Source organism: Ambystoma mexicanum, chromosome 1q, assembly GCF_040938575.1.
Source record: "Ambystoma mexicanum isolate Mex_15411 chromosome 1q, UKY_AmexF1_1, whole genome shotgun sequence".
Lineage (NCBI taxonomy): Eukaryota > Metazoa > Chordata > Amphibia > Caudata > Ambystomatidae > Ambystoma > Ambystoma mexicanum.
In genome coordinates, this window is record NC_090922.1 from 742,716,971 (window position 1) to 743,005,328 (window position 288,358).

Genomic DNA, 288,358 nt, shown 5'->3' on the forward strand with positions numbered 1-288,358 from the left:
CCGAAATGGCAATCCCCGAGGCAGGTGTGGGTGGGCAACTGGGTCCTGGGGCTGGGCTGTGAAGTGATGGAACAGCAGTCGGGAGTCTTCGGTTCCAGCAGGGGTGGTTGTAAAAACTGGACCCCTGCAGATGGCTGATGTGCAGGCACAAAATAGCAGGGCACGTGGCCAGCAGGCAGGTAGGCAGCAGCAGATGGCTCGTTGGAGGCTTCTCGGTGCTCTGTGGGGGCAGGAAAATGTCGTTCTGGGCAGGAGCATGGTCTTCCGTGTGTTGTCGCATGGCCAGCTTGATACATAGTGAATCCGCGCGTGAATAAACATTTATTAATTTGGGGAAAGGGCCTAAGCGCATAAGTGACGTAATGCCCACATGTGTTTTGCTCAGCATGAGTGCATAGTGAATCCGCACGTGCAAACACAGCACGCCTGCGTGTGAATGCGTGTAATTCGAAGAAAGGGCCTAAGCACGTAAGTGACGTGATGCGCGCAGGTGTTTCCCACGGCATGGGTTAAATTTGAGCGTGGGCCAGCAGTTCGCTGTACGTGCTTTTCGTGGAGACCGACGCGACTTCTTTTTGTTTCACGTGCCATCACTTCACAGCGGATCGAGGACGAACCTCTTCCGGGTTCTTGCCTATGCATGTTGTTCTTTCCCACGCTAGTCAGACAGTGAGTCGTGCACGCTATTTTTCCCACTGCAGGTCCCCCTGTGTATCACATACCCATTTCCGAGGTCATAGTAGCCTGTGTCTCCGTGCGTATGCATTTTTTGTGTCCCTGTGTGCCGCTGTGTACTGCGGGAGGTTAATTTCACACATGTTGACTACCAGTTATTGCGTGCATGGTTTTATTGCAGATTTCGGGCACCTGAGGTTTGCATGACCGTCATTTTCTCACTGGGGTCACATACATCTTTGCAGGCATACATGGGTGCTGTTTACATCGAGTACCCCACCCCCTTCACCCCAATTTCCCAGGCCAATTGTCGTGTACACCTCCCATTGGCACTGGTACATCCGTGCCATGGTTGAGAGGCCACGAAAGGTGAGGGACGCCTCACTTGGGCGTCCTCCACATGGTGAGCATGGTCAGGGATGGGGCTGGGGTGACCAGGGAGTAGGGGGAGTACAGGGTAGCCATAGTGGCTGTACCGGAGGAAGAGGCTGGGGTGCGCCACTTCGGCAGGATATTCTGCCACGTGTAGGTGCAGTCATGCCACCACCCCCTGTGGCTCCGGGAGATGCAGCTCTTGCATCTGATACTGGCACCTGTGTGACCCAGCAGTCAGTTTCATCTACTGCCACGGGCCCAACGGTAGTGGTAGCTGCAGGTGCAGCTGTGGTGACCACCACCCAGGCTCTGGGGCAGCCAGTGCTTGATGCGTTGGCACTTGAGGACTCCCAGGCTGAATTCCAGGTGGTCAGGAGGCACAAGCAATGTGTGTGCAGGGATGCTCTGACCGATGCACATGGCCCTGGGGCAGCGTTGTCATCTGCTGCCCCGAGCAGCCGGGTGTTGGCAACTGCATAGGCAGATGCAGCCAACACCACCCCGGCTGTGAGTCTGCCAGCCAGGACAGTCTCGGTCACAGACCTTGGCACATCAGCTGTTGCTGTGCTGGGTCCAGTCAAGAGCACCCAGCAGCCACTGACGGAAGTCAGGGCTTACGTCCTAGTTCCACCTGCCACTCCCTTGGTACAGTCCACCAGCGCCACTGCTCCTACTGATCAGGACGGCATTTGTCAGTCAAGGCCCGTACCACTGCCCAAGAGGAGGAAGGTTGCACCTGCGCAAGAGGCTGGGACCCCAGACACGGCTCTGGCCTCCAGCACGTCAAGGAAGAAGCCTTTCAGCAAGCAGGAACTGCACTTCCTTGTGGGCTATGTGTCAGAAGACAAACACAATATACTAGTGGGCCCAAATTGTCAAACTACGCCTGCCCAGCTTTGGGCACACTGGAAGCATGTTGCGGATAGTGTTAGTGCATTCGGATATGAGATGCACACAGCTCAGGACTGCAAAAAGCGTTGGGATGACCTCTGACGCTGTGCTAAGCAAAAGCGTGCCTCCAATTATGCCATGACTCGGGTGACGGGCAGTGGGCCACCACCTGAGGAGGAAGAACTCACTCCGCACGAGGTGATCGCTGCAGAGTTCATCCCGGCACAATTGATCGAAGGAATGGAGAGATACAGGATTATGATACCTCATCAGGTTTGTGTTGTTGCGTGTTTGTCCAGCCCATGTGTGGTTTGCTTGTGTGATGTGTTGTGCTTGACTGCCACTACATGCTATGTGTACATGGTTCTCATGTGTGAGTCATGCAGTGCTTCACTGATGCATGCCTTTTCTGATGCATGTTGGACATGTGAAGCAGACAGGGACTGTCCTCATCATCACACATGCACCCTACTCACATGCTAGTCACCCGCCTGCTTCTCTTGTCCATGTTCCAGCTAACTGACCTGTCTGTTGTGTCTTTCCACTAAGCACTCGGACTATGTCAGTGCATTTGTGTTCAGCCTGCATGCAAGCACTCCACACGGGCATGCTTCCTTGCCCCTCTGCCCCACTGCTCCTCTATTTCACCATGGTACTGGTGGGTAACATGTTGGACTACTGCAATGGGCTGTTCCACACTCCTGTGTACATGCACACTTGACCCTGCGAAACTGCCACACACATACTGTGGAGTACATCCTTTGTCGTTGATGCACAGTGTCTCACTCAGACTGTGCAGGTGGCAGATGCTCCCCGGGGACATGAGTGGCCATTCATGCTCCATGTGCATTACATGCATGCCCCTATGTGTCCTTGGCAGGATGGCATTGTAGTACATGTCCAGGATTACATACGTATCATGGAATTTGTTCATCCATTCCACGCTCATTCTGGCTCAGTCCTACATCATGCACATGTTTAGGGTGTCATTGTCTGTGTGGGGCACAGGCCACCCCCTGTAGGCACCCTGACTCTGTTCAACTGGTGAAGTGCCTTCTGCATGAATAGGCATATTACTGAGACTTCCTCATGTGCCCTGCTTACTGTCCCGTTCTCATCTGCTGTGGTGTCAGTTGACTGAGATGATGCAATTGACACTAGCCAACACTGTTCTCTGGTCAACCTTCCATTGCCATGCAATGCCTCCCTGCATTTTCACTAAGGGGCGGTGAACTTGAGGCATGCAACCTAGTGCATGCACATTGCACATGATGGCTGATCTTGCCCTTACAATGTGTCATGTTTAGTGAGTGACAGCAAAACATACTTGTTGATGTAGATTGTTGGTAACGTACACATGTTCTGCACTGCACCCACCCACTTCTGAGCCATGTTACACCATTCTACATGCCTACTCACTGCTGCAATGTCAAGGTGACCTGGCATGTATGTTCAGATATTCATCCCTTCATTGTCATGCAATGCACTGGCAAAGTTGATTGCTCAATCTGTGGGCTATACCAACTGGTATAGGCCGCAGATTGATTATAGGCTGCAAATCGGGTTGATATTACAGTGGAGCAGCCTGCACGTGTGTATGTGTACACTTTCACATACATCAAAGCAAGCAGCGTTGACGGTGCTTGCTTTGCTGTATAGGATGCTGTTCATATACACCATATGGGTGTATATGAACATAGGTGTAATTGAACACTTTCACATATACATAGGCAAGCAGCTTCAACTTTGTGTAGGGCAACATTGCAGCTACTTTCTTGTGTGTGTGTGAAAGTGTTTATTCATACATGTGTTCTCAGCAGCATTTTTGTTGAATGACTAATATGTTGTTATTTAACGTAAATGCTGCTGAGATTTCAGCATTGCGCCCATTATGTTCAACTGGCACAATCCTGAAGGTGCACTGTCGTGCAGTACATGTACGCCCAGGCCCACTTAGCAAATCTGGTGGAGCCTGGGCGTGGTGATTTGACACACTGAATATTTTTTTTTGGCACATTCAATGCACAATGTGCTGGGTCAGGCCTGAGGGGTGTTCTGGAGGCTTTATGGACCGGCAGCTTGGACCGTAATGGGTGTTATGGTCCCTCATGCCTCGTTGCTGGCCCTCGCTTTGCTCGGGACATTCACTATGTCTTCAGGGCCCATGACGCCCAGTAAGGGCCGAGCTGCAGATGGATGAAGCTATATTGGTGAAGATGATTTAGTGATGCATGTGTACATGCATATTACGTGTGTCATGGTGTTTTTTGATTAATTTGCAGCTGTGGCCATTTGGCTGTTCAGACATGCTTATGCTATGTGCCATCTCTTTGTTGGCATCTGTCATTTCTGCCTGTGATATGTGCCTGCAAGAGGTGGTGTGTGATGGAGGTGATATACAACATTCAGTACATGTGTAGGATTCGCAATGTACACACATCCATTTCTACGTTTGGGATGCCATTGCATATCAATGCCACTGGATGCATGCCAGAATTTCAATGTGTGTGACATGTCTGCTTCATGTGTTAGCTGTCAATGTAATGGTTGCTATTACATCATAAACCCACCACAAGTGGTGATCGTGGGGTGGCAGACCATGAGAACCCACTTGTGCTCCACACCACCGTGTCCAGGGCTGGCAATCAGTCAAGCTTGGATGATCACCCTGAACACAATGTTGAGTTGGATGCGTGTCATGTCCATTTGTCTCCGGTGAATGATCCTGATGTGGACGATCATCTGCCCGTGACACCTGCACTGAGGGGCCAGGCAGTGTTGGAACGTCCGCCTGTGGTGATTCTTGATGCACGGTCACACTCCACACAAGTTGCTGATGTGCCTGGGGTATCATGTCAATGGACGGATGTAGTCCTACAGCCATGGGTGGTGCCAATCCAGCAAGGAACACAGCTCCTTGGATCCCGCAGGTGTCATGTCCTGCAACACGGTGGCCGTGCGCCACCAGGGAATACTGAGTTAGAGCAATCCATGTATACCAGTTCAGAGCAACATGGGGCAGCTATTGATAAGATAGCTCAAGGCATGGAACATGTGGCCCAATCCGTGCTCCCCCCCTGCTAGGCAGGTGGAGCTCCAGCAGCAGGCAGCGCAGTCCATGGGACGCTAACTCAGGTTGGGCATGGCAGCTTCAGACAGGGCACCGTGGGCTGAAATGGTGTCTCCGCACCAAGCACTTGCTGCTCACACAGGGGCACACAGGGAGGCCCTGAGGGATGACCATCAATCCCTCAGTTCTACTCTGGGTGTACTCAACATGTCCCAGAGGTAGCGGTCAGAGGAGAGGTTACAACAGCTTGGGAACACCATCTCGGCTGAGCTACGTGCATGCCGGCAGGTACTCATGATGTCATGTGAGGCCATGCAGCCAGAACTCTGTGTTACACGTGCTACCTTACAAGAAGAAGCACGTGTATCGCGTGAGGTGCTGAATGCTGACCTACGTGTCAATGCCACATAGGACCAGGTTTACCAGACCCCCATAATTGCTGCCATCGAGGGGCTAGCTGCGCATAGGCATTGCCAGGCAACTGTGCCACGTCCAGCTTCTGATTTCCATCCAGAGGGTGACTTGGACGACGACTTATCTTCCACACAGGTCAGGCCATGCAGGCTTTGAGCCCATGGAGTTTTTTTTTTTAAATCTCAGCATCATCGAATTTGGATGTTGAGGTGCACCCTGTACCTCCCCCCTCCTGAGTGCCCCCTGGGTCGTATATGGACATTTTATTTTTTAATAATATTGTTTGTCTATTGTACATTCTTGTGACAGTGTGGTGCTTTATGGATTTTCAAAGCATCCGCTGTGTGTTCCAGCTGGGCCCATACAGGCTTGTCTCATGTATGTGTTTGTGGCTTAGGGTCCAGACCCATATGCCACTCCTGCTTCCCCTTTCCATGGGCTTGCAAGGATGGTTCGGTGTGACATCAATTTACACAAGGGCATTGGACTTTCGTCATATCTGTGGCCAGTCTGCTGCTGTACTACTTGTGTTTACACCCCTAGTGGGGATTATGGATGTTTTCTCCACGGCATGTCTGCAATCAATTTTGGTGAGTACATATTTTAATTGTGCATTTATTGAAGTTGATTGTGATGTTTTTTTTTTCATTTCTTGCCTGTGTACGTGCTTGATGCACTTCATGCTGTAGACGGCAGCCTGCACCCTCTAGCTGTCAAAGCCACACTGATGGCGGGAGGGGGCCAGGTGATGACAATGTCAAGTTGATACATGTTAGTTTCAGCCCCTGGGTATTGTGGCAAAGGTGGAAGCATTAGGAATGTGATCCAAGAACCACAACTCACGGTCCAGTCCTCACAGGGATGTCTGCCTAGACTACATCTCTGCTCCGTTCCATTTGGATGGCACGTTGTATCTGTCTTCCCTCTTGGACTTTGCTGCTGTGTGACGGTGCAGTTTTCCTACTGGACTACAGCTCTATTACTCACTTTTAACACTCTGGTGCCGTAAGTCCCTGTTTTTCTTCTTGCTACTATCCTTGTTGGAGAACTGTCCACCCATCTCTCGGGCAGTTATTTCCCCATACTTGTACACTTCCTCGGTTTGCCTCGGTACACTTCTGTACCACAGCATCTCTCTCTCTCGCTCCTCCTATCTTTCATCTATTCCATCCATTCCTTTATGTTGACTTTGGCCTTTTACCAAAGCTATTCAACTGTTCCGGCTCTTAACTTGCTGTCAGCTGTTTCCGGCAATCTCGCATTCACTATGCCTTTCCAGACTTGTGCTGTCTCTGCCTTTCTCCATTCACGATATATAAGATTGATTGGGTTTCAGCTCAACCATCCAGTTGTGCCAGCCTCCTTGGTTATTTTCTACTCAAGTTTCAGTTCTACCCATCAGTTGTGGCATCCTCATTGATTATTGTGTACTGAAATTCCTACCCATCCTGTTGAACCATTGTACAACTGTGCAACCTTGGAAGTTATTCTATCATTCAGCTTGGAGATGTACTTGGCCATATTCTACGACTTCAAGTCATCTACTGGAGACTCTTCCAGGGTTTTTTGGTGCCTAGAGACTTTTTCCCTGGTTTGGGGTTTGGCTCCTTGGAGTTCTCTTTGATTTGGTATTTTTACTGGTCGAGGTGGCCTCTGATGGGGCTAGACCCTATTTATACAAAAGGAAGAACAAGGAAAACAAGGGGAAAGGTGATCCTGAAGCCAGGTAGACTAGAAGGAAAAAGCCGATGGACCCCAGACACAGTTCTTCTGAAGGTCTAGGTGATGAGGGAATGAGGGAGGTGCTTTTGTTGTCAGACAGTACACTTGGGTTACAGTGATTGTCACTGTCTGACATTGTCAATGTGGGGTACTATGTACATGATGTGTTCTGCTGGTCAATAAATGTTCCTGTGTTGGATTTACTTTTCAGGAGTCATGGGATTGGTGTGGTTTGCCACACTGGGGTGTCCACATGGGCAATGTTCACATATGATGTGTACAGGACACTGAGGGTCACTTCATTTCACATGCATGTATTGAGTGCATGTCCCTACTGAAACACTCACTTACACAATGCACCACTACACATACAACCAGCCATCCATTCCCACACATGCACACAGATTGCCTTCTCTGCCATGATGTGTCCTTGCAGCGCATGACCACTTACCATTTTCAGATTGTGTACATGCGTCACTGGGTAATTTTAGTTGCTTGTCATTTTTTAATATGATAATCAAGGTGTATCCCCAACATAATGGATGCTCACTGTGCTGTGTGCTGAGCAGTGTGTTGCGGTGGGCACACAAAGCACACGTTTTTGGGATTTGCCAATTTGGATTGGCCAATATGCATGCCAACAGGCATTCAGTCTTTTGTTGATGGTACCGCTGGTGACATGCATTTGTGTATGACTTTGTATGTGTGTGAGGTTGTTGGTCAGTCATTTCATCTGATTCCATGTCAGGTGTGATTTTCTCAGGCCTGTTTCCATTTATCATGTGGCACTTTGTGACTAATTTGTCATGTGTTGTGCATTTGGTTTGCTCTTTTGCTGCTGCATGCCATGTCATGGTGTGGCCGACGAGGGTGATGGGGGTTGGGAGGGTTTGGGTGACATACCAGTGATTTTCATGGCCTGTTTCCAGGGGAGTGGTGTGATATGCACCTTGCATGTGTTCCATTAGTCACACCGGATTGGTTATGTTTAAGTAGCTAGGGATGCAAACAATGTAGCACTTCCATGGAAACATGCTCAGGGTGGTAAGATTGTGACAGCTGACTGTCTCTTTTTCATCATTGATTGCCACCTGGTATGTGCCAGGCCTGTGTGCACTCCGCAGGGGTGGGAGTTTATGTGAACAATTTGGCAACAAGCTGGGTCTGGGCTGCCTCGCCACATGCCCTTTCCCCTCCCATGAGCAGTGCCTTTGCCTGTGGTTGGGGATGTGGGGGCACCACCATGTTCACCGGTTCGCCCCGCTGTGTTGCAACATTGTGCAGGACACATGCTGCCACAATGATCCTGCACACTACTGGAGGTGCATATAGTAGCTGGCCGCCGTAGCGGTCAAGGGAGCTGAAGCGTGACTTGAGCACACCGAATGTGCTCTCCACTATGCCCCTGTTTGCAATATGGGCTGCATTGTATCTTACCTGGGGTGGTGTGGTGGGATTCCGTATGGGCGTCATCATGTGGATGCTCAGAGGATAGGCACTGTCCCTTGGGGAAGTGATGATGGTTGCCATTAGTTGGGTTTGTGTATTTGTCTGTGTGTGATATGCATGCATGTGCACAGACATTTGTACTCACCAATGAGCCATGTGTCACCATGCTTCCCAGCTTCCAGGTCCCGGCTCAGGGTGGATATTCTGTATATGAAACTGTCATGGGTAGACACAGAATAGTTTGCATAGACAAAGGTGATGATTCCATGGGCATTGCATACAGCTTGTACGTTGATGGAATGCCAGTGCTTGCGGTTGCAGTAAATGTTCTCAGTGGCCTTAGGTGGACGTAGGGCCACATGGGTGCAATCTATGGCACTGAGCACTTTGGGGAACTGTGCCACCCTGTAAAGGTCCTGGCCCACGGCCTGCCTTTCTGCAGGTGTTCTGGGCATGTATATCTGCCTTCAGACTGAGGAGAGCGCAGTCATGATTGCCAATACCTGGTGTAGGCAGCGTGACTGTGTTGGCTGTGAGACGCCACCAAATATGGGAGTTGTCCGCTGAAATGACCCAGTGGACAAAAAATGCAGGACATTGAGCCCCTTTTCCAGGGGGCTCAGTGCTTGGGAGCACACGGTGGGTGATGTGAGGTCATCCTCCTACTCAGTGACCAGGTCTAGGATGATATGAGGTGGAAACCTATACTTGCCATATACCTCGTCATCAGGCATCCCAAAAAGGCTGGTCATGGGCAAAAATATGGGGACCTGGCTATTCGCCACCTCCCACGATGTCCCACGATCACTGCTGCGAGAAATGGGACATTCATCGTAGTTGTATATACGTGTTTGTTGTTTGTGCGCCCTTTTGTACTGCGCGGGGCCGCTTCCGCCTGCCTTTGTGTGGCGGACGTGTTTACGTCTGTGTGTGTCCTTTGGTGTGCGTGGGTTACCCATATTCGATTCCATGAATATGTGTTGATTGCGCGGGTGTGGGCATTCCATGTATTTCCCAGCAGTACTTCCCCAGTTACGCCCTCATTTTCAAGCGTTGTTCCCAATTACGCATGTTCCGCCCCCTTTTTGGTGTGTGCGCTACACGTTGTGCGCTTTTGCTGTGCGCGTTGTGCACGGCGGTCAGGATGTCGGAGTGACGTGTGCGCCTGTGTGCGCCACGCACGTTTTCGGTGCAGCTCCCTGGAAAAATGCACACAGAGACTTCCATGAAACACTTGCGTGCGATTCTCACGCGTGCGCTGGATTTTTCTGGCTTGCGCCACCGATTTCGGCGCACAATTATTCCATGAATCGGCCTCTTCATTTCAGATATCATGTCACACATAAAACGTGCATGTTTGCACGCAATTCACCAGTGATATTAACCATCATCATGATAGATGATTTCCTCAAAAACATTGGGAAATGATTACAATTAACTAGCTTCATTGTCGACTGGTCTGCTGACTTGACAGGTTCATCAGTGACAGGTGTGGTCGACATTTCGCTGTAACAAGAACAACCTGCCTCGATAATCCCAAAATCAAATACTAGCTGCCTACATAGTGAAGCCCCCTAAAATAATTTAAAGCATAACATAACATGTGGGTATTGAAGGGAGGAGAGGTAAAATGCAAAATGTACCACTCACAGTTTCACTTTGAAACTTTGAAACGGAAATGAGCGGGACTGGAGCAGCACTTCCAGGAGATGTGTATGAATTTGATCGATCAGAGAAAGTATCTCTAAAGCCATACCTAAAAAGAGCTTTGAGTTTATTTTCGATCAGATCTTGAACAGCAGAATTGTTGGTATATATAACAGTAGAAGATGTCTAACGGCTCTATTGTGAGCACGTCGATGTCACTGACAATTCCTGTCTTGCAGAACAGACCTGCACATTTCGTATGTGAGCATGTTTATTCACAACAAACACGTCTACTGCACCTGTGGCTGAGCGATCCAAGTCTACGGTGGAAGATTTAATGCGACGAAAGTCATAGCGTGCGTCTTTTAGAGCACATCACGAGCAGACCCCAGGGACGTTTTCACACTTCCATTCGATTTTTGTTACCTTTGAAGTGTCTGTTTGATGTTTCTTTGTGAGGCACCTTACGTGAGAGGAGTTTGTGCGTTTGAGATTCAGCATATTACGTTTCTTGGTGTCAAAGGCTGCAGCTGTTCACGTCAGTGTTTCTTTGCAGGTTCACTTTGTATTATTTTGAGAGACGTACAAACGAGTGTAAGAACTCACATCACCCACTATGTGCTCCCAAGCTCTGAGCCCCTTGCAAAAGATGCTCACTGCTCTGCCTTTTTTGGCCACTGGCTCATTCCAGACGACCACCACCATAGTAGGTGGCACCTCCCAGGCAACACAGTGCTGCCACTTACAATAGGTATTAGCAATCATAACAGTGGGCCTCATTACGACTTTGGCGGTAGCCATGCCACTATTGGTGGCATGGCTGCCGCCAAAATCGGGTCTGGGTTCCCAGAATGGGGAATTACCGGGCCATTCAGAGTTCGGAGGGTCCGGTAATTCCTCCCTCCGGAACCCAGGCCCAGACCTTCCCAATTCCCATCTGAGCTCCCATAGGGCTCAATGGGAATGGGAGAGGGTGCAAACAACAGGCCGATTACAAGTGGCCCGTTGTTTGCTCCCTCTTCCCCTCGTGGGACCCGGTAAGGACGCCTGGTTTGACCAGGCGTTACTTACCTGGTCCCGCAAGGGGAGCTTGTAATGAGGTGGAACGAGTTTAATGGGTCCGCCTCCTTTAGCGGAGCCCGTTAACCCGTTCCGCCTCAGTCGTAATGAGGCCCAGTATGTCCTTCTGTCCTCTGCCATATCTATATTATCAGAACAATGGACGAAAGGCAAGCAGTGCTCTGGGATTTTTATGGGGTGGCACACTTCCCAAAGGTGCTAGGTGCCATTGATTACAATCAAGTTGCTCTTCATCCACCTCAAGCAACCGAGCACATCTACCGCAATTGGAAACATTGGCACTCCATCAATGTTTAGGTTGTGTGTTATGCCAAGGGCATCATTAAAGAAGTGTATGCCAACTATCCTGGTAGCACACATGATATTTACATCTTCAGGATGTCCCCACTACACCAGGCCCTGGAAGCTGGGAATCATGGCAACACATGGCACATTGGTGAGTATGAATGGCCATGAACATGCATGCATGTTGCACACAGACCAATATGCACTGTCAGCAAATGACAATGACAACCATTCTCACCTTGTCAGGGGACAGTGCCTACCCTCTGAGCACATACATGATGATGCCCATACACAACCCCAACACACCTGCCCAGGTAAGGTACAACACTACCCATATTGCAACTCAGGACATTGTGAAGCGTACATTCGGAATGCTCAAGTCATGTTTCCGCTCCCTTGACCACACTGGTGGTGTGTTGCACCACAGTCTGCAAGATCATTGTGGCAGCTTGTGTCCTGCACAATGTTGGACCACGGCGTGGCATCCTGGTGGACATGGTGGTGGCACCCCATCCACATCCACAGGCACATCTCTTGCGTATGGGTGGGCAAAGGGCACATGGAGATGGAGAGGCTGCACGTACCCAACGTGCAAACTTTTTTAACCAGAAATCCTTCCCCTGTGGAGTGCACACGATCCCGCCAAATCCCAGGTGCCACTGAATGATGACAATGGGCCAATCCACTGTGCCCACAAAACCACCCTTTCAAAAGTGTCCTTGTGGAAGTTCAAATTTGTGTGAAAATACATTTCTTTTGTATTTCCAAAAGAAACACATTGAATAGGGAGGACACCACTACCACCACACCAACCATTTAATGAAATAACCGCTTTGGGACCAAAAACATCCCATATGAGTAACTAACATACCTGCCAAATGTGAGAGCAGCGATCAATTCCGAAACATCATCTCTGATCTGCAGGCCATACATGGCCTCAATAATTAACATGGGCAGATAATACAACAATCACAATGGCATATAGCTACACACATGTCCTAGAATGTGCATGATGTGCCCAAACATGTCCGTATTCCGGGGTGTAGAAAAGCAGTGTAGTATCAATCCACATGTTACTCAACATAACCACAATAATACCCATCCCAAAACAAAGAAAAAACTAACGAGAGGTCATTTACAATTGTGACAAATAGGATAAATTGCCACATCCAGACATGCAGCAACTAAAGTAGCCATTCCATAACAATCTAGATAAATGCACATTTTACCTGCCCGCTTGCAGTCAACAGTCAAATTTTATCCCATGAAATAGCCATCATTCCCAGATGAAAGGATCTGCACACAACAAACAAAATGAAACAGAGTGCAGCTAACACATCCATGCACCCAAAAACTCCAGACCCACGGGCACCCAGAACATATGCAGCAACACCTGCACACTGCATGCAATTCAAACATGCAAAACACACACACCGACAAACAACAACAACCCCCACACTGCCTGTGCCCTTGAATGACATCCAGCAATTGTGCATGTCACATATCACCATTCACAAGACGGTGGAACATACACAATGCACGCATCAGTAAACATGCTGCATGAACATGAGAAGACAGCACATATGCAGATAATTGAGCCCCCAAAAAACAAGGGACACCCCTGGAAGACTACCAATGACATGACAAGGTATGCCATCACCTGTGTGGCATTTAGACAGTGCACTGAAGACAGTCATTGGAGCCCATGATGCAAAGCACAAGAATGCAAGTACACAAATACTCACCTATTGTACTCAAGGCGGATCATGCTTGACGCAGAAATTCACAGAGGCCGATGTCTGACTGGAAGGCTGGCCACTGAGGCAACTGTCATGGAAGATATAAGCAGACAAGACAAAGCAATGTTATACTGCAAGAAAGGATAAATGAATGCTAAACGTAGGATGCAAATTAAAATTGCAAGGTCAAGGCAGACTTCATTATGACAACATACAATTGGTCCAATTGTGCATTCAAATGAATGCAGCAGTACTATGCACCCAGCTTCAGTCAACTAGAACCTGCAAACATCATGGTGCAGCATGCAAGGGACATGCATGTGAAAACAGCAACACTGCAAAACATAATGTGTTGGTACACAACATAGCATCCCAAAAATGTACATCAATGGGACCATGGTTGTGGCTTGTAACTGGGGCTGCACACCATAATCAGGGAACACTATGCAAGAGAGGCCAAATGTGCCATCAAACTATTACCCCACAAACATTACAAGGTATGACAAGTGTCACTCAGTACACATGGTCAAAGTGCAATGAGACACACAAGAGCACAACCATCAACATCTGTCACAGGCAACAAACAGCTGCCCCTGCCACCCACTCCCAACCACCCAGGAAAGGCCCACGCAGTTGGAACTCCCTCAGTTTGGAATATGAACCAGTGGCCCAACCAATCAATAAAAACAAAACCATGCCCAGACCTTTCACCAGAGCCACACCTGTGAAAGATGCACCCATGAAGCAGTACTGGTGTCCCACAAGACAAGTAAATCCAAAGTGATCACTCCGAGCCAATCACCACACACGCATCTGCAAATGCCCTTCACTTACCTCCACAGGGTACCCACCTGCCTTGCAAATGATGCAACCCATGGGGAGATGCATTCCCTAAATGCAATGACATGCATAGTAACAACAGAAAAAAACATGCACATCCATGACAATACATGAATGGATCCTGAAAATATGCAGTGAGTACCCACTGCAGACACACCACACAGTGCAAGAGGGTGACAGGACATAGATTGTGATCTGCTCATGAGTGCAGTGTACCACAACAGAGAGAGGGAGAGAGAGTGAGCGTGAGAGGGAAGACTAAGTTAAACACACATCAAGGAGTACACTGGCTGGATTGGAAATGGCCAATGACATGCACTACACCACAGTATGTGTAGGCATAGATGAGTTGACCGATGGAGGTAACATAGTGACATGAGAACCACTTAAATAACCATCCTGGCATGGTAGTATGCAAAGCACATATAAGTAAAGTTACACCTGCAGCAAACATGCGGACCAATGATGCATACTCAAAATGTAAGACAGTGCTCATGCTTACCCACTAAATGTGCCGGCATGGTTTGAATCCTGCATCACCTTCAGCAGGAACAGTGTCTCCAAATTTGTGACAGGAGGATCAGTGCCTGGTGGAGGGCATGGGAGCATGGATGTCAAAGGGTGCAGGGTGTCTCCCCTGGGACAGCAGTCACTGCCACATCACGGATTACTGAAACAACATGGGAAAAGACAGTAAAACAGGCATAGTGAAGTAGCATTCACACAGCACACATGTGCAAGGATACACGGAACCCATAGTTACCTGCAAATGCCATCCTGCGCACCACCATGCAAACATGAAAGTTGACCTTACTATGCATGCCTTCATGTCCACCACTGCAACCATCATGGCCTTGAGAGGTCAACTGTACAAGTCAATAAAAATAAAGAAAAACCTGGAAGTGCAACTCAAAAATAACATGCTAACAGGCCTGGGGTCAACAAAATTATCCAAAAAAATCAAAAATGTCCACCATGGACCGAGGGTGGGGTGGTCAACCCAGGAGGGAGGAGGAACAGGGTGCATGGCAATGTCCAAAAAAAATAAGATCATGGTCCACACGGCTATGTGGACCGGAAGGCATGTCTGTGCTGGCACCCCTATCCTGTGTTGAAGGTGGATGTGGTGCTGGAGGCTCACCACACAGTACTCTGGCCTGGTCCTCAGTGGCAGCTGCCTTCTGTGACACTGAAGAATGCACCAGAAGACTAAGGGTTTGGAGGTCACTATGCACAACCTCACGGGTTGAACAGAGTTCCTCTGAGATTGTCTGCCTCAATGATAACATCTCCTGGAGGACTAGTCTTCTGCTCGATGCCTCTTCTTCATGAATTGCATCTTTGTGGGCCAACAACTCATGGCTCCGTTCTGCCCTGTTCGCCTCCATGCACAGCCACTTTCCCCCTAACCGCTAACTCCCAGAACCCTTGGCTCTGTGGTACTGTGCTGCGGTGAGTGCATCCCGCACTCTGAATCTATATACAGTACCCAGAGTCAGTGTTAGTGTAAGGGGGGAAATGGGAAAGGGGAATAAAGCAGCTGGTAATATCACTGAAGCAGACCAGACGGGTGTAGCTTGTATAGCTTGTGCAGCCTGAGGGTACTAGACCTAGTAAGGAATGGCCTAGTGAGGCAGACAAGTGACAGTCTGCAGTATTCGAATTCCATGCTGTCTGAGCTGCTAATGTTTTCTCCTTGGCTGTGGATTTGTTGGGAGCTCTGCCTCCTTACTGAAGCTATCTACATAATCAATTATTCCTGTGAAGTAAGCCTAGAAGTGAGTCAGACAAGTAACAGTCTGCAGTCTGTGACCTGAGGGAGGCGAGCAACGTCAGCATCAGTGGACATATTGACTTCTCTCTTCCTGACTTGTTCTGCCACAGAAGTACATTGAAAGTACAACGGTGAGCCCAATAAGCTTTTTGCTTTGATTGCATTGAGATTCTCTTGCTGAGCCCCTTGTTGTCTTCATATCCATTGCTTGCCTTGGGAAGTCTTGCTGTCTGTCTCCTTGGAGGGGCAGAATAGTCGGTAATTGTCCATTTAAATACTGTGGCTAAGAGGACATACATTGCATTGCTTTAAGGTGATTGAACTTTGGAGTATAGTCCACCGCTTGGACTTCTCCTTATGTCTATGAGTGGGAATGTTGTCCTGCCTCTTTGCAAAGATGAGAGCAGGACTTTGAAGTAAAATTGTAACCTGGAGGTGCCGGTAAACACGCACACGTGCATAATTTCTGGGCATAAGGTAAAAAGCAAAAGTTACAGAATGGTAAATAATGCCTCGAAGGGAACAATCCTCCGGCTCAATAAAATGAAGCACCTGCAAGGCTAATAATGTCATTCTTTCCAGCATCATGGATTGAAGTCGTGGCTCAAATCAACAATATTGAGCCTGAGCCTACTGACATGCCGGGTCCTATTAATACTATAGAGGTGGAAGTCAGTTGTAATTTGGGTGATAGTCATAATAACTGCCTTCTGGATCTTTGTTATTCAGTGTAGGTGAGCCTGCTGATGGCAGGATGCCGAGATAACTCTGTAATAATAACTTGGAGGACCCATTGACATTGTTTAAAGACTCTATCCAAAAGGAAAGGGACCCTGTTGTCAGGGTATTGAATTCTCCTGACATGTACCCTGACTTGGATGCCTCTGTTCCCTTTGAACCGTAGGCCCTTTAAGAGAAGTGGCACTCTATGGGATGGATGGGGATGCATATCTTAGTCTCACACCAATATTCAAACCAACTCAGGAAGTTGGCAAAATATAACTGTTTTAGTTGCAATTGTCTAAACATGGAGTACAACAGGTGTCAACGGACAACCCACAACATAAATCTCTCAAAGATTCATAAGAAAAAAGACAGTTATATAGCAAAATCTCATCATACGTGACATCATACTACGTGGCAAAATAAGAAAACCTAAGTAGGATTGTGGTTGATCTACTAGAAACATCTAAGTATACTTTCTGTATATGGACCGGTTGTGATTGGGTCTCTACAGTTAGGTGGACAGCTATGCCCAACACTAGTGCAAGTCATCTTCCGTGTCATAAAAATACACAATGTTTCATTGGCTTTCATACTATAGGGCTCTTAGCTACATGGCCCTCTACAATTGTTTGGCACCCTTGTACCCTTCTGGAATATTCCACTTGCTAGCAGCACGCAAGCTGTTACCCCAGGTGCTGGAGGGTTGGACTGGACCACGCCCCCCCACCGAATTAGCCCAACATCCATCATCACTCCTGCTGTCGGCCATTCAATTACTCCTTTGAACTTGGCCTTGCAAAGGATCACTGGTCTCGGTGTAGCTTGCCCAAAGTCTATATTCATCTGAGCATGTGACAGGAGACTGTGCTTTGAGCTCCTTCTTTGTATTTAACACTATTAAATGAAGAAAACTTGGCACTTCTGGTGTTTTTTCATTACACCTCAACAGGAGCTTGTCTCGCTTCTCACGGTCATTGTATCTTCTCAAATAGATAACCTTTTTCTTGGCTGCTCCAACCCTTGACATTGGGCCAGACAAGCCTTCTCGAATCTTCCTTCAGCATCAGCTGTTTTATTGTACTGGTCCACAGTTTCAGCCCTTCTATTCATGGTGTCCAAGTTTGCGAAAATGTGTTGTGGAACATCCAGATTCTGTACACAGATACATATATATAAAAATATATAATTGGCGCCATCACCTGTAGCCAATTAACTAGGTATAGCCAGCCTTATAATTACTTAGTCTACTTGTGTTACAGCGTCTGTACAATTGTAAAACGGCTTTGCATTTTCTTTGGTGCTTTCAGCACGTGCAATCTTCATGTTGCTCATTAAATTTTGCTTGAATCTTTAATTCGCCATCAGATCCTATTAGGCCTATGAAGTCTTTTATTTATTTATTTATGTATTTATTTATAATTTATAAATCATGCCCACTGACCCGGAGGCTTAAGGGCACCAGCCAAACAAAACATAATCATTAAACATATACAAGGGGTACATAACCATAAGCCAAAGAGATCAACAGGATCAGAGGTCTAAGTGGAAGGGATTAATTAAACAGGAGGGTTTCCAGGCCCTTTCTGAATACTCTGATGGAAGTTTCTTCTCTTAATTTGATAGGCAGTCTATTTCAGGAGATAGTTGCTACCGCAAAGAAGGCTCTGACCTTTGCTTGAGCCAACCTACAGGCAGGAATGTTCAGCAGAGAGACCTTGTTAGATCTCAGGCCATATTTGCAGACTTTAGGTACCAACTCATCCTTGAAGTAACTTCGGCCGCCGTTGTTGAAGCAGTTAAATGAAATCACCAAAAGCCGGAAAAGGATTCTTTCCTTAACAGGAAGCCAATGTAAGGCCCTTCAAGCATCCGACATATGGTCCGATCTCCTACGATCCACCACGACCCTGACAGCATTATTTTGCAATACTTGTAGTCTGTTAATCTCGCAGTTAGGAAGCCCGGACAGAAGGCTGCTACATTATTCAATTCTTGAGCTTATAAGAGAATGTGCAAGGGTTTCCCGGCTAGTTATCGAGAGGAAGGATTGGGCATGAGCCATAAGTTTAATATGGTAAGCAGACGATGCCATAAGACTGCTAACTTGTGCTTTCATATTTAGGTTGCAGTCTAAATGGACCCCCAGTGTCTTACACTTTTTCTTGATCTCTATAGTTCAGCCATCAATTTGGAGTTGTGTATACTGTCCATTTACTTTATGAGTTTTTGCCTCAGTGCCTACGAGCATCAGCTCAGTTTTACTCATATTAAGTGCAAAACCATTAGCACACATCCAGTTTTGTATAAAATGGTAAATCCTGTTGATGTTTATTTAATCTACTAAGAAGACACCAATAAGGAGGATGACACATTGGGTGTCATCAGCGCAATTTGTGAATTCGATGCCATTAATATAAAAAAAATCCAGGAATGGGACAGTAAAAAGATTGTAGAATATAGGGGAGAGACATGCACCTTGCAGCACTCCTTGGGTCAATTCAACGGCATCAGCAATGTTGCTGCTTACTCTCCATTTGCATCCTTCCAGAAATGATTTGACCCAATAAGCTGCTGACGTTGTAAAACCCACTACCTCCTCCAACCTGGTGACCAAAGCTGTATGGTCCACCAGGTCGAAGGTGGCAGACAGGTCCAACAACATCAGCATGCTGATATTACCATGGTCCATATGTCAGAGAAGTCTGGAGTGTAAGTCCAGCATAGCAATCTCCGTCCCGTGTTTTTCTCTAAAACCAGATTGTCTCTGGTTCAGAATGTCAACAGACCTGAGCTGTGCAAGCACTTGAATGTATGTGACCCTGTCTAAGATTTTCAACAGGAATGGGGAGCTTAAGGGGTCACTGGGTGAAAGACTGGGTTTTTTCAGCAACGGTGTAACCCATGATTGCTTGATACAGGCTGGCACCGAACATTCTCCAAAGGAGGAATTTACAAACCTTCAGAGAGTAGGGATCACAGATTTTCATTGGCATCTATTCTGGGTGCATCATCTCTGCTTCATATGATGTCACCAGTCTTCTCTTTCATTCATCTTCACACTTCTTCCGGAACTTTCTTCATAAGACGGTCCTTTCTATGCAGGTACATCATAGAGGGTCTTCTCAATGAATACCTTGTTTCAAGGACTTTTCGCGGTATAATTACCATCATTGTCGTTGCGCATGCTTCAATTTCTGGTTTCCAACATATAGGCACAGGACTTTCAGTGGAGGCACTTGGCTCCTCCTCTAAACCTTCTCTACCCATTCTGTTCAAGCTGACTAGCTTACTGAGATCCAAACATGCCTGTCAACCCTCTAGTTTGCACTGAAGATTCTACTTAAACTCTGTGGTTGAAAAAGTGACAATCAGATGGGGGCGAATGAGGAGAGCTCTCCTCATTCGCCCAGTCCTTGCAGGCCTTCGTCTTTCCCTCCCCTCTGACCTCCCCCTCTGCCCTCCAAAATCGTGTAGTATAGTGGACAAATAAATGATAGCACAAAAGAAGTATGGGTCTGCCCGGCTGTTGTTGATAAAGCAGTAACAGGGGAGGAGATAGTGATCCTTTCAGGGGCTGTTGACTGTGGGGAGGGTTCAGAGTACTCACAGAGAGAAAAAAAACAGACTAAGAAGGCCACTCTGAAACAAATCTCTGCGACAAAAAAGGCTGGTACTGCCCCTTTGGACCCGGTCAACCAGGGGAAAAAATCCAAAAGAACGCAAAAAAAATGCGCTCATCAGAAATGAAGATTGGTTAAGAGATCTGACACCCTAACCAGCTGGCTATTGCCCAGCGACAAGTCAATTGATAGCAACGATTCGAATATTGACTCTGTGGGGTTGAAGTGGAAACTCCTGCTGCGAAAAGGCATGATGAAGGGAGGCAGAATGCCTGCTCAACCCCTGAAGGAATAAAGCGAGCTGTTGTTCTACGCCCACTTACTATGCTGGCTGTTATTACGGTTCAGCCAGGGGGAAAGACTGATTTGGATATATCTGCCTTTACTATCAAAAGAACTTGCCAATGGAAGAGAAATACGTGGGTCAACCGATTAGCACTTCTGAAAATGCTACATCAAATACCTTCTCTGAGAGTATTAGTTTCAGAAGACTTTACTTTTGTGTAGCTTCTCAAAAGCTCTAATGCAAACGTCTCCCGAATCCACTGCAGGGCGCTCTGTCTAAAAAAACAGCAACTGTATAAACTTGGCATCAAACTGGACCGCCCACCCTGCGCTCCCAATCCCATGGAGTAAAACCTCTCTCAACTACCTTTTACCAAAGCAGAAGTCAGAAGGTTGGCTGGAAGGAGAGGCACACATTAACAAAATACAGAGAGTGCTGCGATGGCTAGCAGCAGCACTTCCAGCAATAACCACTGAGGACCAATGAAGGATTTCTATCTCTTCCTGGAACACCAGGGGGTTTTCCAACTTGATGGGGACTGGAGCCTCAGTGAAAGTTTTAGCAGACAACCATATGCAGGAGACTTGGCTGTGGGAGTCCTATTTTTTTGATGACTATGAAATTAGGCAGGTTTTTGCCGAAAGAGGGAATCATGGGCAACCGTGTGGTGTCCCCCTGATTGGGGTTAGACAACCTGTGAAATTGCTTATAACTATCCCGACTGACTGCATGAATTATGTTCTGGTGGTAGAAGTAGCAGTCCCATTTGGAGATGCTGAATCCTCTTTATTGGTTGTCTGTCTTTATGACCCTCATGGGGGAACACAGACGGAATCATTCAGAAAGCCTTGGGTAATGTATTTGCCAGACGGATATGGGACAATAGGGGTGGCACCATCCTTATTGGGGGGGATTTTAACACTTGATGCAGATGCCCCCATAGCATTAATGTGGTAATGTTGCCAGCATTTCTAGAATGGTCTTTCCCAAGCAAAATGTTCAGGGTGACAAATGGCTGAATTTCTTAACTGACTGGAATCTATTTATGTTGAATGGACATTAAAGGGCGACATCCCAGGTCTGACTACGTGGAGGGTGGGTAGTAAGCAAGCCACGCTTGATTATTTCTTTGCCAATCCAGCCTTAATACAGTGTACCCTTCAAATGAGGGTACAGCCCATTGAGAGAAGTGATCACGCCATCTTAACCTTTGAGGTTGAAATTAATGCATCTGTAGATATTCACCCACTGTCTGGGAAGCTGCGGGCCAATCATGCCGGCAATAGTGTGAGCTGGTTGAGAGAAACATTCAGCATTTTAACAGTTTGTTCCACCCTGGCAAACATATGGCCCCTGTTGATTTGACAAACATGACGGTGGACAAAATTGATGGATGGTTCTCAACCATATTAGCAGCTGTGAATGATAGATCACCATGCGCAGTACTCCAGCCTGACAAAGGTCACTTTTATGACAAAAGGCTTAGAGATTATCCAAAAAGATAAATGAAATGGGAAATCTGCTAGGTAAATGAAATGGGAAATCTGCTAGGTAAAAAGTAAGACCTCTGCCAAAGTGCCTCTGAGCAATTTAAAATAATACAAAATAGCTATCGATGCTGGGTCAAATGGTGGTATTAATCTTTAAAACAGGAAGGATGGTGAAAGATGGCTGAGTGCTGTGCTTGGGTGATATGAGGAAGATATTGCAGGGATTGGTGAGTGCTAAAGGAAGTCTGGGTGAAATAGTTGTCAACCCTGTGAGCGGAGCTCAATTGACTGAACATGTTGAGACAACTTCTCTGAAACAGATCCATGTTGAGACAGGGAATTGGCAAGAGGGCCGCTTTAGGATCCACTGGCAATCCAACACCCTCAAAATTGAGAAGCTCAAATCATCTGAAGGTCCGGGACCTAATGGGCTGGCTGCAGTGGTGTTAAAAATGCTCCTGAGCACTGGGCCACAATGTTGGAAACTCTGTTTGGGAAGGTGATATGGGAAGGTAGGATCCCTGCCTCATGGCTGTCGGCAATTTTAATTCCAGTATATAAAAAAGGTGACCGGATGCTTGAGGTAGGGTAACTATCATGTTCTGGCCATTCTAGACATACCCGTAAAGCTGTTTGCTTCCTTCATATTGGATCGCCTACAGGCATGGTCAGATTCCAACAAGATCTTGGATCGCATCCAGATGGGCTTTCGCCCAGGCTCCTCTACAATTCATAATTTGAGGGACATGGATTTGTTAATTAAGGGTACAAGGATCAGGGGTGGCCCTGGCCTGTATGCACTCTTTGTGGACTTTACATTTGCTTTTGATCTGGTCCCCAGGGAGAGGCTTTGGACTAAACTCACAGCTAAGGGATGCCCACCAGTATTATTTGATATTGTAAAACCGATTTACACTGATAATACTGTGCGGGTCAGGTTGGACAATGAGGGGACACTGTCACCGCCCATGGTCTACAAAAGATATGTCAAACATGGGTGTGGATTAGCCCCTTTTATGTTTAACATGTACCTAGCAGATTTACCAGAATACCTTGAGAATTTAGATACTTGTCCATCTAGGTTCGGCTTGGTAGATGTTAAATATCTTTCTCATGCTGACTATTTGGTCCTTATGCATGGGACCTTCGCTGGTATGAGAAAGCTTGCAGAGGGACTTTGGAGTTATGCCACAGAGAACTTGTTAGTCATTAATAGGCACAAGACTCAGGTAATGTTATTAAGCTAAAAAAAAAAGTGGCTCGCCCTGCACTGTTGATTGAGGGGACTAGAATTGACTAAACTGAAATTTATAGGTACCTGGGGGTAGAGCTGGAGAGCACAAGGAATACCTTTTGTATGAAGCCACTAGAGGAAAGAAAGTAATCCAATTAAACACATTGATTGATGCTTGCAGTAAGAATTCTGGAGGGTAAAGCCTCAAAGGCATTGTGAGGCTGTAAATACAATGTATGGCCTAGAATCTCTTACCCAAACAGAAATGTATGGGGTTGCCAGAGCAGAGGCCCGTTTCTGGCGCCGAATATTGGAACTACCTGCCTGTGTCCTGATGGAGGTTATGCGTCTGGAACTAGACCTCTGCTCAATGGCTACCATGCTCTTGTTGAAACGCGGCCTACTATATCTAAGGCCTTAACTAACCCTCAGTGTACACTACTAAGATTGTTTTTTGTCTTGACTTGGAAAACAGAGATAATTCTGTGTTCATTGAGCCCATTCCAAATCTTTTTAGCTCAATGAACTGGTCGCCTGACTGAGAACTTGCTAATGGGAGCACCGGAAGGAGTTCAAGATAAAAATGCTGGATTGGGATAGGCAAAAATACCGTTTACATATTCAGAGTCTGAAATCATATGAGTTTACATCTCATGTGCTGTATACCCCAGGGAAAACGCAACACTACCTCATGCTACGCCCATCAAGAAACCTTTGCAGGTTCATATTGCTCCTCCGAATAAACGGACTGCCAGTATTAGCAAATACTGTGGCAGCTAAGAAATTGAAGCACACTGAAAGATTCTGCCATGCCTATAAAAATTACAGCTGTCCAGAAACTGGAAAGCACATTTTAATGGAGTGTCCTTCTATGACACCAGCAAATATGCTAAACCAGGGCGATTGTGTTCAGAACCTGACTTCGATCAGCAAGAGCACCTTTTGGCTCTGGTGCCTGAATACAGGTAATTGTCATGATTCCTGCCCCTCATGTCCCCAGCCCTCCAAGATGTCAGGCTGGAGCCAGGCCACGATCACCTACATGGCCCTCAAGGGCCTCTCCATCCCTCCAAAGACCCACTTGGAGTCAGACTTGGCGCTTGTTTCATCAGACTCACTCACTCCCATAGGATAACATTGGGGATTGGACTTGTAGTGCATTGATGGGGACAAGATGGATGCCCCCACATATTTCGGTTCCCAGAACTGCATGTGCAGTCTAGTCTTTTGGGTGTGGTTCGGCCCAGAGACACCTGGGATACCCAGAGACTATTTAAGCCACGCCCAGGCTGAGAAACATGCTTTGTGTTTTCTGCACCTGCAGCGTGACACTCGCCGTGTTCGGATCGGACTCCAGTAGACCTGCATCTTTCTTCTGCGCTCAGCTCCTGCAAGAACAAGAACACCCTTAGGAACAGCCTTACCTTGCGGCGCTTCTGCCCATCATTCATCGCTTCTTCTGTTCTGCGGGCATCTTCGGTGGTGTCATTCCCATCCCGGCACGCCGCTTCCTAAGGAAAAGAACAGAAAAAAGCCATTAGGAAGCATTCAGCAAATCTTCGCTTATTTTTAAAGACTGTACGAGCTTCAAACGCTCACCTGAATCCCAGCCGCTCTGGGGGAACTCTGTCTCCAGAACTTCTCATCCATCTGCAAGAGGGAAAAGACACTCCAGGTTAGCGTGGAAACATCTAGAGGCGCCGCATACCGCGCTTACTCATCGCATTTCTTCTTCATAACCGGCATCCACGCTGAAAACGTTGCAGCACCTAAAAGACACAGAAAAAGAACTCAGTTCAATACAAATACATAAGGGTCGCATCGTGCATCGCGCTCTCACTCACCTTCAGCGCTACTCATCTCAGCAGCAGGTCGCCATCCCCGGACACCGGCCATCATCTAAGGAAGGAAAGGAACTAAGAGAACTGTTCAAAAGACTCATTATACTTACCTGTCAGACTCTTGCCAGTGAAGTAACTAGGCAGCAACGAGCCCGCATCAATCAACGCGCCCCTGCGAAAGCAGGACGGAGAGCACACCTTCCAAGAAATCAAGGCCCAGTCTCCAGTCGAGTAGACTCCAGGGAAGGGTTTGAAGTCGTAAGAGGTCAGAACAGGCTGAGTGACGTCCCCGTGGATACCAGGTGAGCATTACATTAATAAGAGCTTGCAGTTGGCCCTCTATTGTGTCTGGTTGTCATTTGGACAGTTGATGTTGACATGCATAGAGCCCTAATTTTCATTGAGAATTGTCTGTCATCTGTGGGTTGAAGGGAAAATAATTGGGAATTTTTCCAAGTGAGGGAAATAGGGGAAACAAAATTTAAATTAAATTATAATTGAGTCTGAAGAGGGCTATAGGCATGGCAAAACCTGATGTCGGAGCTCTGAGGTTCCTGTTAGGAATCATCACTATGAGATTCTTTGATTTGTCAGATACTCTGTCACCCCTATTATAAAATTACTCTTTTAATGGACTGTAGGATAGCTATAGTTTTCAAGCTGTCAGAAATCCTGTGGAAACGTTGTCTGTCTGACTGCCCGCTTCCTCAAAACTTTGTTTGAAACTCTATTTTATGTGTTTTACGTACTGTATGTATATGCATGTATGGTATTGTAATCCTTTATTTTTGTATTTTTTTATTCAATCTGATTTTTGATTCTTGTATTCTCTTTATGTGTAAAGTTGTTGATTATAACACATTAAATTAAACCATAAAATAAAGAGGAGCGGACCCAAGACAGAACCTTGTGGAACACAAACAGTTAGAGGTGTGAGTTGAGAGGTACTGTTGCCCCAGGAGGCAGAGAATTGGCGAGGTGGAAGAGTGGATTCAATCCAGGCAAGGGATTGATTGCCAAAACCATGAAGAAAGAGAGTATTAAGAAGATCAAAGTGATCAACAGTGTAAAAGGCAGAAGATATGTCAAGGAGAATTAGGATAGATGATAGGATGGAGTGCTTAGCTGAGGCAATGAAGTTGGACACATACAGGAAAGCAGTTTCCTTGGAGTGAGAGGATCGGATCTCTGCTTGTAGTGGGTCTTGATTGTTATGGATGTCTAAGAAATTGGTATGATGGTTGAACACAACCCTTTCTATCATTTTAGAGTAGTGCGGAAGAAGAGACACAGGGCAAATGTTAGCCAGTAGGTTCAGAACAGCCCCTTGATTTTTTAGGAGAGGGGTGGCCGTGGCTGTTTTGAAAACAGAGAGAAAGCAAACAGAGGTGAAGGACAGGTTGAAGAGTTAAGTGAGGTGAGAGGCCACTGAAGAGCAAGAGGGTCTGATGGGGCATAAGAGGGGTTAGCCTTCATCGGTAGAGATAGCACTTCATCAGTACTATTGTGACTAAAGTGGGAGCTAGAGGCAGAGAATGATGTCAGAGTAGGAGAGTTGGGAGTGTGAGGAATGTTCGAAGAGAGTCTCTAATTTTGAAAACGTTTGCAGCTAAATATTCAGCTAGGTCATTAGCTGTGAGAGTGGAGTTGATCGTTTTGGGATGGAAGTTCAACATCCCAAATGTGAAAGAAAGTACAAGCTAAGGAAATCTCTCTACTATGCAACATGAACCACATTGAGGGCTAGGCAGAACAGTAGAAATAGGTTATGCTTAAAAGCAGTAGAAAGAGACACATGACACATGCTTTGAGTGGAAATAATAGCAAGACAAATGTATTACACAGCAGATACAGAAAAAGAAGGGAACACATATACATTTGTATTGATATGGTAAGGTGAAGCAGATGAAGTTTGTCCCATTCTAGAGTTGAAAATGCATTCTTTGCAGCAGCTCTTCAAAGTAGTTAGAAACATAGGCTGCAGAGAAGAAGTATTACACAGCAGTTACAGAAAAGGAAGGGAACACATATACATTTGTATTGATATGGTAAGGTGAACCAGATGAAGTTTGTGCCATTCTAGAGTTGAAAATGCATTCTTAGTAGCAGCTCTTCAAAGTAGTTAGAAACATAGGCTGCAGAGAAGCATGCACATATCCACTAGTCAAGCACAACCCATTCCAGCATGTCCCCGACATGGCAAGAGACAAGGTTAGATCGCATGAGAGAAGATGTAATGAGTATTCAATGACCATAGAGACACAGAGAGGTTTGACCAATGTACAAAACACAATATGGAATACATTAACCATGTTGATACCTTGTCAAATCAACTATGTTCATTAGAGATAGGACCACTCACTCTCACCCACACATAAGTGCACAGTTTAGCTGTGTCCATGGTCCCAATGCAAAGGGCTAAGAAGAACATACAATGAAGTCATGTAGTTCCATCATGGGAAAGGAAGAAGATGAAGAAAGAGGTGCAACATGTTTCCAATGAAAAGTCACAATATTAACTTATTAGTTAGTTGAACAGTCACAAAGCTGAGAACTCTCAGTTGGTGCCAACCATTGGGTCCCATGAGTATTACAAGAGGTATTCTTTTTGTTGCTACAATTGTGCTGGTAAAAGCGACCCACCCAGGAACACTCAAGGCAGAACAGCCAATGAACAACTGAGTCGTATGTTGCAAAATGTTAACATGTCTGTCATTCAAATAAAACTGAAGCCACTGGACAACCCCATTATTAGATCATTGTCAAGAGAAGCTCATTAGCATGGTCACAAGGAATGTGCTAGTCCAAAAGGCCTAGGCATTGTACATATTTCCTATATAGAGCAGCAGCTATCATCCAATCACTGATTTTAAATGTACATGTATCGTGAAACAAAGTATGACATGTGACATCATTTTTCCCTTCATAAACTGCCATTTAATGATGTATTTTCCAATGACTTTTGGATTATTCCTGGCCATGGCTATGTGTAATAAATCTCTGTTTTTCTTGCTTCTCGTGCACTTTATTGGCTGATTGGATTATTTTTGATATGATTTGTGATTCCATGCCCATCCAAGCGGCCAGGAACTCCACTGCTGCATTTTCCTGGCCAAGCAGTGCCTGCCTGTGGAGAGCAGAGACTGTGCACACCATGAGAAGGCCATCAAAGTCCAGGATTATCCAGAATCCAGAAGCTTGCCTGATTGCTGGAGGCTGTGTCTTTGAGGGGGTCCTTGGCAGAACATAGATAATTAGAGTGCACCTGATGCAAGAGCGAGCGGATGAGTGAGTATTGTAAGGATTGAAGAGTGTGAGAGAGGGTATTTGACATGGTGTATATAGTTTTAACTTTGAGTAAAAATAAAGAAAGGGGCTCCCACAGAGAGAAACAGTGACATCATAGTAATGATAGTAGTGGAAAGAAAAAAGAGGCGTTAAAGTGAAATGTCCAATAGAGCAGGGAGCACAGTGATTTTAATAACACAAGGGAAATCCGCAAGTGGCAAGGACTGTATCCCACTGTCACGAGGTAAGGGGCAGGAGGAGGAAAAATTAACAATGTGTTTATAAGTGGTCACTTATTGATTGTGCTGTATGAATTATAGATAGGAACATGCTGTTTGATTAGAGGTGAGAAATGTGTTGTGTGTGTGTGTGGAGAGTGGGGACAGAATTTGGGGTGGAGAGCGCTTTGTCGGAGGGAGATTTTTTGTTGGGGGCTGTTGATCAAAGGCGCACAGTGATTTGGTGTTTCCTTTTGTGTGTTTATTGATGTTAAACAGGGGTGCGCCAGGGGGAGACAGCCTCTGTAGACTTTTTGTTGGAAGTTATTTTTGTTGTAGTGATGGTTCGCTATTGGGCAATGCTGTGACTCTTTTCCTGTTGTACAAAATGTTTACACCGGACAGAATGGGGGATGCTAGCAGTTGGAGGCATGACAAGCATACTTGCCACTATAATAGGAGACAAAAAAAACACAATAAGGGAAGAAGCAGTCTACACAGGGGTCTGACTAGAGAGTGACATACACAATGGGGCTCCATTTAGTAACTGCTGATCCCATGTTTGGGACGCTTTGCAAAGAGCATACCCAGCCAAACCTGATCTCCGATCTATCATGGTGCTCACACTGAGAACCGATGAAGACAGAGGCTTATGCATCCATTAAATTCAGGAGATGTGGTGAGAAGAGATAGGGGAATCCTCAGATAAAAGTATACCAATATTGTATTATATGCTACGCAAAGGTCTTCCAACAGAGATACAGGCAGACATGGACAAAATAGTCGGCATCAAAGCAAAAAGATTGGGTGAGATACAAGCGCATATAGTGCATTATTGTAAATGGAAGCATGACAAAGAAAGGGATAAAGAGGATCAAGTGCAGCAAGCAGAAGCAAAGTTAGTGCAGAAGAAGTTAGCAAAGGTGCACATGGAAGGTGCAGTAGTTACGAGTGTCATAGATGGGTGACAGGAAAAGCAACTGCCACAATGGTAGACAGGAGACTCAAGGAATGACAGAAGGGACATGAGAGTGGTTCAGGGAAAGAGAGGTGACTCCCAGAGTGGACATAGAGGGGGATTGGGAGAAGTAAGAACAGGATTCAGAGGGTCGTGTTGGTCATGTGGGAAAATGGGACACAAGGCACAAGTTGTCGAAGTAGGCCTCCCATGTAGTACCATCCATGTGCCACGCCAAGCCTGTATTTTGCCTATGTCCCACCTTACAAGCGACCAGCATATGCTGCATATGCTCCAGGGTCCACACAAATACAACTTTTAGGTCCAGTGCTGATAACGGCCCTCACACAGGGGCAGCCCATACAGCGTAACCCCAAATGCCAGACAGAATGTCACACAGCAGGTGCCTTCCCAAGCCACCTCACCATCATGGGAACAGAATGCATTACCATGAAGGACGGTGACACCTTACACAGGAGCAAGTGTCCTGGGAGGCAATGTCTTTCTGCTTTCTGGGACAAACATGCCCTCACAATAGGACAGCCCACAATGAGTCCTGACATGTCCAGTCCTATCAGTCACCCTGGACTCAGAAAAGGAACCTAAAATGGGATGGAAGATAGGAGACAGGATATTCAACTTTATGGTGGATACCAGAGCCACCATGCCCTGTATAAAGGAAAAGAGGTTTCCTTTGACCAACAGAAGTATGGGCATGCAGGGATTTGCTGGGGCGTTTAACATGGTTCCATTCACACAAGATCATCCCATCACCATAGAGTCACAGGACATGTTAGTGTCAATATTATATAGTACAGATACACCTGTAAACCTATTGGGAAGTGATATCTTGATCAAATTGAATGTGATGATTTCATTCACAGACAAAGGGATAGTGTGCTCTAAAGCAGCCATGAACTACATCAGAGTAGTAACAGTAGTTCAAGCACTATGCAGCACCAATGTGATTCGAGCATTATCCATGCACAAACAAATGTCCATGTGCGCAGTGACAGTGCTGATAGTACAGCTTTCCGGTGTGGAAAGCATGGTATTCCGCTTGCCTGAAGAATTTCTATTTTGACCAGCTGTCCCACAAGAAAGAGCACCAGGAGCGATGTTTACCCTGCATATAGAAGCAGTGATCACCAGAAAAGATGCAATCATTTTAAAAGGCACAGATGAAGAAGGAATAGAATGGCGCATAGTATTATGCATGGTCACCACACTGCTATTAAGAAAAGTAACTGATGAACAACTATTTGCAGAATCTGAGCGGTAAATGCTGTTCAAGATTGTCATACTTTGTCACATCGCAATACAACGTCTAGAATTCACATCACGATTTTATGAGGAAATGGCAAGAGTGCACAGTCATCTATGGACCAACAATCCTCATTATGCAGGGATATTGAACAGCATTGGAGCAATGAGAATCAAACTCAAACTAGGTGCAATACTCCCTAGAGAGAAACGGTACCCATCATCCAGAAAGGCATATGAAGGAATAGATGACTCAATTACAGCACTGATTGAGCAGGGCATAACAGTATCATCCACCTACCCATTCAACACAGCTATCTACCCAGTGATAAAAACAAAAGTTTAATCATGGAGGTTCATACAAAGCCACTGCCCTTTAAACAGGTGGAGTATCCAATCTAGAATCAACATAATGCAGTATACCTGCTTAGTGCCATTACATTCAAATTCTCAGTATCTCATTGTGTTCACTTACCGCAGATATGACATGATATGATATGGCATTTGTAACGCGCCTATACACAAGTGTTTCAAGGCGCGACGAGGCAGGGAGGGGGGAACAAGGGGAAGACAGACAACAATCCTACTAGGCCAGGTGTCATTCAGATCGCGCAAGTGCAGGGGTAGGGGGAAGGGAGAAAGTGCAAGGGGAAGGGGAGGGGGGAAGTGCAGTACAAGGTAAGTAGAATAAAATAAAATAAATAAGTAAGAGGGCCAGCTGGTGGCAAGTGCAAGGTAAGTGCAGACAAGTGCTGGGAAGGGGGGGCTGTAGGGATACAGAGACAGTCCCGCAGTGCAGGGGTTGCCAGGGAGGCAGTGCAAGTGGAGAGTGGCTGGGCCCAGGACCGGGGTCGGTGAGAGTGGCCCAGTTGTAGATTCAGTGCAGTTTCAGCGAACAATTAGCAGGGGAGAGAGAAAGCAGAAGCAAAGAGGAAGGTTTTGAGGTGCTTCCGGAACCAGAGATGGTTCTCCTCAAGTTTCAGGGAGGCACGAAGGCTGTTCCAGAGGGAGGCCCCTGCCACGGAGAGAGATCTACCCCCAGCTCGTTGCTTCGAGAAGCGGCTGACCCTGAGGGAGTTGGAGACGGATGAGCGAAGGGCTTGGGAAGGAAGATATTTAGGAAGAGAGAGTTGAAGGTAGTTAGGCCCCAGGCCACAGAAGGCCTTGTGGACAATGCAGAGGGTTTTGAACTTTATCCTCGCAGCCACTGGGAGCCAGTGTAGAGATTTCAGTCCTGGAGAGATACGGTCCCTGGGCTTGAGGCCAAGGACAAGTCTTGCAGTTCTGTTCTGGATGAGTTGCAGAGGGCGGAGAGTTGAGGCAGGCAGATTAAGATAGAGGCTGTTACAGTAGTCCAGCTTAGGGAGAACCAGGGCTCGGGAGACAGTGAGCTTCTGGGGGAAGGAGAGGAAGGGAAGAATACCTCTGAGGAGGTGCAGCTGGTAGTGTGACTTCTTAGAGACGTCAGATATATGAGGAGAGAAGGAGAGTGTGGAGTCGAAGATAACCCCGAGGTTTTTTGCCTTGCATGTAGGAGCGGGAAGAGGGCCAAGAGAGGCCGGCCAGAGAGCTGCAGGGAAGGAGGGGGTGGGTATGCCGATGAGTAGAATCTCAGTCTTACTGGCATTAAGGCAGAGGTCATTGGCGGCACACCATTCCTGGATAGCAGACAGACAGTCAGAGGTGAGGGAAGGAGAGGAGGAGGCCGAGGGTAGCCTGAAAATGAGCTGGGTATTGTTGGCATAGCACTGAAAGTTGGGGCAGAGAGCGGCGATGCGGTGGGCAAGGAGTGCCAGATACTGGTTGAACAGCCAGGGGGAGAGATTTGATCCCTGGGGGACACCACAGGTGGAGAAAAAGATGTCAGAGAGGAAGGATCCCAGTTGGACCTGGGAGGGTCGATTGGAGAGGAAAGAGGTCAGCCACGCCAGAGCCTGACCAGTGATACCCAGGTTATGACGGAGACAGTTGAGCAGGATGGCATGGTTGACAGTGTCAAAGGCAGAAGAGAGATCGAGCAGGATGAGAACACACGGAATGTTGGAGTCGAGATTCAAGAGCAGGTCCTCACGGATGTTCAGGAGAGCAGTTTCCATGCTTCTGGCAGCTCTGAAGCCAGATTGATGGTCATGAAGACTTCCAACAGATTCAGCATGGAGGTTAAGCTGGGAGATGGCCAGTTTCTCCAGGAGCTTGCCCAGGAAGGGAGTGATGGAAATTGGGCGATAGTAAGCCGGGCAGGAGGGGTCAGAAGAGGGTTTCTTAAGAAGAGGGTGCACAAGGGAGTGCTTAAGGGGGGAAGGGAAGACTCCAGAGGCGAAGGAGTGGTTGCAGAAATCAGCCAGGGCCGGAGCCAGGGAATCCATGTGGTCCTTGATAGTTTTGGAGGAACAGGGGTGAACCTGTTTAGACGAGACTTTCATAGATCGGACTTGTCTGGAAACCTCGTCAGCAGAAAAAAGGGGAAAGGCAGAGAAGGAGGGAGGAGGGGTGGCTGCAGAAGGGCCAGAGGAAGAGCCGGGAAGAGAGAGAGGGAGGTGAAAGGAGGAGAGTGAGGACAGGATGTCCTGAGTTTTAGAGATGAAGTAAGAGGCCAGTGCCGTGCAGAGGGCCTGGGAGGGGACAGGAGAGGTAGAGACAGCAGCAGGGTTGGCAAGCTCCTTGCAGATTTTAAAGAGTTCGGCCGAGTTGTTAGATGCCGCAGAGATGCGGGCTTGGATAAGGGCTCTCTTCTTGATGAGAACGGAGAGACGGTATTGCCTTTGGAGCAGGCGGCAGGCCAGTTTGTCAGAGGATGAACATGAGGCACGCCATTTCCTCTCTGCCACCCTGCACTTGCGTTTAAGGGTGACGAGATCCGAGTCATACCAGGAGTTACATTTGGCTTTGGGCTTCAGGCGGATTCTCATGACAGGGGCAAGGATATCAAGAGTATCAGATATAGCAGAGTGGAGCATGGAGAGGGCTGTGTCAGGGTGGGAGTCAGCTGAAAGGGGAGGTGGGGGCGAGAAGGTGGCAGAGAAAGCCTCAACTGACACGCGCTTCATGGGTCGGATGACCGAGAAGGTGGGTGGCAGTGATGAGGGTGGCTTTTCCTGCGGGGTAGGGAGGGTGAGGTGGGAGGATAGGAGAAAGTGATCACTCCAGGAGAGGGGAGTGGAGAGAGGGACGCAGAGGGGAAGGTCGGAAGAGATCAGAGTATCAAGAGTGTGCCCTGCAGAATGAGTAGGTCCAGAAGGGAGAATAGAGAGTGAGAGAGAGTCGCAGAGATCACGAAAGAGTCCCGTGGGTGGACAGGAGGCAAGAAAGAGGAGTTGAGTGGTTGAGGACAGGAGTGAGGAGGAGAGGTCAGCCCACTCAGAGAGGAAGGAGGAGATTTGACCAGGTGGCCGATAGATAGCAGCCACGGTAAGGGAATGGCTAGGAGAGAGAGACGGCAGACAAGGCATTCAAAAGAGGAGTAGGTCTGTGTAGGAGTGACAGTGGCAGGAATCCACTCAGGGAAGATAAGGGCTACACCCCCCCCCTGCACGGTTGGGTCTGGGCACGGAGAGGATCTTGTAACCGTCAGGTAGGAGTGTGTCAAAGCTGGTGACAGAGCTGGCCGTGAACCATGTCTCAGTGAGACCGAAGATGTCAAGGTCCAGTTCCTCAAGCAGGTGACAGATATCAGAAGAATGCTTGATGGCAGAGCGAGAGTTAAGAGTGGCAATGTGGAGAAGGTTGCCATCCTTGAAGGACTTCCGGGGAGGGGTACAGATCAGAGGTACGCCCTGTGGAGGTGTAGAAGAGGGAGGTGAAGAAGGAGCATGAGAGGGGGCAGGGAGTGAGGGTAGAGGCAAGGTAGCCGAGGACAGAGGAGGGGGGACAGCAGGAGAGGAAAGGAAGTTGATGAGGCGTGGGAAGCGTCTATCAAAGAGGTGAAGGTTGGCCTGAGGACCTTGGACCAAGACGGTCCCATTAGTGTAGACATTAATGATGGCCTTAGAGGAGTGGAAGGAGGCCAAGAGGACATCCCAACGGGTGCCACCATTAATGGGAGAAGAGGAGAAAGGAGAGAGCACAGAGACCATATGGAGGGTCCATAGGTCAGGCGAAGGCACGAAAAAGAGGATGTCAGTAAGAGTTTCCTTGGAGCAGGCACTAGTGTAGGTGTCAGCGATAGGGAGGCCTGGGTTGGAGACCAGGATGTCCTTTTTAAACTTCTTCCTACCAGATTTAGTGAGGAGAGCAGGATAGTCAATAGAGAAGCAGTTAGAGAAGATAGGCGAGATAGAGAGCACCATGGAGTAGGAGGGAGTGGGGGGGAGACAGACGAAACGAGAGCACGCAGGCAGGAAGTGAGCGGCAAGCCCAAGTTTACCACATTTCAGAAACAGTGAGTGCGTATTAGGTACAGAGGCCACCTAAGTTTGAGAATCCTGCGAGGGGGGGAAAAAACCCTGGTTTACCACATTTCAGAAACAGTGATTGCGGATTAGGTACATAGGCCACCTAAGTTTGAGAATCCTGCAAGGGGGGGGAAACCCTGGTTTACCACAACTGAGGGACACAGTGAGGTGAAGACACCATGCGAACGAAGTGACCAGGAAAGATGGGGTGGGCTGGGAGAAGGTGGAGATAGAAGTACAGGCACCCGGCGTCCCCTGTGGACACCTGCAGACACACAGGGAGCCGAACCGTAGGAGCCGCCCTTTGCCTAAGGGGCCCTTAGCCGAGGGGGCTGCCGGGCAGGGGGCTGCCCATGAAGGGGATGGAAATAGGCAGAGGGAGGAGGGGAAGGGGAGGGGGGTGTGGGCGGGCAGGGAGGCGGGGAAGGGAGAGGAGGACCAGGAAGTGGGAGGGGGTAAGCAGCCACACAACGCGCTCAGAGCACAAATGCAAGAAAAAAAAAACACAATTTCAAACACAATGGACTCACGGAGGCCCGCAAGGGCCAGGCAGGCTTCCCTTAGCCTACAGATCCCTCAGGCTGCCGGCAACCACTCTCCCACGCTCGGATGAACAAAGAAGCGAGCGGGGGAGCAGCCGTCGAGCAAGCCAGAGGGAGGCAGACCAGTCAGCCAATCAGAGGGGGGGTGGGCGGGCAGGGAGGCGGGGAAGGGAGAGGAGGACCAGGAAGTGGGAGGGGGTAAGCAGCCACACAACGCGCTCAGAGCGCGAATGCAAGAAAAATAAAAACACAATTTCAAACACAATGGACTCACGGAGGCCCGCAAGGACCAGGCAGGCTTCCCTTAGCCTACAGATCCCTCAGGCTGCCGGCGACCGCTCTCCCACGCTCGGATGAACAAAAAAAAGGACAGCGGCAACAACACAACTGTTTAGCACAAAAGTACTGTGAATCCCGAGTGTATTCAATAGAGTCCTCCAGATGGACATAGGAAACATACAAATAACAAGGACAGTAATAAAGTATGCAGATGATATGCTAGTGTGCACCACCACAGAAGAACAGTGTAGGGAAGACAAAATATAGCGTCTAAACCCCTAGCAGATAAGGGGTAGAAAGTTGAAAAAGTGAAATTGCAGCATTGCCAAACAGAGATAGTGTACTTAAGGCAGTTACTATCCTCAGCATGGAGAGTAGTCCCAGAGAGAGCCACAGCAGTTTGCAACACACAGCAGCCCAGCACAGTCAAGGAGAAGCAACAGTTCCTAGGGCTGTGCAACTATCTCAGGACATGGATTTTTGATTACTCCACATATGTCATTCCCTTACTGCAAGCCCTAAAAGATGCACAAAAAGGAAGGGGACTCTTGAATGGACAGACAATATGAAAGAATGTTTTGAGGACCTCAAAATAGCAATCCATAATTCCACAGTGTTACCAATACCAGATTACAACAAACCATGCCATTTATTGTCACATTTGAATGGGCAGTTAATGACAGCAATTTTTACACAGCAATCATCCCTGAAACATAACCTCTTAGCATATTACGGTGGGCTTTTAGATCCAGTAATGCAGGGTAATTTCCCCGTGCAATCCGGCTCTGGCAGCCACTGCATTTGCAATTCAGAAATCTGCCACAATTACAGTGGGATGCCCAGTAAAAACATATGTTGAGCATGCAGTTTTCACCATTCTGGAAAGAAACAAGTCAACCCTCACCACACAGAGAACATTTGGGTATAAGACAATATTGTCTAACCCAGACAATACCATAATTTGATGCCAAGTTGTGAATCAGCCACCCTCATTGCCAAACCTCTTGAGTTACAAGATCAGGTACATAGCCATGCAGTGTATGAAGGAACTCCTGAAGAAATTAGCAGGTTCAGTGAGGAGGCATTCGACACAGGTGAAGTACTTTACATTGTTTGGTCAGCAATGTTAAATCAGGATAATGGTCAGACGCACACGGGAGCAGCAGTGGTAAGATATGTGAAAGGTCAGGAATAAGACTATCAGGCAATAATACAGAAGAGGTTACCCTCACACTATTCAGCACAAGCAACAGTACTCATAGCACTCTATAAAGCACTTGAAGCATCATCAGAGAATGGCATCACCATATTTACTGATTCAGCATATGTGATGTCATCAATACATTCAGGTCTCTAAAAGTGGAAGAGGAGAGGGTATAGAAAAATAGATGGATACCCAGTTCAGCATGCAGCATTATTATCCACACTAATAGATGGATTGAAATGTTCCCTCCATGTAGCAATTGTGAAGTGCACAGCGCACACAAAAGGAACAGATCCAATTTCACGTAAAAAACACCTGTCATGGCAGTGCAACAAGCTACCAGAATAGTACAACTCGATGTACGTCCATGGCACACATTATAAAGTTGCAGGAAAGAGCGCCAATGTAAGAGAAAGCATTATGGGTGAAACGAGGATGTTCATTATTCCCCACTGATAGGTCTGGAGACAGAAAGTCCCAGGAAAAGTAGTTATGCCCTTGGAGCTGTTACGCATTGCCTTGGAGCAGCTGCAATACCTAACACATGCACTCAAATGGTGGAAACAGAAAAATAATATGAGGCCGGGAAGCCCAAAAAGAAACACACCAACACAGGTTACAAAGAACATACAAGTGCTTTATTTAAAAGCTACAACAGTTACCAAAGTCAATTGACAAACGGATAGCTATTCGGCTCTCAGAGTAACGTAACGAACTTCAACGAAGGTTCGATGCATTAGTGAGAGAGACCGTACATTGGAATACTTGGGCTTTTTATACTCTTTATCCAGCCCTTGGCCAACCCCCTCGCGGGTTAACCATTCTGGGGATCGGGCTTATGGGTTCCTTGCCAGATCAATCGTCTAATATATGCATTTTGATTAGTTTCGCTGATATAGTTGTACAAGACATAGGTCAGCAATAGGACAAGGTCTCAGTTCGCGACCCCGACAAGTGGCCTGCAGGCATATTAATTATTCGTGCGTACGGAGGTCACAACAGCCAGAATCTTACTCAGAATGTCATTCGGCCTCCATTTTGATGTTCAGGGTGACTTCCACATTACAAGAGAACCTAAAATGGCGGCTTAATCCAAGATGGCGACTTACATTACTTTCTCTAAGGTCAAAACCTTGCCGCGGAGTTTATTTGCATATGATGTTTTAGACAACTTGGCGTAGGCCAATACACATACAATTGCTGCGATAGGAGGCATAATATTGTTTTGATTCCGAGAAAACAACACATGGCTGCTGACCTCAGTGAAGATTGGCTACTACCGAACCTAGTCAAGCAGGTGAATACATTTGTGGTCAATTGTACAACATGCCACATGTTCAATCTAGTCCATTCACTGAAGACATTGAAAGTGACATTACCCTGCCCTACTGCGCCTTTCAAGGAACTCCATGTTGTTTTCATTGGCATGGTAAACAGGTGCCGTAACTTCTGTTACATGATAGTAATTGTATTCCCATGTCCATGATGGACTGAAGCTGGTCAGTGTGTAGACGTGGATGCACAATCTGCAGCCAAATTGCTGATCAGGGAGGTATTTCCAAGGTATGGAATATATGATGACATGCGGTCCAACAATGGCCTTCAGTTTGCAATTGAGCTCTTTAATTAGATAACACAATTGCTCACGAGTTGAAAATAGTATAAGAATGAAATAATTGTATATAGGGATATATTGTATGTTATTCTCTCTCCTTGTTTTATTCTATGATGAAAATAATTAATACAGGGATTAGAAGTCGCAATAATAAAACTAAAACAGTGATTGTAACAGTGATTGTAACAGTGATTGTAACAGCAATTAAAGGTAACCTCGTGAACAAACATAGAAAAGAAGTTCAAATTGAGGAAGGTACAAATACCAATGTTAGATGACCATCATTCAGAAGCAGCCAATATTTGGTATGACATGATGCAAGAAATAGGCAGGACTCAATATCATGATTTTTGTTATGTATGCAGACTTATCTCGCATGCTGTTGGCACCCCCAGACTATTCCAACCTAATAAAGTCTAACATTAGAGGTGCAGTTCTTAGCACGCTTAGTACTCTATAAGACACAGGGGCAGTTCCAGGCACACACAGTACAGGCCAGACTGGAGACAGTAAATAAAGATGAATGCCCAAGGAAAGAAGGACAAGATTATATATGATGTGCTATCGGACCTCAGATGTACATAGACAGTGCAACATTTTGGAACAAAAAGTGGGTGAAAGGGCAATCAGTCTTCAAAGCAGAGGGACTGGTGGGGTATCCAGAAGAGGTCAGAAAAATGCAGATGAAAAGTGCAGACATTTTTGGGCTGCACATGTTGGTAGATTGACAAGCTTACAACATCATAATCAACCAGTTAAAGCATAGAGACTCACTCTATCTTCATTCTGTTTCAGGGGCAAAGGAAGCATACCTGTGGTTCAGAATGTGAACTTTAAACAAAAACTCACCATGCCAGTGTTACTTGACGGAACTGCCACCTTTTCCTCCCACCCCCGCTTATGCCCCGTGTCTCCCTCGTGTTACCCCTCACCCCCCGCTCATGTCCCATGTCTCCCTTGTGTTCCCCCCACCCCCCGCTCATGCCCCGTGTCTCCCTCGTGTTCTGCCCACCCCCACTCATGCCCTGTGTCTTCCTCGTGTACCCCCCAACCCCTGCTCATGCCCTGTGTCTACCTCATATTCCCCCCACCCCCCGCTCATGCCCCGTGTCTCCCTCATTTACCCTCCCATCCCCCGCTCATGTCCCGTGTGTCTCCTGTTGCCCCCCACCCCCTGCTCATGCCCCCTGTCTCCCTCATGTCCCCCCACCCCCCACTCATGCCCCGTGTCTCTCTCCTTTTCCCCCCCACCCCCCGCTCATGCTCCGTGTCTCCCCTGTTCCCACCACCTCCCCTTGCAGGGGGCACCAGAGGCAGTACCCGTCCTCCCCACATCCCGCTCCTCTGCCACGGCCCTGTTTATTTATTTATTTGTCTAATGCTTGTCGGGTCCACGGATCTGATTACTTTATTTATTTCTGCGCTTGCTGAGACTTTTTTTAGTGTTTGATCTGTCTGTGGACAGCGCGGGTGTCCGCGAAGCGTGCACCAGCACTCCTATAAACGGCCACACCCCAGAGCTCATCCTCATTGTGTTTCTGGCTATTTTACAGAACACAGTGCATTTTTGCTGCCAATTTTCCAGATTTATTTCTGAAACCTGATGGCATCCATGGCTCCACTACTGCCACCTGGTGCTACATCTGCCTCAGCACCACCCCCACCCCCTCCACCACCAACACCTCCCCAAAGGCCTGAAGAGGGGAACAGGAGTGAGGATGCAGAGGAGGATGAAGAGGATGAATAGGATGAGGTAGGGGAAGTCCCTACTACCAGCACTCTCCATGACTCTTGGGTGTGGCGGTTATTTAACATTCATGGTAACATACCCAAGTCGCGTGCGAACAAAGTCACCTGCAATGAGTGCAAAATGGTGCTCAGTCGCGGGAGACTTGGTTCGTACAGCTTTGGTACGACAACTATGAAGCTACACCTAAGGTCATTCCACGGTGAGGCCATTCGCAAGGTTGTACCTTGCAAGGAGCGTAGTAGCTTGAGATCCTCTACTACATCCTCCGTTTCCGATCCTGTCACCACAAGGAACACTCCTGTGGGAGAGCGTATCCCTCCAGCTGCCTCACAGGCCATTCGCAATGCTGATGACCCTTACCTTTTGAGGGTCACAGTTGTGTGTATGTACTGTGCCACAGTACTCTGCAGGGGGGAGAGACTTCGTAGTGCTTTTGAGACTACGGTCTCAGAGCACGAGAAGACCTGCCCACTACCTAAGTAAGGCCCACCCTATATCTTCCTCTCTCCACCTGCTCTTTCTTATCCCCTTGGTTGGTGTCCACCCCCTACCCTCCTTTCACCTGCTCTCCTAGTGTGTCATGTGTAAAAAAACAAAAAAATATAAAACAAAAATTAAAAAAAGGCTCTTTTCAGAGGTGCCTTTCACAGTTTAAAAATGTAAGTGTCAAATAAATGGAGCAGTGCCATTGCACTTTTTTCTGGGAGGAAGTGGTGGTCCGGAAAAGATCCTTTTGGTGGTGTTTGTTTGTGTTTGAAAAAATTGAAATGGTTAACACCTACTGCAAAATTGATCGCTGAAATTCCAAAAAAGGTTGCAATGCATTTTGTACAGTTCTCAGAAAAATGTGATTGCCAGCATAAGTAAGATGGACTCCACCTCTGCAAAAAATGTATGTGCTACGAAACATAATATTTTCATTGTGACAAGAGGACATGCCAATATCTCTTAGAAAGACACAAACAGCCTTATTGACATTGCACCTCGCTGTCTCCATTTGTGGACCAAATGAAGAAGAACAAAGCCACATTTGTCTCTGCGGAATCCGTGAAAGAATTACTTGAGAATTTGGAAACATGTCCATGACCTTCCCAAGTCCTTCTTTCATTGCAAATTGCAAAGAAATTCCAGACACATGTCCTAAACTATTAATTATCATTAAGTCTGGATGATGCTCTGTCTCCAAAGTAGCACAGAGTGGTAGCAAGTCCAACCACTTCATTCCACGTACTCCATGCCAGTGCACTTCCACATGTGGGAATCCAAGATCTATAGCTACTCCACAGCCTTCTGCATGCACCTTCAAATAATGTATCCACGATTCTCCCAAAATCCAAACAATCTGTTTTCTAAAACTCACAGCCATAGCTATCTGTTCTTCTCTCAGCAAAAAGAGTATCTGAGAAACTCTCTCCTGGCACAACACACCCACTAAACTTTACTGACCAATCCCTTTCTCTGCTCATTCTCATGACCTGCCTCCCCACCCCAAAATCCCTGGATGTAACATGCGATGTCCGCGGACTACCGCCATGTCCGCGGGCATATCGCAACATGGACAGTCCTTCTACCATTTTCATTTCACTTTCTGTGCCAGTCCCTCATTGGATATATCTAAGAAGTCACACGACCATGCACCAATCACATCCAAGACCTCTACATCTAACTGCATCATCATAGATCAGCACTTCAAATGTACTGTTAATCTCTCTGAGTACAAGTGTCATATCATTGGAAAGCACTTTCTACAAGAAATACTGTACAAGTCTCCAAGATTTCTACTTGCAGCTGCATGCATATGAACACAAACTACAGGTATGCATATTTTGTATATGGTACATGTACAATTCTTATAGATTCATATAGACAGATTAACTGACTTTTAGCTTCAATAACCTATAAAATGAGCTTACTGTCATTTTTTCCATCTCCTATAATGAACAGTCACTTTCAAAGCTATCTGCTATTTCATTTCTTTTTTACACACACATTTTCAAAGCATGTTGAAGTAACATATTTAAAGTACAACATAAAGAGTTAACGTACTCAAACAAAATTGCATGCACACAGTATGTTCAAATATCAAACAACAATACTTGTACAAAAACATAAAAAGTTATTTATGTATTTATTTATTTGTTTATATAGCGCACAAGCAGCCCATGGCATTGAGGCGCTGTTACTTGCAAGAGCGTAGCTACAGGAATAGTGACATTCAGTGGTACATTATGAATTCCACAAGGCATAGAACTGACATTTTGGTTGGTACAGTTAGGCATTACAATACAGCTTATGCATTAAGAACTGTTAGGGAGAATTCTCTGTTTAGGCTGAATTTCCTAACCTAGTGAGTCCCCCAGCAGCTTTGCTGGATTTCTGGGGTTTGTTTTTTCCATCCTGCCAAGAGTGTGACCCTTTTCCTCTCACTCTTGGACATGTATGTGTGGAATTCCTTTGAGGTGTCAATGTGTTCGATGGGCTATGGGGTCTTTTACTCCATAGGGTCTCATAAGTTTTTCTATGTGTGTCACTCTGCACCCTACGTGTCGTGACACGGGGGCGCCCTAGCAGGTCCCCCCACCATAGACTCCATACCCGGGGACTGACTACTGTCTCCCCGGGCATGTAAAGTCACCATTGGCTTTACTAGACCTAAATTTACTAACAGAACTAGTACCAACCATCTTATTGTGGACGTGCTAGTAGGGGTAATACGATTACTCCTGGATCTGTTACTCGAGGGGGCACTGTCCCGTCCCCCCTCGTCGAGTTTTGGCTGGTGGCAGTGGAAACTACTTGTTATGTTCGGCCCCGAGCATAACCCTATGGGATTCGTCCCATTGTTGAAGATTGATACTGTTTTTCGTTAATCTCCAACGTACCACCGATCTACTTATCTTAAATAAGTTTATCGAGTGGTATTTTCTGCCAGAACTCGGGTTGTAAAATGGCGTCTGTGTTTTTCTCTGTGACTCCGAAACCAAAGGTTGAGCCCTTTGTTCCACTTTTGGCGGGCCTCTGGACAGAGACCCGCGAAGGTGGCGCCATTCTGTCTGGGTTACCTCAGGGGTGTGGGAGGGGGTTTAGACACCCTGGACCGAGTTGCCTTGCCAACTCAGGTCGCACTCTGGAGTGATTGGCCCAGGTGGTGAGCCTTCCCGCTCACCACTTAGCATGTGTTGATTGACAAGCTAGGCTGAATGAATGGGGGACGTCTGCATAAAAGCAGGGCCTTTGAGACTGGATCTTCAGGAAGTCGCCACTGGACCTAAAGAATCCGACGAGGGTAACGCTGAGCCGACCTGCACGACAAAACCTCCGGTGGAGCCCTGCGGAATCGTCTCACAATCTCCCGACGACAGAAGAGATCTCCCTGCCGGAGAGGCTCTTTCCCTGGCTGGTGGGAACAACCAGTCTTCTTCTTCTTTGCGCTTTTTGGTCGCCCAGGACGCAGTGGTCGAATTGCCCGTGCAGAGCACCCGGCAACCGGATAGCCACTACTCCTGCATCGTGATCGAAAGGTGGTGCCTTGTGACGAAGCACTCCGCGGCTGGTTTCTTCCCTGGTGGTGCACCGGACATCTTCTCTTCGACGACGAGAGCATCTCTTCTCTTGGCCAAGACCCGTCGTGCATCCACCACCAGGAACAACTGCCCCCTGTCGGAGCGGTCTTCTCCCACAAGGTACCGTAAACCGCCTGGCTTCCCTTTTCGATCGGTTCGTGTGAGGTATCTGATTCCTCTCCGTTCCGTTGGGTTGCCTCCAAGCTTTATTCACTCTTTGTTCTGAACTGGTTCAACCTGTCGCTAAACAATTTGCTAAACAAGACTTGAGTGCATCATCCGTAGAGACTTTCCAGGACATCGTGCCTTGCCTCTCACCGAGTGGGCCTGGCCGCCGCACTGTATGATCTAGTGTGATTAATGCTTTCTTGCCTTGCATTTTTACCCGCTTCAGTACGAACCGTGTTGACTTCGTTACCTGCCTTTCTCTTCTCTCACTTCCGCACTAAAAATATTCGAGTGTCATCTGGGTTGGGGTATACACCTCTGTCTGAAAATAAGTGGTGCCGTAGAACCTAGAGTTGTCGATATAGTGTTTCGGGGGGTTGAGCTTTATTCCATCCTGCAGAGTAATTGTATTTTGATTTGTTTGCCGTGGTTCACTTTAGTACTTTTCGTAGACATTCTGTTATTAATAAATAACTTACTATCTTTATACTAAAGCCTGGTTGCGTGTTTACTCGTTTTGCTGCGAAGAATTACCCTATCTTGTATACTCCCTATACTGACCAACTTTTCTTGAGAGAAGTCTGACTGCTCAGCCACAGCTACCAATTGGATCTGTGTGGTACAGACTGCTACCAAGCGGGTTCATCGCAACACCTGTAGTCCTAAATCTTTTGCAGTGGTCCCAGAGGGAACTGCACAGGTTTCCGCCTAACACTGGTGTACAGCGGTGGGATTAGTATCGAGTATACAGTTTAGAGTGTTTTTCGACGCTGTAGGACGACTAACCACAAAACGTTACAAAAGCAACTTTCAAAAAACATGTCTACAATGGAAATGTACAGCCAAGAGTCTTTGTCGGATAAAAATACTGAGAGTCTGCGAGCTCTCTGTAGACAAGAGAATCTTCCTGTAAAAGGCAAGAAGTTAGAACTGATAGAGAGATTGCTGGCGAACCAAAGTCTGGGTACTGGTTCAGAGGAACCAAACTCTCCAGCAACTGTAGATAACAGTAATGGTGTTGATCTGAATCGTAATTCTGATGATAGCGATGAAGAGGCTGACGAGGACGGCGAGGCTAACGAAACTGTCTCACCTGTTCCTCTACCTGCCTTACCAACTGTGCCTACGGGGCCAATACCAGGTCCCACAAGTAACCCTGCTTATTTTGAACTTGAAAAAATGAAGCTCGAATTAGAATATAAACGGTTCTTGGCTCAATCTGAACGAAACCAAGAGCTCGAGTTCAGACGAATGAATGCCCAGGCTGAGCAGAAACAAGCTGAGTTAAGACTCAGGGAAATAGAGCTTAATCATGAGTTACAAATGAAAAAGTTGTCTATGGAAAATGCTTCTCTCTCCTCTGGTTCCTCTAGGAGCTCCAGTCCCAAAAGACCCCGGATGCCGAAGGAATTAGTGGGTATGTACGAACCGAGATTGGATGTGTTGGATTGGTTGAAACTGTTTGAATACAATCATGGGCTCCAGGACATCACCGGGAATGCGTTGCTTCCCTGGTTGTTCTCTAGGCTTCCTCCTGTTGCGACTGATGTGGTAATGGAATTGGGGGAGGTGGATAAGACGGATTACGAAAGTGTGAAACTAGCTTTGATAGCTAGATTCGGGAAGACCCCTTCCCAGTATCTTAAGAGGTTTAGAACCCTCAAAAAGCATGATGGTACCCCTTGGGCTACCTGGGTGAGTGAAGGGTTGAAAAACTTAGAGGGATGGATTAAGGGTTACAAAGTTGACACTTACGAGGGTATGCGAAATCTTTTTATGTTGGAGTCGATTTATGATGCCTGTTCTCCTGAGCTCAGACAGCACTTGGCTGATTCGAAGGAATTAGATTCCAGGGCTCTAGCTAAGGCTGCTGACTTGTGGGTTGCCAACAGGGCTACTCACAAGGATTCTGGGGTAACTCAGAAAAAGGACGAGGGAAAACAGCCTAAAAAAGACCCAAAGGAGAATTCGAATAACTCACATTCCAAAGAGGGCCCCAAACAAAACCAGAAGGGTAAGCCACCGGGAAAACCACAGCAGAATAGTGTGTCTTCTGGTGCCAAACCGGAAGGAGGTCAGAACAAGCCACCATTCCAGAAAGCATTCGGGAAATGCTTTGTTTGTGGCTCGACTGATCACGTGAAAGGAGATCCCAGATGTAAGGGTAAACCTTCAGGGGTCCAGCTTGTCTCCTTAGCCTTCGCTCCAGAGGAGGAAGTCCAAATGGCAAGTGGAAACTTTCTACTGCTAGCTGACGAACCCATTGGAGTCTCAGCCAGCGTTTCTTTAGTATCTCTGGGGTTGTGGGAACAACAGAATTTAGACGTCTATAATTTTATCCCCGATAATACTAAAGAGTATTATAAGGACAGTGTCCAGGTGAATGGTCAGGAGACGCCTGCCATTAGGGACACTGGGGCCAGCATAACTGTGGTGGATAAATCGTTTTTTCAGGCTGAGGATGTTGCTAAGGCACCCAAACGCCTCACCAAGTTAGCTGGAGGGCCTGTGCAGATGCTTCCCCAATTACCAGTTCTCATCCAGTGTAACGACATGACTGTAAAGATACCTGTCAGCATACAGAGTGAGGTACCAGGACGCGTACTGTTGGGAAACGATTTGAAAACTCTCGGAGTTGTATCGCATACTCCCAGACCTCCTAGTAAACGGTTACAGGAGCTAACCAGACCTGCAAGAGAGAGGACCCTGCGCGGTACTCTCGGGGAGATGATGAAGAAAGAAATCACTCTTGCTCCATTGGAAATGGCGGCCGCTGTCTCTAGGAACACAGAAGTCAAAGGGAAACCTAAAACTTCTAAACCGAAACCAACAGCCCACATTCCGATGCAGCCGACACGGACTTCCCCGCGGTTGTCCAATGTCACACCCGTAACTCCACCTCCAGCTGAGGCTGTGGGGGAAGTACAACCCTGTATGGTAGAATTAGACTCTGAAGAAGAGCTAATGGAAGGCCCGGAACTCATTGGAGATCTGGATCCTGTTGACCATCCTGAGCTGCAGTCGTTACTGGCAGAAGGTGGACCCAGCAGGGCAGACTTCAGTAAGGGACAGAGAGAATGTCCAACTCTGGAAGGTCTTCGCCGTCAGGCAGAAACTCAGGCTGAAGGGCAAGAGCCTGGGAAACATAGGTTGCACTGGGAAGATGGCCTCTTCTATAGTGAACCGACCGAGTCTGCACCTGGAGACTACAAACGCCTTGTAGTACCCCAAGAGAACAGACCACAGTTCTTGCAGTTAGCCCACGAGATTCCTTTGGCTGGTCACTTGAGTTTCAAGAAGACTAAGGAAAGGCTCTCACTCTACTTCTATTGGCCAAAAATGGGGGCCGAAGTAGAAAAGCACTGCAGAAGCTGCCATACCTGCCAGATCTCTGGTAAGGTTGGGTCCAAGAATGTGGCACCGTTAGTGCCTCTTCCCGTTGTGGGAGTCCCATTTGAGAGAGTAGGGATTGATATCGTTGGTCCCCTTGATCCTCCAACCTCCTCAGGCAACAGGTTTATACTTGTTGTAGTAGACCATGCTACTAGGTATCCTGAGGCAATTCCTATGAGGACTGTTACAGCTCCGGCTGTGGCTAAGGCCCTCCTTGGTATTTTTACTAGGGTCGGATTTCCTAAGGAAGTTATCTCTGACAGGGGGTCAAATTTTATGTCCCACTACATGAAAGCCATGTGGAAAACCTGCGGAGTAACTTACAAGTTCTCAACGGCTTACCACCCACAAACCAATGGGTTGGTAGAACGGTTCAACCGAACCATGAAGAGCATGATAGGTGCTCTATAAGAACCCCTTAAGCGTAAGTGGGACCTTCTATTGCCATGCCTTCTTTTTGCTTATAGAGAAGTCCCTCAGGAGGGAGTAGGCTACTCTCCCTTCGAACTGCTCTATGGTCATCCCGTCAGAGGTCCATTGGCCCGGATTAAGGAGGGGTTGGAGAGTGCTCCTTCCCCCAAGCCAGTCAGAGTGACTGACTACGTGATAGGTCTCCGGAGGAGAATGTCGCACCTGATGACAGAAGCAAGCGATAACTTGAAAGCTGGACAAGCATTGGTCAAGCACTGGCACGATCAAAAGGCTAACATGGTTGAGTTCGCTCAAAACCAGCTTGTTCTTGTTATGATCCCCACAAGGCAGAGGGCCTTGCAAGATAAATGGATGGGACCCTACCGAGTAGTGGGTAAGCTCGGTGAGGTTAACTATCTGGTGGACTTGGGCAACCCCAAGGAGGCTCCGACAGTCTTTCACACCAACCGACTTAAAGCGTATGTCTCACGACCTGACGTAGGAGCGTTGCTTCTAGCATCGGTCGAGGAAGAAGAAGAGAGTGAAGCTCTTCCAGATCTCCTCAGAGGCTACCCGTTAGATGAAAAAATTGAAGGAGTAAATCTCTCCTCCAATCTGACACCCGAGCAACAAGAAGAGTGCAAGTCTATGTTGAATCAGTTTGCCTCCCTGTTCTCGCTCTCACCAGGCTTGACCCCTTGGGGCCAACACGAGATACTCACTGGTGACTGTCTGCCTGTCAAAAGCAGAGGATATCGCATGTCAGAAAACGTAAGAACCCACATCAAAGGTGAGGTCAGCAAGATGCTTGATCTCGGGGTAATAGAGCCCTCTACTAGTCCATGGTCTAGCCCAGTTGTGTTAGTACCAAAGGCCGGATCTAAAGAACTTAGATTCTGCGTGGATTATAGAGCTCTTAACGCAGTCACCACGACTGATGCCCATCCTTTGCCAAGAACAGATGAGTTGGTGGATAAACTTGGCGCCGCCAAGTTCCTCAGCACATTTGACTTGACGTCAGGCTATTGGCAAATAGCCCTGACCAACCATGCCAAGGAGAAAACTGCATTTTCTACCCCCGTTGGTTTATACCAGTTTACGGTAATGCCTTTCGGACTAAAAAATGCACCTGCTACGTTTCAACGGATGGTAAACCAGGTTCTAACCGGGATGGAGGACTTCTGCATGGCATACTTGGATGACATAGCAGTGTTCAGCAATTCCTGGGACGAACATGTAACCCACCTGAGAGATGTTTTGCAGGCTCTTGGACGAGCCAATCTGACCATAAAGGCGAGTAAATGCCAAATTGGACAGAGTAAGGTAGTCTACCTTGGGCATGAGGTAGGCGGTGGGGAAATAAGGCCTTTGCTCAGTAAGATTGAAGCTGTGCAAAATTGGACAACACCGACTACTCAGACTCAGGTGAGAGCCTTCCTAGGCCTCACCGGGTATTACAGGAATTTCATAGAGAACTATGGGACCATAGCTTCTCCACTGAATGTCATCTCCTCGCCCAAATTCCCTAAAAAGGTTAAATGGAACGAGGAGTGCAATCAGGCGTTTGAAAACCTGAAAAAGGCTCTTTGCCAAGCCCCAGTACTCAGAGCTCCTGATTACCGCCAACACTTCATTGTGCAGACCGACGCTTCCAATGAAGGGGTAGGTGCCGTACTCAGTCAACTGGATGGGAAAGGTAGGGAGCACCCCGTTTGCTACATCAGCCGTAAGCTGAAGGATCCTGAAACAAGGTGGGCAACAATCGAAAGAGAATGCTTTGCTATCGTGTGGGCTCTGAAGAAGTTTAGGCCGTACTTGTATGGTTCTACTTTTGTTATTCAGACTGACCACCAACCCTTGAGATGGTTAATGCAAATGAAAGGGGAAAACCCAAAACTACTGAGATGGTCGATCTGCCTGCAAGGGTTCGATTTCACCATTGAGCACAGGTCAGGGTGTCACCACCAAAATGCTGATGGTCTCTCTAGGATGTATATCATCGACTAGAGGTATGAGATTCATCCAGGAGTGGATTAAATCCTCCTGTCCCTTAGTCTGGGGGGGGCGAGTGTTAGGGAGAATTCTCTGTTTAGGCTGAATTTCCTAACCTAGTGAGTCCCCCAGCAGCTTTGCTGGATTTCTGGGGTTTGTTTTTTCCATCCTGCCAAGAGTGTGACCCTTTTCCTCTCACTCTTGGACATGTATGTGTGGAATTCCTTTGAGGTGTCAATGTGTTTGATGGGCTATGGGGTCTTTTACTCCATAGGGTCTCATAAGTTTTTCTATGTGTGTCACTCTGCACCCTACGTGTCGTGACACGGGGGCGCCCTAGCAGGTCCCCCCACCATAGACTCCATACCCGGGGACTGACTACTGTCTCCCCGGGCATGTAAAGTCACCATTGGCTTTACTAGACCTAAATTTACTAACAGAACTAGTACCAACCATCTTATTGTGGACGTGCTAGTAGGGGTAATACGATTACTCCTGGATCTGTTACTCGAGGGGGCACTGTCCCGTCCCCCCTCGTCGAGTTTTGGCTGGTGGCAGTGGAAACTACTTGTTATGTTCGGCCCCGAGCATAACCCTATGGGATTCGTCCCATTGTTGAAGATTGATACTGTTTTTCGTTAATCTCCAACGTACCACCGATCTACTTATCTTAAATAAGTTTATCGAGTGGTATTTTCTGCCAGAACTCGGGTTGTAAAATGGCGTCTGTGTTTTTCTCTGTGACTCCGAAACCAAAGGTTGAGCCCTTTGTTCCACTTTTGGCGGGCCTCTGGACAGAGACCCGCGAAGGTGGCGCCATTCTGTCTGGGTTACCTCAGGGGTGTGGGAGGGGGTTTAGACACCCTGGACCGAGTTGCCTTGCCAACTCAGGTCGCACTCTGGAGTGATTGGCCCAGGTGGTGAGCCTTCCCGCTCACCACTTAGCATGTGTTGATTGACAAGCTAGGCTGAATGAATGGGGGACGTCTGCATAAAAGCAGGGCCTTTGAGACTGGATCTTCAGGAAGTCGCCACTGGACCTAAAGAATCCGACGAGGGTAACGCTGAGCCGACCTGCACGACAAAACCTCCGGTGGAGCCCTGCGGAATCGTCTCACAATCTCCCGACGACAGAAGAGATCTCCCTGCCGGAGAGGCTCTTTCCCTGGCTGGTGGGAACAACCAGTCTTCTTCTTCTTTGCGCTTTTTGGTCGCCCAGGACGCAGTGGTCGAATTGCCCGTGCAGAGCACCCGGCAACCGGATAGCCACTACTCCTGCATCGTGATCGAAAGGTGGTGCCTTGTGACGAAGCACTCCGCGGCTGGTTTCTTCCCTGGTGGTGCACCGGACATCTTCTCTTCGACGACGAGAGCATCTCTTCTCTTGGCCAAGACCCGTCGTGCATCCACCACCAGGAACAACTGCCCCCGTCGGAGCGGTCTTCTCCCACAAGGTACCGTAAACCGCCTGGCTTCCCTTTTCGATCGGTTCGTGTGAGGTATCTGATTCCTCTCCGTTCCGTTGGGTTGCCTCCAAGCTTTATTCACTCTTTGTTCTGAACTGGTTCAACCTGTCGCTAAACAATTTGCTAAACAAGACTTGAGTGCATCATCCGTAGAGACTTTCCAGGACATCGTGCCTTGCCTCTCACCGAGTGGGCCTGGCCGCCGCACTGTATGATCTAGTGTGATTAATGCTTTCTTGCCTTGCATTTTTACCCGCTTCAGTACGAACCGTGTTGACTTCGTTACCTGCCTTTCTCTTCTCTCACTTCCGCACTAAAAATATTCGAGTGTCATCTGGGTTGGGGTATACACCTCTGTCTGAAAATAAGTGGTGCCGTAGAACCTAGAGTTGTCGATATAGTGTTTCGGGGGGTTGAGCTTTATTCCATCCTGCAGAGTAATTGTATTTTGATTTGTTTGCCGTGGTTCACTTTAGTATTTTTCGTAGACATTCTGTTATTAATAAATAACTTACTATCTTTATACTAAAGCCTGGTTGCGTGTTTACTCGTTTTGCTGCGAAGAATTACCCTATCTTGTATACTCCCTATACTGACCAACTTTTCTTGAGAGAAGTCTGACTGCTCAGCCACAGCTACCAATTGGATCTGTGTGGTACAGACTGCTACCAAGCGGGTTCATCGCAACACCTGTAGTCCTAAATCTTTTGCAGTGGTCCCAGAGGGAACTGCACAGGTTTCCGCCTAACAAGAACATATGATATGTATTCAACTGGTGCGACACATTTTATGTGAATAAGATAGTTTTCATGGTTTTGCGAGGGTCAATGTCAATTAAAAAAATCAATCTCTAAATTAAAAACAATGCTATATGCAAACAAAATTACTAATTTGTTTCCTTTACAATTGCACTGAAGACCATTCTCCTGAAAAGAAGCAGCGGAATTTGAAGTACAAAGAACAACTAAGAAGAAACCTGCTCATTCAAGAAAAAAAGTAAGTTAAATACCACCATCATATTTGTACTATTACTCAAACACACTGTAAGGTTATTTCATGCTATTTCTGTGCCTAAAAATAGAGATTGTGCACCATTCTGTCCACAAATACCCATTTCTTAAACAGAGATTTACAGGGTGAATGGCACACAAATTCCTAATTTTCGGCACACAAATGACCCAACTCAGCCCCTAGAATTTTGATATTAAAGAACAAACAACTGTTTTAATTGTATACCATTAGATTTACTATTTCTACTTCTCCACACCACTAGCTTACTTTCTACTGTCATCTGAACCCCAGTTTAGTAGCACATAAATTTAAGAATACCAATCCCAACTAGTTGTAGATGCCCAATGCACAATCACACACCATTACATACATCTTTATCATATTACTCAGACACTCATGCACACAGCTCACATACATTCCAGAACACCCCAACCCATACCATCTTTTTTTTTCAACAGCTCCTAAAGAATGCCTACCAAAAATCAAGTCCGTAGAAAGCAACGCAGAAGCAGAGCAAATGAAACTAGAAGTGTCCAAAATAAGTATCCATCTCTAGCAGAATTTGTAAAAAAGGTTCAAACAAAACAGCTAATACCGTCATTTAGCGAAACAAAACAAGCTTCAAGTACAGAAACTTTGCCTCCTCAATCAAAATGTAAAACGAACCAGAAAACAATTAACAAAAATTCAGCTACCACTACAGATAAAACTGCTCCTATAAATCTTGATATAGTGCAAAGTAAGCATACCAAAAAAAATATTTTAGCAAAAATGTTCCATCACAGAGTCCTTCAAAATCTTATAAAAACAGGAGAGAAGTCAGGCACAACCCTTAAAACCTATCATAGGAAATTAATCTTAGAAGTGTTGATAGACAGTGCAATTCTTCTCAAAAGAAAGTTATTTATTTTAGTGTTAAACAAAATGAAACCACTAACAAAACTAATGACTAAATTACAAAAAACACTTCTCAATAAAAGAAATGTCAACAGAAATAACTTCTTAAGTAACTGTGGCAGTGAGTGGAGTCACTCTACAAGCACAGAACAATATTTTAATGAAGAAGCATTCAAACAAAAGCAAACAAATACAATTGCCATACATAGCAGTGGACGAGGTTATGAAAAAGTTAATAATACCATAATGGAACAAGAAATACTGCTTACAAAAATATCCCCAGAAAACTTAGAATTACCTCTCCATGCAACTGAATCAGAACATCTAGTATACAAATGGCCATGCTCGTCAATGTGTAACATTCCCAAAAAATCTTTCAAGTCTTTACGCCAATTCCTCAATCAATATGTGAAAGGTAAAGACAAAATCAAAATTAAACTACTGCAAAATATGGATACCTGTCCAGTGCGCAAGTAAACAGGACTACAAGGACATTCATTGGCCTGCATTTCAGGACCTACTTGCAAAACCACCTTCCATTATATCAAAATGATATCAACACATCCTTCAACTATAAGAAATCTAGTCTATAAACTGTACTATGCTAAAAGTCCTGCTTTAGCACTAGCCAATTTAAATAACATTCTTCCACATGGTACAGCAAAAGACCTACTTGAAGAAATCGACTATATGCAGAAAAAATATTTTGGAAGTGAAAGCCACTTACAGACTGAAATAGCTTTAAAGCAAATTAGCAACAATTCTGTGCATGGCAACCTTCTACTACATACATACAAAAGAAATACTGAAATTTAAAAGTACATCTGCTGAAGTACAATACCATGTGTGTGTATGTTGCCGTAGAACTTTTTATAAAAGTAACACAAAAACTGTAGACCTAAAATACAAAATAGAAGACAATGAAGATTCTAAATGGTTTGAATTAGCTCTCTACCTTATAGCAGAAAACAAATATGAAATAACTGACCTCTTAATACTTTGCAGTTACTGCACTACAAAACTTGACAACAACCAAACTCCTTCATGTGCTATCACAAATAATTATTTGAAAAATCTGATTACCAGTATAAGTAAGATGGACTCCATCTCTACGAAAAATGTATGTGCTATGAAACATAATATTTTCATTGTGAAAAGTGGACATGCCAACATCTCTTAGAAAGGCACAAACAGCCGTATTAACATTGCGCCTCGCGTTCTCCATTTGTGGACCAAATGAAGAAGAAAGCAGCCACATTTGTCTCTGCGCAATACGTGAAAATATTACTTGGGAATTTGGAAACATTTCCATGACCTTCCCAAGTCCTTCTTTCATCGCAAATTGCAAAGAAATTCCTGGCACATATACCAAACTGATCCCTCCACAATGAATTATAATTATGCCTAGATGATGCTCTGTCTGCAAACTTGCACAGAGAGGTAGCAAGTTTAGCCACTTCATTCTGCGCACTACATGCCAGTGCACTTCCACATGAGGGAATCCAAGATCTGCAACTACTCCACAGTGTTGTGCATGCACCTCCAACCAATGTATCCATGAGTCTCCCAAAATCAACACAATCTGCTTTCTGAAACACACAGCCATAGCTAACTGTTCTTCTCTCAGAAAAAAGGCGTCTGACAAACTCTCCTTAAAGAACACACCCACTAAACTTTACTAACCAATCAATTGCTCTGCTCACTATCATTTACATGCCTCTCCACCCCAAAATCCCTGCATGTAATACACGATGTCCGCGGACCACCGCCATGTCCGCAGACATATCGTAACTTGGACAGTCCTTCTACCATTTCCACTTCACTCTCTGTGTACTCCCTCATTGGATACAGCTAACCAGTCACATAGCCATCCACCAATCACATCCACAAACTCTATGGGCCTCATTACACGGTAGGCGGTAACCATGGCGCTATTAGCGCCATGGTTGCCGCTGGTATTTTACCGTGTCCGCCTTGGTGGATGGCGGAATTACCGCCCTACTCCAAGGTGAACGGGGGCGGTAATTCCCCATTCACCAATGCACTTCCCCATTCACATTTTTGCCCCCATAGGGCATAATGGGAATGGGGAAGGCGCTAATTACGGTACCGCAAATTGCGGTACCATAATTAGCACCAAGGTCCCTTTGCGGCACCCTACTTTAACGGCTGGTAAAACCAGCCGTTAAGGTCGGGTCCCGCAAAGGGAACTCGTAGTAAGGCGGTAAGGGTTTACCGGTACCAGTGCCCTTACCGGTACCGGCAAACCCTTACCGCCTACCGTGTAATGAGGCCCTATATCTAACTGCATCATCAGAGTTCCGCACTTCAAATGTACTGTTGATCACTCTGAGTACAATTCTCATATCATTGGAAAGCACCTACAACAAAAACTGCTCGTCTCCACGATTTCTACTTGCAGCTGCATGCATATCCACATGCATGAATACAAGCTACAGGTATGCATATTTTCTGCACAGTACATGTACAACTCTTAAAAATGCATATAAACAGAGTAATTGCCACTTAAACTGTATAACCTATAAAATGAACTTACTATCATTTTTGCCATCTGATATAATGAACTGTCACTTTGAAACCTGTCTACTATCTGTTTTTTTTGCACACACACCGATCTAAAAAAATATAATATTAGAAGATGGGAGAAATAACAATATAATAGTGGAAAAACACTTAGTAGTGTATTATGAAATTATACACAGCCAGTAAAAGGTCATGTATCTTCATACACTCACACAAATACATACTATAATTGAAAAGCTCCCAGCTGCAATAACTCCAATACCTGTAAATCACATCCTTCTGCTTTATTACCCACACCTTCACAAATGCATACATTCCATGCTTTTCTATACAGTTTCTGCCATTTACCTTATAACAATTGCAAAATAAATATATCATTATTTCTTCTTTCTCCTAGCATCCTATAACACAGCTTTAAAAAAATAAGTGAGTTTCATACACTTAGGGGCCGATTCATGGAACAAACGTGCGCCGAAAATCTTTGCGCAAGCAGGCGCAAGCAGGCGCAAGCGCAAAAAAACAGGCGCACGCGCGCGCGTGCGATTCATGGAAGTCCCTGCGCGTGTTTACCTCGGGATGTGCACCAAACCCGTGCTTGGCGCACACATCACTGCAACATCCTGAAAGGCTTGCGCGACGCGCACAGTGAAAGCGCACAACCTCGGCGCATACACCAGAAAGTGGGCAGAACACGGGGCGGAACGCGCGGAATGGGGAACAACGCGCGAAAATAAGGGCGAAACTGGGGATGTACTGCAGGGAAGCAGACGGAACGCCCACACGCACTCGAACCACACGTATTCATGGAATCGAGTAGGGCAAAGCCACGCACAGCCAAAGACACGCACAAGCCGAAACACGTCCGCCACACGAAGGCAGGCGGTAGCGTCCCTGCGCATTACAAAAGTGGCAACATACAGCAATTGGGCCTCTGCAAGCGGGGCACATGTATTTCGGGGGTGCGTGGGAAGTTACACACGCGATTGAGCGGGGTACGTGTATTTCGGGGGTGCGCGGGTAGTTACACACGCGATTGAGCGGGGTACGTGTATTTCGGGGGGTGCGCGGGAAGTTACACACGCGATTGAGCGGGGTACGTGTATTTCGGGGTTGCGCGGGAAGTTACACACGCGATTGAGCGGGGTATGTGTATTTCGGGGGTGCACGGGAAGTTACACACGCGATTGAGCGGGGTACGTGTATTTCGGGGGTGCGCAGGAAGTTACACACGCGATTGAGCGGGGTACGTGTATTTCGGGGGTGCGCGGGAAGTTACACACACGATTGAGTGGGGTACGTGTATTTCGGGGGTGCACGGGAAGTTACACACGCGATTGAGCGGGGTACGTGCATATCAAGGGTGCACGGAAAGTATCACACGCGATTCCATCAGGGTACGTGTATTACAGGGGTGCGCGGGAAGTTCCTCACGCAAATGTCCAGGCTACGTGTATTTCAGGGTGCGCGGGAAGTCTCACACGCGATTCCATCAGGGTACATGTATTACAGGGTTGCGGGGGAAGTGTCACACGCGACATCAGCAGGGTATGTGTATTCCAGGGGTGCGCGGGAAGTTCCACACGTGATTCCATCAGGGTACGTGTATTACAGGGGTGCGCGGGAAGTTCCACACGCAATCTCATCAGGGTACGTGTATTACAGGGGTGCGTGGGGAGCACCACACGTGAATTGCATGTGTGGGTCCTCCCAGGTGTTCCCTCTACACCCTCCACGGCCCCTGCAGGTGGCTCACACCACAGGGGCCTACCCTGCAGATGTCCTGCAGGCACCCCATCCACCATGGCCATGCCCCCCAGCCAACCCACATGTCAACCATGCCCACCAACGCATGTCCCCCTGCACCCCCAGCCACCAGGGGCACCCTCCACGAGGCCCCCACCCATGTCTCCCACCACCCCCACCCCCCAGCAGTGCAGGGTCACCCTCCACCAGGCCCCCACCCATGTCTCCCACCACCCCCACCCCCCAGCAGTGCAGGGTCACCCGCCACCAGGCCCCCACCCATGTCCAACTCATGTTCCCCACCCCCCCACCCCCCAGCACTGTGGGGCACCTGCCAGCAGGCCCCCACCCATGTTTCCCACCACCCCCACCCCCCAGCAGTGCAGGCTCACCCTCCACCAGGCCCCCACCCATGTCTCCCACCCCCCCCACCCCCCAGCAGTGCAAGGTCACCCTCCACCAGGCCCCCACCCATTTCTCCCACCCCCCCACCCCCCAGAACTGTGGGGCACCTGCCAGCAGGCCCCCACTCATGTCCAACTCATGTACCCCTGCACCCCCACCCCCCAGCACTGTGGGGCACCTGCCAGCAGGCCCCCACTCATGTCCAACTCATGTACCCCTGCAACCCCACCCCCCAGCACTGTGGGGCACCTGCCAGCAGGCCCCCACTCATGTCCAACTCATGTTCCCCTGCACCCCCACCCCCCAGCACTATGGGGCACCTGCCAGCAGGCCCCCACTCGAGTCCAACTCATGTTCCCTGCACCCCCACCCCCAGCACTGTGGGGCACCTGCCAGCAGGCCCCCACCCATGTCTCCCACCCTCCCCACCCCCCAGAACTGTGGGGCACCTGCCAGCAGGCCCCCACCCATGTCTCCCACCACCCCCACCCCCCAGCACTGTGGGGCACCTGCCAGCAGGCCCCCACCCATGTCTCCCACCACCCCCACCCCCCAGCCACCAGGGGCAGCCTCCACCAGGCCCCCACTCATGTCCCCTATTACCCCCACCCCCCAGCAGTGCAAGGGCAGCCTCCACCAGGCCGCCCCCACTCATGTCTCCCACCACCCCCACCCCCCAGCAGTGCAGGGGCAGCCTACACCAGGCCCCCACCCATGTCCCCTATTACCCCCACCCCCCAGCAGTGCAGGGGCAGCCTCCACCAGGCCCCCACTCCTGTCTCCCAGCACCCCCACCCCCGAGCCACCAGGGGCAGCCTCCACCAGGCCCCCACTCATGTCTCCCACCACCCCCACCCCCCAGCACTGCAGGGGCAGCCTCCACCAGGCCCCCACCCATGTCCCCTATTACCCCCACCCCCTAGCAGTGCAGGGGCAGCCTCCACCAGGCCCCCACTCCTGTCTCCCAGCACCCCCACTCCCCAGCCACCAGGGGCAGCCTCCACCAGGCCCCCACCCATGTCCCCTATTACCCCCACCCCCCAGCAGTGCAGGGTCACCCTCAACCAGGCCCCACCCATGTCTCCCACCACCCCCACCCCCCAGCAGTGCAGGGTCACCCTCCACCAGGCCCCCACCCATGTCTCCCACCCCCCACCCCCCAGCAGTGCAGGGTCACCCTCCACGAGGCCCCCACCCTTGTCTCCCACCCCCCCACCCCCCAGCAGTGCAGGGGCAGCCTCCACCAGGCCCCCACTCCTGTCTCCCAGCACCTCCACCCCCCAGCCACCAGGGGCAGCCTCCACCAGGCCCCCACCCATGTCCCCTATTACCCCCACCCCCCAGCAGTGCAGGGTCACCCTCCACCAGGCCCCCACCCATGTCTCCCACCACCCCCACCCCCCAGCAGTGCAGGGTCACCCTCCACCAAGCCCCCACCCATGTCTCCCACCTCCCCCACCCCCAGCACTGTGTGGCACATGCCAGCAGGCCCCCACCCATGTCTCCCACCACCCCCACCCCCCAGCACTGTGGGGCACCTGCCAGCAGGCCCCCACTCATGTCCAACTCATGTACCCCTGCACCCCCACCCCCCAGCACTGTGGGGCACCTGCCAGCAGGCCCCCACCCATGTCCAACTCATGTTCCCCAGCCAACATGTCATCACAATCTAGATCCCTGGTCCCTATGGTCAGCCTCCAAATGCAAAACACCCACCCGAGTATTGCATCCACCCACTCATAATTGGCAATTACATGACAGAACACCAATTGCAAGTTCCGAAACAAACACATTTCCCTCACATACACCCAATGGGTGTCAGTGAATCTCAAAACACATATCATGATATGCATGAAACCAATGAGATGATACTACACATTGAAGTTTGATAAAAAAAAATATGTATTAAAGGAAACATAAATAGAATCAAAAATAAAGAAACAGAAATGGGAATGTACAAAAATGAAAAGAAGCATGTCCGTGAAAAAAAGCAAAACCAAAAATCAAAATCCAAAGTAATGGTGTCCAAAGTCACTGTCCAGAAAACAAAATCCAATGGGAAATAAAATTGAAAGCCATTGCTCCATGGTTAAAATATGAAAGAAAAATACAATCCAACAGTGAACTATGTACATACGAACAAGCCAGGGTCCATTATCCCAACAAAAGAAAGGAAACCTATCTAACTACACTAACTAATAAAATAAACTATATACAAAAATGTGGCCAATGTCCGAAAGGTCCAAAATACGGACTCGGATCTGGACTGACATTGTGACTGCCATCAACGCCGAGGGGGTGGCAGTCCGCGACTTCCAACATGTCAAGAAGCGCTGGGAGGACTTCAGGTCCAGGACCCTGAACAAGGCCCGGCGCCTCTTGAAGGCAGCGGATGCCAAGGGGCACCGGGGCCACTTGTCGGAAGAAAAGATGAGGGTCCTGGAACGCATATCCCCAGCGCTCCACTTCCAGGTCCTTGAGAGGCAGACCCGTCTGGAGTCGAGCGGTAAGTGTACATGCATCCTGATTGTGAGCTGTGCGTGTGGTGATTTTTCAGTAGTGTGCAGGTTGCACATCTGTTTGTATGGGGTCGAGTATGGGTGGGGGTGTACAGGGCCGTGGGGCTAACACATGCGAGGGCTGGAATGTGTGAGACATGGATGGTGCTTGTGTGTGTAGGCTTGCATGCCTAATGCAGTTGTGTGGGCACACATGTTTGGATGAATGTGTATGTAAGTAGACATGTCCGTGATGTCACGCATGTATGTTGTTTTCAGCTGCATGTATCAGCACTGTGTACATGTGCATCTGTGTGTATTTGACAAGGGTGCAACAGTGATGTAACATGGATGCATGTGACAGCAGTATGTGGAAGCCTGATCGGCAGATGTGACATGGATGCCCATCTGAACACTGCGACACTTGGCAGAGGTATACACATGCAAGCGTGGTGGTGTGTGTACATGTGTGGTGCACTTCCTGTGTTGCATGTGATGTCTGGCTCACCTTTGCCTGCTCATGCTGTTGTATGTGTATGGATGGTGCTGGCAGTTGCGATATGGCTGTGGTATGGCTCATGTGTGCGAGTTGGAATGACATGTGTGTTGGGGATTGTGATGACATGTCTGATGTTTGCCAATGCCACTCATGTACAACTGTCATGTGTGTATGTGTCCATTGTACAGTGCCCTGATGCCTGTGTTTTATTTCTCCCTGTCTGCAGCGTCAACTGATGAAGAGGGCGGAGAAGGTGCTGTGGAGCACAGTGGCGGGGATCCCACCGCTAGCCGGAGACGCAAGGCCCGGCTCCCCTCCCATGTTGTCATCTCGTCGGGGAGTGAGGAGTCCGGTGCCGCATCCCAGGCCGCAGCTGCCGGGAGGAGGTCCAAGAGGTGGAGGTTGGAGTTGGACTCCTCGGCAGCAGAAGGGGCAGCTGGGACCCCACAGGGCCCAACGGGGGAAGATGGTACGGAGTCATCCAGGTTAGTGGGGGGTTTGGTGGAGGAGGAGGTTGTGCAAGCAACAGAGACGGGGTCTGGTGCTAGTGGTGCAGTGCAGGACCAGGGACAGGAGGCAGCACAGGCCGCCGCGGAGGTGCCTGTGTGCAATCCTGTCCCTGATCCTGTCCCTGCATCATCTTGCACCAGCAGGGATGCCTACGTCCAGACCCGTTTTCAGGCAGGGGATGAGCTCATGACAACTGGCCTTCCTCTGCTTGCCAATGGCTTTCAATTTTATTTCCCATTGGATTTTGTTTTCTGGACAGTGACTTTGGACACCATTACTTTGGATTTTGATTTTTGGTTTTGCTTTTTTTCACGGACATGCTTCTTTTCATTTTTGTACATTCCCATTTCTGTTTCTTTATTTTTGATTCTATTTATGTTTCCTTTAATACATATTTTTTTTTATCAAACTTCAATGTGTAGTATCATCTCATTGGTTTCATGCATATCATGATATGGGTTTTGAGATTCACTGACACCCATTGGGTGTATGTGAGGGAAATGTGTTTGTTTCGGAACTTGCAATTGGTGTTCTGTCATGTAATTGCCAATTATGAGTGGGTTGATGCAATACTCGGGTGGGTGTTTTGCATTTGGAGGCTGACCATAGGGACCAGGGATCTAGATTGTGATGACATGTTGGCTGGGGAACATGAGTTGGACATGGGTGGGAGCCTGGTGGTGGGTGCCCCTTCACTGCTGGGGGTGGGGGGGTGTTAGACATGGGTGGGGGCCTGGTGGAGGGTGCCCCTGCACTGCTGGGGGGTGGGGGTGGTGGGAGACATGGGTGGGGGGCTGCTGGCAGGTGCCCCACAGTGCTTCGGGGAACATGAGTTTGACATGGGTGGGGGCCTGGTGGCAGGTGCCCCTGCACTGCTGGGGGGTGGGAGACATGGGTGGGGGCCTGCTGGCAGGTGCCCCACCGTGCTGGGGAGTGGGGGTGGTGGGGAACATGAGTTGGACATGGGTGGGGGCCTGGTGGTGGGTGCCCCTGCATTGCTGGGGGGTGGGGGTGGTGGGAGACATGGGTGGGGGCCTAGTGGTGGGTGCCCCTGCACTGCTGGGGGGTGGGGGGAGTGGGAGACATGGGTGGGGGCCTGCTGGCAGTGCCCCACAGTGCTGGGGGATGGGGGGTGGGGAACATGAGTTGGACATGGGTGGGGGCCTGCTGGCAGGTGCCCCACAGTGCTGGGGGGTGAGGGGTGGGAGACATGGGTGGGGGCCTGGTGGAGGGTGCCCCTGGTGGCTGGGGGTGCAGGGGGACATGCGTTGGTGGGCAGTAGTGCAAGTTGACATGTGGGTTGGAAGGGGGGCATGGCCATGGTGGATGGGGTGCCTGCAGGACATGTGCAGGGTAGGCCCCTGTGGTGTGAGCCACCTGCAGGTGCCGTGGAGGGTGTAGAGGGAACACCTGGGAGGACCCACACGTGCAATTCACGTGTGGCGCTCCCCGCTCACCCCTGTAATACACGTACTCTAATGGAATCCCGTGTGGAACTTCCCGCGCACCCCTGGAATACACGTACCCTGCTGATGTTGCGTGTGATACTTCCCCCGCACCCTGAAGTACACGTACCCTGATGAGATCGCGTGTGGAACTTCCCGCGCACCCCTGAAAAACGCGTACCCTGCTCGCACGGGGCCAATCGCGTGTGGAACTTCCCGTGCAACCCTGATATACACGTACCCTGCTGATGTCGCGTGTGAAACTTCCCCCGCACCCCGAAATACACGTATCCTGCTGAAATCGCATGTGGAACTTCCCGCGCACCCCTGAAATACACGTACCCTGCTGGAATCGCGTGTGGAACTTCCCGCGCACCCCTGAAATACGCGTACCCTGCTTGCACGGGGCCAACCGCGTGTGGAACTTCCTGCGCACCCCTGAAATACACATACCCTGCTGATGTCGCGTGTGAAACTTCCCCCGCACCCTGAAATACGCGTACCCTGCTCGCACGGAGCCAATCACGTGTGGAACTTCCCGCGCACCTCTGAAATACACGTACCCTGCTGAAATGGCGTGTGGAACTTCCCGCGCACCCCTGAAATACACGTAGCCTGCTGGAAACGCGTGTGGATTTTCCTGCACACCCCTGAAATACGCGTACCCTGCTGAAATCACGTGTGGAACTTCCCGGGCACCCCTGAAATGCACATACCCTGCTGGAATCGCGTGTGGAACTTCCCGCGCACCCCTGAAATACACGTATCCTGCTCGCACGGGGCCAATCGCGTGAGGTACTTCCCGCGCACCCCAGTGATACACGCAGCCCGCTTGCCGTGCTGGTACAGGGTTAGCGCAGCCCTTCGCGCTGGATTGGGGATTTTGATGGCTTTTCCCTGCGCGAGAGGCTTTCTTGTGGGCGTAACTGGTGCTGCTGCACGGTCGCTGCGCCACTCTGCGCCACGGCTGGTTTTGGTGGCTGGAATCCATGAATACGCTGTGCGCAGAAATGGATTTTAGCGCACGCGGCTGGCGCATGGATTTGCACGCGCACACTGTGCGCCAGCCGCGTGCGCCACTTGTGCGCTAAATTCTATGAATTATCCCCTTAATATTCTACTCATGTTTAAAGCATGGTGAACTAACATATTGTAAATGAAATATGAAAGCTGAACATAGTCAAATGACACTGCATGCATACACTATGTTCAGATATCAAACAAGAATACTACTACAAAAACATAAATATGAATTTCTCAATTAACATCACTGCTAAAAACACACAAAATGACTAACTTCTTTCTTTTACAATTGCAGTGAAGATCACTCTCCTGGAAAACAACATCTGAACTACAAACACCAACTACAAAGAAACCTGCTCATTCCACAAAAAAGTACAATAGTACCATACTTTCTCTGCCTAGCCTTTAAATCTGTCCACAATCTTACCCTCCCTTATCTCTCCTCTCTCCTCTCTTTCTACACTCCCTCCCACTCTCTTCACTCTGCTGGCCACTTTCTTCTCACTGTTCCTCATTCCCTTTATAACACACCCCATTTCCGCTCCTTTCATCTCCTTGCCCCCCTGCACTGGAACTCCTTACCTCTCTCACTCCACTCTATTTCTACCTTTTCCTCATTCTTACTTTACTCAAATCTCTCCTTCTCTATTCCCAAACATGAAACCTCTCCCACCTTCTTCCCCCCTTGCCTTATCTCCTTAATCATCTCCCTCCCCTTCCCTCTTCCCCCATTCTCACCTTTAACCCCATCCGTTTCCCTCCTCCTCCTCTTCCCCACCCTTCCCTCTCACTTCTACTGCACTACTCACCTTCTTCCCTTCACTTTAATTGGTCTACTTACTGTTTTCTTGGTCTGATTCTCAATTTGAAATTGTTTCCACTGTTACTGTTATAATGTAACTTGTTATATTTATCATCTTGTTATTAAAATATATTACTCAAACACGCTGTGCATGTGATTCATGTAATTTGTGCACCAAAAAAACGAACATGTGTGTACCATTCTACCCAAAAAACACCATTTAATAAACAGGGATTAGCACGCAGAATGGCACACAAATCTCAGTTTTTCAGAGCACAAATAACATAACTCAGCCCCTAGAATATTAGTATTACAAAACAAAGAATAGTTTTAATTCTATACCATTTTATTTACTATTAGTGCTTATCCTCACCACTAGCTCACTTTTTACTATCATCTGAAATGCAGTATAGTAACACACAAATAGAAGAGTAGCCTTCCCAACTAATTGTAGCTGCCCAATGCACAATCACACACCACCAGATACATCTTTACAATCATACTCAAACACTCATGCATACAGCACACATACATTGCACAACAGCCCAACCCATGCCTTTTTTATTTTTTTGTTTTAACAGACCCTACAGAAAGCCTACCAGAAAGCAAGTCCGTAGAAAGCAACGCAGAAATAGAGCAAATAAAAATAAAAATTTCCAAAATAAGCATCCATCTCTAGCAGAGTTTGTACAGAAAGTTCAAACAAAACAGCTAATACAGTCGTTTAACAAAACTAAACAATCTTCCAGTACAGAAACTGTGCCTCCTCTATCGAAATGTAAAAGAAAACAGAGAATGATTAACAGAAATACAGGTACCACTACTGCTAAAACTGCTCCTATAAATCTTGATATAGCAGGAAGTAACCGTACCAAAAAAAGTATATTATCAAAAATGTTCCGCCACAGAGTCCTTCAGAATCTTATAAAATTAGGAGACAAATCATGCACAACCCTTAAAAACTACTGGAGAAAATTAATCTTAGAAGCTTTGATAGACAGTGCAATCCTCTAAAGAAAATTATTTATTTTAGTGTTAAAAAGAATGAAACCACTAACAAAACTAACTACTAAATTACAAAAAAAGCTTCTCAATAAACGGAATGTCACCAAAAATAACTTCTTAACCCTGTAAGTGCCATGGGTATTTCTCCCCAGTGCGAGGGCTTTTTTTTGTGATTTCGGTATGTGGCCATTCAATGGCTTGTAACTTGTTTGGTACATGAGATATCTCGGCCAAAGTTGGCTCCTTTTTTCCCACATGTATGCAGTCATAACACCACCCAGGAATCCTAGGTTGCTGTAGGGGGTTAGAGAAAATATGCAAAAAAGGGTGAAAATTATGGATTTTTTCAAAAAATGCCAATAAAATGATGTACAAAGAAGCCTGTGGTTTTTTCCTTGTAAGAGCTAGGTACAAATGGTTTGCTGTGCTGAGTTCCCCAAATTCCTGGCTTTCAAGAACAGGTTGAGTGGAAACGAAAAAACATTATTTTGATGTGGTTATCAACTGTTTTGTGAGAGGTAGGTGATTTTGGCCATTTTTGCCAATTGGACATGCATGGACGGAATGGGAGAAAAGGGTAGGAAAGCCGAATTGGAGGACAGAAAGGCATATATTTCTGAAAAGTAGACAAAATTCCAAGTTTAGGAAGGGGTGATTTGCATAGGTCAGGCAAACACTAGGTAGGGGAAAATGCCATAGATTGGGGGAAAAGCGGGAAAATTACAGAAAAGAAAGGTATGTGTTGGACATGGTTGGCTTGGTACGGCAATGGCTTCTATATATTTGGAGAAAAGCAATGCTCCGCTACATTCCCCTGACTCTTGCAGTTAGGAAAGCATACATTTTTTGTAGTGTTTTAAAAAACAAGCAATACCACAAGCCAAACACTGAGCCATGGTACACAGGAGTTTTACGCTCACGGCCTGAACAGATGAACTTTGCATGTGTAAATCGGGAAAACCAATGTGGTGAGGAACGGGAAGCACACGTTTTTTGAAAGAGCACAGGCAGACCTTTTAAAGGGTAGGTGACTTGTGCAGGTTACAAAAGTGTATGGTGCCTAAAACAGCGACTAAATGTAGGTCACATTTGGGAAATGAAAGGGTTGTGTGACAAAGGGCACCAGCAAATGGGTCAAAACTTTAGGAAAACCACGCAAACACAACAAATGTTATACCTTCCCACATTCCCAAAGTTGTGCCGATGAAAAGAAGTACCTCACATGTGTGGGTGCACCTACCTGGGCGCCATGGGGAAAGCCTAAAACACAAGTAACCCCAGGTCTGTTTTCACACCTGAATTTCACACTTTCTCCAGACAAGCGCAACATACAGATACGGGCCTCCGGTGTCCAAGCCACCAAGGAAAACAGGGAACCCCATGCATTTCCGAAAATAGGACACCCGTGGGAATCCGCAGAGGTATGATTTGAGCAAATCGGCCCAGAATGTATTACCCAGACACCCCTGCAAAGTCCGAAATGTGTGTAAAATAATGCATTTTTCACACATTTCACTCGGCTCACCCATTGAAACACACCGCCAACAACACATGGCCTACCATCCCACATTCCCACAGGTGTCCCGATCAAAATGGTACCTCACATGTTTGGGTGCACTTACCTGGGCGCCAAGGAGAAAGCCTAAAACACAGGTAACCCCAAGTCTGTTTCCACATCTGAATTTGACACTTTCTCCAGACACGCGCAATGTACAGATATGGGCCACGGGTGTCCAAGCCACCAAGGAAAACAGGGAACCCCATGCATTTCCGAAAAGAAGACATCCGTGGGAATCCGCAGAGGTATGATTTGCGCAAATCGGCCCAGAATGTATTACCCAGACACCCCTGCAAAGTCCGAAATGTGGGAAAAAAAACAAATTTTCTACACATTTTACTCAGCTCACCCATCGAAACACGCCGCCAACAACACATGGCCTACCATCCCACATTCCCACAGGTGTCCCGATCAAAATGGTACCTCACATGTTTGGGTGCACCTACCTGGGCGCCAAGGAGAAAGCCTAAAACACAGGTAACCCCAAGTCTGTTTCCACATCTGAATTTGACACTTTCTCCAGACACGCGCAACGTACAGATATGGGCCTCGGGTGTCCAAGCCACCAAGGAAAACAGGGAACCCCATGCATTTCCGAAAAGAGGACATCCGTGGGAATCCGCAGAGGTATGATTTGCGCAAATCGGCCCAGAATGTATTACCCAGACACCCCTGCAAAGTCTGAAATGTGGGGAAAAAAAAGCATTTTCCGCACATTTCACTCGGCTCACCCATCGAAACACGCGACCAACAACACATGGCCTACCGTCCCGCATTTCCTCAGTTGTCCCGATGAAAATGGTACCTCACATGTGTGGGTGCACCTACCTGGGCACCAAGGGGAATGCCTAAGACACAGATAACCCCAAGTCTGTTTCCACACCTGAATTTGACAATTTCTCCAGACAAGTGCAACATACATATAGGGGCCTCGGGTGTCCAAACCACCAAAGAAAACAGGGAACCCCATGCATTTCTGAAAAGAGGACATATGTGGAATCCGCAGAGGTATGATTTGTGCACACTGGGCAGATTTCACTCGGCTCACCCATAGAAACACGCCGCCAACAACACATGGCCTACCGTCTCGCGTTCCCACAGGTGTCTCAATGAAAGCGGTACCTCACATGTGTGGGTGCACCTACCTGGGCGCCAAGGGGAAAGCCTAAAACACAGGTAACCCCAAGTCTGGTTTGACACCTGAATTTGACACTTTCTCGAGACAAGCGCAACATACAGATATGGACCTCGGTGTCAAAGCCACCAAGGAAAACAGGGAACCCCATGCATTTCCGAAAAGAGGACACCTGTGGGAATCCACAGAAGTATTATTTGCACACATCGGCCCAGAATTTATTACCCAGACACCCCCACAAAATTCCGAAATGTGGAGAAAAAAAACACATTTTCCGCACATTTCACTCGGCGCACCCATTGAAACACACCGCCAACAACACATGGCCTTCCATCCCACATTCCCACAGGTGTCCCGATCAAAATGGTACCTCACATGTGTGGGTGCACCTACCTGGGCGCCATGGGGAAAGCCTAAAACACAAGTAACCCCAGGTCTGTTTTCACACCTGAATTTCACACTTTCTCCAGACAAGCGCAACATACAGATACGGGCCTCCGGTGTCCAAGCCACCAAGGAAAACAGGGAACCCCATGCATTTCCGAAAATAGGACACCCGTGGGAATCCGCAGAGGTATGATTTGCGCAAATCGGCCCAGAATGTATTACCCAGACACCCCTGCAAAGTCCGAAATGTGGGAAAAAAAACAAATTTTCTACACATTTTACTCAGCTCACCCATCGAAACACGCCACCAACAACACATGGCCTACCATCCCACATTCCCACAGGTGTCCCGATCAAAATGGTACCTCACATGTTTGGGTGCACCTACCTGGGCGCCAAGGAGAAAGCCTAAAACACAGGTAACCCCAAGTCTGTTTCCACATCTGAATTTGACACTTTCTCCAGACACGCGCAACGTACAGATATGGGCCTCGGGTGTCCAAGCCACCAAGGAAAACAGGGAACCCCATGCATTTCCGAAAAGAGGACATCCGTGGGAATCCGCAGAGGTATGATTTGCGCAAATCGGCCCAGAATGTATTACCCAGACACCCCTGCAAAGTCTGAAATGTGGGGAAAAAAAAGCATTTTCCGCACATTTCACTCGGCTCACCCATCGAAACACGCGACCAACAACACATGGCCTACCGTCCCGCATTTCCTCAGTTGTCCCGATGAAAATGGTACCTCACATGTGTGGGTGCACCTACCTGGGCACCAAGGGGAATGCCTAAGACACAGATAACCCCAAGTCTGTTTCCACACCTGAATTTGACAATTTCTCCAGACAAGTGCAACATACAGATAGGGGCCTCGGGTGTCCAAACCACCAAAGAAAACAGGGAACCCCATGCATTTCTGAAAAGAGGACATATGTGGAATCCGCAGAGGTATGATTTGTGCACACTGGGCAGATTTCACTCGGCTCACCCATAGAAACACGCCGCCAACAACACATGGCCTACCGTCTCGCGTTCCCACAGGTGTCTCAATGAAAGCGGTACCTCACATGTGTGGGTGCACCTACCTGGGCGCCAAGGGGAAAGCCTAAAACACAGGTAACCCCAAGTCTGGTTTGACACCTGAATTTGACACTTTCTCGAGACAAGCGCAACATACAGATATGGACCTCGGTGTCAAAGCCACCAAGGAAAACAGGGAACCCCATGCATTTCCGAAAAGAGGACACCTGTGGGAATCCACAGAAGTATTATTTGCACACATCGGCCCAGAATTTATTACCCAGACACCCCCACAAAATTCCGAAATGTGGAGAAAAAAAACACATTTTCCGCACATTTCACTCGGCGCACCCATTGAAACACACCGCCAACAACACATGGCCTTCCATCCCACATTCCCACAGGTGTCCCGATCAAAATGGTACCTCACATGTGTGGGTGCACCTACCTGGGCGCCATGGGGAAAGCCTAAAACACAAGTAACCCCAGGTCTGTTTTCACACCTGAATTTCACACTTTCTCCAGACAAGCGCAACATACAGATACGGGCCTCCGGTGTCCAAGCCACCAAGGAAAACAGGGAACCCCATGCATTTCCGAAAATAGGACACCCGTGGGAATCCGCAGAGGTATGATTTGCGCAAATCGGCCCAGAATGTATTACCCAGACACCCCTGCAAAGTCCGAAATGTGGGAAAAAAAACAAATTTTCTACACATTTTACTCAGCTCACCCATCGAAACACGCCACCAACAACACATGGCCTACCATCCCACATTCCCACAGGTGTCCCGATCAAAATGGTACCTCACATGTTTGGGTGCACCTACCTGGGCGCCAAGGAGAAAGCCTAAAACACAGGTAACCCCAAGTCTGTTTCCACATCTGAATTTGACACTTTCTCCAGACACGCGCAACGTACAGATATGGGCCTCGGGTGTCCAAGCCACCAAGGAAAACAGGGAACCCCATGCATTTCCGAAAAGAGGACATCCGTGGGAATCCGCAGAGGTATGATTTGCGCAAATCGGCCCAGAATGTATTACCCAGACACCCCTGCAAAGTCTGAAATGTGGGGGAAAAAAAGCATTTTCCGCACATTTCACTCGGCTCACCCATCGAAACACGCGACCAACAACACATGGCCTACCGTCCCGCATTTCCTCAGTTGTCCCGATGAAAATGGTACCTCACATGTGTGGGTGCACCTACCTGGGCACCAAGGGGAATGCCTAAGACACAGATAACCCCAAGTCTGTTTCCACACCTGAATTTGACAATTTCTCCAGACAAGTGCAACATACAGATATGGGCCTCGGGTGTCCAAACCACCAAAGAAAACAGGGAACCCCATGCATTTCTGAAAAGAGGACATATGTGGAATCCGCAGAGGTATGATTTGTGCACACTGGGCAGATTTCACTCGGCTCACCCATAGAAACACGCCGCCAACAACACATGGCCTACCGTCTCGCGTTCCCACAGGTGTCTCAATGAAAGCGGTACCTCACATGTGTGGGTGCACCTACCTGGGCGCCAAGGGGAAAGCCTAAAACACAGGTAACCCCAAGTCTGTTTTGACACCTGAATTTGACACTTTCTCGAGACAAGCGCAACATACAGATATGGACCTCGGTGTCAAAGCCACCAAGGAAAACAGGGAACCCCATGCATTTCCGAAAAGAGGACACCTGTGGGAATCCACAGAAGTATTATTTGCACACATCGGCCCAGAATTTATTACCCAGACACCCCCACAAAATTCCGAAATGTGGAGAAAAAAAACACATTTTCCGCACATTTCACTCGGCGCACCCATCGAAACATGCCGCCAACAACACATGGCCTACTGTCCCGCGTTCTCACAGGTGTCCCGATGAAAACGGTACCTCACATGTGTGGATGCACCTACCGGGGGCGCAAAAGGAAAATGGTAACCCACTGGTAACCCCAAGCCTTTCGGCAAGTCCCATTTTGTTCATGTGGGAAACCTACAGATTTGGTGCCTAGGGTGTCGAAGCCAGCAAGGAAAACAGGCAACCCCAGGCATTTCCCAAAAGAGGACACCCATGGGAATCCACAGAGGTCTGCCTTGTGCAAATTGGTCCAGTTTTTATTAGCCACAATCCCTGACAAAGTGTGATATTTGGTGGGGTAAAAACACAATGTTCACTTTGTCTGGGGTTCTGGGTAATAAATCCTGGGCCACTTCAGGCAAGTCAGACCTCTGTGCATTCCCACGGGTGTCCTCTTTTGGGAAAGAGTTCTCAAACAAGGTTTTTTTTAAATCTGACATAGATTTTTTTTTTCACAGACCCAATGATTAGAAAACCAAACACAGTAACTGAGCAAATAGCACAGTACACTGGTTTGTAATCTACTAAATATGAGGGTCAAAATGAATAAACAATGTCTATTATTCAATGCTACAAGTCCTTACAAACTACCAATACTAACATGATCTATTCTTTTATCACAGAAATTGACCAAGAATATATGTACTGCAGTTACCAAACCAAAAAGTAAGTATACTACAATAAGTATAACTCATAAATACTGCTCCATAACACAACCACCGCAGCATATCACACCCATGAAAGCTTATAACTTCGGTACTTATAACTTTGGTCTTGCATAGACCCTGGCCACAACCACCACATATACCCAAGACTCTAGGCCCTCACCACAACCACCATATGCACCCAAGACTCTAGGCCCTCACCACAACCACCAAATGCACCCAAAACTCTAGGCCTTCCCACAACCACCCCAGCATATCACACCCATACATCACACCCATGTTTGATTCTATGGGTGTGATCTATGGGTGTGATATGCTGCGGTGGTTGTGGCCAGGGCCTAGAGTCTTGGGTGCATGGCCAATTTTAAGACACATCTTGATTTTTACGTTGTGCCAGTTTGTGAAAGGTTTATACAATGCCAAAAGCTATTATTATTTAGCTCTCAAAAACTTTCAATGCATAGGTAATAACTCTTTTCCAAAAATACTCCACAAAAAAGCCCAACATGTTTCATCCTTCCCTATACTTTAGCATAAATGTTACAATTTAAGGGGCTACATCTTCTTTAGCAGCAGGATAGCTTTCCTTAAAAAACTCTCCCTTGGGTTTTGTTATCAATAATACTCAACATAAGAGTCTTAACTTCTGACATATATAGTCACCTAAACATTACAGAAACAGCTATAATTAGTGTTGTTCTATGTAGTTAATATATTAGAAAAAATGTAACATGGCTTAACAAAATTTAGTAAATAATTTAGGTTATGCTTACCACTGAAAGCCTGACTGTAATTATACTGTTAAATCAAGTGCTTGTTAAGTAGACAACAACCTGTGAAAGTTAACCGCCTCAGTAGTGTGCAAAATCTCAATAAGACCACATGATTTAAAAATAAAACAGTAAGCTCTGTTAAACACATTAGGTATCACTTACTTCAGTTGCAATCATACAATTCCAATTCTTAAAACTCATTACAGAGTATCAATAGATGTGCTGTACAGTTGACAAATATATATCCTTTAATATGTATTTCTGCAATGAAAAGTAAATTACAAGACAACAGAATAGGAAAGGGTACAACAACTTCAAGATTGAAATAAAAATGAATTCAACTTAGACTTATCTACTTACTGAAGACTTCTAAGCAGTAATCTCAGTTCAGTATGATATCTGCAGAGTGAGGTGAAATACAGGATCAGGCATCGTAATATACACCATTTTGCTGTTGTGCTAAAAGTAATGAAACATATACAACAGAGGAGCTAATCAATATCTGACTATATATTAATAGTCATGTTTCAATATAAAAAAGGGTATTTGTTACGAGTTTCTAAACTACTCTTGTTCAAAAACCGACTATAATGTTTTATACCTATTTGGGAAAAGTACATGGCGCCCAGTGTTCCTTCTCAGTCTCTGCATATATTCACAAAGAAACTAGTCTCAAACCAATGGTACTATATCACCTTACGTTCTAAATGCGATTGCAGAGTCAGTCACGTGTATGCTATGGAACTCGTCCAAAAGATCCTGTAAGAATGGCATCCATTTTGCAGTAGTGTACTGAGTAAAGTTGGTCTAACTTTACAGGGATATAACAGTACTTGAGCGTTAATGTTCACATTCTAGGGCTCATCTATCTATAAATTTATAAGCTATATGAAGGTTCATATTAAAAAAATTCAACACTAATCTCGAAAAATATGAATGGTTATTTAACTGTCTTCCCGATAACTAAATCTTAGCGTAGTGTTAGCAACTCAGTTGCATAGTATGTTCATATAAGAACAAGTTCAATCTATTGTTGCTATCATTCAGGCGAATATTGGTGTACTATATAGATATTTTTTTTTCGAGATGTTAATTATGCTGGCGGCCATTTTAAAGTGACCAGGACTAGTTTGTGTTACTAGATTGCTCCAGACTTGAGCTGTGCATCTACTTGTTCTTATGAGTAGAATAATATGTTGGTTAGAAGCATGCTCCTTATAAAACCATCTTTCTGTGTGGAGTAGAACGGGTGTTCATGAACGACTAAGCTCTAAAATTAGACTAAGAAAGTCTGGATTGTTGAAGAGTTAGTCTGCCCATCTGTTTATTTGTATGCATAGATTAAGATGATGGCTAAAACTTAATCTGCATTATGTAACCCATGTGTGAGGTTAGTATGAAATGTTATGTTAGGATCCAATTTTACAGTATTGGCTCATCTAATACTCATAATCATCCAAGCTCTCAAATTTGACTAGAGGCGTCATGGTAATCAGTACAGACAAAAAGGCAAGATGGGCATTACTTATCTAAGTATCAGAAACAAGAAGCTGTAGATCGTATAGAAATCATGGTGGTCAATGGCTGAATCGGATATAGGTTGATACACTTATGTTAACATTCATCCATATTTTCAGTAGATCTTTTTATATATGTAGAACTTAAACTCTCACCAATCAATATTCTCATTTAATAATGATTCTACACTATTTGTCAGAAAAATAATATGCTGTTCATTCTTCATATTTTTTTTTTGTCTTTAGCTGGACAACCACTAAAGGTTATTCATAGCAGAAAAGTACACTCAATTGATTCACTGGTAAGGTCAATTGCTAAAACATTTCCCACTAGGGGAGCATTCAGTACTGTTTTCCGAATACAGCTCTAATGTTCTCTAATTCATACCTTCATTTTTCTATCGGTCTTGCCTATATATAACTTTCTGAAAGGACACCAGATGGCATATAGTACCATGTGAGTATTGCAGTTGATAAGGCCTTTTTGTATCCATATTATTTCTTTACCAATATGAACTTCTATAGTCCTTTTAGTTGGTGGACAACAGCTGCACTGTCCACATGGAGTATGGCCGGTAGGTTTGGTCAGTCCCCATTTTTCTGTGATACTCATTTGAGTCCCACTGGGTATGTGATTATCGTTTCTGGTGAATAGGTCCTTCAAGTTCTTGCCTCTTCTAAAGGCATGTAGAGGGTGGTTCAAGGGTGCTTTATCTCCTTCTAATGTGTGCCAGTTCTTCTTGATAATGGTATTTATTTTATTAGAAAGATAACTAAAGGTACTAACAAAGACAATATTATCAGCTTTGTTAGTTATCTCTCTGTACTCTAAGTGCTTCTCTGTCATTGTTGATTCGTCTTTTAAAAGATCCCCCTAGTTCTTAATTTCTCACTTAGATTGTTGGCTTCAGACTCAAAAGCTGATTTCATAGAGCTGTTATGTTTGAGTCTTAGAAATTGTCCTAGGGATAGATGTTATCTAGTGTGCCGTTGATGACAGCTCGAGAAAATTAACAGAGAATTCATGTTTGTTGGATTGTGAAATGGTGTTACTTTTAGAGTTTTATTTTGATGTGTCAGCCCAGATTGTAATATCAAGAAAATAAATTTCTGATGGACTATGACCGGCAAAATCTAAGAATTGATCTTGTGCATTCACCCACGGTAGAAAGGTTTCAAAAGATGGTACATCGCTGTTCCATATTACCAGGATATTGTAAATGTAGTGTTTCCATAATTGGACATTCACTGTATGTGGATTGTTTTCTCAAAATATTTTGTCTGTTTTCAAAGACTCTACATACAGATCCGCTACTGTGGGTGCCACTGCAGACCCCATCACAGTGCTGTGAGACATCAAAGTTCATTTTTGCAGCACAAACATTTTGAATACAAAAATTCATTTCTGAATACAAATTCAAAGTAAAATTGTCTTTTCTGGATATTTTGGGATTAACATTGGGCATTGAAGAAATGTGATTCGGGCGCTCTGTGAAAAATTAACTACACCAGTTTTGAAATATTTCTGAAGTTGATTCAGCCTGTGGTGCCAGAGACTTTGAAAGAACGAGAGACGTGAGTCTTAAATGCAAACCCAGGCTGTTATTGTGGCAGTCAGACAAGAGAGGCAAAGAGAATGCTCCTATTGAAGAGAGTTATTCAGAGGAATAGTGCCTTGCCTACTTGAACGTGTTGAAGTACCTTCAAGTGTATCTTGTTGAAGCCTATTTAGAAGCACAAATCCCTGAAGCTGTGGTAGTAGTCCAAAGTACTGAATCTGCGGTGGTAATCTGGTTGTCAGTAGATGCAACATTGTAGTGGTCTAAATTAAGGGGAGAACTGTGAGACAAAGTGATGGTTCTTCTAGCAAATCAAGTAGAAGTGAAGTCTTTGAAGTGGAAGCAGCAGCATTGTGAAGTAATCCTGGCAAATATACCACTGCAAATTCTAAAACTGTAACTATGAAAATACTTACTGTCAACCAAGAACTGGAAATCCCTGACAATTGTGGATGTTTCATTTCTTTTGAACTGTGGTAAGTCTTCTTGAAGAGGTCACAAAGCATTGTGGCTGGGAGTACCATTGGTACTATTTGGTGAAAGTGGAAAGTGGATATTTCACCAAGTAGAAGAGATGTTATATCATAGGAAATTTGGTAAACACACTTTTACTTTGACTTTGAAACAAAAAGAAATGATTTTAGATATTTCTTTTGTTGAACACTGATAGAGGTTACCTTAAATCCTGGGGATGGGTAACCACCCAGGACAGTAGAAGGCTATTCAGAGACTGTGAATGTTGTTCATATTATGTGATATTAACATATATTTTCTTTGTGTATTTGTTGCTAATTGTGAGGGCCAGTTACCCTTTGTTAAAGTGTTTTCCCCTTAGGTTTGGAGTAGGCAGGGGCATTCTCAGCAGAGATGGTATAGTGAGGCGTGTTGATCATAATTCTTTTAAGAATAAAATGGCATATGTTGATAAATCATCAAACAGTTGTGCACCTCGCATTAGTGACCCACCACAGATGGATCTTTATCAACTGAAAACACCTTCTGTTATTTCCAGTCTCGGAAGGATCGCTCAGTTGCAACGTGCTCACCTTGGAAGCAAAACGACATGAAGAACCGCAGGTTCCTCGGGTGCACGCTTAGAAACCTCTGGGTATTAAGTGCGTTATAAATATCATATCATATCATTCAAATCCTGAATCACTGCAAATGAAAGTGTGGTTTCACATACAATTGCTTCATGTACTAGAGGAAGAGAAGGACTCTGACAACTACCTCAGAATGCTTCCACAATAACAAGTGAAAATGGTCAACAATATGCCACACTAACGTTGAATGAGGCAAGGAAAAAGCATCCCTGACTAACTAAACGGAACGAATCTCAAAACAGAGGCTTCATATTTGAAAAGAAAGGTAACCTTACTGCCCAGTGGCGGCATCTTGAGAACTGCATTTATAAAAACGACCTCTTTATGTACCTTGCTTTTTTTGGACACGCTAAAACTAAATCAAGATCAGCTACAAAAGACTCCCAAATGGTACTCAAACAAACCCCTTGGAAAAAATTAACTTAGTGCTATGATGAAGGAAATATCCTAAAAAGCCAATTCATTAACTACGTACACAAACCATTGTATTTGCGCTACAACAGTGCAACTTTTTGCAAATGCAGGATTGAGACCAGACAAATAATGACTCTAACTAGGCACCGAGCTGAATACTCCATTAAAAACTATTGGGGACCTCAAATTTCAGAAAGAAATACATGGTCTTCAAACTTGCTGTTGCTGGATCAACGCCCACAAATTTACCCGGTTACCTCCCCTCAACTAATTCTACTATTTGACACTTTTTCTCAAATTCTACCAGATTTCTTACTTTCCTCTCTCCAGTAACCCCCACAATTACACATTTTACTAACTGTAATGCAGCATTTCATGGCAAGGTCCAATTTAATTCCAAATGAAACACTACTTTCAAAATGCTCCGAGCTTCTGCCGTTAAACAATGTTTGTAATAAGGATTACTTCTTTTGAACTATTCCTTCCTTCTCTAAAAGTCTTCCTTTCAAACCTGTTTACTAACATTTTTGTTGTGTTATGAAAATATTTCTCCAGTTTGCAATGTTTACTTACTTTTGAAAAAATGTTATATTTCCAAAAGAAAAAAAAACGCTTCCATTTCCAAATTCACAATACCCCTTTGTCAGTTTTTTTTTAAGTTACTTGAGTGTTTTTTTTTTTTTTTGGGCTGGTTTGGGGTGCTGAGGGGCGTGAGTGGTGACGATATAATCTTCAAGGTGAAATGCAGTGCTCAGCAGCCGTAACACACAGAAGTAACACACTAACATGTGCAATAACGATCTGAAGGTACTTTCTTAGAACCAGCAGCCAGATTTCATCAGCAGTCAGCCAATTCAATTGAGCTATTTTTCAGCTTCAGTATTCAAAGTGCAGCGAATGTATTTGAGCACTGATAGTTTTTGCTTTTCACTTCTGTGCTCACTTAGCCACATAAAACAAAGATTCCACTGGCCTTTTCAGAATAGGTGACATGAAAGGGACCCAGAGTCAGCGTTCTTGTGACTGGACGATCTCAGTTTCAAAGTGAGTAAGTATTCAGACCCCAGGATTTGTGGCGAACAGAAGCAAGTTGAGCATGTGTAGTCCAACTACAGAGCAAGTGAGGGGTTAGGAAAAAGTCCCATCCACGGTTCTCTGCCCGGGATTGGTCCATAGGGTTCCATGTGTTAAAATCCCCGCAAAAATAATGCGATACAAAAATATTGCCATATTTTTGCTGCAATATTGACTTACGGGGGTGGGACAGTTAGAGGAAACTTTGCTAAAATCCATGAACTTTAGAGACGAGATGTGCGGGCGTTGGAGTTGTTTCTCTTTCCACTGGCAGCAACCTCTAAGTTTCAACTTCCTGAGTTGCAGTATTTCATTATCTGCGTGCTTGGAGGGCGCTGGGAGTGGGGGGAGGAAAGGGGAGCGAGTATGCACACACAAGCACACAGTTTTCTTTCTGATGGGAAAAGGGATGCCTTGAGACCCCAAATAATTTGGTGAATATATGAGTTGTGGGGAGGGGAGGCTGCGTGGCAGAAAAGGGGATTGGGGGACCTCTGTTCCCCAATCATCGTAGTTTGCATATCATACTTTATATCAGGTGGGGTGGAATGTCTGTGGTGGGCTCTGAATTACCTATCAGTTGGATTAAATATAATAGTGGTTGCGGGTGGAAATTGCAAATATCATTGATGGTTTCACTGAGAGTGGGGGCGTTGTTTGTTTATTCTGAGTTTAAGGTAGGGAGTCTGGTAAATTGCAACACTGAACCTACTAAGGCAAATCAGGAACATTCCAATATATCTGCTGCTGTGGCAGGGCAAATTTCTACAGTGGCTGCAACTCCTATCCCTTCCGGGTGATGTCAGCGGGACTCGACAGCAAATGACATCAGGATTCGAAGCAAACCCTCTGTGGTCAGGAACGCACATGAACTGCAAGGCGTGTTACCAAACACATTAGCACCTGTGCCATCACAATAATGATGACATGGGTGCTAATGGCGGTATGCCACTCGGTGGTGGCCTGACCCTGTAGGTAACGGCCCAACATCCTCATTAAGGGACCCTCACTGTGCTTGGGCCCTTAGCTTGGGTGGACGGACCATTACCTACAGGGTTGGCCCGCTGCCTTGGGGCATATCACCTCAATAGTGTACACAAAATGCAATTCAGTGCACAGGATTAGGCATACCTAGATGTGATTACAATGCAACATGCTTTCAATGTGATTTATGTTAGAGTTTCCTTGGTGTGAGTATAGTGGAATGTCCTTTCATAGGGATACCAAGATATGAAACACATAGGCATGCAAAGTGTAAAATTTCAATGCACCATCCTAGTGATGCCCAGATATGAATCACAATGTTATATTAAATGTGAATGTTAATGTTAAAGATATTTGTACTGCACACTGTCACCACCGGAGTGGTCCACGGGCTCTCTGGCAGATCTGAAACGAGGGTGGGTTGGTTAGTAGAGTATAGTGGGAATAGGAAAGTGAGAGTTGTGATGTCTACATGGCAGCTTCAGTTCGGTTTGCACCGTTCGCTGAGTTTAAGTCTGCTGTGTGTCTGTTGTTGCAATGTGGTGAAGTACATTCGGATTACTGTGCAGAGAAGTGGTTGTGTGAGTTTCTGTATGAGACGTGTATGAGGAAAGTTGAGGTTTTAGAATTTGGTTAGCAGGTTTTTCTTACCGTTTATCTTTGCATTTCTGCACGCAGCATCTATGACTATCCTGTGTGTTTGGTATTGTAGTTTGTCTGGCTAGTCAGCAGGCATGTTCAGGTGTGGCAGTTTTCCTTTTTTTTACTCAAGTGGTTTGTGTACCCGGCTGATGCAGGGGTGTTCCCCCACCTTTGAGTTGGCAATGTTTTGGTTATAGGATTCTGGCCCCTCCATGCCCATCCCATGTGGGTTGCATACCAACCTAAGTTTCCTATGTGGACTAGCAGTATGTGAACATGGGTGGTCGGGACATTCACCTCCACCCATCGGTTAGGGAAGGTTAAGTTAGGGGCCATGGGTTTCTCCTCTGGATTCTTGTTTCATGCTGGGTTTATGCTCCCTAATTGTTTCCTTCAGGTTCTATAGTATAGAGCCACGTTTCAGTAGTTTTCTGAATTCCAGATGATCCCTTGTGTTGAGTTGTTTTTTGGTAGGTCATTCCAGGTTATTGCTGCCAGGTGAGAGAAAGATAATCCTCCAAATTATTGTTTGATTGTATGGTTTTGATTCTAGGAGAATGTTGTTGCTTAATCTGAGTAGTCTTATCAGATGGTAGATGGTTATTTTCTCATTTAGGAACTCTGCTCCTTGACTTTGGATTGCTATGTGCGTTATGCACATTGTTTTGAACTTTATTTGCTGTTTTATTGGTAGCGAGTGTAGCATTTTCAGCATTGAGGTAATGTGTTCTCTTCGTGGTAGTTTGAGCCTGGCTATAATGGACAAACCAATGTGTCATCCCAGCATTTTTCAGATGTGGACATACAATAAAGTATACAAAATAACTGTGTTAAGTTCTTTTTAAGGATTGCCTATATGTTATGTTATGTTAGCGGTACTTGTATAGCGCACCGTCACCAACAGAATTGGTCCCCAGGCGTTCTGGCGGATCTTTAAACAGGAAGGGTGGGTAGGGTTAGTCGGGAGGAGGGGAGAAGGAGAGTGGGAGAAGTGGTGTGCTGTTGGCAGCTTCAGCTCGGTATGCACCGAGTGCTGGGCTTTGGTGCTAGGATCGGATGAAGGCCTTGAGTGCTGTGGGTGAAGTTTATGTGTTGTTGATGTGGTGTTGTAAAGTGTGTGCGGATTGCTGGGAGAGAGATGGTTGTGTGGTTTTGTGCAGGTTTAAGTATGCAGAAGATTGAGGGTTGGGTTAGTGGGCACACATTTAGAACCCTTTCATGGGGATCTTTAAATGTCAGACAGTAGTATGTAATACAATGCATGGCTTTATTTAGCGATATCTATGTGTTTGCAACATGGAGCTCAAAGTGTGACAATGCACCTTCATAGAGACACCCAAATATCAAATAGTCAATGCAATCTCCCTTCATTGAACACCTAGCTATAAAACACAAAGGTATATGGAATGAAGCAGCGGTGAAATGGTCTTTCACAAGGATACCTAATAGGAAACATACTGGTATACAATGAGAAACAACTAAGCGTGCCTTCCTAGCAATACCTTGCTGTAGGTCAAATGCAATTTGATGTACAGGGGTGCCCAGAACATAAACACAACAGTATGTAAAATGCACAACTCAATGTGCCATCGCAAGGGCACCGAGATCTGGAGCACACTGGAAAACAATGTACAGCAATAGAAGTCGATTGGTATGGGTTCCTATAAGTAAATACTGCAAATCACAATTCAGAGAAAATGCAGTGTACGTTAGGGATAGTTGGATGTACGAATGTACGTAATACAGTGCAAGGATTTTGCTAGAGATATGTAGGTGTGATCAACAGGGGGTATGCAATGCACAGTCACACGGGCATCTAGATATGACACACACTGGCATACAAATGAAATATCTCAATGGGCTGTTTTACGGATGACCATAAGGATTTTCCGACTGATGTCTAGCTGGGAGATAATCATAGAAAAAAACTGTGCAGTAAAGTGCAAAGATATGGGTGCCAGGTGAGGGTTAACAATATAGCGCATGAAATCCAGTGAGGTTCTTAAGTCTATTAGGAGTGAGATGAAACTAGTTCGCTCCCAGATGGACTTAGACGTGAAACTATGTGTCAAATAAGGCAACGTGTTTTGATATCTGGTTGTGAGCAACCCGGAGCACAGAATGCACCACATTATCAAACAAAAGGAAACAACTCTGCCTGCCATCTCAGAGACACACAGAAGTAAATCACAACAGGACACAACATAAAGCAATATAATGTGCCTCTCAGTGTCTATATATAAATGCAACATTTCACAACAGAAATGTTGAAGCACAATGACCCAGAGCTAGATAGACGTGAGAGAATATGTGATAGGAATGCCTAAATGGGAACAACCTGGAGTGCAATATGTGGTAAAGTACCTCCACTGCAATGCCCCAATGCTAAACTCTACAGTGTAGAAGATGAAACAATACAGTGTGCCCCTCCAAGCATACCCGGTATGAGCTCAAAAGGAACAAAGCAAGGTGGTGTAATGTGCTCTTCTGGGATGCCTAAACCTGAATGCAACAGAGCAAAATTTCCCTTTTGAAAAAAACAAAAAAACGAAAGAAATACAAGACATTATTTTGTTTTTTTAGGGATGCATGCATTGGCAACCTTGAACCGAAGTGGGTCTGGAGAACGCTTACAACACGCAATTGATTAAAAACAACTATCTGCACTACCTGCATGTGAGAAAAAATATCGCTTGCGAAAATGCAGAGGCAGTAGGGGTAAAGCACATCTTCTTTGAGTCCACGCCGTCTTGGGGGATGATGCAAGAATAAAGAGATTGACGTCTGGTTCCAGAGAACACTTCCTTTAGAAACTGATGAAAGTACCTGCCACTTTATCACTCACATCATGTCACTCCACGACGTGATGTGTTCACTTCGTAATACTCTCAGCATGTCATAGACTTTTCGACGAAAGGCACTGAAAAGATAAGCCTTGACATATCACACATTCCTGGGCTGCATGTCTCTTTTGCTGAACAAGCTGTGCGTTTAAAGTGTTGGTGGAATTCAAAATGACACCCGTCCATGACAGAGGCGTCTGAATCTAGTGCTTTGTGTTTCATGTCTGTATTGTCTTTCCCCAGCTGGAGACTCCGTAAAGGGTGTGCCATTACTATTATTTGCTACATATCAGTGTATCATGCTACGTATCCTGAATAAATATATACGTCTATTTGTGGAGTTGTGTGATACTGCCGCTCACGTTCGTGTATGATCAATTCCTTTGCAGTTATGGGATATTATTTATTTTGCGGATAAGGTTTGTTTCTGAATGTGTTACTTATTGGTTTTTACATTTGTAAGTTGCAACATATTACTGAAACTGCACTGGTGGTCAGCCGCATGACCAATGACGGGAAAGGAAAAGTAGAGGAACAGTTCTGTGAGCATCCTGGCTTTTACACCCTTCCGAATGGTACGAGGTGTTTCAGAGAGATTAGGGGAGGGGGCATTTCTGGAAGACGGCTGCTCCTTTTGCTAAACTTTCACAGCCCAAAGGAGGCAGGATTTGAAGGTGGAAGGTTCGCATAGGTTGTAAGAGATATTGGTTATATATGGATACATCACTAATGGGGCACCACTGATGTATCACCCCCTAATAAGCAGTCTTACCACACAGTTCTGAAACAATGAACAGGCTACGTGCTATGGTTACAACTCAAATTTAGTTAAATAAATGACAGTCTCAGGTGGTCCCCTTACTTTATGCAGGGAAAGTAACCACAAGCAATCAAATATACTTTACATGGGCTTACTTGCCCAGTTACAATTGGCCTGCTTTGCAATCTCGCTTCATATTAAAAGCACATTCAGTTACACAATGCAACTATATCAATTCTAATTCTAAATAATAGAAGGCCACCTCTAAGCAGCACTTAATTCTATGTCCACAATGCTGCTTAGCAGCCAGTATAACATCTATTTTCAGCTCATCTTTACATCAAATCAGCTTCAGTCAATAGATAACCAGTCCAATACAGTTTATGTTATCCAGTATCAAAACAAGTAACAGTATCAGTGAAAGTTTGCACAGATAAATGGCATCCCATCACACCAGCTCAGGAAACACCAATGAATCCAAAACTTAGCAGCCAGACTGCTCTTTGCCCTCTTGCCCAGAGTATGTAAGACCCCCACACACAGAGTACTACACTGACTCCCTGTTAGCCTACGAACAACCTTGAAAGCCATGTACATTACACACTGAGCCCTCCATAATACAAGACCTCAGTTCCTTCAGAACAAAATCATCCACTACCAACCCCCAGAAACCTTTGATCATGCTCAGGTCTCCTCCTTACTATTCCCCCTTACCACTCCACCGAGGTTGGCGTCTCTGCCTTCTCTGTCCTAGCTCCCACCATCTAGAGAACACTCTTCCTCTGCACCTCTGCTGCAGCTAGAACTATTTTGCCTTCACAATCGTCCACAAAACCTGGCTATTTGCTGCAGTATCCTGAAACCCCTTCCTAAACCTTCCAATTCACGGTTTCTGAACAGCGAGCACTCACAACCATGTGGCACAGGCCGCAGTTGTGGCTACACTGCATCACAGCATCTGGCGGCTGCGGCCGCTTTCGCGGTAACCCGGACCACATACACTATCATACACCAATCAGGACCCTGGTTTCCTACAAGCACCACCAGCTGAAACACAGCCTATCATACCTTTTTTTCATCAAAATATGAAATTTTGCAGGGTTGGTTTGTTATTGCTTTAGGCATGTATGAGAAAACATGCAAATTGCACTGAAAGTAATTGTGATAGAATCACCACCACTGAAATTGGAGAGATTGGGATACACTTCAGGGAATTGTCATGGGAGGAATTGTACCATGGCCATATCCCGTGCCAAAAGGCCTGGTGGGGACTTCTCGTGCATTACTCCAGGAAGACAATGAAGCACTAGCCCTGGAATCACACTGGAAGGACTTGAGGGATGGGCAGGTATTGTACATGTATGAACTATGGGATGGGCCACCCATGGTAAAGGTAGCAAATGAGAAGATTCAGTAAATGTTGGACATATAGGTAGACTTGCCACGCTATTTGCCTAGTTGGAGCATAGAATGTCACAATTGCTAACCATTTGATCACAGCAGCAAGAATCGACAGAAGAAGTCAACACCTGATTGGGTGCAAAAACAACTGATCACCACCAAATCTACTAGGGAGGTATAATTCACCACTCCGGTGGGACCTAGCTGCAGGCATTGCTACTCCACAATCGGAATACAGCAAGGAATATGACAAAATGTGGTAATGCTGGTCCATAATTCTCTGCCTACTTGCACCTGACTATCCCTCAACACCCCAACATCAGAATGCAGCAAAGACCTGTGACAAATGTGGGCATGTTCAACGCATAGTGAGTCTCTAGCACTCACGCCATATCCTGACTCCTCTCAGCATCCACTCACATGCCTGACCGCATGGGTTTCTCTCTACCCATGTCTGGCCATCCCTCCTAAGGCTTATTTGGCAAAATGCACACACACATTCTAATCTTACTCCATGACATTCAACACTTTGGACTTCGGTCCACCAGGGCGTTCCCACTACCAGCAAATTGGGACTATAATGATGGTAAAAGACACAATATAAATAACAAGTACAATACAATACAAGTACAAGATAGGAATATGGTTTAGTGATTTTTCAATATAAGGATAACTGGCCCTTCAAACACTTCACTTCACAAACCAGACCACTGTGCAATGTTAGGGGTGAGGAGAGAGTATTTCTATATTGGGATTATTTTCCATCAGAATGGAATTAAAGACGGACAACTCCCTTTCACATGCACATTCACTTCTTCATATCTATGGCTTTAACAGGCAAAAAAACAAAAACAAGCATTTATTCAGTAAGCTATAATGCAGGGCCACTGAAACCCAGACCAATGTGGACGATATATGTGAAAACACTTAGGGTACATTTTAAATATCACTTATAATTTGCTACCCTGTCAGTGGTGGGAAGCGCTCCTTATTTTAAAAAATGCATGCAACACAGAAAAAAACATTTTGCCATTTATTTACATATAATATCCCTCAGCTTCAAGAACAATGCAGAAGGATACAACTCACACCAGCAACTAAAATACCCTACTTTTATTATAAATATTATTTTATCGGTCCCCTCGCCCTGTGTGTATGCATGATATGTTTTCTACAAAAAAAGTTTTCAATTTTACTTGGCTTTCATGTAGTGAACCAATCAGTGCATTTTTCCACTTTAAAACATACTTAGGTATTCTACTTGGAAAGCATATCAACCACCAACCCAATTTTCTCTCATTACAGAGAATTGGCACAGTGAAAATTCTAGAGTAATTACTTAATTATATTTGGGGACTTTTATATTCACTTTGAATAGTTCTTCAAATGTGCAGAGCCATCATATACTATACTGCATGTCCTTGGAATTCCCAGTCAGTAGTCCTCTCCTGGTCCCTTTCTCCCATTTTCAGAAAAGCAGGTAAGCCTGATCATCTCCAGCTAATATCCACCTTCAGTACTCATCCATTAAGAACAGGAGGTTTTCTTTTCTGCAGTTTTTAATGCATGAATAAGGAAAACCTGGTGGTTGATGTACTCAAAGTTATATTGAATTCCACATAATGTGTTCTGTTATAGTTTTTTGTGAGAACAAGCCACATTGATAAAACCCAGATTTCTGTAATACCCAGGACTGGACACAAGTCTGGACACACAAGAAACATTGGTGTGATATTTTTTCATAAAATTATTTATATGTGTCACTTTAATCATTTCATGTCAATTTAAATTGTGTATGGTTGACTATGGAGTTCCATTGTTAGTTTCATTTCTCAGGTAAGGAAACTCATCATCGGAGTAGGCCTTTCACCCAATGATTGATGTGAGTCCATGACAGGTCAATTATGCCTAATTCCATTAGAATAACAATGGCCCTCATTACGACCCTGGCGGAATTCGCGGTGCAAAATGCACCGCGGAGCATGGCGGAAAGCCGCCGATAGCGCCATGGGGGTTGGCGGATTTACCACCCCATGCCGACCTTGGCGGAGCGGTAAATCCCCAATCCCCATTTTACCCTTCCCCATTCCCATTCTTGCCCCATAGGGTATAATGGGAGTGGGGAAGGAGTTAATTACGCCGCCGTAAAGTACGGCGGCGTAATTAACAACGAGGTCCCTTAGCGCCATGGTTTTCTCCGCCCGGTAAAACCAGGCGGAGAAAACCTCCATGGCGATAAGGGAACTCGTAGTAGGGCGGACGGGTCCGCCGCGATTACCGCTGGCGGTATCCCACTCCGCCAGGGTCGTAATGAGGCCCAATGTGACCTACCTAATGGAAGGCACGGTTGAAAGGTGATCACTCTTAGTGCAACAATACGTTCTTTGAAGTCCTACCAGAGCACTGACTGTCTGGTCACTTCAGATCTTAATCGCTGTAAACAACATGAATTTCATTTCTCTTAGTATTTTAGTTTACATTTCTAAGAATATCCTCTCCTTAAATGGACCTTTAATGTGGGGGCTGCTCATTATTCATAAGTCTGTTTCCAAGGTCCTTTGATTTAATGTGTTTTCATTATTAAAGGCAAACACAGGTAGTATATTACAGATGGACAATGCAAATGCCATGGTGATCTTAATCTCCCCCACACAGTAACCTATATGCAGGGATAAAGTTAAAAAGTGAGTCACTGATTTTTCTGGAGCACTGTCCTCCATTGCCACAAGCCATTGTATGATTTTGTATGCCTAAAAGTCCTACTCACTTCTACTGTAATGACAACGTGTAAGCCAATACAAAACCCCATACCTTCCTCTGGATATAATAACATATTGATAACTCTGAAGAGATCCACAATTGGACGCTTAAATAGAACATCATCTTTTAAGCATAATTTGTCTGGTACAACATTATGATCTGCATCTAGAGTCATTTCTTCATATGCAGCAGAAAGGTGCTTCTTTGAAAAACATGGCAACATCTTATAAGGTCACATTATAATTCACTTGACTTTTTCCGCTTCAGACTATGCATTTCAGAGGTACATTACATTTTGGAACCCCTTGGTCCTCTGCACATGTTGACTTATAGTTCCATTATTTATAATGGATTTATAATGCACAACGTAATTATTGATGAAATGCAATTCTGCTTTTAGACGGCAAATCTCTTCATTAGTATAATGCCACTCACTAAATTCTTGCAAGGCATCATGAATGCAGTTCATTTTTAAACTTGGACTTTCTGCATCTCCTCTGGATGAATCAAATGTATTCAAAAACAAACATTTGGGTAAAATTAACTCAAGGCCTGATATTGTTCCTGGACAGTTTAATTGTGTTCAATAATCCACACAATGGGCCTCATTACGAGTTTGGCAGCAGCCATGGAGCTAAAAGCTCCATGGCTGCTGCCAAACCGGGCTCTCTTACCGGGTTCCCAGAATGGGGAATTACCGAGTACGGAGGGCCCGGTAATTCCTCCCTCTGGGAGCCCAGGCCCGGACCTTCCCCATTCCCATCTGAGCCCCCATAGGGCTAACTGAGAATGGGAGAGGGTGCAAACAATGGGCTGATTATGAGCGGCCTGTTTTTGCTCCCTCTTCCCCTCGCAGGACCCGGTAACGACGCCTGGTTTGACCAGGCATTCCATACCGGGTCCCGCGAGGGGAGCTTGTAATCGTGCGGAATGGAGTTAACGGTCTGCACCCATTTGCGGAACCCGTTAACCCATTCCGCCAATCTTAGAGGCTGTTGCTACAGAGAATAAAATGAATTTTAATGTGCTTCTATTGTTAGCAAGAAAACAAATTTGTTTATTTTTGTTTCCGAGTATCTCAATGGATTTTTGCTTGCTTATGCTGTAGTTGCCTTGTTGGCAAACCAGCTCTTCATTGTGAGGATGTTGGGATCCTCAACCCATTTTGTTGGGGTGAAGGGTTGACACCCATTTTTCCTCTCTCCCAAATTTGAAGGCTGTAAGAAATGTTGTATCAACTAGGTAGATAGGTAGAAATGTGCTAATTTACATATGTCCTTTAGTCTCCCTAATCCTTTCCTTCCCTACCTTTCACATCATATGTTATAAATTAATCTAGAAGGGGGCATTTTACTTCTTTTTTTATATTTGTTGTTTCATCTATACACTTGTGTAAACCAGATCATGTATATTCCTTTTTATTTAGAGGTTGGCTTATCACAAGCAGGAACTGATTCCTCAATCTGATTATGAATGTTTTGGAGTTGACAGGTCTTCAGCTGGTTTACATAGACCAGCATTATTGTGTCTGTTGCCATTTTGTTATTATAATGTGTGTAATCAACTGGAGAGATCTTATCTATTAACTCCAAACTCCCTTACTATGATTGGGGGAATGTTTACTCCATAGATTGGTTCAGCTGAAATTATAGAGGTACATTTTATCACCTTCCTAATACTATTTCTTTGAGAAACAAATGTGTGAGTATGCAAAAGTGTGTTGGAGATACTTCTGAAGATTTTCTAGGTATTCATGAGTGGTAGAGACGTTGATCAAAATCTGTTCCTGTGCTCAGTACAACAGATTTTGAGGCAAGATTATTTTCCTACCAGTCATAATTTCAAAAGGGGACATCTTAGTTGTAGAAATGGGCATAGTAAACCATTGTGCCATTAGACTAGTGGGCATTTCAAGTCCAACAAAGTCCATAATCCATCATGAACTTCTTTAAACTTCCCACACTTGTCTTGTTATATTCTATTCCTCCTCTCCTCTGGATAATTTTCTTTTGACACCTACAATTTTCCACATCATATTCCTTATCTCACTGGTGAAATGACTATCCCCAATGGACTCAATATTTAGAGGGAGGACGGATTCAGAGAAGATGGGGTTGATCAGTAACATAGCTGCTGTCTTCACCTTGCATTTTGGGGAAGGGAGACATTCAAAACACATTTTGAAGAGGCACACAATGGTCAAGAAATGTGTGTTGTCAAATAAAGAATACACCACTTGGACCAGTAAAATGGATCTGCAAATGAGACCATAATAATGACATCCCCTCTTTTGTAAATGAGCCTGGTGAGTGGGAGATCTTCATTGGAACTGAGCAGGCACTAGATACACCTTTAGAAATAGAGAAAAGTCTTGACCCATGTGTGGCCAATAGTCCACCTTACAGAGGATGTCCATCGTCTTTTGGAATCCCTGCCTGTCACTGTGCAATGGGTGTGATTTAGCATTATACTTCAGAAGGAGGTAGGTACTGTGTGGGAGTGGCAGGGCCATTCGCCCCCCCTCATCCATTCAGTTTAAGATGCATCACTTGCTCGACCAACAGTGGAGGACGTTTCCTATTTTTGCCCCTGTGTACATAACCAGCCCCCGTGCTGATGACGATGCAGGTGGGGCTGTTGGAGAGATACTTGGCATCCATCTTAGACACCTCCGACTCCATCTTTGGATTAGGCCTCACCGCGATATTACAAGAAGGCATCTCTCCCCTTTGCAGCACCACGCACAGCATTTGCAAAAGCCCCCACCTTTTCTCCCTGTATCTGAAAGCCCTGCAGCTCCATTCTCACGCCTGAGCCGGAGGTAATTGCAACAATATAAATGTAATGCCTCACCCTTCCTCTGAGATCACTGTCCCATGCGTGAACCAGCTCGAACCATGCCTTGCGAACACATCCATCTCCACAAAAACTGCCTATGCCTCCCTCACCCCTGGTACTGGAAAATGACTGACAAGAGGAAGAGTGGCAGCCCGGAGAGTTCCTGTTTCATTTAAATGGCAAACCGGTGAGGATATTATGACCAGCAACACCAGACAGCCAACACGGAGGAGGGCAGGGGGAAAGGGAGTCAGAAGAGGAAGATGGAAGTGTGGAGTGATTTAGATGAATACGAGGAAGGAGCAACAGCGGCAGGAACAACACTGCTATTCCACTTTGATCAAGGAGATGTTAAATCACCCCAAGGTGGCAAGGGAGGTTGAGACAGAGGTTAGGAAGCATGCTGGTAAGTAAAACAAAGAAGGGAACGGTGACTAAAATAGGGGGAAAGACAAAACTACAAATGCCTCTAATACACAAGGGGCAGGGAAGCCCAACTACATACCATGGGCTCAAATGGACAAGAACAGCTTGTTGAAGCTCCTCCCCCCACTCTAGGGTGGGGCGGGGAAGTGGATACATGTGTTCAAAAAACATACGGCAGGGGTCCCGCTAGCGATAGGGGATGTAAAGAGTTTGTTGGTATCGGCGGTAGGTGATCAATCAGATGCAGTGTGGGTAAAGGCGGGGTTCCCAGGAGTGACTATGAGTTGTGACAGCCATGACGGGTCAGCATTTAACAATGTCAGGGCAATGGTGTGGGATGCCTTACGAAGGACGTTTCCTGATACTCCAGATTTACACTTAGTGATGCAATGCACTATGGGAGAGGAGAAGGAGCCTACTCAATTCATCTTCTGGGTGCAAGACCTATGGAGAAGTGAAACTGGCATGCCCTGGGACCAATCAACAGCCTTATTTTATTTCATAATAAAGAAAGGGCTCCCAAAGGAGGTTCAGAAGGCCTTGGACAAAATATCTGGGATAGAAGCCAAAGGTTGGCCAGGGATTCAAAGCATAATTGTACACCACTGTAGGAGGATCAAAGAAAGGGAAAAAGAGATAGCGCAGCGAAGGTTGTCAGACGAAGCAAAATTGGTACAGAATAAATTAGTGAAGGTCACGGCTATGAGTGCTACAACATCAACAGCCAGACAGGAGGAAGGCGAAGAAGAGGGAGGAAGAGGCCCAATAAAAATGGCAGCAACATGGACAGGAAACGGGCAAGAACAGTGGGATGGAGAGGAGCAATGCGGAGGGCAACAGTGGCAAGGAAAGACACAAAGAGGATGAGGTGGGTACAGAGGACCAAGAGGGGGTTGGGAGGAATGGGAAATAGAGGATTTGGAGGACCCGGGGCTTGGGGAGGGCCACAAGGATCATGTTGGAATTCTGGAAGGTGGGGGCATTACTCACGAGAATGCAGGATGAGACCTATGGGATACTAGCAAGCGCAGCCCCCCATGGGAAATGAGCAGCAATATGGCCACCCCCACCCAGGCAGTCCGTACGGGTTGAGTGGAAATGGAAAATAAGGACAAGGGTATAACGAACAACAAATGCAACAGACACAGCCACCACAACAGCATGTGCAGCAGAGAGGCATGCCACAGCAGATGGCAAGACAAAACACTATGGCGAACGCAAACAACAATATTTTGCAACATCTGCAAATGGTGCACCATCACCTTTCCGAGGTGTAACAGTGGTAGGGATAATGTATTCTCCGTTCCAGGAACTGAGACATATGCAGATTAGGACAGCCCACAGAAAGCACTTGTCCAGTCCTATCCTCCACCCTATGTGCAGAAGAGGAACAACTAGTGGGGGCGGAGATAGGCAACAAACAGTTCATCTTTATGGTGGACTGGGGAGCTGAAAAATCATGCCTCATGGAAGGCCGGTTCCCGCTCTCTGGCAGAAATTTGGAAACGCAGGGGTTCTCTGGGGCTATTTTAAAAGTTCCTTACACACAAAAGACCTTGACATAGTGGGGGGAAAACAGTGCGAGCACCCCTATTGTCTCATGAAGACTCGCCAATAAATTTGTTGGGAAGGGACCTTCTAAGCAAGTGAATATGACCATTTCCTTCACTGAGCGGGGAATAGTTTGTTCCACCCCAGGAGTATGCCACATGCGGGCAATGTTAATGATCAGCACAATGACAAACGAAGTGATGGTCAGAGGGGTACCTATAGATATGGACATGTTCATTTATGGTATCAGAGTGCTGGCATGGGTGGTGCCTGAGATAACAAGATAAGAATGGAAGGTGCCTTCAGATTTTGTTTTTCGCCCAATTGTAAATACAGACACTGTCCCTGGAATAATTTTGTCTATTGATTTGGAAGCAGTAAAATTATCAAGTAAACGTATTGCGGTGATAGGACTGGACACACATGGGTGCGAATGGCGAACAGTGTTATGCATAGACCCGAGTATGATGTTGCGCAATCTAACTGATGAGGAGCTATTTACTGACAATGAATGTGATGGAGGGATAATAATGGAAATTAGTGTGCCCTGTGATATAATGATCCAAAGCAGAGAGGTACACAACCCCCTCATGGCCAGTGTCAATATACCACCCACTATATTTGAGAAAGATATGCAAAAGGTATCGCCAGAGATTTGGACAACAGGCCCACACGACGTATTATTACTACAAGAAATGACACCAATCAGGATTAAATAAAAAACAGGCGCCCTCCCACCTAGAGTAAAATAGTACCCTTTATCAAGAGAGGCAGAGGAAGGGATAAGAGAAACTATAAACGCATTGCTTGACCAAGGAATAATAGTGCCATCGAACTCGCCATGTAACACAGCGATTTTCCCGATTAAAAAAGCAAAGGGAGGGGCTTGGAGGATGATCCATGATCTACGCCCACTCAATGATGTCATACAGAAAGAGTTCCAACTAATTCCTAATCCGGCATCAATATTATGCAGCATACCAAAAAACTCTTCCTGTTTCGCAGTGGTAGATTTGAAAATACCACTCAATGCTAACTCCAGGTACCTCACAGCATTCACACTAGGGGGTAACAGATACGAGCACTGCAGATTACCACACGGGTATTGTGAGAGTCCCAGTATTTTCAATAGGATATTACATCAAGATCTTGGCAACATTGACGTCGAGAGCACGATAATACAATACGTAGATGATTTACTCGTCTGCAGTGAAGAAAAGTGCAGGGCTGACTCGATAGCACTGTTAAATTTGTTGGCCAGAAAAGGGTACAAAGTAGACAAAGGAAAACTGCAATATTGCTTAGCAGAGGGGCTTTACCTAGGGCAGTTAATTTCAAAAGATGGCAAAAGAATCTTACCAGATAGGGTGGCAGCAATACGTCACATGATCATACCCAAAACTGTAAAAGACATGCAAATATTTCTCGGCATATGTAATTACTGCCGTGCATGGATTTTGTATTACGCAGCTTACACACGCCCACTGTTACAGGCCCTAAAAGACGCACAAAAGAATAATGTCCCAATAAAGTGGTCGCATGAAATGATGACACAATTTTTTTAATTACAAGAGCTCATCACACACGCTCCAGTGCTAGCGAACCCTGATTATGATTGGGAATTTTATCTCTTTTCACACAGCAATGGTATACTCATTACTGCAGTGCTCACGCAAAAAACATTGTTGGGCCACAAGCCATTGGCATATTGCAGCAGCACACTAGATTCTGAAATGCAGGGCCACTTCGCATGCAAACAAGGTCTCGCTGCAGCGGCCTTCGCAATAGAAAAAAGTGCCACAATTGTCATGGGATGCTCAGTAACACTATACGCTTAGCACTCGCTTTTTCCAATACTAGAGAGATCAAAGTCGACATTGACAACTCAAAGAGCAACAGCCTATGAAATAATCATCTCCAGTCCCAGTCAGGTGCAAATCAGTAAACCCCGCCACGTTCATCATAGAGCCATGCACAGTGGAAGACATTAAAACACACGATTGTGCTACATATGAAGGAGAAGGGGATGACATACCGAAGGCCAGTGAAAATGCATTACAGGAAGGAGAAATATACTTTGATAACAAATGTCAGCATGCCCCCTAGTCCCTTTTGATGCGCCTAAACCCACCCCATGATCAATGATCCCACCTGGGTCGAGCCCCCCCCCCCCGAGTTGCAATCAACCCCCTAAGGCCCCAGTGAATAATGATGTTGTTGTAAATATTTATTATTTAATTTATAGAGGATAATGATTTGCTCAAAGGAGCCTCTGGTACTATTATTTAGTGCATGCACCAAACAATATGTTATGTTAGATTAGCTAGGGCCTGCCCGGCTTCATCGTGACCTGACCCTCACCCACCCGGACACAGGCAGCTGGACCTTGTGGTATAAGCCCTCCCTCCAACTGAACAACCAATCCAGCGGGAGCAACATCATATATTGCATATGTATCCAACTGTTTATCCAATCCTGTGTCTATGTAGTCCCCTATGCAATGATGTCATGAATGACGCGATAGTCTTACTTAAGCTTCCACCTTTGTAATGTTTGCCAGAGCGCTCTCGGGCAGCAGAGTTCTCTGGATGCAAAATTGTATATAAACGACTAACTCTTGCAGCCTGTACTCCTGGTCTCATTCCCTGGTGGGGTGTGTTATATTCTTTTGTATCTTGGGTGTGTAAGTCAGGAAGTGGGCCTACAGTACCATTCACTGATAGTAACCAGCTTGGGGCTTCCTTGGATTATTAACAGTTTCAAAATTTGTATTAAGTCTCTATGGTATTCCTTTTCCAGCTGGTCTGTTTCATACAAGGGGACATTTTCTGGGACTTTCAAATAGTGGCCAAACTTCCTGATGGTCCATTCTTCCTTTTTTGCAGTAATTCAATCTTGATCGGAACCCTCTTTGTTCCACTGAAGAGTAGATCTCTGATTTTCTGCCTGCATTTGTGATTGAGTTACTGCTGTTGTTTGTTCTTCTTCAAAGGTATGTTCCATGTCAATAAATTCCCCGTGGAGTGCTCCCGTTTTAACTAATTGAGCAGCCAAATAATGTCCTGTCTGGTCTGGGCCCTCAACTTCCAAGAGACCTATCATATTTTTTCCAAAATATCATCATATTTTTGGGCATTACTAAATCCTCTATTATTTGATTTCATGTTCAATGTTTCTCGGGCTTGCTGTTGGCACACAGCATACATCTGCCTTCCCAGTTCACCAACTTCTCAATAAATCAATTTCAAACATAAACTGAGTCTGTGATGATTACTAGTTCCTGGATTATGATTAATGGCAGTAAGAGCAGTTATTTCAAGGCTATCAATTCTGCCACCTGAATACTCCAGGGACAACTGTATAACGAGCTGAGGACTTAGAGTTATCATACACCCAATGATTCATCATTCAAGCAATACATTTCTTCTCATCCTTTTCTTTAATATTGTAGGAACAATGACTCACATAAACTAAGGGAATTCACTAACAAGTGTTTTCAGCAGACACCTTATAAGGAGAAGCTAGATATGGTTCCATATTAGTTGTTCTCAGTTCAACCTTATCTATACTGTATTCTTGAACACAATCGTGTATGCTGTTTAAAGCATTTTGTCCATGGAAATATGAAGTACCTAGAAAAGATTTGAGCAAACATTGATCTTTTCTAGAGCACCCCACAGAAAGTTAAAACATTGGCCAAATGATATAGTTGGACAACACAAAATGATGAGTTAATTAAATATTAGCATTACAAGTATTATAAACTTATATTTAGGAAATATAAAATCATATAAAGTCACCCTGATGTTAGACTTAGGGCTTCTTACAAGCTCTCCAGGTCCAACTGATGTCCCACATTAGAATGTTTCGACCCAGAACCGTACTAAACATAAAGATGGATCATGCAGACTGACAAGCTTTTTACCAATGGAGCTACTTATTAGGGAATATGGTAAGACTTTAGACGTAGAACATTTTGTAGCAATTTTAATAATCACATTGATGGATTGAACTCTCTTAGATGTTGGTATAGATTTCTGTATTGTAATGATATTGTTATGATAGCTGACCTACATGCATTTTTAATTGCAGTATGTAGAAGCTTTGGGATGAACTTTGATACTTTTCATAGCAACTAGTGCATTTTATATCTGTATATTTTTGCATTGGCATATTTTAATAGTTATCCGCTGAATGGTTTGTTATGCTAAAAGTTTATTATTTATTTATTTTTAATAAGAAATGTACCAATCAAATATTTGTTAGAGTGAATTTTTAAAACAGAAGTATATATGTTTGAATTTTAAACCTAATAAAGAAAAAAGATTGATTGACCACTGTGCCATTGGACTCTTTTAACTTTGACTATTACATGCTTTGAGAGTACTAGTGTGGTGAGCTGGTGCAATATAAAATAATACTACTACTACTACTACTACTACTACTACTACTACTAATAATAATAATAATAATAATAATAATAATATTTGAATTTTTTAATGATAACCCTGAATTGAAAGAATCCAAAAGATAATGCTTGAGTTATAGACTTTCTCAGATCATTTACAGTAATCATGAAAACATCGTAGAGGTTGGTGGGAGATCTAACCTATTATGTCTTTCCCCTGGATCAACGGATGGCAGTTTTTCACACTGATATTCCCACAAGTGATTTATCACACTCATTAAATTTGATCCCAATGGATGATAAGGGATTTTGTTCATAAGAGGTCAGTTTATTGTCCTGGTCTTTTTTTTTTATATATAACTGTGGTTAAACCGGTATCGTAAAATCCTGTTTGCAGGAAAACAATCTTATTTTTGATGGGATAATCCGAGCATGGAGCTTGTGCTAGAGTTATATTTAATTGTTTCACAGCCTCTGAGATTACCCCTGCTCCCACTTGACACTGGCTTTCAAAAAACAGAGTGTAATAACAAACAGGGTATGTTGTTGGGATAAACAACCAAGGGAGAGCACGGACAAGCCGTTGGATTCCTTTTAACCGTTAAATATAGATCACGGATGGTAGCACAAAAACAACGGTTTTGTAGGGAATAATATTATTTTTAATACTTGAAAAAAATTCTTGAAGCAAAAAAATTGGAGGTGGGTCACCTCTAGTTCACAAGTGCAAGGTAGTTCAGGAGGGTAGCAAATCCAAAAAGGGGGGTGCTTCACTGTTCAGAACTGGGGATTAGATTCTGGAACTGTGAGATGATAGTCCGATTTAGATCGGGTAAGCTGTTCATTTTCTGTGTTCTGTGTCGGTTGCTTTAATGGTTCCCGTGGGTAACAAAGGATCAAAAGTATTCACTGTTTGGAGATGCGCCAAAGTTAAAACACAGGGGAGACTTCTTTGGCCGAGGGGCCAAGAAATGGGAGAGAGCTCTTGAGATATTTGCTGTAGGTCATGAGAGCCCTCATGACCTGTAGGGTCGACCGGTTTCAATGGCTAATGATAATGGAGCCATCTTCTTCAGGACCGTTGTTCAAAACAAGGAGTCAATCCTTCCGAGCCGCAGCAGTGCCATGAGCAGACGCCTACACGCAGGCGTATACCAGAGTGACTGATCAGACAGCACCAGCCCAGTCTGCATTAAGCAATTGTCCTTGTTTCAGACTTCTGAAACCTTGGGATGACCTACAGCAAATATCTCAATTGGAAGGAATAAGATATTGCGTGAACAACCTCTCCAGCACACCCCCAGATGCTATGAGTGTGCAATTTTAGAAGAGCTCTCTCCCATTTCTTGGCCCCTCGGCCAAAGAAGTCTCCCCTGTGTTTTAACTTTGGCGCATCTCCAAACAGTCAATACTTTTGATCCTTTGTTACCCACGGGAACCATTAAAGCAACCGACACAGAACACAGAAAATGAACAGCTTACCCGATCTAAATCGGACTATCATCTCACAGTTCCAGAATCTAATCCCCAGTTCTGAACAGTGAAGCACCCCCCTTTTTGGATTTGCTACCCTCCTGAACTTCCTTGCACTTGTGAACTAGAGGTGACCCACCTCCAATTTTTTTGTTTCAAAAAACAGAACAAGGGTTGAGTGATCTCTGCATACTTCAGTATGAATTTACGGCTGTAGTTAGTCGATCCTAAGAGACTTTGTAATTTGCATATTTTTGTTGGGTTTTTCCCTTTCAATTTTTTTTGTCTGAAGAGTAAGATGTTAGGCTGTGATTTCATGACATAGAAAGTTCACTTTAGTTCTGAGCCACTGTGCTTCACACATGTATTTTTCAGTTGAGTTGGGGGTCTCCTCCTGATGTTCTTACACAGTTTGACTTTTGAAAAGTAGGTCATCAACATATGACAAATTCCCTCTTTCCAAAGGGTCAGGCATGGATTTATGTAGAAATATATTGAATGCATTTATGCTAGCAATATAATGAAACAACAATGTAGTCCATGCATGTTGTTACCTGCCAAAAGGTAAAGGTGCATTAATATTGCTATTTGTGGAGTACCAAGACAGTCCACTATCCATTGGTCATATCAAGTGTACTTTACAACGCTGGATCAGTGAATGGACATGATCAATATAAGGTATAGGCCACCTACAAATGCGTACCCTTTTTTTCAGTTCCCTTAAGTCTACACAGAGCCTTCATTGTCCATTGAGTCTCAATATTCCTAGTACTGCATTATTAAAGGTACTATGAATTGGTCATATGATCCCACAGGATTACAAGTTTTTGATAATCTCTGTGATTGATTCCATGGATGCTAACCATTACCAGTAGTTTCTTGCACATATTGTAACATATTAGGGTTTGTATGTTTGGTGATCTAATGAGGGGCATTTACCCAAAATCATAGTAATCAACAGGGAAGAATTTCTAAATATCCAAAAATACTTCCCACATGCATCAGCCCTAATGATCTATTCTTCAACCATCTGGGAGGAACTTAGAAGAATTTCTGGGCTGGCTATTTCTGATGTAACTTCCTATTCTTGAGTAAAGAGCACTTTGCTTATGGTATCTAACTGGGTGATTGATTCCTTATTGTTGAGTTACTAGTGACACTGAATATTATCTCAGGTTCCGCAATCTCACATAGTGGAACAGGTAGCACACCATACAACCCCCTCCACCTCTCTGTTTGATTGCACATAATTTCTGATCAGGTACCATCAATATTTAATTAACAATATTCAGGTATTAGACCAATGATGGGTTTAGCTAAATCCATTTAAAATGTGTGCAATCACCAACCATTCCAATGGAGGTATGTGAGGAAAAAGTGATCAATATTATCAGCTGATATTTGGATTGTGTCATCTTTTATATCTACTAATCGAGTTGGATTTTAGAGACAGGTTCTTTTGCTGAACAATATTATTATAAATGTTTCTTTCTTAAACAAGGTCTGACCCTTTATTTGGTAAATTGTATTGGTGAGCATTTGTTGGAATAGTGACTTGAATTCAAACTTCGGCAGCAAGTCAGTAATTGAGCTGACCTAAAGTTTCTTCTAATTCTTTAAAATCCATTGTGTCTCCCCCGAATCTGGACCAAACTTTGTTTTTAACATCCAAATGAATTGCAATTTGATGTAATATGGCATTATCAATATAAAAGTCCAACATTGCATCTCTCACGGCCCAACAATTACACTTATCTGTTTTTTTCCAACTTTGAGCTCCAGCATACACCTGCTGGTAATCATGTTTTGAGCCCACTGCATCAGGTCCAGATTCCCACTAATTGTTTATATTAAATGTGGGAATATTTTGATACTTCTGCCATTTCCTAGGACATCTTTCACGGATTAAGCTTATTTCCTAATTAAAAGAAACTTTGTTGAGAACCATTTTCTTACCTAAAAGTAGTTGAAAAGGGGGGAATATGAGTTTTGTATCTATAAGAGCCAATAATTTAAACACACCTTGAACTTGGATAGGTTTTAAAAACATTTCATCTTCCTACTCTTCCATCTCCAATTTACAAAGAAAGTGTCAGTTGGTGGATAATTCTGATTGCACTCTCCTGATGTATGGGATTTCATGAATTTGACCTTGGGCAGCCCAGTCAGGTTATTTCCCACAGGGTAACATTCATGTGGGCTTGTCAAGAATTCTGTAGGGATAAAAATGCACTTGTAGATCATCATAACTACACGGACTTCATATTATTCCAGAAAAACTGTACTGTTTGCATTGTGATCATTAGAAAAGCCTGGATGGGAAGGTGCATTCTTTAGTTCTAATATTTCAGTCATGTATTGAAGTGTCTTTGTTATTCTCTTTTAACTCAGATTTTGATCTCCTTTGGAGGAGGCATTACATTTGGGGAGGAGGTAACGCTGGGCTCTATCTCCACAGAAATCTCCCCTTTATCAAATGTAATTGACATATGATACTCCTCACTAAACTTCCCTTTTTATTTTTCTCGGATTTGGTTGAGGGTTAACAATTGTTAACTGGGCATGTTTCAGGAAATTCCGAATTATTTCCACATGAGGTAAATGAAGCTCCATCTAAGGCTTGACATATATTGCCTGTCACATGCCCCCTGGGATCTTCTTCTTATATTTTTTTAACTGGAACAATTTTCTCATGTCATTGTCCACCCTGATCTACTGACTCATTCTGGCCATGGTTTCTCTGAGCATGTGAATCAGAATTTCCCTCTTTGGAATGTCATGATTGGACCAGTGCTCTTAATCAAATATTTAAACTGCCACCCAAGTTGTGCTAATCTTTCTCCAAAATGCTGTCATATCTCTGTTCTCTCCATAAAGGGTAACTATCTTTCCTAGTAGAGTAGTTTTGGTAACTCTGATAACCGTTGTTATATATGTTTCATGGTCTACCATCACCCTAGTACTAGGATCTGTGATGCTAGAACCTAGGCGGAGGAGAAGGGTAATTTGCATGATAATTGATTTCAGGAGGTTGTGATTAGTGATTGGCTTATTTCCCTTGGAAGATTCTGATTTGGATTTCCCTAGGGACGGACCCCTGGAATCTGACTATTTCTCTCCAAATGACTATTTGTCTCTGAAGGAGGAACATGTTTGTAACATAGGATATTCTGGAGCATAACGACAGAGTACTAGTGTAAGTCTCTGTTTTTGTGTGGTCAGTACTTTACATGCCAGGTGGAGGACTGGTCAGGTGACTTTGAACAGGGGTCTTCTCTATCTGGTAGGATCCTTAGAAGTAGAGGAATATATATTTGCCACACCCCCTGTGTCTAAGTCCAATTGAAGATTAGGCATTTATTTGGGGTTCTTTTATTTGCTTGGGGCGAATTGTTGGGTTCTGTATTTCATAGATCCTTGCAATTTGTGTGATGATCAACTTCAGACATCTTGATTCATCAAAATCACAAACTAACTGGGTCACTCCATATTTTGGAAGGCCGTGGAAGAAGGTTGTTTTGCAAATTGAGCAAATGCATGATTGCGTTCTTAAGCAAATGTCATACGAGATTGATCTTCCACAAACATTATATTATAGGCTGCCTTGCAGGCTTCTAGGGTTTTCTTGCAAGTTGAAAAGTATTTTGAAATGGTTCATTGCATATTTGCATATTTCTTTCCTACAAAGACGAATATTCATAGTGATTTTGATTTTGAAAACTCAGACAAAAATGTCAATTTTATTGTATTATTCAAATACTCAATATTTTTCAAGAACTCATTTCTTACATGTCAAAATGTCAAATTTATGAATTCCAATGTTTTTTGCATTGTGTAAATATATTTTTTTTTTTTACAAACCTTTGGACACATGTTCTTTTAATGATTTGTCAATCCAAACAATGCCATAATCTGCCCTTAAATTGCTAGATTTTCCCAAACTGAATATATTGCATTTTCTTTGGTAAGGAGATATAAAACATTTTTGGGAATACATCTGTTTGTCTGGATCTTTCACAAACTGTGACTGTGGTTTCCTTCTTCTATGGAGCTCATTTTCTATAGTGGTGTAACACGAATGAAAGTCATAAACACTTGAGTAAGGCCTTTATGCCTTTCATGCTCGCATGTCGTCCAACATTTCATTGTCACTGTGAACACTGATTATCATGCATGCATGTTAAGCAGCCTTCAAAGTAAAATCAAATGCTCCCAAACATGCTTGCATGTCATGCAGTGTGTACAATTAAAAGTAAATGCTGCCTGGCATGCAAGCCTGCCAGGCAGTGTTTATTCACTTTGCATGGTGTAGTGCAAAATTACAAGGCAAAAGGTGGTTCACACACGTGTACACCGCCTTTTGCAAATGTGCACTCTGCTGTGTAAACTATGAAAATGTTGGCCGCGGAGACCTGGCTATGCTGTCAAATTACGTGTTAAAGCAACATGAGATCCCATGCCTTACTACTTGGGTCTTATTTCCTTCATCAGAACCAGAACCACTATTTGAATCCACCTCCCTGCTTACATATCCCTTCTTATTGTTATAAAGACTGTAAGGAGGATTCCTAATTGTATTGTACGTGGGATCCTTTCTCTTTTTCTTTCCCATTCTTCTGGGTTTTACGTCTCAAATCCTTTCTGATAAGCTGGATACTAGGGCATGACATTTTGTTCCTTTGTGAGGGCCTATATCACGATTCCCAGAGAGACAGCCACTCCACAGGCATGTGTCCTGGGAACAAAATCAAATGACACAACCATTCACAACAAGAGTAGCCTCAGATTGCTGCATATCTACATACAAAATATGATCCCATTGAGAAGGGAAGGTTGTGGGGTTCAACCTCTATCTTTCCATCCTGCCCCTCAAATTCCTTTAGCACAAAGAACTTTGGTTGTGATGTCAGAAGGCAAAGTTCAGTTTTTCTAAGAACTGGGGTTGTACCTCTAGAGAAGGCTAGCTTTAGTCCAATCACCTGTGTTTTTCCTTTAAAATAAGAGATATCATATTCCTTCCTTTAACATGTAAATTAGCCTGAATGCTAGGATTGAGCGCAGCCCAAGCCATGTGAGGTATTTCAATTTAAATCCAGGCAATTAACAGAATTAACAATTAAGAACAGAGAACAAGTGTTTAGTTTGAATGTCTGTGCTGTGCACTAATCTTATCTTTGTCATGGAATCCATAGACAGATTGCATAAACAATATTTCTTTGATGCACGCCAAACAGTATGGGAAGTGTTCCAATTGTCCAGGTTTTGTTATAGTAAACACAACTAAATGTTCTTGTTAATAATAGCATGAACTAAAATGAACTACAATGTATCTGGCGATGCCGGAAAAAGAGGGAGAATAGGAATCTGAGGTTATTTATCATCTAGCATAGTGCTATAAGAACACTTCTTGCCACTGGTTGGGAGGTTTCTGCATTAGGCTGATGGCCTTGGTTTAGAGATAATACAGCAACTTGCTGTGTACTAAATGTTCAGGTAATGTACTGGGTGTGAGGGGAGGGGGCAGTAACTCTCTCGAGGCACTCTGCAGAAAGTTATCGATAACTTAATGTAAAGCAAAGCTCCAAATCTATAAATAGACTGGCTTTGGGCATGGGGAGAAGCTTTTCTGATGGAGCTAAACTGACAAGGAACCTGGAGGCTGACAGAAGCAAGAGGACAACCCAGGAGCCCTGGCGCAGTCTGGAATTGCCCTCTCCATGCGAATCATATGGAGAAGGGAAGGCTGAAATCCCTCCTTTTTATGCCTGACTTTTCAAGCCTTTGAAATTGGATTGTTGGCTTTGTGAGTTCCAGAAGGACTTATTCATTTTGCTTTTGAGACAAACTACTATTTTTAACTGAGCTGTATGGGAAGTATTCCTGCCAATGTTGATCAGCTCTCTGCCAATGGACAGACCTATTGTTGGCACCATGGTCAATCCCAAATGACACAGACTCTTTTAAAAAACATTTTGCCAATTGTTGGTGATTTTAATATAAGGGACCGTAGTGGGATTTCCTTTTTGGATTGTCTTATTGGATTGTTCAGACCAGGGGAATTCAGGCTTTCTGCCTCCAACTCTCATCTAGCTACCTTCTGATGATATAGTGAGTTTTGGAACCTGTTTTACCCTTCATTAATAACACATTGGGAAAGAAGAGAGGTATTGAGAGGGCATGCCATTATTTGAGTTTGCCTAGAGAGATTGATTGAGATAGGCAGTTGCTATTGAAATGGCTATTATGTTTCTGAAATGATTGCTCTTCAGTAGACATAGAGGCAAAATATAATGATAGTTTTTTATTCATGAATACATTTTTGCATATTAAGTGTGCTACGTATTGTGGCAAAAATGGTTGTTATGTTTCTTTATTACTTATTTCTCATAACTAAAATATTCACACTATACTTGAGAGTGTAAGGGCATTAATTGAGAGTTAATTACTGTGAAACTTGCCAAAAGCATTTGAACATGAGCATCATTTGTAGGGCATCTATTTGAAAGTACTATTTATTGATATGTTATATATGGTGCATGTCTTTAATACACACACACACAGGGCAGATGGAAGCGTTGAGCAGTGGACCATGAATAACATATATGTGACATTAGTAATCCTGTCCTGTGCGGATAGCAGTGTAGAGGCCCACTGCACAGGGTTGTTGCATGCTCTCTTTACTGAAACACAGTGACATGTATATGCTTTTCCCTACCTCTTCTTCTACCACAGCCCCTGATGGGGGTCTTGGACATTCCACTGTGGGAGGAGGGAAGACTCTACAAGGTAGGTGAGATAAAAATCACATCACATTCAACAAAAACCTGAGGAAGATATTATTGAACCTGTTGGAACAGTTGTTCTTTTCACATTCCTCTACCAGTGAGGTGAAGACTGAGTTTCCAAGGCAGAGGGAGGCGCTGTCCCCTAACCATCCCATGGGACAATTCAGGGTGAAGTGGTGCTGTCACAAGAGCTGCCTCTCTGCCAGCCACAACGGTACCTAGGACCTCACCATGCTGTAGAACCCCTGCAAATGTGTGACAGCCTCCCCCTTTTTAGGAGTCCAAGAACAAGGACCAATCTGATTCTTGAATCTCTGGATCCGGAAACCCTGTTTCCATTGCCTTGAACTAGTCAAGCTGCTTTCAAACTGGGTTCACTGAATTGCAAATCACAGGACCTGCTGGCGCTACCTTTGACACTCAACCAAACTCTTTGAACAAGTGAAATTCATCTAAAACCAGCTTTATGCTGCATGGTGCCTAGCATAGCCTGTCAACTGCTTGGCTTAAAGCACCTGCTTATCTTCAAACTCTATCTCAAACTGCTGGAGTGTCACATGCCTAAATGAACCTTCAGTTCTACGAATCATTCAACCTGGCTTGACCTTGAAATGCTACTTCATTAACACACACACCAGAGCATCAGGATCACCACTTCAGAATGTTGCTGACCTTTGACTCAAACTAGAAGAGAGTGAATTACAGACTACACCCTGAGGTTACCACACATCTCAAACCGGTTCAACCCCAAATGGATCCTTGTGAGTGATCCAACATGAATCGTGCTCAAACGCCATCTTAGAAATGCTCGGGGCACTTCATTTGATGCAACTAGATGAAAGATTGCTGCTTGCATCAACATGACGGACTGAAACTGAACTTGGCTTGAACCTTTCATAAAACAGCTGATATTCTGTCGAACCGCCAAGAAATGCCACAAGGTATTATTGACTGCTAACTGTCCCTTGGCCCATTTTTGTCCCCTAGAAACTGGTTAGGTAACATTGATACTTTTGTTCACAGATGAATATCCTGTCAAAGAACGTTGTGGCTTTCACAAGACTTTCGCTCTTGATTAAATATCCAGAGTGCTGCATCTTTCTAGCTGTGCATATTCTCTGTTCTTTCATCAGAGGTGGGTATTGTGTAGTGTTTCCTATTAGCTATTATTGCATATGGTGTATTCAATTAATATATATATATATATATATATATATATATATATATATATATATATATATATATATATATATTTTACGTACAAAGCCACGCTTTCCCTTTCCATGGTGGCCATCTTGGAAAAGGATTTTTCTTCCTACAGGGGGAGCCACAGTGCGTGTCCCGCTGTAGGGAAAAAAAAATCCTTTTTTTAGCACCCCTGGTTACTGCTTTGGCAACACAGGGTGGTAATGGCTTTCAGCCCCCTTTGCATTGGCTGAAACAGGGGATAAATGCCTGGATCCCTCGTTATCCATCCTAGCTTCTGGAACGGGGGATGAACGCCACATTATTCCCATTAGCATAGCACAAAATCCTAATGGAAATGTTGGAAAATCTTATTGAGTCTATCTAATCTACTGAGAAATGTAAACTATATGGAGTCTGTAAGATTATTTTCTTTTTAGTTCTAATTTTTAGCTGTGAAAGGTAGTTCCTATAGGAACCTTTTTTGATGTTTTTTGATTTTTCTTTTTTTACAGGAGATTTAGGAAAGTAATGTGTGAAGGGAAATGAGGGAAGAGGCACCCAGCATTAATATGGAGGGGCAGGTGGACAGGGGAAGATGTTAGAGGGCAGTGTTTCTCATGCTCCTTGATTACAGCTTCAAAAGCACTTTAAAATTGCTCCCGTTTAGAGAGTGATGTGTGGCATTATATACAGAGTACTGTTGTCTTCAAAAAAGAAATGGATCAACAGCCTCTTTTAACACTTGCAAGGGAGCTGGTGGGCTATTGTGTCCGACATAGGTAGGGTGTGTGGTTACAGTGTTGGTTGAGGAAGATGAGGTGGAGGAAGAGAGCCTACTACTTGCTAAGAAATGAAAAAACATTCTGAGAGCATTACAGTGGTTGGATTTGGTGTGGCGGTGCATGGAGGTGGACCCGTAGGAGTACTGTCCAGGTAGTGCACGACTGAGTACAATGTTGCACTCAGTTGATTTCACTTTGTTATCTTTGGCCTTTGGAACTGCCACAACCATGATTCTCTCTGGCTGCTAGAAGAAGGCACTTCATCTACCTCATCTTCTTGGTCCTCTTCATTGTCTTTTGAAGTACTGCACATTTTTGTTTTGTAGCATCCAGCTGGTGGTGGTGGTGGCTCTTGGGGAGGAAGGATGGCAATATATGATGCCATTTTTAAGATAATAGCAGTTTTGCTAATATTCTTCCAGGTATGTGCTTTGTGCTAGATTGTTTATGGATAATGAGTAATAATAGGTGTAGGCGATGTGCAATGTTACATTTTGAGCTTGAAAGTTCCTAGATCAGTAGAATGTGCAGTTCCAAACTGTCTGCGAAGCACAGACCTGAAAGCGAAGTGCGGACGAGTTCGAGGACACGTCATCATGATGCGCATGCGTGCAAGGTCACGTGACCCTGTCCGAAAAGACATCAATGATCTCAGAAGTTTGCAGTCGTCAGTGAACACAAAAACAGTGGAAAGATTTGCAAAAAGTGTATATAGGTGTTAAAAATGATGCTAAAAGGTGGGAAATGCCAGAGTTTTAAGGTGAAACTTTGTAAAGTGGCCACAAATGTTGCTTTATTGGGCTAAGTATGACATTAGTAAACTGTAGGAAATTAGCATGCACTGGTTCAAACCCATGAAATTCACTGAAAAAAAACTGTTTAAGGAACATTATGGTTAAGTTGCACCAATAAAAATCTATGAAATTCACTGAAAAAACTTGGTTAAACTTGGTTAAATGGACATTATGTAACAAGTAAAACCGAAAAACCTCTGCAATTCACCAGTTATGGTAAGCTAAGCAACCATAACGCACACCAACACCATGGACTGCTAAGACTAACACCCAGGACATCAAAGATGACATCACAAATGTAATTGATGACATCACTGATGACTCACACATACAATTAATTTTGATGAAACGTTCCTATGTTTATACTGTTGATAACAAGATGTTAGGGGTGATCGGGAGTCCTATCGTGAACTACTTAATATATTAAAGAATGCACTCATCTAAACAACACAAGTGTTGTTGTTAATACAGGAACGTAATCATACACACATAGGCAATGGCTTGAGCATGCACCATAGAAGTGCAATATCTCTAATCTGGTAATTTTGGATAATAAAATAATACATGTAATGTTAAGCATGGAATACATAGGTAACAATTGAAAACTTACCACATACGAAGAATGCATACAAATTAGAAGTGCATACAGGGAAACTAAAGCAAGTAAGAAAGAAACAACAGCATCAAAAAATGACGATAACATTAGAGTTAATCATCATTTACTCAAATAATTGTGTGTTTCAGGTGTGCTTATTGCCCCATGTATAAGCACTATGAGCTCAGATTAAACTCTAAGGAAATAATTTAAGAACATATAAAAAGGTTAATATGTAGATATATAGCACCTTCTAATTTTGGAAACTGTTATTGTCAGTAAAAACAAAAAACTAGCCTGATCATGTCAGTAAACAAAAACAAGTGCCCCAGATATGTGATGTCATCAGTGAAGACATCAATGACAATTGGGATGTCATCTTTGATGTCCTGAGTGTTAGTCCTAGCAGGCAGAGTGGTGGCGCGAGTTATGGTTGCTTTGTTTACTATAACTGGTGAATTTCTGAGGTTTTTCAGTTTCAATTGTAACCAAAATGTCCCTTTAACCGCGTTTTTTCCACTGAATTTCATAGATTAGTATTAGTGAAACTTAACCATAACGTCTCTTTAACAAAGTTTTTCAGTATATTACATGGCCACGGTAGTAGTGATGGTTAAGTTGCTGTTTCCATAGGAAGAGAACATTTTGGGCGGCATATAACTTCGCTCCCCCTGGACGAATCCTCACCAAACTTTGCAAAAAAAGTATATGGCCCACTCTTTTTTTGCAAAGTTTGGTGAGGTTTAGTCCGGGGGGCCAAAGTTATAGGGGGGTCCCAAAACTTTTTTTTTTCCCATAGACATAATGGGAAAAAACTTTGCTCACGCCTACAGCCCAAACCGCCGGACGGATTTACATCAAATTTGTAGCAGGAGCAGCTTCTTGGTACCGAAAGCGTGCTTTTTTTATTTGGTGTAAATCCGTCCAGTAGTTTTTAAAACAACAAAAATGTAAGTGAAAAAAATTAGTGATATCTGTGTCTGCTTCGCGGACACACTTCCCTGTTCGCTCCGCGGACAGGACGGGGATTGGGCAAGCGACTTGCGTGATGTCCGCGGACATCTGACGTGCTCTCCCATTGGCTGTAGTAAAGCATGCATGCGTCTTATTTTCAGAGACGCCCGCCATCTTAGTTTATTGTTCGTATATTGGCATCTGTGGCAAGCTCTGCGGTGACTTCAGACTTCACAAGTGAGTATCACAACGTAACAAGCGAAAATTCTGATGCAATAAGATCAGAGGACAGCGGGGCCTCCAATGGGGCTGTGTGAGGCTCATGTGGATTACACTTCCTGAAAGTCCCAGGCTGCTGCAGACTTGCAGGAGACACGTCATCGGTACACGGTGGCCTGCGGAGGACCGAGGAGCGGATATACTGTTCCCCCCACCCCTGCTCATTACCCGTGTCTCCCTCCTGTATCCCCCCACCCCCACTCATTACCAGTGTCTCCCTCCTGTATCCCCCCACCCCCGCGTATTACCCGTCTCTCCCTCCTGTACCCACCACCCCCCGCTCTCTTGTTTCCCCCAACCCCCGCTCATGCCCGTGTCTCTCTCTTGTTTCCCCCACCCCCCGCTCATGCCAAGTGTCTCCCCTGTTCCCCCCCACACCCTGCTCATGCCCCGTGTCTCCCTCCTGTTCCCCCAACCCCTGCTCATGCCCCGTGTCACCCTTGTATTCCCCCTCACCCCCCCTCATGCCCCGTGTCTCCCTCATGTTCCCCCCACCCCCCGCTCATGCCCCATGTCTCTCTCCTGTTACCCCCACCCCCTCTCATGCCCCGTGTCTCCCTTCTGTTGCCCCCCTAAGCCCGGTCAAGCCCCGAGTCTCACTGCTGTTGCCCCCCGCTCATGCCCGTGTCTCTGTCCTGTTCCCCCACCCATCTCTTATGCCCCGTGTCTCCCTCGTGTCCCCCCACCCCCGTTCATGCCCCATGTCTCCCTGCTGTTGCCCCCCACCCTCTGCTCATGCCCCGTGTCTCCCTGCTGTTGCCCCGCACCCCCCGCTCTTGCCCCGTGTCTCTCTCCTGTTACCCCCCACCCCCCGCTCATGCCCCGTGTCTCCCTCGTGTTCCCCCCACCCCCGCTCATGCCCCGTGTCTCCCTGCTGTTGCCCCCCACCCCCTGCTCATGGCCCGTGTCTCCCTGCTGTTGCCCCCCACCCCTCACTCATGCCCTGTGTCTCCCTGCTGTTGCCCCCCACCACTGCTCATGCCCCGTGTCTCTCTCCTGTTACCCTCACCCCCGGCTCAACCCCCGTGTCTCCCTTGTGTTCCTCCCCACCCCCCGCTCATGCCCCGTGTCTCCCTGCTGTTGCCCCCCACCCCCCTCTCATGCCCCGTGACTCTCTCATGTTGCCCCCCACCCCCCGGTCATGCCCTGTGTCTCCCTTCTGTTGCCCCCACCCCCGGTCATGCCCGTGTCTCCCTGCTGTTGCCCCCCACCCCCTCTCATGCCCCGTGTCTCTCTCCTGTTCCCCCCACCCCCTGGTCATGCCCTGTGTCTCCCTGCTGTTGCCCCCCACTCCCCGCTCATGCCCCGTGTCTCTCTACTGTTCGCCCCACCCATCTCTCATGCCCCGTGTCTCCCTTGTGTCCCCCCACCCCCCGCTCATGCCCCATGTCTCCCTGATGTTGCCCCCCACCCTCTGCTCATGCGCCGTGTCTCCCTGCTGTTGCCCCCCACCCCCCGCTCTTGCCCCGTGTCTCCCTCAAGTTATCCCCCACCCCCTTCTCATGCCCTGTGTCTCCCTCATGTTCCTCCCACCCCAGATCATGCCCCGTGTTTCTCACTGCTGTTGCTCCCCACCCCCTGCTCATGCCCCGTGTCTCCCTACTGTTGCCCCCATCCCCTACTCATGCCCTGTGTCTCTCTCCTGTTACACCCCACCCCCCTCTCATGCCCCGTGTCTATCTCCTGTTACCCCCACCCCTCCTTTCATGCCCCATGTCTCTCTCCTGTTGCCCCCCACCCCCCGCTCATGCCCCGTGTCTCCCTGCTGTTTCCCCCCACCCCCTGCTCATGCCCCGTGTCTCTCTCCTGTTACCCCCACCCCCGCTCATGCCCCGTGTATCTCTCCTGTTACCCCCACCCCCCTCTCATGCCTGTGTCTCTCTCCTGTTACCCCCCACCCCCCTCTCATGCCCTGTGTCTCTCTCCTGTTGCCCCCACCCCCCGGTCATGCCCCGTGTCTCCCTGCTGTTGCCCCCCACCCCCTGGTCAAGCCCTATGTCTCTCTACTGTTGCCCCCAACCCCCGCTCATGCCCCGTGTCTCTCTGCTGTTACCCCCCTCCCCATCTCATGCCCCGTGTCTACCTCATGTTCCCCCAAACCCCGCTCATGCCCCGTGTCTCCCTGCTGTTGCCCCTCACCCCCCGCTCATGCCCCATGTCTCTCTCATGTTACCCCCTGCTCATGTCCTGTGTCTCTCTCCTGTTACCCCCACCCCCCTCTCATGCCCTGTGTCTCTTCCTGTTTCCCCCACCCCCGGTCATGCCCCGTGTCTCCCTTCTGTTGCCCCCCACCCCCTGGTCATGCCCCGTGTCTCTCTGCTGTTGCCCCCCACCCCCCGCTCATGCTCCATGTCTCTCTGCTGTTACCCCCACCCCCCTTTCATGCCCCGTGTCTCCCTCGTGTTCCCCCCGCTCATGCCCCGTGTCTCTCTGCTGTTGCCCCCCACCCCCTGCTCATGCCCCGTGTCTCTCTGCTGTTACCCCCACCCCCCTTTCATGCCCCGTGTCTCCCTCGTGTTGCCCCCGCCCATGCCCCGTGTCTCCCTGCTGTTGCCGCCCACCCTCCGCTCATGCCCCGTGTCTCCCTGCTGTTGCCCCCCACCCCCTGCTCTTGCCCCATGTCTCTCTCCTGTTATCCCCCACCCCCTCTCATGCCCTGTGTCTCCCTCATGTTCCTCCAACCTCCAATCATGCCCCGTGTTTCTCCCTGCTGTTGCTCCCCACCCCCTGCTCATGCCCCGTGTCTCCCTACTGTTGCCCCCCAACCCCTGCTCATGCCCTGTGTCTATCTCCTGTTACACCCCACCCCCTCTCATGCCCTGTGTCTCTCTCCTGTTACCCCCCACCCCCCTCTCATGCCCCGTGTCTCTCTCCTGTTGCCCCCCACCCCCGCTCATGCCCCGTGTCTCCCTGCTGTTTCTCCCAACCCCCCGCTCATGCCCTGTGTCTCTCTCCTGTTACCCCCACCCCCTGCTCATGCCCCGTGTCTCTCTCCTGTTACCCCCACCGCCTCTCATGCCTGTGTCTCTCTCCTGTTACCCCCACCCCCTCTCATGCCCTGAGTCTCTCTCCTGTTGCCCCCCACCCCCCGGTCATGCCCTGTGTCTCCCTGCTGTTGCCCCCCACCCCCGGTCAAGTCCTGTGTCTCTCTGCTGTTGCCCCCACCCCCGCTCATGCCCCGTGTCTCTCTGCTGTTACCCCTCTCCCCCATCTCATGCCCTGTGTCTCCCTCATGTTCCCACAAACCCCCGCTCATGCTCCGTGTCTCTCTCATGTTACCCCCTGCTCATGTCCTGTGTCTCTCTCCTGTTACCCCCACCCCCCTCTCATGCTCTGTGTCTCTCTCCTGTTGCCCCCACCCCCTGTCATGCCCCATGTCTCCCTTCTGTTTCCCCCCACCCCCTGGTCATGCCCTGTGTCTCCCTGCTGTTGCCCCCCACGCCCCGCTCATGCCCCGTGTCTCTCTGCTGTTACCCCCCACCCCCCTTTCACGCCCGTGTCTCCCTCATGTTCCCCCCACCCCCCGCTCATGCCCCGTGTCTCCCTGCTGTTGCCCCCCACCCCCCGCTCATACCCCATGTCTCTCTCCTGTTGCCCCCCACCCCCCTCTCATGCCCCGTGTTTCTCTCCTGTTACCCCCACCCCCCTCTCATGCCCCGTGTCTCTCTCCTGTTACCCCCCAACCCCCTACCATGCCACGTGTGTCTCTCCTGTTGCCCCCCCTGTCATGCCCTATGTCTCCCTGCTGTTGCCCCCCACCCTCTGCTCATGCCTCGTGTCTCTCTCCTGTTACCCCCCACCCCCGGTCATGCCCCGTGTCTCCCTGCTGTTGCCCCCCACCCCCTGCTCATGCCCCATGTCTCTCTCCTGTTCCCCCACCCCCGGTCATTCCTTGTGTCTCCCCTGTTGCCCCCCGCTCATGCCCCGTGTCTCCCTGCTGTTGCTCCCCACCCCCGCTCATGCCCCGTGTCTCCCTGCTGTTGCCCCCCAACCCCCGCTCATGCCCCGTGTCTCCCTGCTGTTGCCCCCACCCCCTGCTCATGCCCCGTGTCTCTCTCCTGTTACCCCCCACCCACCTCTCATGCCCTGTGTCTCCCTCGTGTTCCCTCCACCCCCCGCTCATGCCCTGTGTCTCTCTGCTGTTGCCCCCCAATCCCCTCCCATGCCCCGTGTCTCTCTCCTGTTACCCCCCACCCCCTCTCATGCCCCGTGTCTCTCTCCTGTTGCCCCCACCCCCGGTCATGCCCCGTGTCTCCCTTCTGTTTCCCCCCACCCCCTGGTCATGCCCTGTGTCTCTCTGCTGTTGCCCCCCACCCCCTGCTCATGCCCCGTGTCTCTCTGCTGTTACCCCCCACTCCCCTTTCATGCCCGTGTCTCCCTCATGTTCCCCCCACCCCCTGCTCATGCCCGTGTCTCCCTGCTGTTGCCCCCCACCCCCTCTCATGCCCCGTGTCTCTCTCCTGTTACCCCCCAACCCCCTCCCATGCCACATGTGTCTCTCCGGTTGCCCCCCTGGCATGCTCTGTGTCTCCCTGCTGTTGCCCCCCAACCTCTGCTCATGCCCCATGTCTCTCTCCTGTTCCCCCGACCCCCGGTCATTCCTTGTGTCTCCCCTGTTGCCCCCCGCTCATGCCCCGTGTCTCCCTGCTGTTGCTCCCCACCCCCGCTCATGCCCCGTGTCTCCCTGCTGTTGCCCCCCAACCCCCGCTCATGCCCCGTGTCTCTCTCCTGTTACCCCCCACCCCCTCTCATGCCCCGTGTCTCTCTTCTGTTCCCCCCACCCACCTCTCATGCCCTGTGTCTCCCTCGTGTTCCCTCCACCCCCCGCTCATGCCCTGTGTCTCCCTGCTGTTGCCACCCAATCCCCTCTCATGCCCCGTGTCTCTCTCCTGTTACCCCCCACCCCCTCTCATGCCCCGTGTCTCTCTTCTGTTCCCCCCACCCCCCGGTCATGCCCCGTGTCTTTCTGCTGTTGCCCCCCAACCCCCGCTCATGCCCCGTGTCTCTCTGCTGTTACCCCCACCCCCCTCTCATGCCCGTGTCTTCCTCGTGTTCCCCCCACCCCCGCTCATGCCCCGTGTCTCCCTGCTGTTGCCCCCACTCCCCGCTCATACCCCATGTCTCTCTCCTGTTACCACCCACCCCCCTCTCATGCCCCGTGTTTCTCTCCTGTTACTACCCCCCACCCGCCTCTCATGTTCCGTGTCTCTCTCCTGTTACCCCCAACCCCCTCTCATGCCACGTTTTCTCTCCTGTTGCCCCCCCGGTCATGCCCCATGTCTCCCTGCTTTTGCCCCCCACCCTCCGCTCATGCCCCGTGTCTCTGTCCTGTTACCCCCCACCCCCCAGTCATGCCCCGTGTCTCCCTGCTGTTGCCCCCCACCCCCCGCTCATACCCCATGTCTCTCTCCTGTTTAACCCACCCCCCGGTCATGCCTTGTGTCTCCCCTGTTGCCCCCCACTCATGCCCCGTGTCTCCCTGCTGTTGCCCCCCACTGCCGCTCATGCCCTGTGTCTCCCTGCTGTGGCCCCCCAACGCCCGCTCATACCCCGTGTCTCCCTGCTGTTGCCCCCCACCCCCTGCTCATGCCCCCTGTCTCTCTCCTGTTACCCCCCAACCCCCTCGCATGCCCCGTGTCTACCCCGTGTTCCCTCCACCCCGAGCTCATGCCCTGTGTCTCCCTGCTGTTGCCCCCCCAATCCCCTCTCATGCCCTGTGTATCTCTCCTGTTACCCCCACCCCCTCTCATGCCCCGTGTCTCTCTTCTGTTCCCCCCACCCCCCGGTCATGCCCCGTGTCTCCCTGCTGTTGCCCTCCATCCCCGTTCATGCCCTGTGTCTCTCTCCTGTTCGCCCCACCCCCCGCTCATGCCCCGTGTCTCTCCTGTTGTCCCCCACCCCCCGGTCATGCCCCGTGTCTCCCTGCTGTTGCCCCCCACCCCCCGCTCATGCCCCATGTCTCTCTCCTGTTACCCCCACCCCCCTCTCATGCCCCGTGTCTCCCTCCTGTTGCCCCCCACCCCCTGCTGATGCCCCGTGTATCTCTCCTGTTACCCCCACCCCCTCTCATGCCCCGTGTCTCTCTTCTGTTCCCCCCACCCCCGGTCATGCCCCGTGTCTCCCTGCTGTTGCCCTCCACCCCCATTCAAGCCCTGTGTCTCTCTCCTGTTCGCCCCACCCCCCGCTCATGCCCCGTGTCTCTCCCCTGTTGTCCCCCACCCCCCGGCCGTGCCCCGTGTCTCCCTGCTGTTGCCCCCCACCCCCTGCTCATGCCCCATGTCTCTCTCCTGTTACCCCCACCCCCCTCTCATGCCCCGTGTCTCCCTCCTGTTGCCCCCCACCCCCTGCTGATGCCCCGTGTCTCTTTCCTGTTACCCCCACCGCCGGTCATGCCCCGTGTCTCCCTGCTGTTGCCCCCCACTCATGCCCCATGTCTCCCTGCTGTTGCCCCCTGCTCATGTCTGTGTCTCTCTCCTGTTGCCCCCCCCACCCCCAGGTCATGCCCCGTGTCTCCCTGCTGTTTCCCCACACCCCCCGCTCATGCCCCGTGTCTCTCTCCTGTTCCCCCCACCCTCCGCTTATGCCTCGTGTCTCTCCTGTTACCACCCACCCCCCGCTCATGCCTGTGTCTTTCTCCTGTTGCCCCCGCTCTTGTCCCGTGTCTCCCTGCTGTTGCCCCTCACACCCCGCTCATGCCCCGTGTCTCTCTCCTTTTACCCCCCACCCCCTCTCATGCCCTGTGTCTCCCTCGTGTACCCCCACCCCCCGCTCATGCCCCGTGTCTCCCTGCTGTTGCCCCCCACTGCCGCTCATGCCCTGTGTCTCCCTGCTGTGGCCCCCCAACGCCCGCTCATACCCCGTGTCTCCCTGCTGTTGCCCCCCACCCCCTGCTCATGCCCCCTGTCTCTCTCCTGTTACCCCCCAACCCCCTCGCATGCCCCGTGTCTACCCCGTGTTCCCTCCACCCCGAGCTCATGCCCTGTGTCTCCCTGCTGTTGCCCCCCCAATCCCCTCTCATGCCCTGTGTATCTCTCCTGTTACCCCCACCCCCTCTCATGCCCCGTGTCTCTCTTCTGTTCCCCCCACCCCCCGGTCATGCCCCGTGTCTCCCTGCTGTTGCCCTCCATCCCCGTTCATGCCCTGTGGCTCTCTCCTGTTCGCCCCACCCCCCGCTCATGCCCCGTGTCTCTCCTGTTGTCCCCCACCCCCCGGTCATGCCCCGTGTCTCCCTGCTGTTGCCCCCCACCCCCCGCTCATGCCCCATGTCTCTCTCCTGTTACCCCCACCCCCCTCTCATGCCCCGTGTCTCCCTCCTGTTGCCCCCCACCCCCTGCTGATGCCCCGTGTATCTCTCCTGTTACCCCCACCCCCTCTCATGCCCCGTGTCTCTCTTCTGTTCCCCCCACCCCCGGTCATGCCCCGTGTCTCCCTGCTGTTGCCCTCCACCCCCATTCAAGCCCTGTGTCTCTCTCCTGTTCGCCCCACCCCCCGCTCATGCCCCGTGTCTCTCCCCTGTTGTCCCCCACCCCCCGGCCGTGCCCCGTGTCTCCCTGCTGTTGCCCCCCACCCCCTGCTCATGCCCCATGTCTCTCTCCTGTTACCCCCACCCCCCTCTCATGCCCCGTGTCTCCCTCCTGTTGCCCCCCACCCCCTGCTGATGCCCCGTGTCTCTTTCCTGTTACCCCCACCGCCGGTCATGCCCCGTGTCTCCCTGCTGTTGCCCCCCACTCATGCCCCATGTCTCCCTGCTGTTGCCCCCTGCTCATGTCTGTGTCTCTCTCCTGTTGCCCCCCCCACCCCCAGGTCATGCCCCGTGTCTCCCTGCTGTTTCCCCACACCCCCCGCTCATGCCCCGTGTCTCTCTCCTGTTCCCCCCACCCTCCGCTTATGCCTCGTGTCTCTCCTGTTACCACCCACCCCCCGCTCATGCCTGTGTCTTTCTCCTGTTGCCCCCGCTCTTGTCCCGTGTCTCCCTGCTGTTGCCCCTCACACCCCGCTCATGCCCCGTGTCTCTCTCCTTTTACCCCCCACCCCCTCTCATGCCCTGTGTCTCCCTCGTGTACCCCCACCCCCCGCTCATGCCCCGTGTCTCCCTGCTGTTGCCCCCCACCCCCTGCTCATGCCCTGTGTCTTCCTACTGTTGCCCCCCACCCCCTGCTTATGCCCCGTGTCTCTCTCCTGTTACCCCCACCCCCTCTGATGTCTGTGTCTCTCTCCTGTTACCCCCCACACCCTCTCATGCCCCGTGTCTATCTCCTGTTGCCCCCCACCCCCCGCTCATGCCCCGTGTCTCCCTGCTGTTTCCCCCACCCCCTGCTCATGCTCCGTGTCTCTCTCCTGTTACCCCCACCCCCCGCTCATGCCCCGTGTCTCTCTCCTGTTACCTCCCACCCCCCTCTCATGCCCCGTGTCTCTCTCCTGTTGCCCCCCTAAGTCTGGTCAAGCCCCGAGTCTCCCTGCTGGTGACCCCCGCTCATGCCCCGTGTCTCTGTCCTGTTCCCCCCACCCATGTCTCATGCCCCGTGTCTCCCTCGTGTCCCCCCACCCCCGCTCATGCCCCGTGTCTCCCTGCTGTTGCCCCCCACCCCCCGCTCATGGCCAGTGTCTCCCTGCTGTTGCCCCCCACCCCCGCTCTTGCCCCGTGTCTCTCTCCTGTTACCCCCACCCCCCGCTCATGCCCCGTGTCTCCCTCGTGTTCCCCCACCCCCGCTCATGCCCCGTGTCTCCCTGCTGTTGCCCCCCACCCCCCGCTCATGGCCAGTGTCTCCCTGCTGTTGCCCCCCACCCCCCACTCATGCCCTGTGTCTCCCTGCTGTTGCCCCCAACCACTGCTCATGCCCCGTGTCTCTCTCCTGTTACCCTCACCCCGGCTCAACCCCCGTGTCTCCCTCGTGTTCCCCCCACCCTCTGCTCATGCCCCGTGTCTCCCTGCTGTTGCCCCCCACCCCCCTCTCATGCCCCGTGACTCTCTCATGTTGCCCCCCACCCCCCGGTCATGCCCTGTGTCTCCCTTCTGTTGCCCCCACCCCCCGGTCATGCCCGTGTCTCCCTGCTGTTGCCCCCCACCCCCTCTCATGCCCCATGTTTCTCTCCTGTTCCCCCCACCCCTGGTCATGCCCCGTGTCTCCCTGCTGTTGCCCCCCACTCCCCGCTCATGCCCCGTGTCTCTCTCCTGTTCGCCTCACCCATCTCTCATGCCCCGTGTCTCCCTCGTGTCCCCCCACCCCCCGCTCATGCCCCATGTCTCCCTGCTGTTGCCCCCCACCCTCCGCTCATGCCCCGTGTCTCCCTGCTGTTGCCCCCCACCCCCCGCTCTTGCCCCGTGTCTCTCTTCTGTCATCCCCCACCCCCCTCTCATGCCCTGTGTCTCCCTCGTGTTCCCCCCACCCCCAGATCATACCCCGTGTTTCTCCCTGCTGTTGCTCCCCACCCCCCGCTCATGCCCCATGTCTCCCTGCTGTTGCCCCCCACCCTCCGCTCATGCCCCGTGTCTCCCTGCTGTTGCCCCCCACCCCCCGCTCTTGCCCCGTGTCTCTCTTCTGTCATCCCCCACCCCCCTCTCATGCCCTGTGTCTCCCTCGTGTTCCCCCCACCCCCAGATCATACCCCGTGTTTCTCCCTGCTGTTGCTCCCCACCCCCTGCTCATGCCCCGTGTCTCCCTACTGTTGCCCCCATCCCCTGCTCATGCCCTGTGTCTCTCTCCTGTTACACCCACCCCCCTCTCATGCCCCGTGTCTCTCTCCTGTTACCCCCACCCCCTGTCATGCCCCATGTCTCTCTCCTGTTGCCCCCCACCCCCCGCTCATGCCCCGTGTCTCCCTGCTGTTTCCCCCCACCCCCCGCTCATGACCCGTGTCCCTCTCCTGTTACCCCCACCCCCCGCTCATGCCCCGTGTATCTCTCCTGTTACCCCCACCCCCCTCTCATGCCCGTGTCTCTCTCCTGTTACCCCCCACCCCTCTCTCATGCCCTGTGTCTCTCTCCTGTTGCCCCCCACCCCCGGTCATGCCCCGTGTCTTCCTGCTGTTGCCTCCCACCCCCTGGTCAAGCCCTATGTCTCTCTACTGTTGCCCCCACCCCCCGCTCATGCCCCGTGTCTCCCTGCTGTTTCCCCCAACCCCCCGCTCATGCCCCGTGTCCCTCTCCTGTTACCCCCACCCCCCGCTCATGCCCCGTGTATCTCTCCTGGTACCCCCACCCCCCTCTCATGCCCGTGTCTCTCTCCTGTTACCCCCCACCCCCCTCTCATGCCCTGTGTCTCTCTCCTGTTGCCCCCCACCCCCCAGTCATGCCCTGTGTCTCCCTGCTGTTGCCTCCCACCCCGTGGTTAAGCCCTATGTCTCGCTACTGTTGCCCCCACCCCCCGCTCATGCCCCGTGTCTCTCTGCTGTTACCCCCCTCCCCATCTCATGCTCCGTGTCTCCCTCATGTTCCCCCAAACCCCGCTCATGCCCCGTGTCTCCCTTCTGTTGCCCTCACCCCCCGCTCATGCCCCATGTCTCTCTCATGTTACCCCCTGCTCATGTCCTGTGTCCCTCCCCTGTTACCCCCACCCCCGGTCATGCCCCGTGTCTCCCTGCTGTTGCCCCCATCCCCCGCTCATGCCCCGTGTTCTCTGCTGTTACCCCCACCCCCCTTTCATGCCCTGTGTCTCCCTCGTGTTCCCCCGCTCATGCCCCGTGTATCTCTGCTGTTGCCCCCACCCCCGCTCATGCCCCGTGTCTCTCTGCTGTTACCCCACCCCCCTTTCATGCCCTGTGTCTCCCTCGTGTTGCCCCCGCTCATGCCCCGTGTCTCCCTGCTGTTGACCCCCACCCTCCGCTCATGCCCCGTGTCTCCCTGCTGTTGCCCCCCACCCCTTGCTCATGCCCTGTGTCTCTCTCCTGTTACACCCCACCCCCTCTCATGCCCTGTGTCCCTCTCCTGTTACCCCCCAGCCCCCTCTCATGCCCGTGTCTCTCTCCTGTTGCCCCCCACCCCCGCTCATGCCCCTTGTCTCCCTGCTGTTTCTCCCCACCCCCCGCTCATGCCCCGTGTCTCTCTCCTGTTACCCCCACCCCCTGTTCATGCCCCGTGTCTCTCTCCTGTTACCCCCACCACCTCTCATGCCGGTGTCTCTCTCCTGTTACCACCCTCTCATGCCCTGTGTCTCTCTCCTGTTGCCCCCCACCCCCCGGTCATGCCCTGTGTCTCCCTGTTGTTGCCCCCCACCCCCCGGTCAAGCCCTGTGTCTCTCTGCTGTTGCCCCCACCCCTGCTCATGCCCCGTGTCTCTCTGCTGTTACCCCCCTCCCCATCTCATGCCCCATATCTCCCTCATGTTCCCCCAAAACCCCGCTCATGCCCCGTGTCTCCCTGCTGTAGCCCCCGCTCATGCCCCATGTCTCTCTCATGTTACCCCCAGCTCATGTCCTGTGTCTCTCTGCTGTTATCCCCCTCCCCATCTCATGCCCCATGTTTCTCTCCTGTTACCCCCCACCTCCCTCTCATGCCCCGTGTCTCTCTCATGTTACCCCCAACCCCCTCCCATGCCACGTGTGTCTCTCCTGTTGCCCCCCCGTCATGCCCTGTGTCTCCCTGCTGTTGCCCCCCACCCTCTGCTCATGCCTCGTGTCTCTCTCCTGTTACCCCCCACCCCCCGGTCATGCCCCGTGTCTCCCTGCTGTTGCCCCTCACCCCCCACTCATGCCCCATGTCTCTCTCCTGTTCCCCCCACACCCGGTTATTCCTTGTGTCTCCCATGTTGCCCCCCGCTCATGCCCCGTGTCTCCCTGCTGTTGCTCCCCACCCCCGCCCATGCCCGTGTCTCCCTACTGTTGCCCCCCAACCCCCGCTCATGCCCCGTGTCTCCCTGCTGTTGCCCCCCACCCCCTGCTCATGCCCCGTGTCTCTCTCCTGTTACCCCCACCCACCTCTCATGCCCTGTGTCTCCCTCGTGTTCCCTCCACCCCCGCTCATGCCCTGTGTCTCCCTGCTGTTGCCCCCCAATCCCCTCTCATGCCCCGTGTCTCTCTCCTGTTACCCCCCACCCCCTCTCATGCCCCGTGTCTCTCTTCTGTTCCCCCCACCCCCCTGATCATGCCCCGTGTCTCTCTGCTGTTGCCCCCCACCCCCCGCTCATGCCCCGTGTCTCTCTGCTGTTACCCCCACCCCCCTCTCATGCCTGTGTCTCCCTAGTGTTCCGCCCAACCCCGCTCATGCCCCGTGTCTCCCTGCTGTTGCCCCCCACTCCCCGCTCATACCCCATGTCTCTCTCCTGTTACCCCCCACCCCCTCTCATGCCCCATGTTTCTCTCCTGTTACTACCCCCCACCCGCCTCTCATGTTCCGTGTCTCTCTCCTGTTACCCCCAACCCCCTCTCATGCCACGTGTTTCTCTCCTGTTGCCCCTCGGTCATGCCCCATGTCTCCCTGCTGTTGCCCCCCACCCTCCGCTCATGCCCCGTGTCTCTGTCCTGTTACCCCCCACCCCCCAGTCATGCCCGGTGTCTCTCTGCTGTTGCCCCCCACCCCCCGCTCATGCCCCATGTCTCTCTCCTGTTCCCCCCACCCCCCGGTCATGCCTTGTGTCTCCCCTGTTGCCCCCCGCTCATGCCCCGTGTCTCCCTGCTGTTGCCCCCCACTGCCGCTCATGCCCCGTGTTTCCCTGCTGTGGCCCCCCAACGCCCGCTCATACCCCGTGTCTCCCTGCTGTTGCCCCCCACCCTCTGCTCATGCCCCCTGTCTCTCTCCTGTTACCCCCAACCCCCTCTCATGCCCCATGTCTACCCCGTGTTCCCTCCACTGCCGCTCATGCCCCGTGTTTCCCTGCTGTGGCCCCCCAACGCCCGCTCATACCCCGTGTCTCCCTGCTGTTGCCCCCAAACCCCTCTCATGCCCCGTGTATCTCTCCTGTTACCCCACCCCCTCTCATGCCCCGTGTCTCTCTTCTGTTCCCCCCACCCCCCGGTCATGCCCCGTGTCTCCCTGCTATGGCCCTCCACCCCCGTTCATGCCATGTGTCTCTCTCCTGTTCGCCCCACCCCCCGCTCATGCCCCGTGTCTCCCTGCTGTTGCCCCCCACCCCCTGCTCATGCCCCATGTCTCTCTCCTGTTACCCCCACCCCCCTCTCATGCCCCGTGTCTCCCGCCTGTTGCCCCCCACCCCCTGCTGATGCCCCGTGTCTCTCTCCTGTTACCCCCACCCCCGTTCATGCCCCGTGTCTCCCTGCTGTTGCCCCCACTCATGCCCCATGTCTCCATGCTGTTGCCCCCGCTCATGTCTGTGTCTCTCTCCTGTTGCCCCCCCACCCCCTGGTCATGCCCCGTGTCTCCCTGCTGTTTCTCCCCACCCCCCGCTCATGCCCCGTGTCTCTCTCCTGTTGCCCCCACCCTCCGCTTATGCCTCGTGTCTCTCCTGTTACCACCCACCCCCCGCTCCTGCCTGTGTCTTTCTCCTGTTGCCCCCGCTCATGTCCCGTGTCTCCCTGCTGTTGCCCCTCACCCCCCGCTCATGCCCCGTGTCTCTCTCCTTTTACCCCCCACCCCCTCTCATGCCCTGTGTCTCCCTCGTGTACCCCCACCCCCCGCTCATGCCCCGTGTCTCCCTGCTGTTGCCCCCACCCCCTGCTCATGCCCTGTGTCTCCCTACTGTTGCCCCCCACCCCCTGCTTATGCACCGTGTCTCTCTCCTGTTACCCCCACCCGCCTCTGATGCCTGTGTCTCTCTCCTGTTACCCCCCACCCCCTCTCATGCCCCGTGTCTCTCTCCTGTTACCCCCACCCCCCGCTCATGCCCCGTGTCTCTCTCCTGTTACCTCCCACCCCCCCTCTCATGCCCCATGTCTCTCTCCTGTTGCCCCCCACCCCCGGTCAAGCCCTGTGTCTCCCTTCTGTTGCCCCCCATCCCCCGGTCATGCCCCGTGTCTCTCTGCTGTTGCCCCGCACCCCCCGCTCATGCCCTGTGTCTCTCTGCTGTTCCCCCCACCCCCCTCTCATGCCCATGTCTCCCTCGTGTTCCCCCCACCCCCCGCTCATGCCGCGTGTCTCCCTGCTGTTGCCCCCCACTCCCCGCTCATACCCCATGTCTCTCTCCTGTTACCCCCATCCCCCTCTCATGCCCCGTGTTTCTCTCCTGTTACTACCCCCCACCCGCCTCTCATGTTCCGTGTCTCTCTCCTGTTACCCCCAACCCCCTCTCATGCCACGTGTTTCTCTCCTGTTGCCCCCCCGGTCATGCCCCATGTCTCCCTGCTGTTGCCCCCCACCCTCCGCTCATGCCCCGTGTCTCTGTCCTGTTACCCCCCACTCCCCAGTCATGCCCCTTGTCTCTCTGCTGTTGCCCCCCACCGCCCGCTCATGCCCCATGTCTCTCTCCTGTTCCCCCCACCCCCCGGTCATGCCTTGTGTCTCCCCTGTTGCCCCCCGCTCATGCCCCGTGTCTCCCTGCTGTTGCCCCCCACCGCCGCTCATGCCCCGTGTCTCCCTGCCGTGGCCCCCCAATGCCCGCTCATACCCCGTGTCTCCCTGCTGTTGCCCCCCACCCCATGCTCATGCCCCCTGTCTCTCTCCTGTTACCCCCCAACCCCCTCTCATGCCCTGTGTCTACCCCGTGTTCCCTCCACCCCCCGCTCATGCCCTGTGTCTCCCTGCTGTTGCCCCCCCAATACCCTCTCATGCCCCGTGTATCTCTCCTGTTACCCCCACCTCCTCTCATGCCCCGTGTCTCTCTTCTGTTCTCCCCACCCCCCGTCATGCCCCGTGTCTCCCTGCTGTTGCCCTCCACCCCCGTTCACGCCATGTGTCTCTCTCCTGTTCGCCCCACCCCCCGCTCATGCCCCGTGTCTCTCTCCTGTTGTCCCCCACCCCCCGGTCATGCCCCATGTCTCCCTGCTGTTGCCCCTCGTGTACCCCCACCCCCTGCTCATGCCCCATGTCTCTCTCCTGTTACCCCCACCCCCCTCTCATGCCCGTGTCTCCCTCCTGTTGCCCCCCACCCCCTGCTGATCCCCCGTATCTCTCTCCTGTTACCCCCACCCCCGGTCTCCCTGCTGTTGCCCCCCGCTCATGTCTGTGTCTCTCTCCTGTTGCCCCCCCACCCCCTGGTCATGCCCCGTGTCTCCCTGCTGTTTCCCCCCGCTCATGCCCCGTCTCTCTCTCCTGTTCCCCCCACCCTCCGCTTATGCCTTGTGTCTCCCCTGTTGCCCCCCGCTCATGCCCCGTGTCTCCCTGCTGTTGCCCCCCACCGCCGCTCATGCCCCGTGTCTCGCTGCCGTGGCCCCCCAACGCCCGCTCATACCCCGTGTCTCCCTGCTGTTGCCCCCCACCCCATGCTCATGCCCCCTGTCTCTCTCCTGTTACCCCCCAACCCCCTCTCATGCCCTGTGTCTACCCCGTGTTCCCTCCACCCCCCGCTCATGCCCTGTGTCTCCCTGCTGTTGCCCCCCAATACCCTCTCATGCCCCGTGTATCTCTCCTGTTACCCCCACCTCCTTTCATGCCCCGTGTCTCTCTTCTGTTCCCCCCACCCCCTGTCATGCCCCGTGTCTCCCTGCTGTTGCCCTCCACCCCTGTTCATGCCATGCGTCTCTCTCCTGTTCCCCCCACCCTCCGCTCATGCCCCGTGTCTCCCTGCTGTTGCCCCCCACCCCCCTCTCATGCCCCGTGACTCTCTCATGTTGCCCCCCACCCCCGGTCATGCCCTGTGTCTCCCTTCTGTTGCCCCCACCCCCCGGTCATGCCCGTGTCTCCCTGCTGTTGCCCCCCACCCCCTCTCATGCCCCGTGTTTCTCTCCTGTTCCCCCCACCCCTGGTCATGCCCCGTGTCTCCCTGCTGTTGCCCCCCACCCTCCGCTCATGCCCCGTGTCTCCCTGCTGTTGCCCCCCACCACCCCGCTCTTGCCCCGTGTCTCTCTTCTGTCATCCCCCACCCCCCTCTCATGCCCTGTGTCTCCCTCGTGTTCCCCCCACCCCCAGATCATGCCCCGTGTTTCTCCCTGCTGTTGCTCCCCACCCCCTGCTCATGCCCCGTGTCTCCCTACTGTTGCCCCCATCCCCTGCTCATGCCCTGTGTCTCTCTCCTGTTACACCCACCCCCCTCTCATGCCCTGTGTCTCTCTCCTGTTACCCCCACCCCCTTTCATGCCCCATGTCTCTCTCCTGTTGCCCCCCACCCCCCGCTCATGCCCCGTGTCTCCCTGCTGTTTCCCCCCACCCCCCGCTCATGACCCGTGTCCCTCTCCTGTTACCCCCACCCCCCGCTCATGCCCCGTGTATCTCTCCTGTTACCCCCACCCCCCTCTCATGCCCGTGTCTCTCTCCTGTTACCCCCCACCCCTCTCTCATGCCCTGTGTCTCTCTCCTGTTGCCCCCCACCCCCGGTCATGCCCCGTGTCTTCCTGCTGTTGCCTCCCACCCCCTGGTCAAGCCCTATGTCTCTCTACTGTTGCCCCCACCCCCCGCTCATGCCCCGTGTCTCCCTGCTGTTTCCCCCCACCCCCCGCTCATGCCCCGTGTCCCTCTCCTGTTACCCCCACCCCCCGCTCATGCCCCGTGTATCTCTCCTGGTACCCCCACCCCCCTCTCATGCCCGTGTCTCTCTCCTGTTACCCCCCACCCCCCTCTCATGCCCTGTGTCTCTCTCCTGTTGCCCCCCACCCCCCGCTCATGCCCCGTGTCTCTCTGCTGTTACCCCCCTCCCCATCTCATGCCCCGTGTCTCCCTCATGTTCCCCCAAACCCCGCTCATGCCCCGTGTCTCCCTGCTGTTGCCCTCACCCCCCGCTCATGCCCCATGTCTCTCTCATGTTACCCCCTGCTCATGTCCTGTATCCCTCCCCTGTTACCCCCACCCCCGGTCATGCCCCGTGTCTCCCTTCTGTTGCCCCCCACCCCCTGGTCATGCCCCGTGTCTCTCTGCTGTTGCCCCCATCCCCCGCTCATGCCCCGTGTTCTCTGCTGTTACCCCCACCCCCCTTTCATGCCCTGTGTCTCCCTCGTGTTCCCCCGCTCATGCCCCGTGTATCTCTGCTGTTGCCCCCCACCCCCGCTCATGCCCCGTGTCTCTCTGCTGTTACCCCCACCCCCCTTTCATGCCCTGTGTCTCCTTCGTGTTGCCCCCGCTCATGCCCCGTGTCTCCCTGCTGTTGACCCCCACCCTCCGCTCATGCCCCGTGTCTCCCTGCTGTTGCCCCCCACCCCCTGCTCATGCCCTGTGTCTCTCTCCTGTTACACCCCACCCCCTCTCATGCCCTGTGTCCCTCTCCTGTTACCCCCCAGCCCCCTCTCATGCCCGTGTCTCTCTCCTGTTGCCCCCCACCCCCGCTCATGCCCCTTGTCTCCCTGCTGTTTCTCCCCACCCCCGCTCATGCCCCGTGTCTCTCTCCTGTTACCCCCACCCCCTGTTCATGCCCCGTGTCTCTCTCCTGTTACCCCCACCGCCTCTCATGCCGGTGTCTCTCTCCTGTTACCCCCCTCTCATGCCCTGTGTCTCTCTCCTGTTGCCCCCACCCCCGGTCATGCCCTGTGTCTCCCTGTTGTTGCCCCCCACCCCCCGGTCAAGCCCTGTGTCTCTCTGCTGTTGCCCCCACCCCCGCTCATGCCCCGTGTCTCTCTGCTGTTACCCCCCTCCCCCATCTCATGCCCCATATCTCCCTCATGTTCCCCCAAACCCCCGCTCATGCCCCGTGTCTCCCTGCTGTAGCCCCCGCTCATGCCCCATGTCTCTCTCATGTTACCCCCAGCTCATGTCCTGTGTCTCTCTGCTGTTATCCCCCTCCCCCATCTCATGCCCCATGTTTCTCTCCTGTTACCCCCCACCTCCCTCTCATGCCCCGTGTCTCTCTCCTGTTACCCCCAACCCCCTCCCATGCCACGTGTGTCTCTCCTGTTGCCCCCCCGTCATGCCCTGTGTCTCCCTGCTGTTGCCCCCCACCCTCTGCTCATGCCTCGTGTCTCTCTCCTGTTACCCCCCACCCCCCGGTCATGCCCCGTGTCTCCCTGCTGTTGCCCCTCACCCCCCGCTCATGCCCCATGTCTCTCTCCTGTTCCCCCCACACCCGGTCATTCCTTGTGTCTCCCATGTTGCCCCCCGCTCATGCCCCGTGTCTCCCTGCTGTTGCTCCCCACCCCCGCCCATGCCCGTCTCTCCCTACTGTTGCCCCCCAACCCCCGCTCATGCCCCGTGTCTCCCTGCTGTTGCCCCCCACCCCCTGCTCATGCCCCGTGTCTCTCTCCTGTTACCCCCACCCACCTCTCATGCCCTGTGTCTCCCTCGTGTTCCCTCCACCCCCGCTCATGCCCTGTGTCTCCCTGCTGTTGCCCCCCAATCCCCTCTCATGCCCCGTGCCTCTCTCCTGTTACCCCCCACCCCCTCTCATGCCCCGTGTCTCTCTTCTGTTCCCCCCACCCCCCTGGTCATGCCCCGTGTCTCTCTGCTGTTGCCCCCCACCCCCCGCTCATGCCCCGTGTCTCTCTGCTGTTACCCCCACCCCCCTCTCATGCCTGTGTCTCCCTAGTGTTCCGCCCAACCCCGCTCATGCCCCGTGTTTCTCTCCTGTTACTACCCCCCACCCGCCTCTCATGTTCCGTGTCTCTCTCCTGTTACCCCCAACCCCCTCTCATGCCACGTGTTTCTCTCCTGTTGCCCCTCGGTCATGCCCCATGTCTCCCTGCTGTTGCCCCCCACCCTCCGCTCATGCCCGGTGTCTCTGTCCTGTTACCCCCCACCCCCCAGTCATGCCCGGTGTCTCTCTGCTGTTGCCCCCCACCCCCCGCTCATGCCCCATGTCTCTCTCCTGTTCCCCCCACCCCCCGGTCATGCCTTGTGTCTCCCCTGTTGCCCCCCGCTCATGCCCTGTGTCTCCCTGCTGTTGCCCCCCACTGCCGCTCATGCCCCGTGTTTCCCTGCTTTGGCCCCCCAACGCCCGCTCATACCCCGTGTCTCCCTGCTGTTGCCCCCCACCCTCTGCTCATGCCCCCTGTCTCTCTCCTGTTACCCCCAACCCCCTCTCATGCCCCATGTCTACCCCGTGTTCCCTCCACCCCCGCTCATGCCTTGTGTCTCCCTGCTGTTGCCCCCCCAATCCCCTCTCATGCCCCGTGTATCTCTCCTGTTACCCCACCCCCTCTCATGCCCCGTGTCTCTCTTCTGTTCCCCCCACCCCCCGGTCATGCCCCGTGTCTCCCTGCTGTGGCCCTCCACCCCCGTTCATGCCATGTGTCTCTCTCCTATTCGGCCCACCCCCCGCTCATGCCCCGTGTCTCCCTGCTGTTGCCCCCCACCCCCCGCTCATGCCCCATGTCTCTCTCCTGTTACCCCCACCCCCCTCTCATGCCCCGTGTCTCCCTCCTGTTGCCCCCCACCCCCTGCTGATGCCCCGTGTCTCTCTCCTGTTACCCCCACCCCCGTTCATGCCCCGTGTCTCCCTGCTGTTGCCCCCACTCATGCCCCATGTCTCCATGCTGTTGCCCCCGCTCATGTCTGTGTCTCTCTCCTGTTGCCCCCCCGCCCCCTGGTCATGCCCGTGTCTCCCTGCTGTTTCTCCCCACCCCCCGCTCATGCCCCGTGTCTCTCTCCTGTTGCCCCCACCCTCCGCTTATGCCTCGTGTCTCTCCTGTTACCACCCACCCTCCGCTCCTGCCCGTGTCTTTCTCCTGTTGCCCCCGCTCATGTCCCGTGTCTCCCTGCTGTTGCCCCTCACCCCCCGCTCATGCCCCGTGTCTCCCTGCTGTTGCCCCCACCCCCTGCTCATGCCCTGTGTCTCCCTACTGTTGCCCCCCACCCCCTGCTTATGCACCGCGTCTCTCTCCTGTTACCCCCACCCGCCTCTGATGCCTGTGTCTCTCTCCTGTTACCCCCCACCCCCTCTCATGCCCCGTGTCTCTCTCCTGTTACCCCCACCCCCCGCTCATGCCCCGTGTCTCTCTCCTGTTACCTCCCACCCCCCTCTCATGCCCCGTGTCTCTCTCCTGTTGCCCCCCACCCCCGGTCAAGCCCTGTGTCTCCCTTCTGTTGCCCCCCATCCCCCGGTCATGCCCCGTGTCTCTCTGCTGTTGCCCCGCACCCCCCGCTCATGCCCTGTGTCTCTCTGCTGTTCCCCCCACCCCCCTCTCATGCCCGTGTCTCCCTCGTGTTCCCCCCACCCCCCGCTCATGCCCCGTGTCTCCCTGCTGTTGCCCCCCACTCCCCGCTCATACCCCATGTCTCTCTCCTGTTACCCCCCATCCCCCTCTCATGCCCCGTGTTTCTCTCCTGTTACTACCCCCCACCCGCCTCTCATGTTCCGTGTCTCTCTCCTGTTACCCCCAACCCCCTCTCATGCCACGTGTTTCTCTCCTGTTGCCCCCCCGGTCATGCCCCATGTCTCCCTGCTGTTGCCCCCCACCCTCCGCTCATGCCCCGTGTCTCTGTCCTGTTACCCCCCACTCCCCAGTCATGCCCCGTGTCTCTCTGCTGTTGCCCCCACCACCCGCTCATGCCCCATGTCTCTCTCCTGTTCCCCCCACCCCCCGGTCATGCCTTGTGTCTCCCCTGTTGCCCCCCGCTCATGCCCCGTGTCTCCCTGCTGTTGCCCCCCACCGCCGCTCATGCCCCGTGTCTCCCTGCCGTGGCCCCCCAACGCCCGCTCATACCCCATGTCTCCCTGCTGTTGCCCCCCACCCCATGCTCATGCCCCCTGTCTCTCTCCTGTTACCCCCCAACCCCCTCTCATGCCCTGTGTCTACCCCGTGTTCCCTCCACCCCCCGCTCATGCCCTGTGTCTCCCTGCTGTTGCCCCCCCAATACCCTCTCATGCCCCGTGTATCTCTCCTGTTACCCCACCTCCTCTCATGCCCCGTGTCTCTCTTCTGTTCCCCCCACCCCCCGGTCATGCCCCGTGTCTCCCTGCTGTGGCCCTCCACCCCCGTTCATGCCATGTGTCTCTCTCCTATTCGCCCCACCCCCGCTCATGCCCCGTGTCTCCCTGCTGTTGCCCCCCACCCCCCGCTCATGCCCCATGTCTCTCTCCTGTTACCCCCACCCCCCTCTCATGCCCCGTGTCTCCCTCCTGTTGCCCCCCACCCCCTGCTGATGCCCCGTGTCTCTCTCCTGTTACCCCCACCCCCGTTCATGCCCCGTGTCTCCCTGCTGTTGCCCCCACTCATGCCCCATGTCTCCATGCTGTTGCCCCCGCTCATGTCTGTGTCTCTCTCCTGTTGCCCCCCCACCCCCTGGTCATGCCCCGTGTCTCCCTGCTGTTTCTCCCCACCCCCCGCTCATGCCCCGTGTCTCTCTCCTGTTGCCCCCGCCCTCCGCTTATGCCTCGTGTCTCTCCTGTTACCACCCACCCCCCGCTCCTGCCCGTGTCTTTCTCCTGTTGCCCCCGCTCATGTCCCGTGTCTCCCTGCTGTTGCCCCTCACCCCCCGCTCATGCCCCGTGTCTCCCTGCTGTTGCCCCCACCCCCTGCTCATGCCCTGTGTCTCCCTACTGTTGCCCCCCACCCCCTGCTTATGCACCGTGTCTCTCTCCTGTTACCCCCAACCGCCTCTGATGCCTGTGTCTCTCTCCTGTTACCCCCCACCCCCTCTCATGCCCCGTGTCTCTCTCCTGTTACCCCCACCCCCCGCTCATGCCCCGTGTCTCTCTCCTGTTACCTCCCACCCCCCTCTCATGCCCCGTGTCTCTCTCCTGTTGCCCCCCACCCCCGGTCAAGCCCTGTGTCTCCCTTCTGTTGCCCCCCATCCCCCGGTCATGCCCCGTGTCTCTCTGCTGTTGCCCCGCACCCCCCGCTCATGCCCTGTGTCTCTCTGCTGTTCCCCCCACCCCCCTCTCATGCCCGTGTCTCCCTCGTGTTCCCCCCACCCCCCGCTCATGCCCCGTGTCTCCCTGCTGTTGCCCCCCACTCCCCGCTCATACCCCATGTCTCTCTCCTGTTACCCCCCATCCCCCTCTCATGCCCCGTGTTTCTCTCCTGTTACTACCCCCCACCCGCCTCTCATGTTCCGTGTCTCTCTCCTGTTACCCCCAACCCCCTCTCATGCCATGTGTTTCTCTCCTGTTGCCCCCCCGGTCATGCCCCATGTCTCCCTGCTGTTGCCCCCCACCCTCCGCTCATGCCCCGTGTCTCTGTCCTGTTACCCCCCACTCCCCAGTCATGCCCCGTGTCTCTCTGCTGTTGCCCCCCACCACCCGCTCATGCCCCATGTCTCTCTCCTGTTCCCCCCACCCCCCGGTCATGCCTTGTGTCTCCCCTGTTGCCCCCCGCTCATGCCCCGTGTCTCCCTGCTGTTGCCCCCCACCGCCGCTCATGCCCCGTGTCTCCCTGCCGTGGCCCCCCAATGCCCGCTCATACCCCGTGTCTCCCTGCTGTTGCCCCCCACCCCATGCTCATGCCCCCTGTCTCTCTCCTGTTACCCCCCAACCCCCTCTCATGCCATGTGTCTACCCCGTGTTCCCTCCACCCCCCGCTCATGCCCTGTGTCTCCCTGCTGTTGCCCCCCCAATACCCTCTCATGCCCCGTGTATCTCTCCTGTTACCCCCACCTCCTCTCATGCCCCGTGTCTCTCTTCTGTTCCCCCCACCCCCCGTCATGCCCCGTGTCTCCCTGCTGTTGCCCTCCACCCCCGTTCACGCCATGTGTCTCTCTCCTGTTCGCCCCGCCCCCCGCTCATGCCCCGTGTCTCTCTCCTGTTGTCCCCCACCCCCCGGTCATGCCCCATGTCTCCCTGCTGTTGCCCCTCGTGTACCCCCACCCCCTGCTCATGCCCCATGTCTCTCTCCTGTTACCCCCACCCCCCTCTCATGCCCCGTGTCTCCCTCCTGTTGCCCCCCACCCCCTGCTGATCCCCCGTGTCTCTCTCCTGTTACCCCCACCCCCGGTCTCCCTGCTGTTGCCCCCCGCTCATGTCTGTGTCTCTCTCCTGTTGCCCCCCACCCCCTGGTCATGCCCCGTGTCTCCCTGCTGTTTCCCCCCGCTCATGCCCCGTCTCTCTCTCCTGTTCCCCCCACCCTCCGCTTATGCCTTGTGTCTCCCCTGTTGCCCCCCGCTCATGCCCAGTGTCTCCCTGCTGTTGCCCCCCACCGCCGCTCATGCCCCGTGTCTCCCTGCCGTGGCCCCCCAACGCCCGCTCATACCCCGTGTCTCCCTGCTGTTGCCCCCACCCCATGCTCATGCCCCCTGTCTCTCTGCTGTTACCCCCCAACCCCCTCTCATGCCCTGTGTCTACCCCGTGTTCCCTCCACCCCCCGCTCATGCCCTGTGTCTCCCTGCTGTTGCCCCCCCAATACCCTCTCATGCCCCGTGGATCTCTCCTGTTATCCCCACCTCCTCTCATGCCCCGTGTCTCTCTTCTGTTCCCCCCACCCCCCGTCATGCCCCGTGTCTCCCTGCTGTTGCCCTCCACCCCCGTTAATGCCATGTGTCTCTCTCCTGTTCGCCCCGCCCCCCGCTCATGCCCCGTGTCTCTCTCCTGTTGTCCCCCACCCCCCGGTCATGCCCCATGTCTCCCTGCTGTTGCCCCCCACCCCCTGCTCATGCCCCATGTCTCTCTCCTGTTACCCCCACCCCCTCTCATGCCCCGTGTCTCCCTCCTGTTGCCCCCCACCCCCTGCTGATGCCCCGTGTCTCTCTCCTGTTACCCCCACCCCCGGTCATGCCCCGTGTCTCCCTGCTGTTGCCCCCCGCTCATGTCTGTGTCTCTCTCCTGTTGCCCCCCCACCCCCTGGTCATGCCCCGTGTCTCCCTGCTGTTTCCCCCACCCCCCGCTCATGCCCCGTCTCTCTCTCCTGTTCCCCCCACCCTCCGCTTATGCCTCGTGTCTCTCCTGTTACCACCCACCCCCCGCTCATGCCCGTGTCTTTCTCCTGTTGCCCCCGCTCATGTCCCGTGTCTCCCTGCTGTTGCCCCTCACCCCCTGCTCATGTCCCCTGTCTCTCTCCTGTTACCCCCAACCCCCTCTCATGCCCCATGTCTACCCCGTGTTCCCTCCACCCCCCGCTCATGCCCTGTGTCTCCCTGCTGTTGCCCCCCCAATCCCCTCTCATGCCCCGTGTATCTCTCCTGTTACCCCCCCCTCTCATGCCCCGTGTCTCTCTTCTGTTCCCCCCACCCCCCGGTCATGCCCCGTGTCTCCCTGCTGTGGCCCTCCACCCCCGTTCATGCCATGTGTCTCTCTCCTGTTCGCCCCACCCCCCGCTCATGCCCGTGTCTCTCTCCTGTTGTCCCCCACCCCCCGGTCATGCCCCGTGTCTCCCTGCTGTTGCCCCCCACCCCCCGCTCATGCCCCATGTCTCTCTACTGTTACCCCCACCCCCCTCTCATGCCCCGTGTCTCCCTCCTGTTGCCCCCCAACCCCTGATGATGCCCCGTGTCTCTCTCCTGTTACCCCCACCCCCGTTCATGCCCCGTGTCTCCCTGCTGTTGCCCCCACTCATGCCCCATGTCTCCATGCTGTTGCCCCCGCTCATGTCTGTGTCTCTCTCCTGTTGCCCCCCCACCCCCTGGTCATGCCCCGTGTCTCCCTGTTGTTTCTCCCCACCCCCCGCTCATTCCCCGTGTCTCCCTCCTGTTGCCCACACCCTCCGCTTATGCCTCGTGTCTCTCCTGTTACCACCCACCCCCCGCTCCTGCCCGTGTCTTTCTCCTGTTGCCCCCGCTCATGTCCCGTGTCTCCCTGCTGTTGCCCCTCACCCCCCGCTCATGCCCCGTGTCTCTCTCCTTTTACCCCCCACCCCCTCTCATGCCCTGTGTCTCCCTCGTGTACCCCCACCCCCCGCTCATGCCCCGTGTCTCCCTGCTGTTGCCCCCACCCCCTGCTCATGCCCTGTGCCTCCCTATTGTTGCCCCCCACCCCCTGCTTATGCCCCGTGTCTCTCTCCTGTTACCCCCACCCGCCTCTGATGCCTGTGTCTCTCTCCTGTTACTCCCCACACCCTCTCATGCCCCGTGTCTCTCTCCTGTTACCCCCACCCCCCGCTCATGCCCCGTGTCTCTCTCCTGTTACCTCCCACCCCCCTCTCATGCCCCGTGTCTCTCTCCTGTTGCCCCCCACCCCCGGTCATGCCCCGTGTCTCCCTTCTGTTGCCCCCCACCCCCCGGTCATGCCCCGTGTCTCTCTGCTGTTGCCCCCCACCCCCCGCTCATGCCCTGTGTCTCTCTGCTGTTACCCCCACCCCCCTCTCATGCCCGTGTCTCCCTCGTGTTCCCCCCACCCCCCGCTCATGCCCCGTGTCTCCCTGCTGTTGCCCCCCACTCCCCGCTCATACCCCATGTCTCTCTCCTGTTACCCCCCATCCCCCTCTCATGCCCCGTGTTTCTCTCCTGTTACTACCCCCACCCGCCTCTCATGTTCCGTGTCTCTCTCCTGTTACCCCCAACCCCCTCTCATGCCACGTGTTTCTCTCCTGTTGCCCCCCCCGGTCATGCCCCATGTCTCCCTGCTGTTGCCCCCCACCCTCCGCTCATGCCCCGTGTCTCTGTCCTGTTACCCCCCACTCCCCAGTCATGCCCCGTTTCTCTCTGCTGTTGCCCCCCACCACCCGCTCATGCCCCATGTCTCTCTCCTGTTCCCCCCACCCCCCGGTCATGCCTTGTGTCTCCCCTGTTGCCCCCCGCTCATGCCCCGTGTCTCCCTGCTGTTGCCCCCCACCGCCGCTCATGCCCCGTGTCTCCCTGCCGTGGCCCCCCAACGCCCGCTCATACCCCGTGTCTCCCTGCTGTTGCCCCCACCCCATGCTCATGCCCCCTGTCTCTCTCCTGTTACCCCCCAACCCCCTCTCATGCCCTGTGTCTACCCCGTGTTCCCTCCACCCCCCGCTCATGCCCTGTGTCTCCCTGCTGTTGCCCCCCTAATACCCTCTCATGCCCCGTGTATCTCTCCTGTTACCCCCACCTCCTCTCATGCCCCGTGTCTCTCTTCTGTTCCCCCCACCCCCCGTCATGCCCCGTGTCTCCCTGCTGTTGCCCTCCACCCCCGTTCATGCCATGTGTCTCTCTCCTGTTCGCCCCGCCCCCCGCTCATGCCCCGTGTCTCTCTCCTGTTGTCCCCCACCCCCCGGTCATGCCCCATGTCTCCCTGCTGTTGCCCCCCACCCCCTGCTCATGCCCCATGTCTCTCTCCTGTTACCCCCACCCCTCTCTCATGCCCCGTGTCTCCCTCCTGTTGCCCCCCACCCCCTGCTGATGCCCCGTGTCTCTCTCCTGTTACCCCCACCCCCGGTCATGCCCCGTGTCTCCCTGCTGTTGCCCCCCACTCATGCCCCATGTCTCCCTGCTGTTGCCCCCCGCTCATGTCTGTGTCTCTCTCCTGTTGCCCCCCCACCCCCTGGTCATGACCCGTGTCTCCCTGCTGTTTCCCCCCACCCCCCGCTCATGCCCCGTGTCTCTCTCCTGTTCCCCCCACCCTCCGCTTATGCCTCGTGTCTCTCCTGTTACCACCCACCCCCCGCTTATGCCCGTGTCTTTCTCCTGTTGCCCCCGCTCATGTCCCGTGTCTCCCTGCTGTTGCCCCTCACCCCCCGCTCATGCCCCGTGTCTCTCTCCTTTTACCCCCCACCCCCCTCTCATGCCCTGTGTCTCCCTCGTGTATCCCCACCCCGCTCATGCCCCGTGTCTCCCTGCTGTTGCCCCCCACCCCCTGCTCATGCCCTGTGTCTCCCTACTGTTGCCCCCCACCCCCTGCTTATGCCCCGTGTCTCTCTTCTGTTACCCCCCACCCCCCTCTGATGCCTGTGTCTCTCTCCTGTTACCCCCCACCGCCTCTCATGCCCCGTGTCTATCTCCTGTTGCCCCCCACCCCCTGCTTATGCCCCGTGTCTCTCTTCTGTTACCCCCCACCCCCCTCTGATGCCTGTGTCTCTCTCCTGTTACCCCCCACCGCCTCTCATGCCCCGTGTCTATCTCCTGTTGCCCCCCACCCCCCGCTCATGCCCCGTGTCTCCCTGCTGTTTCCCCCACCCCCTGCTCATGCTCTGTGTCTCTCTCCTGTTACCCCCACCCCCGCTCATGCCCCGTGTCTCTCTCCTGTTACCTCCCACCCCCCTCTCATGCCCCGTGTCTCTCTCCTGTTGCCCCCCACCTCCGGTCATGCCCCGTGTCTCCCTTCTGTTGCCCCCCACCCCCCGGTCATGCCCCGTGTCTCTCTGCTGTTGCCCCCCACCCCCTGCTCATGCCCCGTGTCTCTCTCCTGTTACCCCCCACCCCCTCTCATATCCCGTGTCTCCCTCCTAGTCCCCTTTACCCATGCCCTGTTGTGTTCTCTTTATACACCCCGCCTTCCCTTTCCATGGTGTCCATCTTGATAAAAGATTTTCCTTCCTACACCGGGACACTGCACTTTTAGAACCTAGGATGCTAGTGGTCTTCATCCATTGAAAAGGACGTTATGGTTAAGTTGCACTAATAAAAAACTATGAAATTCAATGAAAAAACGTTGTTAAAGGGACGTTATGGTTAAGTTGCACTAATAAAAACCTATGGAAATCAATGAAAAAACTTTGTTAAAGGGACGTTATGGTAAAGTTGCACTAATAGAAACCAATGGAATTCAGTGAAAAACTTTGTTAAAGGGACGTTATGGTAGTTGCGCTATTAAAAACCTATGAAATTCAGTGAAAAAACATTGGTAAAGGGACGTTATGGTTAAGTTGCACTACTAAAAACCTATGAAATTCAGTGAAAAAAGTTTGTTAAAGGGACGTTATGGTTACAAGTAAAACTGAAAAACCCTTGAAATTCGCCAGTTATGGTAAGCTAAGCAAGCATAACTTGCGCCACCACCGTGCACTGCTATGCCTAACACCCAGGACATCAAACATGACATCACAAATATCATGGGGGGTAACAGGAGAGAGACACAGGGCATGAGAGGGGGTGGGGTGTAACAGGAGAGAGACACAGGGCATGAGCAGGGGGTGGGGGGGCAACAGTAGGGAGACACGGGGTATGAGCAGGGGGTGGGGAGCAACAGCAGGGAGAAACACGGGGCATGATTGGAGGGTGGAGGAACATGAGGGAGACACAGGGCATGAGAGGGGGTGGGGGATAACAGGTCATTGGTCATTTCTACATTTGCGTAGCAACTTACACCAATTACATTTGAAAGTTTAAATGGACCAGGTAGTTCTGTATCTGAGTGCTTTTTTGGAGCTTGTCTTCCTTCTTTGAAGAGTACCTGGTTTACTTTCCCTAATAGGTTCTTTTTTGATTGTGGTACTTGATGAAGTATTAGTTTCTTGTAATCTCTTTGGAGGATTTGCAGTGACATCCTGTTGCATTTCTGTTTGATTTACTTTTCTTTTAGAATATTTTACTTTTTGTGGAATAGGATATGTTTTTAGATGGGGGTGTATAGTGAACAAAGTCTATTGTATTCTGAAATGCAAGGAATATCAGCGTTTACTTAACTTGCATCAAAGTTGATTAGAAATAGACCGTCAAGTGTACGTAAGCATGATAGTGCTACGTAGCTCATGCCTTCTTTAAAGACTGTGTTACCAATGTCTATCAATGCTTTGTCTAGGGTAAAATCTTGTGATTTATGAATGGTGACTGCGTATGCAAGAGTTAGAGAAAATTGTTCTCTGCGTACAAACATGTCTTTGAAGAGAAGGAATCGAGCTGTTGAGCGTCCTATCCTTTTCACTTCGGAAAGTTTGTCAAAGAGAATATTGACAAACTGAATGTTGTTGTCACGTGGGTATGTTTGAAAGCAAACAACTGTACCCAGTGCTCCATTAACTAGTCCTTGATCCACGTCAAGGTTACGTTTAAGCATTACTCTGAAATTTAAGGATAATTTTAATATTTTTTCCAATCCTGCAGTGTTGGAGATTGAATTTTCTAAACTATTTAGTCTTGTTGTGGCTTGTTCACACATGGGTAGTGTCATACCATGTATGGCTAGTTTGTCAGTGGCACTATTTCAATTATTGGTTGCATTTCTTTTTTTAACATTGTTTCATTGAATTTAAAACAGCTTGCAAGAGTTGGCATTAAGGCCATAAAATTGACATTTTTGTGGGCTAATTGTTCCATAACATCCATAGCACATGCATTATCACCATAAAGTGCATGAATGTGCCGTGTTTTCAATATTGCTTGTGCTTCTTGAGATAATATACCAACTCTAATACTTTTTAAGATGTTGGCATAAGTGAGATCTGCAGTTTGCTGCATGTTTTCTGTTAATTCTCTGTATTGGAAATGTTGCCAAAGGTTCTCCAATGCTGCCAACAGTTTTACGGTAGAGTTTGTGTCCTAAGGTTTTAAAAATAGGCTCACCTTTCACTGGTGTCAATTGAAGAAGATCTCCGAAAACAATAATGCCTTTTCCTCCAAAGAGCTCTTCATAGTTTGTTTTGAGTACTTCTTGTAATCTGAGGTGAATCAAAGCCAACATTAGGTTGGAGATCATGTTCACTTCATCTATTAGTAGCATTTTCATTTGTTCTAATACTCTGTGTAGTACTATTGCAGCTTCTGTAAAAAGTTTGCAATAGTCTAATTTGTTTTGGTGTTCTACTGGCAGGAGTAGTAATCGGTGTAAAGTGACACCGCCTATGTTGTAGGCAGCTAAACCTGTGTGGGCAGTGACAACAGCTGACAGTTTGTTGTTTGTGAATTGTAGAATGAATTTACTGATGATTTTGATTAAGAATGTTTTGCTAGAACCAGCTTCACCACTGGCGCACAGTAGTATAGGTTTGTAATTTTGGCAGGGGCATTCTTTATTTTCATGCTGTACACCATGTGCAATTTCTTTTGTTACTTCATCAAAAATGCTACGTTGCTCATTGTTTAGTTTTGATTGTAGTATAGTTAAGTCTTCTTTATCTTCATACTGACACATGGTGTTTTCTACTTCTGCCATAGCTAATTCTGCCTCATTTGTTATTAGTGGCTCTCCCAGTGGTTCTTGGCTTCCTGTTACAGAAGGTTGACTACTGTCAGGAGTGTCCTTATCTGGTTTGGACTGGAGTTCTTCTTTGTGTTGCTGTTCATTGTGCAGCATTGTTTTGTACTGTGTAAAGTTTACATCAGTTATGGTGCTTTCATTTGATTTGAAAGCGACTTCATAGGAGTCATAGTTATCTAGTATTTCTTCTTCTTTTCTCCGTGGTTTAAAGAGTTGTAGCAGGGACATGCAATATAGTTATTTATGTTGAGGAGTCTTTAATGACAATTTGATATGATTAATTACATTTGGTTTGGTGAGTTTTACTAAGCTGCCTTCACAATTTGTCACTCTGTATTTACCTTTTTTTTCATCGGGTTTTATATTATTTTTGTATGTGAAGTTTTGGGCTATGTGGTATAGACACATGATTTCCAAAGTTGTACTTCTGTTTGGGTAGTATGTGTCCAGTAAATTGTTTTTTTTAAAAAAATGTCTTGGCTGTTGGAATCATGTTTGGCTATTGTTTCCAAATCTCCGTATGATTTTATAGCTCTTTTTCTAGATTTAGCAGGACCAAGACTTAGCCATAATATATTTTCAGATATTCCATACAAAGCAGTACCAGTTAAACAATCTGCTGCTTCATAGGAGCCACATTCTCTATGGGAGAGCATTTTTATGCCCAAGTTGTATAATTTCTGAAACAGTGTTTTGTCTGATGACAGGTCATTCCAGAGGTCTTGGAGCTCTGTTTATTCTGCTTTGGTTAACTATGCTGTAACATATCGTGCAACTGCAGTGGAATTGTCTGCAATGTACTGCACATCTATGTTTGCATTCCTTAAGTGGGCAATGATTACATTGTAATCATTGACATATTTTTCTTCTTCTGTTCTTTTTATGTAATATGTATTTTTAGGTGATTAACCTTTAACACTATGTCTAACTGAAGACATGAAGTTGTTCACTTGACCTGTTTTTGTAACTGGTCTAGGGAAACCAAAGCTGCATTTGGTGTAGTATTTCCCTTTGTTTTTGTATTTGCGACGACAATATTTGCCGCATTTCTGTCTTTGAAATTGTAAAATTTGTGCATGAAGATCACTATTTGTTGCTTCTGATGGAATTTCACAAGTGACATATTTTTCAATAAACTGTAACACAGTTTAGTTTTGTTTAGTTTAGTTTATTATTTGATAATGCGCTCCAAAACCCTGGGGTAGCTGGGCGCAGCAGTAACAAGTATACTTAGGCTTAGGTTGCATACATACAAAGAATACATACAGAATATGCATTATGTGAGTTATTAACATATATACAATACCAACATATAAATATACAAGAAATACAGGAATGTGAGTCCCTGTCATAGGTCTAGTATCGGATGAGTCAAAGGTGGTTATGTGCAATGATAGGGCCAGGTGCAGTGGGTTAGTTGTCGTTACTCCAGAGCCAACTTTTCACCTTACTTTTGAAACTAGAGTAGGGTAGATTAGCTCTCAATGCCATAGGGAGTGAATTCCAAGCACAGGCCACTATAACAGGGAAGCTAGCTCCGCCTGCTTTAGTTAGTCTAAATCTGGGAATTTCAATTAGCGAGTGGTTAAAGGCTCTGGTGTGGTGAGTAGAGGATTTTCTGGTCAGTCTAGCCAAGATATATGGGGGCGCAGTGTTGTTCAGTCCTTTATGTGTGAGAGATAGCGTTTTAAGGAGAACTCTGTCATTCATTTTTAACCAGTGGTTGTCTTTCCTAATGTTAGATATATGTGCTCTGCGGGCTATTCCAAGGGCTGCTCTAAGAGCATTATTCTGCAATATTTGCAATTTGTGTGTGACAGTTTTATTGGCGCCCGCATATAGGGCATTACAGTAATCCAGTTTGGACATTACTAGGGCATTGGCTAGTGTGATGTAATTGGTTTTGGACAAGTAAGGTCTGCAGGCCCTGATTAATTTGCAGGTGTAGGCTGTGGAGGAAGCCAATGAATTGACTTGTTTTTTGAGAGATAAAGTGGAATCAAGATAGAAAGCAAGTATTTTTACCTCCGTTGCCACTTTGATTATATTGCCGTCTATATTGAAGGCACTATAGTTAGGGCTGAGTTTTTTGAGGTTTGAGTCGGTACCCAGTATCAGTATCTCTGTTTTCTCATTGTTCAGGCAGAGGCCATGAGAGGTCATCCATGCCTGAATGATGAGGTAAATCTTATTTACTAGAGCCGTGTCTTCAACAAAGTTGCCAGATAGTGGTATGAGGATCTGCGTATCGTCCGCATAATTGGTGTAGATTACCCCCAATCTGTCAAGTTTGTCAAATAGTGGCTTAGTGAGGATATTGTACATTGTGGGGGAGACACATGAACCTTGTGGGATGCCACAGGGGATATGTATTGGGTCCACTGAGGCTAATGGGGAGAACACTCTCATTGTACAGTTGGCTAGGAAGGATTGTACCCATGCTATAGCTTCACTTGAGAAATGGACGGCAGACGCTAGATGGTTGCATAACACTGCATGGTCCACTAGGTCGAAGCCCGCTGATAAGTCAAGGAGGAGGAGCATAGCTGTTTTACCTTTATCCTTCAACTCGTTGATTTGTGCCTTGAGGTCGATTAGGGCCGTTTCAGTACCATGTAGTGGTCTGAAGCCAGATTGGCGTGATCCTAGTAGTTGGATTGTCTTCAGATAATTTTGGATCCGGAGGTAAGCTACCCTGTCAATGATTTTAAGGAGAAATTGGACTGTAGTAATGGGCCTATAATTGGTTGGGATGGCTGGGTCAATGGTCTGTTTTTTTAGGAGTGGCAGAACCCAGGATTCTTTGAGGTTATCGGGTACAGTGCTAGTTCTGAAGGAGGAAATTATTAATTTAGAAATTAATGGCACTAGGTCTCTAGCTGCATCCTTGATGACTTGTGCTGGACAGCTGTCACCTTGGCAGTTGGATGGTTTCAAGGATAATATCACCTTTTTGGTTTCCAATATGGATATGTTGGAAAATCTGAATGGTTTGCAGTTACTTTGAGTAGCTATTCCATGTATATCTGCCATGTGGCAGGTATGGGTTCCAGTGGAATTCAGGGATGCTTTCTTCTTAGCAATTTTCGTTTGAAGAGTTGTGATTTTATTAGCTAAAGCATTTTGGATGCTAGTCCACCATTGTTTGTCCTTGGGGGCATTATCCATGGGTGTGATTGGGTTTTCCATTTCTCGGAGGATGGAGAAGAGTTCTTTGGAATCAGAGTTGGCTTTGCTAATTCTCTCATTAAATGTATTCTTTTTAGTTTGGATTATTTCCTTCTTATATTTTTTGACCAAGTTGTCAAGTGAGGTTTTATTCTCAACTGAAGGTCTATGCCTCCAAATAGCTTGGAGTTTGCGTTTTTGGATCCGTAATTCCTTGAGGTGGGGGGTGAACCAAGAGTTAAGATGAGATTCTCGTTTGCTTTTGCCCAGTTTAATCGGGGCAATGGTATCCAAGGCTTTGGATATAGTATTGTTGAATGTCTCAACTAGCATGTTAGGGTCAGAATTGATAGCGCTAGCAGTGAGGGCAGGTAGGAGGAGAGGAAGTTGTTTTTCAGCTGTGATTTCTTTTTTGCTTCTGGTAGGCAAAGGCCGAGCTGTTGCAAGCTTGACTAGTTTAGGAGGTTGTATGGTGGATGAGAACCAAATGAGGTGGTGGTCAGTCCACGTTTGTGGTAAAATGTTGGAGATGGTCATTTCAGTTAGCGATTCAATCTAATGTCCGTCCTTTTGTATGCGTAGAGGCTAAGACTCTTTGGGTAAGGCCATGATCAACTAGGATTGATTGGATGGAGTGGGCCTGTTTGTCTGTATCGTCATTGAATCCTAGGTTAAAGTCACCTAGTAACAGGAGCTGAGTGGAATCTTTGATGATATTCGAGAGGAGGCTAGATAGGTCTTCCTCAAAGTTACCTAATGGGCCTGGTGGTCTATACACCAGAAGGACAGTTAGTGTACTGTTGTTAGAGATAGGTATTTTAGCAGCAAGAAGTTCACAAGATGTGATAGCTGGGTGTGGGGTGAGCCTTACAGCTAGTTTCATTTTGGCAATGATGGCCAGGCCACCTGCCCTAGAGTTAGGCATGGCCAGGCCACCTCCCCTAGAGTTAGGCCGATCGACTCTTAGTATATTGTAGCCGTCTGTTATTGCAATCATGAGTGCGGGGCCAGCAGCATCATGGAGCCAGGTATCAGTAATAGCTAGTAGATGTAAGTTGTCCATGGCTAGTATATCGGCAATTTCGGTATTGTGGGCTATGAGGGTCTTTGCATTGATGAGGGCTCCTAATAAGGTAGGAGTTGGGATAATTTTTTGGGTAGGTCTAGGATTAGGGAGATTGGGTCTCTTCTGGTTGTGCGAGAAGTCAGTATGTATATTTTTGCGTCTTTCTGCAGCTAGGGCAGGAGAGTTGGAGTCGGAGGCAGTTAGAGTTAGTATGGGACCAGGTGGTCTAGTTCTTTTGTTTTTGAGGTCGTACAACCGTGGTAATCTTGCTCTAAGTCGCATATTTCTCTCTTGAAGGTTACAAGGTGTGGCTTTGGTGTAGGCCATTGTTATGATGATAGTGAGAATGGTCCACAGTAGGGAACAGAATATGAGTGTACGGTAAGTCTTAGTAGAGCACATGTTAAGAAACAGGTAGCAATAGCACCTAAGTGCAGCAATCCCAGCAATGACTAAAATGCAATGAACAAGGGAGGCACCTAAGTGCAGCAATCCCAGCAATGACTAAAATGCAATGGACAAGTGAGGCACCTAGGTGCAGCAATCCCAGCAATGACTAAAATGCAATGGACAAGGGAGACACCTAAGTGCAGCAATCCCAGCAATGACTAAAATGCAATGGACAAGGGAGACACGTAGGTGCAGCAATCCCAGCAATGACTAAAATACAATGGAAAAGGGAGGCACCTAAGTGCAGCAAGTACATTGAGGCAGGGCATGTGCATATATAGGCAGGGAAGTAAATAGGCGTCTGGTCAGCAGACCGAACGACATGCTGAGTATCATGTTAAATTAGTTGATACAACCCAGTGGACCGTTGGTGCACAACACAAAGTGTGACTAATCAGGGAGAAAGTGCAAAAGTTTGAAAGCAATGATCGGTAAGGGGTTTATGGCGGCATTGTCTTGACCAAATTTAGGATCATCTTTAATTCATAAAGGCAGGTGGATATGTGGTGCTCCTCTGGCTTGGTATTCTTTCCTCCAAAAGAAGTGTTGCACTTCTCCGAGGGGAGGAGCAGTTTTATTAAAAATAAAGTATAGCATAGCAATGAAGCGATGGTGAAAATATCTTGAAACATTAACAGGATCTAGAGAACAAAGTTCTCCAGGTGTTAGTATATCTATGTTTGTTTTGTTTTTGTTTGATATGCGTAGGAAATCATGTAAATCTTCCCATGCATATTCTGCACAACTTAATGTAACAAACCAAGTGGGTGGGCCAAGGTTTCTTATCATACAACGTACATCTCCATGACGTCGAAACCAGTACTCTTTTGTACCATGCATGTTTGCTAATAGATTTGTAATATTTGTTTGTAAAACCTCATCTTTTTGTTGCACTTTTTGTAATAATTGTGTAGCTGACATATTTTGAAAGTGGGATCCTGATTTTAATGTGTGTGCAACTCTGTAACATAAAGTTGCTAGTTCACTTTCAAAGAGTAGCTGGAATATGTATTCCACATTTTGTCGAAATCTGAGATATTCAGAATACATCCGTAACAAGCGGTATTCTGATGCTGTTATTTGAATAGGTCTATCATCGTACCTTCCTCCTTTGCCAGTAGGAAAGAGTAGAGGAAAAGCATGTGCTTCTATACTTTTTTCCAATATGCTGATTGGTGATTCTTTTGCTTGATGCATTTGGTACGTTTCTAGTGCATCTTCTACGGTGTCATTAGAGTGCAATGTATGAATTGTATAATGGTATAAAGTATTGGATATTGTAGCAGGATATAGGAGATCAAATTGACCAGCTTCTTGTGTCTCTTGAATTATTTCAGTGGTATCCTTCAAGTTTTCTTCAATATTAATTTCCTTGTAGTATTCATTATTGCCAATTTTTTTTGCCTTTTGTAGGTACACCATTTACTAAGATAATTAAAAATTGCTCTATTGGACATTGCACTCCCAGAGTGTGCACATTTTGTTTTAAATCTAATGGTAAATACACTACTTTTCCACGAATACCTTTCACTAATTCAGAGGGAAGTAATTTAGCTGTTTTTGGCTGAAGGTGTATTATTGCTTGAAAGGTGTGCATTGTTTGAATTATGATGCTCTCATATAAATTGAGTTGTTGTAGGGGTTTTGGTACTGGAAATAATTCCAAATTATTTGTGATAGCACTTGAAGGAGTTTGGTTGTTGTCAAGTTTTGTAGTGCAGTAACTGCAAAGTATTAAGAGGTCAGTTATTTCATATTTGTTTTCTGCCATAAGGTAGAGAGCTAATTCAAACCATTTAGAATCTTCATTGTCTTCTATTTTGTATGTTAGGGCTACAGTTTTTGTGTTACTTTTATAAAAATGTATAGCAATTGTATTTGTTTACTTTGGTTTGTATGCTTCTTCATTTAAATATGGTTCTGTGCCTTGTAGTGTGACTCTACTCACCTCCACAGATACTTAAGAAGTTATTTCTGTTGACATTTTGTTTATTGAGAAGTCTTTTTTGTAATTTAGTCATTAGTTTTGTCAGTGGTTTCATTTTGTTTAACACTACAATAAATAATTTTCTTTTTAGAAGGATTGCACTGTCTATCAACGCTTCTAAGATTAATTTCCTACAATAGGTTTTAAGGGTTGTGCTTGATTTCTCTCCTGTTTTTATAAGATTTTGAAGGACTCTGTGGCAGAACATTTTTGCTAAAATACTTTTTTTGGTATGCTTACTTTGCACTATGTCAAGATTTATAGGAGCAGTTTTATTTGTAGTGGTAGTTGAATTTTTGTTAATTGTTTTCTGTTTCGTTTTACATTTTGATAGAGGAGACAAAGTTTCTGTACTCGAAGCTTGTTTTGTTTCGCTAAATGACTATATTAGCTGTTTTGTTTGAACTTTTTTTACAAATTCTGCTAGAGATGGATGCTTATTTTGGACACTTCTATTTTCATTTGCTCTGCTTCTGCGCTGCTTTCTACAGACTTAATTTTTGGTAGGCATTCTTTTTAGGGTCTGTTGAAAAAAATTAAAAAGGTATGGTTTGGGGTGTTCTGCAATGTGTGTGTGCTGTGTGCATTAGTGTCTGAGTAAGATGATAAAGATATATGTGATGGTGTGTGATTATGCATTGGGCAATTACAACTCGTTGTGATGTGTATTCTTGAATTTATGTGCTACTAAACTGGGGTTCAGATGACAGTAGAAAGTAATCTAGAGGTATGGAGAAGTACAAATAGTAAATCTAATGATATACAATTAAAGCAGTTGTTTGTTCTATAATATCAAAATTCTAGGGGCTGAGTTGGGTCATTTGTGTGCCCGAAAAATAGGAATTTGTGCGCCATTCTGCTTGTAAATCTCTGTTTAACAAATGGGGATTTGTGGACAGAATGGTGCACAATCTCTATTTCTAGGGGCAAGAATAGCATGAATTAACCTTACAGTGTGTTTGAGTAATAGTACAAATATTATGGTGGTATTCAACTTACTTTTTTTTCAGGTTTCTTCTTAGTTGTTCTTTGTACTTTAAATCCGGCTGCTTCTTTTCAGGAGAATGGTCTTCACCGCAATTGTAAAGGAAACAAATTAGTAATTTTGTTTGTATATAGCACTGTTTTTAATTTAGACATTGATTTTTTTAATTGACTTTGACCCCCAGCGCCATCCGCAAAACCATGAAAACTATCTTATTCACATAAGATGCGTCACACCAGTTGAATACATATCCTATGTTCTTAATGCATAAGCTGTATTTAAATGACTAACTGTACCAACTAAAATATCAGTTCTATGCCTTGTGGAATTCATAATGTACCACTGAATGCCACTATTCCTGTAACTAAGCTCTTGCAAGTAACAGCCTCAATGCCCATGGGCTGCTTGCGCGCTATATAAATATAAATAAATAAAAAAATAAAAAAATAAATACATTTTCATGTTTTGTACAAGTATTGTTTGATATTTGAACATACTGTGTGCATGCAATTTTGTTAGAGTATGTTAACTCTTTATATTGTACTTTAAATAAATATGTTAGTTCAACATTCTTTGCAAATGTGTGTGTAAAAAGAAATTAAATAGCAGATAGGTTTGGAAGTGACAGTTGATTATAGGAGATGGAAAAATGACAGTAAATTCATTTTATAGATTATACAAGCTAAAAGTCAGTTAATCTGTTTATATGAATCTATAAGAATTGTACATGTACTATACAGAAAATATGCATACCTGTAGTTTGTGTTCATGCATATGGATATGCATGCAGTTGCAAGTAGAAATCTTGTACAGTATTTTTCGTAGAAGGTGCTTTCCAATGATATGACACTTGTACTCAGAGAGATTAACAGTACATTTAAAGTGCTGATCTATATTGATGCAGTTAGATGTTGAGGTCTTGGATGTGATTGGTGGATGGTCGTGTGACTTCTTAGCTATATCCAATGAGGGAATAGCACAGAAAGTGAAATGAAAATGGTAGAAGGACTGTCCATTTTACAATATGTCCGCAGACTTGGTGGTAGTCCGCGGACATCGCGTGTTACATCCGGGGATTTTGGGGCTGGGAGGCATGCAAATGAGAATGAGCAGACCAAAGGATTTGGTCAGTAAAGTTTAGTGGGTGTGTTGTGCCATGAGAGAGTTTCTCAGATACTCTTTTTGCTGAGAGAAGAACAGATAGCTATGGCTGTGTGTTTCAGAAAACAGATTGTTTGGATTTTGGGAGACTCGTGGATACATTGGTTGAAGGTGCATGCAGAAAGCTGTGGAGTAGCTGTAGATCTTGGATTCCCACAAATGGAAGTGCACTGTTAGGGAGAATTCTCTGTTTAGGCTGAATTTCCTAACCTAGTGAGTCCCCCAGCAGCTTTGCTGGATTTCTGGGGTTTGTTTTTTCCCTCCTGCCAAGAGTGTGACCTTTTCCTCTCACTCTTGGACATGTATGTGTGGAATTCCTTTGAGGTGTCAATGTGTTCGATGGGCTATGGGGTCTTTTACTCCATAGGGTCTCATAAGTTTTTCTATGTGTGTCACTCTGCACCCTACGTGTCGTGACACGGGGGCGCCCTAGCCGGTCCCCCCACCATAGACTCCATACCCGGGGACTGACTACTGTCTCCCCGGGCATGTAAAGTCACCATTGGCTTTACTAGACCTAAATTTACTAACAGAACTAGTACCAACCATCTTATTGTGGACGTGCTAGTAGGGGTAATACGATTACTCCTGGATCTGTTACTCGAGGGGGCACTGTCCCGTCCCCCCTCGTCGAGTTTTGGCTGGTGGCAGTGGAAACTACTTGTTATGTTCGGCCCCGAGCATAACCCTATGGGATTCGTCCCATTGTTGAAGATTGATACTGTTTTTCGTTAATCTCCAACGTACCACCGATCTACTTATCTTAAATAAGTTTATCGAGTGGTATTTTCTGCCAGAACTCGGGTTGTAAAATGGTGTCTGTGTTTTTCTCTGTGACTCCGAAACCAAAGGTTGAGCCCTTTGTTCCACTTTTGGCGGGCCTCTGGACAGAGACCCGCGAAGGTGGCGCCATTCTGTCTGGGTTACCTCAGGGGTGTGGGAGGGGGTTTAGACACCCTGGACCGAGTTGCCTTGCCAACTCAGGTCGCACTCTGGAGTGATTGGCCCAGGTGGTGAGCCTTCCCGCTCACCACTTAGCATGTGTTGATTGACAAGCTAGGCTGAATGAATGGGGGACGTCTGCATAAAAGCAGGGCCTTTGGGACTGGATCTTCAGGAAGTCGCCACTGGACCTAAAGAATCCGACGAGGGTAACGCTGAGCCGACCTGCACGACAAAACCTCCGGTGGAGCCCTGCGGAATCGTCTCACAATCTCCCGACGACAGAAGAGATCTCCCTGCCGGAGAGGCTCTTTCCCTGGCTGGTGGGAACAACCAGTCTTCTTCTTCTTTGCGCTTTTTGGTCGCCCAGGACGCAGTGGTCGAATTGCCCGTGCAGAGCACCCGGCAACCGGATAGCCACTACTCCTGCATCGTGATCGAAAGGTGGTGCCTTGTGACGAAGCACTCCGCGGCTGGTTTCTTCCCTGGTGGTGCACCGGACATCTTCTCTTCGACGACGAGAGCATCTCTTCTCTTGGCCAAGACCCGTCGTGCATCCACCACCAGGAACAACTGCCCCCGTCGGAGCTGTCTTCCCCCACAAGGTACCGTAAACCGCCTGGCTTCCCTTTTTGATCGGTTCGTGTGAGGTATCTGATTCCTCTCCGTTCCGTTGGGTTGCCTCCAAGCTTTATTCACTCGTTGTTCTGAACTGGTTCAACCTGTCGCTAAACAATTTGCTAAACAAGACTTGAGTGCATCATCCGTAGAGACTTTCTAGGACATCGTGCCTTGCCTCTCACCGAGTGGGCCTGGCCGCCGAACTGTATGATCTAGTGTGATTAATGCTTTCTTGCCTTGCATTTTTACCCGCTTCAGTACGAACCGTGTTGACTTCGTTACCTGCCTTTCTCTTCTCTCACTTCCTCACTAAAAATATTCGAGTGTCATCTGGGTTTAGGTATACACCTCTGTCTGAAAATAAGTGGTGCCGTAGAACCTAGATTTGTCGATATAGTGTTTCGGGGGGTTGAGCTTTATTCCATCCTGCAGAGTAATTGTATTTTGATTTGTTTGCCGTGGTTCACTTTAGTATTTTTCGTAGACATTCTGTTATTAATAAATAACTTACTATCTTTATACTAAAGCCTGGTTGCGTGTTTACTCGTTTTGCTGCGAAGAATTACCCTATCTTGTATACTCCCTATACTGACCAACTTTTCTTGAGAGAAGTCTGACTGCTCAGCCACAGCTACCAATTGGATCTGTGTGGTACAGACTGCTACCAAGCGGGTTCATCGCAACACCTGTAGTCCTAAATCTTTTGCAGTGGTCCCAGAGGGAACTGCACAGGTTTCCGCCTAACACTGGTGTCAGCGGTGGGATTAGTATCGAGTATACAGTTTAGAGTGTTTTTCGACGCTGTAGGACGACTAACCACAAAACGTTACAAAAGCAACTTTCAAAAAACATGTCTACAATGGAAATGTACAGCCAAGAGTCTTTGTCGGATAAAAATACTGAGAGTCTGCGAGCTCTCTGTAGACAAGAGAATCTTCCTGTAAAAGGCAAGAAGTTAGAACTGATAGAGAGATTGCTGGCGAACCAAAGTCTGGGTACTGGTTCAGAGGAACCAAACTCTCCAGCAACTGTAGATAACAGTAATGGTGTTGATCTGAATCGTAATTCTGATGATAGCGATGAAGAGGCTGACGAGGACGGCGAGGCTAACGAAACTGTCTCACCTGTTCCTCTACCTGCCTTACCAACTGTGCCTACGGGGCCAATACCAGGTCCCACAAGTAACCCTGCTTATTTTGAACTTGAAAAAATGAAGCTCGAATTAGAATATAAACGGTTCTTGGCTCAATCTGAACGAAACCAAGAGCTCGAGTTCAGACGAATGAATGCCCAGGCTGAGCAGAAACAAGCTGAGTTAAAACTCAGGGAAATAGAGCTTGATCATGAGTTACAAATGAAAAAGTTGTCTATGGAAAATGCTTCTCTCTCCTCTGGTTCCTCTAGGAGCTCCAGTCCCAAAAGACCCCGGATGCCGAAGGAATTAGTGGGTATGTACGAACCGAGATTGGATGTGTTGGATTGGTTGAAACTGTTTGAATACAATCATGGGCTCCAGGACATCACCGGGAATGCGTTGCTTCCCTGGTTGTTCTCTAGGCTTCCTCCTGTTGCGACTGATGTGGTAATGGAATTGGGGGAGGTGGATAAGACGGATTACGAAAGTGTGAAACTAGCTTTGATAGCTAGATTCGGGAAGACCCCTTCCCAGTATCTTAAGAGGTTTAGAACCCTCAAAAAGCATGATGGTACCCCTTGGGCTACCTGGGTGAGTGAAGGGTTGAAAAACTTAGAGGGATGGATTAAGGGTTACAAAGTTGACACTTACGAGGGTATGCGAAATCTTTTTATGTTGGAGTCGATTTATGATGCCTGTTCTCCTGAGCTCAGACAGCACTTGGCTGATTCGAAGGAATTAGATTCCAGGGCTCTAGCTAAGGCTGCTGACTTGTGGGTTGCCAACAGGGCTACTCACAAGGATTCTGAGGTAACTCAGAAAAAGGACGAGGGAAAACAGCCTAAAAAAGACCCAAAGGAGAATTCGAATAACTCACATTCCAAAGAGGGCCCCAAACAAAACCAGAAGGGTAAGCCACCGGGAAAACCACAGCAGAATAGTGTGTCTTCTGGTGCCAAACCGGAAGGAGGTCAGAACAAGCCACCATTCCAGAAAGCATTCGGGAAATGCTTTGTTTGTGGCTCGACTGATCACGTGAAAGGAGATCCCAGATGTAAGGGTAAACCTTCAGGGGTCCAGCTTGTCTCCTTAGCCTTCGCTCCAGAGGAGGAAGTCCAAATGGCAAGTGGAAACTTTCTACTGCTAGCTGACGAACCCATTGGAGTCTCAGCCAGCGTTTCTTTAGTATCTCTGGGGTTGTGGGAACAACAGAATTTAGACGTCTATAATTCTATCCCCGATAATACTAAAGAGTATTATAAGGACAGTGTCCAGGTGAATGGTCAGGAGACGCCTGCCATTAGGGACACTGGGGCCAGCATAACTGTGGTGGATAAATCGTTTTTTCAGGCTGAGGATGTTGCTAAGGCACCCAAACGCCTCACCAAGTTAGCTGGAGGGCCTGTGCAGATGCTTCCCCAATTACCAGTTCTCATCCAGTGTAACGACATGACTGTAAAGATACCTGTCAGCATACAGAGTGAGGTACCAGGACGCGTACTGTTGGGTAACGATTTGAAAACTCTCGGAGTTGTATCGCATACTCCCAGACCTCCTAGTAAACGGTTACAGGAGCTAACCAGACCTGCAAGAGAGAGGACCCTGCGCGGTACTCTCGGGGAGATGATGAAGAAAGAAATCACTCCTGCTCCATTGGAAATGGCGGCCGCTGTCTCTAGGAACACAGAAGTCAAAGGGAAACCTAAAACTTTTAAACCGAAACCAACAGCCCACATTCCGATGCAGCCGACACGGACTTCCCCGCGGTTGTCCAATGTCACACCCGTAACTCCACCTCCAGCTGAGGCTGAGGGGGAAGTACAACCCTGTATGGTAGAATTAGACTCTGAAGAAGAGCTAATGGAAGGCCCGGAACTCATTGGAGATCTGGATCCTGTTGACCATCCTGAGCTGCAGTCGTTACTGGCAGAAGGTGGACCCAGCAGGGCAGACTTCAGTAAGGGACAGAGAGAATGTCCAACTCTGGAAGGTCTTCGCCGTCAGGCAGAAACTCAGGCTGAAGGGCAAGAGCCTGGGAAACATAGGTTGCACTGGGAAGATGGCCTCTTCTATAGTGAACCGACCGAGTCTGCACCTGGAGACTACAAACGCCTTGTAGTACCCCAAGAGAACAGACCACAGTTCTTGCAGTTAGCCCACGAGATTCCTTTGGCTGGTCACTTGAGTTTCAAGAAGACTAAGGAAAGGCTCTCACTCTACTTCTATTGGCCAAAAATGGGGGCCGAAGTAGAAAAGCACTGCAGAAGCTGCCATACCTGCCAGATCTCTGGTAAGGTTGGGTCCAAGAATGTGGCACCGTTAGTGCCTCTTCCCGTTGTGGGAGTCCCATTTGAGAGAGTAGGGATTGATATCGTTGGTCCCCTTGATCCTCCAACCTCCTCAGGCAACAGGTTTATACTTGTTGTAGTAGACCATGCTACTAGGTATCCTGAGGCAATTCCTATGAGGACTGTTACAGCTCCGGCTGTGGCTAAGGCCCTCCTTGGTATTTTTACTAGGGTCGGATTTCCTAAGGAAGTTATCTCTGACAGGGGGTCAAATTTTATGTCCCACTACATGAAAGCCATGTGGAAAACCTGCGGAGTAACTTACAAGTTCTCAATGGCTTACCACCCACAAACCAATGGGTTGGTAGAACGGTTCAACCGAACCATGAAGAGCATGATAGGTGCTCTAGAAGAACCCCTTAAGCGTAAGTGGGACCTTCTATTGCCATGCCTTCTTTTTGCTTATAGAGAAGTCCCTCAGGAGGGAGTAGGCTACTCTCCCTTCGAACTGCTCTATGGTCATCCCGTCAGAGGTCCATTGGCCCTGATTAAGGAGGGGTTGGAGAGTGCTCCTTCCCCCAAGCCAGTCAGAGTGACTGACTACGTGATAGGTCTCCGGAGGAGAATGCCGCACCTGATGACAGAAGCAAGCGATAACTTGAAAGCTGGACAAGCATTGGTCAAGCACTGGCACGATCAAAAGGCTAACATGGTTGAGTTCGCTCAAAACCAGCTTGTTCTTGTTATGATCCCCACAAGGCAGAGGGCCTTGCAAGATAAATGGATGGGACCCTACCGAGTAGTGGGTAAGCTCGGTGAGGTTAACTATCTGGTGGACTTGGGCAACCCCAAGGAGGCTCCGACAGTCTTTCACACCAACCGACTTAAAGCGTATGTCTCACGACCTGACGTAGGAGCGTTGCTTCTAGCATCGGTCGAGGAAGAAGAAGAGAGTGAAGCTCTTCCAGATCTCCTCAGAGGCTTACCGTTAGATGAAAAAATTGAAGGAGTAAATCTCTCCTCCAATCTGACACCCGAGCAACAAGAAGAGTGCAAGTCTATGTTGAATCAGTTTGCCTCCCTGTTCTCGCTCTCACCAGGCTTGACCCCTTGGGGCCAACACGAGATACTCACTGGTGACTGTCTGCCTGTCAAAAGCAGAGGATATCGCATGTCAGAAAACGTAAGAACCCACATCAAAGGTGAGGTCAGCAAGATGCTTGATCTCGGGGTAATAGAGCCCTCTACTAGTCCATGGTCTAGCCCAGTTGTGTTAGTACCAAAGGCCGGATCTAAAGAACTTAGATTCTGCGTGGATTATAGAGTTCTTAACGCAGTCACCACGACTGATGCCCATCCTTTGCCAAGAACAGATGAGTTGGTGGATAAACTTGGCGCCGCCAAGTTCCTCAGCACATTTGACTTGACGTCAGGCTATTGGCAATAGCCCTGACCAACCATGCCAAGGAGAAAACTGCATTTTCTACCCCCGTTGGTTTATACCAGTTTACGGTAATGCCTTTCGGACTAAAAAATGCACCTGCTACGTTTCAACGGATGGTAAACCAGGTTCTAACCGGGATGGAGGACTTCTAGATGGCATACTTGGATGACATAGCAGTGTTCAGCAATTCCTGGGACGAACATGTAACCCACCGATTGTTAGGGAGAATTCTCTGTTTAGGCTGAATTTCCTAACCTAGTGAGTCCCCCAGCAGCTTTGCTGGATTTCTGGGGTTTGTTTTTTCCCTCCTGCCAAGAGTGTGACCCTTTTCCTCTCACTCTTGGACATGTATGTGTGGAATTCCTTTGAGGTGTCAATGTGTTCGATGGGCTATGGGGTCTTTTACTCCATAGGGTCTCATAAGTTTTTCTATGTGTGTCACTCTGCACCCTACGTGTCGTGACACGGGGGCGCCCTAGCCGGTCCCCCCACCATAGACTCCATACCCGGGGACTGACTACTGTCTCCCCGGGCATGTAAAGTCACCATTGGCTTTACTAGACCTAAATTTACTAACAGAACTAGTACCAACCATCTTATTGTGGACGTGCTAGTAGGGGTAATACGATTACTCCTGGATCTGTTACTCGAGGGGGCACTGTCCCGTCCCCCCTCGTCGAGTTTTGGCTGGTGGCAGTGGAAACTACTTGTTATGTTCGGCCCCGAGCATAACCCTATGGGATTCGTCCCATTGTTGAAGATTGATACTGTTTTTCGTTAATCTCCAACGTACCACCGATCTACTTATCTTAAATAAGTTTATCGAGTGGTATTTTCTGCCAGAACTCGGGTTGTAAAATGGCGTCTGTGTTTTTCTCTGTGACTCCGAAACCAAAGGTTGAGCCCTTTGTTCCACTTTTGGCGGGCCTCTGGACAGAGACCCGCGAAGGTGGCGCCATTCTGTCTGGGTTACCTCAGGGGTGTGGGAGGGGGTTTAGACACCCTGGACCGAGTTGCCTTGCCAACTCAGGTCGCACTCTGGAGTGATTGGCCCAGGTGGTGAGCCTTCCCGCTCACCACTTAGCATGTGTTGATTGACAAGCTAGGCTGAATGAATGGGGGACGTCTGCATAAAAGCAGGGCCTTTGGGACTGGATCTTCAGGAAGTCGCCACTGGACCTAAAGAATCCGACGAGGGTAACGCTGAGCCGACCTGCACGACAAAACCTCCGGTGGAGCCCTGTGGAATCGTCTCACAATCTCCCGACGACAGAAGAGATCTCCCTGCCGGAGAGGCTCTTTCCCTGGCTGGTGGGAACAACCAGTCTTCTTCTTCTTTGCGCTTTTTGGTCGCCCAGGACGCAGTGGTCGAATTGCCCGTGCAGAGCACCCGGCAACCGGATAGCCACTACTCCTGCATCGTGATCGAAAGGTGGTGCCTTGTGACGAAGCACTCCGCGGCTGGTTTCTTCCCTGGTGGTGCACCGGACATCTTCTCTTCGACGACGAGAGCATCTCTTCTCTTGGCCAAGACCCGTCGTGCATCCACCACCAGGAACAACTGCCCCCGTCGAAGCTGTCTTCCCCCACAAGGTACCGTAAACCGCTTGGCTTCCCTTTTTGATCGGTTCGTGTGAGGTATCTGATTCCTCTCCGTTCCGTTGGGTTGCCTCCAAGCTTTATTCACTCGTTGTTCTGAACTGGTTCAACCTGTCGCTAAACAATTTGCTAAACAAGACTTGAGTGCATCATCCGTAGAGACTTTCCAGGACATCGTGCCTTGCCTCTCACCGAGTGGGCCTGGCCGCCGAACTGTATGATCTAGTGTGATTAATGCTTTCTTGCCTTGCATTTTTACCCGCTTCAGTACGAACCGTGTTGACTTCGTTACCTGCCTTTCTCTTCTCTCACTTCCTCACTAAAAATATTCGAGTGTCATCTGGGTTTAGGTATACACCTCTGTCTGAAAATAAGTGGTGCCGTAGAACCTAGAGTTGTCGATATAGTGTTTCGGGGGGTTGAGCTTTATTCCATCCTGCAGAGTAATTGTATTTTGATTTGTTTGCCGTGGTTCACTTTAGTATTTTTCGTAGACATTCTGTTATTAATAAATAACTTACTATCTTTATACTAAAGCCTGGTTGCGTGTTTACTCGTTTTGCTGCGAAGAATTACCCTATCTTGTATACTCCCTATACTGACCAACTTTTCTTGAGAGAAGTCTGACTGCTCAGCCACAGCTACCAATTGGATCTGTGTGGTACAGACTGCTACCAAGCGGGTTCATCGCAACACCTGTAGTCCTAAATCTTTTGCAGTGGTCCCAGAGGGAACTGCACAGGTTTCCGCCTAACATGCACTAGGATGGAGTACGTGGAATGAAGTGGTTGGACTTGCTACCTCTCTGTGCTACTTTGGAACAGAGCAACATCCAGACATAATTGTAATTCATTGTAGAGGGAACAGTTTAGGACATGTGTCTGGAATTTCTTTGCAATTTGCAATGAAAGAAGGACTTGGGAAGGTCATGGACACGTTTCCAAATTCTCAAGTAATCTTTTTCATGGATTGCGCAGAGACAAATGTGGCTTCGTTCAAGGCGCAATGTCGATAAGGCTGTTTGTGCCTTTCTAAGAGATTTTGGCATGTCCTCTTTTCACAATGAAAATATTATGTTTCGTAGCACATACGTTTTTCGCAGAGATGGTGTCCATCTTACTTATGCTGGAAATAAGATTTTTCTTAGAAATGTACAAAATGCATTGCAACCTTTTCTGGAATTACAGCACCCATTTTGTAGTAGGTGTTGAGCATTTCACATTTTCAAACACAAACAAACACCACCAAAAGGCTCTTTTCAGAGCCACCACTTCCTCTCAGACAAAACTGCAATGGTTATGATAGGGCAGCACCCCAACATTTTAGATGATCGCGGCCTGTCCGCGAACTTCTAAAAAATAAACAGGACCCTGCTTCATTTATTTTCAATTCTATTTTTAAACTGTGAAAGACGGCTCTGAAAAGAGCCTTTTTTTTTATTTTTGTTGTTTTATATTTTTTTTGGTTTTTTATACACAACAAACTAGGAGAGGAGGAAAAAGGAGGTTAAGGGGGGACACCAACCACGGGGATAAGAAAGGGCGGGTGGAGAGAGGAAGATGTAGAGTGGGTTTTACCTGGGTAGTGAGCAGATCTTCTCGTGCTCTGAGACCAGAGCCTCAAAAGCACTTCTTAGTCTCTCCCCCTGGAGAGTACTGCATGGCAGTACATACACACAACTGTGACCCTCGAAAGGTATGGGTCATCAGTATTGCGTATGGCATTTGAGGCAGTTTGAGGAATACGCTGTCACACAGGAGTGTTCCTTGTGGTGACAGGATCGGAAACAGAGGATGAAGTAGAGGAAGTCAACCTACTATGCTCCTCGCAAGGTACAACCTTGCGAATGGCCCCAGTGTGGAATGACTTTAGGTGTCGCTTCATGGTAGTTGTCCCAAAGCTGTATGAACCAGGCCTCCCGCGACTGAGTACCATTTTGCACTCTTTGCAGGTGTCTCGGTTTGCACGCGCCTTAGGAATATTACCATAAAGGGTAAATAACCACCACACCCAAGACTCACGCCGAGTGCTAGTTAGTAGAAGGGAGTTCTTCTACCTCATTCTCGTCATACTCTTCATCCTCCTCTGCATCCTCACTCCTGTTCCCCTCTTCAGGCCCTTCGGGAGGTGTTGGTGGTGGAGGGGGTGGTGCTGAGGCAGATGTAGCACCAGGTGGCATTACTGCAGCCATGGATGCCATCAGGTTTCAAATTAAAATCTGGAAAGTTGGCTGGAAAATGCACTGTGTTCTGTAAAATAGCTAGAAACACAATGAGAATGAGCTCTAGGTTGTGGCCTCTTATAGGGGTGCTTGTGCACGGTTCGCGGACATGCGTGTTGTCTGCGGACAGATGGAACACCAAAAAAAGGTTTAAAAAGTCCCAAAAAGTATGTAGAAACTCAGGATTACAATGTAGGACTTGTGCTCTGGTGTATTATTATTGAATAATATTGTGGATTGCTTGAAAAGGTCGTTTTAAATTGTTCGGGGACAGGAACAGTGTTCGCAGTCAGAACACACGCTCAGCGTGGGTGTGGTCATATGATAGCTTCGCGAACATTTCCGCGAATGGAGCGGGTGTCCACAGTACATCAAATGCACTGAAACTGTTTTTCGCATGCGCGTTGGTGTTCTACGGACACTGTTCGGGTCCTGAAACTAATTAAAAGTGCATCACAAGTGAAACGAACAATTACGGACAGGCGTTTGTTCTTAGAACAGTTTTAACTTGCTTGCAAACAATACGGACAGGCATAGAATCCTCAGGACACCCCATTTTGTTTATTTGCGAACATCCCGGGACACTTGATGTGTTCTTCGAACAGTTTGAACATGCTTATGAACAGCACAAACAGGTCTAGCATCCTCAGGATACCCCCATTTTGTTCATTTACGAACATTTCAGGATACTGCCTGTGTTCTTAGAACAGTTTCAACTCGCCTGCGAAGGATACGGACAGATCTAGCGTCCTCAGGGCACCCCCATTTTGTTTATTTACGAACATTTCAGGATACTGCCTGTGTTCTTAAGACAGTTTCAGTTTGCCTCTGAACAATACGGACAGGCATAGCGTCCTCAGGACACACCCATTTTGGTTATTTACGAACATTTCAGGACACCACTTGTGTTCCTAGAACAGTTTCAACTCACCTGCGAACAATACGGACAGGTCTAGCGTCCTCAGAACACCCCCATTTTGTTTATTGACAAACATTTCAGGACAGCGTGTGTGTTCTTAGGACAGTTTCAGCTTGCCTCTGAACAATACGGACAAGTATACCATCCTTAGGACACCCCTATTTAGTTTATTTTCAAACATTTCAGGATACTGCCTGTGTTCTTAGAACACAGTTTCAACTCACCTGCGATCAATACGGACAGGTCTGGCGTCCTCAGGTCACCTCCATTTTGTTTATTGATGAACATTTCAGGACACCGCATGGGGTAGTTTGATTGCGGACATTCCAAACACCAGCTCTGTTCTTAGAACAGTTTCAACTTACATGCGAACATTACGGACAGACATAGGGCCTCATTACACGCTGTGCGGTAAAAATCGGAATTTTACGGCATGGCACTATTAGCGTCTCCGCCCTCGCAAAAGACCGCTATTAGCGTCCCATTACGAGTTCGCGGACACGAGCATAGCGCCATGCCGTAACTGTCATTACCGCCATGCCGCAAAAGTCCGCAAAATGCCCATTACCGGCCTCGACCACAGTGCTGATAGCACCTCCTCCCTCACGCAACATGCTAATAGCGGTCACCGCTATTAGCGGACACCGTTAAAAAGCAGAACCGGAAATAGCATCATCGCACAGGAACGGGAAAGAGAACGTAATAATGCTGACTAGCACACTTGCAGCCAATGCCGAGGTCGTATTCGCCAATGATATGCGCCGGGAGGCGATCAACAAGAAAAAGGCCATCTGGGACGAAGTTGCCCACAAAGTTAGTGTGGTGGGCACTACCACCCGCAGTGTGAAGGACTGCCGCAAGAGGTGGGACGACCTCCGGCTACGTGTACGGAATATCCTATCAGTCAACCGCAACCTTGCAATGGCCACAGGAGGAGGCGCAGAATCACCTCTGAAGATGAAGGAGTGGGAGGAGACATGTGCCTCCACCATCGGAGTCAAAGCCATAGAGGGGGTCGGAGACCTGGAGCATGGTGTGACCATCTCATCTGATGGAGGTGAGTGAATACGTCAAACAATGCACAGTGAAGGGTGAGGGGGTACCCCAAACATGTGTCGATGACCAGGCCATTGATCCTGCCACACACATACATGCATGCATCACCATATATACGTGCAATACTGACCCATCAATGCATGACCAACCCGACATCCCCATGACAAGAATCACTGATGAATAGGCCCCAATGCATAGAGCAGCATGACGTGAACATTCTGCATGAGGCACCTCAATCTATTAACAATGATGTACCCTATTTATGTCCTCCACAGGATCACCGACAGACACTGGAGACACAAGCACTGCAGCACGTACTCCCCCAGCAGCCAAAAAAGCCAGAATGCATGAGAGGGGTGACACCACCACCACCTCCAGGGCAACTGGGAGGACAGTCCATCTACAGAGGGCCAAGGGCAGCAGGAGCACCAATGCATCACAGCCTGAGGGCACGACTCCTGTTGTAGCTGAACCCACGCAAGTGTGCCCCATCATTGCTGAGATGAGCACGGAGGGCACGCACTCCACAGCCACCAGCTCCACTGGGGAGGCAGCAGCCACCGCACCGGCCACTGACGAGGAGGACGCAATCGATGTCCTACAACTCATCCATGACCCCAGCCCAACATGGTCCATTGAGGGGAGTCCAAGGGCAACGTCCGGATCTGCTACCCAGGGAGCACATGACACCCACACTGTAGAAGGTGCATGGAGCCCTCAGCTGTCCTCACCGGATGCCGGGTGCATGGACCAGGGCGCACCGTCCAGCCCAGCAGCACCTACCACCCTGGCAGACCTTGCAACCATCACCCGGAGGCAGGAAGACATGGCTGCGCTGGTCGCAAAATGACCTCCAAAAATATGCAGGGCAAACAAAGGAGGCCATGGAGGCCTGCACTGACAGGATATGCCAGGAGAAGGGCCAACTCCACCAGGCCATTTTACGTATTGGGGACATCATGGAGCAGCATCACCAACCCCCAACACAGGATCGACCGGGAATCTCCTCCTCAGCGAGTTCCCAGCAGACCAGCCCCCTGCGCCACTCCCTGCGCAACCTGAGGCGCCCCACATCACAGCAACCCAATGTCGGTGGAGGCCCTGATGCTTAGCTCCACCAAGGACCAGGTGGCACATGTGGTGCAGGGAACATTATAGACACCATAAGACTCACCTGGGTGTTTTGGGGGGAGGGGGGTAAGGGTGCATTTGGGTGTTTTGGGGGGGAGGGGGTAAGGGTGCATTTGGGTGTTTTGGGGGAGAGAGGGGTAAGGGTGCATTTGGGTGTTTTGGGGTGTTGCATTTCTTATCACATTCTGTTCAATACACACTGTTCTGAAGTTGACCCCAAGCGTGGTCTCCATCATTGCGTATGTGTCATTTATCTTGGACAGGATCCTTTGTGGTACTCCAAACATGCACCAGGGCAACAATATCCATCTCCGTCCATGCTTTTTCACCTTTGTGCCTGATGGGATTTCAGAATCAGATGCTGACGCACATCGTGTGCCTCCTTGGCATTGCCTCTTGCATGTCCGGCCGGGGTATTCCACCCGTACTCATCCACATCCCCATCATGCTCTTCCGGTGGTTGCATGTCAATTTCAGGTGCCATTGACACATTCCATCATATGCACATTTTTTGATGCTCTACACATGCCTTGGTTATCTTTGCCACTTTGACACGGCTGTACAGGAGTGCCTCACACAGGCTGCTTAGGCAGCGGAGCACTGTCATTGGAAGGCTGACTGCCAGCTCTATCACGACGCAGGTACGGGGATGTGCAATTTTGTTGTCCTCTTCCTGCTGGTTCTGTGGGTTCCGTACAGAGGTTGGGAGCCACCTCCTCAGTGGATCGCTGGCATCGCCTGTATGGTGTGAGGAATGGGTACCTGTTACGGGTCACCTCTGGTGCGGGCTGTTGTTGCTGGTGCTGCACTGCTATCATGTAGTCAAGGCCATCATGTCATGCTGCTGCTATTGGGACCATCTTGGTGTGGGAAGGGGTGTGGTTAGGGGTGTGGTGTGCTCTTTTGTGCTGCCTGTCTCCATTGCATGCACCTGTGCTGATTGTGTCCACCTGTAGTAGATGGGTACACTGCTCATGTCTCTTAACGGGTGCTTTTCGATGCCGTTATTAGCGCCATGCCGGTAAGGGGTTTTTGGGTGTTTTACATGCTGCTAATGCCATGTCCGCTCTCATTTCATTGCTTTATGAACATTCTGGACACCCGTGCTGTCTGCGGACACCTGAACTGCTTTTTAAAAAAAGACAAGAAATGAATTAGGACACAATATAATAATTTTACTTATTTTATATGGATGTTAAATTTATGACAGAGAAGGTGAGGCAGAAACTGAAACAAAAACAGGAGAATTGGGGGTTTCATTAGGATTTATATGAGGTGAAGAAGGGATGGAAGTCTCATCAAAACGTTTTGGTTCATGGAGAGGGTTTGGGAATAATTGACTGGGATATGGTGAGTGGGGACAGGTACATGTGGGACAATGGTATGTAGTTGTTTGTTTCAAGTGATCCTCCACAAAGTTGTGGAATTGTTAAAATTTGCCATGAGTAGGTCCATTTTTTCTTCTATGTGCTGAAGAGTTTTATCCAATACTTCCTTTTCTTTAGTATTTTCAATTTTTGTATGGTCTGTACAAAATAAATGTATATGTTAAATGTATATAAAATAATATTTATTAATTGGTTTATATAGTAAAGTGTCTACCATTAGGTTCACTGTCTTCAGACATTTCCTCACGTGGGAAATGCTTCTCCTGGCCATGCACCCAAGCATGCACCGTACGGCCATGCATCCAAGACTCTATGCCCTGGCCACAACCACCGCAGCATATCACACCCATAGAGTGAAACATTTTAACTATGCCATATGGGCACTTTTAATGTCCGTGAACATTATGCGTGTTCTTAGAACATTCTCAACTTGCCTGCGAACAGTACGGACAGGTATAGCGCCCGTACAGCCATGCACCCAAGACTCTATGCCCTGGCCACAACCACCACAGCATATCACACCCACAGTGGCTTATAACTTTGGCACCCAAGAACAAATTTATAAGCAACAAAGTTATAAACCAGTATGAGTGTGATATGCTGTGGTGGTTGTGGCCAGGGCCTAGAGTCTTGGGTGCATGGCCAAGACCAAATTTATAAGCACTGAAGTTATACGTCACTTTGGGTGTGAATTGCTGCGATGGTTGTACTTATTATGATAAACTTACTGTTTGGTTTAGTAACTGGAGTACATATATTCCTTGTTAATTTCTGTGATAAAAGAAAAGATCATGTTAGTATTGGTATTTTGTAACGATTATTAACATTGAATAATCAATATTTTTTTTTACCTTCATATTTAGTAGATTACAAACTTAGTTTCTGTGTTTGTTGCTAAAATCATTGGGTCTGTGGGAAAAAAAATCCAGGTTGGATTAAAAAATGTGTGTTATGCTACAGTCTATTTGTTTGATTGTTTTCGGTGTTCACTTGTTGTTTCTGTCTAATGTTCTATATGTTGGCTTGTTGCAGATTTTTGGAGCAGTTAGATACCTGTTGGCATATTATGTCTATTTTGTGTTATAATGAAGTGGTATTGATTTATATGTTTGGATATTGTAAAATCTTGGGGCAGTTAGATACCAGTTGGCGTATTCTAACTGTCTATTTTTTGTTATAATGTAGTGGTATTGATTTATCTGTTTGGTTATTGAAAATCTTGGGGCAGTTAGATACCAGATGGTGTATTCTAACTGTTTATTTTTAGTAATAATGCAGTGGTATTGATGTATATGTTTGGATATTGTAAAATCTTGGGGCAGTTAGATACCAGTTGGTGTATTCTAACTGTTTATTGTTTGATATAATTTAGTGGTATTTATTTATCTGTTTAGTTGTTTGAGAATCTTGGGGTAGTTAGATAGCTGTTGGCATATTCTAACAGTTTATAGTTTTTTAATAGAAGTTTTGTTAATGTTTAAGTACAGATTAGTTAATAAATTTTGGTTTTAAGAAGATTAAATAAGCGTTTGTAAGATTTGCTGGTAATCTCTGCTTTAGAGTAATGGTACTATCATTACATTCGAACCATCCACATTTTTTTTTAAATATATGCAGTATAGTGACCTGCATTGGTTGTGGCTCCTGTGTGGTAGATTATACCTATTGTTGTGAAGGTTTCCTTACCAAGTGATACTTGACCATGTGTGAATCCAGTCAGCTTGTAGTTATTTTTGGTACCATCTGCATTGCAACGTAGAAGCATTAGCATTACATATTTACTATGTGTTTGTATTAGTAAGGTGGAGCAATTATCTGAATTGCAGGTAGTACATAATCTACCATGGTTTGCATTTTGTACAAGTTGCTGAAATGGAACGGATTCACAATTAAGTATTGATACATACACAAAGCATTTATTAGGGATTTGTTCTTGTGTCACATTGTTGCAGAGAGTGCATGTATGTTTCCACATGTATGAAATCTGGAAGATTTCATTCATAGGTATGTTTTTGTTTTCCAGTACTTGTAGAAAGTACATTAGACATTCTTGTGGATCTTCCTGTGAGTTTATAGTGAATTTCACCATTCCAGCACAGTAGTCCAATTCTTGTCTTATTCTATGAACACTATACGTGTTGTCAGGATTGTTTGTTGCGTTCCTATGAAGTACTAACATTTGCAAACACAATTGGTCTGTACTGTGTAAGTAAATGTTGTCAACAATTGGTGGTAATTGAAATAGAATATTCATTGCTATATTTGTGTCGCAATTTACACCAGTTATATTTGAAAGTTTTAATGGACCAGTTAGTTCTGTATCTGAGTGTTTTTTTGGAGTTTGTCTTCCTTCTTTGAAGAAGTACCTGGTTTACTTTCCCTAATAGGTTATTTTTGCTTGTGGTACGTGATGTATTAGTTTCTTTTACTCTCTTTGGAGGATTTGCAGTGACATCCTGCTGCATTTCAGTTTGCTTCAGATTTCTTTTACAACATTTTACTTTTTGTGGAACAGGATATGTTTATAGATGGGGGGTGTATAGTGAACAAAGTCTATTGTACTCTAAAATGTAAGGTATATCAGCGTTTACTTTACTTGCATCAAAGTTGATTAGAAATAGACCGTCAAGTGTAGGTAAGCGTGATAGTGTTAATGTTAATGTTAATGTTAAAGGACATTTGTACCGTGCACTATCACCACCGGAGTGGTCCCTTGGCGCTCTGGCGGCTCTGAAACAGGAGGGGAGTTTGGGTTAGTGGGAGAAAGCAGGAAAAGTGCACGATAGCAGTGATGTGCTGTTGGTGGCTTCAGCCTGGTGGGTCCGTTTGATGGGCCTGGGGTGTTTGCGTCCGGTAGTCGTTGTGTACTGTTGTGCAAGGCTATGTGAAATTTTGTTTTGTTGTTGCAGTGTAATGAAGTTTGTGCAGTTTGTTGTGCTGTAGGTTTTGGTTGTATTTGGTTTGGAGTTTGAGAGGTGTATGCAGAAGGGGAAATTGTTAGTAGGGGTTGGTTAGTTTGCGTCTCGGTCCTGAATTGAAGCGCTCGGCTTGCGTGGTCTCCCCTGTTGAGGCTCTGTCCTGATCTGGGTCTGACTGGCATACAGGTTCCTTACTTCTCTAGCTCCCGCTTCTAACATGCTCTCTCATAGCTCTGCTTATCTTCCATTCATACTCCTGTGGCCATTGCACCTTCCAATGATAACCTCTCAGGTAGTGGGGTGATTGCTACGTAGCTCATGCCTTCTTTAAAGACTGTATTACCAATGTCTATCAATGCTTTTCTAGGGTAAGACCTTGTAATTTATGAATGGTGACTGCATATGCAAGAGATATAGAAAATTGTTCTCTGTGTACATACATGTCTTTGAAGAGAAGGAATCGAGCTGTTGAGTGTCCTATCCTTTTCACTTCTGAAAGTTTGTCAAAGAGAATATTGACAAACTGAATGTTGTTGTCACGTGGGTATGTTTGAAAGCCGACAATTGAAACCAGTGCTCCATTAACTAGTCCTTGATCCACAACAACGTTACATTTAAGCATTACTCTACAATTTAAGGATAATTTTAATATTTATTTCCAATCCAGCCGTGTTGGAGATTGAATTTTCGAAACTATTTAGTCTTGTTGTGGTTTGCTCACACATGGGTAGTGTCATACCATTTACGTCTAGTTTGTCTGTGGCGCTAATTTCAATTATTGGTTGCATTTCTTTTTTGATCATTGTTTCATTGAATTTGAAACAGCTTCCAAGAATTGGCATTAAGGGCATACAATTGACATTTGTGTGCGCTAATTGTTCCATAACATGCATTATCGCCATAAAGTGCATGAATGTGCTGGGTTTTCAATATAGCTTGTGCTTCTTGAGATAGTATACCAACTCTAATACTTTTTAAGAAGTTGGCATTCGTGAGATCTGCAGATTGCCACATGTTTCTGTTAATTCTCTATATTGGAAATGTTGCCAAAGGTTGACATTTCCTATGCTGCCAACAGTTTTATGGCAGAGTTTGTTTCCTAAGGTTTTAAAAATAGGCTCACCTTTCACTGGTGTCAATTCAAGAAGATCTCCAAAAACAATAATGTGTTTTCCTCGAAAGAGCTCTTCGTAGTTTGTTTTGAGTACCTCTTGTAATCTGAGGTAAATCAAAGCCACCATTGGGTTGGAGACCATGCTCACTTCATCTATTAGTAGCATTTTCATTTGTTTTAATACTCTGCATAGTTCCATTGCAGCTTCTGTAGAAAGTTTGTAATACTCTAATTTGTTTTGGTGTTCTACTGGCAGGAGTAGTACTTGGTGTAAAGTGACACCGCCTATGTTGTAGGCAGCTAAATCTGTGAGGGCAGTCAAAGCAGCTGACAGTTTGTTGTTTGTCAATTGTTGAAGGAATTTGCTGATGATTTTGATTAAGAATGTTTTGCCAGAACCAGCTTCACCACTGATGTACAGTAGTATAGGTTTGTAATTTTGGCAGGTGCATTCTCTATTTTCATGTTGTAGACCATGTGCAATTTCTTTTGTTACTGCTTGACAAATGCTATGTTGCTCATTGTTTAGTTTTGATTGTAGTATAGTTAAGTCTTCTTTATCTTCATACTGACACATGGTGTTTTCTACTTCCATCATAACTAATTCTGCCTCATTTGCTATTAGTGGCTGTCCCAGTGGTTCTTAGTTTCCTGTTACAGAAGGTTGATTACTGTCAGGAGTGTCCTTATTTAGTTGGGCCTGGAGTTCTTCTTCGTGTTGCTGTTCATTGTGCAACATTGTTTTTTAGTGTGTAAAGTTTACATCAGTTATAGTGCTTTCATTTGCTTTGAAAACATCTTCGTAGGAGTCATGGTTATCTAGTATTTCTTGTTCTTTTGTCCATGGTTTAAAGAGTTGTAGCAGGGGCATGTAGTATAGTTCTTTATGTTGAGGAGTCTTTAATGACAATTTGATATGATTAATTAAATTCTGTTTGGCGAGTTTTACTAAGCTGCCTTCACAATTTATCACTCTGTATCTACCTTTTTTTTCATCAGGTTTTATATTATTTTTGTATGTGAAATTTTGGGCTATGCGGTATAGACACATGGTTTCCGAAGTGGTACTTCTGTTTGGGTAGTATGTGTGCAGAAAATTGTTTTTCAAAACGTCCTGGCTGTTGGGATCATTTTTGGCTATTGTTTCTATGTCGTCGTATGATTTCAGAACTCTTTTTCTAGATTTAGCAGGACCAAGACTTAGCCATACTATATTTTCAGATTTTCCATACAAAGCAGTACCGGTTAAACAATCTGCTGCTTCATAGGAGCCACATTCTCTATGGGAGAACATTTTTATGCCTAAGCTGTATAATTTATGAGACAGTGTTTTGTCTGATAACAGTTCAATCCAGAGGTCTTGAAGCTCTGTTTTTTCTGCTTTGGTTAAGTATGCTGTAACATATCGTGCAACTGCAGTGGAATTGTCTGCAATGTACTGCACATCTATGTTTGCATTCCATAAGAGGGCAATGATTGCATTGTAATCATTGATATATTTTTCTTCTTCTGTTCTTTTTATGTAATATGTATTTTTAGGTGATTTACCTTTAACACTATGTCTAATGAAGACATGAAGTTGTTCACTTGACCTGTTTTTGTAACTGGTCTAGGGAAACCAAAGCGACATTTGGTGTAGTATTTCCCTTTGTTTTTGTATTTGCAATGACAATATTTGCCACATTTGTGTCTTTGAAATTGTAAAATTTGTGTATGAAGATCACTATTTGTTGCTTCCGATGGAATTTCAAAAGTCACATATTTTTCGATAATTTGCAACACAGTGGCATCATTGTCTTTACCAAGTTTAGGAGCATCTTTAATCCATAAAAGCATGTGGATATGTGGTGCTCCTCTGGCTTGGTATTCTTTTCTCCAAAAGAAGTGTTGCACTTCTCCGAGGGGAGGAACAGTTTTATTACAAACAAAGTGTAGCATAGCAATGAAGCGATGATGAAAAAATCTTGAAACATTAACAGGATCTACAGAACAAAGTTCTCCAGGTGTTATGTTTGTTTTGTTTTTGTTTGATATGCGTAGGAAATCATGTAAATCTTCCCATGCATATTCTGCACAACTTAATGTAACAAACCAAGTGGGTGGGCCAAGGTTTCTTATCATACAATGTACATCTCCATGACGTCGGAACCAGTATTCTTTTGTACCACGTACGTTTGCTAATAGATTTGTAATACTTGATTGTAAAACCTCATCTTTTTCTTGCATTTTTTGTAATAATTGTGTAGCTGACATATTTTGAAAGTAGGTTCCTGATTTTAATGTGTGTGCAACTTCGTAACATAGAGTTGCTAGTTCACTTTCAAAGAGTAGGTGGAATTTTGTCTAAATCTGGGATCTTCAGAATACATCCGTAATGAGCGGTATTCTGATGCTGTTATTTGAATAGGTCTGTCAACGTAACTTCCTCCTTTGCCAGTAGGAAAGATTAGAGGAAAAGCACGTGCTTCTACACTTTTTTCCAATATGCTGATTGGTGATCCTTTTGCTTGACGCATTTGGTACGTTTCTAGTGCATCTTCTACGGTGTCATTAGTGCGCAATGGATGAATTGTATAATTGTATAAAGTATTGGGTATTGTAGCAGGATATAGGAGGTCAAATTGACCAGCTTCTTGTGCCTCTTGAATTATTTCAGTGGTATCCTTCAAGTTTTCTTCAATATTAATTTCCTTGTAGTATACATTATTGCCAATTTCTTTTGCCTTTTGTAGGTACAGCACTTACTAAGATAATTAAAGATTGCGCCATTGGACGTTGCACTCCCAGAGTGTGCACATTTTGTTTTAGATCTAATGGTAAATACACTACTTTGCCACGAATGCCTTTCCCCAATTCAGAGGGAGGTAATTTTGCTGTTTTTGGTTGAAGACATATTATTGCTTGAAAGGGGTGCACTGTTTTAATTATGATGCTCTCATATAAATTGAGTTGTTGTAGGGGTTTTGGTAGTGGAAATAATTCCAAATTATTTGTGATAGCAAGTGGAGGAGTTTGGTTGTTGTCAAGTTTTATAGTGCAGTAACTGAAAAGTATTAAGGGGTCAGTTATTTCGTATTTATTTTCTGCTATAAGGTAGAGAGCTAATTCAAACCATTTAGAATCTTCATTGACTTCTATTTTGTATGTTAGGTCTACATGTTTTGTGTTACTTTTATAAAAAGTTCTGTGGCAACACAAACACACATGGTTTGGTACTTCAGCAGATGTAATTTTAAATTTCAGTATTTCTTTTTTGGATGTGTGTAGTAGAAGGTTGCCATGCGTAGAATTGTTGCTAATTTGTTGTAAAGCTATTGCATCCTGTAAGTGGGTTTCACTTCCAAAATATTTTTTCTGGATATAGTCGATTTCTTCAAGAAGGTCTTTTGCTGTACCATGTAGAAGACTGTTATTTAAATTGGCTAGTGCTAAAGCAAGACGTTTAGCATAGTACAGTTTATAGACTAGATTTCTTATAGTTGAATGATGTGTTGATATCATTTTGATATGATGGAAGGTGGTTTTGCAAGTAGGTCCTGAAATGCAGGCCAATGAATGTCCTTGTAGTCCTGTGTACTTGCACACTGGACAGGTATCCATATTTTGCAGTAGTTTAATTTTGATTTTGTCTTTGCCTTTCAAATACTGATTGAAGAATTGGCGTGAAGACTTGAAAGATTTTTTGGGAATGTTACCCATTGAAGTGCATGGCCATTTGTATACTAGACTTTCCGGTTCAGTTGAATTGAGAGGTAATTCTAAGTTTTCTGGGGATATTTTTTTAAGCAGTATTTCTTGTTCCATTATGGTATTAACTTTTTCATAACCTCGTCCACTGCTATGTATGGCAATTGTATTTGTTTGCTTTTGTTTGTATGCTTCTTCATTAAAATATGGTTCTGTGCTTGTGGTGTGACTCCACCCACCTCCACAGATATTTAAGAAGTTATTTTTGTTGACATTTCGGTTATTGAGAAGTCTTTTTTGTAATTTAGTCATTAGTTTTGTTTGTGGTTTCATTTTGTTTAACACTAAAATAAATAACTTTCTTTTGAGAAGGATTGCACTGTCTATCAAAGCTTCTAAGATTAAATTCCAACGGTAGGTTTTAAGGGTTGTGCATGATTTCTCTCCTGTTTTTATAAGATTTTGAAGGACCCTAAAATACTTTTTTTGGTATGCTTACTTGGTACTATATCAAGATTTATAGGAACAGTTTTAAAAGTAGTGTTAGCTGAATTCTTGTTAATCGTTTTCTGTTTCGTTTTACATTTTGATAGAGGAGGCGAAGTTTCTGTACTTGAAGCTTGTTTTGTTTCGCTAAATGACTGTATTACCTGTTTTGTTTGAACTTTTTGTACACATTCTGCTAGAGATGGTTACTTATTTTGGACACTTCTATTTTCATTTGCTGTACTTCTGCGTTGCTTTCTACGGACTTGATTTTTGGTAGGCATTCTTTAGGGTATGTTGAAAAAAATAAAAAAGGTATGGGTTGGGGTGTTCTGCAATGTATGTGTGCTGTGTGCACGAGTGTCTGAGTATGATGATAAAGATGTATGTGATAGTGTGTGATTGTGCATTGGGCAACTACAAATATTTGGGATTGGTATTCTTGAATTTATGTGCTACTAAACTGGGGTTCAGATGACAGTAAAAAGTAAGCTAGTGGTGAGGAAAAGCACAAATAGGAAATATAATGGTATAGAATTAAAACAGTTGTTTGTTCTATAATATTAAAATTCTAGGGGCAGAGTTATGTCATTTGTGCGCCGAAAAACCGTGATTTGTGCGCCATACTGCCTGTAAATCCCTGTTAAACAAATGGGGATTTGTGGACAGAATGGTGCATAATCTATGTTTTTAGGCGCAGAAATAGCATAAATGAACCCCGCAGTGTGTTTGAGTAATAGTAAAAATATTATGGTGGTATTTAACTTTTTTTGTGGAATGAGCAGGTTTCTTCTGAATTGTTGTTTGCACTTCAAATTCTGCTGCTGCTTTTCAGGAGAGTGGTCTTCACTGCAATTGTAAAGGAAACAAATTAGTAATTTTGTGTGTTTATAGCACTGATGTCAATTTAGACATTGAGTTTTATGTTTTTGTACAAGTATTCTTGTTTGATATCTGCACATAATGTGTGCATGCAATTTCGTTTGACTATGTGCAGTCTTTATATGTGGCTTTAAATATGTTAGTTCAACATGCTTTGCAAATGTGTGTGTAAAAAGAAATTAAATAGCAGATAGGTTTGGAAGTGACAGTTGATTATAGCAGATGGTTAAAATGACAGTAAGTTCATGTTATAGGTTATACAAGTTAAAAATCAGTTAATCTGTTTATATGAATGTATAAGAATTGTACATGTACTATACAGAAAATATGCATACCTGTATTTTGTGTTCATGCATGTGGACATGCATGCAGCTGCAAGTAGAAATCTTGGAGACTTGTACAGTATTTCTTGTAGTAGGTGCTTTCCAATGATATGACACTTGTATTCAGAGTGATTAACAGTAAATTTGAAGTGCTGATCTATGATGATGGAGTGAGATGTAGAGGTCTTGGATGTGATTGGTGGATGGTCGTGTGACTGCTTAGCTATATCCAATGAGGGAATGGCACCGAGAGTGAAGTGGAAATGGTAGAAGGGCTGCCCATGTTACGATATTTCCGTGGACATCACGTGTTACATACAGGGATTTTGGGGTGAGGAGGCATGCAAATGAGAATGAGCAGACAAGGGATTGGCCAGTAAAGTTTAGTGGGTGTGTTGTGACAGGAGAAGGTTTGTCAGATAGTTTTTTCCTGAGAGAAGAACAGATAGCTATGGCCGTGTGTTTCAGAAAACAGATTGTTTGGATTTTGGGAGACTCGTGGATACATTGGTTGAAGGTGCATGCAGAAAGCTGTGGAGTAGCTGTAGATCTTGGATTCCCATATGTGGAAGTGCACTGGAATGGAGTACGTGGAATTAAGTGGTTGGACTTGCTACCTCTCTGTGCTACTTTGGAGAGAGAGCATCATCCAGACATAATGATAATTCATTCTGGAGGGAAAAGTTTAGGAAATGTGTCTAGAATTTCTTTGCAATTTGCAATGAAAGAAGGCCTTGAGAAGGTCATGGGCATGTTTCCAAATTCTCAAGTAATGTTTTCTTGGATTGCGCAGAGACAAATGTGGCTGCGTTCTTCTTCATTTGGTCCACAAATGGAGAAGTGAGGCGCAATGTCAATAAGGCTGTTTGTGCCTTTCTAACAGATGTTGGCATGTCCTCTTTTCACAATGAAAATAGTATGTTTCGTAGCACATACATTTTTCTCAGAGATGGAATCCATCTTACATATGGTGGCAATCAGATTTTTCTGACAAATGTACAAAATGCATTGCGACCTTTTTTGGAATTACAGCCATCCATTTTGCAGTAGGTGTTGACCATTTCAAGTTTTTCAAACACAAACAAACACCAACAACAGGCTATTTTCAGAGCCAACACTTCCTCCCAGACAAAAGTGCAATGGTTATGATAGGGCAGCACCCCAAAATTTTAGATGTCCGCGAACTGTCCGCAGACTGCTAAAAAATACACAAGGCCCTGCTCCATTTATTTTCCACTTCTATTTTTAAACTGTGAAAGGCGGCTCTGAAAAGAGCCTTTATTTTTTATTTTTGTTGTTTTATATATTTTTGGGCTTTTTACACACGACACACTAGGAGAGGAGGGAAAAGGAGGGTAAGAGGGGACACCAACCACGGGGATAAGAAAGGGTGGGTGGAGAGAGGAAGATGTAGGGTGGGCCTTACTTAGGTAGTGGGCAGGTCTTCTCGTGTCTGAGACTGTAGTCTCGAAAGCACTACGGAGTCTCTCCCCCCTGCAGAGTACTGCGTCACAGTACATACACACAACTGTGACCCTCGAAAGGTAAGGGTCATCAGCATTGCGAATGGCCTGTAAGGCAGTTGGAGGGATATGCTGTCCCACAGGAGTGTTCCTTGTGGTGACAGGATCGGAAACGGAGGATGTTGTAGAGGAAGTCAACCTACTACGCTCCTCGCAAGGTACAACCTTGCGAACGGCCCCACCGTGGAACGATCTTAGGTGTCGCTTAGTAGTCGTACCAAAGCTGTACAAACCAGGCCTCCCATGACTCAGTACCATTTTGCACTGGTTGCAGGTGACTTTGTTCACACGTGCCTTAGGTAGATTACCAAGAATGGTAAATAACCGCCACACCCAAGACTCATGGGGAGTGCTGGTAGTAGGGACTTCCACTACTTCATTCTCGTCATCCTCTTCATCCTCCTCTACATCCTCACTCCTGTTCCCCTCTTCAGGGCCTTGCGGAGGTGGTGGTGGAGGAGGGGTTGGGGGTGGTGCTGAGGCAGATGTAGCACCAGATGGCAGTTGTGGAGCCATGGATGCCATCAGGTTTCATAAATACATGTGGAAAATTGGCAGCAAAAATGCACTGTTTTCTGTAAGATAGCCAGAAACACAATGAGGATGAGCTCTGGGGTGTGGCCTTTTATAGGGGTGCTTTTGCGCGCTTCGCGGACCCCCGTCCTGTCTGCGGACAGATCATACACCAAAAAAAGGTTCAAAAAGTCCCAAAAAGTATATAGAAAGTCAGGATTACTGTCTGCATATGCTATGGTGCATTTTTAGTATAAAATACTGTCGATTGCCCGAAAAGGTACTTTTAAAATGTTCGGGGACCCGGACAGTGACCGCAATTCAGGACACACGCTCAGCGTGGGTGCGGTCACATGATGGCGCCGCAAACATGTCCGCGAACGGAAGAGGTGTTCGCAGGACATCAGCTGCACGTGAACGGTTGTGCTCATGCGCGAGGGTGTTCTATGGACAATGTCCGGGTCCTGAAATTAATTAAAAGTGCGACACAAGCAACGCAAACAGTAACGGACAAGGACAATGTTCGTAGAACTTACGGATGTGGTGCGCATGTGCATAGATTTTCTTTAGGCAGTACGAACAGGAATAGTTTTCTTAGAACATCTACATTTTGGTTAATTGGACATCCCGGACATCGAGTGTGTTCTCAGAACAGTTTAAATTTGTCCGCGAACAGCACGGACAGTTGTAGTGTCCTTAGGACACCTTCCCTTTGATTAATTGTGGATATCCCAGACAACTCGTGTGTTCTCAGAACAGTTTCTACTTGGCAGCGAACAGTACGGACAGGTATTGTGTACCTAGGACACCTCCATTTTGATTAATTACGGATATCGCGAACACCAGTTGTGTTCTTAGAAGAGTTTCAACTTGCTTGCGAACATCACAGACAGGTATAGTGTCATCAGAACACCTCCATTCTGGTTAATTCTGGACATCCCGGACACCTCTTGTGATCTTAGAACAGTTTCAACTTGCTTACGAACCGTACGGACAGGTATAGTGTCCTTAGGACACTGCCATTTTAGTTTGATTGCGGATATCCCGGACACCAAATGTTTTCTTAGAACAGATTGGACTTGCTTGCGAACATTATGGACAGGCATAATGTTCTTAGAACATCTCCGTTTTTTTTAATTGCGGACATCCCGAACATCTCTTTTGTTTTTAGAACCGTTTTAACTTGAAAGCGAACAGTACGGACATGTATAGTGTTCTTAGGACACCTCCATTTTGATAAATTACGGACATCGCGGACACCTCTTCTGTTCTTAGAACAGTTTCAATTTGCCTGCGAACAATGCGGACAGGCATGGTGTCTGTAGGACACCTCCATTTTGATTAATTACAGACATCCCGAACACCAGGTTTGTTCTTAGAACAGTTACAACTTGCAGGCGAACAGTACGGACAGGTATAGTGTCCTTAGGGCGGCCCCATTTTCGTTTGCTTACGAACATTCCGGACAGCCGCGTTGTCTGAAGACACCTCAACTGCTTTAAAAAAAAAAAAACTAGAAATGAATTAGGACACAATATAATAATTTTACTTTATTATATATGGATGTTAAATTTATGACAGAGAAGGTGAAGCAGAAACTGAGACAAACACAGGAGAATTGGGGGTTTCAAGATGATTCATATGAGGTGAAGAAGGGATGGAAGTCTCATCAAAACGTTTTTGTTCATGGAGAGGGTTTGGGGACAATTGACTGGGACATGGTGAGGGGGGACAGGTACATGTGGGGCAATGGTATCTAGTTTTTTCTTTCAAGTGATCCTCCAGAAAGTTTTTCAAATTGTTGAAATTGATATGAGTATGCCCATTGTTTCTTCCATGCGCTGGAGAGTGTTATCCAACATTTCTTTTTGTGTACTATTTTCAATGTTTGTATGGTCTGCACAAAAAAAATAAATGTGTGTGTTAAATGTATGTACAATGATATTTATTAATTGGTTTATATAGAAAAGTGTCTACCATTAGGTTCACTATCTTCCGACATTTCCTCACGTGGGAAATTCTCCTGTAGCCACTCCAGAGTACTAGACATTTCTGTGAGAAAAAAAAAAACATAATATCACTTTTTTTGTATCTATTGCAGAAATGTTTGAAATTATATGAGTAAAATGAAGTACACTTACTAGTTTCTGGTAAGGTGTGTTATTACTGGTTTGTAACCCTGGTGTTGTTCCTAGTTGTGCAATTTCTGTGAGGTAATCATGTTGGAAGCCTATCTTTCTTCTTTTGGTATGTTCCATTTTAGAACATATTGTATTTAAATGAATGGTTGATGTGTTACATATATGGGTTACATTTCTTATTTATGACTACATATAAGGTGTATGTGTGCTGGTTTGTGAACTTGTGCAGTGTTCATATGTTATGATATAACAATTTAAGATACACCCCAGACTTTTTGAGTAGTGCTGCTGTTGTCCGTGCCTGTCCGCGGACATATGAAAAGTCTGCGGACATCAAATTCAGTAGCGGGGCTTCAGTATGTTCTATGTTACATGTACATAAAGTCAGGAATATTATTGTTAAACTGTGCTACTAAAAATCTATGAAATTCAGTGAAAAGACTTTGTTAAACAGACATTATGGTTAAGTTGTGCTACTAAAAACCTATGAAATTCAGTAATAAAAACGTTTTTAGAGGGACGTTATGGTTAAGTTGTGCTACTAAAAACCTATGAAATTCAGTAAAAAAACTTTATTAAAGGGACGTTATGGGTAAATTGTGCTACTAAAAACATATGCAATTCAGTGGAAAAACTTTGTTTTTTTTTTTTTCTTTTACGGCCATGCATCCAAGACTGAATAGCACACCCAAAGAAAAAAAATAATTTAATAACGACATGTACTCAATTTCAATGTTCGCTAACACCATGCGTGTCCTTCGAACAGTTTCAAGTTGCCTGCGGACAGCACGGACTGAAATACCACCCTTATTATACCCTCATTTTCTGTACTTACAAACAACCCGAACAAGACGGGCGTAGGGAATACATTGTTAACACCTACCGCCTGAACAAATACAGTTTTTCACCCATCTCTTACTGTCTGAACCTCCCCAAGCACTCTGACACAGCAAAATAGTTTTCGAAATAGCATGTTGCTGCTGGTGGCCGCTGCGCTGTCGGCGGATCCAAGATCTCGGGCGCATCCAAGCAATCGGACGCAGAACACGGCTCACTGCAGCCAATCGACAGAGATGTTGCGTGTCCGCGGTCATGACACCAGCCCCTTAGCCAATCTGTATCTTGTCCACGGAGCGAACAGGGAAGTGTGATTGCGGAGCGGACATAGATATCACTAATTTTTTTGCTTTATGTTTTGGTAATAAAAAAAAAACTACTGGACGGATTTACACCAAATTAACAAAAGCACGCTTTCGGGACCAAGCTGCCGCTCCTGCCGCAAATTTGGTGAAAATCTGCGGTTTGGGCTGTAGGCGTGCGCAAAGTTTTTCCCATTATGTCTATGGGAAAAAAATACTTTTTGGGACCCCTTTGCAAAGTTTGGTGAGGATTCTTCCAGGGGGGGCACATTTATAAGCTGCCCAAAAAGTGCTCTTCCTATGGAAACAGTTAAAGTGACGTTATGGTTAAGTTGTGCTACTAAAAACCTATGAAATTCAGTAAAAAAAACTTTGTTAAAGGGACGTTATGTTTCAAAGTAAAACCAAAAAAACCCTGAAATTCGCCAGTTATGGAAAGCTAAGCAACCATAACTCGCACCACCGTGAACTGCTAACATTAACATCCAGGACATCATTGATGACATCACATGTCTGGCTCATCCTTTTTTCCTTTACTGACATATCTAGGCCAAATGGTTCTGTTCAGTAACAGTCAAGAGCTAAAAATTGAAAACATACTATATTTGTAGACTTATCCTTCAATTAAGTTCTTACAATAATTCCCTTAGGTTCAAGTCACATCATATAAAACATATATATAGCGGAAGACACAGGCTAGAAAGAAAATAATCCTTTCTGTGCATGAACATACTCATTAGGATTATCAGCACTTTCCCATACTGTAATAACCATATGTGTATACATTGTATTCACACTTCTTCCTGTAGAGTCCCGTCACATCATGTGATACACATACATACAGTAAGTAGCAGCTTTGAAACAGAGCAATCATTTCTCTGCATATACTCATATTTGTATGTGTTGTTGTCTCTTTGTGTTGTGTCTGTAAGAATGCAATTATGTATTAAGTGGGTTTTATTAGCTACTTATTACATATTTCACAGTACACAAAACTCTAATAAAAAAGCAGATATTCATTTAACTATTCAACATGGCAAGATTATGAATATTGCACCTTCATCATGTATGCTGCACACACTGCTTATGTTTCTACATGAGTAGCTGAGTATACTGGATTGAACTTCAGAATAGAATGCTATTTATATCAATGAATTGCTTATAACATTATAAGAATCCCTGGTACAGAGTTTTCATGAAAAGTAAATACACATGTGATGTTATCAGTGATGTCATCAATTACATTTGTGATGTCATCTTTGATGTCCTGGGTGTTCATGTTAGCAGTGCATGGTGGCGTGAGTTATGGTTGCTTAGCTAACCATAACTGGCGAATTTCAGGAGTTTTTCGGTTTTACTTTGAACCATAACGTCCCTTTAACAAACATTTTTTTTTACTGAATTTCATAGGTTTTAGTAGCACAACTTAACCATAACCTCCCTTTAACAAAGTTTTTTTACTGAATTTCATAGGTTTTTATTAGCGTAACTTGACCATAACCTCCCTTTATCAAATTTTATTTTACTGAATATACATATTAATAGTGTAAATTTGATAGATGTTTAGTAGGATTCCCTTACTTTATATACATGTAACATAAAACATACTGAACCCCTAGCTAGTGATTTTGATGTCCGCGGACCGTGCGAATGTCCGCGGATGGACGCGGACAACACCAATACTACCCAAAAACTCTGGGGTATCTTAAATTGTTATATCATGCCATATGAACACTGTACAAGTTGAAAAACCAACACGCAAACACATTCTATATAGTGATAAATAAGAATTAGAACTTATATCTAACACATCAAACAACCATTTAAATATCATATATAGTAAAATGGAAAATTACGAAAACAAGAAAAGTATGCTTCTAATATAATTACCTCACAGAAACATCACAACTAGGAGCAGCAGCAGATCTACAAAACAGTGAGAAGACAAGTTACCACAATCTAGTAAGTACATTTTTTTTTCTTATATATTTCTAAAATGTCTATATTAAATACAATAAAAGAAATAAATATTTTTTTTTCCCCACAGAAATGTCAAATACTTTAGAATGGCTTGAGGAGAATATCCCACATGGTGAAATGTCTGAAGATAGTGAAACTAATGGTAGGCACTTCTCTATATAACCAAATTAATAAGCATTACTTTATGTACACTTAACATATATATATATATATATATATATATATATATATATATATAACAGACCATACAAACAATAAAAACAAAACTCTCCAGCACATGGAAGAAAAAATTAACAAGAACAATATCCACCTTTTGAAAGATTTTGAGGAGGACCATATAAAAGAAAAAAATAGATACCATTGTTCAACATGTACCTGTCCCCCCTCTCCATATCCCAGTTAATTATCCCCAAACCCTCACCACATAGGAAAACGTTTTGATGAAATTTCCATCCCTTCATCTCCTCCTATCCATCCTCTTGAAAACCCCAATTCCCCTATGTTTGTGTCCATTTCTGCTACCCCTTCTCTATCATAAATTGTACATATATATAATATAATGAAAAATAAATGGTATGTGTGTGTTAATTTAGTCCTTTGTGTTTTTTTTTTTAAAGCCAGTTTTGGTGTCCCTTTGTGTTTTGTTTTTTTTTTAAAGCCAGTTTTGGTGTCCGCGAATAGCATAGGTGTCCTGAAATGTTCGTAAATAAATGAAATGGGGATGCCCTGAGGACGCTACACCTGTCTGTGCTGTTCGTAGGCAGGTTGAAACTGTCCTAAGAACACAAGTGGTGTCCTTAAATGTTCGTAAATAAACAAAATGGGGGTGTCCTCAGGACGCTATGCCTGTCTGTATTGTTCGCAGGCGAGTTGAAACTGTTCTAAGAACACTTGCGGTGTCCTGAAAAGTTCATAAATAAACAAAATGGGGGTGTCCAGAGGACGCTATGCCTGTCCGTGCTGTTCGTAGGCAGGTTGAAACTGTTCTAAGAACACATCAAGTGTCCCGGGATGTTTGTAAATAAACAAAATGCGGGGGTCCTCAGGCCGCTATGCCTGTCCGTATTGTTCGCAAGCAAGTTGAAACTGTTCTAAGAACACACACAGTGTCCTGAAATGTTCATAAATAAACAAAATGGGGGTGTCCTGATGACGCTATGCCTGTCTGTATTGTTCGCAAGTGAGTTGAAACTGTTCTAAGAACAAACGCAGTGTCCTGAAATGTTTGTAAATAAACAAAATGGGGTTGTCCTGAGGACGCTATGCCTGTCTAAGAACAAACGCCTGTCCGTAACTGTTCGTTTCACTTGTGTCACACTTTTTATTAGTTTCAGGACCCGACAGTGTCCGTAGAACACCAAGGCGCATGCGCAAAACAGTTTCGGTGCATTTGGTGTCCTGTGTGACACCCGTTCCCTTCGCAGACATGTTTGCGAAGCCATCATATGACCGCACCCACACTGAGCGTGTGTTCTGACTGCGGACACTGTTCGTGTCCCTGAACAATTTAAAACTACCTTTTCAGGCAATCCACAATATTTTTCAATAATAAATCACCATAGCACATGTCCCAGACAATAACCCTGACTTTCCACATATCTTTTAGAACTTTTTTGAGCCCTTTTGGGGCGTTTGTTCTGTCCGCGGACAGCACAGCTGTCCTATAACCACGCACCAGCACCCCTATAAAAGGCCACACCCCAGAGCTCATTCTCATTGTGTTTCTGGCTACCTTACAGAACACAATGCATTTTGCTGCCAATTTTTGAAGATTTTCTTCTGAATCCTGATGGCATCCATGGCTCCTCTACTGCCACCTGGTGCTACATCTGCCTCAGCACCACCCCCAACCCCTCCACCACCTCCCCAAGGGCCTGAAGAGGGGAACAGGAGTGAGGAGGCAGAGGAGGATGAAGAGGATGAGGTAGTGGAAGTCCCTACTACCAGCACTCGCCGTGAGACGTGGGTGTGGCGGTTATTTACCATTCATGGTAACGTACCAAGGGCATGTGCATACCAAGTCACCTGCAATAAGTGTAAAATGGTAGTGAGTCAAGGGAGGCCTGGTTCGTACAGCTTTGTTACGACTACTATGAAGCGTCACCTAAAGTCATTCCAAGGTAGGGCCGTTCGTAAGGTTGTACCTTGCAACGAGCGTAGCAGGTTGAGTTCCTCTACTTCATCCTCTGTTTCCGCTCCTCTTACCACAAGAGACACTCCTGTGGGAGAGCGCATCCCTCCAGCTGCCTCACAGGTCATTCACAATGCTGATGACCTTACCTTTCGAGGGTCACAGTTTTGTGTGTGTACTGCGATGCAGTACTCTGCAGGGGAGAGAGACGTCAAAGTACTTTTGAGACTCTGGTCTCAGAACACGAGAAGACTTGCTCCCTACCTAAATAAGGCCCACCCTACATCTTGCTCTCTCCACCTACCCTTTCTTATCCCTGTGGTTGGTGTCCCCCACTTACCCTCCTTTCCCCTCCTCTCCTTGTGTGTCGTGTGTAAAAAAACAAAAAAAATAAAAAACAACAAAAAATTAAAAAAGGCTCTTTTCAGAGCCGCCTTTCACAGTCAATAAATAGAAGTGGCAAATAAACTGAGCAGGCTACTGTTTTTTTTTTTTTAGAAGTCTGCGGACAGTTCGCGAACATCAAAAAAAATTGGAGTATTTCCCTATCAAAATGATTGCACTTTTATTTGGGAGGAAGAGGTGGCTCTGAAAAGAGCCTTTTGTGGTATTGTTTCCCTCATTGGATACAGGTAAACAGTCACACAGCCATCCACCAATCACATTCAAGACCTCTACATCTAACTGCATCATCAGAGTTCAGCACTTCAAATGTACTGTAGATTACTCTGAGTACAAGTTTCATATCATTGGAAAGCACCTACTACAAAAACTACTGCACAAGTCTCCAACATTTCTACTTGCAGCTGTATGCATATCCACATGCATGAATACAAACAACAGGTGTGCATTTGTTCTGCCCAGCTCAAATACAAATCTTATGAATGCATATAAACAGAGTAACTGCCACTTAATCTGTATAACCTACAAAATAAACGTACTGTTATTTTTCCCATCTACTATAATCAACTGTCACTTCCAAACCTGTCTGCAATCTAAACAAATGTTTGCACACACAGCTATCTAAAAAATTACACACAGCCAGGATAAGGTCGAGCACCTTCAAACACTCACACAGATAAACACTAACATTGAGAAATTCCCAATTGCAATAACACCACTACCTGTACATCACATCCTTCTGATTTATTACCCAAACCTTCCCAATTACATACATTCCATGCTGTTCTATAAAGTATCTGCCAATTACCTTATAAAAATTGCAAAAATAAGTATATCATTATTTCTTCTTTCTCCTAACATCCAATAACACAGCCTTAAGAAACCAAGCGTGTTTCATACACTTTCTATTCTACTTGTTTGCATAGCATGTTGAACTAACATAATGTAAATAAAATATGAAGCCTGCACATAGTCAAAGGAAACTACATACTATATACACACACAATTACTAACTTCTTTACTTTACAATTACAGTGAAGAGCACTCTCCTGAAAAGCAGCAGAATCTGAAGTACAAACAATAACTCAGAAGAAACCTAATCTTTCCACACAAAAAAGTAAGTAAAATACTCAATACTGCCATAATATTCTTACTGTTACTCGAACACACTGTGCGGTTGATTCATGGTATTTGTGCATCAAAAAAAAAAGATAAGAGCACCATTCTGTTCACAAATACCCATTTGTTAAACAGCAATTTGCAGACTGAATTCTGCACAAATCCCTGTTTTTTCAGCACACAAATAGCATAGCTCAGCTTCTAGAATGTTATTATTACAGAACAAAGTACTGTTTTAATCCTGTACCATTAGATTTAGTATTTGTGCTTCTCCTCACCACTAGCTTACTTTCTACTGTCAACTGAACCCAAGTATAGTGACACACAAATAGAAGAATAGCCTCCAAACACCATTTCATACATCTCTACCATCATACTCAGACACTCACGCACACAGCACACAAGCATTGCAGAACAACCCAACCCATACCTTCTTTATTTTTTTCAACAGACCACAAAGAATGCCTACCAAAAAGGAAGTTCGTACAAAACAACGTAAAAGTAGAGCAAATGAAAAAAGAAGTATCCAAAATAAGCATCCATCTCTAGCAGAATTTGTACAAAAAGTTCAAACAATACAGCCAATACAGTCATTTAGCAAAAATAAACATGTTTCCAGTACAGAAACTCTGCCTCCTCTATTAAAATGTAAAAGGAAACAGAAAACGGTTTTCAAGAATTCAGCTACCACTACTGCTAAAACTACTCCTGTAAATCTTGATATAATGGCAAGTAAAAATACCCCAAAAAATATTTTAGCAAAAATGTTTCGCCACACAGTCCTTCAAAACCTTATAAAAATGGGAGAGAAATCATACAGAATCCTTAAAACCTACCGTATTTCCTACTCAAAAGAAAATTATTTATTTTATTGTTAAAAAGAATGAAACCACTAACAAAACTAATTAGTAAATTACAAAAAAGACTTCTCAAAAAATGGAATGTCAACAAAAATAACTTCTTAAATATCTGTGGAGGTGAAGGGAGTCACACCACAAACACAGAACCATATTTTAATGAAGAAGCATACAAACAAAAGCAAACAAATACGATTGCTATAAATAGCAGTGGACGAGGTTATGAAAAAAGAAATAATACCATAATGGAACAAGAAATTCTGCTCACAAAAATATCCCCTGAAAACTCAGAATTACCTCTCCATTCGACTGGACGAAAACATCCAGTATACACATGTTCATGCACGTCAATGTGTAACATTCCCAACAAATATTTCAAATCTTTATGCCAATTTATCAATCATTATGTTAAAGCCAAAGAAAAAAATCAAAACGAAACTGCTGAAAAATATGGATACCTGTCCAGTACGTAAATACACAGGGCTACAAGGACATTCATTAGCCTGCATTTTAGGACCAATTTGCAAACGCACCTTCCAGCATATCAAAATGATATCAACTCATCATCCAAATATGAGAAATCTAGTCTATAACCTGTACTATGCCAAAAGTCCTGCATTAGCACTAGCCAATTTAAATAACAATCTTCTACATGGTACAGCCAAAGAACTACTTGAAGAAATTGACCATATCGAGGAAAAATATTTTGGAAGTGAAAGCCATTTACAAAACACAATACCTTTACAACAAACTAGCAACATTTGTACACATGGCAACCTTCTACTACACACATACAAAAAAGAAATACTAAAATTTAAAATGAAATACCAAACCATTGTGTGTGTGTTGCCGCAGAACTTTTTATAAAACTAACACAAAAACTATAGACATAACATACAATATAGACGACAATGAAGATTCTAAATGGTTTGAATTAGCTCTCTATCTTATAGCAGAAAACAAATATGAAATAACTGAAACTTTAACCTTTTAACTGCCATGGGTCCCCCCCCCCAGTGCCAAGGCCTTTTTTGGTATTTCAGCATGCAAAGCCTTCTAACATTTTCTCCTTCATTAACCCCTTAAGTGCCGAGGACGAGTTATCTCGTCCTTGGCACTGGGGAGGTAATCCCAAGGACGAGATACCTCGTCCTTGGCACTTAAGGGGTTAATACTTTGCAGTTACTGCACTACAAAACTTGACAACAACCAAACTCCTTCACGTGCTATCACAAATAATTTGGAATTATTTCAACTACCAAAATCACTGCAACAACTCAATTTATATGAGAGCATCATAATTCAAACATTACACCCATTTCAAGCAATAATACGTCTTCAACCAAAAACAGCAAAATTACCTCCCTCAGAATTGGTAAAAGGTATTTGTGGCAAAGTCGTTATTTACCATTAAATATGACAGAAAATATACACACTCTAGGAGTGCAATTTCCAATAGAACAATCTTTAATTATTTTAGTAAATGGTGTACCAACAAAAGGCAAAAAATTTGGCAACAAATTGTCTACTTACATAAAGTTAGAGAAGCCTTGCAATATGTAGAAGACTATAATAAGTACTACAAAGAAATAAATATTGAAGAAAACTTAAGTGGAACAGCCGAAATAATTCAAGAGTCACGAGAAACTGGTCAATTTGAAGTTCTGGATACCGATGCAGTATCCAATATTTTAGACCATTATACAATTCATCTATTGCACTCTAAAGACAGCACAGACGATGCACTAGAAATGTACCAAATGCGACAAACCAAAGGATCACCAATGAGCATATGGGAAAAAAGTATAGAAGCATGTGCTTTTTCTCTACTATTTCCCACTCTCAAAGGAGCAAGATACGATGACAGACCCACTCAAATAACAGCATCAGAATACCGCTCATTACGAATGTATTCTGAAGATCCCAGATTTAGACAAAATGTGGAATACATATTCCACCTACTCTTTGAAAGTGAACTAGCACTCTATGTTACGGAGTTGCACACATATTGAAATCAAAATATGTCCGTTGCACAATTAATACAAAAAGTGCAAGACAAAGATGTGGTTTTACAATAAAGTATTACAATCAAGTATTACAAATCTGTTTGCAAACATGCGTGGTACGAAAGAATACTGGTTCCGATGCCACGGAGATGTACGTTGTATGATCAGAAACCTTGGACCACCCATTTGGTTTGTTACATTAAGTTGTGCAGAATATGCATGGGAAGATTTACATGATTTCTGGGCAATGCCGCCCAAGGCAAGGCCAGGTAACTGTTGTTACAGGGCAGCAGGGTTAGGAGAGGGGCAGCAGCCCTCCTATAGGGTCAGCGCCCCTCTCCTCCCCACAGATAAGGGAGACAGCAGTGTCTGGCGCACCAAAGCACAGGAAGAGGGAGGTAATAAAAATACCTCACCCTTCCACGAGAACAGATGTGTGCCGCGCACACATGTGAACCAGGCAGGGAACTACAAAGGGATGCCTCCCCCGCCCCGGTGGCGGAGGGGGCCCTCATTAGTCAGCTGCATGGCTGGCCTGGGGGTTTGGTGTACAGCCCCTCCCACACATACTACAAAGACCAAAGGGGTGACCTGGGTCTTATATAAGGTGCTGCTGCAGCTCCAAAAGCACAAACTGTTTGTGGATCCTGCACGGGGACCCAAACAGGATAGGGAAGTTCGCTCTGCTACTCAGCGTCTTCCTGCTATTTTTCTTTTCCACAAAAACCCCCCCACCCTAGAAAAAGGGGAGAAGAACAACAGAAAGAAACTCAGGACACCGTACGGTGACCACAACAAGTCGTGGGACAGGAAAGGCGGCACGGGCCAGAGAGGGTAACCTCTGGACCTGGTGCCAAAAAGTATGATATTGTTATGATATGCGATTATTGTTTATGTTCCCATAACCATATCTGTAACAATAAAATCCTACGGCCTTTTATTGCCAACACTTGACCATATTGTTGTGGTGTAATATTTCATTGGGAGGGCAAGGGCCGTAAGACATGACGCACATACCCAACAACAACTAATGTAAGTCTGCTACATAATAGTCCAACAGTTACTATGCATATCAAACAAAAACAAAACAAACATAGATATACTAAAACCTGGAAAACTTTGCTCTCTAGATCCTGTTCATTTTTCAAGATATTTCCATCATCGTTTCATTGCTATGCTACACTTTATTTGTAATAAAACTGTACAACCACTTGCAGAAGTGCAACACTTCTTTTGGAGAAAAGAATATCAAGCCAGAAGAGCACAACATATCCACATGCTTTTATGGATTAAAGATGCTCCTAAATTTGGTCAAGACAGTGATGGCACTGTTTTGCAGTTCATCCAAAAATATGTCACTTGTGAAATCCCTTCACAAACATCAAATAGTGACCTTCATGCACAAATTGTACAATTTCAAAGACACAAATGTGGCCAATATTGTCGTCACAAATACAAAAAGAAAGGGAAATACTACACCAAATGCCTGTTTGGTTTCCCTAGACCAGTTACAGAAACAGGTGAAGTAAACAACTTCATGTCTTCAGTTAGACATAATGTTAAAGGTAAATCACCTAAGAACACATATATCAATGATTACAATGCAATCATTTCCCACTTATGGAATGCAAACATAGATGTGCAGTACATTGCAGACAATTCCACTGCAGTTGCATGATATGTTATAGAATACTTAACAAAAGCAGAAAAAAACAGAGCTTCAAGACCTCTGGAATGACCTATCATCAGACAAAACACTATCTCAGAAATTGTACAGCTTAGGAATCAAAAAGCTCTCTCATAGAGAATGTGGTGCCTACGAAGCTGCGGATCGTTTACCCGGTACTGCTTTGTATGGAAAATCTGAAAATATAGTATGGCTGAGTATTGGTCCTGCTAAATCTAGAAAAAGAGTTCTCAAATCATATGACAACATAGAAACAATATCAAATAATGATCCAAACAGCTAAGACATTTTGAAAAACTATTTACTAGACATATACTACTCGAACAGGAGTACCACTTTGGAAAACATGTGTCTATACTACATAGCACAAAACTTTGTATACAAAAATAACCTGATTAAAGCCAATGTAGATATACAGTGACAGATTGTGAACACAGCTTAGTTAAACTTACTAAACCAAGTTTAATTAATCATATCAAATTGTCATTAAAAACTCCTCAACAGAAAGAACTATATTACATGTCCATCCTACAACTTTTTAAACCATGGAGAAAAGAAGAAGAGTTACTAGATAACTATGACTGCTACGAAGATGCTTTCAAAGCAAATGAAAGCACTATCACCGATCTGAACTTTATGCAGTACAAAACAATGTTGCAAAATGAACAGCAACATGAAGAAGAACTCCAGGCCCAACTAGATAAGGACACTCCTGACAGTAGTCAAACTTCTATAACAGGAAGCCAAGAACCACTGTGACAGCCACTAATAGCAAATGAGGCAGAATTAGCTATGACAGAAGTAGAAAACACCATGTTTCACTTTGAAGAAGATACAGAAGACTTAACTGCACTACAATCAAAACTAAACAAAGAGCAGCACACCATTTTCAAAGAAGTAACAAAACAAATTGCACATGGTGTCCAACATGAAAATAAAGAATGTACCTGCCAAAATTATAAACCTATACTACTATACGTCAGTGGTGAAGCTGGTTCAGGTAAAACATTCTTAATCAAAACCATCAGCAAGTTCCATCAACAATTGGCAAACAACAAACTGTCAGCTGTTGTAACTGCCCCCACAGGTTTAGCTGCTCACAACAGAGGCGGTGTCACTTTACACCGATTAGTACACCTTGCAGTAGAACACCAGACCAAATTAGATTATTACAAACCTTCTACAGAAGCTGCAATGGAACTACGCAGAGTTTTGAAAGAAATGAAAATGCTACTAATAGATAAAGTGAGCATGGTCTCCAACCTAATGTTGGCTTTGATTCATCTCAGATTGCAAGAAGTACTTAAAACAAACAACGAAGAACTCTTTGGAGGAAAACACATTATTGTTTTGGAGATCTTCAATTGACACCAGTGAAAGGTGACCCTATTTTTAAAACCTTAGGACACAAACTCTGCTGTAAAACTATTGGCAGCATAGGAAATGTCAACCTTTGCCAACATTTCCAATACAGAGAATTAACAGAGAACATGCGCCAATCTACAGACCTCACCTATGCCAACATTTTAAAAAGTATTAGAGTCGGTGCACTATCTCAAGAAGCACAAACAATATTAAAAACCCAGCACATCCATGCACTTTATGGTGATAACTCATGTGCTACTGATGTTATGGAACAATTAGCACAAAAAAGTCAATTGTATGGCCTTAATACCAACTCTTGCAAGCTGTTCCAAATTCAATGAAACGATGTTAAAAAAAGAAATGCAACCAATAATTGAAATTTGCTCCACAGACAAACAGGACGTACATGGTATTACACTACCTATGTGTCAACAAGCCACAACAAGACTAAATACCTTAGAAAATTCAATCTCAAACACAGCTGGCTTGGAAAAAATATTAACATTATCCTTAAACTGTAGAGTAATGCTTGAACGTAACCTGGACGTGGAGCAAGGACTAGTTAATGGAGCACTGGGTACAGTTGTTAGCTTTCAAACATACCCACGTGACAACAACATTCAGTTTGTCAATATACTCTTTGACAAACTTTCAGAAGTAAAAAGGATAGGGCGCTCAACAGCTCGATTCCTTCTCTTCAAAGACATGTATGTACGTAGAGAACAATTTTCTCTAACTCTAGCATATGCAGTCACCATTCATAAATCCCAAGATCTTACCCTAAATAAAGCATTAATTGATATTGGTAACACAGTCTTTAAAGAAGGCATGAGGTAGCACTATCACGCTTACGTACACTTGAAGGTCAATTTCTAATCAAAATTGATGCAAGTAAAGTCAACGCTGATATTCCTTAGACTACAATAGACTATGTTCACTATACACCCCCAATCTAAAAGCATATCCTGTTCCACAAAAAATAAAACATAAAAGAAAACTAATTCAAACAGAGATGCAACAGAATTTGACTGAAAATTCACAATAAGTAAAGAAGAACCTATTAGTCAAAGTAACTTAGATACTTCTTCAGAAAGGCAACATACACTCCGAAAAAATGACTTGGACACACAACTCCCTGGTCCATTCAACTTTTCAAATGTAACTGGTTTAAGTTGTTACGCAAATGTCACAATTAATATTCTATTTCAATTGCCACCAATTGTTGACAACATTTACTTACACAGTACAGACCAACTGTGTTTGCAAATGTTAGTCCTTCATAGAAACACAAAAAACAATCCTGACAACACGTATAGTGTTCACGGAATAAGACAAAAGTTGGACTACTGTGCTGGAATGATAAAATGCACTATAAACTCACAAGAAGATCCACAAGAATTTCTAATGTACTTACTACAAGTATTGGAAAACAAAAGCATACCTATAAATGAAATCTTCAAGATTTCATACATGTGGAAACATACCTTCACTCTCTGCAACAATGTTACACAAGGAGAAATCCCTAATGAGCGCTTTGTGTATGTATCCATACCAAATTGTGAATCCATTCCATTTCAGCAACTTGTACAACATGCAAACCATGGCAGATTATGTACTAACTGCAATTCAGATAATCGCTCCTCCTTACTAATACAAACACATAGTAACATACATAATACTAATGCTTCTACATTACATTGCAGATGGTACCAAAAACAACTGCAAGCTGACTGGATTCACACATGGTCAAGTATCACTTGGTAAGGAAACCTTCACAACAATAGGTATAATCTACCACGCGGGAGCCACAACCAATGCCACAACCAAAGGTCACTACACTGCATATATAAAAAAGAAATGTGGAAGGTTTGAATGTAATGATAGTACCATTGCTCTAAAGCAGAGATTACCAGAAAATCTTACAAACGCTTATTTTATATTCTTAAAACCGAAATGTAATAACTAATCTGTACTTAAACATTAACAAAACTTCAATTAGAAAACTATAAACTATTACAATATAACAACAGGTATCCTAATACCCCAAGATTCTATAACAACCAAACAGATAAATCAATACCACTAAATAAAAAAAATATATATTAATTAAAGTTAGAATTAGCCATCAGGTATCTAACTGCTTCAGAAATCTGCAACAAAAATGTGGATGGTTACTATAAAGCAGAGATTACCAGCACATCTTACAAATGCTTTTTAATCTTCTTAAAACCAAAATGTAATAACTAATCTGTACTTCAACATTAAAAAAAACTTAGGTATCTAACTAGCCCAAGATTGTATAACAACTAAAAATAGACAGTTACAATACGCCATCAGGTATGTAACTGCTTCAGGAATCTGCAACAATCCAACAGATTGAACATTAACCAAAAACAAAAGTAAACTCTGAAAGGAAACAAACAAATAGACTGTAGCAAAACAAAAAAGGGTTTTTGTAATCCGACAAGGTTTTTTTTTCCCACAGACCCAATGATTTCAAAAACAAACACAGACACTGAGCAAAATGCACAGTACACTGGTTTTTAAACCAAATATGAGGGTAAACAAACAAAAAAATTAAATATGTATTATGAAATGTAATAAGTATTTATAGAATACATACACTAACATTCTCGTTTCTTTTATCACAGAACTTGAAAAAGAATACTTCCTCCAGGTACCAGACTCATATAAAAAAATGTATCGAATGTCAACAAATCATGCAGTAAGTATAATTGAAACCATTTGAAAGATAATCAAATCTATAGGTATGATCTATGGCTGTGATATGGTGCAATGGTTGTGGTCAGGACCTAGAGTATTGAGTACACAGCCTACAACCTTCACCCATGCACCCTGCCACAACCACCACAACATATCACACCCATAGTAGCTTAAAACTTCAACACTTATAACTTCAGTCTTCAGTACATTCTGGCCGCAACTCCAAAACATATCACACCCATACATCACACCCATGTTTGATTCTATGGGTGTGATCTATGAGTGTGATATGCTGCGGTGGTTGCCGCCAGGGCCTAGAGTCTTGGGTACACCCATAGAATCAAACATTTTAAAGTATGATCACACCCTTAGAATCAAACATTTTTAACTAGGCCTCATGGCATTTTTAATGTCCGCGGACACCTTGGATGTCCTTAGAACAGTTTCTACTTGCCTGCGAACAATACGGACAAGTATAGTGTCCTCAGGACACTTCCATTTTCATTTATTTGAGGACATCCCGAACACCACCTGTGTACTTAGAACAGTTTCAACTTTCCTACGAACAGTACGACATCCCGAACACCACGTGTGTTCTTAGAACAATTTCAACTTTCCTGCGAACAGTACAGACAGGTATAGTGTCCTTAGGACACCTCCATTTAGATTAATGGCGGACATTCCGAACACCAGGAGTGTTCTTAGAACAGTTTCAACTTGCCCGCAAACAGTACAGACAGGTATAGTGTCCTCAGAACGCCTCCATTTTCATTTATTTGCAGACATCCTGGACACTGTGCATGTTCTAAGAACAGTTTCACATTGCCTGTGAACAGTACGGACAGGTGTAGTGTCCTTAGGACACCTCCATTTTGATTAATGGTGGACATCCCGAACACCATGTGTGTTCTTAGAACAATTTCAACTTGCCTGCGAATAGTAGGACAGGTATAGTGTCCTTAGAACACCTCCAATTTCATTTACTTGCAGACATCCCGGACACCGCGAGTGTTCTAAGAACAGTTTCACCTTGCCTGCGAACAGTACGGACAGGTGTAGTGTCCTTAGGACACCTCCATTTTGATTAATGGCGGACATCCCGAACACCAGGAGTGTTCTTAGAACAGTTTCAACTTGCCCGCGAACAGTACAGACAGGTATAGTTTCCTCAGAACACCTCCATTTTCATTTACTTGCAGACATCCCGGACACCGCGAGTGTTCTAAGAACAGTTTCACCTTGCCTGCGAACAGTACGGACAGGTGTAGTGTCCTTAGGACACCTCCATTTTGATTAATGGCAGACATCCCGAACACCATGTGTGTTCTTAGAACAATTTCAACTTGCCCGCGAACAGTATGGACAGGTATAGTGTCCTTAGGATATTCCCATATGGAAATATTACAGACACTAAGGACAGCGCTACTATCTGCGGACACAACAAACACAACAGCGGTTCCTACCACCTAAATAGATACAATATTCAAACCATCTCTTATCCCCCCACCATCCCCAAACAGTCTTACAAAACAACACACTTGCCAAAATTGTATTTCCCCACCATTTGACATAGCACTGTCCGTGGACGTCCGCAGATACAAGATGGCGGGCATTTCCAAAAATCTGATGCACTTCACGCTCTTCACCATCCAATCAGTGAACACGTCACATATCTGCAGACATGACGCAAGCCGATTAGCCAATCAGGACACTGTCCTCGGACCGAACAGGGAAGTGTGTCTGCGGACCGAACATAGATATCACTAATTTTTGTTGACCTACTTTTTGGTAATTTTTAAAAAAAAAACTACTGGATGGATTTTCACCAAATTTACAAAAGAACGGTTTCGAGACCAAGCCGCTGCTCCTTGTCCAAATTTTGTGAAAATCCGTCCAGCGGTTTGGGCTGTAGGCATGAGCAAAGTTTTTTCCCCATTCAGTCTATGGGAAAAAAAGGCATTTTGGGACCCCCCTATAACTTTGCCCCCCTGGACCAAACCTCACCAAACCTTGCAAAAACATTCAAAGTGGGCTATATACTTTTTTTGCAAAGTTTGGTGAGGATTCGTCCAGGGACCGTGAAGTTATAAGCCGCCCAAAAAGTGCTCTTCCTATGGAAACAGCAACTTAACCATAACTACACGGCCACTACCGTGGGCTGTGTAATTGTTATAGAACATTGATTGGACATTCCTCGTTTTTGAACTGTTATTCTTCGCTGTGTGGGTTGCTACTGAGCCACATTCACACCACTCTTGAGATTATAGCCTTCCCTTGGCCCATGTTACCACAAATGGCAAAGGAGGTATATTTCTTAACTGTGCCTGTTTTACCTTTATGATTGTGTTGTCTTTTGGTTTGTTTATATCTGAGGGCTAAATATGTGCTTTAGCATCTACTCATCCTGTTACTCCTGCAGGTAATTTGTCACAACGGTACACAATCAGGCAATGATAACAAACATTATGTCAGACAATAATATCAAGGCTAAAGCATCAATTGTTAGAGTGGGCAGAAATAGGATGGCTTTTATGTTGAGTTTGGAAAGCATGGGGAGAGGCTGACGTTCGAATAGACATGGAGAGAGAATTCCATTATTTAGGAGCCAGAAGAGTATAAGATTGGAAACTAAGGCACAGAATGGATAGGGAACAGTGAATAGAAATTGGGATTTGGAGTGGAGAGAGTGTGAGAGTGAATCGAGAGAGAAGAGAGCTGCGAGATAGAGTGTGGCCAGATCATGATGCACCTGAAAGCGACAGGCACACAAGGAAAAAGGAGATGAGAGTCAAAGGATAGGATTGATATAGACGGGAGGACGTAACAGAGGTCCGAACAATGATTAAGACAAGCGTATTAATAGCCGAGATTTGATAACTGACAGGAGTGACATGGTAATCACGAAGGTGTGGGAGAAGAGCAGAACAGTTATCAATGTGAGAGAATGTTTGGTGGCCTGGATAATTGTTTGACAATGTGACTGACGTACGGTATGTTATCGTTGTCCATTGTTATGTTATCTGCAGGATCACACCCACTGCAATGACTCTAGATATGCCTCGCTGCTAAAGCTCCTTCATTGAAATTACAATGCATTGATTACATGTCCACCCCACTCCAGAGATTGGAATGCAAATAAAAAAATAAAAGAAATGCCTTTTTCGCCAAATGTGCACGGCCAATTATTTAAAAGAGTATTATGGTGCATTCAGGGGTCTCTACATCTCAATTAATGCACCTGGCCAATAGTAAGGTATGCACGGGATAGAGCTTGAGATGGAGTGCATCTCAGAGCGTATGTCTTTAAGAATATGGGCTGCAACTTTAATTAACCTGGCATGACAAAAAAGCATCATCATGTGTTGCTTGGGCACGTGCAGTTTGAACTTACCAACCCGCACAACGAGAAGATTGTTCGACTTACGTAAGCATTTAACGCACACAAGTATACACAAAATAAAAAAACGTTGAATCGTACACTGTTTATTTAAATTAATGAGTCCAGTTGTAAAATGCACCCGCCCTGCCCATACATTGCACGTCCTCCAGCCTTGAAAGTCATAGTCACTGGCACAGCTTGTGTGATGCTACACAGTGAGCGATATGTTCTGCAGTAGACGAGATAAAGTGTACAGGAATAGACTATTTCTCTCTCAATATGTGCATGACACAATATAATATTCCAGAAAATGATTGTCAGACTCTGAGTGGAGCATTTTTTTCTGGCGAACTTAACATTTTCGCAGTCATAAAGACGCTATTTCTTACAGAACTTAAACGTCATCATAACATTTCCAACTGGCAGCTATTGATCACCCCTGTATACTGACTCTTTCCTGCCCGTAAATCATCGGCGCCGTGCCGGCTTCCTCTTCTTGCTAGCATCCGTGATTTGGTTCCTCCTGTTTCACTTGGCTGGCGCCGCAAACAGCTGTAATCAAAACTGACACTTTGCACTTTTTTCATCCTATTGGCAATATCTCCATTAGAAGGAAATGATCCTATCTCCGCTAATCACCCTCAGGTCTGATGAGAAATACATTGGCAACATGGGTTGAAAGATTTCTTGCTCCTTCTAGCGGTAGTGTTAAAAATGCTTAAGATAATGGAAAACAAATTGATCCTGTCTTACATGTCATGCTCCCGTCGAGCGTTTAAACATAGTGATTTGGGAATTCTCTATTGAACTACACGCCTTACACACGGCTGCAGGTTTAACATGCGCACTTATTTGATGGGCAACTGGTAAGATTTTTGAGCTATGCATGCACGGCAAGCTTTGTGTGTGTGGGTCAAATGTGCCGCAGAAAAAGGTGTTCGTTTTCTATACTTGTAAGTTCTTATCTGCATGTATGCAAAGCCTTCTATTCTGTGTTTTCTCTGTCCTTGAGTATGAAGTGGACAGTGGGCTGAGTTCTGTATTTTTCCCTCTGCTTCATTTGTTTCAGTTAAATGGACACAACAACCTTCAACCCGTTCTGTATTGTGTCTCTCTTAGCAGGCATTTAAGTACGAGACATTTGGTGTTTTTGTTAATGTCATTGATTTTTCAAGGTCATAGATTTTTCAAGGCCAGGCATTGGGCATTCAGTCTTGGCAGTTCAAACCATTGTTGACCATTGGCAGCCATCACCAAACATGAACAATGATCAAAATTATTGGTTGGCCTTCACAAACCACTGACTATTACCGGCATCAACAGCCATCGGCCAGTGTTAGCGGCCGGTTTCTGCTGGTAATACTGATACTGCAGTCACAAGAGGAGAAACAGTGGAACCCCCCCACCTCATGCCCTAGGAGGAGATGGCCAGCTCCATTTTCCACACGGAGGGCATCGATGGGATAGAGAACACAGAGGCTGGAGAAGGGACCCAAGGCAATGACGGTAAATATAACAGACTCCATGTACAAGCAAATGTGCCCAAATGTATGCATTCACCACCAGAAAAACACCAAATGGCCACAGGAGTTTGTCCAACACATGTCAATCACAGCAAAAGGCCAGTGAGCACACACACATTTCAGGAGATACAGGTAGATGTAGCCATGCACATCCACCATAGTCGAAACATGCATCTTGACACCTGGACACATGAGAAGCACCCATGTGTGCCAAGATAGTTCATGTCATGAATTATTCCCCACCACACCCATGACAACCAGCCACCATGGCAGGCCAACTGGCAATGCACACTACCAACACCTACATGTAGGAGCACAAATTGGAGCCCAAAGTAATCCACATGAAATGTGCAGCTCCAGGATACATACAATGATCCATTCGTGTAATGCAAGTCCACAGACATAACTACTGATGACTAACAGCATGCCATTCTATTTCCAACAAGTAAACAGGCCACGGACAGTAATGGGGCTGGACCCTCTACATCTGGCACACCTACTACACCCATCCTTGCACCAGGCAGACCCCTGGCCAGCAGGAGTATACAGCAGGGCAGGGCTGCCGGGTCACCTCCATCACCATCACCAAATCCGCCAGCATCACCACCATCAACACACAGACACCAGCAAGTCCTGTGAATATTGCTCTCCCCATGGAAGCCCTCAGTGGCTCCTTCACCAGCCAGCCAGGTTACACAGCAGTCTCCAAAGTCACCACCGCTAGGCCAGATCAAGCCCCTGTCGTTGGACACAGTAATGCCGCCCCTCCTGTGTACGGTAGTCACCAGGGTTTCAGCATGTCCACCTCGCCATGACAGGCAGTGCATCTACCATCCCATCATGGCAGGGCCCATATGCCAACTACTGATGAGGATGAGGGGGAGGATGACATAACATATCTGTCACCATGCTGCAGTGCCGGTGCCATACACAGTCCACCACCTCTGCCGGTGCCCGATGTGTTGGCCATGTAAGCATGCCTTCATGCCATTGGGGAGTTGCACAGTGGATCTTGTAGGCCAGCAGCTGCAAGAGAACAATGCATTTATCATTCTAGTGATAGTCTATCTTACCCGTCTTTCCTATACTGTTAGATTGGCGGCACACCATCGTAATCTAGGGTGAGAACATCCCTGAGGGAACAAGTTCTTCTGGCTAGGGTGAGGCTCAGGGAACACAATACTAGATTTTGAAAAAGGTTTTGAGACTTAACAACCATGTACCAGTCCTTGTATTGTGTGATATTGTAACCTAGAGATATTACATTAAAAACCTAATCCAACACTGGGGTCCACTAATCATAAAACCATATGAATAACACAGGCTTTATCCCATCAGGGCCTGTAACTGTACCACCTTTCATCTTCACAATGCTGGTAACAATGTCTTCCTGTGTAAAGTGAATCTTTTCGTGGGGGCACAAATCTTTTGTTTCGTACTAAGAGTCATCAAGTCCCTCCTTAAACAAAACCTCGTGGAAAGGTGATGTTAAACGTGATGGGGGTATAGAGTTCAGGCCACCTTCCTCCTTTTCCTTATATCATTTAGATACCAATTTCCAGAGCGCTTGAACTTTATTTTCCTGCTTTGTTGTTAAATATGTGTTTGCTTCTTACCTTTTAAGCAGTTACTTATATGCTTGTATTTTTACATGCAGCTGCCCAGCATTCAGCGCACTATCTCGAAATTCTGAGTGTAGCACCCATTGTGCGTGTCTGCACTCTGCATAGAACCAGAGAACATCTTGAGTTTCATTCGCTTTCTGTCTCCAATGAGCTGCTGGTGCAGACACCAATTATTATGAACAAAGCTCAGAAGTTGTTGAAAGGTGATAAAAATCCTACCTGGGTCACCACATTTCATAATATTGTTGCAATACCCCTGCGTTTCTGCATCCCGAAGGATTCTTGCCATCTCTTCATTCCCTGCTGCCCTTGAAGGTTAGAGGTAAACAATCCCCTTATGCTTATACTGCATTCATTCATGGGTGTCCTGTATCCTCCACTCTATCACTAGTGGATTATGGTCTCTCTCCGACCTCTCAAGGATCAGAAAAGGTTTAGCATATGAAACGAGAAACAAACTGTAAAGGAGAATTCTCCAGAATGGCTAATTTCCCCTACCTACTGAGTCCCTCAGCAGTTTTGCTGCATTTCTAGGATTTATTGTTTTTCACCTGGTGAGAGTGTGAGCCTTTTTTCCCACTCTTAAATGTGTTTTGTTCTGTGTGTTTAACATTTTCTTGTTTTCATAGACTGAGGAGCCTCACCTACTCTACATGCATCATTTTTTTACTGTGTGTTACACAGCACCCTCTGTGCAGTGTCACAGGGTTCTCTTTTAGACTTCCCAGCTCAGACTCCATTTTCTGGGACTGACTACTGTCTTCCAGAACATGTAAAGTTGCCATTAACTTTATTAGTCTATTTTAATCCGCAGACCCAGTACAAACTATCTTACATAGAGTACTGGAAAGGGTTAATACCTATCCCTTTTTTCCGGTTTCGCTTGGAGCATTGTTTCGCTCCCTTTTCATTAAGGCTTGGCTGGTGGCAGTGGTAACTACCCTTTTTGTCCTACCGTGGTTATCTTAAATAACTTTGGTATTGTTTTAGGCTATCTTGGAATTTAAATCCGCTGTAACATATTTGTTTTAATTTGGTTCTGGCTGGGTTTATTCACCATTTCTTTTTGTAAAAACCTTTCTCGTGTTTTTCTCTGCTTGCCAAGCCTTGTTTGGTGCCTTTGTTCACCGTCCTTTCGTGGGCTTCTGCACATAAGCCCTCCTTAAGCGCCTGCAAGTCTGGGTAGTTAGGATGTGAGGAAGGGGTTTTAGGACCCCTGCCATGGGTTCCCTTGCTAACCCCAGTCACACTCCTGTTTGATTGGCTAGGTAACTGTCCCGCCAGGACAGCCACCCTGCTGTGTGATTGCCATCCAGGCTGTGTGAATGGGGGAAAACTGCATAAACAGCAGGTCTCTGGGGCTGCAAAGGCAGGATCGCCACTGGAACAAAAGAACCGAAGAAGTGCTGACAGAAGAGGACCCCTAAAATGACTGAACCGCCCAGTGGAGCCCTGCTGCAGGTCCGAATCTTCATACTCCACCGACAGCGAAGATCTTCAAGGAATCTTCTCCCCTGAGCTGGTGGGACCAAACAGTTCACCCATGCTGCAAGCCAGTTCTCCCTCCTCTCTTCGAATTTGCTCTACAGAGCTACAGTGAACCGGATATCCAGGAAGGTCAGACCCTGCTTGGGTTTTAAGGAGCGCACCTTTTATTTGTTGCTCTGCTCTGCTGCTCGTTTCTTCCCTGGGCGTAGCAGGACCCTCCAGTCTTCCTACTTCATGCCAGTCCAACAGGTGCTTTAGGAACTGTGAGCCTGCAGGACCTGCCAGAAATGTCTGCATCAGCTACAGCTGCTTCTCCATTTTCAGGTACTGTTCAAATCCGGTTGTTCGTTTCGTCCAGCCGCAGTGAAAGTTTGTAAAACCTTTCGCCAATCCGAGGGCTTGTCCTTCTCTATTCTTTAAACTACATTTTCTGCTGACCAACTCTGTCCGGAACTCTTGCCAAAGACTTAACCACAAACTACCCTGAACGGTGTGATCTTGAGCAAAGACTTTTTGTCCTATTGAATTTGGCCATAAGACCTTTTGATTTGATTCCCTCATGGTTGTTCCTTTTTCTAAATTGCCCTGCTTACTTACCTGGTGGTGCTGCTCAATTTTTTTCTAACTTTGTCTTTCCCTCCCTGTTAAATTATTGGAGTTCCATTTTGCTCACACTTCATATTGAGCTAAACTTGTCCAGAATCTATTGGGAGTGGTGTATTAAGAGTGTGATTTCTCAACTGCTTTTCTTTAGTGAAATGTTTTACAACTGATGAGTAAATAAATGTATATTCTTTTACTCAGAAACAACCTTGTGTCAGTGTTTGTTTGAATCATAGTAATTGCTGTCCTTTGTGTAACTATTGATACTGCTCTCTTACTCTTGAGATACGTCTGGCTGCTCAGCCATAGCTACCACTTTACTGTGTAGTACAGGTTTGTAACAAATGTGAAATTGCATTGTCACTTGTAGTCTTAATTGTGTGTGGTTTTCACAAAGGGTACTGCATATAATTCTGCCTAACACAAACTACAATACCATTTCTTGAGCTAATGGTAAAGAGAGTGGACTTTCTTCCTTAACAAGAATTGTGCCATTTGACTTGGGCAGGATATAGACATTTGTTACAACCAAAGTTTGATTGTTTGTGGAATCAGTTTTTTTTTTTATAATGATCGTCAAAGTCTCAGAGTTCGAGTGCTTAAGTCTCAATACTTCCCCTTGAAGAGAGCTCCTCACCAGACTTGCCAGGCTTTTCCTCCATTGCCCCATGAGTGACCTTTCTGCGTTTACTGAGTGTACATCAAACCCAGTGGAAAGTACCTTTAAATAAGAGTCATCCCCCAGTCAAGACCCCTTGTGAGAAATAAAATCATAACTAAGTAGCCATTGAATCCAGCATACATTATACATTTTGTTCATAATGCCAGCAACATTCCAACTAATGAACCTTTAAATATCACAGTTTAGAGAGGCAGATATAACAGACAAAACTCTGCTTCCAGTCCTCCCTCTCAGAGTCATATTGATGCTGCCTGGTCCAAATGGGGCCTCAGAACCCCTGCATTGACCCCCTCTCTCTTTCTTGCAATTGACTATGCAGATCCTGATGTATGGGTTCAAAAAGCCCACTCACAAGCTGCAGCCCCCACAGAAGATGCAGTCAGACAGGATCCGAAGTGTGAAGAACATTTTACAAGTTATATCATTTACTCCCAAAACGCTGGTGAGTGCCCACGCGAGTTTTTGCTTATACAAATTTTTATTTCTGTGGGGTTGGCCCTCAAAAGTACATATTAGATTCAAATTCTTCCACCCTTCTAGCAGATCAGAGTGCAAAACTAGTCCTAGACTAGCGAGAAGTTCAGACATCCTGACACCAGCTGCCCAAGTCGCTGGATGTGCAGCATTATTCGAGTTACACATCTTCTTGTGGCACACTCCCTTATCATCCACTTTGCCCTGTTGCACACTTGTGCTTTTCATGTGAAATCCTGATGTCCCCAAAGATAGATTAGGGTCTTCCACAACCCTAGTGCCATTCTCCTGAGGCTCCTCAATCCACTGGATACCCTTTTTCGCAGATATAAGCGGGCTTATATGCTTAGGCGCCTCTGCTACAACCTTATTCATGCTCCCTCTCTGAATTGGAGTCCTGCATCCGTCTAAAGTATGATGCTTTAAAGTTGCTTGTGTTGATTTTTCCATCATTATTGGTACTGTCTAGGATGCTTCTTTCAGCCATTTGTGTTTCCCTCTCTGGTCTGCTTTCCAGCCAGAGCGAGGCTCCTGTGATACTACTATAAGGTTTGTCAGCTGCCGATAATTCCAATACACTTACTCCTGACCTCATTCAGAACGTGCATGTCGTTTTTCTATCCCCTGAGCAGATGGTCTACTCTAGATGCCATGGTGAGGAATGAGCCCGGAATATCACCATCTGTTTATCTATGAGCTATATTGTCATTCATTACTTCTAGAGTTTGGTGGAGAGAATAGATCACGGCTTGAGTCCTATTCTGTCCTTGCTTCTTGTGCACCAGAAAGAAAGCTGACATCTTCCGGAATAGTTAGGGGCAGAGTCACCACTTTACCATGTCCAGGGGCATCATGGTCTGTGGCTTTGGGGACATCACATGTAGTCATCATATCCGTAATTATTGATCCAATTGTGGAGATATCTGTAAAAGTTGCTATTGGTGTTGTCTTGCATCAGCCTGCTAGTTCCTGGCCGATGTCAATGTAGCTGGTAAATCTTCACAAAATCCATTGTATGTCCATGCACTCCCAGAGAAGAGGCAAGCTCCTTGGTATCTGATGCCTTCTGACAGTTCTCATCATATAGATGGCAGATTGGGCAATCCAACACCACCCCCCATTCCTACACCATTTGTACCAGGCTCCGTTTGTAAAGTCTTCATAATATCCATATTCTTCTTCACGGTTTCATTGCCCTCATTGACATTCTCCACATTCATCGTGCAAACCAGTAGATTTTGTCACGTATTTCTCTGGAGCTCAGGTGAAGTCCTGTGTCAGTGTAACTGACCTCTGCGGAGCTCAGGCTAAATGCAATGTCATTGTCGATATTTCTGACCTCCCCACTTGCTTTGCAACTCTGCTCGAGCATCTTCTGACTCCTCAGTGCCCATTTGATTGTTGATTGCATACAATTATTTGTACTGTGCATATTGAACAGCTATTTAGGTGGCTTAGTTCTCATTAGCTCTTGGGGTAGAATCCCCCTACCACTCCTCCTACATGGCTACCATGACTCACCACCACTCCTATGAAATCCGCAGTCCTGTAGACACGTCTACATCAACAACAGCAGGGTTCACAGGATTTTACATGTTTTCACAAGCTGAGATGATCTGAAGATGAGATGTTGTGCTGCTGAGAAATAATACAGCACACTGCTCCAACCAAGCTAGCCAATTGGCCAAGTGTCCAGACCAGCCAGGATATCTGAAGCAGTGTCTGCTGCTTCTGACTCTGCAGAAATCAATGTACAGGCAAAGCATAAAAAAGCACCAGGCTCCAGGCTCCAGGCTCTCCCAGCACATGGCACTGCCCCCATGCACAACACAAAGCACCACAAACCCACAGTAAGCTAAGTACCTACTTACTTTCTCCGATGGGACCCAAACTGACCTCACCATGGACCACACTGCAGGCCCTCACTATGCACTGAGTGCAGTACAACACAGCAAGCAATACGAGCATGGCTCAGGCCCTCTCCGCTCCTCTTGGGTTGTCTCAGCTCAACCCACCATGCTGTTTGGGCAGAGCTCTGCAGAGTTGTAGGCTATGTGACCTATTCTCCTCAATTAGGTTAAAGGAAAGAACCGACAGTCATCAACAGGGTTGTGGTGTTGGCCCTTTAAGAATGTGTATTGTCCCTTAATGAAGATGTATCATGACTTTGTCATGACATGATGTTATTAAAAGGAGTGTCTGCAGGAACGTTCCCTCAGAATGGTGGCAGACTCCATGTAATGGCACTGTGTATCGATATCTCATTTTGTTGGGCCTGCAGGCCTACACTGTGTGATCACGGTCCTCCCACTCTGCTGATCTGGGTACCCCCAGATCAGCATGTGTAACCTGGGTGGCCCCAGGCCACCACTGTCCCTCTGTGGGAACACAGAGCAGTTGCTTGTCCTGGAGCCCCTGACAGCTGAGGTCTTGCCTTGTGTCCACGGCCAGCAGGGTGATCCCGGAAACTATAAGTGTGTAATGAATACCCGCAGCACCCCTTGCGATGGCCTGTGTGCCCATGAGCCAGCCGGTAAAGGTGCTCACAGGTCCAGACACAACATTGGTGAGAAAGGCCCGGAGCCCCACATGTCTACAGTGTCTCACGGCTGTCTACTGTGCCCTTCGAGGGTCTGCTCCATGGTGGAGGTTGGAAAATGAACATGGAGAAGTGTTTGCAGTTGTTGCGCTCTCCTGCGCTCCTACTGGAGGCGTCCTGCTGCGGGAGATGTTGCTGCTGCCTTTGGGTTGTACCTCAGGGTCGCAGCTCGCATTTAAACTTCACAAGGAAGGTGAGTGCCTGGCCTAGCCCCATGCAGATGGCACTTTTGGCCTCAGATTCGCCCCACTGGAGCCCCCAGAGTTATCCCAGACCATCCGGTAGTGAAAAATAAAGTGCACTGAGCAAGTCCCAGGAAAGAAACAATTATTGGGCAATGGTTTTAGTTTTGCTCCGTGGTCAGAGTTTCAACAGCTGAATGACCCAGGCCACCAGGCAGTGCATTGTTGGTGCTCCACATTCAGATCTGTAGCTGCATGGTGGTGTGTTTTACCCGGCAAGAGTGTGGGACTCTCGTCTGCCGCACAGCACCAGCAGTCTCCTGCCTAGGGGTGGAGAAGAGAAGCTGCGATCACCGTAGCAACAATACTGGGGTCATCTCCCGCCATTCAGTATCTGGCAATCCTGTCTCGGAGAGGAGAGAGCGGGTGGTGCAGTGACTGCTGCCAGATCAAGAGAGCAAAATCCCACCTGGGAGCAATAGCGGGGCGGGGCCAATCATGCCTGCTATGATTCACTTCCACAGAGTGGAGAGGATGATAGGGAGGTCCCTGAGCCGATTCTGCATCCATCGCCTGATAGCGGGTGAGCTGCGGCACAACATCCGCCACCATTTTTACTTGATCATCTCCAGCCAGAGGAAGGAACAAAACAAGGATGAGGAGCACTCCACCAAGTCAATTTGTTAAGCTCTCGCCTGAGGAGAGAAAGGATGTGTGCTCTGTCACAGAAGTTAAAAGGAAAGGAAAACATTATTAATGTCTCCATAGCAAGGAGCCCAGCACATGCTCAATGCAGGAGCAGATGCGGGTTGTAGCTATATGTGAGTGATTGTGTGCCCTGCCAACAACGCCAGCCTGGGGGCGAGAGATGAGCGGCTGCTGCCACTCCAGCAAGGTGATACTCCTGTGTGGGGGCGTGTAATAAGTAGCCCGAGACACCCTGCCATCAGTGTCTTGTTGCCCCACCATCAATGGACTAAGACGAAGTGGTCCGCGGGTGCTCCAGGTGTGGCTTTGCTGGCTCATGTACCATGCTCCCAACTGTCCTGGACTGACACTAGTGCAAGTTTGTACTGGTTTCCTACAGCACCGCAAATGTTTAAAGAGGACTCAGTAAATATGTATTTTTGATGCTTTGAGTCTGCATGTCATTGATGTGCTTGATCCCTGCAACTATAGGTGCACTGGGTGCCCCCAGCAGCCCTCGGGCTGGCCCGCATGTAGAAGAGTATGATGGATGCCCCGAGCGTTCATCTGCCTGGCCTGTGTGCTCACAGGTCCAGACTCAACAAGGGTGTCAGCAGCCTGTCAAGACGCATAATAATGCTGCTTAAGACACGTTTCTATTTCCTACATGCTTTTGCACTCAGAACTAGGAATACACTGCGTCCCACTTGTCACACTCTTTCAGGGCCCATGCTATATGAAAGGGATGGTAGGTACATTTATTTAAAACAGGGAGGCAGTCACGGTTTAAATGTGAATGTTGTTTCTTGCTGCACAGTCTGCTGACAATCAGCCTGGATCATTGGGTTGAGGAGGTACGACAAAATACCCGTGATGGATTGTCTGAATATTACAGTGTATCACACACCATGCTAGTGTTAATGAATAAGGAGGGGTGCATTACAGGGCCTTACTATAAGTTCACAGTCTCAGAGTGTTCTTCAAGAAGAGCGCCATCAACATTCCCCCTCTTCACTTGGCGTCTGTGATGGAATCTCAGCTTAAACATTGATCCTGGGAATATACCATGCAACTTTACATTTGATCTTTAGTTCAGTTTTTGAAACAGGCACACAAGGAAGTCATACTCTCAGCCTACTCTTTACAACAAGTGCAGCAGCCAAATTCAGATGTTCACTGGATTCCATTAAGAGCAGTGTCTTTAGCTGTCTGAAACAAAACCATTAAACAAATAATTGATTGCTGTACCATCATTTGCAAACCACAAGAAAATGCTATTAATGTAAACGTTTGCAGCGGAATCAAATTGCGATCCATTGGCCCTGGTTTCTTGTTTTTCAGATGTGCATCCTATCCTTGGGCCTCATTCTATGTCGGCCGTTCTGGTAAAAAAAGTGCCAATATTCGCAAATGCCGGCACTTTACCAGACTGGCTGACTCCGGGTTTGCCAGTGTGGCACTGGGGCTACCTCCAGCTAGCTGGAGGAAAGCCAGGCGCCTTACTGGCAAAAAATGAACTCATGAAGTTCTATGGGACTATATGAATGGGGATTTACTCCGTCACTCCGGCACCTGGAATCCACCAGCAATGCTACCGGACCTGGTGCTGGAAACAGTGTCTACATTAGCCGGTATCCTGGCAACTCTAGCGCCAGGATACCGGCACGGGTTGAATGAGGCTGCTTGAGCCTACAACAACAACAGACACAAGAGCTATCTGAATGCCTAAATGCTAGAATGTGTTTCTACATCACATGCTCCAACAATACACGAGCTGTATGTACTATTCACTAAACACACTGAAGTTCCAGTTATACATCGTATTTGGATTCATAAAGAAAATGAGTATAGAAAAATAAACACAGCGATACACCATTTTATATGACTTTTGTAAGACTGGTACCGTGGGCCTTATTATCTTATTATGACTTTCGTGTTAATTTAATGGTGCATCTGCCAAATGACCATCAAACTCAATTACATACCACTCCTTGGTCCCGTTTGCTTACCACGGGATTACAAGTGCTGGAAAATCCACATTTTTGGAGTCCATAGGACTCCGTGGGTATTGTTGGACTTACTGCCTAAGGAGTTACTGCACAGTAAATCTGCTGATTTTTGGTGATAAAGTGGCAGAATTATCTCCATCTTTTTTCAATCAGGTAAATGCTTCACTTGCCCTACAAAGTTATAATTCAGCAGTGTGGGGAAAACAGTAGTAGTTCTGTCACTGCCCAAAAAAGTAGCAGTAAATATGATAACACCATTTTTTTCCCCGCACTGAAAACTTGTACATAGGCCCTTTAACTCTAAAAATGAAGTAAATATATTCAATAAACAATAAATATCTAAACATAAATACTGAATGTTTTTGTTTGTTTGTTTATTTTATTTCTTTAGCGCTTCGGACCCGGGAGTATAAGGACGCTTAGTACAGGTTCCAAGGCACAGTACATGGAAATAAACAGTGATACTAGAACAATTTGAACAGCAGTTATATACAGGCAGTGGGGGTGATAGCACCCGATAATGACATACGTGAGGCATAAACAATAAGTACAGTTTATAGCTAGGTCTAACTTCAAGGTTGACTTTTTGTCAGAAGCCACCCAATGGCAAGTTTCCTGAACGACTGGAAGGTTTTGGATGATTTGATGTTCAGTGGCAGGGTGTTCCAGAGTTGGGGGGCGAGGACAGTAAAGCTCGAGCCTCCGGCTCTTTTAGAGGTAAATCTGGGTACTATGAGACATAAGGTATTGGAAGATCTTGTGGTTCTTATGGAGGATTTCGTGGTAAGTTTGTTAGTCAGGTAGGGGGATGCTAGATAGTTGAGAGCTTTGTACGTGAGGCAGAGTGTTTTTAGATCAATTTTATGTTGGATGGTGAGCCATTTGCATGTGGTTCTGGTGGCAGAGATGTGCTCACGTCTGGGAATGTTTAGCGCTGCCCGTAACGCATTATTTTGAAGGACTTGGAGTTTATTGATTATCGCTTGGTTGGCACCTAAGTAGAGGCTGTTGCAGTAGTCTAGCTTAGATTGTATAAGAGCTCTGGCTAGTGTGAGGCAACTTTTAGGGGAGAGAAATGGTCTACAGGCTCTGATTGGTTTTCCGGTATATGCAGTGGCAGAGGCGGTCGCGTTAACTTGCTTAGTGAGGTTCATATTGGCATCAAGATAGAAGCCGAGTGTTTTCACATTTCTGGCGACCGGGATGGTGTTGCCATCAATTATGATGTTTAAGTAATTGGGACTTAGTTTTTGTAAATTATTCGGCGAGCCAACAATGAGCAGTTTAGTCTTCTCGTCATTAAGGCAGAGGCTATGTGTGGCCATCCATGCCTGAATGACGGAGAAGATTTCATTGATCCTGGCTACATCAATATTGTAATTGCCCGAGATGGTGAGGAGTATCTGGGTGTCATCCGCATAGTTTGTATAAGTGACACCCAGACGATCCAGTTTATCAAAGAGGGGCTTTGTAAAGATATTGTCAAGGGTGGGTGAAACACATGATCCTTGTGGGACACCACAGTTGATAGGGATAGGGTCTGCTGCTGCCTCCAGAGAAAAGACCCTCATGGTTCTATTGGCCAGGAAGGACTGTATCCACGTGACAGCAGAGGGGGAAAAGTGGGCGGCAGAGGCGAGGTGGTTACAGAGTATTTTATGATCGACCAGGTCTAAGGCTGCTGAGAGATCTAAGAGGAGTAGGATGGCAGCCTTGCCCTTATCTTTAATTTCGTCAATCTGACTTTTAAGGTCAACAAGCAAATGTCCCTGCAGTCCCATGTTTACATCTGATTAGTTTGCAGGATTTGTCACACAAATCAAAATATGAAATTCAGATAAAAACACAACTGAAGAAAGCAGGGATTGAATAAAAAAATGAAATGTTACGTTAGGGTTATGCTATATTAATGTGATTTATATTGTGCACCTCTGACACTTGCATGGTCTTCAGGCACTCTGGCAGATTTGAAAAAGGGGTGTTGTTAGTGGGTGGAGAGAAAGTGCGCAAGAGTGTTTTTGGTAGTTTGAGTTCAGATAAAACACTAGGTGGCATGGGTTAGTGGATGTTTTGGTGTGTGAGTATGTATACGTTGTTTTGTGTGTCTGTGGCATAGTATTGGAATGTGGGTGTGTTGTGATTGCGATTGAGTGAGTTCCTGGAGGAGGTGTGCTTTTTGTTCGAAGTTTTGTGAATTTGTGCTTTGGTAGTCATGTGTTGGTGTTGTACTTGTACACTACATTGCGTGGTGTGTTCACGAGAGAATAGACAGTTTTAATAGGGTTAATGGTAAAGATGGGAAGATCCTTAAGACCATGTTGTGCAGGTTGTTTAGTTTTAACATGGTATGTTTGGCTGAGTCAAATCTCCTTGTTTTCCAAACAGGCTACTATAGTGGTTTGACCACTGGGCGTCGGAGATCATGTTTGTTATGGATGCTTTTTGTGGATTTTCAATTTCATTAATAAGCATACAGAACCCTCTTGCATTCCTTTGAGTAAGCGTCTTCAATATCGCTTCTGCGTCTCTTTGCTCACGGGTTCTTTTATGTGAAGCTATCCAGTTCCTATATGTTGTTTTAAATTTTCTCTTGATATCCTTGTAGTTAGAATTCCGACTCCTCTCCAACATACGTATCTCTTTTCTAAGCTCCTTTTTTTTATCCACTTCTGGATCAAATTTCGGTTTTCTGTATGTCACTTGTTTTGTTCCTAATGGGTTGACCTTGTAGATTTCCATAAATTGAGTGTATTCAATCGCATCACCTTCTCCATTCTGTTTTGTGAAGCTCACAGTTTCTGGCAGGTCTCGAATATCGTCCTGATGAAGTCGCAGACGTTTGCAATTTCGTTCTAGCGTCACATTGCTACTCCAATACTCTCTCTGACTTTTCTCTTCTTGTTTCCAGGTTAGTATTAAGAGATTATGGTCACTTTTTGGCATCATTCTTACCTCTAGGGCTACAATCTCATCGACCATTGACTCTGAGACAAATAAGTAGTCAATAATTGACTTTGAGATCCTCTTTCCCAGGTTTCTCATGCTGGAATATCTCCAGTTATGTTTCCGTTCATCAAGTTCAAGGACCTTGAGACCATTTCCTCTAACCAACACTTTTTTAATTTTTTTTCTTTTACACTCCTCTTGTCTCTGCCATTTGGTGATTTTATTTCTTTGATTAATTTGATGTTTAAGTCACCACAAAGGACAATGTTGGGGTTCTTCTCCGATTCCATTATAGATTCTATTAGAATCAGTACATCTTGGATAAGCATGTTGCTTGTTACTGCCTTGTGGTCGAGTATATGTTTAGGACATAAAACTCTTTCTTCCATGTTTTTGACAATTTACCATCTCCACCTTTGCGCTCTGTAAATACGGAGAATGGTTAGATGAAGATTTGATTGATAGTCCACTTTTCAGATTGGCTAGGATCAGCTGCCCTGACATTGGTCTTCCTTTATTTTGTTGGTTTGCTGGATTAAAAGCTATTTCGAATCCATCAATACAAGGGCATGCCACGAGCCATGTCTTAGTTTTTTTTAGCTCGTTGGCAAAGGAGCCCAGTAAGTGACTATATCCTCGTGTGTTCCAGGACCCTATTGCAATCTGTTCGGAATCCTCACAGCGTTAACTAGATCGAGGGTCACTTAGTGAGCGCGCTATCCAGCTCCACTGATCTGCTTCCTCGCAAATTTGGGTCTTATCATCGGAAGAAGATGCACCTGCAGATTTATCTTCTAAGTTCTCCACTGTCATTTTTATTTTGTTCATCAGCAAGGGTTCCGGCACACAGATGTTTTCACCTTTCATTGTTTTTCTTCTAATTTTGCTCTTGGCTGTTCCTTTCTTTGGTTTCTACAACTTGCATCTTTGTTCATATTATCAGGTATCCACCAGTTCATGTCTTGTTGTTCTCGCAAAGCTGCTTTCATATTTTCTTGATGCGTTACATCGGGAACGGTGGAGCTCAAAAGGCTGTCAATTTCATACATTTGAAAGCCGGCTTCTAACAATTGTCTTTCGCACATCATCACTGTTTGTGCTATTTTTGCTGATTCAATGTGCAGAATTATTCTATCCAGTTTCGGATCGTCAAGAATTTCAACTCTCTTTATATCTGTACTTTTTGTGGCTTTCAGCGCAGGAATAAAATGGAAAACTTGCATCATAAGACTTCGATTTAAGGTTGGACTTTTTAGTTTTTTTCTCTATTCGCTCCACTAGAAATCTGTAGCTATTTTCAGTTGAAGGTGGCGCTGTTTTCATGAGTACTTTTGAACTATCGTCAGCCACTGTGTATTCACTTCAAAACCTGGCCAAGGGTATTGGCTGTGATACATGCACATCCTGTATCTCTCGTGTTTTGCTCTTTCCATCAATGTGAACATTTTCCTTTTTTAGTGGTCCCTCTCTCTTGGTGGTGTCATAGAGGGCCCAGTCCTCACTCAACTGCTTGTTTAAAGTTCTTTGTAGTTTTTCTTCCATTGTGTAGAAATCTTTTTTAGGACTTACTGTGGATGCATCGACACATTCTCTCTCTTCCTTTTTCTTCGGAGACGGCGACATTTCTACACGTCTCGTTCTTGGTTTGGTCTCTTTCGAGAGGGCTTTTCCCTTATCCGGTCCTGACATCACACTCTTTTTTTCTCTCAATTCCAATTCTTTTTCGGCGGGCTTTGAGTTCTCCAATTTTTCGGGGCTTTGTTTGATTCGTTCTTGCTTTTTTGCATTTGTCATCTCTCACTTTTCTTCTATGTTCTCTTTGAACGGAGCTTTGGTTTCTTGTTGGTTAGTTCTTGCATGACATTCCTCGTCCGGAGTACTGTATGTTGAGAGATTTATTAGTTCTACATCACTGCCGTCAGATTCTTCTATGCTTGTACACAAATTAATGTTTGCCTTTTGTGTGCGTGCATCACATTTCTCACCGTTTGCGAATCTCAGCTTTTCTTCTTCAATTTTCTCAGAGGTTTGATCTGAGTTTTTGTTATTAATCGTCACGTTGTGAGATTTAATATTTCTGAAGAAATTTGAAGCATTCTTTACGTTCCTTTTTGGAGCCACCATGTTTTTAGTCTTTTTCTTTGCATTTACCCTGCTTCTTAAGCCCATTTATGTTTTTTGGAGGGGTCACTTCTTTCCGTGGATGTTGTGTCTTTTCAAATATATCATACGATTCTGTGTCTTTTATTATAAGTTGATCTTTGCTCAAGATCCCTGTTAGTTTTTCGCTTGCTGACTCTGGCACTGTGAGTCTCATTGGTTGGGCGGTCTCTTTTGCTGGTGGTGTCACCTCACGCAACTTCGATGTTTTGTTTTCGCTTTGCAACTCTTGTGCTATTGGGTTCGTGCTTGGGTCACTCAGTCCGTCTTCATCTTGTGGCAATAAGTTTGACTTCATGTGTGGTGCATTGGTTGCTGCTTCTAAAGTGGGTGTTGATACACCTATAGTCCCATCAGATCCGTTTATCGGTATAATCATGCTTGCATTCATTCTCGGTTCATTCAATTTTTTTAATTCGCTGACTACATTTCCATTTATTGTGTCAGATTTCTTCCGCTGCAAAGCATGTTTGGGATATGGAATTTGCCCATTTATCGGCATGTGCAGGGTGTGTTTGGGATCTGACCTTTGCCTAATCGTAGAACAGCAGCAACATTCAAGTTGTTCGCGGTATAGGACTCGTTCTGGTCCTCTATACTGATATGCACTACGAACCTCTGTACTCACTTTTGTGTCACAATCTTTTGACAAAATGGCTACCGCTTCTCTGGCTACTTTGGCTAATAGGGTTTTATCTTCTCTGTTGTTTTTTAGTGCCTCTTTTAGGACTAGCATCACCAATTCATTCATATTCCATGCTGCTGTATTTTGCATAGTCATATCATTCATGTTCTTTTCGAGCAACTCTATCTTTGTGTTTAAGCCTATTAGTAACGAGGCTTGATCTTTTAGATTGTCATTCATTTGCTCATAAAGTTTTGTTAATGGATTTAATGCTATTGACGTTGCAGACATCAGGTTTGGGCGAAGTTCGTTTATCACCTTTGTTACTACTCCATAAATCTGCGTTGTGTCCATCCGTTCTTTAACAAGACCGTTTTCTTGAGATTCTTGGTCTAACATTCCTCTTCTTTTTCGCTTGTCGTCTCAGAATCTGATGAGGACGATTCGGAGGATGGCATGATCAATCCTGGTGCTCTGCCGTTATTTCCAGATGCTCTTATTTCTTTTCCCACATCTTTTTTTGTTTCACTGCTTGGCTTTGGTGTAGCTCTCCTCAACCTTATTTGAGAATACTGGAATTCACTGTTTGAGCTTTTTTCAATTCTCTTTTGTTTCCCTAGGAGTTTTACTTGTTCTGGTGTCTATTCACCAATGTACTCTCTTTCTTCTAGATCAGTTCTCGTGTCGTTTCCAGTGTTGTTTAATCCTTCCACCTCTGGTGTGTAATCTGTCGGTGGATTTCTAGAATTGAGGCCTTCAATTTCAGTTTCTCCATCTTTTGACATCCCAGTTGGAATTGTGAATTTTGCGTTTAATTTCATCAGGTCTCGAATCAGCTGATCTGCCACGGCAATCGAATCTCTGCGTGGTTTTGCGCGGAGTTCATCATTTTTATCCTCCTCCGTCAGTAGATCATTGATGAGAATCTGAACTTCCCACAGCACCTCATCATTAATCTCCTCCGTCTCATTTGGAACCCTGTTTGTACCTAGTTCGGTATATACCTCTTTTTTATTTTCTGTGTCCGTTCTTTGTGGTACATATTCAATGTTGTCACTTCTATTTTGCTCACCTTGGTTTTCTTTCAAGCCCTATCATGTTTTTGTTCTTCTGCTCAATCAGCTTCCATGCCAGGTTTTTGAGAGATTGTATTGCCTGGTCTTTATTCCTTAGTCAGGTTGCCTTTTCAGTATTCTTGTGCATTTCTAATGGATCAAATGGATCAACTAGTCCACTGTTGTCCTCAGTATCGGCGCTCTGCTGTTTATCCGGAGTGCATTTTGGCATTTGTTTGTCAATCTGAAGCCATTTTGGCCATGGCGAATTAATTGCATCAGTGTGAGCATTTTCAGTGGCGCTCACAGTCATTCTTGGAACGACCCGGATGTTCCCATCTTCCATCTCTTCAACCCTGTCTTCATGCAAAGCCTCACCTGATGGCTCTTCGCTACTCATCGTCCCATCCATGTCCTGTGCATTATGGCATTGGCAGTCTTGCAAGAGGGCTTGCCTTTTGTCGGCACTCGTGCGGTCCTGTGTAGATGCGCTCTGTATTAATGGGTAAGTACACTCGTACGCGTTGGAGTTTATTTGTACTATGTGGATCAAGGGAGGGGGTATCGGGGGCGGCAGTGCGGGTGTTGCTGCATTGGGATCAGCTAATGGAGCGCTACAACTCTCCCTCACTTGCCCACTCCCCTCAGCCCATTCACTTACTTCAGCATTTTGAAGTCATTCATTTAGCAATCCAGCTTCTTTTAGTCTGCCACGCTGACTCGAGCCTCCAGGCTGTTTGCTCCAGGTCAGCATTTTATGAGCAGACTCGGTCCCCCCTCGCTTCACTTGCGCACTAGTTAGTGGGATTCCAGTTCTTTTCTCCATCGAGTGCAGGGTCGCCAGTCTGCGCGGCCTGCGAGGAACCCGAGAAACACTCCTGCCACACTCCGCGACACTCCATGTCCAGCAGGGTGTTTTTAAAGATTAGCTCCTCCTGCAGCAGTAAAGGTGAAGGAAAGATTCGCTTTGGCAGCACCTTCACACAAGAAACACACCTGCCACACTCTGCGATGCTCCGCGTCAGGCAGGGTGTTTTAGAATTACTCTTCTTGCAGCAGTAAAGGTGAAGGAAAGACTCGCTCTGGCAGCACCTTCACACGAGAAACATTCCTGCCACACTCTGCAACGCTCCGGTCCGACAGGGTGTTTTTAAAGATTTGCTCCTCCTGCAGCAGCAAAGGTGAAGGAAAGACTCGCTCTGGCAACACCTTCACATGAGAAACACTCCTGCACACACCGCTGACTTTTTTCTTGAGTGTTAAGGTGGAGTCAAGGTAGAAACCTAACCTTTTTACTATGGGCATCACCTTGATTGTGTTACATTCAATGTTGAAAGAGGCGTAACTTGGGCTAAGTTTTTTTAGGTTTGCCTCAGAACCCAGGATCAGTATCTCTTGTTTACCAAGGCCGTATCCTCGACAAATTTGCCTGAAATAGGGGATGAGGATATGGGTGTCATCTGCATAATTTGTATAGGTGACACCCAGTCTGTCCAGTTTGTCAAAGAGTTTGTCAATCTTCTTGATAAATATATAATATTTAGTAGGTGAGGCACAGGATCCCTGAGGCACACCCCAGGATGTTTGGACAGGGTCTACAGAGGCTAAGGGGGTCTATCGATTCAGGGGGTTCTGGTTTTGCATTAAACTGGGGTTATCTACCTAGCCCTTTAAGAAAAGGTAGCAATAGTTAGAGATTGATGGGGATACAGAAGATACTCAAACATCAATAATCAAACTAACTCAGGAATTTGGCAAATCACATCTGTTTTGTTTGCAATTGTCTAAAACAGGGAGTCACATCGAACATCGACAATTCTCTCAATCTTCTTGCTCAGCAAGTTTCATAAAAAAATCAGGTTATATAGTAGAAACTTGCCATTACTAACTTCATACTACATAGTAAACAACAAAAACCTACTTGTGAAATTGGTAGGATTAGAGGGAACATATATGTATACGTTCCATACTTTTCGGGAAAGTGATTGTGTCTCTAACATCAGGTGGGACAATTGAGACCTCCTCTAGTGCAGGTTACTATGACCATCATTAAATACACGATGTACCATTGGTTAAACACACTATAGTGCTCTTTACTACGTGGCCCTCTATAATTGGTTGGCAACTTTACATTCGTCAGGACTTTTCCACATATGCCAGCAGCACGAAGGCTGGCATCCAGGTGCTGGTCGGTTGGTCTTGAATATAGCTTCCAACCAATCTGCCTATTATTGATCATCACTCTGCTGTCTGCCAGTCAATTAGCCCTTTGAAGATTGGCCATGAATTTGTTCTTCATGCCTGGGAATAAAAGGGGGTATAGCATACTCTGTCTCCTGGAGTTGGCGTAGCACATCATATTTATCTATTTTCACTCATCCACATGACTGAAGACCATGTTTTAGAGTTCTGCTGCATTTAAATTACTCTTATCTAATGAACCTCTGATGTCTTCTTTGTTCTCATGCCTGTCTTCTGAACAGGAGTTTGTTATTTTCACATGTTTGTAACTACTGTTTAATCCTTCAGGCCCAGAATGTCCTTAGCTTCTTGGTGCTGGTCCAGTCTCACCTTTCTTTCAATCACCTCTGTAATTCATTTGCTTTTCAACTGTGACACACCACAATCTATCCACTACATAGCTAGCCTTAATAATACTTTTTCTGTGTAAAAGGACTTGATATCTTTATTGTTTCTGTGACATAAACATCTTCATCTCGATTGTGAAATGTTACTTATCTTCAAAACTTTCTTAACACCTATAAAATGTTTCTGTTCTCCTGCCTCGGTATCTCTTCTGGGTGCATCAGCCCTGCTTCATGTGACGTCACCAATCTTCCTTTTGGCTTACAATGCCCTCTTCTTCTGGTATTTCATTCAACTGGCCATCATATTGTCATGTATGCAGGTACAGTTTTCTCAAAGGGAACCTTGTTTCCAGGATTCTCTTTGATATTGATATCTTCACTGGCATGGCACATATTTCACACTCTGGTTCTCAACATATAGGCAACATGGGAGCAGTACTTGAGGTGGGGGTACTTGGCTCCTTCTCTACACTTTCCCCTCTGGCCGATTCATCGACCACTCTCCCATCAGTCTTCACATCTAGACATCCTTGTCTGAAGAAATGCTTATTTGGGGCCCATATTTGTATTACCCATTTTAGGCAGCCAGCTGATTTCACATGCTCATCCTTGTTCCGAGTCATAAGCATGCACTGTCCACTTGGACTGTAGTAGTTCCTCTTCCCCACATATTTCTTGTGATTATTTGGATGAACATTTTGTGTTTGTGCATTTCCCTTGCAAACCTTTTCGCTGCAGTAAAAGAAGCTGCGGTCGGATCACACAGATCCGGCTCATGCCACTTGCGGACAAAGTTCCCAGATCAGAACTCGATCCCCGGGAAGAACTCTTGGCAATGAAAGTTCTTTTGATCCGGTTGCTGTATGGTCTTCGTCTGTTTTCTGAGCCTGACACCTTGTCCGTTTGAGCTGTTCTAAAATAACAGAGACACTTGTAGCCATACATGTTAAGTAGGCATGTAACTCATTTTCTAACAATTCTGCTGTTGTCTCAGCATCACTTCTAGTACTCGATGGAGGAGTGAGGGGAGTCCTCATTCACCTCCCTGTCACTATCTCATGGGGCGGAAGATGGTGGTCAGAGCCTGGCTGATTCCTCAACGCATATAATGCAAGAGGCTGGCAATGTAACAATCTTTCTTAAATGTAAGCTTCAATTTAGCTATCCTTTCATTAAGCAGGCCATTGAGTTCCTCACATATACCATTGGCTTGCGGGTGATAAGCTGAACAGAACATATACTTATATTAAGCAACCAGCTGATTTGCCCAAATACTTCATTTAAATATTTTGGGCCATAATCTGATCTTAATAGTTCACATATTCTGTGAAATACTTCTTGTACTAAATATTTTTCCTGTGCAAGTGGCATCAGGGTGGGCGCAAGGGCCTGCTTTAATCCACCTTGAAAATGGAAATACTATGACTATTATATATCTGTATCCATTACAAGTCTGCAGCATATCGACAGAGTTGATGTGTAAATGCTGAAAAGGACCATTAGGTCGCGGGATGACTCCTCTGACTGTTCTCAGCATTTGTCCAGCAGTAAACATTTGACATATGATGCAATTTACTACATAAAATGCAACTTGTTCTAGCAGGTTCGGTGCGAACCAGTCCTCCGCCATAGTAGCTGCAAGGCTTTCTCTAGTGACATGCACAGGGTAGTGCAGCTTTTCCAACGCCACCCTTAATAAGGCTACAGGCATCACTGGTTTACGAGTGCTTTTCTGTCACCACAATGCTTCAGAAGGGGTTAAAGAACACCCCCTCCCTGTCCACAGATCTTTCTCACCCTGTGGTGCTTCCCCATGAACCTCCATCAATTGATCAATTGTATTTTAGACAAGTTATTAACATTTTCTTTCACACTCATCATCACCGGCATTCTTTCATTCACATCTGGCGTGTCAAAGCTCATTATTTCCACTGAATATGCAACTTGTTTTGCTTCTTCATCTGCGGCTTGGTTTCCATGTGAAATAAAGTCTGCTCATTTAGTGTGTGCTGCACACTTTACAACCGCAATGCTTATTGGGAGCTGTTGTGCTCTAATAAGTTTGTCCAATAATGCAGCGTGTTTGACTGGAGTGTCGTCTGCTCGAAGGTAGCCCCTCCTTTTCCAACTTGCTAGTCCTGCTTGTACTGTCAAGGTCACATAGGCAGAGTCACTGTACACCGTTACTTTCTGGTCTGCGTGTTTCTCGAGCATGACAATCATTGCCACTAATTCTGCAACCTGTGCTGAAAAGTGAGATGGTATTCGTGCACTTATCAATGCTTTGAATTCCTCGTTAGCCCTGTGTTTTACCAACTGTCAATAAAGAGAATTTACCCAGCGGCTAAAGCATTTCCCTTCTCCCTCGGGATCTCATCATAAAATTCCTCATAATGTGAGCAATCATGTGCATGCTCGTCTTCTGCCAGTGGTTATGCAATAAACATGGCAGGATTCACTAATTTGCATCTGACTATTTTTATTGCTGGATTCAATATGACCACCTCATAGGCAGAAGTCCTTTGAGATGTAAAAGTACCTTTGGATTTCTCCAAAATAGCATATAAAGCATGCTTGACAAATAACATCATGGAACACCCCCATCACTATGCTGGCAGCTTTCTCTATGCCGAACATGGCGGCTGCCAACGATTGTTTGCAAGGGAAGTGACCACTCATTACTGGGTCCAAAATCCCACTGTAATATGCTAGAGGCTTATACCCCAACGTGGTTCTCTGTGTGAGGACCGCAGTCATGACTGTGCCATTCATGTGCGAAAACAAAAATAATTCCTTAGCATAATTGGAAAATCCTAAGACTGGAGCTGTGCAAATTGCCTTTTTCAACTCATCAAACTCTTCCTCCATGTCCTCAGTCCAGGCAATCTTTTCCTGTGTTGCCTGTGCCTTTTTCAGAGCCTGTAACAAGGGTCTTATATATGAATAATAATTGAATACCCATGTTCTGACATAATTGCATAATCCCAAAAACCTTTGCATATGCTTTATCGTGTGTGGCTTTGCTGTTTTCAAAATAGCCTCAGCCCTTTCAGATGTAACTTTCTTTCCTTCATGCGAGATTAACTGCCCTATATATAACACCTCTGCAATTTCTCCTTGTCTAATTTATATCCCTTCTCTGTTAGAATAATCATTAGCTGAACTGAGTCCCGTCTGCACTCTTCTTCTAAAATGTCATCCACATATTGCAACACAACACTTTGTACATCAATATTGCTTAAGTCCATCTGCAGGACTCTATTGAAAATTGAATGGGACTCACAGTACCCCTGGGGTAATCTTGTGCTTTTTAACTTAGTCTGTCTGAATGTAAATGAGGTCAGAGCTTGAGAATCTTTATGCAATGGGTTTGAGAAAAACAAATTTTTCAAGTCAATCACAATGAAATATCGCACCTCAACAGGGATATGACATAAGATTGTTGCTGAATTAAGAACTAGAGGGAACTTGGCCTCTACAATCTGATTAATTGGGTGCATGTCTTGCACTAAATGTCACAATCCCCCTTTGATTTTTTTCACAGGGTACACTGCTGCATTGCATGGTGACTCTGACGTCACTAAAATGCCTTGATCCATCATTGCAGGTATCATCTTAAAAATACCATTGTCTGCTCTTGAGACATGGTATACTGACGTGCTTGAGTCAACATTGCTCCTGGCTTTAATTTAATCTTAACTTCTCTAACCCCCTTTAATAGGCCTACGTCATAAGGGCCTGTAGTAGTCCATAATGAAAGTGGCACTTTCACCATGTCTTCATCAAAAAATGTGGGATGCTGCTGTGCGATCATCATTTTATGGGGAACTTCGTGTCTTATTGTCTTAATCCAATAAATGATACTCACTTCAAATACTACTTTGTCATCTGACGGGTGGTCTCTAAACAAATCCTTGTCAGTGACGTCAGTAAACCTTTAACCCTCTCCATTGGAAATCACTGTGCTCCATGTCTTGCCATCAATATCAACTACTTCAAGAAAAGCTAACTTTCCTTGCACTGTAGCTGCTTGTAATTCTAAGGGAAAGACTTGTCCCCCCTCTTCATCCATAGGTATCCTCAGTCTAAATAAAAACTCATCAGGAATTCTCACATTCTTGCCCACTAAGCCATGTAGCCATGTTAACAAAATGCGTACCCCATAGTGAAAGACCTATGGTTCTAACGGTACTCTTCGTATGGCCATTTACCCTCTATATGCCATGATAAATTCACTCACATTTAAATAATGAATTCCTGGTGTTGAACAAACTATGCCTTCATCAGTAAACAAAATCGTCGAATGTGTCATTAAATCTCGACCCAGTATGTTAACTGTTGTCTGCCTTGAATACAATAATGGAACAGACATATAACATTCTTCTATTGAATTTTTCAGTAAAAGGAACTCTACTTTTAGATCCTGTGAAACCTTGAACATTCATTGCATTTCCTGATAATGTACATTTCCCCTCTCATATACATAAGCGTGTTGCACCTGTGATAAAAGATTTGCTTCCGATAGTGATGTCAACCCTCGGTTCCTCTTGAGGATTGGAAGTCACAGATAGCACTGAACACATCAAGTGACTCAGTGAGCTGTCCTGTTGTGGGTACATACTTATTCCCGTGCCCGTGAAAGAATTCCCTCTATTAACGGTAACAACCGCTATCCTAGGAGTCAGTAGCTTCCCCGTGTGTGGGCCCTGCTGTATCTGCATGGGTGTGTGCTGTGACTGCTCTTGCGGCGGATTCAATAGTGCTTGCTGTGGTTGCAAAGCTTGTTGCATTCTCAGCACTCGTGCTTGCTGCACTGCATAATTTTGAGCAAATCCATCCCTACTTTGTTGGCTATATTCAGGTCCCCACTCTTGAAAACTGCTCATTCGGCACAAACCCTTGGTTCTTACATGTTTGCTCTAGGTGCCCTATTATTCCACATGTCCAACATGCAAGAGGGAGTCTCTTAATGTGCCCTTTCTGCATGCCCTGATTGACATTCTGCATATCTTGAAATCTACCTTGGTTATTCTGGAAATTTCAATGATTATTCTGGAAGCCTCTATCTCGGAAACCTCCCCTACCCCTTGGTATGAATCCATTATTACCTTGGTCAAACTGCCTTTGGTTATTCACTTGTGGCATGACTGCTGCATGCTGTGATCCTGGTCCATCTCTACTAGTCAACATCGCCCCTTCTGTGGCGTCTTTTGACACATTCTTATGCACTAACTTTGCTTCTTCAACTTTCCTAACATCATCTTTCCTTCGATTTTTCTCTTGCAACAATCGGCAATAATGTGCAATGGTCAGCTGTATTTTCTGACTATGGTTTTGCCTCATACCCACCAATTTCTTGAGCTGTCTTGGCACTTGATGTGGCAGGCCTTGACATAATATATGTTATTTGTTTATTTATTTATTATTAAATATGCATTTAGCCAGACCTGGCTTTACATATTTCAAACATATGCATCACATTAGGTTACATACATCAATCACTAAAAAACAATATAAAACTCTCACTTAAACAACTAAAATACCTAAAGACAATTTTTTTTAAATCATTAAAATGAACTCATAGAATTTCATCATATGATAGATCAGATTAATATCATTACCTTCTAGTAAACACTGCCAAGTCATTTCAATCTCATCTAGGAAGCTAGAATTATTATAACGTTTCAGATATCGATATCTTAATTTATTAAGACTTTAACAATAGTATAGCAGATGTTTAGCAGTTTCTATATTTGCTTTGCCACATAGTCTGCATAGTCTTAAATTTCTTGCAATACCAAGTTTAGTGCCAACCATTTCCATAGTATCACATTTGTTATATTTAAAAAGCATGTAGAACCTAAAACAATTAGCATGCAGAAATGCATATTGGATTGTTTGTTTGTTTGTTTGTTTGTTTATTCACTTAATTACGCGCACCAGACCTGAAGGTAATAGGGCGCAACAACAATAGGCAAATGCGAGGCTTACATAATAATACAATATATAACAGTATGTACAAATAAGGACGTTACAGAAATACAGATCACAATTCACAGTTCAGAAATAGGCAACTACGTATTTACAATAATATAAATGTACAGGTATACATTTGGAGGTAGTTCGCTAAGAGGAACTCACAAACTCGCCATGTAGCCAAGAGGCAGACCATGACTGTGAGTGTCAGCAGTAGATAGTTATCGGAGTGTGGGCCATTCCACTGATGATACACGGCGGCATGCCGTTGTGTGGGGATAGTCGGTATGCGGCTGGCAGAGACTATGGGTCGGTCTGGATGATGTATTTGGTAACAATCTTCTTAAAGTGTAGGAAGGGTTGGTCCCTATGCAGGTCTTGGGGAATGGTGTTCCATAGTTTTGCTGCCTTAAGGCGGAAACTATTGCCACTGATAGTGGTAAGACTAAATCTGGGTATAATCAGGCAATTAGTATTGCCCACTCTAGTTGGCCTAGTAGAGGTTCTTCTTTGGAATTTATCCAACAGGTAGCTAGGAGCAGCATTGTTAAGGGCTTTGTGTGTCAAGGATAGGGCTTTAAACTGAATTTTATTATTTGTAGATAGCCATTTGTGTTGGCGTCTGAGGGATGAAATATGAGTTCTTTTGTTAGGGCCTAAGGCTGCTCTTAAGGCATTATTTTGTAATATCTGGAGCTTCCGAATAGTAGTTTTCTTAGCTCCACTGTAAAGGGCGTTACAGCAGTCAATCCTGGGGAGTATTAAAGCTCTGGCCAGAATCAAACAACTATTCTCAGAGAGGAAAGGTTTACCTGCTTGTAGCAGCTTACAGGTGTAGCCTGTGGATGAATTAAGGAATTTTAGTTGTTTGTCAAAAGACTATGTGGCATCAAGATAGAAGCCCAACGTTTTTACCTCCTTAGAGACCTTGATGGTATTCCCATCAATATTAAATGAGGTAAACTCCTGACCTAGTTGTTTAATGTTAGCCTGTGAACCCAGAATCAACAACTCAGTCTTATCATCGTTTAAGCATAGCTCATGTGTGGCCATCCAAGCTTGGATGATAAGATAAATCTGTTAAACCAACTCCGTGTTCTTACTATGATCCCCAGAAAGCGGAAGGAGAATCTGAGTGTCATCTGCATAGTTAGTGTAGGTGACACCCAGAAGATCCAGATCATCAAACAAGGGTTTGATGAAAATATTGAGAGTGTTGGCGAAACACAGGAACCCTGCGGGACACCGCACTGGATAGGGGTCGGGTCAGCTTCTGCCGAAGGGGAGAAGACTCTAATCGTTCTCTCACTCAAGAAAGATTCAATCCAATGGATAGCTTCCTGGGAAAAGTGGGCCGCTGAGTCAAGATGTCCACAGAGGACTCTATGATCAACCAGATAGAATGCGGCTGAGAGATCAAGCAGAAGCAGAAGTACTACACTACCTTTGTCTCTCAGCTCATCAATTTGTGATTTTAAGTCAATTAAGGCTGTTTCTGTTCCGTGTAATGGTCGGAAGCCAGATTGTCTATTGCCTAGTAGTTTAAGGCATTCAAGATGTTGTTGAATTTGAATATAGGCAGCTTTGTCTAAAATTTTAAGTAGAAATGAAACTGTAGTGATGGAGTGGTAATTAGTCGGAATGAGGGGATCTAGAGTTTTCTTTTTTATGAGTAGAGGCAGCACCCATGATTGTTTAAGATTGGCTGGGATAGTGCCAAATGCGAAGGAGGCATTGATTCATTTTGTAATGAAAGGAGATAGATCTCTGGCAGCATCCTTTATAAGTTGCGCTGGACAAATGTCACCTTTATAGAAGGCTTAAGTGGCAGGATTATTTTTTCTACATCCGGGATGGACATTTTAGAGAAGTAAAATGTATTATTATGTGCTATCGATGATAGGAGAGGCAGAGTGTTATTTTGTGCGCATTGTAAATGTAATGCTTCTTTCTTCTGCTGGATTTTATTTTGGAGCATATTTATTTTATTAGCTAGCGCCTGTTGGATTTCTGTACACCATGTTTTATCTTTCGTGCAGATGTCAGGTATTGCTATTGTGAATTCTAATTCTTTTAGAATTTAGAATAATTCCTTCTTGCTGGAATTTGGTTTGGCAATACGCTCATCGAAAGAGTTTTGTTTTGCTTGGCAGAGTTCCTTCTTATAGTGCGAGGTGAGTAAGGTTAGTTTATTTTTATTCTCGGTCGATGGGCAAAGTCTCCAATTGGTTTCACTCTTTCTCTTCAAAGTACGAAAGTCTTTAAGTTGTGGCGTAAACCATTTGTTCAGATGGGCTCTTGGTTTACTAGCTCTTAATTTTAATGGGGCAATCTTGTCCAAAGTGGTAAGCATAATGTTGTTGTATTCCTGGACTAAGGTACTTGGATCAAGATTTTCAGACAGGGCGTTAAGAGTGGGGAGGATAGCAGGAATTACTTTCTCAATGGTAATACTTTTTTTATTTCTAGTGATACAAGGTGGCACTAGCGGAGGAGCTGGGGTGTGGGTCTTTTAGTGGAGAGGTGGAAGGATATTAGTAAGTGATCTGTCCAAAAGAGGGGCAGGTTAGAGGAAATGGTAGCTGAACAGTTGTAGTCAGCTATCCAATCCTGAATGGTGGGTAGGTTTGTTTACTTTTTGGGAGAGTCCTAATGAATTCATTATATTAGCTATATCAATTGCGTTTTTGTCCAATTGGTCATTAAAACCTAATTTGAAATCCCCTAGGAGGAGAACTTGAGAGGATAGTTTAAGGTTGTTTGTAAGTAGGTTATGCAGATCTTCCTCAAAGGTGCCAAGAGGGCCAGGAGGTCTGTAGATTAAATGGATGGTGAGAGTTTGTGTGTTGTTTATCTCTAGTATAGCCTAGAGGAGTTCACATGAATTTAATATGTCGTAGGAGCCAATCTTAGAGAGAGGGATGTTCTGAAGATAATGGCGGTATCACCGCCTCGTGCACCGTCTCTGTCTTCTCTCACTATAGTGTAACCATCTGGGACGGCTAACATAAGCGAGGGTCCTGCTGCATTATGGAGCCAGGTTTCTGTGATGGTAAGGAAATCAAGATTACCTTCTGTAATAATGTCAGCTAATTCAATGGTGTGGGCGACAAGCGATCTTGCATTGAGTAAAGCTCCTTTGATGTTCGGGGTCCAATTTACTTCTGTGACTGGACTGATCAGAGCTGTTTTACTATCAGCACGTAGTGTGCACTTGTTGCTATTATTAGCCTGGGGGATATCCGTGTTTACTTGCTTCAGATGGCACAGTTTCAAACTGGGTTTGAAATTAGTTTTGTAATTAGTTAATGGTAGTGATCTTCTCAGGGGTTCATGTAGTTTAGATAATCTGGCACGGAGTCTAGTATTTCTATTAGATAAGGAGCAAGGTAGTGAGGCATAAGTACCCAGGACATTGTTAGACCCTGTAAGCAGACTACTGTATAGAGTGGGCGCTGATAGGGGCTCCATAAGGTGTGCTTGACTACTGGTGCTCATGTATAAGGTAGCCACCATTATTGAGAACAATGAAGCTAGTGTTGACATCATCCTAGTTTAGTATAGTATATAGGACCGTTGCTCATAGGGTACCTGGACACATTCAAATAAAATGGTGCAAGGCTAACCTTGCTACACCATATTCACCTAGAACTGGCTAAGTACTTGTAGCACAGTATGGGCAAGGCATTAGAGTGTATGGCAGCAACAGTTATACAACTAGTACATGTGGCAAGGTAAGCTGCTACACAACTAATGTGAGTCTCAATAGTGAAACGTGGGCATTGCCAAGATGATAAGAGCCGCTTATTCAAATCTAACTATGGAGCAACTGTTTAAACAACTAGACAGCTGAACAGGAGGTATCCTATGGCATAAACTGGTAGTAAAGGCAGGTACGGTGATAGCACGGACCAAAGGCAACTAGATGGGCAACTAGAAATGCTTCATACATACATACAACAAATCAAAATAAAGATGTATATTCTAACTAGTAAATAGGCAACCTTTAAGTGACGTTGTTAGTTAAACAATTAAGGCTATTGCATCACAGTAGAGTATACAGGGGAATCATTGTAAGCCACATTAGTGCACCTAACTGGACATAATAGCCTATACAATTGCAATACTCATGCAGGTATTCAGAGTAGGCAGTCATCATAAGTTTCGGGGATAAATGCAAATGCAAATTGGCGGTAGTGGCTACGGGCAAGATATGACTATATTGATTAGCGAAACTTCAAGCTAGGCATATCATTATTTATGCGCCAGTGTGGGCATGCAAAGTCTGGTCATGGTGGACAGATGGCTAGAATTCAAAGCTGTGTAGACGCATATACAAGTAGCATCAGTTCTTATGCTATTACGGCAGACAACAATACCACTTCAGTTTGAAAGCGCATCAGCAGTAAGGGGTATACATGTAAGTGAGTGGCTACCAAGTTGTCAACAATAACAATCAAAATACCAATGCTGCAGCTCAGTTAAGACCATGGCTGGCAGTTATACACTAATAGTGAAATACAAATGAAAAGCAGAATGTAGAGTCTTACAGTTAGTATAGCAGACGTGCAGGGGTCCGGGCCATCGGCTCTGTCAGCTCTTGACAGGCTCACGACGGGGATGTGTGCCTTAGACGTTGTGCCTTTGCAGGTGGGATGGCGCTCGCCTGCTAGCGCTGTATTGGCTCTTAGTAGTCACTGCTGGCCAATCATGGTGAGCGGTGATGGTAGGAAGGGGTAACACCGCATATGGCTACTCCTCGTGGAAGAGAGCAGCCATTTTGGAGTGCCTGGACCTCATGGCAAATAATGGAGGCCGGCACAAATATAGCGTTGAAATTGGCGATCGTGATGATCAAGTATGCAGAGGGCCGGGCAGGACATCAGGCGCGCATTGCCAGAATTATGCCGCAGATTTAGCTATTTGGAAGGAGTTTGCAGGGTAATTCTGTAGTTGGAGGGGGGAGGCTGAATAAGCATATGGGCTTACCTGAAGCCTAGATAAAGCCCCAGGGACTCCTCATCATTTGCAGAGACTGCTCCTGCAGTATGAAGGCCTGCAGCTCCTCCAGGAGGCATGCAAGCAGTACAGGACGGGCTCACTATTGGTATGGACTGGTATTTAGGTTTTTTGGTATCTATTGTCCAATATTCTAAAAATTGGCCACTAGTTGATTTAGAGGCTAAATAAATCATATATTTCTCTGTAGCATAGTGTAAATAGACATTTTCAGGAGACGCTTCACCTTAGCATGGGAATAGTACAGCCAACTAGTGGCATTCTCTTTCGCCCATTTCACATAGAACAAATATAATAAATGAATCGATTTTAGGTTGTAAGAGTATCTCCCTCGTTAAACGTTCTCATCAAATCAACCACAAATGTATTATTATTAAGAGTACATAATTTCACAAATAGCATGGCAGCTTTGTATTCTAAAATATCACTACCATATCTAAAATCACATTCCAATAAAATATATTCACAAGATGCAGTGGTTGGAAGTCTAAAAATCCATCTTAAAATGTTTCCTTCAAGCATGCAGATTTCCTTACGAAACATTTCCCCCATATCTCAGTCGCATAGAGCAGACATAATACAATTTTAGTTGAGTATAATAGTAAAATGGTATTAACAGAGAAACCATTCTGTCTACCAATAAAATCACTAAGTGCACCTGTTATCTTTAGATATTTCAATTTAGTTTCTTGCCAAAGTTGCTTCCATGTTAGTTGATGGTCAATAATCACACCTAAGTATTTATAGCATTCTGCACGCTCAATTTGTTTTCTCTCTAAAAAACCATTTGCAGTTATTAGATCGAGAGTGGTTTACCTTTCCTAGAAATGCCATCACCTTAGTTTAGTTTTACCAATGTTTATCTCCAGACCATTTTCTTTTGCAAACTGTACCAGACGGTTTAGCCTATTCTGTAGTCCATAGGGCGTATAGTCAGCAAAACCAGATCACCAGATCATCAGCATATCCTAACCAACACAACTGTAGGATGGCAATCTTGATTACATCAACAGTTGCTGCACCTATCGCATTCAAACCGTCCGCCAGATAAAGATTAAACAAAGTAGCTACAAGCGTGCATACCTGTTTGACACCAAGCAGGGTAGGTATAACTTCTGACAGTCTGCCTTCACCATCAAGGCGGATTCGAACAGACGTGTCTGAATATAGCAATTGAATCATATAGAGAAGACCTGCTGGAATCCCCCACTTTCTTAGCTTATACCACAGCCTATCTCTCACAATTGTGTCAAATTCTGCGGTGAAGTCTAAAAAAACTGCATTTACAGGCAGTTTCCGAACTTCCCAGGAGTACTCCACGGCTGACACCAAATGAATAATATTGTGGATAGTAGACTAATGAGATCTAAATCCAGTTTGGTTATTTGGCAAAATGTGAATTTCAGCTATCCACTCATTCAATTCAATGAGCAGAACCTTTGCGAATATTTTGGCAGGTATGTCTAGCATAGCGAGCATTCTATAGTTTCTGGGTTTGCTCCGCTCTCCTTTCTTATGTATGGGGGGAATAATAGTTTCATGCCAAGTCTCAGGAATAGTACCAAATCTGCCTATCCAGCAATACAGGATGAATAATGCGTTAACCCATTCCTGTGGAGCCATCAGCAGAAGTGCATTGCAAGCCCCATCAGGGCCTGTTGCCCTTGATATATATAGCTGTTCTATCAGTTTCTTCAGACTCATCACTGTATATCTGCCAAACCATTATGCCATCACTACTTCATTCACCTCATCACTTGCCGCTTGCAGACCCAAGGTCGATTTTACATGAATGATGCATACATTTTCTGGGGCACCATTAATGGGTAAACATCTCTTCTTGGTGCCATTAATTGCAGCCCACATTCCCTAGTGATTCTTAGTCTCAGCACATATAGCATCTGTGAGGAATCATTCTTATCAGAGTTTACTATATCTTTGATAGATTTCCTAAATCACAGTTTTGCCTTATGTATTTCACACCTTGTTTTTACTATTTGAAAGGTTCCATCTTTCACTATTGCTGACATATTTCCGTTTGTGAGCAAAAACCACTTTAATTTTGTTGACAATTTGTTTAAATTTAGGTATAATGCCATTAGACCGTTCTTCAGCATTATCAGCTAATTGATCTATAAAAATGTTCAGTTCGTATTGTGCTATCTCCTTAGCTTTTACCAATTTAGTCGGATTTCATATTATCCGATTTGCAGCAGCATTAATTTATATATTGCCATTCAAATTGTATAATGTCTCTGCTTTGGAATATTTCATCAGCAAATAGAGTGGTAGATGGTCACTTTCTTCTCCGATACCTATTGCCATATCAATCACCAGGGGGTTAGCACTTTCATTTACGAGCATTGAATCAATTGTTGATAGACTACAGCACCCCACCCGTGTGGCCCTGCGGCTAGCGTCACTTGTTGCGTTTCCATTAAGCATTATTAAATGATGTTTTAAAAACACACTAGCCCAAGGTCTGCCAAATCTATTAGATAATCCATACTCAATTGGCCCAGAGCCCATCTGCTCTGTTACTGGATTATCAGGTAGCACAATATTAGCAATGAAATCACCAACTAGAAATATAGGTATTTCAAGGTCCATTTCGACAAGAATTTTGGACATTGTAGCAACATTGATTTTATTACATACTCCTTTAGGAGGATTGTATATATTAACTGCTAGTAGGTACGGGAATTCCACTAAATTCGTTTTAGCTATCACTGCAAGTACCATCTCAGTTGACCACTTGGTATTTTCCCCAGTCCACGGGTGTTTGATAACCATTAACAGACCACCTTTAGGGCCAACTCTTTTTCCTTTAGTCGCCAGACTTTGGATGGTACACCATCCATCAAAGCCACAGGGTTTATAAAGCCACGTTTCTTGGAGTGCAATCACAGCAATTACACAGAACAGATGTAAGTTCTCTAACAACCCTTCTTGTCCTGTGTAATGTAGGTTACCCTGATTATTCCATGATAGGATCACATCAATTGCCTCAGGAATATAGTTGGAAATGTGGTTTAAAGACAGTTGGGAGCCATTGCCAGTAACCATCTGTCTTTAGGGCTTCACTTTCTTATGATGCATTTATATTTTTGGGCTTTTGTATCAGACTGGATCCATTCCTGGTTTGCTGATTATCAGGTCCCTCATTATCACAGTGTTTAGTCAGTGGTTCAACAGAGGAAATTGGCAAAGCCTTTATTACTGCAGATTTTCTTTTTTTTTGGCAGTTGCTGGAAATTCGTAGCCTCTGATTTTTTACTTTGCACGTGGAGGTTTCTTGGCATTTATACCCCAGTTTATCAAATAACATGTGGTGATCAAGAATATATTCCAAAATAGCAGTATCGATACACCATACATTGGTGATTGTCTGCATTGGGGTAACCAACTGATCTAAAATCGTGAAGTCTTTTGAAGTCACCATCCGCAAAGGGACAATGGCTGCACACAGATCCAAGATACAGTGTCTATTAAGAATCTCCACCTTATTGGTCTGCTCTATCGCCTGAAATTGCAGTGCTCTGGTAAAATTCACAGGATCCTCCTTATAGGGAGGGTCATTATCATCTTGTTTCCATGTATCTTTGAATTGCACAGATTTATTTTCCGGGTTGTCTTCTTTATTATTTATTATTGCCACCTCAGGACTACTATTGGCACTCAGATGTGTGTTCTTAGCTGTAGTACGTTCCTTAAATAATTGTTGAATGTCTTTTAACACTGTGTTGGATATACCACCTTCCTTATCTATTTTGGTTTTAGTTGCTTTCTTCTTTTTGGCAACCACTAACCATTTATCTAGTGTTGGCGACATATTAGTAGCGGGAGAGGTAACAATTAGAGATTTATTTTTATTTTTGACTATCTTACTCACTTTATCTTTAACATTAATTGTCTTTGTTTGTGCATGTATTGCCAATGTATGTACACCCACAAAGTTAGGTTCCTTGCTTAAGTGTGTAGGTTTTGCTACTGGCATAGTGGTAGACTCAACATTCAGTGTAAGATCCTCACTATTATCAACGTTGGTCGCTTCTCCAAAAATGCAGCCATTCTTACTTTTACGCTCAGTACCGCAGCTATACATGGCAGCTTGAAACACTTTAATCTTCCTTTGTTTCTTAACTTTTTTCTTTTTTCCAATTTTTACACCTGGTATCATTCTGCTTCGTCATATCAGAAATTGTATAGCCAGCTTTAGAAATACTAGCAGACATGTTCTTTTCATACATCACTATATCATCCATAGTTGGCGAGAGACATGCAGCTAACAATATAATGTTGGTATTAACTCTGACCTCTATGAGTGATTTCCTTCTTCTATTTATGATTTTATGTAATAGAACAGAATGGACATCCAATTTTCGTTCAATGTTGTCATATCTTTCTATTAGATCAGTTAATACCTTCTCTAGCACCTCAAACAGCCCTATGTATTCATTGCCACAAAGCTTACATTATTGGAAACAGGTGTACTACTAACAGGGAGACTATTACTGTGAGAGACCAAGGCTGGTAGACAATCCAGTGGTTCTTCGCTCACCACAAGTTCTGCTGTGCATTTTAGTAACCTCGTTATAGGATCTACTGTAATCCTATCATCCGTACTGTGCATCAAAGTATCATTTGGGAGGCTCTATTATGCATGTGTGCATTTTAGCCATTAAAGTTATGCTAGTCGCCCCTAGCCATTAAAGTTATGCTAGTCGCCCCTGTCTAAATGGAGTGTGTACGGGCGTAGCAAAGGTGTACTACGAGTTTAAGTGGGGGATTGTGCTTAAGGAGAAAGAGAGTTATGTGGGTGGGTACAGTTTCAATGTTTGTCATTAAAAGTACCTTCATTCTTATGGCAGATGTGATGTGCAATAGTGTTTGTGTTATATGTGAGTGCAGCGTGTGTGTAGTGAGCACATGCTTTCTGGCAAGTTGAGAAGGAGCGGGTGCAAGAGGAGAAATGGGTTAGCTGTACAAACTCCAATGTCTTCTTCCTGGGTTCCATCTATGTACAAGCAGCAGTGCTACATTTCACAGGCGATCTAAGTGCTAGAAGAATGCATAATACTCACCCTCCAAGAGACTCTTAGAGTGAAAGATTACCATCCCTAGTTCCTTCTAGTGCAAAACAAGTTGTCCATTTCATGATTACATGCAGCGGCATTTGCGATCTCTCCTGTGCTTTAGAGTTACATGCAGTGCCAACCAAAAGCAAGGGATCCAAGGTGCCTAATTGTCCTCCTCTGGGATGATCTGCGTGATTTTCCCAAGATGTATTTTAAGTGCAATGCCTTGCCCACCCTCAAAGCCCATATGAGTACTTTACCTGGTGCACTGTCAGGATTCATTCCAGGTGTGTGGTCTTGTATGGCATCCTTTGCGAGTTCCAGATCATAGTGTTGGGGTTTGTGCAGCTATATTGTGTTGTTGGTTGTGTTGAGAAATTGGAAAAGTTCAAACTTTGCATGCCATACCACTGACTGGGGGGGATGGACACACCATCATCGTCATTTTCGTCACTTTTGCAAATTGCTAAAAATAGTACAATATTCACAGTAAATAGGATAACTGTTATATTTAGGTTACGTTGTGTTATTTTTTGTAGAGGCGATACATGTGTAGATTTGCATACGCACAGAAATATAATGATGAAACATTGTCATGCGAAGGGCCCCTCCACACTCAGGTAAAGCAGGTGATCAATATGTACACGTGGAGTTTAGCTGTATGAAAGGCAGTCATGAGAGGAGATCATAATAGTTATAACATGCACACATAATGGTCGACATGTATGGGAAGATTTTTTCTTTATTTAGTCAAAGATATTAAATATATGAGGTCTGGTCGCTCTATGTATCGCAATCATGGCAAAGGCTTGTCAGCAGTCAGGGAACAGATTTCGTAAGCTGGTCAACGGGGTGGTTCCGGTCAGTTTGCAGATGGCTCAAGTGCTGGAGGGTGAACAGAAGATATGATCTCTGGTTAACAGGAGAGTTCATTGTTGTAAGGGATAGGCATTTATGAAACCTGCAGTGTTGTTTGCACAGGTGGCTGGCTTCACTGAGGACACTTACGGAGGGTTTCAGGTAATACAATTGCGGCAAAAATGCTGTGGTTTGACCCAGTAAAGGTTTACCCCATTTATACCATTTAAGGGGAGCGGGGCTTGTGGGGTGTCCCCCATCCCCATTAAATGGTATAATGGGTATGGGGTTTGCTGGGGTGTCCCCCTCATCATGTACATGATTGTGGCAGCAAAACCACAGCATTTTGTATCCACAGCCATTTTTGCCTCGATTTTAAGACATGGGGCCTCATTACAACCCAGGCGGAGGACCATGGTGCTATTAGCACCATGGTCCATGCCGGTGTCCGCCATGGCGGAATGGGGAATTACCACCCCATTCCGAGGTTAGCGGGGCGGTAATTCCCCATGCCGCCAAAGCCCTTCCCCATTCCCATTTTTGCCCCATAGGGCTCAATGGGAATGGGGAAGGCGCTAAGTATGGTGACGCAAATTGCGGCACCATACTTAGCACCAAGGTCCCTTTGCGGGTCCCTACTTTAACGGCTGGTAAAACCAGCCGTTAAGGTCGGGTCCTGCAAAGGGACCTCGTAATTAGGCGCTAATAGGTTAACAGCGCTGCAGCCTTTTACGGCGCTGTTAACCCATTAGCGCCTGGGTCGTAATGAGGCCCATGGAACCCTTACGGAGATCAGTAGTAATACATTTCAGGAGAGAAATTGTGTTGTCATAGAGTGGGTGGAACTCATGTGAATAGGAAGGGTCAATGGTCATATAAATCGAACACTGAATAGGTTTGGCCAGTGTGGCTAGCAAACACAATTAGGTCAAAGGAAATCTATGTGTCTTTCTTTCATCTTCATGTGCTTAGGTACTAAGAGGCAAGGCTGCCACCAAATATGGAGAGGTTTTTGAGAAGGGGTGTGTTGACAATGTAAACCTTGTAATTATACATGTGGGATTGTGTTATAATGTTTGTGACCAATGAACTGTGTGTGTTTTAGATTTCTCTGTACATGGCAACCAATCATGTTTGAGGGTATGCCTTTGTAACAGTATCTGGGAGAGTGTTTTAACTGTTACAAACTGTATATAATATGTGTTCTTTGTGTGGCTCATGGAGACCAGGGTTAGTTTGACTGTTAGATGTCATCTGAGCCCCCTACCGCCCGTTTACTATAAACTTGCTTTATGGACAAAAGGCGCACTTACTCATTTTAGAGGTGGGACTAATTTGGGGAAAGGGGTGGGGCTAAAGGTCCACACCTACAGTTTTTTAATGTATTGTTTAGGTTTTTGGTATTTTTATGTAGTTGTAATTAAATTGGTTTGTAGCCCAGTGGCATGCACTGTCTGAATGGCAGTTTCTTGGGATAGTCATATCTTGTTTGTATTTGTTGATGGGAAGATACTTTATTAGCAACCAATTCTCCCAGTGATGAAGTAAACCAGTGACCTAGTAACTTGTCTGGCAAGTGTCCTATTGGGCAAGTGTCCACGTGGGTGGTTTGGTTGTTTTGCATTTGGTGTGTTTCTATGTTGTCACAATGGCGACTTGAATGAAAGATGATCCTACTGGTGGCATATCTTGGTGAGATATTATCAATTTGGTAAGGTTCACGAGGTGCATAAAATGAGTGTGCACTATTTGAGGGCACAATAACGTGGGGGCACTATATCAAGGGGTGCTATCACTGGGGGAACTGTTACAAGGTGGGCACATATGAATGAAGCTCAGAATCACATAGGCAGCGGTCAATGTCACACAACTATCAGCATGGCAGAATATCAGTGGCAAACTATCTGTATCGAAATGGTAAATTGGATAGAAATTGCAGCAGCATAATCTGTCAGCGGCAAAGACCAATAGCTGAAAGTACATTACAGTGGCAAATGTGTAAACAGTGGAAAAACATCACAGCAGGTTAAAGGTCCAACCAGCAAAACGCCATAACAGTAAAAACATAACAGTTTCCAAATATATGTATGTTAACCTATTACTATGGCAAGCTATAACAGTGTCAACGTATCACAGAGGCAGAGTATCACATGGGCTGTATTATAATGGCTGGGTGTCAAAGCAGCTGGGTATGTAAATAGCAGAACTTAGCAGAGGCACAGATTCTTAGAGGCAGACAATCAATCTGGCACCCTGTCCGTGTGTCAGACTATCAGCCTGATAGAGTATCAGTGCAGCAAAATATCAGTCCATCATCATAGTCAAGCAGACTATGGGGGCCATCACTGACGGGATACCACCAAACAAACGTATCATTACCAGCACTTGGTCTGCAAGAATTACTGGGTGGTGCAGTCTTCCTACTTTGTGTCAGTCCGACAGTCGCTTCAGGAACCGTGAGCCTGCTGGAACTACCAGGAACATCTGCCGCAGGTACAGCTTCTTCTCCATTAAAGATACTGTTCAACATCCGGTTGTTTGTTTCATCCAGTTGCAGTGGAAAGGTGTGAAACCTTTCACCAATCCGAGGGCTTGTCCTTCTCTTCTCTTTAAACTAACTTTTCTGCTGACCAACTGCGTTCTGAACTCTTGGCAAAGACTTAACCGCAAACTACCCTTAACTGTGTGATCTTGAGCAAAATGTCCTATTTATTTGACTTGATTCTATCACCTCTTTCTAGATTGCCCTGCCTACTTACCTGTTGGTACTGTTCCATTTCTACCTAACTGTGTCTTTCCCTCCCTTTTTAATTAACAGAGTGCCATTTTGCTCCCACCTCATTTTGTGAGCTTAACTTGTCTGAAAACTATTGGGAGTGGTGTGGTGTACTAAGAGTGTGAATTTTGAACTGATTTACTTTAGTGAAATGTTATACAACTGAAGAGTTTTACTTGAAAACCTTGAGTCAGTGTTTGCTTGAATCATAGTAACTGCTGTCTTTTGTGTAACTATTTTATACTGCTCACTTGCTCTTGAGATAAGTCTGGCTGATCAGCCATTGCTACCACTTTACTGTGTAGTACAGGCTTGTACCAAAGGTGATTTTGTGTTGCCACTTGTAGTCCTAATTGTGTGTAGTGTTCCCAAAGGGTACTGCATATAATTCTGCCTAACACTGGTGTACAGAGGTGAGGATCAATTATAGTAAGTACACTTAGAGTGCTACAATTTCTTGGATCAAAATATCCACAAGGGTAACATCACTAAAACATCACTAAAAAGCAATATTAATCATGTCTGATATGGAAAGCTACAGTCAGGAGACCCGCCTTTGTTACACTGTGTATTATTTAAAAAAATCTGTGTACAAAAAGGAATCTCTCTGCCAAAGGCAAAAAATTTGAATTGGTTGAAAAGTTGTTAAAGAACCAAAGTCGGGGGGCTGGGTCTGAAATGCCTAACTCTCCAGCAAATGTGGAAAATAATGAGCATCTATTTCTGATGAGTTAGAGGAAGTAAATGTGTCTCCTAATGTAGGCCTCACTGCTCCCTTGTCTGCTCAGCAGCCTCAACCTTTGTCCACTGGGACCCCATCAGGTCCTACACTCAGTCCTGAATTCATTTCTCTAGAAAAGATGAGGCTTGAACTGGAATTCAAACGTTTAAATGCTCAGACTGAACAAAAGCACCAAGAACTTAAGTTCAGAGAAATGGAGTTGAATCATGCACTAGAAATGAAAAGATTGTCTTGAAAATGCTTCTCTCCCAGAGTCCTCTAGGTCTTCCAGTGGTAAGATCCCCCATATGCCTAAAGAAATTGTGGGTATGTATGAGGTTAAGATTGATGTTTTGAATTGCTTAGCAATGTTTGAATATAACCATGGGATTCAAGATCTCACAGGGAATCCGTTGCTTCCCTGGCTCATCTCTAGGCTACCCCCGGCTGCATCGGATGTGTTAATGGAGTTGGGGGAGTCTATAGGATCGATTATGAATTTGTGAAGCTAGCTTTAATTGCTAGATCACGGAAGACCCCTTCCCAGTACCTTAAGAGGTTTTGGACCATCAAAAAAACATCATGGTACGCCTTGGGCTACCTTGGTATGTGAATTTTTGAAAAAAGTAGATGGTTGCGGTAAGAGTTACAGAGTAAACACTTATGAAGGTATGAGAAATCTTGTTATGTTGAAGTCAATTTATGATGCCTTTTCACCTGGGCTCAGACAGCACTTGGCTGATTCTAGGGAGATAGATCCAAAGAAGTTAGCTAAGGCAGCTGACTTGTGGGTTGCCAACAGGGCTACTCACTAGGATTCTGGGCTAACTCAAAAAAGGATGAGGGAAAGCAGCTAAAGCAAGATAACAAGGAGAATTCTAATACCTCCAATCCAAAAGAGGGCCTCAAACAGCAACATAAGGATAAACCCCAAGGGAAACCAAATCAGGCTAGTGCACCATCTGGACCCAAACCAGATTGAGGTCAGAACAAACCCCCATTCATCAAAACATTTAGGAAATGTTATGCTTGTGGGTCAACTGACTATGTGAAAGAGGATCACAGATGTAAGGGTAAACCTTCAGGGGTCCACACTGTCTCCTTAGCCTTCTCCCCAAAGGAAGAAGTACCTATGGCCAGTAGAAACGTTCACCTCCAGGCTGATGAACCCATGAGAGTCTCAGCTAGTGTTTCTTTAGTGCCCCCGGGCTTGTGGGAATAACAGAATTTAGATGTCTATAATTCCATCCCAGATAATACTAAAGAGTATTATAAAGATAGTGTTCTTGTGAATGGCCAGGAGACCCCTGCGATCAGAGACACTGGAACCAGCATAACTGTGGTGGATGAATCATTTTTCAAGGTGGAGGATGTTGCTAAGGCACCCAAACACCTAACCAAATTAGCTGGAGGCCCTGTGTAAATGTTTTCCCAGTTACCAGCTCTCATCCAGTATAATGATATGACTGTCAAAATACCTGTTAGTATGCAGAATGAAGTGCCTGGGAGAGTTCTGTTGGGTAATGACCTGAAAACTCTTGGAGTTGTGTCAATCACCCCCAGACCTCCCAGTAAAAGGAGACAGGCACTCACTAGGCCTGCAAGGGAGAGGACAATGAGAGGCTCTCCAGAGGAGGTGATAGAGGAAACTATCACTCCCACTCCACAGGAGTTGCTCACTGCTATTTCTAGGAAGAATGAGGCAAAGGGGAAACCCAAGACCTTAAGGAAAAAGTCAGACAGCACCCCTGTGCTACCAACACGGACATCCCCAAGATTGTACAAAATCACCCCTGTGATCCCTCCACCTGCTGAAGCAGAGTGTGAGGTGCAACCTTGTGCGGCTGAGCCAGTTTCTGAAGAGTCAGATCTGGAAGAAGACACAGTCTTAGTTGGAGATCTTGACCCTGTTGATCATCCTGAGCTGCAGTCTTCACTGGCAGAAGATGGACCCAACAGAGCAGACTTCAGCAGTGGACAGAGAGAGTGTCCTACTCTTGAAGGCCTTCGACAACAGGCTGTTAACCAACTTGATGGGCAAGATGTTGTAAAGCACAGGTTAAGCTGGGAAGATGGCCGCTTCTACAGTGAACCAACTGAGTCTATCCCTGGGGACTGCAAAAGAATTGTGATGCCACTTACTAACAGACTCTAGTTCCTACAGTTATCCCATGAGATACCTTTGGCTGGTCACTTGAGCTTCAAGAAGACCAAGGAAAGGCTTTCCCTTTACTTCTACTGGCCTAAAATGGGTGAAGAAGTTGACCAATTCTATAGGAGCTGTTACACTTGCCAAACCTCTGGCATGAGTGGATCCAAGAATGTGGCACCCCTGGTGCCTCTCCCAGTGGTGGGAGTTCCTTTTGAGAGGGTGGGCATCAACATTGTTGGTCTCCTTGACCCTCCCACAACTTCAGGATACAGGTTTATTCTGGTTGTAGTAGACCATACTACAAGATACCTAGAAGCAATACCTATGAGAACTGTTATGGCTAAGGCTGTGGCTAAGGCTCTATTTGGTATTTTTACTACAGTAGGGTTTCCTTAGGAAGTGATATCTGACAGGGGATCCAATTGTATGTCCCACTACATGCAAACCATGTGGAAAAACTGTGGTGTCACTTACACGTTCTCTACAGCCTACCATCCACAGACAAATGGACTGGTATAGAGGTTTAATCGTACTATGAAGAGCATGATAGGTGCTTTAGAGGAACCCCTTAGAAGAAAGTGGGACCATTTACTGCCATGCCTTCTATTTGCTTATAGAGACGTCCCTCAGGATGGAGTTGGTTACAGTCCCTTTGAGCTACTCTATGGCCATCCAGTCAGAGGTCCTTTGGCCCTGATTAAGGAGGGGTTGGAGATCACTTCTTCCCCTAAGCCAATCAGAGTGACTGACTATGTGATAGTTCTCTGGAGGCGAATGTCACACATGATGGCAGAAGCTAGTGATAACTTGAAAGCAGGTCAGGCTCTGGTCAAACATTGGCATGATGAGAAGGCCAGCATGGTTCAGTTTACTCAAGACCAGCTTGTATTAGTTATGGTGCCAACAAAGCAAAGGGCCTTGCAGGACAAATGGATAAGACCCTTCAAGGTTGTGGGCAAACTTGGAGAGGTGAACTATTTGGTGGACTTAGGCAGACCTAAGGAGGCTCCCACAGTCTTTCACACCAACCGTTTGAAGGCATATGTCTCAAGACCAGAAGTGGGAGCTTTGCTTCTCGTTTCAGCTCAAAAGGAGGAGGAGAGTGAACCTCTACCTGACCTCCTCAGAGGCCAACCTTTGGATGAGAAAATAGAAGGAGTTTATCTCACTTCTCAGCTGTCTTCTGAACAACAGGAGGAGTGCAAAGGTCTGTTGAATCAGTTGCCTCCCTGTTTTCATTTTCACCAGGCTTGAACCCTTGGGGTCCGCATGATATTCTCACTGGTGACTGTTTACCTGTGAAAAGCAGAGGTTACAAAATGTCATAACGTGAGATCCCACATCAAAGGAGAGATCAACAAATTCTTGATCTTGGCGTTATAGAGCCCTCTACAACTCCATGGTCTAGTCCAGTTGTTCAAGTACCAAAGGCAGGATCCAAGGAGTTGAGATTCCGTGTGGACTATAGAGCTCTAAATGCAGTCACTAAGAATGATGCCCATCCTTTGCCAAGGACAGATTAATAGGTGGATGGACTTGGTTCAGCCAAGTACCTCAGTACATTTGATCTAACTTCAGGCTATTGGCATATAGGCCTGACAAACCATGCCAAGGAGACAACTGCATTCTAAACACCAGCAGGCCTCTACCAGTTTAAGGTTATGCTTTTTGTATTAAAGAATGCACCTGCTACATTCCATTGGCTAGTCAATCAAGTTCTGAATGGGATGGATGACTTCTGCATGGCATACTTGGATGACATTGCAGTGTTCAGCCCTACATGGAAAGAACATAGTCATCATTTAGGATATGTTTTGCAGGCTCTCGAGCAGACCCATCAGCCCATAAAGGCGAGGAAATGTCAAATTGGTCAGAGCAAAGTGGTCTACCATTGTCATGAGGTAAGAGGAGGTGAAATAAGGCCATTGCCCAGCAAAGTACAAGCTGTGCAAAACTGGGCCACCCCTACTACTCAAACTAAATTTAGAGATTTCCTAGGTCTCACTGGGTACTACAGGAATTTCATAGAGAACTATGGGACCATAGCTTCTCCCTTGAATGTGATCTCCTCTCCAAAATTCCCTAGAAAGTTTAGATGGAATGAGGAGTGCAATCGAGCCTTTGAAAATCTGAAGAAAGCCCTTTGTCAAGCTCCAGTCCTAAGAGCTCCTGATTATCACCAACCCTTCATTGTGCAGAAAGATGCCTCCAATACAAGTATAGGTGTAGTCCTTACTCAACTGGATGAGAAAGGTAGGGAACACCCCATTTGCTTCATCAGTAGGAAACTGAAGGAACCAGAAACAAGGTGGGCAACCAAAGAGCGTGAGTGTTTTGCCATTGTGTGGTCTCTGAAGAAGTTTGGACCATACTTGTATGGGTTTACTTTTGTGATTCAGACAGACCACCAACCCTTGAGATGGTTAACGCAAATGAAAGGGGAGAACCCAAAACGTCTAAGATTGTCAATCTGCCGCACAGGTTTGATTTCACCATTGAGCACAGAGCAGGATGTCACCACCAAAATGCTGATGGTTTCCCTAGGATGTTTTTAACCGACTAGAGGTAGAGATTCATCCAGGAGTGGATTAAATCCTCCTATCCCTTAGTCTGGGGGGGCGAGTCTTAGGGAGAATTCTCAAGTATGGCTAATTTCCCTTACCTAGTGTGTCCCCCAGCAGCTTTGCTGGAATTCTAGGATTTATTGTTTACACTTGGTGAGAGTGTGATTCTTTTTTCCCACTCTTACATGTGTTTTACTGTGTTTGTTTAACATTTTTGTGTTCATGGACTGTGGAGCCTCACCTACTCCACAGGCAACATCTTTTTACTGTGTCTTACACAGCACCTTCAGTGCAGTGACACAGGGTTGTCTTTTAGACTTCCCAACTCAGACTCCATTTTTATGGGACTGACTACGGTATCTCAGGAGATTTAAAGTTGCCATTAACTTTAGTAGTCTTTTAAAATCCACAAACCCAGTACAAACCATCTTATATGGAGTACTGGAAAGGGTTACTACAGTCCCTTTTTGTCATTAAGACTTGGCTGGTGGCAGTGGTAACTAACCTATTTTTCCTACCGCTTTATTTTAAATCACCATGGTATAGTTTTAGGCTATCTTGGTAGCCTCGAACTTAAACCTGCTTGACCATATTGATTTTGGTTCCTTTGTTCACCATGTTTTGCGGGCCTCTGCCCAGAAGCCCTCCTTTAGGCGCCTGAAAGTCTGGGTAGGCAATATGTGAGGGAGGGGTTTTAGGTCTCCCGCCATGAGTTCCTTTGGAAACCCAAGTCGCACTCCTGTTTGATTGGCTGGGTGACTGTCCCCGCCAGGACAACCACCCTGCTGTGTGATTGACAGCCAGGCTTTGTGCAGGGGGAAAACTGCATAAAAAGCAGGTCTCTGTGGCTAGAAGAGCAGAGTCGCCACTGGAACGAGAGAACCGAAGAGGAGCTGACAGAAAAGGACCCCTACCATGAATGAACCACCCGGAGAAGCCCTGCTGCAAATCTGAATCTTCAGACTCCAACGACAGAGAGGATCTTCCAAGAATCTTCTTCCCTTGAGCTGGTGGGACCAACCAGTTCACCCAAACTCCAAGCCAAGACCCGCTCTTCTGGTTGAATTTACTGTACAGAGCTACAGTGGCCCTGATAGCCAGGAAGGTCGGACCCTGCTAGGGTTTTAAGGAGTGCACATTTAATTTGTGGCTTTGCTGTGCTGCTGGTTTCTTCCCTGGGTGGTGCAGGACCCTCCAGTCTTCCTACTTTGTGTGAGTCCGACAGTCGCTTCAGGAACCGTGAGCCTGCTGGAACTACCAGGAACGTCTGCCGCAGCTACAGTTTCTTCTCCATTTAAGGTACTGTTCAACTTCCGGTTGTTCGTTTCGTCCAGCCGCAGTGGAAAGGTGTGAAACCTTTCGCCAATCCGAGGGCTTGTCCTTTTCTTCTCTTTAAACTAACTTTTCTGCTGATCAACTGCGTTCTGAACACTTGGCAAAGACTTAACTGCGAACTACCCTGAACTGTGTGATCTTCAGCAAAAGATTTTTGTCCTAAGCCTATTTGACTTGATTATATCACTGTAGTTCTTCTTTGTAGATTGCCCTGCCTACTTATCTGTTGATACTGTTCCATTTCTACCTAACTTTGTCTTTTGCACCCTTTTTAATTAATTGGATGGGTTCACCACAGATCAGAACTGCTGGTGAGATTTCACCCGTAGATGCAGCTGTCCATTTAATATTTGAGTAATGTTGTTTATACTTTCACACAGGAGCAGTTCTGATCTGTGGTGAACCCATCCAACCCGTGGAATTAGTTCTGATCTGCATTGAAGCGTCAAACATTTCAGGTCTATTTGAAGCCACTACCGACGGCGGTACAATTAATGGAGTCATTCCGCCCTGTATGAAACATTGGACATTGCAGAACAAGCTCCTTTCTGTTACGAAGCCTCACAAATTTCAAACGTACATCCACTCTCTTTTGATGTCCAAAATTATGCATTCGTATGCCCGAGGACTTGCAACATCTCAATCATTGCAGGTGTTGGTCTGCGCTGTTCTGAAACCTCGTATATTGCAGGAGTAGCTTTGGCTTTGTCAAATATTAAAGACATTGCAGTGGTGCTACTTTGTGACAAAGGCTCAAAATCCGCAAATGCGTATATACTGAAAACTGTAAGGCTTTGCCAGAGGGTGAAACTACCCTAAATAAGAGTCAGCATGTGTGAGAAGACATTACTACCTCTATAATGTTTAATGCTTTGGTACAGTGAAGACTAGTCCTCCAATTGTGTAGTTCCATTCATACACATTCATACACACTTTGAGGATTCAGGGGAGGGTGAAAATCCTGCTGCAATTCTTTAGGCATTACCACAGAGCATGACTACTCCGACAATATGTATGTTATTTTGCAGAGCCTAACAATTCTTGGCATTTGTATAGGTTTGGCCAAAGAGCAATTTTCTCGTGAAGTTGTTGTTGCCTCAGAAGAGGATGGAAATGTCCCTTGAAGCTATGGAATAGCATGCAACTACTCAGCGTGTTAATTAAGCTTTGCTAGTTGGTTCAATGAATGCCATTTGTGAGGCTCTCCCATATAGCACAACTATTCCTGCAATATTTGTTGCTTCACCACAGGCAGCCAAAATACGGCTGCAGTATGCGAGGTACTGCCACAGAGTATCTGTACTGGTAATGTTTTAATGTGACCAGAGACTAACTGCTCATGCACTCTTTCATGGTTTGACAGTAATATTGCAATGTTTGAATGCTCCATCAGACAGTAGAACTATTGCTGACATTTTTGGGCCTTTGCCAAAGAGCTGAACTACTCCTGATGTATTTTCAACTTCAAATGATGGCTGAACTACGGCCAAATCTTTGAAGCTTCTCCACAGAACTGACCACTTCATGCAATTTTTGAAGGAACACCAGAGTGTGGAGCTCCTCCTGAAAATCAACTGCTTCAACAAAAAGTAGAACAGTTCCTCCAATCATTGCGGTTTTGCCAGAGAACGGAAAGACTAATGTTGAGGCTTTGCCAGAGAGAGGGGTTACATTTACTACTTTACTTGTTCTCGCATAGAAATGAACAACCCGTGTGGTTGGTTCACACCCATGTGTGTGGTACTCCCTCAGAATCCAGCAGTACCTTTCCTTCCCTCTAGAACAATCATCTGCTAGAGAAAAGGATGTTACTAGACTGGTTCACCTCCATGGAATTCTCTCCTCCCCTATGCTCCAAATACACAGTAATGATTTGCACAAGAAAATATAGGCAGTATCTGCTTACATGCTATATCAGTCAGTGCTGCTGAACCAGCATCTATTGAGGTAAATCTACATGGAGTTGTTCTAGCAGCAGAGGTCTGCTGGTGCTAAATCCCACTGTTAGGATTTTGAGGGATTGTTGTCTTGCTGTGTGTTAAGCCATGTTGGTGGACCCTGGCATGGGCTAGCACACACCTCGTTGACACCACTGGTTAGTACTGTGTCTGTGCCCACAGGATAAGTGTTGGAGCCCGAGCTGCCGAAAAATATGTGCAGAATGGAGGCCCAGTGGCAAAACTGGAACTTTTGTTGTGCATAGATGTGTTACCCAATGCACAACCATTACACATTGAGCACCTCTTGTCTCGCCTTCTTACAGAGACTGTACAACACAGTTCACTCCTCCACCCGGAGAGTTGTCATAGCTCGGAATTCAAAGTACCTCCAAAGCTAGGAGCAGATGTGCTGCATGACGTGTGGTGACTTCTGTCCCTTATGGGACATTGGCAATGCCTACTCTGCCTGACTTGATCCTTGTGTGATGGGAATCACAATCCGAGACACCTCTTTATCTGGCAGTTGAGCCATCACCTGCTGAGGTACTGCCACCTGCTCACCACTTGAACCTAGTGATCCTTCACCTCCTCATCTGCACACATCTCATCCTGAAACTCACAGGCATGGTGTGATGAGCCAGTTTGTGGTATTGTGCAGGTACGTCTCAAGGATCCCGTGAGCAGGCAATGCTTCTTCCTCATGAATGGTGTTCTCTAAAGTGCTTTCAACAGACACCTCCATCACCATCCTTTAGGAAACGGTCCTGCAATGGCTCTCCCTCCTCATCCTCAACGATGCCCTTCCCCAGAGTCCCTACATCGATGTTCTGAGCTCAGTCTCCACCCAACTGGTCTTCGTGCAATGTCACTATCTGTGCAATGGATGCCATGCCTGCAGCCCTGCTCAAACAAAAACAGCAGGCTCACCACCCTGCTCCCTGAACTGCATCACATCATCCTCCACAGATGTGCCATGCATCTTTTCCTCTTCCTATTTGATCACTGCTACTGGTCTCCTCAATAGGAAAGATCAATTCACCCTGCTCCATACCCATAACATTGTACCCAATTATAAAATGGGAACAACACAAAACCTACAACAAAGGGGACAAAGAATCGATAACAAGGTCATATAATTCGAAAATGGAGGAGAAACAGGTAATACTGTCTAGTGTTATTTTTTTTAGAAGAAGAAGTGGAGAAGAAATGGGGAAAGTGAACCCTTTTGTTCGGTTGGTATGTTTTACTCTTACATAAGGGGTAGCATGCATAGAGGGCATGACATTTTTGCCTCTTTGGTTTTGGTGAGGGGAAAGAATAATTCTAGAAATGGGACTATGACAAAAAACTGCAATTAAGCAAAAACAACTAACTTGACACTCTCCCCAAACTCCTAAAACGTATCCAAGCAGTTCTGCACATTCCTCGATATCCTACTGTGATGTTAATCTATTACAGCACCCTCCAACAGCTGAGAGCGACCCATAAATTAACTAGAAAGTGGTCTGGGCTTTTGTAAAGAATTACAACTCCATTTGTATGCTCAAGGCTTCTGACTGTGTCCTCAAACTTCACTCATGTGAATCGAGCCTACGACAGATATCCTCAAACCACTACAAGCCTTTACATCCAGACAGAGGCTTCAGAGGGAGACTGAGTACTTAGAACACGCCAGGCATCCCACAAGGCTTCTCAATTTCCCCAGAAAATATTTGCAGGGACCTCCATCTGTTTTGGGGGAGTCTGAGCATTTGTACTCCTGATTGCAACAACAGATACCGATCGGCACCAAACAGAACTCGCAGAAAAACCGTGTTCTGAGAACAATCCATCTACTAGTAAGAGTCTCCTCTAAATGTGTCCCTAAGGCAAATTTAACCCATTAGGTCTTTGTGCGTGAACTGAACGTGTGCGAGGTTGGCTATGTGCAGTTTACCTGCAAAGTAGTATTGCAGGTTTACCTTACTCTGTCGTCATTGTAATGATTGGTTCATGTGAAGCCATCGGAGTGGAGGAAATAATATCATTGTAATACTGTTCTTTTCATTTCGAGCATTGCTTTACTGGGATCAGAGATTAGCATTGCCTGTCTATTGAGACTTGGAATGGATTTGCATTAATACGATCTCTTTGGCTCCTGGCATCACAGAAAAGTTCTTAATACTGAAAACATCAATTTGGCATTCCCTGTCTTTTCTTTGGATTTACCATAAAGGCGTGCTACCGTTGTTCCTTAAAACATCAAGCCCCCTGTTCAGTCAGACTGCATACCAATTCACAGATCAAAATACATTGAACTCTAGCAAACAAGTGCACCTCAACCCGCCTAGAGCAAGATTCGGAGGCCGTAATTGAGCACGAGCTTAGCTTACACATCTGGGATTTCTTAAAGCGAAATCATTATGTACAACACTCTGTATTGTGCATTATAATTTAATGCCTTAAGAGAACAGGATGATGCACTCCAGTGCAGAAGAAGCACAGTTCTGTCTCAGACAGTCCCTGTTGCAAACAATCATTACATGGCTTGCAAAGTTAATTTCTCATTTGGCTTAGAGGAAAATTCAATGAAGCCTCAAACTGTGAACATGAAAGTCCAGAATCAGCTTCAAAATAGCGTACATTGAAAACAGATAGCTTTCATTATATGGGTTTATTATGCGTTTGTGATTTGCTATCAACGGCTTCATATATTAATGTTCATATCAATTAGTTGTGGCAACAGTTGATATAGAAACAACCCTGCAATCCCTTTAAGCGTGGTAGGATGTTATCGGACCACTGTGAAGCTTCCCCCATTATTTGTTCCCATAAGAACATTTCTTTTCTATGTATTGTTTAATTTAGTTTCAAGTTGAAATGATCGGAGTTCCATTCATAAGATTGGTTACATATTGAGGGATCTGACAATAAAGGCACACTCCAATGCTACATTGCACACAATTGCGAGGTTGAAGTCTAGTACATTATTGTATGGTACCAGTTCGTGTATGTCTGGCACTCTTCTCAAAATCAATTATTTATCTCAATAGCTTGAGATCTAGCCAAGTGTTGTTCTCTGTATCCTATCGGTGACATATTTATACACGGATACCCTTTTTAACAAGCTCTATGGAATCTGTCTACAGCTTCTGGCGTTTCTGGAGTGTTTTCTTCGGTCATGGTGAAGTTCAGGAACTTTTGTAGCCTGAAATCTGCTTATGCTCCCCTAATATTCCATTCAATCACATATGTGACTGTTGCAACCAAGGTTTGATTTTCCATTAATTTCCGACTGTGCAATAGAATAGTGTGAGTGGTGATTTCCTCCTTGGTTGCTTGCAGATCCCTTGCTGCCATATTACCCGCCTTCCACCTTCTCCATTGTTAAGTCGCTTGCTCTTGTAGCTTAGCTTCCCTTACTGTGTTCTTATCCTATGATTTGCAATGCAATGCACTCTGTTGCATAGATGCCAACATGACCCCTTCTAATCTGCAGGTGTTTATCCAGTCCTGTTTTTTTATTTTCTTTATTTTCTTTCTGGAACTTGGAGTCCCCCTTTCCCCATTATAAACTCGGACTACAAGTCCCAGAATCCAAAGAAAGAAAAAAAACAGGACTGGATTTGCACCTCCAGATTGGAACGTGTCATGCTGGCAACTATTCCTTTCTTTCCTGAAGCTAGGTTTGGACTCAATAAATACGGTAATAATAACACTATTTTGGGTTACTGCTTCCCAAATTCCAGACCAGAGTCTGCCCAGCGTCGGATTGTTCACATGTATTGATATAATTACCATGTTTCATGCAGACCAGTGTATGTAGAGCATTTGAATTATATAAGTCTTCAGTGCTTTAAAAAAAATATATTCTCTGTAATCTCTGCTCGGTAGAGGTTTCATTTTCCCTGATGTCTGATTCATCTAATGAATGCTGGTGTGTTTCCAAATGCCTGTGATTATTTCAATGCATTCCTTCACGATGATATGTTTAAACCCAGGGTTAGCGTCTGTTATACATTTTCTATAGTTAGTCCCCAACATTGCCTGCCCCCTTTTAATTCTTTCCTCTCCTCTAGCTTTGCATTGAGGTTCAATGGTTTGTTTCTTGTGTGATCAATACAAAACACTGTGGGTTTAATGTCGGTTACTGCACGTTTAATGTCATGACTTGGAGTTTATCTGTTTTTGGTCCCAATCACTTTCTAGCATGCTAGGATTATCTGGTGATCCAGAGAGCATTTGTCTTGGCTCCTAAAACTTAAGTCATATTCAGGCATGGAAGTCAGTGGCAGGAACACCATGAAGAAAGCCAGGCTAAACACATCCATTGGTTTTAGTTGTTTATCTCCTTTGCATATTCTTTTCACTTTATGATCTATTTACTTAAAATATGAACCACAAAGCTTCACTTGATTAACCAACACACATGTTTTCTGGGATTTATTTAATGGCAATGACTGCAGGCATTTTATGGTGAGAAAGCCCGTTTCGGAATGGGATTTCAGGAGCATCCCTTCCAGAAACTTCCCTGAGAATTAAACGTTCAGAGTCAAAGAAGGCCTTATTTGGAGGCCTTGGATGGTATTTCAATAATATGTTATTTCCTCTGAGTTATAGCGGTGTCAGGACACATACAAAGCAGATTGTGGAGCTTGTGCCTCTTCACATGATGGAGCTCATGCACCCGTGCTGGTGAGCTTGTGGGAGCTCTCAAGTGAGCAATCGTTTCTTTGAATAAAAACAGCTCTTTGGGAACTAATTCTACAGGAGGCAGAAAAGGTTGACCTTTTGACCTTTCAGTGCCAAAAATTGCTAAAAGTGGATTTTGAATGTCAATTCATGAAATCGCACATGATCAATCAAAACTATGGTAGGAGTATCTGATGATTTGGAGGATGCTAATCTTGGCCCAAATACTTTAACTACCTTCATGTGGCCCTAACGACTAAGTCACATGCAGGCACACGAGTCATTAGAAGGCATGTCATGAAACAAACCGGGCCATGCAACTCCATAGTGTTCCATGAAGCAAAGGCAAGGTATTTGCAGTTCAGCACTGTTAAACAGTCCTGGGTATGGCCAAGTGGAGAGGAAAGGAAGACTTCTTAGGTTAATTGAGAGTGATGGCAAAGATACTTCCAAAAAATGCTAACTATTTCTGGCATCCATTGACCATTTATAAAGAAAACTCGCCAGTTATCCCATCAGATCCCTCAATTTTCCGGTGAAATTTTACAAATGTTTGCCAAATACAAAGGTGTGTGGGTGTTGGTTGTTTTATTGGTGGGGAAACATATAGACCTTTCACGTCTGAATGGGTGTCGGTTCACTTCTTGCAGACAGGTTATCTTGCGACTCTCTTTCTCAGAGGAGATCGTTTTTCATTGACAGAGTTGGTCCACAACCCCCTGGGCATGGATAAAATAGAGTCAAGACAACGCCTGCAGGAAATGGAGGAGATCTCTAATTCAGGGAACAATTCTCCTGATCCAGAACCTAGCAGAATGGAGGCCATATCCACTTTGTGTCACTGCCATCAATGTAAACTGTTGCCAACTTTGGAAGAAATTGCATGTTGCCAAGAAAACTCCACCTGCAGGGCCTATCCACTGGAAGATGGACATCCACCACTAAGCATAACACAGCAAGATGGCAGCATGCCATTCTTGTCTGGAACTTTGAATAATGATGGCGCTAATGCAGGAACTTCAGGGCACTGTTTGTCCAGGTATGCTAGTAATGAGTGAGTATGGAGTCTATTTGTTTTGCTGGTTAATTGACTCGTAATTTGTTTCAAATTTCTTTACAATACACATGTGCAACAGTCTCAAGATTTTTTGCAATTTTTTTGTACGTTTGTTTATTACAGGAAACCAACCACTGTTCATAGGCTACTTTTCTTTACAACAAGTTTACAAAGTTTCTGTTCACAAACCAAATCCCAATGAACCTGTATTTTCAGAAAAATTTATTCTGTTTCATATCGCCGCCCGCTGCTTTACATGGCATTGTATTTACATTTTATATTGCTTATTTTATATCTTTGTGCTGTCAACCCCTGATGTGGAATACTTCAGCAGAGTATATACTTGAAAACGAAATACTAAATAATGTAACTATAGTTATTTTCTGTCAACTGAACTATTTCAATGTATTTTAATGGATAGTGCAGTGTGGTGGTATATAGACACTGTACTTGGTTTATTCACAGGTGACAGAGAGGCAGAGTCCATAAAGGTATACTATCATCTGTTTTATTAGCTATAATCGAGGTGTACTATGTCTTGTGTCTCCTTGCTCTGGCCCTGTGTGGATGCTTGCTTGATGAATTGCCTGATGTAATGCCTGGTGGAATGTTAGCTGTGTAATGTTGTGTTTTGAGTGCCCCTCTGTGTTCTATGAAAGTCAGGTAGAGTGAGCTGCCTGTGAGAGTGGGGGCAGGTGGATTTGTTCTGAGGTATCCTTCTTGTATCTTCTACTTACTTACCCATGAACTAACCTCTTGGGTCACCTTGTAACCCGGAACCTAGTAAAGAAGCTTGATCCCTACCTGTGGCTCTGGAGTACTTATTTCAGCACAAGAGTACATCTTACCAATCGCTGTGAGGATCCAGATATTCCAGAGGGAGTAGTACCTGGAGGGTAGAAAAGAAGCATCAGGGACCTGGAGAGGAGACATTCACCAGCCATCTGCCCTCCAAAGGTGAGCTGACCCCTGTGCAGAGCATAGTAGCAAGACCAAGGCAGGCAGGGGGTTGCTGGGGGCAGCAGCAATGCTGCAGAAGGCAGTCAGAGTGTCCCACTATTAGTGGGGACGTCCTGCTGCAACATGACACCAGAAGCAATCAGAGGGCCCCACAATCAGTGGAGACATCCTGAGAGTCAGGACACCAGGAGCAACCAGAGAGCTCCACCATCAGTAGGGACATCCTGCACAGTCAGGACACCAGGAGCAGCTAGAGGGCCCCACCATCAGTGGAGGCGTCCTGTATGTGTGGGAGTAAATTGACTTAACAGGTCTGTGAGAGATCCATTATAGACGTTTCTGGCTCTTAACCGGCAGTAATGACAGTAATGGCAGTAATGGCAGTCATGAGAGGAGAGGGTCATCTGTCATCAGGTACCAGTGGCAGTGGTTTTGTGGTGCTGAAGGAGCTGGCAGGCAGGAGCACCATCATGTGGTGCAGTGGCATTGTAGTACTGAAGGTGCTGGTGGTCACCTCGGGTGCCCGAGGTGACTGGGGCGGTTGCTGGCTGGCATGAAACTGTGAGGATTGCAGCAGCTGGGGAGGTATGCCAGAGATCCGTGCTCACCGGGAAACGGAGAGAGAATGATAACATCAAAAAGAACCCAAGGGTGATGGTGATATTCTGGTGTTGGAAGCACCCAGCAGCTGTCTGTGCTCTGACATGTTGGGCTACGTGCAGCGTCACTCGCCACAAGGTCCTTTTCTTTTCTATAATGCGCTTCACAGTCATGGAGCGTTGGCGGTTGCTGAGGGTTACACATCAGAAAAGAAAAAAAAGAGAGAGATGCACCGACTGATAATGTTTCGGCTGGCTATCGTGGCTGCAAAATATGACTTTCCATTGTGTGCCGATGTCAGGGCACATCAAGAGACACAATTAAGGAGAAGAACCAGAGATACTGTTTGTGTTCTAGGGGAAACGTGGCTGTTTGCGTTTTAGTGCTGCCGGTGGATCTGTTCATGGAACGAAGAGCCATGGTTGTCACAACTTTTAGTTGGTTGTCCCTCATGTGTCTGCGCTGCAGGGGTTGCAGTATACATGGTGCCTTTTATTTTCCATGTTGGCAGTAAGAATCTACATCTGAGAGAGACTCTGATATTTGATTGCTGTTCCGCAGTGTTTTTTTAGACGTTTTGCTGTTTGAAGTGCTATTTTGATAGTGATGTTAGTCCAGTGGTGTGTGGAACTGTTTACACCTTTAAATGATCAATTGCAGGATACATTTCTCTTGTTGTGCATCAACAGTGTTACAATGTTACACCATAGTTGCTATGTGAGGACTGTTATTTGCCATGTTCTTTATGCATGTTTATAGCTTGAAGTGGATGTGACTGTGTTTAGCTTGGGTATGATGTCACCTAATCCTGGAATGTTTGGACTATATCTTACGTGGTCTTTGTTATTGGATATTAGATTTGACTTCAGGAAATGTATGTGTCATGTGTGTTTTCTTTGTATGACAAACTGTTGTGCCAATCTCTTGGGTCTTTTGAATCGATTAGAGAACATTTCTCTTGTTTGCCATGCCTTTAATGCTCATTTTGCAGATACCCGTGTGGAGTGAGGCCTGATTTCTGTATGTCTTGTGTTATAAACCCTATCTGCTAGCGTAGCAAACCACTGGTCTGGGTTTGTGGCGGCCGAACCCCTGCATTGCTGTGGTTACGGTACAGTGTCCACTTACTGGGGGTATCTGGACTATCCATCAAAAATAAATTCATCGAATTGAAATCCAAAGAAATGTATTAATTGAAAGTCTTTTCCATTGAAAAGCACTTTCATTGAACACATTTCGTTGTATTTCGATTAGGGTTATGGTTAGGGTCAAGGTTATGGTTGGTTTAGGGTTAGGGTTGGGGGGTGTCCTTGGGGGAGGGGGGCATTAGGTGGAACTCCCCCCACCCAATAAAGCAAATAGTACATGAAGCAGGCCAATGCCAAAATACATGTTTAACGAATTCAGGACTGGACAGCTCCATGTAACGTTTTAACAGGGAAAATAAATGCATCAAAATGCTATCTTTTACATTTAAAAGTATATATCCATAGAAACTTGTCCATTTGGCAGGATATAGCATGGCGTATTTGACCTGCAGATCTCTGAGCCGTCAGAAAGGTTTTGCGCTCCCGCTGGACCGCCACCGAAAAGTCCGGGTATAGGTGGATAATGGCCGTGCCCAAAAGAAGTTCTCCCTTGGCTCCCGACGCCCTAAGGAGGGTGTCATGGTCGCGGTAATTTAGGACTCTAGCTATAATAGGCCGTGGTGGTGCGTCCGGTCTGGGTTTTGCCGTGAGTGCGCGGATTGCGAACTGTGGGGAGAGTTTTGGGCAATCCAGCAATTGTAATAGCATGCCCTCTACGTAGTCCTCCATGGGCTCCTGTATGCCATCCTCCAGTACACCGATAATGCAGAGGTTGTTGCGCCTCGAGGGAAACTCGAGGTCCTCGTTTTTCTTCTCCACCTCAGTGACTTGGGCAGAGAGTGTGGAGACTTCTGCCCGGAGGGAACTTAAGCCATCCTCGGTGGTGCTCACTCGTGTCTCGATTTCGGCAACCGACCGTCGGTCTTTTCCATATGTGCCTTGATGGAGGATATTGTGCCGTTCATGTCGTCTAGTTTGTTATGGAGTGCTGTGAACCCCTCCCGGATGTATTCCATCATTTTCTGGTAGTCGGGCGGTTCTGACGTTGGTGAATTGAATGGTTCCTGTCCTGATGTCTCCGCCACCGGTCCCACCTGGGTCTTCGTAAACATGTTGATGAAGGATTGTTTCTTTCCAGTTCCCTTTGTCATGAAGCAATGAAGGGTGGGCTTAAAGCCCAGGAGGTGGCCGGGGCAACGGGGCCGGACGGGGGAGTGGACAGGGCACTGCGGGAGTGCAATCGGGCTGTCCTGGGTGCTGTGGACGCATAGAAGGCCTCGATGTCAAGGTAGAATGCAGTGACGCAGATTAACGGGGTCTGGTCGATGACGGTCAGCCGATGAAGGGCCGGAGGGGCCTCCTCGGCCAGCAGGTGCGTGTGAGAAGCAGTGGTCAGTGAGTGAGCCCACCGGTGCAGATGGCCCCAATAATCCCGGGTGGGGACCGGGGCTCAGGGATCAGTGTTCCGCAAATGAGATGAAGGAAGCTGAGGCCATGGGCACTGATACAGTTGAATGGATTGAGGGTACACTCCCTGTGTCGATCAATGGGGCGGCCAAGCACCCAGTACAGTAGGCGTGGGCCTCCGAGGGGCAGCCGGGGCACCCGGAGCCCTGAATTGGTAGTGGAAGCATTGTGGGAGACCACAAGTTACAGTACATTCAGGTGGAACAGAGGGTCCAGTTAACGGGTGGTGCGATGAGGGAGGCCAACGCAGGGTACCCCCGATCTGATTTGTTAAAGTCTAGGGGTCTCGAAGAGCAGCTGGTGGGTGGGGGGACTGGGGACAGTGAGCGCAGCGCCACAGTGGAGTCCTCCTGTTAGCGTTATAGAAAATATAGCAAGCTCCGTGGCTGGGGGGAAGCCACACCGGGGGCAAGCCCTGGGCCGGCACGCCGGCACCCAGGGGGCGCTAGAAAGGAGGGAGCCCCGCACCACGGCGATCCAGTCCCCCCAGCAGTGTCTGCAGTTCACCTTGGGGACAGGGGCCCAGAGTAGGCAGGCAATAGAGTCAGAGGGCCGCCGCAGCATATGCCGATACAAGGGGGGCCCAGGCGTCACTCGAGTTCTCCGGGAGAGAGGAGGTGCAAGCCCGGATCAATTGTCACTGCAAGGCGGGTGGGGAAGTGACCGGGGCCAAGACCGACTCACCGCGGCAGCCCGAGGCAGAGACGTCCAAAGGGCTGGTCTTCAGGCGAGGTCCCCAGGGATTGCAGAAGGCAGCACACCGCCCAGGGGGTGTGGCAGAGCGGGCCGCTCTGGACTCCGATGATGGCTCCTGGGTCACAGTGAGGGGGCCGAGGCCACAGCGGGAGTCGCAGCGGTCCCGCGACAGGTGGGGGAGGGCAGCACAGCATGGCACAGCGCCCCTCCCCCACAGCAGGCCCCGAAGCCGCGGGTCACAGGCGCGCTCGTCTGGAGCTGAGAGGGGGGCCGGAGCAGCGCCAGTTCCCGGCCCGGTTCCAGCGGGCTGTAGCTCTGCAGCAGGTATGAATCGAAGGGCGGCCTTCAGGCAGCACACGCTCGATACCTCCAGCAGTCAGAGCAGGTGGTCGGGTTCAAGTTTTATGCAGGCAGCAAGGCATGACTATGGAAGGAAGGTGCCTCATGGAGCGGAGCACAACATCAGGTGGCCATTTTATCCGAGCGCAACAGCGCCCCCCCAAGTTACTGAGCTTTTAACATACCCCTACACTCCCATTATAAGTCAATGGACTTATAATATCATTTATCTTAAACCTATTGGCTTTGCATGTACTTGCCTTGGCAAGACTTCTGACTGTTGTACATTGAACCCTGGCTCTAAGAATCCATCACTGGACCCCACAGACCTTACCTACATTTTCTGCTGCCTCCTGAGTTCTATGTCTTTGTATCCTGAACAATGGGGCACAAGGCCCCAGGAAACTTAGGGTTGGACAATATTAGTTAGGGATCATCTCTGTGAAACTTTTTGTGTGTGATGCTCACGTATTCATTCCCTTACAAGAGTATTTTGATTTGTATTATACACTTGAACCTGTGACTGTATATATGTATTTTAGTTTGATGGTATTGTTTGATAATAGTGTGTTTGGCCATAATTAAATAACTGTATTTTTATACATCCTATTATAAGTGTAATTTGTGACTCCCATAGTGTGACCTCATTGGGGACCCTGTACACTCTCACCCCTCTTAAGAACTTAGCCTAGACTGCCTGTCACTGCTACCTTAAACTGGTTTGGCTACAGCTTCCCAGAGTTGTCCCTGCACAATATAGGTTGGCCTTCTATACATCTGTCCACCAGGCCAGAGTATAGAAAAGCAGTCTTAACAAATTGGTGGCAGCGGTGGGATGACCCTCTCCACATAACATCTGGGTGTTTTGTGAACAGGATCTGTATTGGGTACCACAATGTAGATCTCTGGTGGTGTGTCCACATTATTCTTACACAAGACACTATAATAGAGGATTTTCTTGTAGATATAAGTCACCTACTAAACTAAGGATCATGTAAAAAATCCCTTTCACCACTTTGAGTGCCTTAAAAGTGGAGCAATTGAGAAAGTTATGTGTTGAAAGAGCCTTGACAGTCTCTGGCTTAAAAGCTGAATTAGTTGTAAAAATTCTGGATTTTGAAAGAAACAAAGTTGTGCCTATGGTCCTGATAGTGGAGCTGGGGCTAGACCCAGCACCAGTAATGTCATTACTGTCACCCCAGTGACTGGTGTTGAAGATGAAGAGGGAGAAAGTACATCCTTCTGGGTGAGGCCTACTCTAATGCTGAGGCATTGTTCAATTTGAAGAAAGACACCCTCAGGTTCAAGGAAAAAGAACCTGAGTTTGCCAAATTGGAAATGGAGAGGGTTGAGAAGCAGAAAGATAGGGATCACCAGCTGGAGCTTGCCAAGATTCAGGCTTCACAAGGTTTTTCCAGAGGATCTGGAGCTGGTTCTGGGTCCTCTTCACACCGAAAGATCTCCTAAGTATGTATGAGGAAAAGAATGATATAATTGACTGGCTTGTAACTTTTGAATATGCTTGAGAGGTACAAGGAGTGAGTGATGCTGACATGCATAGTTGATCAGCAGACTGCCTCATTCTGGCTGTGGTGCCATTATGGAACGGTCAAAAGCTGATAGGTTAGACTTTGTAAAACTTAAGCAATCTCTTATCCTCAAGTTTGGGAAGACTCCTGCCCAATACTTGAGGAGGTTTAGAGAATATAGAAAGAAAGAATGTATGACCTATGTAAATTGTGTTGCAGATTCTCTGAAAAACTTGAGTGGCTGGAAAGAAGGCTATCAGGTAACCTCCTTTGAGGGCATGGTCAATTTGGTCATTCCTGAACATATTTTTGCCTCTTGTTACCCAGAGCTTAAGCAGCATTTGGCTGACTCAAAGGAGTTACATCCAAAGAGGCTAGAAATTGCAGCTGACTTACGGGTTTCACATAGAGTGTCCCATAGGACAAGCCTGCTTCAGGTAAGCAGGAGGAGGGAAAGCAGCAGAAAGAGAGAGAGGGTGTGGATACTGATAAAACTATGTCCAAGAAGGCCCACAAAAAGTTTCATAAGGGGAAGTCATCAGAATCAGGTCAGGGTATTGGGACTAACCCTTCCAAGCAAGCAAGTGGATACTCTAAGCCTCCCTATGTGTGAAGTGCCAGTGGGGCTTGTTACATTTGTGGAACAAGTGACCACAGGAAGGGGGACCCCAAAAGTAAGGGTAAGACCTTGGGGGGGTCCACTCTGCCAGTCTGGCCTCTCTCAGTATGAGGAAGAAGAGATGGCAGGGATGTCCTTCCCTTTCGACTCCATTCCCTCAGAGGAAGAGTCTGAAGTTTGTCTAAATTCCTTAGAAACTAGCAGCGCTGGAGCCTTGGCTCCCATTTCTGTCCTATTGCATAGTGTCAATTCTGTTGAAGATAGTGTTAGGTAGTAAGTGTAAGTAACTCTACTGTTAGGAACACTGGTCCCAGTACTACTGAAGTAGAGTAGCTTCCTTCATGGTAAACCCACATATTCTTGCCAGAGTTCCTGTGAGGGATACTCAGTTGGCTGGTAGGCCCTCTCTTAATGTTCCAGTAGCACCTGTCATTCAAGCTGTGAATAGAGAAATGGTCGGGCATCTGTCAATGTCAGGAGAGTGGCTCCTAGAAAAGTGCTGGGTGAGGTGAGCCTTCAAGACTTAGGTCCTGATAGGCCCTCACCAGACCCTTCAAGCACTATGTCTCAAAATCAGGCTGTTTTAGCCAAGCCTAAGAGAAAACCCAGGCCTAAGGGGAAACCCATGGCCAGTGGAGTCAGAAAAACAGGCAGAGGAAAGGAGAATATTCCTCCTGCCTTACCTACAACTGATGTTGAGGTAGTTGGAAGTGTCCCCACTCTTAGTTTGGAAGAGGGACCCCCAGAATACCTTGTATCCCATGTGCCTCCTCAGCTTCCTAGTATACAGGTAGAGGAGAGTCCTAGGAGAACAAGAAGTATGGGGCAACAGAAAAGGAAACCATCATGGTTAGGCCTATGGAGAAAGGCCTGCTTCCAATTGGAGGATTCTCCTCCAGTGAAGCAAAGAATTCACCAGGAAGGTGGATTACTGCAAAGTAAGCCCACAGAGCCCACCAGAGCAAACCTTGAGAGGTTGGAGGTTACTCAGGTTGTGAGGCCCTTCCTCCTACAGTTGGTGTGTGACATTCCCCTCGTGCTGCATCCTAGTGTCAGGATGTCACCTGTGTGGTCTAACACACATTCCTGCTGGCCCATGATGGGGGTCCCACAGGAAAACCAATGTTGGGGTCCCACTCCCTGTCACCAGGTTGACAGAAGTGAGATAGAAATGTAATTACTGCAGAGTTCACTTTTGGGAATGAACTCATTGTTGCCAGAAACAAGGACTAATTTTATTAGCTCTTTGACCCTGGAGACCTCAGGCAATAAGTTGCAATCAGGGATTACTGATCATAGTCCCATATGCCCTTATGCCAACCCACAGGGAATGACTGCCAAGTCAGTCATTCACACCATGCTGAATGACAGCTACAGAGGTAGCTCCTCTGCTGTCCTCAGTAGTGGTCAGACCCAGTGGAGGGATGGTGAAGTGACCTGTCAAGTGTCACTGAGCTGTCATCCACAGAATGGTCTGAGAAAGAGATCTATCAGATCTCTCAGGAGTTTGATTGGAGCTCTAGGTGAGCCCCAGAGAAGGAGGTGGGACCTTCTCCTGTCAAATCTGTTCTAAAAATCCCTGACTACCTGTCAGTTGTCTGGGCCTTGCCATGTTTCAAAGCTTGGCAAGGTAAACTATTATCAAGGCTTTGGTGAACCTGGACAGGTTGCCATAAAGTTTCCTGTGAATAGTATGGTGGATTTTATCTTGAGAGATAAAATTGGAGCCCTGCTTATGGCTATAGAGTGGGAGCCAGAGAAATATGTGTGTCTCCCTACCCTGTGTCAAAGCAGCCTTTCTAATGGCTTCGGTTAGGATGGCCTAGTGTCTCCTCACCTGACCCTACATCAGCAAGGTGAGCTGGAGAGTTTGCTGAGGCAATCTCACCTCTTGTCACTGACAACCTTTATAACATAATGGTGGGAACCCGACTGTATCCTGGGAATAAGTGAATCCACCAAGATTGGGTGTTGTGGTGGTTGAGAACCAAGACAAAGTTCTGACAGTTGGTGTGAGATCCACCCTGTGTTGGAACAAAGAGTGTCTGAGAATTCTAGCTGTTAAGAGTTCAGTTCTGAGGAACTGGAGGGATATATATGTAAACCCAGTTTTGGATTATGTATGGACACTAGAGCTCTGTCTTCTGTCCCCACAACAGAAGCAAACCCTCCACTAAAGGGTAACACCTTAGTGGGTCAGCTCTGTATTGAAAAGTACAGAGGCTCTTATGATCTCTCTGCAGGGTATGGCAACATATCCCTGCCAATCTGTGCTGAGGAGGAGACAGCAGTTTCAGCCTTTTCAGAGCTACTTCAGTGTAAGGTCTTCTTAATTGGTGGCTGCAATTGACACCTGTCAACTGAGCTTAGCCCCTGTTCTGAATGGGAAAATGGATCTCACCAATACATGTCTGGATGACATGGCAGATTCAACCCCTACGTGGAAGGAACTGGGTCTGACTCAAGAGACTGGGTGTCAGGACCTTCATCAGGTCAAATTGTTCAGGAAGAGAGCCAAGTGTCAAAATGAACAGGAGGCATTGGCCTTCCTCATGCATGAAGTTGGTGTATGTGGGGACAAGATGCAACCTCTTGTCAGTCATGTACTTCATGTAAAAAACTGGGCAACCCCCACTGCCCAAGCCCATGTGAGGACTTTCCTGGGCCTCACTGGGAAATACATTAGTAAAGTGGCAGCCTATAGAAATATAGCTGTCCCTCTGACTTCCCTCACTACTCATACGGGACCAAAAGAGTTCTTATGGAGTCCTGAGTGTGAGAAGGCCTTTACTGGCCTGAAAGCATCCCTAGGTCAGGCCCCTGCTCTAAGGGCAGCTGATTGGAAGAGACCTTTCTTAGTGCAGACAAATGCCTATGACACTGGTTTAGTTGGAAGACTTTCACAGCTAAATGACAAAGGTGAGGAACACCCCATATGTCTAGTCAGCTACCAGTTTAGGAGTGGAGAACTCAGTTGGCTCCAGGTGGAAAAGAGTTGCTTTTCCATTGTATGGTGCCTTAGGAAGTTGAGGTCCTACCTCTATGGGACTCACTTCACTGTGTATGCTACCCCTCAAACCTTGAAGTGGTTGATAGATGTTAAGGGAGAGAATCCAAAGTGGCTCTGGTGGTTCAGGACTCTTCAGGCCTTGAAGTTCACTATTGGGCATAGGCCAGATCCCAAATATAGCAATGTCGATGGGCTGTCCAGCAGGGTTAACTGAATGGAACAGTGGACTCATCCAGGGGTGGATCAATTCCCCCTGTCCCGTAGTCTGCAGGGGGGTTGGGGGGGGCGTGTGTTAGGAAAGATTCCCTTTGCTGCACCTTTCCTTCCATCTTTATGGAACCCCCAAATGTTTTGTTTTTATTTTTCAATCTGACCTGTACTTTTTACAGTGCAGTGAAGCCTTAAGTTCACTGTACTGGCCTTTTATCAAATGTTATGGGGAAACTGATATGGCGCGCACCGGAGTAAGTCCTGGAAAATTCCACTTTGCCCGTTGCTCTCTGCTCCTGCTCCTGTGAAGATTGTGTTCCACGCACCATTTTGGACTTTGTTTACTGCACGTGCGTTTGTGCAAGGACTTCAAGACCCACAAGGTGAAGAAATACATCAAGAACTCTATATACTTCTACATAATATAGTGTTCAATCTTCATTAATTCCCTCTTTTCTTCACCCAGGCATTGTAACACCCGCCGTGGGCATAACTATTTAATTGGGCTTGCGCGTGCACTGCTCGCGCGCACCGGAGTAAGTCCCGGAAAGTCCCGCTTTGCTGCTTCGCCGCGGCGCTGCGGGTTTTGGGCTGAGAGAGCTGATTTCAATTGTTGTGGAAGTGGTAGTTTCACCTTCATGCTGGTAATCTTCTGAGTTTTTTATTTGCCTTTTCTTCTGAATGTCATTGTGAATTATGGGGAACACAGGTGCTTTTACAGTCAGCTTGAGCAAAAGTGTATTGTTGTGATAAAGTATCAGCTTCATATGCTCTTCTGCCCATACACCTTAAAAACAAACATGCCAGACACTATTGGCGCAGTACCTAAAACGTCGATAACAACGCCAAAAGAAAAGAAACTATCTTGTATTTCGAAAAAATCTATCACCCTTACCCCGATCCTGAGAACCCCTTTGGCGAATAAAGGCAATCGCAGCTTTTGCGCTAAACGCAAAGAGTGCATGATGGATGAATCACCACAGGCACGAACGTTACCTGGTTTGGTGCTTCCAACTATGGCCCCTCAGTTACCAACTAATCCAGCCAATGTCTTTTGCATGCCTCTTGTTTCTGATACAACTATTCTAGCCAATGCACAGGTAGAACCCACTCATCCTGTTGCGACAAATCATCCTCCCATTGCAAATCATTTATCCACAGTATATGAGAGTTCTATGCATGATCCTGAATTGGCTGATGTATCTAATATATCTATCCATGCTAGCAAACGTAATTTAAGTATATCGCATGAGGATCTCATCTGTGAAAATGTAAAAGAAAGTTTGATGGGTTCAACAATCCACTCTATCCATGACTCTTTCTTTTACCCACTCCACGGCACTGTCTGCCGATCAATAACTCAGCCAATCACTTGACTTAAAAATCTCAAACCAAGCTGGTAAGATTCAACAAATTGTTGACTTGATAGCTAAACCACCACCATCAGATGAGACCTTGAAAACTGTAAAGGTTGTAGGTGTTGCGGGTGGGCATAGCAATATTCCAGTTGGAACAAAATGTGCCAGGGATGAAAGCTGCATAGAACAGGTTTTACCAGCTTTTGCCAATATCATTAGCTCAGACATATTTTCGGGAGAAAATGTTATAAATGTAAACGACTCATGGATTAGTCTAGATAGGAGTCCAAAATCCTAAAGGGAAAACAAGATGTGCCATCAATGACTCACAAAGCATAGCGAAGGCACATAGCACAAAACCAAATGTACCCAAAGCAAGACCAACGTTAAGGAAGCATCCTCATGTCGCGCGACAGGCGCAGGTGATACAACACCTTGCACCGCATTCTACAGCGTGCTCTCTACCTTCGCAAGTCTCATCAATTTTGCCTATAGTGAAACCCTAGAGCATCCCCACTGTGTCTTCAGATAGGCTGGTGGTAGGCACAAATATCATCCCTACTTGCATCCGAGTTGATTATGCTCCGCTTTCGGAAATTGTTGAGTTGATTAAAACTCCAGTATCCGTGGTTCTACCGGCTTTGCCTGCTGCACAGGCACCCTCGATAGGTTTGAATGGTGCTAGACCTTCTCAACATATTCCAACTCCCATTGATGTTAGCATTACATCAGAGGAACTTGGTGTAGGAGAGCGAATGGCTTCAATAAAGGCTGCTGTTGATGCCTATTTAAAGGAACGTGTCGCCCCAGCTCCCCCGCCCATTCCATCCATTCTAACTAGGAATGACTCTGTCACCAACAACACCATAGCCAATTTACAAACTAACTTGATGGGGGTAAAGTCAAACTCGCCTATGGAAATTTATAATCACTGGAAGAAACCTTGTACAGCCCCTGAAATAAAGGTTGCCAACCAACCACCAATGCCTATAAGTAAGAAGGAGCCCTCACGAACAGGTAAACAAGTGTCCATAAACACATTTGCAAATTGCCATTCACGTATCCTCAAATGTAGAGATGCTCCGTTTGAAAAATATGATTTATGCAGGACAAGCATTTTGAATATTTTTGGTGATGTGTATAATTTACAAGACATAGCGTCAAGTGATATTGATCAAGTCGAATTTGTGTGTGATCAGAACTTATGAATAGTGCAACTGTGGATCAGGTCTGGGCTAGTATTGAATTCAATATGGAAAGAAAAAATTGAATTATTTAAAGTGGGTTTTTTGATTGCTCAGGATCCTGAACGCCTCATAGCTGATTCACAAAACTGTGAACAATCCAAGGCACTAAAGTCACACACGCAAGGTCCGTGTGACCCGCAGCTTCGGGGCTTGCTGTGGGGGAGGGGCGCTGTGCCATGCTGTGCTGCCCTCCCCCGCCTGTCGCGGGACCGCTGCGACTCCCGCTGTGGCCTCGGCCCCCTCACTGTGACCCAGGAGCCATCATCGGAGTCCAGAGCGGCCCGCTCTGCCACACCCCCTGGGCGGTGTGCTGCCTTCTGCAATCCCTGGGGACCTCGCCTGAAGACCAGCCCTTTGGACGTCTCTGCCTCGGGCTGCCGCGGTGAGTCGGTCTTGGCCCCGGTCACTTCCCCACCCGCCTTGCAGTGACAATTGATCCGGGCTTGCACCTCCTCTCTCCCGGAGAACTCGAGTGACGCCTGGGCCCCCCTTGTATCGGCATATGCTGCGGCGGCCCTCTGACTCTATTGCCTGCCTACTCTGGGCCCCTGTCCCCAAGGTGAACTGCAGACACTGCTGGGGGGACTGGATCGCCGCGGTGCGGGGCTCCCTCCTTTCTAGCGCCCCCTGGGTGCCGGCGTGCCGGCCCAGAGCTTGCCCCCGGTGTGGCTTCCCCCCAGCCACGGAGCTTGCTATATTTTCTATAACGCTAACAGGAGGACTCCACTGTGGCGCTGCGCTCACTGTCCCCAGTCCCCCCACCCACCAGCTGCTCTTCGAGACCCCTAGACTTTAACAAATCAGATCGGGGGTACCCTGCGTTGGCCTCCCTCATCGCACCACCCGTTAACTGGACCCTCTGTTCCACCTGAATGTACTGTAACTTGTGGTCTCCCACAATGCTTCCACTACCAATTCAGGGCTCCGGGTGCCCCGGCTGCCCCTCGGAGGCCCACGCCTACTGTACTGGGTGCTTGGCCACCCCATTGATCGACACAGGGAGTGTACCCTCAATCCATTCAACTGTATCAGTGCCCATGGCCTCAGCTTCCTTCATCTCATTTGCGGAACACTGATCCCTGAGCCCCGGTCCCCACCCGGGATTATTGGGGCCATCTGCACCGGTGGGCTCACTCACTGACCACTGCTTCTCACACGCACCTGCTGGCCGAGGAGGCCCCTCCGGCCCTTCATCGGCTGACCGTCGTCGACCAGACCCCGTTAATCTGCGTCACTGCATTCTACCTTGACATCGAGGCCTTCTATGCGTCTACGGCACCCAGGACAGCCCGATTGCACTCCCGCAGTGCCCTGTGCACTCCCCCCTCCGGCCCCGTTGCCCCGGCCACCTCCTGGGCTTTAAGCCCACCCTTCATTGCTTCATGACAAAGGGAACTGGAAAGAAACAATCCTTCATCAACATGTTTACAAAGACCCAGGTGGGACATCAGGACAGAAACCATTCATTCAATTCACCAACGTCAGAACCGCCCGACTACCAGAAAATGATGGAATACATCCGGGAGGGGTTCACAGCACTCCATAACAAACTAGACGACATGAACGGCACAATATCCTCCATCAAGGCACATATGGAAAAGACCGACGGTCGGTTGCCGAAATCGAGACACGAGTGAGCACCACCGAGGATGGCTTAAGTTCCCTCCGGGCAGAAGTCTCCACACTCTCTGCCCGAGTCACTGAGGTGGAGAAGAAAAACGAGGACCTCGAGTTTTGCTCGAGGCGCAACAACCTCTGCATTATCGGTGTACCGGAGGATGGCATACAGGAGCCCATGGAGGACTACGTAGAGGGCATGCTATTACAATTGCTGGATTGCCCAAAACTCTCCCCACAGTTCGCAATCCGCGCACTCACGGCAAAACCCAGACCGGACGCACCACCACGGCCTATTATAGCTAGAGTCCTAAATTACCGTGACCATGACACCCTCCTTAGGGCGTCGGGAGCCAAGGGAGAACTTCTTTTGGGCACGGCCATTATCCACCTATACCCGGACTTTTCGGTGGCGGTCCAGCGGGAGCGCAAAACCTTTCTGACGGCTCAGAGATCTGCAGGTCAAATACGCCATGCCATATCCTGCCAAATGGACAAGTTTCTATGGATATATACTTTTAAATGTAAAAGATAGCATTTTGATGCATTTATTTTCCCTGTTAAAACGTTACATGGAACTGTCCAGTCCTGAATTCGTTAAACATGTATTTTGGCAATGGCCTGCTTCATGTACTATTTTCTTTATTGGGTGGGGGGAGTTCCACCTAATGCCCCCCTCCCCCAAGGACACCCCCCCAACCCTAACCCTAAACCAACCATAACCTTGACCCTAACCATAACCCTAATCGAAATACAACGAAATGTGTTCAATGAAAGTGCTTTTCAATGGAAAAGACTTTCAATTAATACATTTCTTTGGATTTCAATTCGATGAATTTATTTTTGATGGATAGTCCAGATACCCCCAGTAAGTGGACACTGTACCGTAACCACAGCAATGCAGGGGTTTGGCCGCCACAAACCCAGACCAGTGGTTTGCTATGCTAGCAGATAGGGTTTATAACACAAGACATACAGAAATCAGGCCTCACTCCACACGGGTATCTGCAAAATGAGCATTAAAGGCATGGCAAACAAGAGAAATGTTCTCTAATCGATTCAAAAGACCCAAGAGATTGGCACAACAGTTTGTTATACAAAGAAAACACACATGACACATACATTTCCTGAAGTCAAAGCAAACCATATAGTTATCCACCTCTAAAACAATTTATAGAAAACATTAAAACAAAAGAGATAGTAAGCTCACTCAACAAAACTAAACCAACAATGACTAAAAAAGTAAGGCCCCTCTTGCAAAAACTCAAAGTAACAAAATAGGTACAAAGAAGAGCAGACCTACTAACAAACCTAACACTGGGCCTCATTAGCACTACGGCGGCAGCCATGCCGGTAAAACCGTCACGGCTGCCACTGGAGTAATTTTTTTACTGGTGCCCAGGAATGGGCTATTACCGGGTCATTACGGCCCTGCCAGACCAGGTATTTACCCATTACCGGGCACTGGTAAAAAATGCTCTCTATTCCCATTCAAGCCCCATAGGGCTCAATGGGAAAGAGGAGGACAAATGCACCTGCACCATTCTGATTAGTGCCGGTGCATCTGACATATTCTGCTCACGGGTGCCAGTCCACCGGGCAGGTCAGTCCTGGCGGGCGGTACTGCACCCGCGAGCAGAACTCGTAGTTTGCTGGTCCAGAAACAACGGTACCGGCAAGCTTAATGGTACCGTTGATGGGCAACCTTGTAATGATGCCCACTGTATATACCACTGTTAGTGTTGTCCCGGTAAAGCAAACCAAAATGGTCCTTGGTATAGTTAATCACAATCTTATAAAAACAGCAGAAAAGTCATGATATACCAATGAAAACCACTGCAGGACACTAATCCTCAAATAGCTCATTGACTGTGCTTTTCTATTAAAGAGAACATATTTTAAATTGATTTTAAACAGAATGAAACCACTAACTAAATTAATCAATATATTAAAAAAGTACTTCTAAACATGTGCAGTGTCCATATAGAGACCTTTTCAAACGTCTGTGATGGTGAATGGATTCACACAAACAGCACAGAACCAAATTTCAATGAAGATGCTTATAAAAAAGAACAACAAAAAACAATTGCCATAGAGAATAATGGTCGAGTGTATGAACCATTATGGCAAAAGGAAACCTTATAGAAAAAACGTCCCAAACATAATTTCAACCAAATGCTCCTTCTACCCAAACAAACCATCCAGTGTACAAATAGACATTCAGCTCAATGTGTAACGTACACCAACAATCCTCTAAATTTTACAGCAATTCCTCAATCACTATGAGAAAGTAACAGACAAAAGTAAAATGAAAACTTTATAAACCATTGATTCCTGTCCAGTGCACCGACACACTGGACTTCGAGGACATTCATTAGCCTGCATTTTAGGAAATTATTGAAAAAGCACCTTCCACCACATTAAAAAGTTAGCAACACAACATTGAGCTATACAGAATCTTGTGCATACACTATACTATAGATCTCCAAAATTTAAATAACATTCTCCTACATGGATCAGCCAAAGACATGCTTCAACAAATCGAGCACATGCAAAGTAAATACTTAAGTAAGTTGTAAAAATCTGTAACTTCAGAAAACATTACCGGAAACCTCATACACATGAACATCCTACAAAGACATGCAAAAAGAAATAGGCACATTTCAAAACAGACCCACAATAATTTTCAAAATGGCAACTGACACTGACTTGGCTACAACCGGAAAGAGAAGGTTTTAAAAAATGTGGTATGTGTACTATGTGCAAGTTTGCCCACAAGAACACCTAGGAATTCATTAATCTAAAAGGAACAACAATGCAGATCTACGATAGTATTAACTGCAAATCCAAATTTATGATCTATGCCGTAATGTGCATGAGAAGAAATCTACATAGGCAGTACAATTTGAGAATTAAGAACCAGAATTAGAGAACATTTTACTAACATTGGGAGTCAGGCTGCCAAATTTCTACCGGGAGAGCACTGGCAAACTACACATCAATTACAAGACAAAAAGGATCTGAGATTTATTGGTCTAAAGAAAATATCCCTGGGGAAAAGGAGAGGAGATAAAGAGCGTTTGCTGAGACAACCGGAAGCAAGGATTTGCAGAATGTATGCTATGGAATTTGGACTGAACACAGACCATGAGATGAGCGCATTCTTATGGCAAATACTGTGTATTAGTTGAATATGGAACGTGTATGTTGGAGGTAATAAAGGAATATATCTATCTAAGTAAAGATTTATGAAGATAAACCTGCATGACATATAGCACTCAAATAGGCGACAAATGAAAATGAATAAGTGTAATATAATACATCTGAATTTGACTAATACAACAGCCCTGTTGTTAGGATGGCAACATGTAAGAGTTTAAAATATCATGCATATTACACAGCCATACAGCACGTGATCCGGGGAGCACGTGTCTTTGTATAATTATGTAGCATACATTTTGGAACATTAACACGAATGTCGAGTTCTTCAAAAACAGCATTCATAAAAATGAAAGGTCGAATTACACTTTAAGTTGACACCCTAGGGCAAATTGGTTTGCCACTAAACATTTGTGCCACATATGCAAATGTGCTCCCCGATTCCAAAATATGGCCTCTACAACGTGATGATGTTTCACGCACAACGTACGCAATTACCAAATGTTTACTAGCTTAAAAGAAATCCAAGAAGGCGTCCACACTGAAAAACTTTGCACGCTAGACACCGTAGTAATCATTTTTTTAAAGTAAGAGGGTAAGTGAAGATGAGGGCAGGGGCCCAGAAGAAGATAACCATATATTTTAGGGGGCCTCACACTATTGAGTTATTTGAAGGGAATATGATGCTGTAATATAAACCTTGAAAGTGATTATAGTCTGAATATATTAACTGACACACAAATGAAGTAAAGATAAATGGAAACATTTCACCCAGTAAATGGTAGATCTATATGGAATTCTTCTTGCAGGACCTAGGGATCTAACATTTATATACACGTTGGAGGAATCTTCAGAAAGATATGGATATCCATTAACAAAGCTCACCATATAATGCATGCAAGTCACCAAATGAGAATAAGGAATCACCAGTGGAGATAACAATGTTCTGAACGGTTAAAGGAATGTTAGGTTAAGATAAATTCATAGGAGCACTGAGCCGCAAAACCACAGAGGGAGGCACATGGGTCAATTGGCAATGTCACGTCTAAGTATGCAATCACTTTAATGCAGCCAATATAATGATCATAAAATCTTCAAACAAAGTAATTGACTAGAATGTACAAGAGACTTTTGCAATGAAATGCACAACTAATATTGTACTGTGCTTTCTTTCTCAATCCCTACCAATCTGACCTAATACCAAACCTAACTTTCTGTCTGGTTATACAATGCATGGAAATTGACACACAATTTGATGTTTTTGGAAGGAGACTTATTGTTTTGCAATAAATTAGTCTGGTTTTGAAAAATACCTTGATGGACGAAACATGTGTCAACATAGACCGACACACATATGAAACTAAACACAGTCCTTGAGACCCTAACAAATAAAGAAATATTGATTCAAATTCTTTTAAGGTGCATGACACAACATATGCTTACACTGCCTCAGAAATCATCTAAAATATAAGGTGTGAGTATACATATTCTACAGGTGTGACAAGCATACTTTTTCTTTGGAGATTGAGACAGTCATGTCCCAGGGAGGTAGTGTATATACCCATCTACAAGTTTCAAAACACATCTCCTGAAATACCAGACCAAGTGCGTGTCTTTTGTGCACGGAACATCTTATAAAAAGAGCACAATAGTAGATATAGCATACAAAATTGAGGACAATGAGGAATCCCAATGGTTCCAATTATCTTTATATCTAACAGCAGAAAATAAATACAAAATAACTGACCCCTCAATAGTTTACACATACTGCAACACAAAGCTTAATAACCAAATGCCATCACATGCTATCACTAATAACTAGGTCCCACTTCCAAAAGCTCTCTAACAACTTAAATTCTATGAGAGCATTATAATCCAAACAGAAAACCCATTGCAAGCTATGCAATGCCTTCAACCCGAATCAGCCAAATAACCTCCATCCCAGTTACTAAAGGGCATCTGTGGCAAAGTAATATATTTGCCATTAGATCTCAAAGAAAATGTAGAAAATCTAGGAGTAGAAAGACCAATAGATCAATCTTTGATTGTACTAGTTAATCATGTACCAACAAAAGATGAACAAATTTGGCAACAACTAATCGACAAACTAAGGCAAACCCTACCATATCTAAAAAAAAAATTAAAAAAAAAACAATGAATACTACAAAGATATAAACTTAGAGGAATACCTAACAGAAACCACCCAAATAATTCAAGCTTCACCAGCAACTAGCCAATTTGAACATGTAGATCCTGTTACTGCAGCCAACATTTCAGACCAGTATACAATTGACCAACTACACAGCGAAGACACCATTGATGATGCATTAGAAACATATCATTTGCATTAAACCAAAAGATCCCCAATGTGCATATGAGAAAAAAGTGTAGAAGCACATTCTTTTCCTCTACTCTTTCGAATAGGAAAAGGAGGAAGATACTCCCCTGCCATCTGTTGACTCCTCGAAGAACTTGATCTGGATGGCCTCGGTCTCACCGAGACATGGCTCATGGCCAGCTCTGTCAAGAGTTTTGACACTCTCCTCCCTGATGGCTACAAGATCCTCTCTGAACCCAGAATAAACCGGCCAGGAGGTGGTATAGCCCAGATCTTCCCAGAGTGGATCCCTGTGTCTGGCATTCTTACGCAGGACTACTCATCCTTTGAATACCTAGTCTGCAGGCTCTCTACCTCTCCTGGCCTCTCTCTTACTGTGCCCACCATCTACAGGCCGCCTAGACAGGTCATCCTCTTCCTCTTTGAGTGGCTCAACCTCTGCTACTCTCTCCTTTCATTCACTTTTCAACTTCTTCTCCTCGGAGAACTCAAAATCCACCTGGATGCTTCAAACCCCTCCTCTGAGCTCTTCCGCAATCTCTGCAACACTCTCTATCTATATATATATTATTCCGTCTGTCCGACACAGTCTGCCCGGCAAAATCTGGGTGTTCTTATCTCATCAGAAATCATCCTCTCTAACCTCCTCACCACTCCTCTCTCTTGGACGGACCTCTTTCTTCTCTCCTCTCACCTATCACTCTCTGTCCCCAGGTAAAGCCAACCCCAGCTCTGCCACCCACCTTCTCAGTCATCCAGCCCATAAAGTGTGTGTCAGTGGAGGCTTTCATCTTTACTTACTCTCCTCCTCCTACACCTGCGGCTGTCTCACGCTCTGGCATAGCCCTCTCCAACCTACATCTCTCAATATCCAGAAGTCTTAATGTCCTTGCCCCTGTCATGAGAATCCATTTGAAGCCCACAACAAGTGCAATTCCTGGTATGATTCTGACCTTGCCACCTTAAATGCAAGTGTAGGGTGGCTGAGAGAAAAATGTGGGCATCAGGTCCATCCTCTGACAAACTGGCCTTCAGCCTACTCCAAAGGCAATATAGACTCTCTGTCCTCTCCTGTCCAAGAAGAGAGCTTCCATCCAAGCCTGTGTCAAAGTCTGCAAGGATCTGGCCAATCCTGCAGTATCCAGAACCTGTGCACTGGCTTCTCACTACACCACTAAAAATCAGGATAACCTGCCCTGTCTCTCCTCTTCCTCTACCTCTACCACTCCTGGCCCCTCTACAACAGTCTCCCCTCCTCTATTCTCCTCCTTCCCCATTTTCACTCCTGACGATGTGTATAGACAAGTCCAATCTATGCATGTCTAGACCAAACAGGTTCTCCCCTGCTCCTCCATGACCATCAAGGACAACACCAACACCCTCTCTCCTATCTTGGCCGATTTCTGCAATCACTATTTTGCCACTGCAACCTTCCCTTCCCCCATGTAGCACTCCCTTGTGCACTCCCTCCTTAAGAAGCCCTTTGCAAATCCTTCCTCTCTGACAAACAACCACCTGATCTTGATCACTCCTTTCCTGGGTAAACTTCTGGATAAACTGGCCATCTCCTAGCTTACTATCCATACTGAATCTTTTGGCTACCTCCATGACCACCAGTCTGGCTTTAGAGCAGCCGGAAGCACATACACTGCGCTGTTAAACACCCACAAAGACTTGCTCTTTAATCTTGACTCTAACCTGCCTTCTGTCTTCATTCTCCTTGTGCTATCCTCTGCTTTCAATATGGTGAACCATGCCATCCTGATCAATCATCTCTGTGACAACCTGTGCTTCATGGATCAGGCCCTAGCCTGATTGACCTCCTTTCTCTCCGATCAACACTCCAAGGTCCAACCTGGGTCCTTTCTCTCCGCCACCTCTCTATCAGTACATGTGGTCTAACCTCTCACCCTGGCTCATCAACCATTACTTGGCACCTCAGGCCAACCTCATCTCTACCTTCTGTTCTAACTTCTGTTCTAACTTTCCGTTTTAATGGGATGAAACTCAGCTCTACTTCAGGCTCCTCTCAGCCTCCTCTGCACTATCACTCATTCCTAACTGTTTATCAGTGATTCAGGAATGGTGCGCCTCCAACGATCTCTACCTTAATGCCAGTAAGACTGAGATCTTTCTCATTGGGACCGCTGCTCCTACCTTCCCTCTTTCTCTCTGGCGGTTCACCCTGAACCCTCTACCCGCATCTTCCTGTGAGGCGAAAAAACCTTGGTGTATTCTTCGACTCTTCCCTTTCCGTCTCTCCTCACATCTCTGACATAACTAAGAAGTCCCACTACCAACAGAACCTCCTCTCCCCTTTCTCACTTTCCCCTAGAAGTACACTGTCTCCAGAGCCCTGGCTATCACTAGGCTGAACTACTGCAACAGCCTCTTTCTAAATCTGCCTTCCTCTACCCTTCGCCCCTTTGCAACTAATCCAGAACAGCACTGTGAGACTTGTCCTTGGCCTCAAGCCCAGCGATCATATCTCTCTAGCCCTGAAATCTACCCAATGGCTCACGGTGGCTGCAATGATTAGGTTCAAGCCCCTCTGTATTGTCCAGAGGCTTTCTGGGGAATGGGCCACACTACACCCAACTCTCTCTTCCTAAGCATCTTCCTTCCCGAGCCCTCCACTCATCTACCTCCAACTCTCTGAGAGTCAGACACTTCTCCAGACAGAGAGTGGGAGGTAGATATCTGTCCTCAGCTGGGGCCTCCCTCTGAAATAGCCTCCCTGCCTCTCTCAAACTTGGGCAGGACCACCTAAGGTTCCGGAAGCAACTCAATACTTCCCTTTTTGCTTCTGCTTTCTCTCCCTCTCCCCCTACTGATGCTCCTGTCTGCTGTGCTAACTGGTCCTCTGAACCTCACAGGCATGACCAGTAACCCCTTGCACTGCTTGCGGGCCCCACCCACTTAGGGACTGTATCTGCAACCCTATAGTGCCCTACCTCCTGCACTTACTTGAGCACCACCCTGACAGCACTTACCACACTTTTTGCGACTGTACTCTCCCCCATTCCACCTTGGCACTTCTCCTCTTCTTGCCTCCTTGTACTTGCATGATCTGAATGACACAAGGCCTAGTAAGCTTGTTTGTTTTGTCCTCCCTCTATCTACCTTTCCTTGTCTTGTCATGCCTAGAAACACTTGTGTACAGATGTGTTATAAATGACTTATCCTATCATATCATATCATATGGTGAAATGTCCATATAAATTAGTGCATCAAAATATGGTTCTTTAAGAATGTATTCTGAAGATCCCAGATTCAGACAAAATGTCAAAGACATTTTCCACCTCCTCTTCAAAATGTGAACTAGCAACTCTATGTTATTGAGTTGCACACACATTAAAAACAGGCTCTAACTTTTTAAACATGTCCGTTACCCAAATACTTCAAAAGATAAAAGACAAAGATGAAGCTTTACAGTCAAGTTTCACAAATCTCTTGGTAAACATGCATTGTGCAAAGGAATACTGGTTCCGAAGTCACGCTGATGTACGTTGTATGCTAAGGAACCTTGGCCTACCTATGTGGTTTGTTACTTTAAGCTGTGATGACTTGCAAACCTTCTTACGCACTGCAAACCAAACAAAGATGGAATAGATATAAAAACACCAGGAGAACTGTGTACTCTAGACCCTGTCAACGTAACAAGGTACTTTCAATATCGCTTCATTGCCACGCAGCACTTTATTTATTTATTTATTTTAATTATTGTTATATGCTGCACGCCCGTGGGCCTCAGAGTGCAAAGTGAGCAGAGAGGTCAAAGGAGTAGGTCAGAGAGGGAGTAGAGAGATTTAATCTGCCGAGTTTAAAAGGATGGTCTTTACTGTTCTCTTAAAGGCCACCATAGAGGAAGAGGATCTTATGCTGAGTGGGCGAGCATTCCATTCAAAGCTAGAGTTTCAAAGCTTGTACCAACAAATGTGTACAGAGGGTATCATGGTTGATTCAAGGCATGGTTCTCTCTAGAGCACGATATCCAAACCAATTGACTCAAGTAAAGTCTGTCAATTAGGTATTGGGGAGCAGTCGTGTTCTGACATTTATAAGTAAGGGTTACAATTTTATGCCTAATTTTTGGCTTGATGGGTCACCATTGTAGTGCGTTTTTGAACAATGAAGCATGATTGTGTTTGGAGAGTCGGCAGATGGCCCTAAAAGCTCTATTTTGAGTGATTTGCAAGCGCTGTAGTTTTGCCTGTGATGTACCAGTGAGCAGGCTATTGCAGGAGTCTAACTGGGAGTTGATTAGTGAAGTGGCCAAAAGGGATCTGATTTTTTACGGAAAGAAACAGTCAGATTTGATGGAGTAATTTGGTGATGTAACTACATGATGAACGTATTTATCTGCAATACAACTACCCCTTTGCTCGGAACAGTGCAACACTTCTTTTGGAGAAAAGAATATCAACCCAGTGGAGCACCACAGATCCACATGCTTTTGTGGATAAAAGATCCTCCTAAATATGGCCATGATAGTGACGCCATTTTTTTCCAGTTTATTGAACAATACATCACCTGCGACATCCCTTCAGTAACCACAGAATGTGACCTACATACACAAATCTTACGCTAGACTAAAAACAAAGGCAAACACTATACCAAATGTCGCTTTGGCTTACCCAGACCAGTTTGCATAGCTTGATATGTTCTGTTCAACACAGCATAAGAGGCAAATCCCCTAAAAACCCCCTAAAAACACATACAACATTACATTACGTTGTTGCCTTCCAAACATTTCCACATATCCACATGACAACAACAATCAGTTTGTCAACATCCACTTTGACATACTTGCAGAGGTTTAAACAAAATGGCCACACAATAGGAAGTTTTCTTCTGTTGAAAGACATGTACATAAGCAGAGAACCAGTCTCTTGTATATGCTGTCACTATTCGCAAATCACAATTTCTAACCCTAGATCACACATGAAAACAAAGTCAATGCTTACATTCTTTGCATCCTAGAATACAACAGGCTACATGCACCGTAAACCCTTCATTTCTATATGTACCATGTACCTCAAAAAAGAAAACCTTTAAAAGTAATACAAACAGAACCTATACCAGTTCTCCCAACAATACCTCTAAAGAAACCATGACCAAATGCTTCACTAAACAATACAACCACAAAAATGTATACTACGAATTCAACTGCACGTCCATCAGAAGAGAAAGTGAGAAATATCTCTTCTCCTAAAATATCTACAGACCCATCAAACGATGCAGAGATGCAACTCTCTGGTCAATTTAAATTCAGCAGAACAACTGGAGTAAATTGCTATGCAAATGTAACTATCAATCTCTCTTCCAATTGCCACCAATTGTTCACAACATTTACTTAACCAACTCTGACCAGATGTGTTTGGAAATGCCTGTCCTTCATATAAATGCCACAGATAATCCTGATAGCACTTAGAGTGTCTCAGGTACGAGGCAAGAATTGGACATCCGTGCAGCAATTATAACATTTACCATAAACACAGAAGAAGATCCTCAACAATTTCTAATGTACTTATTACAAGTGCTGGAAACCAAAAACATCCCTATAAATTAAATCTTCCCGATTTCATACACGTAGAAACATACATGCACTCTCTGCAACCATCTTTCACAAGAGCACATCCCTAATGAACTATTTGGATATATGTATTCATACCAAATTGTGAATCCATTCCATTTCACCTGAGGGTCAAAAAAAGTAAATTTATATATGAAATTGAATGCAATTAAAGCTCTGAAACTATCCTGCTTAACAAATTATACTGTTTCTTTCTCCATATAAAATGAGTCAGAGATTCCAGCTTTGGTACTTTTTGCAACTAAGTAACAATACAAAGAATAAACAAATACATATTCTATAAGCACTATGCATCCTCAATTGTACTACAATCATAAATACCATATACAGTTCAGTTATATCATTCAACCATATTACAAACACTTTATACTCCCACTACATTACCTATAATTACTATACTCCTATTACTACTGTGGTGGCTGAAGCCAGTGGGCAGATTCTTGGGGCCATGGCCAACAGCCATACCCCCAAGAATCTGGCCACTGGATGCAACCACCACAATATAATTAAGCCATATAAAAAGTACATACAATACACCTTCAAATAACAAAACTCGCCCTCTACCCCCTGCAGTCAAAATGATGTCTGCAGACACCAATATTGACTGCTGACTCAACGGCATCTTCAAACCCCTTTTTCAGATCTCCCCATGCTGCACTGCTCACTGGGGCAGAGGGGGAACTCCACTCAAAGCCCATAGACCCCACAACATCTGACAGCACATGCAGGATGATTATGACTGAAGAAGTCATAGCACCGTTCCAATAACAGCCTGTGGTATCATCCGCAGGCACATGCTCATTTCTAATACTGAGAATGCATCTGCTGGGCCAATGAAAACGCCTGTATCTAACATAATAAAACTAGGAATGTCACTCAGCAGATGTATAAACTTCATTCTTCAGGAAAAACGCACAGTGTAAAGCTTTCTATTTTTGAAGAAGCTGCATAACCTTTCCAAAAGCACATCTTTTGAACGTATTTCACTGCTCTTACCTTGAAGGGGCTGTGCAGGTATTTCCGCTCAGTGGGCGTGGTGAGTTGCTTGTCCTTAGTGCCTGCGCTGCCTCCCAGAATTGCACTTTTTAATGCGTTCCACTATAGAGTGTGTGGCTGAGAAAGCAGTGGTTGTCCCGGCTCGGTTTGAGAAGTTCCCAACTAGCATATACGAGGAATTTACAAGCACTTGCTGTATTAAAATGTGGCTTTTCTTCACTGCCAACAGAAGCGTTGCTAGGGGGGGGTAAGGGGGCTATAGCCCCTGTTCTTTTGGTTGTAGCCCCGGATAGAATCTCAGGAACTACAGCCAAAAGTCTAGCTAACCCCCAGTCCTGACAGTTCTGACATTAGCGTAGCCTCGGGTCTTTTCCGGACCTACCAACACCCCTGACTGCCAATGATCCCTGCACTCTGTGTAGCCTGTGGACATTACTGGCTACATGAAATTTGGTCACTGCACCCTGCCCCCCCGGATTTCAGGACAAGTCAAACTTTGTTTTTGGCTTGGAAAAGCATTGTTCCTTATACAATTCCACACTGTTTCACCAATCTGCACCAAATGTTGCATACCTACCTGTTAGGACCCTCCAGACATTACTGGTTGTATAACATTTGGACACCTCACCCAGTTCCCTGGATTTCAACACAAGTCAAAATGTGTTTGTGGGTTTGTAGCTTGGCAAAGCTTTGTTCCTTATACAATTCCACACCATTTCCCCAATCTGCACCAAATTGTACAAAGTTACCTGTTAGACCCTAGAGACATTACTAGCTATGTGACACTTGGACACCCCAAGCATTTCCCCAGATTTCGGCACCTTCACACATGAGACAGTTGCCTGAAATCGGCAAACCATCAATGTGGTCGTAGAAGGACTGGTCCTGACACGAGGAGCAAAACTTGAGGTCAAGGCCCTAGGATGCACAGTTTCCAAGATATTTGCACCTCAATGCACTGCAATGAACTGGACCACACCAGGGTGAGGCGACAGATGGGTAGAGCACACAGAAGGCCTTAGTATGCAGCAGCACACCAATTCTCACCTCCCCCAACGTCTCTTCCAGGGTATGACAGCCAGCCACATTCGGCCATTCTCAGTGCAGTTTACTTCAGGGTGCAAAGAACATCAAGCGATAGGTGAATCAAAACAGCAACCTACAGGATCAGTGTTATCATGTCTGTCTAGAGAATCCTTTCAGAGAATGGGTACTTCTGCTAATAGCATATTTTCTTACAATTAGTAGTTTTTGGCACATTTGCAAATGTTCACTATTTAACCAAAATGTGTCATGTTCCCTAGAGCTAACAACACAACTCCAAGATGGCTGATGTGTTCTGCACGACATGGTTATCTCCCCTGCCACCACCAGAGAGCTTCAATCGGAAGAGGTGAAAAGAGATCACAACACGGCTACAGTCACACATATACGTGACATGTGAGAGTACTCCTGATTGGGAGAAAATACATTAAACATGCCACTATTAAATTAAATCCGCGTAGTATATCAAGAATGAACACTTTGTTCATTGTAATTGTATGCCACAGATTTTCCCGTTTTCATGCCACTACGAAGACTGCTTCGTGATACCATTTTCTTCATGTAGCAATTGTTTTGGCAATATTTGGTAGCTGAAACCAAAAATGTTGTTTGGCACCACCATACAGGCATTACTCAGGGTCCTGCAGCGTCTAAGCAAATGAAGAGGAACTTTCCAAAACTCCCACTATGAAAACCTACAGGGTACAACAGCCTTAGGTCCTGCTGCCTTTAGACACTGACCAATACTCTCCAAAAAATCAGAGTCATAAAAGGAAAAGGTTAATGTGCGGTGAAAAGATACCTTACTTGCCAAAAAGGGGTCAGGAAAAAACAAAGTATCAGCATCGATGCTAGGGGTCTCAGAATGAGATGGAAAAAAGAAGAAAACTCTTTCCAACCACACACATGCCCCAAGAAATGCCAAGGTAAGCTTTGGGTTCCCTGTTTGAGAACTGAAAGCTGGACAGCACCAGAACATACTTTGCTCTTGTGTGTCATAGATGACTCTCTGGGGTTGTGTTTGAAGCACCATTTCTTCTCAGTGAAAACAGCTTGCTTCTGATGAAACTGCTACAGTGTCAACAACGTATCAGATTTTTTATTTAACATCTACTGTGTCTTTGGTTTGCTTTGCCCAACAGCCACATCGTCCAGGTGTTGCAGAATCTTTACTTATTCCTTTTAGTAGGGTGTGCTTGTTTCTTTTATTATTTGTAGTGCGCACCAGACCCGAAGGTATCAAGGTGTACACGTAAAGGACAATTTACCATGAACATCTTCGTCTTGCAATAGGAAAAGTGGTTGTCTTCTAAGTAAGCTGTCATTATCACTGGTAGATGGCATACTATAACAGTATTTGTGGTAATTACTGTCCATTAATTGTTCCAACATAACACGTTCGTTTTCAGTAGACATGTTCCATACATGATTTCTCATTTTGTATGTTCTTTTGCATGATTTTACCATCAACATTACAGCTCACTCTGCATATATTCCAGCTGCACACACCCAGACTCGTTCCTAATGTATATAATTGATACGCATACGTTATTGATAAACCTTAATGACGAAGCAGAGTTCATTTGTTATGGATGTTTACTCTTGAATACTTGGAGATGGTGACCTTTTGCCCTATTGTTTTTGACAGACGGCTGTGTTTTTTTACTATCTACAAAGAGTATGCAGCACAGTTTCAACATGTAATGACCCTCTGGCTTGCATAAAGCAATCTTCACTCCTTTTGTCGAGCACAGCCTTGAGTTTAATTGTGCATTATAATTGCTTATCTTTCCATTCAAAATTGCAAAATTATGCCTGCAAATCCCTTTGTGTTTCCCCTTCATTCCGAGCAGCGAGTTCTTCAGAAACTCATTATTACCGATGCTGCAATCACAGGATGCTTTTTATGTCTCTACTCGCAAATTGCTAAATTGCTAAAGAGCTTATGCTAAGTTTAGCTTTTGTCTTTACAGAATACGGTACACACCATTTTAAAGAAATGGTCTACCCTAGCCATTCCACTGGGACGCCTGCTTGAAGTGGATGGACAGTGTGGCACATTCGAGAAGGGTAGTGCAAGCAAACTTTGAATGCATGTGCAAGTAAGTGCTGCAGATATCAACTTAAACTGCAATCAAAGGCAGCGAATCTCTGACTTCGTATGCCAATGACTGTACCCACATCTCCCCCTTTCATTCTGGCTTTTCCAATGTATTGATTATTGGATAGGCTCTCATTAGAATCAATGAAAGATAGAGAACAGCATCTGTAACGCCTAATTCAATTTAGAAATAAAACGAGCTCTTCTGATCTGCTACTGCCCCGCTGTTTGTCAAACTTGCATGGTTCCCATACACTGTCTCGATAAAAAAAGTACATTGCGTTCTGTTATCAAATCACATTTTTGAGTATAGTTATGCACTCAACTGCGTGTACATCTATAGGCAACCTGTGCGTTGTGCAAATGAATGCGTTTTCAAGGTTTTAGAAGAGTGCGGAAGAAGATGAAAACTATATGGAGGTGTTGCAATCCCTAAGGGAAAAAAAGGGTATGGCGAGCAGCAGGGCTTATGCAACATTGCATGTAGAAACCCAACGAAGAGGGAGGGAATTGTGAGAAATTATTATCATGGTAAATATTTAAAAAAAAAATACGAAATTTAACACAGTAGACTAATGGATCCCGACTGTGGGAGATTAGTAGAGAACACACGTGAGAATATAGGAGTGTTTAAAAGATGCTATAAATACTCTACAGAGAAGAGATGCTACCTACAGGCAAGCAACTAATTGAGCACAGAGACCCACTGCTAGCAACATTCTCACGTAGAAAGCCTCATCATAGTTAGATAACCGCGCCTGCCGCAGGATACTAATCACGGTCCTCTATCTGACTGCTTTACTCTAGACCTTTGAGCCATGTTTTCACAATATGCTAGCCAATGTTACTTGCTAACATGTTAATACTCGAAGGCTATAACGTTAAGTTGCTAAAATGCCTTACATCACCAGTTGCTCCACATATTGCATGACTTGCTAGGCATCGCTCTCTTCTAGACTGCCCCATGACAGCTAGATATTTGCACCTGCGGCAGTATACCAATTCATTGTCCTCTATCGGACTGCTGTAACTCTGAACTATGCTTTTAACCCTTTAAGTGCCATGGGTTTTCGCCACCAGTGCCAAGGCCTTTTTTGGTGATTTCGGTATGTCACCATTCAATGCCTTGTAACTCTTTTATTACATGAGATATCTCATCCAAATTTGGCCCCTTTTTTCCCACATGTAGGTGGTCGTAACACCATCCTGGAATCATAGGTTGCTGTAGGGGGGTAAGAAAAAATAACCAAAAAGCGGGAAAATGTATTTTCTTTTTAAAAAAATGCCAATAAAATGATGTACAAAGAAGCCTGTGTTTTTTTCTTGTAAGAGCTATGAACAAATGGTTTGCTGTGCTGAATTCCCCCATTTCCTGGCTTTCAAGAACAGGTTGAGTGGAAAAGAAAAGAAAATATTTTGATGTGGTTATCAACCAGTTTGTGAGAGGTAGGTGATTTTGGCCATTTTTGCCAATTGGTCATGCGTGGACGGAATGGAAGAAAAGGGTAGGACAGCAGAATTGGAATACAGAAAGGCATACATTTCTGAAAAGTAGACAAAATTCCAAGTTTAGGAAGGGTTGATTTGTGCAGGTCAGGCAACAACTAGGTAGGGGAAAATTCCATAGTTTGAGGAAAAAGTGGGAAAATGACCAAAAAAAAGGTATGTGGTGGACATGGTTGGCTTGGTACGGCAATGGCTTCTATGAATTTTGAGAAAATCAATGCTCTGCTACATTCCCCCAACACTTGCAGTTAGGAAATCACACATCTTTTGTAGTGTTTCACAAAACAAGCAATACCACAAGCCAAAAATTGAGCCATGGTACACAGGAGTTTTATGCTTACGGCCTGAACAGACGTAATTAGCATGTGTAAATCAGGAAAACCAATGTGGTGAGGAATGGCAAGCATATCTTTTTTGAAAGAGCACAGGCAGACCTTTTGAAGGGTAGGTGACTTGTGCAGGTTACAAAAGTGTATGGTGCCTAAAGCAGTGACTGAATGTAGGGCACATTTGGCAAATGGAAAGGTTGTGTGACAAAGGACACCAGCAAATTGGTCAAAACATTATTACAACTACGCAAACACAACAAATGTCATAACTTCCTGCATTCCCACAGGTGTCCCGACGAAAACGGTACCTCACATATGTGGGTGCAGCTATCTGGGTGCCAAGGGGAAAGCCTAAAACACGGCTAACCCCAAGTCTTTTCCGACAGCTGGATTTCAGGATTTTTTCAGAAGCGCACACCGTACAAATATGGCCCTAGGGTGTCCAAGCCACCAAGGAAAACAGAGAACCCCATGCATTTCTGAAAAGAGGACACACTTGGGAATCAGCAGAGGTCTGACTTGCGCAAATCGGCCCATAATTTATTACCCAGAAACCCTGGCAAAGTCCAAAATGTGGTGAAAAAAAACCCAATTTCCACACATTTCACTCGGCTCACCCACCGAAACACGCCACCAACATCACATGGCCTACCTTCCCGCGTTCCGACATGTGTCCCGATGAAAACGGTACCTCATGTGTGTGGGTGCACCTACCTGGCCGCCAAGGGGAAAGCCTAAAACACGGCTAACCCCAAGTCTTTTCCGACAGCTGAATTTCAGGATTTTTTTCAGAAGCACACACCATATAGATATGGGCCTCGGGTGTCCGAGCCACCAAGGAAAACAGAGAACCCGATGCATTTCCAAAAATAGGACACCCGTGGGATTCCACAGAGGTATGACTTGCATAAATCGGCCCAGAATGTATTACCGAGACACCCTGGCAAAGTCAAAAATGTGGCAAAAAAAAACAATTTCCACACATTGTACTCGGCTCACCCACTGAAACACTCCACAAACAACACATGGCCTACCTTCCCACGTTCCCACATGTATCCCGATGAAAATGGTACCTCACATGTGTGGGTGCACCTACCTGGGCGCCAAGGGGAAAGATTAAAACCCCAAGTCTTTTCCGACAGCTGAATTTCAGGATTTTTTCAGAAGTGCACAGCATACAGATATGGGCCTAGGGTGTCGAAGCCACAAAGGAAAACAGGGAATCCCATGCATTTCTGAAAAGAGGAACCCTGTGGGAATGCACAGAGGTCTGACTTGCGCAAAGCGGCCCAGAATGTATTACTCAGAACCCCTGACAAAGTGAACATTGTGTTTTTCCCCACCAAATATCACACTTTGTCAGGGATTGTGGATAATAAAAACTGGGGCAATTTTCGCAAGACAAACCTCTTCCAGAAATGCATGGGGTTCCCCATTTTACTTGGTGGCTTGGACACCCTAGGCCCAAATATGTAGGGTGTTCGCATGCGCAGAATTCCTTAAATTATGCTGTGCCAAAAGACTTGGGGTTAGCCGTGTTTTAGGCTTTCCCCTTGGTGCCCAGGTAGGTGCACCCACACATGTGAGATACTGTTTTCGTCGGGACACGTGTCGGGATGCGGGAAGGTAGGCCATGTCGTGTTGGCGGTGTGTTTCGGTGGGTGGCCAGAGCGAAATGTCTGAGAATTGTGTTTATTTCCAGCAAATTTCAGAGACATTTCCCTCTGTCCACTCACCGAAACACATCACCAACAACAGATTTCATACTTTCCCGCGTTTCAACAGGTGTCCTGATGAAAACGGTACCTCAGATCTGTGGGTGCTCTTACCTGGACTCAAAAGGAAAAGGCTAACCCACTGGTAACTCCAAGCATTTCGGCACAGAACATTTTGTTCATGTGGGCAACCTACAGATTTGGGCCTAGGGTGTTGAAGCCAGCAAGGAACCCCATGCATTTCCCAAAAGAGGACACCCATGGGAATCCACAGAGGTCTGCCTTGCAAGCATCGCACCAGAATGTATTAGACACAATCCCTGGCAAAGTCCAAACTTTGTTGAAAAAACTCAATTTTCAGACATTTCACTTGCTCACCCACTGAAACACGCAGCCAAAGCCACCTGGCCTACCTTCCCGCATTCCCACAGGTGTCCCAGTGAAAAAGGTACCTCACATGTGGGAGGGCTGCATGAGGGTACGGTTTGAATGCAGTATGAAAGTAAGCATGGGTGATACGAATACAGAGTGAAATGTTTTATGGACTGGGATGCACTGCTCTATGAGAGAGGGGAGCAAACAACAGATCGCTATGAAATTTTTATTTAAAAAAAAATTGTTAATGAACGAATTACTACAGGTTATTAGATGTGCATAGTGAAATTGTAAATCATTGAGATATATGTTTGTGTGTTTAACAATTGTATGGAGAAGTCCTACAATTATAGAAAAGAACATTGTAAAAAAGTGTTTTATTAACAATGTGTTTAAAAAACAATAAATTAATATTTTTGATACAAACTGGTGTGGTATATGACATTATAATGACTATAAATCATATGTAAGAGGGAGAAAATCAAAAATGGATAGTGGGGAAGCAAGTGACCCGATAAACATAGTGTATTGTTTAATCAAAAGTTCGATGGAGTGCTGTTTATAAGTGGTCGGTAAAAAAGTACCTCCGGTCTCTTCTAGTTTTATTGTGCCCCCCCACACTCCATTTGGGCTGGGGGGAGAAGCGCACCTCAAAACATTAGACAGACCCCCAATGGATGGGGCAGTACGGTTTGGGCACCCTAGGGCAGATTGGCACACCAGTGTGCCCATCGGCACCAAGGGAAGTTTGGTAAACAAAGAAAAACATTGAAAATGGAACACTACATTTTAGGGGGGGGCTAAAGGGCACCCTAAACCACCAGATAATTTTGAAATGTAAAGGGAGGTGCACATCTCCATTCCCACCCCAAATGAAGGGGCAGGCCATCTCAAGTAGTGATCCTGGCGGGCATGTAAGGGGGGGGGGCTGTCATGCACTCCTCCCTGGGGTCTGGTGGCCCTTCCTGGGAGCAGATATCTGCCCCCAGGGAGGGTTGCACGACATGGCCCCCACTCCATTTTGGGTGGGGGGGGCAAAGGGCCTCCACTCCTTCCCATTAAAAAATTCCCAGGCGCTTTGGGGTGCCCCACAGCTCCCCTTTAATTGCTGTCTACCATTTTCACTTTTTTGCTTTGTTTACCCAACTCCCCTTGGTGCAGATTGGCGAAATAATGTGCCTTTCTGCCCCAAGGTGCCCTAAAACTACTGCCCTACCCATTGGGGGTGCTGTCCGACATTTTGTGGAGGCCCTCTCACCCCCATCCCAAACGAATGGAGGTGGCACCTCATGCAGCCCTGGGTCTCTGTCAAATGGCTGCATGAGGTGCCCTCCCTCCATTTGGGGTGGGGGGAGAGGGACACCAGAAAACGTGGAACAGGCCCCCCAGTGGGTGGGAAGTAAGGTTTGGGTGGGCACCCTGGGGGCAGATTGGCACACTAATGTGCCCATCTGTGCCATGGAAAGTTTGATAAACAAAGAAAAACATTGAAAATGATACACTACATTTTACGGGATCTAAGGGGACCCCTAAACCTCCGGGGAATTTTCCAATGTAAAGGGGGTTGTGCCCCCCACACCAAATGAAAGGAGGGCCATCTCAGTAAGCCAGATAAGAGAGGGGGGACATCTCATGCAGCCCTCCCTGTGGTCAGATGGCCCTTCCTAGGAGCAGATAACTTCCCCCAGGGAGGGGTGCATACCATGGCCTGAATCCATTTTGGGTGGGGTGGCAGTGACACCCCCTTTCCATAAAAATAATGTCCTGGTGGTCTAGTGGGGGGAGCACTCCCCCCAACACTATCCATGTTTTTCCATATTTTTTTTTCTAATGCCCATTCCCTAGGGGAAGATGGGGGCAGATGGGGTCCCATCTGCCCCAGGGGGCCCTAAACTGCAATCCCCATCCTTTGGGGGGCCTGCCCACACTTTTCTGGTGGCCCTCCCCCCTCTCCAATTAGATAGGGGCCACCTTTTGTACTCTTGCCTGGGGGAACAAATCTGCCCCCAGTGAGGGCTACAAGGGATGCCCCCCTTTCCACTTGGGTGGGAGGGAGAGGGCCACCACCCTCTCATATAAAAAAGGACTTGGTGGCGAGTGGGCCAAACTCCCCCACCCACATAACTGTTTGGTTCCCATTTTTTATTTTTTATTTTTTCTTCATTTGTCCCCTTCCCTTCTGATCACTCAGAAAGCTATTTTACAAAAAAGGAATTTGAAAAGGCTTCATTGGCCTAATTAAGTGCAGCACTGTCTGCTGGATTTATGTTGTGTTCAGGCTGAAGACGCATGCATTGTTACCTTGCAAACCTAACCATAATACCTGCTTAAAGAGTAATATGTATGTTCATTTTGTAGGACAGCGATGCAGTCACATCTAGCCTGCAATATGACCAATATTTACAGGTGTGTATACAATTCTTACAGACCGCCATGCATAATAAAGTTGTAGAGGCTCCGGTGTTGCAGCTGGGAGAGGAAGAGAATTCCAGGTGTCCTTCTCCACCTCCACCCAATGCAAGATAAAGCTGACCATTTGAGACCAGGCTGCACAGACTTGATTTTGGAACCTAGTGAAACCAAAGATGGAATGAAGGAGAAGGATAGTGCATAGTTAAAGAGAGAGGAAGGAAAATGAAAGCCACTGTTTTAAAATTATACACAGTACATCTTCACAGACCACTGATCTG